This window comes from Aptenodytes patagonicus, chromosome 1 (genome assembly GCF_965638725.1).
Source record: "Aptenodytes patagonicus chromosome 1, bAptPat1.pri.cur, whole genome shotgun sequence".
In the NCBI taxonomy this organism is placed as follows: domain Eukaryota; kingdom Metazoa; phylum Chordata; class Aves; order Sphenisciformes; family Spheniscidae; genus Aptenodytes; species Aptenodytes patagonicus.
In genome coordinates, this window is record NC_134949.1 from 86,007,943 (window position 1) to 86,242,867 (window position 234,925).

The window sequence follows — 234,925 nt, forward strand, 5'->3', positions numbered from 1 at the left end:
GCTAGGGGCAGCATGAGGGAGCCATGCCAGCGCTGAGGCAAGCACTGCAGGGCCTGGGAGGTTTGTGCTGCTGTTCCAGTGCCATCTGGTGGGACAGCCTAACCAGTGCAGCTCTCCCCAAAACCTCTGAGAAGACTTTACTGCATATGCGTGGAGAGGATGTGAAGATGTGGAGGGAAGCAGCTTGAGATCAAGTAAGAGTGGCCCTAAGGTTACAGCATGGGTCTGGGTGACCTTACCTGATAGCCTCCATGCTTGCTTGGTGACTCTGGTTGTTTTCCATTTTTGTGCTTTTCTTTCCACTTCCCCTGCTCCCCCTTCAAAAAAGGGAGATGAGGTGCATTCACCTCACTGGGCAGAGGTGTAGCCAAACTGAGTTCAAGGCTGTTGAGATCTGTGCGATCCTTGGACAGAACTGACAATGAAGCATGAAGGATTGCTTCTGTGGGGAGGTGTTACGTGGCCACAGCTTGTTCATGCAAATTCCATGTGCCCACTCTAAGAAGCTAAACTTCACAGCCCTGCCTCTGAAATAGGCCACTGGGTCTGACCAGGGCTTGGATCTGGCCCATGTTTGGAGTCAGATGTGCAGCTGTAGCAAGCAGCTGCAGTATCTGGATCTGACCCCCAACAATTTCTGGCCTTGAGACTTGTGGCTCAGACCCAAAAGAGGAAGTGGGTGAAGGTGTGATGTTCCCAGTAATGGCATAAAACAAAGCTGTGAGATAACGCACCTGAATGCGTCCTCTCTTGGCTTTGGTTGGATAATTTGTTAATTCTCTTCTAAAGAAACAATCCCGGGCTAATGGTACATGTAAAGAGGTGGGTTGGGGCTTCTTGTCTGTTTGAAGGTTCCCTGGATACTGTTCTTCCTTCTCTTACTCCTTCCCTTATACCTGAGGGATTTTGGGAGCCTGTCATCACAGGTGAGCACACAACTTTCCCTTTCTGAAGCTAACTGAGTTTGAGCTCCCTCAGCTCAGATAGCTTTGAGACATGGTGCTTTCTGCTTGAAACTCGCAGCTCTTCCTAAAACTTGGCAGAGATATGGGTGGGGGAGGAATGCACAAACCCTTTTGGGGAGGAACATCTCTTTCTCATCTCTCCTACTTTTCTTTCCTTCCACCATGTTCTGCATGGTACTGTAACCATAGCATTTTGGGGAGCTGCTGGGCTCTGTCAAAATGCTAGAGTGCCACTCTAGGTGGTTTTGTTTGGGACACAAAGTGTTGCTGCTGAGTCAGGCCTGCCTGAGGTGATGTGCTGCCACCTGCTAGAAATTAGTGTGACTTTGCAGTGCTACCTCCTGTTTCATCCTTCCCACTCTTTGCTCTCGTCTCCCTTTCTCACTCTCTGTTCAGTTCTTCTCTGTTTCCCCTTCACCCCTGGATGCTCAAATGTCCTTTTCTCTGAGCTTTCACAGCTCCATATAACACATTTCTTCCTAGGTCTCCTAGTGTATCTGTATGGCACCCTGGTTCACCTTCTGTCATCAGCAGGGGTGACTGCCTTCCAGAAGAGGTTTCTTCTCCCTGCAGCTCTGGCCAGTGTTGTCAGCCATGCGTGAGAAGGGCGTAGGATGCTTTTCTCTCAGGTCCCAGCAGGCTGCAGTGCTCTCACACTGTCCCCTAGAGCTGGGGGAACTCAGCTCCTGCAGTGAGAACTGCAGCATCCTGCCCCTCCCTTCCCTAGCCAGTTCCTTGCGGCAGGGTACACAGTGGGATCACTTATTGCTAGATCCCCTCTAACCCGCCAAATCCCTCAAGAGCTCTCAAGGAGCTGTTGCTGCCTGAATCCCTTTGATTAGATATCTGCCATCCCTTACTAACCACTCAGTACCAGGCCTTGGGGCCCCATTCCCCATGCTTCAGTGCCTTTTTGTGCTCTTCCCTTGGCTGCGAGGGCTCTGCTCTCCCTTTATTACCTCTACGGCCAATTCTGTCTTAATCCCTAGGAGAGGAGCAAGGTGATGTGGAGAGGGAAGACCAAGAGGGTGGCGTGCATTCATTTCTGATGCTCTCCTCACCCAGGCGCAGGGACAAAAAGCCAGGATTGGGTTTAGGCTGTCTTTATCTGAGTGACCTGGAGGACTGCGCTAGCTAGGGGTGCCATAAGAGCAGGTGATGGCAGGACTGTTCTATCAGCAGGCAGCTAGGGTCCTATTACAGACATGGTAGAGTTCTGTAGGTGCTTTCTGTCCACTGAGGGAACTGACCATTAATTCCTACCCACCTTTCCTGTCTGCTTACCATGAAAAGATCTGCCTTCTTATCCCATGGCTGCCCACTTTCCTTAGAAGTGTTTGCTGAGGAACTTCACAGGTAGCTGGATTATTCTCATGCATATGATTATTGACCCCTCCTAAGAACTACAAGAGGCAGGATTTCCTTACAAGAGTTATATTGACTCTTCCCAAAGTACGTCATACTTACACACTTGTCCATTAATTTTATTCTTTTGTTGTAATTTCTATTAACTTGGCCACTACAGATGTCAAACGTTTAGCTTCCTAAATCTACCTAGACTTCTCCCCTCCTCCCTCTTTGCTATATTCCTAGCCATCCTGTGATTCGGTGATCAAAAGGCAGTTTAAGGCAACAGGCCACCCACTGCTATTAGCAACTGTTTCACCCCGAGTCTCTTGGGAACACCTGGAACTATCTTGTCCAGATCTGCTAACTCCATACCTTTTGCCCAATCACTTTTATTTTGGACAGGTCCCCACAAAACAGGGTTCTTCTGAGAGAATTTCTCCAGTTTCTTCCGCTGTCACAAATAATTTAGCTTTGTTTCAATGTCCTTGTTCTCTCTGACTGCTTCTTCTATACCTTGCCTTTCAGTTGTCCTCAAAGCTTGTGAAAAGGTTTCTGCTTTCAGTATCTATAGGAAAGGATTTAGTAGTAGTTCTGATGGCTTCTGCTAGTTGTTTTTCAGGCTCTTTTTTTACCTTCGCTTTGTTGTGGTTTTACATTTAATTGAGGTCATGATCATTTCAATTTTTCTCATTTGAATGCAAGGTCAGTTTGTTGAAGAATACATACTGATAATCCCTTTGGCTCAATATTTTAGCCACGTCAGCTTCCTTTTGTCAAATCTTCTAAAGAGGTGCTAGGTATTGGCTTTGGGCTGCCAATGTGATGTCCCTGTGTAACCTCCATGCCACCTGTGATGACTGAATTCCCTCAGCTGCCCCGCTCCATTCTGACTGGCTTGTAACAAGTGTCTCATTTCCCTGCAGCTTCCACCTCAGTTGTGCTCGACTTCAAAAGGGGATTTTTTTTGAATGTGTGGGGTCACAACTTTAGGATTCAAGTCCTTCTCTTTGCTTATGAATTCAATTTTAACTCAACTGGTTCAGCTTGATTTTCATCAGAAGTAAGGCACATGCAATGGTGCTGTCTCCTCTGGTGTTACATGGACCTGCTTGCTAAATTGGGTGAAACTGGCTGTGAGATGAAAGGCTTGCAGATACTACCTTACTCAAACTTCATTGACAGGTAGGGGAGAAAGAGCATGCCTCTGCTGCCTTCTGTTTGGGTCAGCTAGCCAAATGGTGCCTGCACAGCTAAAGGCAGCAGCTGGAGCATGAGTAAGGAGGGAAACCAGGACTGTTGTGGTGAGCAAACATATGAGTCCTAGGAAGGAGCTGGGGCTTGCGAGGTACGTGGGCGTTAGGAGCGTGGGAGGTACCTGGCCGTGCTGAGTGGGGTTGAGATGAAAGATGTCTGTGGGGAAACACAGGTATTGTGGGAGGATGAGTGTGTACTGCATGGGGTGGGCAGAACACAGGTGGAGGGGGAAGGGATGAACCGAAGAACAGCAGTGGGAATGCAAGGAAACAAAGTGCGAGTTTTGGGGTTTTTATAAGCAAGGTTTTATTTTTTCTATTTTCAGCCCCACAACTAACTGCTGGACTCGAGTCTCCCTATCTTCCACCCATTTATGTGCCATCAAGTGCATATGAAATTCAAAGCACAAATTTTATCCTCGGGAATATCTTGTTGCACAAGAGTCCAGCATTGTATCGTATGGAAGTATGTTTCAAGGCTGAATTTTGACAGCAAGCAACAACTCTGGCTGAGAAGGAAGAATTGAGCTGTCTCCTGATGTTTGAGTGCAATCTAGTGTGTTCTAATAAAATCAGCAGCTGGATCCTGAATTTGCATTTGAAATGCCTCAGCTGCGTTTGGAGATTGTGTTTCAATGGCAAAAAGTGCATGAAGCTATACTATGACTTCCTTCTCTGTCTGCTGATTGTATTTCCCATTTCTTCACGGTGGAAAGTTTGAAATCCTACTGGGCAGTAAGACTTTTCCCCATGAGACTGTGAGTCTGTTGTGGCTTTGTTGGCTGGGGGCAGGGGGAAGCATGCAGAGGGTTACTCTGACTGAAATCTCAGCATGAAATTTGAGGGCATAACTAGGTTTCAGCAAACACTTAGGGAGTCTTAATTCCAGTGAAAGGGCCGAGCCTGAAGACAAGGAGTGCTGGAAGGATGTTGGAAAGAAAAGCAGGCAGCATGCATCTTTTCAAGGACCAGGCTTCTGTCCTGCAGCTGCTCTTCTTCTTGTATAAAAATCACCCTCTTTGCACACAATACAAAAAGGAGAAGTGAAACCAGCTCAGTGCACACAAGACATAAGGAGGCTCCTTGATAAAGAAATCCAGCTACATATGCCCCATTCTGTTTAGGGGCAGTTCTCCATAATCTGTGTTCAAATGTCCACCACATCCCTCCTTTGCCCTTTACCTTCTGCCACACTGTTCTCCTCTGTTGTCCAATGTGTGTTCTTCCTTGTGCTGTCCCATCTCGCCTCCAGCTCTGCTGTGTGTACCCTCTGTACTAGCTCCCTGGATGTCCTGCTAGCGTGTCATTCTGGTCTGCCTTGAGGAAATTCCAGCTGGCCAAACTAACCAAGCAAAGCTTCCTCCTCCTTCCTTCTGGTTGTTTTGGGGACCTTATTATGGCTTTTCAATATTTAGAGGGGGCTTATAAGAAAGATGGAGAGAGACTTTTTACCAGCACCTGTAGTGACAGGACAAGGGGCAAAGGTTTTAAATTGAAAGAAGCTAGATCTAGATTAGATATAAGGAAGAAACTCTTTATGATGAGGGCGGTGAGATACTGGAGCAGGTTGCCCAGAGAAGTTATGGATGCCCCATCACTGGAAGTGTTCAAGGCCAGATTGGACAGGGCTTTGAGCAACCTGATCTAGTGAAAGATGTCCCTGCCCACAGCAGGGGGGTTGGACTAGATGATCTTCCAACCCAAACCGTGCTGTGATTCCTGAGTCCTATCTGCTGACTGAACCCTTCTCACCCTTTTTCTCCAGGGTATCCTGACTCATTGGCATTTCTTCTCAGAAGTCTTTCTGACTCAGCACGTATCTCAGCAGCCATTTCCCTTAATTGTCTCCTTTCAACATCTGCCCCAGCTTGAAATCAGACTAAACAGTAGTCTGACATTTTCCCCAAGGTAATAACAGAGGCCTTTACCAGAAAGCAGAAAAGGGAGATAAATGACAGTGTTGGAGCAAAAAATATAAACCAGCCCTTTTCAGCCTCAGAAATGGAGCCTGACTCCTTGAAGCAAGCACTGCTCTGAACTTCCACAGGCTGTAAATCAGGTTGTGATAGAGAGGTCTCTGTGTGTGCTCTTCCCAATAACCTCTCAAACCATCAACATCTTTTTTTTTATTCCACTTTACTTGTTCTCCTCCCCAACCCTGGCCTCATCCTTCTCTGTTTCTCCTTGGATATATCAAACTTCTGATTATTTTTATTCCTTTGCCTAAGGCTGCAACTCCCCAGTCTCACTTCTACAGGAACAGTTCCTCGTTTGAGATTTGTTCTAGTGCTAGCTGCCAACTGGGGCTGACTTCTCAGGATGAGACATAGCATGCAATATTTGATGTAGCAAATGCAGTTTAACCATAAGAGACAAGTGAGGGCAAAATGCATTTTGTATTGGGCTGTGCTGCAGGTTGAACTGGGCTAAGACCCATGATAGCTGCAAACCTAAGAGCAATGGCAGAATTACTAACAGACGAAGAAAGGCATGAAGATAAGAGAAGGAGAGAGAGAGTAAAAAAAGTGTGAAAAAAGAAAAAAACAAGAGATCTTAAAAAGGAAGCCTACCAGCTGAGAATCTGATATGCGGAAGGAGGAGTGCAACTTCCTTTTCAGTTGTTAGGTTCTCATTTTTCTTCTCTCTCTCAAAAGTTTCCATAGTGCCGGAGCTGATTTCCTGGGCTAAGAAACTGAAGATCTGTTCAGAGCATTTCTGAGCTCCCAGGAATTCTCGGGTTATCGCCAGTGCTTCCAGTGTTCAGCACAGCCTTCTTGGGCAGACATAGGGTGAACGAGCAGATAGGAAAAGCTCAGTAACTTATTGGTGTCTCCCTCTGGAACCAGGGACCAAAAAGGCCCACCTTTTACATAGCAAAACTAAGGACAGGGATCAGTGGTCACCCTGTGATTAAATGGCATCAGAAATCACCTACGCTGAGGTGAAGTTCAAGAATGCATCACCAGCTGCAGTGGTTGAAGGTAAGGAATGGGTGGGTTATTCAGGGGAAGGGGACCTGGAGGGAGGAGGACTGAAGAACAGGGAATGGAGACTTTTCTTTCTGTGACTCTGGTTCCTACCTGGTCTTGACAAATTGGTGAGAAAAAGCAGTTGTCTACCAGTACATGAGCAGGAGACTGGAGGAGTTTTGAAGAGGGTCAAGGAATGTCTACAAGAGGAGAGGTGGCAATCTTTAGGTGGTTGGAGTTGCAACATGAGCAAACGACTACGGGGGGCACAAACAGTAGGTTTCAAGTCAACATATTTGGGGTCCCTTAGTCCCCTGGTTGCAACACCAACAATGGTGAATGGTAGAGGGTCCAGGATGAATGCTTAGCCCTGGTACAAGGCAGGCGGCAGCTGCCTCTCTGTATGTTATCTAGTCTTGGATGAGTCATTTTTTGACATATACTGAGTACCAACAATAGAGACTATGGTTTATTACAAACAATCTGATCTGTCACAAAGGTGGAGGGGCTCCCAGGGCAGCAAATGGCAGTAAATAAGCCTAAGCCCTGGCTGCTACTGCTCTTGCCTCTGAGAGAGTGAGGCTGCACATTCCTGCTTGTGGAAAGAGCAGGAGTAGAGAACCAACATGCCTCCTTACAGTACAGCAGTCAGTTGCCCTCTGCAGCTTCGTGAGAGGTGGCACTGGCTGCAGAAACTTATAGCCCCATTGTCCTTGGTTGATTGAGAAATGGTCCTTGGAGAAGAGAGTCCCAAATGTTAAAAGGAAGAATGGGCTTGAACAAAACACCATAAAATACACAGAGGAAGAACTATCTAAGATCTGGAGGAAGATCCAATTCTGTGATTGATGTCTACCACTCCTGAAAAATAATTAACACACCAAACGAACAATTTTTTATTGCTATTAAAAGTCACGGTTGTAAAATGGTGCCTTTACTAGGCTTTGTGCAAATTTAAGACATGTTCTGATCAGTATGTGTTCTGTAGTTATTATGCCACAAGTAGGAACACATGGAGATGTTCCATGTATGGCTCCTTGCTTCCACCCTTTGATACACGATCCTACACAACAGCAGGTTGCAGAGGGGTGAAAGTACGTGTGCGTAAATGAATGAATGAATAAATAAATGAATTATTATTGCTGCTTAGGATATTAACTTGCCTATTTACCGCTTTACCTCAGTTTTACAATCCCAAACAGAGCAGGCATCAGCTCCAGGTTATTCCTTGCCTGCTCTGAGGCATGAGTCATGGAAATAAAGAATGTACATACTCCTGACTGACTTTAAAGCTCACTGTTTTTGGTGTACCAAGATGAGCTGGTTCTGGTTACAGCTAGCATTTCTATCATGGTGAGGTGGGGGTGGTGGAAGTTCCCCATTGTGTTCCCAATGACCTATTCCAAAGACACCTGATCCAGCCATGTTTGCTTGAGCTGCCGATGGCAGGCTCATGCTATAGGTTTGGGTGTGTGCTCAGGGTCTGTCTTTGAGTGCACCTGTCCAAGTGATCACACGCTTAGCTTATACTTTGAATTCAGAGCAGTGTCCAGTAGTACCATTGCACACAGTGCTAATGTCTCTCACAGCCTCGTGGTATGCTCATAGGACGAGAGTTTTGATTGAAAATTATTGAAAGATTGAGGGAGTCTTGCTGCTCTGTTGTCCTTCTAAGTGGTTACTCTGGCCATGCAGACTCCATGTTGGTAATGGCCAAGCTCACCTGGGTTTTCCCATTCTGTAGCCTCTTCTAGTTGGGCTCTAAAGATAACAAAATTGGCAGTCATTGGAAGATAGAGAGGAGAAGGCAGCAGCTAATCAAACAACACATAATCTGTGGCAGGAGGTGGCAGAGACTACCGGGGTGGGTTTCACACCACAGTCCAGTTAGGGTTCCTGCATTTCCAACCAGGATTTCCCAGGTAGAAACCTAGGCATCTGTGCTGCACAGCACTTGTTGCATGTGCCTAGGAAATGTTGGATTTATGTGCCGAATAACCATCATATGCTCATCAGGTCTGTTGTGTTGTGATCATGCTGGACATGTTGCAAGCATGCAGACTAACTGTAGGAAGCATTTTGCAGGGAGATTAACCCGTTGAGTATGCACAAAATCTACTGCACTTCAGTTGTGTTGGTGAGGTACATGCATACTGGCAGTGCTCTCTGTGCCACCTGGGTGTGAGTGTGGGATGCACAGATCTGGCTGGGCACAGGTTGAACAGTCAATCTGTGGACATGCAGCACATCAAAAAATCATTTGGACTGGTCACATCTATTGTCTGAAATAGGTGGTTGGACTCCAGATCATGATCCAGGTCCTTGTTTTCACTAGAGACAAAAGCTCTGGCTAGAAACACATGATTTGGCCAGGGAAATCTGGATCTTGTCTGTCTATGAATGTTTTCTCTTCTGATAATGAAAGATGATGCTTTTTGCCCTGCTGTAACAGCCTCCCCCAGGCTTTTGGGAAGTAGTCAGAGGGCTTCCCCAAACAACAGGTTCCTGGAAGTCTTGCTTACTAGGCATGACTGGCAGGCACACGTGGCTGCTGGCAGACTTGGGAGTTTCATGCTGAACAATGAATGAGGTCTCTCTAAAGCTTATCATTAATATCAGTCTCTCTCAAAACTTCTTTACTCCTGTCCTGCAGCGAGTGCTGCTGTCTCTTTATCATCCTGTTTGCCGTGGCTTGTGTACCTGCCACAACCTGTCTCCTAACAAGTGTTTGCTTCTCCTTCCCTGCATTCTTCCCAGCATTCTTCTGACTGCTCCTCAGTACTGGCAGTATCCCTCTAGACAAAAGTCAGGCCCTGGCAAGTCTGAATCTGAGTGGGATACTTTACTCAGGCTGCTGGACACAGCCCTCTGTTCTCCCCAGGCATCCAGCCTAGCACAGCCTAGTTTTACTACAGCAAATCTCTGAACCCTGGCTTGGAAAGCAGAGATGGAAGGGAAAAAAAATTTTTTTTCTCTTCCAGTGATTCTGTGCCATCATCGCTCTGCACATTTTTTGTCTCCTGTCCTCATTCAGCTTGCACCATCCTTCTTCTACACAGAAAGTCCAAAAAGCTAAGAAGGAACTGAAGCAGGCGTAAAAAGTTTTGTGGGGAGAAGGCAACATGAAATCTTCATGTGAATGTCTCAGGTATCAGATAGAGCAATGTTGTATTTGGCAGCTCTCGGCTCAATCTAGAAAGACATGGTTTCACTCCAGATTTTGAGGCCATGTGAAGGCCTCACGCCCAAACACCAGCAATTAGCATTGCTAGCTCACCAACAGGGCTGGGGCTGTGAACAGTGTTGCTGAACCTGACCTTCTTCAGAAACCACAGAGGTCCCCTGCTCTGTCCCAATCTGCCCCTCTCCCAAACTGTGTAACTTCCACATCAGAAATGAAACCGCATTTTTTTTGAGCCTCTCTCGCTTGAGTTGCACATCCTTGGTATGCAGGCTGACTGAAGCATAGTTGACTGTGGTGTTGTGTTTGGTGTGTTCCTTCACTTTTAGTACCTCCTGAGACAAAGAAGCATGAGCATCATCCCCAGAAATACCCGCCTTGGCTCCCGTGGCTGATCTCACTGCTGCTCCTCTTGGTGTGCATTGCCGTCATTATTGCTCTCCTTGGTGAGTATGTGCAGGCTGGTTACAGGAGAGAGGTCGGGGGAAGTGCTGGGAGAAAAGCAGAGAAATCAGAGCCCAGAGAGGAACATCTTCCAATCAGGAGGGAGCTTTTACTCAGGAACTGTTTTGTCATGAGAAAGGATGCAAGCGCCAACATTTGGGCTCGGAAAACCTGAATGTTGAATATAGGTATGTTTAGGAGCAAAATCTTTTCTGATTACTTAAACATTGGGGATTTAAGGGTACGGTTGCAACATGACACAAACTTCTCTCTTGCAGGCCAGCTAAACCAGATGTTTTGCCCAACTGGTATGCGGGAGCTAGGACTACCACAGCGTTATGCCAGCTCGTTCTGTTGTACGCATCCTCTTTCTTAGAATGATGGAAAGAGTTAGGTGGGAAGGGACTTCTGGAGGTCTTTAGTCTAATGCCCTACTTGAAGCATGGCCATCTTCAGAATTTCAGGGTTGCTTGGGCTTTCTGTAAGGTCTCAGGCTTTTCTGCCCTGACTTTGTACATGTCTGCATACATCCCCCAAATCTTCCACTGTTTACTCTGAGGCCTTTTCAGTGTTTCCAGATTGTACATCCCCATCTTGCATGGCCTCTTTGGATCTGTGGAACAATTCTCTACCTGCATAGCACACAAAAAGAACTTAATTACATTCAGCAGAGGGGAAAAAGCCTGGAGATGGGAGCACAAGTGTCTATACAGGCAGCTGGACCTGCACTTGAGCGCTCTAAGGTGCTTTGACACACTCTATGTCCTAATGGAAAAAACAGCTTTTCACAGTTAGTCCTGGCATCTCCAGGATTAACTGCACAGTGCAAACTCTCACACCTTTTTAGTGTTAACTGCATTCTACTAGAATAATTCATTAAAAGTGATTCTTGCACATGCAGTTTGTGGAGGTTGTGATCTTTGTTTCATTCTCATTTTCTGCTAAAGATCATTCATGGCATGTTTGCACAAATTGTCAATAAAGATGATGGATTCTGGAAGAAGGCATATTGTCAGGCTAAATTGCTGCCCTTCCTTTTGCTGTCACTAGTTCCCAAGTCCCAGAAGTTTGTATTGCTTTCTTCCCAAATGTGTAACTTTTCATGATACTCTGTTAAATGCTTAGGGAGGTTTAGGGTAGGCTGTTAAGAGTCTAATACTGTCTGGCCAGGTTCTTTTAGATATTCCACACATGGAAGGTTTAATCTTTAATGGCAAATTTGCTTATCCAAGGTAATTGATGTTACATAGGAATTTGATTTAGCACAGTGATACAGCAATGCATTTAAATAAAAACACAAGTACAAATTGCACTTAGCAGAGGGTAGCAATTGCAATGCACAGTTGAATCACAATACAAATGTGATTCTCATTACCAGCCTCTGCAGTATGCTCAACATCAAGACACTGGGTGTCCCCAAGGACCCAGAAGGAATATGTGGGTTAAAGCCAGCTCAGAGCCATTGCCTTCTTCAGACACGTCTTTGTTAGTCATTCCGTTTTTCACACTATTTTGGGCTGAGCCACGTATGCACTCACCCCATGCTGTTCTGCCTGACTTAGGAAGACGTTGCCCTCTTTTTGACCTTTAGAGGGATGAACAGTCACACAGCTGGTCAATTCACTCACCTGATGATACAACTGGTTGATTCACTCAACTGAACTAGAACAAAGGCCACCGTCTGGTCCCCCTTGTGTTGAGATAAGGTCACCTTTCTTTGCAACAGGTGTGGTCAGCCACGCATGGCCCTTGCCCATCTCCTCTGAGCCTTCTTCCATTGTAGGAACTCACTTCTTTGTAGGAAATCAGTCACAGAGGCCGCTATGATTACTCTGCCCTCCGCACTAGTAACAATACTCCTGAATGAAACGGTTGATAAAAATAGACATCTGTATTACTTCGCACACCCTGATGAGCTTCCAGTCAATATCCCTGAGCGTTTGAGTTAGCGGTAAGTCCTTCGGGTTGTGGGTGTGGCCTGCTGACACTTGTCACCAACACTGTGTTATTCCCCATAAACTGGCTAGTAAGTCCTAGGAGTTTACCTTCCACCCTGGTTTCAGCAGCTCTAGCTGTATGTGATTACCTTCACCTGGGCTGTCTTTGTTGCTGATGAACTGGACCCGTCTGATGTGTTACTCATCCAAACTACTGTTGATGTCTGTCTTAGGAAGAGATAAGCTGTGCCACTGAAGTGCTGCTTTTTATTTGCTGATTGTAAAGAGATTTAGACAGGCAGCTTGGCTGTAGGTATCTACATGGTAAATGCCTGTGGTGGGGTGGAATCAATCCCACCCTGTCTGGCATGGCCTCAGTGTGATGTCCTTCCAGTGGTCCTTCTGCTCTCTGACCTGAAAGATTGTCTCTTTCTGCCCGGGAAGGCAGCCAGTTTGGGCCAGTTTTCTCAGAGCCTTGGACCAGGGATCCACTAACAGCCCGCCTTCTGCTCCACAGCACCCGAGGGGGCCTGATGTCAGCTGCTCGGTGCTGGGACAGACTCTGCTGACAAACCACAGGCTGGCTACAGCCACCAGGCACTGCTCGGGTGGGTCGCAGGCTTCTCTAGCTTTGCTGGCCAGGTCATCCTGGCTAGATCTTGTCAGTCAGTGGGCAGAGGAGTCCTTTCGGGCAGCTGTGGGATGCCGGGGGCAGAAATGCCGGTTCCCTTTGCCGAGAGGATGGCAGTTACCGCTTGTGAAAAGGAAGGAGACAGCCCGAGGAGAGGCGATGCTGAGACAGTGCTTGGTGGGGAAGTGGGGAAACAAGAGTGAAGCCCAGAGATGGTGTGTGAGGAGCCGGGAGGAAGGAGTAATCCTGCCGCCTTTCCTCTGCCTTTCCAGTCGCTCCCTGCTCCCACAGTGGTGACCAGCCCACAGCCCTGCGGCAGAGATTCACGGAGTGGCGGTGCGTCTCGGCAGTGCCGCGAGGCAAAGGTCAGTAGTGCTGGCAGGGGTGCAGGAGGTCTTTGGGATGAATTGGGCAATGAATGGTGGGGTCTGCTCTGACAGCAAGGAGCAGTGGGAGCAGAGTCTGGAGAGGCGGACTCCAGAGGAGAGAGGTGGGGAGAAAAAGGATTTCCTGCTAAGAGCTTAGGGGGAGGAGAGGGCCATGTGAATGATGTCCTGGAGGGCAGGGTGGCTGTGAACACTGACAAAACAAAAGGGGCAGCATACAGCCGCACAGGGAAGGTTAACCGTGGAGCAATAACAGAAGTGCAGCTGTAGTCAGGGAAAGCAGCACTATTCCCTGTTCCCTGGGGCTGAAGGCCTAAAGGAGACTGTGCAAGGAGAAGTCAAACCAGATCACCAAACTAACTTTGTCTTTGTCAGGTCAAGACCTGAGGTCATGTTACAAGGACTACCATGGATTTGTGTGCACAAAGCTCACTGGTCATACTCCAAAGCAATTGGAAGAACTATCTGTACTATCCTTGTTTATTCAAGCCCTTTCTGTCAGGAAAAGTGATCTAAGGAGAACAGGAGCTTTGTCCCTGCAGAACTGGGATCCTTGCAGTCACTATCTCTCTCGTTATTAGCGTTCATCTCTGTGGTGTCTCCCCACGCAGGGCAAGACTGGATGTGCTGCCCGAAGGGCTGGAAACGCTTCCAAAAGAGCTGCTATTACGTGTCAGATGACAAGATGCCCTGGGCTGAGAGTGTGCAGAACTGCACTAGGATGGAATCCCGCCTGGTGGTGATCAACAGCAAAGCAGAGCAGGTACGTGCAGGGCTGAGAGAGGGGCACAGCAGCCAGAGACACAGTGCCAGGCCCTGGAGGGCACTCAGAGGCCCTCCTTGCTCCTGCAGGGGAGGGGGGATGTCCTTTCTGCATCCCTCTGCCACCAGCCCCACCCCACAGGGACTCCTGCCTCCTCCCTCTGCTTAGTCCTGCACCTCATGGACATTGCACTCTCCCTGATTTCCAGGCTTTCCTCACTAACGAGCTACGACAATCTCGAATAGGAACGAATTACTACATCGGTCTGCGTGCACAGGTGGTGGGCCACTGGCGGTGGGTGGACCAGACTCCGTATAATGAGACGGCAGCGTGAGTATCGCCGGATGGAGAGTGCTTAGCGTGGCTCCTGGCAGTGCAAGAGAGTAGGAGAGATGTGAGGGTGTCTGTTGGTGCATGAGAGAGAGGTGAGACAAATCCCTGTGAGAGGACAATGATGGAGCAGGAGAGAGGGCTGGGTAGGACACCAGGTTGACACGTCCCCATCCATGCTGGTTAGTGGTTGTTAGTTAACTACCTGTGACGTGGCCATCAGTGCTGCAGGCACAGAAGCAGCTGCATCTCGCCAGCAGGAAGAACCCTTCGGAGATGACCAGCCTTGCCTGACCTCCATACTGCCCTCACCATGCATATGTGCACGTATATGCACAGGCCAGTGCTGTGATGCTGTGGGAGAGATGGGGCACAGGGAGAGGTCACCAGGGCTGTCCTTGCTGCGCCTCCTTCTGGAGGACAAACTTGCCCTGGAGGCAGCCACATGCCTCTGCTGGGTGTGAAGTGCGTGGGGTGAGTGGTGGTGAGCAGCTCCCCCCACCAGGACTGAGCAGGTCCCTGTTGTGCTGGCTGTAGGAAGAAGGCAGCTTTCCACATAAGACTGGTGCCAGTGGGATAGCAAAGCGGGAGGAAGGGTTCTGCTTCTGTCCGTGAATCAGCATCTGGAATTTTTCTCTCTCCCCGCCAAGCCTTGCGTCCTGCTGTGGCCTCCTCCAGCAGTGCTCTATGGGGTACGCTGGGAGTAACAGTCTGTCTCTATCTCAGGTTCTGGCGGACAGGGGAACCAAGTAATGTGGCTGTTGAGATGTGCGTTGTAATCCATAGTACTACAGAAATACACAACTGGAATGATGCCCGCTGTGAGAGCCATAATCGAATTTGTGAAGCTGCAGCAGTAACTGCGTGATGGAGCGACCCTCATCCTGAGTAAAATTGAGGGATGAGCAGTGAGCTGGGAACAGCTCAGGGTTGTGTTGGGAGGAATGGGGGGCCCTGGATCCTGCATCTTCACTCTGCTGGGTGGGACGATGTGAGTGGAAGTGATATTACCCTGTGTCCAGCATCCTCAGTGCACCTATTAGTTCAGGGAACACATGAATGCTCTCAGTCATCAAAGCTGGTCCTGGGCTCTTGTGTCCTATTCCTTCTGAGTGGGTCTGGCAGCCACTGGCTGAAAAGAGGTTGAGTTCTCCAGGAAGAAGACACAGGAATGGAAGACAGATGTTCAGAGCTGTGATTTCCTCTGTCTCCCTGAGCAGAGGTGTCTGCTTTTTCTTGGGGCACGTAGAGAATGTCCTCTTCTTGCATTGGTTTTGCTGAATAAATATTGATTTCCTATACAAGAGAAAATACAGCATTAGGCCAACGAAAAAGGCTCTGTGCTCTGTGTGTGTGTCTTTCTCCCTCTTCCTCTTTCCCTCTCTAAGCTGCAGGTGGTTTGTATAAGCAGAATCGAAACGTGTTCCTGTGCCAGGATAGAGCCTTAGGCAACTACTGCAGCAGAAGTTGCAGCCACCCAGTGAGAGTAAACCCCCCAGAGACAACCTGGCTACAGTCCCATTGCACACAGCCAAAGCTCTGGAGGGGACTGGGCACAGGAAACCAGCTCTAGGGATATGATGACTATTTGTTTCCATTGCTGAAAGTCTTGCCCGGGAGAGTAACAGGAGCTTGTGCCAGGAGTCTGACCTGCACATGGTTGACCAAGTATGAGGAGAATCCTCTCTCTGTGTCCCAAAAAGAGGGGAGAATTTGTACTAGAGACAAGGTGACCAGGAGATTTGCCTTCCTAAGCCAATCGATGGAAGCAGTTCTGTGAATGGCAGGGGGTCGTGGCTGCAGGCTGCTGCAGCTCCACGTCCCCAGCTCCAGACGGTAGTGAGACTGAGCGTGTATGTACAATATGTACATATACATATAGAAGAAAAAGAATATGTACATATAAGCAGCCACACAGGTCAACACAGACAGAAAGCACTGATGAAAACACAAACGCATGTTGTAATCCACCGGAAGGCAGAAGTACACCAGAGCTGGTACAATCTACCACATGAATGAGAGCCATTATCTTCAAATTTCTGAAGCTGCAGCATCAACTGTCTGGTGGAGAAAACCTCATCCCGAGTAAAACTGAGGGACCAGCAGTGACCTGACAAGAACAGACGATTTTTTTGGAATGGGTGTGAATACTGGAGTCTGTATCTTCACTCTGTGGGGTGGGAATATATGAGTGGAAGTGATATGGTCAGGCAGTTGGTGAGCACCAACCTTCTATTCTCCAGGCTGAACAGTTCTAACTCTCTCAGCCTCTCCTCATACGAAAGATGCTCCAAAAGATGCTCCATTTGCTGTTTCAAGACATAGGAAACTTTCCTCAATTACTGGAGCCTGTCAAAGACACTGGCTTTGCAATGAGATTGGCCTTTTCCTGTAGCTTATTTGGACACATGGTTAGTGGTATGGTCAGCTGCTGGGGTAACAACCTGCAGAGAACAATCCAGCATTGTTCTCATGACTTTGGTGACTCTCAGACAACAAGCCATAGTCCCCTCTCTGTCCTCTTGGTAGCACAACAACCCCATGCAGCGCTACGGGCTTGGGGAAGAGTGGCTGGAAAGCTGCCTGTCGGAAAAGGACCTGGGGGTCCTGGTTGACAGCCGGCTGAACATGAGCCGGCAGTGTGCCCAGGCGGCCAAGAAGGCCAATGGCATCCTGGCCTGTATCAGAAATAGTGTGGCCAGCAGGAGTAGGGAAGTGATCGTGCCCCTGTACTTGGCACTGGCGAGGCCGCACCTTGAATACTGTGTTCAGTTTTGGGCCCCTCACTACAAGAAAGACGTCGAGGTGCTGGAGCGTGTCCAGAGAAGGGCAACGAGGCTGGTGAGGGGTCTGGAGAACAAGTCTTATGAGGAGCGGCTGAGGGAACTGGGGTTGTTTAGCCTGGAGAAGAGGAGGCTGAGGGGAGATCTCATCGCTCTCTACAACTACCTGAAAGGAGGTTGTAGCGAGGTGGGTGTCGGTCTCTTCTCCCAAGTAACTAGCGATAGGATGAGAGGAAATGGCCTCAAGTTGCGCCAGGGGAGGTTTAGATTGGACGTGAGGAAAAATTTCTTTACTGAAAGAGTGGTGAAACATTGGAACAGGCTGCCCAGGGAAGTGGTGGAGTCCCCATCCCTGGAGGTATTTAAAAGACATGTAGATGCGGCACTTAGGGACATGGTTTAGTGGGCATGGTGGTGTTGGGTTGACGGTTGGACTCGATGATCTTAGAGGTCTTTTCCAACCTCAATGATTCTATGATTCTATGATTCTATGATTCACTCTGTGGCCTGCTATCATTACTCAGTGCAAGGCTGGATGTGCTGCACGATGGGCTGGAGATGCTTTCAAAAAAGTTGCTACTACATCTTGGCTGAACAGATGTCCTGGAACGAAAGCAAGGACACCAGCACAGGGTTGGGCTCCCAGATCGTAGTGATCGATACAGAAGCAAATCAGGTAAGCGGGAGTCTTCCTGCGGGAGTGTTCCCATGGGAGTCTTCCAAGCAGATCCTCAAATTGTCCAGTGTCTGCTCTCCTGAAGTCTCTGGTTGTGATCCTGGGTTTTGCCCTGCTCCCTCCTCACAAGATCCTGAACATCTCATAGTCACCACAGCCAAGCCCACCCCCAACCTTTACATCCCAAACCAGTCCTTCCTCATTTGCAAGTGTGAGAGCCAGTAAAGCACATCTCCTCATCAGGTCCTCCATAACCTGTGCCAGGAAGTTATAATCAAGGCACTCCAGAAACCTCCTGGATTGCTTGTACTTTGCTGCTGAAAACAAAGCTCAGAAACTGCTGCTCAAACTGCTAAGCCTGCTGGCTGCCTCTGTTAGCTGCACTCTCATACATACTGCTGGGGCTCAGGACTGTGGAGCTGGTCTTCGGTCCTTGAAAGTGCAAAGCAAACAGGCACGTTGGGAAGAACTTCCTGTGGGATTAAGTCTCTCTTCCTGTATTGTCACAGCTGGTAGCACTTCTGTGTTTTCTGCCTTTCACATTGTCAGTATTCCCTTCTAGACTACTTGCCTTTATTTGACTGTTACAGATAAGTCTTTCTCTTCAAATCATTCTGAATTCAAGAAAACTGGAAAACAGGACTCCCCAGGGGATTCAAGTTGATGGAGAAACTGCCATCATGCCCTGAGAATGAGTTAACTAGATCCAATGAGTTCATTTCTGAACATGAGCACACTTGCTGTTCTTTGTTGGTGCTTGGAACCCTTTCATGTATTCTCCATCCTGCTTCAGGTGGCTGGTTGCTTCTAGAACCAGGCACCTTCAGTGCTCCCAACATGTGGTTCGCTGTGTTTCCACCTCTTAAATAGGAACTGCAACTAATTTCTTTTGTGGTATAATTTTGCAGAAAAGCTGATGAAGTTTTATCTTCCAGCTTCTGGCTTTCAGCTTCTCAGATCCTGAGTATCTCTGAGGGAAGTTGCATTCCATGTCTTCTCCTGCAACCTTGAGTACTGCAAGATACCCTGTAACTGCAATATTTTCCTTAGTTCATGTCCCATTGACCTCGTCTGTATCCATGACATGCTTGTTGACTCTTGTCTATACTGCAAGGGTCTGTGAAAGTAGATTCAAGGTTCTCCAGTGCCTCTTCTAGGAGTGCACTTCTTGTAACCAAGTACCACTGTCTTCAGGGGCAGGAGCCCTAGCAATTCTGCACTGCCAGGTGCCACTCTGTTTCCCAGCACACTGATCTGACACATGTATTTGTGAAGTGAAATAACCAAGGGTCACTTGTGAAGCTCTTCATGACTGGAGCAGGTAGAAAAGAGCTGAGAATCTTTACTTACAGAACTGTGGAAAAATGTACAGGAAGACTGAGGTCATTGATACATGCTCTCCCCAAGCATGCTGCTGGTGTTTATGGAGCAGGAAAGAGAAATAAGTTCCTGCCATTTTGGAAATATAAGATATTTGCAATGGTTCCAGAGCCTTCCACTGAGGAGGTAACCTCTCCCATCACTGGTCCCAGCTGCCTGGCACCAGGACTACTAAGGAGTTTCTGTGCAGGCCAGTGCAGAGTTTGGCTACCATCAGCACTTTGAGACTCTTTATCCCAGAGTGGGACAGAGCTGTTAGTCACCTGAATGTTGTGAGGTCAGTTGATTTGCTGGGAACAGTAGCTTGGTTTGTGATGCTGAAAAGAAAATCGTTTGCTGTCTCTCTGCTTTAGACCCTGTGCATGCACCGAAGTGCTTCACCTGAGGGTGCTTGCACAGACCTTCATCTTGGTCAAATGGCCTGGATAGCAACAACTGATAAAACAGGAATGTGAATGTAAAAAGCTTTGTGAATTGAATACCTGAAACTATCTGAGAGGACATTTGTCCCAAACCCACTATTGTTAAAGAAGAACATGACCTTCAACTGGCTTAATAGTAACCAGGGAATTAGTGAAAGTCTTTTGAGAAAGAGAAGAATCAGTCTGAAAAAAAAGTTTAGAATAAGCAAGAACATTTTTAACAGAGAGAGGAGAGAGAAGTGGGAAGGAAGCGGCAGTCAAAATCTGGTTTGACAGTTGCCCTGCAACTTTGCAACCTCTGTCTGTAACAGAGCATCCTCCCTGTTGGATGCCGTGGGTAGCCTGCATTCCTGGCAGTAAGGGGCACAACATGTACAGACCCACAACTGCAGTGTGCATATGTGATGTTGTGCTTTCTCACTGGCCTGTGGGTTGGCAGACTGTAGGAAGTGGGGTGGATACACATGAACCCTACATCTCCAGCTCGAAGTGTGTGAGAATAGGGGAACCCCTGCTCCCAGAAAAGGGGATGTGTTCTTGCAGTGTGCACTTCCTGTGGCAGGGGTGGGAGGTTGCACAAGTAATCATGTGAATGTGTGTGTATGTGGGGTTAGAGCTTTTGGGAATTAGTTATGCAAAGACATTTAGAAATTTGTAAGTGTCTTAATATTTTGTGTCTGGTATTTTGCTTTATCTGTTGGATTAGTAGATATCTGCTGATACTGATCCTGAATATACAGGTAGTGGTTTGTCAGTTAATTACATGTCATGAATAAATCGGTAAACTGCTTTTTGATTCTGATTAGGTTTAAACCACATGAACTGAGTACATTTTCCTTCTGACAGTTTTGCACCCTCTGCATTCTCCATACTGATCAGCCGAAGTCAGCTTCCCACCCATATGCACAAAAGCAGGTATATTTTAGAGCAATAACAAATACAACATATTCTCATTTTTGGGCATCTGTGGTGCAATTCAGTTCTGTTCTCCAGCATGATGGCTGGGAACTTTTTAAAATGTCACTTGAGAATCTCTCACTGAGCTGTGAATCCAGTAACTAGTGCCTTCTAGTAGCTCATCCCTTCTACGACAATACCAGCAAGGACATGTATGGACCATCTTTCCAATGCAACAGAGCTGTTGGATGGTTCGACCCTGCCTGCAGCCTGTTGTGCACGAAAAAACACACTCAGAGGATATTTTCTACGTACAATTTAGGCTTGTCCTCATTTGTAACCAGTTTTGTGCCCTGCTCTTTTGAGACTTCAACTGATATGCTTGTGCTATTGCATTAGCTATCCCATGCCTTCCTCAGTGCATCCATGCATGCCTCTTCACAGGGAAGAAACTAGGTGATGGAACATGGAAGAGCAAAGGCTGCATACCCACCCCAGTCCATTCAGAGTACAATGAGATCCAGTAGGAATTCTTTATCCTTAGTGGTATCCTTAGGGACACTTTATCCTGCAGGGTTTTGAATCAAGTCGCCTTGAGCAGTGCTAGAACCACCACGTATGACTGTGCCTTTTGTAATTGTGACCAAGTAAAACTTCATGATCTGTAAGGCACAGGGATTCTGGCACTGTCTAGTGATCCCTTCTGACCTTCAGCTCCACAATAACAGGTCATATGCAAGCCCTCCACTCAAAGCTCCATCCTCTTTTTATGAGCAATTAGTTAAAAACAGTGTTGGCAAGTTCTTTGTTGTACTCTGGGTTACTGGGCTCGGGCTTCACATGGGGACTTGCCCAGACCGTGCCACAGATATGCTTTCCTGCCCTTTTTTTTAGGCCCTTTAGCAGGACGTTGTGAGTGGGTTTAGCCCTTTGTTAACAAATACCAACAGCATAGGCATTTTCACACACATACTCACCAGGGAAGAACAAACAACAAAGAGGTAAGGCCGGTAGTATGTCCTGTGAAACTGCTTGAATATGTGCAAAAGGAAGTTGTTTGAGCTGGAATGATGCTACTCTTCATCTGTTTTCATTTGCCTCTGTGAGTTTCTGTGTTGCAATGAGCATCTTGTGAAATGTCCTGGCAGAGAAATCATGAAAATTCCCCCATCTCCATGTGCTGTGGGGAACACCCAGGATACGGCTTTTTCTGCACACCAGATTAGAGACTGCGAAGGCTCCTCACCAGTGTGGGAGATGCCCTAGTGCAGTCTTCTGTGCAGGAGGAAGGCTGTATTCGTGGCCATATTAGTAATCTGGACTCTTGGTGGAGAACAGTGATGCTGTGGTAGAGATAATGAATCACCGAGGGAGAGTCAGTCCTGGAACTGCAGGTAACCACAAAGCCTTCTTTTCTGTCCTCCTGTAGAAGAAGGAGGAGGTGGGGGAAAACACAGATAATGGGCATGGTACAATGGCTGGCCTCATACCAGGAGAAGGGGCTTAGGACAAGAGCAAAGCAACAGACGAGGGAACTGGGGAGTGCCCGGCCTGGGAGAATGACCTTTTTCCCAGAGCCAGGGGGAATGAAAGTCCAGGCAGACTGTGGTCTGCCATCCTCTTCAGTGGTTTTTCTGTAAACGATGGGACTGAAGAGTGCTATCCTATCTGCATCAAGCTAAGCACAAGTCACTGCTCCCATCTCTGGTGTCTCTAAGGAGAACCAAGCAAGGGGTCTCCCAAGAGCTTCAAAGTGCTTGTTCTCCCAGTGGAAACAGTCTCTTCTGTGTGTCTGCCTCTGCAAAGACTGAGCTGGACAGTCACTCCTTTGAGTGACTATATGCTATTGCATAAAAGGGGTTTGGGGGGATAGAGCCAAAATAAAGGTAGCTGAGAGAAGGAAGCTCTAAAGAGAGATGAAGAGGAGGGAGGTATCGAAAGTGCATTCAGTGAAAGACAGGGGTAATGGAGGGCAACAAGGAAGATGTGTTGAGGAGAAAGAAGGTGTGACAGGACAAAGAAAGGAGGAGTGCAGTTTGCGAAGAGTACAGGCAGGGCTTGTGATAAAAAGTGAAATAAAAAAGCAGCTTCAGGGCAGCCCCCGTATTGCCCAACTCTGTGGGTCTGACCCACTGCTAATGATGGGCAGCAGGACCTGGTTACAGCACCTGTGGGGCTCCCCAGTCCTTGGAACAAGGGTACCAGCAGGTTGTTGGGGTACAGAGCCACCTGGGTTATCCTGGCCCCAACTCTGGACTGGGGGATTCCCACTCTTGCCTTGTGTTTTTCAGCTCCAGCAGAAGAGAGAAGCTGCTCCTGGCTGAACCCCTGGGTCTTTCTTGTTTCTGTCCTTGCCATCAAAACTGCCTTTGTAACCATCTGCCTTGGTGGGTTCCAGGATCTCTTAATTCCCCTGGGATGAAGGGAGCAGTTGACTGCCTTTTGTCAGATGGAAAAACAATATCCTAGTCTCCCTGCCAGCAGGCAAATGCCCTTCACCAAAACAGCCTGTTCTGCTGCCCCTCTCCCGCCTCTGCCCTCTTAGTCAGGGAGTAGGGTCCCTTCCACAGTTAAGGTTCGTTCCCTGGCAGGGCCTTCCCACTGCTCCTCTCACTTTCCCACCTGCCTGAATAAAGCCAGTCCTGGATGAAACCAGTCAGTTTCTCCCCTCCCACCAAGAGCTGAGAAGTCTCGTTAGTGTCAGAGGGCATCTGAGTAGGTTCCCCAAAGGCTGGCTGTTGGATGTTGGTTCTCCTGACCTGGTCTCTCTCTCAGAGGTCCCTGTGACAATGTTGCAGCCAAGGAGCCAGTGTGATCTCCTTGGAAATACTGGTACCAGGCTGCCCATATTTTAGCAGGGAGGGGGTGAATCCATCAAAATGCTCCAGCTGCATCCTACCCACACTGCCCAGACTAACCAAAAGGGAAATCCTTTGCTTGTACTGTCCTGGAGTATCATATTGCTCTGTGATGACTCTTTTGTGCTTCTTCTTAACTCCCTTGGGGGGAGGCCTCAACACTCAACAGTTCTACCCCTTCTTGATAAGGGTAAAAATGGTGCTCTAAAGCTGCAATGCCCAGGAAGATTAAGAGGGATTGTATATTTATATTCCACCTTTATTAAGCTTATCCCATGACTTCTTTGACCCTTTCCTGACCCCATCCTCAAAGGATGTCTAAGCTGGTTTTGTCAGCTGGGAAAATGAGTCTCTCAGCCAGCAGAGGTGAGAGGAGCTCATCCGTCTAATGTCTGTTTAAAGGAAGGAGTGACCAGTAGTGGGAGAAACAGCCTGCTGTTTCTCATCTCCTTGTTCAGTACAGATTTCAGAGCTTGTTAACGTAACAGAGTCTCTGGGGGGCTCTAAGCCAGAAGGTGGAGGATAGGACAGGTTGCTCATGAATGAGGAGGAAAGGATGACACTAGCACTTTCCTTCTCTTTCCTCTCCTCCCAGTTGTTTTCCTTCACGGAAGCTATGGCCAGTACAAGACTCTGCTCCAGAACGCTACAGGGTGGTGCTGCGTCCCCAGTGTATCTGCAGGCAAAAGTGAGTGATGCTAAGAGCCTCATAAGCAACACTAAGGACTTCAGCAATATTTACTCTGGTGTCAGTCAGCCTTTGAGGTTGGGAATGTGATTGTCAGCCAGAGCTGGATTGTTTTAAGCAAGGAAGCTGGAGAATTGAGGAAAGAAAATGCTGTATTGCACAATTTTACTTAGGATGCTATGAAAACATGTTCTGGGCCAGGGGAAGAGGGTGTGTTGTTCCAGACCTACCTTTGACCACCCTTCCTACTCTTCCCCTCTCGCTGGCCCTCACACAACCCCTCAACTGCTAGTCCAGTTCATTAATCTAGCTGAAAGTGCTTCATCCTTTTGCAAGGGCTGGCTCAATCCAGCTCCATTCCCTGTGCTGCTGGCTCACTGCCTGTTCACACAAGCATCATGGTCAGTGCGAGGGACAGAGGTAGGAGTGGAAGGAGCATGTTGTTATGCAGTTTAGAGTAGCTGGAGAGCTAGGCTGCAATCACAGATGAAGTGATGGCAATGGCAATTCCTGCAGTGCAAATTCCCAAACTCAGTTCAGAGATCTGTTTTCACTTGTGCACTGCATTCAGAAACAGGTTGCAGTTTGCACAAAGGTTAACCCCTACATGTTGAGTACATCTGAGCTAGCTGTTCAGACTCCCTTTACAGTCCATGATAAAAAGGTGTTTGCAGTATAAAATAGGCATGGTCTACCTATTCTTATGGTGGACATTTATGGAAGGCCAGACAAGCTATGTTCTACACATGCTTAATTTGGTGTTTCCTTAAAAAAAGCCTGCCTAGCTCCACAAGGCACAAGCATGTCCATTGAACAGCAGACAGACTCTCCCAACCAACACACTTAAGAATTCAGAAGAAATTGTCCAGCATTTCTTAGTCATGTGGGAAAACTTCAGCTTTTGTTGGGGAATTGGGAATGGATGGAAAAGTTTTGCAGAGTACCTGATGGCTACAGGCCATGCTCCAGCAGTTCAGTGAAAGATCAGGGTGGGCAGCACAGAGACAGAGAGCTCCAAGCTCCTTGGACTGCTTGGACTTGATTTTGCATATTTTCTCATGTTCTCTAGTGCCATGGTCTCTCTTTCTACAAAGGTACATAATGGTGCACCTTGAGTGGATCTAATATATAAGAGCACAGGTAGGTTAACAAAAGTTTTGCTAGCTGTTCCAGTCACTGGACTCTACTCCCTCCATTTGGTGCCAAGAATGGGTTGTGAGATTCTGTGCCATCAAGACAGCTCTTGAAGGGCACAGGGCTATCTGGGTCCACCTTGTAGTATGAATATGATGTGCTTGCTTGCTGTGGGTGGGCTGGAACATTGGCTTGACCAGGGCATTGTCACCGCATGCAACCCCCTAAAGAGCTCCTGACTGGGAAACCTAAGAAGACAGTCCCTGTGAGGTCTGAGATTCAGAGCAAGCATCTAAGGTAGCATATACAAGGGTGTATTTGTGGACTTTATTGGATGAACTTTTCAGCCTGATGTATTCTATACAGAGATATATTCAGAGTATAATATATAGAGCTCATAGATACAGATATATAGCCCCAAAGCATGTAGCCTCATGATTTGAGATAATATAACCGTGTTTTTTTAATCCGTCATGTGACTTTCTGGCTATAAGGCAGATCTCCAGGAAAACCTGGCTAGTGTAAGGAACTGCCTGTGGTGGCAGCAAGGCTGTCAGAGCAGTTTACTGTACATGTCTGTCAGTCTGCATGAGTTGAGAGCTAAACACTTGGACAACACTTCTCTGATGGAAGTGTTCCCAAAGGATCACAAGACAACTACTTCCCATCTCGCTTCCTCAGGAAGGGTAAGGCAGAAACTCTGTCTCTCACCAAACAGGGGTTGCATGGACATGGCAGAACAGAAAGGGAAAGGCACTTCAGGCAGGGGCCTTGTGACAGGAGCCTTGTGACAGGAGCCTGTCAGGCTGTTGACAGCTTTACTTGTGGAGCTTGGAAGAGAGCATTTACCTCTCTCCAGATTAAAAGTGTGGTTCAAACGCGTCCCCTAACACTGGCACCCTACACTGAGCTCACTAAGATGAAGGACAGCACATCTTGTTCAAAAGGGGGATTTTTTTTCCCCCACAGAGGAAAGCTGGACGTGCTGCCCAAAGGGCTGGAAACACTTCCAAAAGAGCTGTTATTACGTGTCAGATGACAAGATGCCCTGGGCTGAGAGTGTGCAGAACTGCACTGGGATGGGCTCCCACCTGGTGGTGATCAACAGCAAAGCAGAGCAGGTACGTGCAGGGCTGAGAGAGGGGCACAGCAGCCAGAGACACAGTGCCAGGCCCTGGAGGGCACTCAGAGGCCCTCCTTGCTCCTGCAGGGGAGGGGGGATGTCCTTTCTGCATCCCTCTGCCACCAGCCCCACCCCACAGGGACTCCTGCCTCCTCCCTCTGCTTAGTCCTGCACCTCATGGACATTGTACTTTTTCCAGGAGTTCCTCTTCAACTTGGTGAAAGGAGTATTTACTAAAGCCTATGAAACAAAATACTACATAGGCTTAACTGCTTACGAAAATGGGCAATGGCAGTGGGTGGATCAGACTCCATATAAGAAGGCAGCCACGTGAGTATCCTGGGGGGAGTGAGGAAGGTCCTATAATTCACATCCCTCAGTCCAAGTGACCAATACACTGTGTAAGGCAGATATATGTCAGAGAGGGGTCTCTGGCCCGAACTGCACTATAAGTCAGAAAACTTGGCTAGTTTTCTAGTCAAAATCATGACTATTCTTTGCCTTGCCAGAGCTCCTGATCTCTGTTACAGAAATCTTCTCCTTTCTCTTCCACAACTGTCTGAGGTGACTTTCCTCCCACTGTCATGCATACCAGTGCATTCCCAATGGAGGAACTTTATTTTACAGGTTCTGGAAACCCGGGGAACCCAATTTACTCTTTGCAGAAAAATGTGCTGCAATTCATGTCAAGGGAAACACAGACGCCAACACTTTCAGTAACTGGAATAACATCCTTTGCTTCACAAGTTGCTATCGAATTTGTGAACTGGCAATCAAATTTATCTGAGGAAGGAAATTGCACTTTGGATGAAGGACCTGAAGGAGTATCCTTGAGAAAGGGCAACTCATGAAAGGACTGATGAAAAGCTGGTGTGAACCCACACAAATGCTTTATCTTGCAATGTAGGATGAGCAAACCTGCCACAGAATCCCAGCTTTGAAGGATCTCAGTTTCCAGCCTGTGCCCCTGCATCTCTTTCCAAGATGAAGATCAGTCCTGGATGAACTCTCTCAGGCTGGTGTCAAGGACATACTGTGCCCTGTTTCACTCTCCTCCTTCATAGATGGGTGCCCTCGTCCTCCAGTACTTTCTTTGACTCCTTGTCGAGTTGATGTCTCAGTGGTGCAGAAAAGGCCCTCTCTCTGTTTCATGAAAGGATACCGGTCCTACAAATCGCTGGAGCAGAATTTGAAAGAAGAGCATTCAGTGGAGTGTGCTTGGCCCACTCCTGAAGGGAACAATTATTCATGGCTTATCTTTAATGTTTCCTTCTTCCTTCAGCATATTCTGTGTTGATAAGTTAAAATACGTATCAATAAATGTTAATTCTGCTCTTTGCATGAGGCTGTCTTCTGAGTGACAAGTCCCAGCCCCTCGCCAACCCAGCCTCTCTGCATGGCGGATTTAACTTTTCAGTGTGTTTGGCACCTGCAGGTGACAATATTACTGTGAGAGTGCTGGACTGGCCAGGAACAGAAACAACCTAGTGCTCATCTGCAGAACATCTCCGAACATGTGAGAAAGGCTGTGAACCCTATTGGAGAATGACATGTGAGGGAAGCAACAGAGCAGGCTGTGTAGTAGTCAATGCCAACAACTGTTTGCCCAGGATGTAGCAGAAAGGAAATGGATTTTGGAGATCCTGCTGAGACATGTGGCAGGATTAAGCGTGGCAATGAAGGGGAGAGAAAGCAATAAAATATCACATAAAGGATAAAAGCCAGAGTCTCCCCAGGAGGGATTTCTAACGTGAGAAAAGTGTAGAAGACCTCTATCAGAGGCATCACTGCAAATCAGACACACAGAAGTCTTGAGCAAGCGCTCTGCTTCCCCCAAATTCCCCAAACCTCTGTCTGTATATTCCTCCCCTTTCATCAATGATATCCATACTCCCTGAAGAGCTGTAGGTTTCCAGTTTAGGACTAAAAATACACTGTGAAAAATCAGTTCTGGGTGATTTTTTTTTTTAATTCATCAAAAATCTGAGCACAATTTTTTGTCATTTCCACCTGAAGCAATGTATTTGCCAGGTTTCTGTTTTAGCCATTGGACCAAAAGCTTGGCTGTTGCAAGGTCTTTGTCTCCTATTTTCTAGAGCTGCCAGGATCTTTTCACAATGGAGAAAACTTTGTTGTCCTGTGTCCTGGTTTCGGCAGGGATAGAGTTAATTTTCTTCCTAGTAGCTGGTACAATGCTGTGTTTTGGGTTTAGGATGAGAACAACATTGATAACACACCGATGTTTTAGTTGTTGCTAAGCAGTGCTTACACTAGCCAAGGACTTTTCAGCTTCCCATGCTCTACTGACTGAGAAGGCTGCAGGTGCGCAAGAAGCTGGGAGGGGGCACAGCCAAACCGGCCAAAGAAACATTCCATACCATGTGATGTCATGCTCAGTACCTAAACTGGGGAAAGCTGGCCGGGGGGGGCCGCTGCTCGGGGACTGGCTGGGCATCGGTGGGTGGGTGGTGAGCAATTGTACTGTGCATCACTTGCTTTGTGTATTATTATTATTATCATTATTACATTATTATTATTATTGCTATTATTATTTTATTTCAATTATTAAACTGTTTTTATCTCAACCCATGAGTTTTTCTCACTTGTGCTCTTCCAATTCTCTCCCCCATCCCACCGGGGGGGACGGGACGGGACGGGACGGGAAGAGTGAGCGAGCGGCTGTGTGGTACTCAGTTCTGACTGAGGTTAAACCATGACATCCTGTCCAACAAGATAGCAAACAAAAACATTGCAATGGACTTCTTCTTTCAATTTCCCACAACTCAGTTCTGGAAACCACAGCAGCAGGGTTTGAGGAAGAAAATGGGGCAGATAAGACACACAGAGTGACCAAGCTTTTACAGGAGGTTTTAGAGGTAGCCACAGTTCTGGCTGCTGGGAGGTGGTATGGGACAGAGCAGAACTCACACCAGAAGACCAGTTTGGAAGAAAATGTAACTTGCTAGAAACAGTCTCCATGCCCCAAATTTGGAACACAAAGTTTTTCTTGAGATGTCCTGACAAAAGAGGGATCTTGGGAGATGATACTGGGTTTGCCTGCAGAAGTACTGAAGGGAAGTTCCTGATCCCATCTCCCTGCAAACACACACACACACACACACACACACACACACACAGGTATACACAACTACAAACCCATTCTTCTACATTAGTTGTACAATATGGCAAATGAAGGTAGACAGAAGAATTGGTCCCTGTCCCTGCTTTGTGCAGCCACTCTTGAAGGATAAGTGGTAAAACTTTGAGCAAGAGTTTCAGCCATGTCTCTGAGTGAAGCCAATGCCCTTGACTAGTCCACCCCAATAGCAGCAGTCAGGGTTTAGGTAGGGATGGACACAGTAGGTGTTTGCACAGAGGTAGAATAATGCAAAAGTCTTCCTCTTAATGTATTCCTCTTCGATAAGGATTTATCTGAGAGAGGTACCTTTCTCCAGCATGTGAGAAACAGGCATTATGTCTGTCTTGGTTCAGGGGGCAGCAGATGTCATAGCAAGAGGGAGAGATGAAGATATACAGTCAGGTATAGCACTTCAGAAAGCTTCAGAAGGACAATCCCCACATATTGAACTAGGAAGTTGGGTGGAAAGGACAAAAAGTTTATCAGATTAGCATATTTCATGACGGCATCTGTAGTCCCTGTTTTCAGGTGGGCAACCCGGCCACATCCCAGCTGCCTGTCAGAACAAGACCTGGATGCTCACTACTCCTTGGCACATTAACTTTTCCTTTGGAAAGGAACTCGGGTCTGAGGATAGGGAAGAAGCCACAAGTGACATTCACTTCTGAGGATACGTACATTGAAGACATGATCTGACTGCACCAAAAAAACTCTGTCGTGGTTCAAACCTAAGCTAGCTTCTGGTTTTCCTCAAGAAACCCTGTGATGCCTAGTCTTGGAGATGCTGTCATCAGCTGGAAAAACCATCAGACGAGCCATATTGGAAGGACAGCCTGGGAATACACCTCATTCTCCTGCATATTGCTTCTTTCTGCAGAGGAAAGCACAGCCAGTGCTCTCCACTCCCTCAATCCTACTCTACAAGTCTCTTAGAAATTTCCCAGTGGGAATCTTGTTGTGGGGGAGGTGGTGGTGTGCCCTGCTGGTTTTGTCCCACCTGCTCAGATAGCAGTAACAGTGTATTCACCCTCTTAAAAAATTCCCTATTGCCTTGGAAAGCACTGGCACGTGCTGGCTTACCTTCCTTCTCCCTGTTCTGACAGATGATTCTTCTTTATAGGATACACTTGACCGTCTTTAATAAATGATGATCCTTGCCAAGCCAAGTGAAGAAATAAAGTGAAATGTATGTGTTTTTCATGACAGCCCCTGTCTTTTTTCTAAGGACTTTTCTATAAAAACTTCGTCCAAGGGTGTCTGATATTTTTTTATACAAAGCAGGGCTTTCCCCCCCTACTATTTCTCACTTTTTCTCTCTTTTATCTCACCTCAAATTCTTCTATGTTCCCTTACAACATTTATTCCTCTACCTTTTTATGTTTCTTTGCACTCCTGCTGTGTCTTATACCGTTTCCCCCTTTATTCCTTTTTTTTTTCTTTTTAATTTGGTTTCCTTTTACCTTTTCTTGCTAGACCACAGATGAAGAGCGTACAAAGTTGTTTTGGGAAAGAAAAAAGAGAAATGGCATTTAAAGGAGTTCTGACACTGGAAACACATCTGTTCTGGCTTTTAAAAGTTTATAAGAAAAGAGGAAAGAGGAGATTATTGAGTATGTGAAACTTGCTATTCCAAGATACACTGATAATGAGAAGTAACACTCAACCAAAAACTTTATTCTGCAGTGATTTGCTTTGATGATACATGGTGTTTAACCATTTTTTCCTTTTCTCCAATGTACTCCTATAGCTCTGAGAGGCCTGTGTAGGCCCCCACAGAATCAGTTACTAGGTATATCCTTAGCAGAAGTCAGAAGGCAGTTCCTGCCCCAAAATGCTCACAGTCTAAATGCAACAGAAAAAGTAAAGGAGATGAAAAATAACGGACAATTGAACTGAAACTGCTATTTCTGAGCTGTAAGTTAGAGAGTGGCATAAAGGAACCACTCTCCTGTGAAAGGGCTTGTATTAGGTTGGATGAGCTTCCTACTGAACTGGAGTTGCTACACCAGGAATCATGATTTGTACCATGCTGCAGTATGCTACTGAAAGTAACCATCACTCTGATAACTCACCCTCCTGAGCCACTGACACCTTCTGAGCAAGTCACAGACCAGGGAATAGGATCTCCACACAATGGTGGGCAGCAGTGCCCAGCAGGAGGTCTGTCTGGTTTGACCCCCTTTGCGTTAGGTCTGTTTTTGCTGTGCAAAAGAGTTCTTACTGTGCATCCCTGAACAGAGCTTCCCTGCTGTGTCCCTTTCTTGGTAGCTTGAATTGAGTAGTGAGTTGATTTGGAACCTCCTGTTGGCTGTAAAATCCTCCTTGTACAGTAGGCGTGTGAGCTCACTTGTGGCAGGCTGGCCATGTTTGCTGTGCAACTTCTTAATGCCAATTGTTCTCCAGCTAAAGTCAGGATTGGATGAGCTAATATGGGTGTTATCATGACAGTGGCACAGCCACACTGCCTGGGAATTACTGGGGATTTGTGCTGCATGGGATGTTTGCATACATTCCTTATCTTGAAAGGTTCACCACAAAGTAGAAGGACTAGACTAGCAAAAGCTTTAAGTCCCAATGTTTGCATTGCAACCAAAGAAGACAGTGGAGGAGAGAGCCAAGGGTCAGTATACTGCTGGTGCACTTGTAACTTCTTGCAGGGGCATTGTTAGAACTCTGGTTGTGATATTGGTTTAAGAATTTCCCATTTCCACCCTGGCATTTCATTCCCACCTCTGTTCTGTGGTTAGCTGCCCCATCCCTGATGCTGATACAAGCATCTGCTGTGCTGTGTTGTGTCTTGGATAATCAAAAAAACCAAACCCAAAACCTGGGTCTCTTTCTTTTTTTTGTTTTTTTTATGGAGAAGAAAAATAATCCTCATTCTTCTCACAAATCACTTTCATGAAACACTAAAATCAGTACCACCACCACACAATAAACATGGTGTTAGAGGGGGCAACCAGCTGGTGAGAATGGTGGGAAGAAGTTTCCCCTCTTAAGCACTCTCTGCTCGGGCAGGAAATTATCCTGTAGCATTGCTGCTGATCTGCTGAAAGAAACACAGACAGGGCTAAAAAGGCCTGGCCACGGTTTTACAGAATAAAAGAAACTGGGAGAAAGGCACTCATGAGATGCTGAGCCCAACATAAACATGTCAATCAGCAGGTGAAAAGTTAACACTTTCATAGCTGCAAACATGTTTGTTTCCAGTTTCTGCCAGTGTTATCTCAGGATTTGACCTTCCTCTTTATATTGCAAGCTTGAGACATACTTGGTCCAAGACACTATATTCAAGAGACTATCGATTAATCAACACACTACTAAGAAATTAATAAACCAATTAAATGACCAATAAATTAATTAACACGTCTGTTATCAATTTACAGCTCTATGATTTCTCACAGCTACTTGCACTTATGCAGCTACAGTTTATCCCTCATACACACAACTAGTATTGAGTTGCACTTCTACTGCCCTTTTCTCTATCATCCCACATCACTTAGTTTTAGGATGGAATCCTGTCCCACCTTACTCCACCCTCCCACATCTAGTCTTTCAGATACAGACCTGATGGAGAGGCCAGTGGGTTGTCAAAGGGGGAATCCCTCCAATGTTCTGCTGGATTTGGATCCTCGGGGCAGGTTCACTACAAGCTATAGATGTCCATATTCCTGCCATAGGAAGACCTGCCCTCCTGTGTTCTTTGACTGATTTTATACTTTATGCTCCTTTTTTTCCATTTTTTGAGCCAACTTTTTGCCACCTTAGTACCAATCTTCATCTACCCAGTCTCCTCCCAAGTAAAGAGCCTACACCTAATTACACTTTCCCCATTGATCTCAGTTTTGCTACATCTATACCCAAATTTGGTGTTTCTGAAACCATTTCCTAAGCAATCTTGTGTAAGGTATTAGTAATAACCCAGGTACTGTGGGCCTTGCAAGGTTCTTATCATCCAACAGATCCCCAAAACCCCCCTTCAGTTGTCCAGTTCATGCTGGTTACCCATTGTTTACCTCACATGTTGTCTAAGACAAATCCAAAGCTAAGACTTTAGCTTTTGTATGTCTACCTGGTTACAAGTAAATACAAACACTTTCTTATTTTATATGCAGACAGTCCACATACCAGAGCAAGGTTTTTCACATTCTGTTTTTGTGCTCACACAACACCTTAGCTGCTTAATTATAAATCATTTCACTTGACATGCTTTTGGACAACCTCCTGGTTTCCTGCAAAGGTCTTATCTGATTATGAGGTCCAGTACTTCAGCACCACCTCTTGCTCACAGCACGTCACCTGCCACTCTCTCTCAGTGTCACTGTGATTTACGTTCACCTGATGGTAATGGACACCTGCTGGGGAGAATGAGTGGTGGGAAGGCTGTTGTGGTGAGAGTGATGAACTGTGTGATGTGAGACCCTGAAGCCTCACATTGTAAGGGTCTCCTACACAGCAGAAGCATTTCTACCGTTCTGTCACCTCAGGGTTTCATCTCTGCCATATCTTTACACACCCTGGTCCTCCACACTGCTCACGTTGTCCCACATTGACTGGTTCAGAATGAGATGGCTTCTCTCCAGGAAGGGCAACTCAGGTGTGAAGGAGCTGGAGAGGAAAAGAGACAGGAATAAGCTAAGATCTGTCCTAGCATATAAGGAGGAAATGTTTGAAGCTCTTGGTTTTGCAAACCAAGTTGGATTCTGAGCTCAGCTGCCAAAGGCTATTGTGTGGTATCCAGCAAGGACCAGTCAAAGAACCAGTACCAGACACAGCAGCAGTATCAGACTACTGTGAAAGGAGTATGTGAACTAAGCACTCTTTTTCCTCTAGAACTGTATCTCTTGATCACGCAGCCAACTGATACTCAGTCATATATCTCAAAGCAGCCATGAAGGTCTGGTCTGAGTGGACTTTGGCCGGGAATCCTGAGCATGGGGAAGCATAGTGACAAAGCAATGCAGTTGCTTTGGAAGACAGTTGCTGCATATAGTGTTTTCTTACCTACAGTTTCTGTACTGTGAGAGTGCAATATGAAACTGTCCTGCTATTTGGTACTGTTGATGAATAATAGAGCACTATAGGTGGGATTGCACATCTGGAGATCTTTAGTCCAGCTAGCAGCAGGGCTATCTTCAAGGCTACATGAAGTTGTTTAGGTACTTTTTCCTCTTGAGTTTGGACAGTCTCAAGGATGGAGCTCCCACAGTCCTTCTGGCCACGTGTTCCAGTGCCACACCACTCTCAGGAAAGAATTTGTTTCTTGTACCCGATCCAACTTTCCCTTGCAGCAATGCATGAAACTGGTTTTGCTTCTCTTCAGCATACTGACTTGGTGGGATGCAAGGGAATGTATGGGTTAATGAGTTTATGGAGAAGGAATACCCACAGCCTGTGCCTTCTCAACTCCGTTTACATTGAGCCATCAATACATATTTCCAGAGTGTCCAAATCTGTTCACCATTTTACAAAACAGGAAACAAAAAAAACCCCTCTTCCTCTCTCCACCCCAAGCAGATGTAGAAGAAATCCTCTGCAGATGACCAATTACAATTCAAGGGTCCTTTTCATCCACCTCAGAAAATCAGTTATTTCAGACTTCTGTGGTGCCAGTTGCTCAGTGACTCCAAACTGGATAAAGCCATTTCCAGTTGTGGGCAATTATAAGGCTCAAAGAAATGACCTGAGATACAACTAAATTTAATTTTCAACCTAAAATGAAATGGTTGGATCCTTCCAGCTCTTCCAACAAGGACTGGGAGCCTCTGGGGGGGAAGAGGGGTATATTTCTTGGCTGGAAAAGGAAAAGGGTCTACAGGGCAGGAGTGGGGGCACTGTCAGAGCTATGTGAGGGGCCCAGAGCTAGAGCAGCAGGTAGTTCACAAGGCAGAGGTTTCTTGGATCACAAAAAGCAGGAAGGCCCTTTGCAAGGGCCTTTGGACAAAGGGCTGGCCTGCCTTCCTCCTGAGCCGGAGACTGCTGCCTCACAGCCCTGCCTGGAGCATGGCGGCCAGGGCTGCTCCTGCAGGGCTGCAGGACGCCTTTGCTTTTGTGCAGCTTGCTGAGACGGGGCAGGGGAGATGGCAGGGCCTGAGTGGGATGTACTTTGCAGAAACATGTGGGGGGCTGCCAGGAGACAGGAGGAGGTGAAGGGAGCTGGGAGAGGGCGTGTGAGACCAGCAGCTGTGGCTGGGGAGAGATGGGGAAGGGAGGCAGGGGCGGAGGCAGCTGACCAGGATCTGCAGGGTGGGAATGGCCCCCTTCATGGAGAAAACACATCCTCCTCCTGCCAGAGGAGAAAGACAAGGACTTCTGTATGTTCCCTCCACCCCTGCTCAGCTACCAGGGAAAGTACCAACCAGCCCCGGGCCATAAGCCTGTGCTACGGAAGCGTAAAGGGCCGGTCATGGCAGGCTGCTGGTGCAGCTCGGGTGGTCGCTGGGACTGCTGGGCAGTTGTGCTGCATGGGGAACAGCTGCAAGCTTGTGACACAAGACCTGTGATGCAGAAAACTTCTCCCACAGCTCATGGCCCTCAGGAGACAGCTTTTCAAAGCTGCAGCAGCAAAATGCTGCTGCTTCACATCACCAGGTTACCCCAAAGCAGTCTCACTTGCTCAGCAGAAATTTTACTCTCCTGCCCAGAAAGTTGCACCTATCCCACACAGAAATATGCACAGCAATCACAAGGTTTCATGGTCAGGTCCTGCATGACTACACCTGTAGCAGATACATTTGCCTCAGAGGGTTTCTGCCCCCATGTGTGCAGTGCCCATGGATCAGCTGCCCACAGGGTTAAGCTGGCTGAGAGACACTGTGAGGCCTTTTGCATGTGACAAACAAAGACATAATTTGAACTGGCTTAGAGGAAGGCAGGCTGGACAAAGTTCTTGTGTAGAGGCTATGAGACAGGCCTTTGCTTCCCTGTTGACATTTTTCAGGTTCATTATAAGATATTAGAAACTACTGCTGTCCCCAGCTGGAAACAGGTACATCTCCACTGGGGCCAAAGCAGTTAACAGAAGTTTGGCCCTTCATTGCCCAAAAGCTGAATCTTTGCTTTCACAGAAGGTTTGCAGACAAGAGGGGCTGCTCCCTTATTCCTATTTGGACAAACCTGTTGGATTCACAGCATTCACACAGAAGCTGCAAAGTTCAGCAGTATTGGTCTCATTTGCCCTGCATCACTTCTCAAGAAAATCTGTGTCCAAGCAACCTCTTCCAGAACATGTTTGGATACTCATAAGAAGTCTCTACACAGCAGGTTGGCCATCCTACACTGCCACATCTTAAATGTTTGAAATTTGCTTAAAGAATAATGCTTGCTTCTTGATTCAAGGTGGTGAACCAGGCCACCTCAGCCTCTCCTCTTTTGGCATAATAAGAGCCAGATTCAGGGTTTCCCCAGGTCCTCTCTCATCAGATTTCCTCAAGAGAGCCAGGGTGGTCTCTCTTGCTGTAGCCCCACATCCAAGAGACCCAATGAATCCTTCACAGATGTTTTCCTGGAGTGTCACAAATGTGACAGGTTCTCAAGGAAAAGCAGGCAATTCCTGTTTCCATTCTGGTATGTTATTCCTTTCACGAACAGAAGAAATCCTCCCTGTCTGCATGATTAAGTACCTCTAGGTACCAGCCTCTGCAAGAGGGAAATGTCCTTGCATCAGAAGGGAATTATTAAACTTCTCTTTTCCCTACCTACCAGTTGTGTCATTGTCAATTCTCAAGCCATTGGGTAGCTCCAGCCCAAACAGCATAGGAATCAGTATAGACTGTGTTAGCTCTGGCTTCAAAAGCTTGTGTAACAGCTAGTAACTCAGCTCATTGGGGGGAACCTTTTATTTCCTCCGTTAACTCTGCTTTCCCGTCTGCTGAAATGGCTGCAGCTTTACCAAACCAAACACGCTTTTAGTCATATGGTTTAGTTTTAGGTAGTCCTGTGAGGAGCAGGGAGTTGGGACTTGATGATCATTATGGGTCCCTTCCAACTCAAGATATTCTATGATTCTATGATATTGCAAAACTGTAGCTGTAGCTGTAGCTGGAGGGGTGGGAAGAGTCTCAGAATCATACAGAAAGGTTTCTCTTCTTTGCCCTGAGAGGAGTTGATAGTTTCTCCCAACACAGTCTTCGCTGCGACAGCAGAAAGACTTCATTCCAAGTAAGGAGAATGATCTCTTTCACACATGCATCAACATCCAGCTGCACCCATGCCCGACATCATCTTCAGCCCTGCTTATCTCTGGTGTGCTCTGACAAATGGTTTCCATCGTAGTGCATACACACATTGCAATGTGGCATGCCCAGTGGCTTTAGTCTTCTGCCTTCTCCACACCCAGACCAATGCAGAAGTTTACTTCTTTGCTGCCTGTGACAAGTACTTAGAGCCAAACAGAAAAGGAAATCTTGCTAAAATATAAAATTAATTCTTCAGTAGAGGCAGGGCTTGAGCAGACAAGAGTCTCTGTGGGTTGACCATGGGACTGAGGGCGGAGGCAGCCCAAACAGAGAGGGTCCAACTCGGGAGCAAGGTGGGAGGTGCAGGATCCCACCAGAATTGCTGAGCTCTGTAGTTACCTTCTCAGCACCTGTACAGATCAGGTGGGAGCCCATCCCATTGCAGTTCTTGTTCCCATTGCTGGGACATTGTATCAGACAATATGCAGGAGTAGCTGACTTGAAGACCTCTCCAGCCTATTGGACAGCAGATCCTGCCTCACCCTGTGTGTGGAGGACAAGCACAGAGCAAACAATAATGATTTCCATGGGATATCCCATAGTCCCTGGGAACCACACAGGATCATTTCCTCCCTATGTCTAAGGATTTGCCATCTTGTGTTTAGGCCTTTGCCGAGACTGGGATAAAATACGGGTTATGAGAAGATCTTCCTAATATGTTTAGCAGCTCTAGCTACATTAACAAGCTGATTATTGTGGATCTAACCACTCATATGGAAATTTGTGCCTGGAGAAAACTAGTAGTATCTCAGTGTAATCAGACTCACCCCGTCACTATTTCTCCACTCCCTGACTTGAAATGCAGTCTGATGCTTTTCTTTGTCCCTACGTCCTACCTCATAGTTGACTCTCCCTGTTTTTAAGAACAACAATTTTGAGTGGGGACATGTGGGAGTAAGTTAGCCACCTGACTAACATAGGAGGAGTTAAGAAGAGGCAATCTACATAATTTCTGGTGAGCAACTTTTGTCACAGTCCTCCATTCTAAGGTACTGCAGCAAAGCTTTGTGCTCTTTGCAGCTTTGATGTCCATCCAGAAGATATGGAAGAGGACAAGGAGAGGAAAAACAAAAGGGAAGAAAACCTGTCTTTGTTAACTTCTGTAGTTAACGCAATGTCCTCTGGCTATGTTACTTGCAAAAGTGCCATGGGTCACTTCCCTCAGGAGGACCCTTGGCATGATGGCAAGATGACCCGCGGTTCATCTTCCCTTCTTTCTGTGCTGGCTGTTGGGAAGCCATTCTACTGCATGACACTGTTCACCCTGTCAGAGAGGGATGGGAAACTGAGGGTAGTACTGAGGTAGCAGGTTGGGATGAGTGTGCTGTGGGACAGATTAATGCTGTTCTTTCCCCCTGCCTGAAGAGTGGCTGATGTGGAAGCCATATAGTGTGGCTGCACCCCAGAGCCAAAACATTATGAGTGATTTCCAAAACTGCGAGACTGTTTTGCAGTTCTGAAAAGCAAGAAGTGGCAGCTTCCTGTTTCCAGAGTGCTGTGGGTTTTGCTCCTGGAGTGCTGAGGTTTCTGTCCCTCCCTCCACACTACTGAACTCACCAAAGAGTTATTAAAGCAAATGAAAGTGGTGGATGAAAACTGTCCAAGTAACAAACACTATCACACTGTTAATGGGAGCCTAGCTCCCCTGCTCTGAGTAGTTCCAAACAACAGAATTATTGATGACTTGTATCCACATGAGAACAAGCATCTGTGCTTCCTGCACAAACATTCAAGTACCATACAACAAAACAAACATAACTCCATGAGGGAAGCTCTGCCTATGCCAAAACAGTGCCTGTACTGCAGTTGCAATCCCATTCCGTCCAAATGCCTACTCATCTCTGTGAACTAGGCTAGCAGTTCAGGCAGTTCTGGCAGGAAGAAGGTGGAGGGACACAGTATATATTGCTTCAACAAGGCAGCCTGTGCAGTTCTAGCTCTCATGCAACTGATATATAGCAAGGCAACCACAGAGCTGCCATTGCCATTTATCTTTCTAATGGCACAGCCATATGGGCAGGAGAATATCCCATATTTCTGCTAGGCATGTAGGTTGAATGGTGGTAGAACACTGCTGGTTCCATGCAGGTGCAACAGTGTTGGCATGTTGTAGAGCACAGGGGAGCTAGATCTTCAGGCATCCTCGTGGCGTCCCAGGACAGCTGCATTATTAATGCCCATCTACCAAAGTAGTACAGAGCTGAGGTGCTATCCTGCTGCTGTGGTTCCCTTTTGGATCTCCTAGACAGACTCAAGGTAAGTGGGAAGTTTTCTTGAAAGTGGTCTTTGGATCAGAAGGGGTTGGATCCTCTCTCTGTTGGGGCCACCTCTGCCCCAGTGGACAATTCTCTCCTCCAGGGAACTGAGGCCCCCATCTGCCAACCTGATATATCATCTAGGCAGGTTTGCTGTTTGCCAGGGGCTTGCATTTGTGATGTTGTGGAAGGACTGTCAACACTTGTCCAGCCCTCGGACTATTACTCCTTGCTGCTCTTCCATGTGCGCAACAATGATACTGCTGGGGAAGACCTGGAGCGTATCAAGCAGGACTTGGGCGGGGCAAGGGTCAAAGGCATGGGAGCCCAAGTGATGTTCTTCTTGATCCTGCTAGTGAGGGGAAAGGGCCTGAGGAGGAGTGGATGGATTCTGTAGGTCAATAACTAGTTGTGCAGCTGGTGTTAAGTGTTTTTCACCAAGAAGTACTGTTTTGTTATGATCCCGGTAAGAAAGGCACACAGACTCCATAAAGTACCAGTTAAAATGTTATTTATCAGAGATAACACTGTAAAGAAAGATTGGACAGTACAGATAATCTTATGTCCCTTCGGATGCTGGGACCCCTGCATTGTGCAGCACTGAATGGGGCTCCGATCAGGTCACAGGACGCCGAGCAGATCCCATCTTTGCAAGGGTTACCCCATTTTGCTCCTCTGAGTTCTTATAGTACTTTATTACAAGGAAAACAATTCTATTCATCATTTCTTCTGTCCAACAAAAGGGTGTTCACATGGGTACTTCTTGCTGCAGCCTTAGATAAAGGCAACAACACATGGCGTAATTGCTGGTACTGAGTGGGAGCTGCCTGCAGGCTCCTGTTACAATCAACCAGCTAAGTTTATCCTGTGGACAAGAGAGATGGGCAGCACAGCCTGAATGTCACATTGTACACACATCACAGAACAGCACAGCACAGACCTGCACCTACTCAGGTTAACTCTTATGTGGATCACTAACTTCTCAATGGTCTTCTGGTCAGGAGCACTACGGTCGGCAACAGGGTTTTGGTTTCTATGACCATGGGACCCTTTTTTAGGATTGACAGCTGCTTGGAAAAGATGCTTTGAAGAGATGGCATCCACCTGACTAAGTGGGGCAAAAACATCTTTGCCAACAGGCTGGCCAAGCTGGTAAGAAGAGGGTAGTGATCAAGTGGTGCAAAGTCTAGTTGGAGGCCAGTAACTAGTGATGTACCCCAGGGGGTCTAAACTAGATCCAGTCCCGTTTAACAACTTCATTAATGACCTGAATGATGGGGCAGAGTGTACCCTCAGCAAATTTGCTGATTCCATAAAACTGGGAGGAGTGACTCCTCCTCCCTCCTCCAGAAGGTCATGCTGCCATCCAGAGGGACCTTGACAGGCTGGAGAAATGGGCTGACAGGAACCTCATGAAGTTCAGCAAGGGGAAGAGCAAAGCCCTGTTCCTGGGGAGGAACAACCCCATGCACCAGTACATGCTGGGGGCCACCCAGCTGGCAAGCAGCTTTGCAGAAAAGGACCTGGGGTCCTAGTGGACACTAACTTGAACATGAGGCAACAATGTGCCCTTGCTGCAAAGAAGGCTAATGGTATCCCAGGCTGCATTAGGAGGAGCATTGCCAGCAGGTCAGGGGAGCTGATCCTTCCCCTCTGATCAGCAGTGGTGAAGCCACACCTGGAGTACTGTGTCCAGTTCTGGGCTCCCCAGTATAAGAGTGACATGGACATAGTGGAGAGTGTCCAACAAAGGGCCACGAAGGTGATGAAGGGACTGGAGCATCTCTCCTGTGAGGAGAGGCTGAGAGATCTGGGACTGTTCATCCTGGAGAAGAGAAGGCTTGGAGGGATCTTATCAATGTATATAAATACCTGAAGGGAGGGTGCAAGAAAGACGGAGCCAAGCTCTTTTAAGTGGTGCTCAATGACAAGACCAGAGGCAATGGGCACAAACTGAAACACAGAGAGTTCCCTCTGAACATCAGGAAACACCTTTTTACTGTGAGGGTGACCAGGCAGTGGCACAGGTTGCCCAGAGAGTTTGTGGCATCTCCATCCTTGGAGATATATGAAAACCATCTGGACATGATCCTGGGCAACTGGGTCTAGGTGGCCCTGCTTGAGCAGGGGGCTGGACCAGATGACCTCCAGAGACCCCTTCCAACCTCAACCATTCTGTGATTATGTGATTCTGTGAAGAGCTTTAAACCAGGAATTACAGAGGAGGGAGAGGATGACCAGCAATCATGTTAGATTTAGGAAGTGTTTTTTCAAGCAAAGGTTCCGGGGTGATGTGAACAGAAATAATGATCATAATCATAATCAACCAAACAAGGCTGAGGTGGCATCCCCACAAGCACATGCACATAAATACAGAAGTACCCATGAGATATATTAACAGAGAAAGCTTTCATACCCTTTCTGGGAAATGAGCATGCTGCGGTGCCTCTCTGATGTGCCAGTACACCAATGCATGCAGCACAGGGAACAAACAGGAGGAATTAGAAGTCTGTGCGCAGTTACAAGGTTACAGTCTCATTGGGGTCACAGAGACGTGGTGGGATAGCTCACACAACTGAAATGCTGAAATGGGCAGCTAGAAAATGGGCAACAAGAAAATGGCAGAAGCCTCACATTTGCAGGCCCTAGACCTTGTGGGAGAGTTGAACCACAATATTTGCAGGAGGGACAGCACAGCAGGTACAAGCAATCCAGGAGGTTTCTGGGCTGCCTTGATGATAACTTCCTGACACAGGTTATTGAGGAGCTGATGAGGAGAGGTGCTTTGCTGGATCTCACACTTAAAAGCAAGGATAAACTGGTCAGGGATGTGACGGTCAGGCTCAGGATCCTGTGAGGCGGGAGCATGGTGAAAAGCAGGATCACAACCAGAGATTTCAGGAGAACAGACTTTTGCTTGTTCAGGGATCTGCTTGGAAGGATCCTGGACGCTTGGAAGAATCCAAAGAGTTTGGATATCGCCATGGAGAGAATAGGGCTCCAAGGAAGCTGGTTGATATTCAGGGATCATCTCCTCCAAGCTCAAGAGCAGTCCATCCCAATGAGCAAGAAAACATTATCAAGCAAAGGCAGCAGGAGGCCTGCATGAATGAAGAAGAGCTCCTGACAAAACTCAAGCATAAAAAGGGAGCATACAAGAGCTGGAAGCAGGGCAGGTGACCCAGGAGGAATTTAGAGATACAGTCCAGGTGTGCAGGGCTGGGGTTAGGAAAGCCAAAGCCTACCATCTGAAGTTGAATATGACAAGGAATGTGAAGGGCAACAAGAAAATCTTCTACCTGTTTATCAGCAGCAAAAGGAAAACCAGGGGAAATGTGGGCCTGCTGCTGACTGGGGCAGGGGACCTGGTAACAAGGAATACAGAAAAAGCTGAGATACTTAATCCCTTCTTCACTGCAGTCTTCACTGTTAAGACCAGCCTTCAGGAATCACAGGCCCCTCATATAAGAGGGAAAATCTGGAGCAATACAGATTTAGCCTTGGTGGGGGAGGATTGGGTTAGAGAACATATAAACAAACTGGTCTATGGAGCCTTGCGGGATGCACCCACAAGTGCTGAAGGACCAGGCAGATGTCATTGTGAAGCCACCCTCAATTATCTTTGAAATGTCCTGGCCATTGGGAGACATTTCTGAGGCCTGGAAGAAAGCAAATGTTACTCCTGTCTTCTAGAAGGGCAAGAAAGAGTAACTGGAGAACAACAGGCCAGTCAGGCTCACCTCAATCCCTGGAAAGCTGGTGGAGCAACTAACCTTTGAAATCATTTCCAGACACATGAAGGACAAGAAGGTGATTAGGTGTAGTCCACATAGATTTACAAAGAGGAGATCATGTCTGACCAACCTGCTAGCCTTATACAATGAGATGACTTGTTCCATGGATGAGGAGAGCAGTGCCTGTTGTTTATCTTGACTTTAGCAAGGCTTTTGACACTGTTTCCCATAATATCCTCATAGACCAGCTGATGAAGTGCAGGCATGAAGTGGAGAGTGAGGTGGATCGAAAAGTGGCTGAATTGCTGGGCTGAAAGGATTGTAATAAGCGGCATGAAGTGCAGCTGGAGGCCAGTCACTAGTGGTGTCCCACAAGGGGCAGATACTGCATCCAATACTGTTTAACATTTCCATGTCTATAGTTATGAATCACACCAGCCAGGAGGCAGACCCTAACTTTGCAGAGATCAATGCTGAAAGGAGGTCATCAGTCTCTTCTCCCAAGTAGCAAGTGATAGGACAAGAGGAAACAGCCTCAAGCTGCGCCAGGGGAGGTTTAGATTGGATATTAGGAAAAATTTCTTCACTGAAAGGATTGTCAAGCATTGGAACAGGCTGTCCAGGGAAGTGGTTGAGTCACCATCCCTGAGGTATTTCAAAGACGTGGAGATGTGGCACTTAGGGACATGGTTTAGTGGTGGACTTGGCAGTATTAGGGTTGGACTCGATGATCTTAAAGGTCTTTTCCAACCTAAATAATTCTGTGATTTAGGCCACTCTGCCAAGGTGTGGGTGGTGACAGGCACTGTGCATGGCATAATGCCAAAGCAAAGGACAGAGGCAGCTAGTTCTTTGTTTTCTGCTAGTGGAGAGTGCTTTGAAAATGGAAGTTCAAGGAACCAGTTTGGAACTCATCAGAAAGGTCTGCAAAAACTATAGCTGGTGCAGAAAAGACTCCAGTGAGGATGTGGTAGCTCTAATTCAGACCTCAGTCAGACAGACAAAGGTGAATTGAAGCTGTTACAGAAATCATGAGGGTGGCTTAACTCTTCTGGGAGCGCTGTGCACAAAGAGCTCTGAGTTTCCATGGAACAGCCTGCTGCATCTTGGACTTCTAGGACTGACAGTCCCTCACCTTGGCTTCATGTCTAAGTGGGCTGTGGGGAAAACATTCATAAATAAGAACAGAGGTCTCTGTCCATCCAGGATTTCAAGGTCTTCGACACTTGGACAAACACAAGAAACACTGAGTGTCATGTTAAAGTCGTGAAGCTGAAAGATCAAAAACCTCAGATGAAGAAGGAGCAGAAGATGCTGTGGTGGCCCTCGAGACCAATCATTGGTCCCTGAGAGGCTGACAAGGCTAATGAGAGGTGGGGTCAGCACCAACGCTGAGAAAGCAGCAGCACAGCAACCTGTGGCTCACAGCAGAGACCAGAGCAGAGCCAGCCTGGCTGCACTTTCCCCAGGGACAGACTGTGTTTCTCAGGGAAACTACACTGAATTACTCAGTGAGGCAAATAAGTGACCAGATCCCACTAACACCTTCAGGTGGAACTTGTTGGGAGTTGCAAAATCCAGTAGCCTGAGAGGTGAGGCTGCCACAGCTCTGTTTCCCCTGCTCCAGCCAGTAATGAGGTTGAGCATTTATTTCTAGTAAGCAAACACACATATAAAATATACACTCACATGCGGACTCGGCCAGTCACACAGACATAGTAGACAGCATACAAATAGACAGCACAGACAGAAACACTCAGCACTCATGCAAATACAAAGAGCACCAAAGGCCTCAGCCCGTTATCAGCTCTTTGGCTGATCAGGATGAAGGTCCATTGGTGTGTAGCTACACAGTGGGGATCCCTCAGTAACTGGCCTTAGACACTCAGTCTACTCAGTAGCTGTCCCTTGGATCCCATTGTCTTCAGGTGCCTCATGCACAGACACGCACATGCAAGTGGATCTTTCAGTCAACCCCAGGACCTTACCAGGAGTTGGCATAGACCTCCTGGTCCCTCTGGTAGTCAAACCACAGACCCTCAAGTCTCCCCAGTAGCTGGTCCAAACTTATGGCTGCCTTGATTCCAGACTGCCAAGTGGCTTACCCTACTCACTAGCTGATCCATCTTGATATTAGCTAGGGATCACACCCTGACATACATACCCACACAACACATACCTGTTGTGGTCTCTCCAGTTGGTAGCACCCCAGACACACAGGTGCCTATAGTTCTTGGTCCCCACTCCAGTTGTTGGCTCTGAGACTCTCATTCTCTCACTCCCATTGTTTGTACCAAAGATGCATGGACACCTATGAACCACGGTTAGACCACAGCCCCTAGCACATCGACTCTTACCCGCTTCCTTCTTTCCAGTTACTGGCATCACACATACATGGACCCCTATGACCCCTGGTCCCACTTGTCATTGGCACTTAGACCAAGACAGAGTCATGTCACCCAGGAAAACAGTCAGAAATGAAGTTAGATAAGAAGACAGGATGGACTGCAGTGATCAGGCACAGAATGTGGCCAGACAAGTGTACTGACCAGCAACCTGTTTACATGGGACTGCTCCCTCTTCTCAAAATGACCTTGATCCTTCCCTTCCCCCACCTTTGGTTCCTCACCTCAACATGCCATAAAAAGTCTCACACAATCCCAAAATGCTCTTCCTAGCATCCCATAATGTGTCATATACCCCTGTAGGCAGTAAAGCCCCTCAGTCTGCCAGGTGGTGTGGGGAGCCTCTCCCATTGAGTCATCTAGATGGGTTTCACACCCAGTCCATGGGCTGATTATTGTCCTGTGACAGCCTTAGGAGGAACCAGGCGAGCGTACTCTGTTTCTCTGATTAGGTTACTGCAGTTCCTCTACCTGCCATCAGACCTCTGTGCTCCTCTGTGTTTGGGGAGAAGATCCTCTAATCACATAACCAAACCGAATCCTCAGATGTGGTGGATTCAAAGCTCTGTAATTTTAGGCACGGTGCATTTGGAAGCAGGAAGCTACCAGTCAGAAAGGCATTTTCCTTATACTTGCCAGGAGCTAGGATGTTGGTAAGCAAGCCAATAAGTGAGAAAGCTGAAACCTGTTAATGCCTGTGAACTACAGGATCTCAAGTGCACAGTGGCCAGTGTGATAATCATCACCACTCAGGAGCAGATACCGCTGGCGTCTGTTATCCTCAGGTGAATCAAGCAAAGGACAGACTCAGGGACAAACCCTGGGACAAGTGACTACAACACTGCTTTGCAGGAGTGAGCTTGGCCCTCATAAAACTCCTTAAAGAGAGGAGGAAACTCCTTGTCCAACAGTGGGTCTCCGGGGGAGGCATATTAACTCTAGGGCTAGATGTATGACATAGGGGGAAAGAGGTAAATTATGCTGTTCTGCTCACAGCTAGAGCATTGGGCTCAGCCAGAGTCAGAGGGGAATGGGAGGAGTCCGAGGCAAAGTAAGAAAATGGTGGAAAGAAGTCTGTTAAGTAGGACCTGTGAGGAAAGGTGAGGCTTGGGACTGGGAAAAAGCAGTTGGAAGAGGGGAGGAGGGAAGCATCTTAGCCACAAAGAGACTGTGAAGAACACAGTGGTCCTGTTGCCACCAGAGTACACTGGAGGACATTAACTCAAGTGGCAGCAGAGAAAGATTTTGTTCTACGTGAGGTACACCACTGTCCTGTGAAGTTGGAAAGGACCGGAGCACCAGGAAGGGGAAGAGAGGCCATTTCCAGCACTGCACTTCTCCAGTTCCCTGATACCACCACAAGTCTCCGCTGACCACCACTTTCTGGCAGCTGTCTGTGACACTGCTTTGTGTTGGTTTGTGTTATTGACAGTATCCTGTGGAATTAAGTCAAATCCCTGCAAGTGTCAATACTACACCAGTGGAAATACCCCCGTCAACCAGTGGGGGTGGCTAGTTTCAAAAAAAAGACTCCTGAATCTTCCCACCTGTCAGATTATGTGGTTGAACAACATCAGGCAATTATGAACCCCAGGAACCTCATCACTGAAAATGTATCGGGGGTCCAGGTGTCCAAGCCAGCTCCCAGACAGACATAGGGGTCTGGGAGGCAGCTACTGGGAAGACCAGAAGTCTTGACTAGCTACTGGAAAGACCTTTTTTTTATTGTGTCTGGCGTGAGACAGAGTATAGGGAAGACCAGGGGATTTAAGGGCCAGCTATGTGTAGACTGAATGACTAAGCCTTGCTACTGGAGGGGTCCATATTACATATGTGTAAACATATATTTTTTCTACTAGCAGGCTTTCATCCCGCAGGCAGCCAGAGAGGGGAACAGGATCAGACTGCCCATGCTGTTTGTGTTTTCATCAGTGCTTTCTGTCTGTGTTGACCTGTGTGGCTGCTTATATGTACATATTCTTTTTCTTCTATATGTATCTGTATATGTACATATTGTACATACACGCTCAGTCTCACTACCATCTGGAGCTGGGGACGTGGAGCTGCAGCAGCCTTGCCTCTGCTGGGCTACGGGATTCAGCAGTTCCTGCCACTACCCCCTGCCATTCACAGAACTACTCCCATCGATTGGCTTAGGAAGGCAAATCTCCTGGTCACCTTGTCTCCAGTACAAATTCTCCCCTCTCTCTGGGACACAGAGAGAGGATTCACTTTCATAGGTAGGACAGAATCGCACAGGCAGGAGATGCACACCAGTGCCCTTTGCAGAGCTGGCACTGTTTGGTCAGGAAAGCTTAGGCAGATGATGTTTCCTGAGGCAAACAAAAATGGGGCCAGGAAGTGGGAATGGGTGGAGAAAAGGTGGGATCCATGGTGGCATATGGTCTGCAGCAGAACATGAAGGCAATTCAATAGGCAATGCACTTCTGGAAGGGACCTCATGCTACAGGAGCCCTGTCCCTTCCTGCCTCTTCTGCAGCATGGTCTGGCCTGGGCAGGTATGGCCTTACAGGGACCACTGAGGTGTCGGCCTCCCAGTAAGGCTGCTGCATCAGATGAGTCTGGGATCAGCTCTGAGTTGGGAAAAGGACTTCTTCCTAGAGGTGGCACTGAAGGCCCCAGTCATTTTGCCACTGGGAACAGCTCCTCATACTTGGTCAACCATGTGCAGGTCAGACTCCTGGCACAAGCTCCTGTTACTCTCCCGGGCAAGACTTTCAGCAATGGAAACAAATAGTCATCATATCCCTAGAGCTGGTTTCCTGTGCCCAGTCCCCTCCAGAGCTTTGGCTGTGTGCAATGGGACTGTAGCCAGGTTGTCTCTGGGGGGTTTACTCTCACTGGGTGGCTGCAACTTCTGCTGCAGTAGTTGCCTAAGGCTCTATCCTGGCACAGGAACACGTTTTGATTCTGCTTATACAAACCACCTGCAGCTTAGAGAGGGAAAGAGGAAGAGGGAGAAAGACACACACACAGAGCACAGAGCCTTTTTCGTTGGCCTAATGCTGTATTTTCTCTTGTATAGGAAATCAATATTTATTCAGCAAAACCAATGCAAGAAGAGGACATTCTCTACGTGCCCCAAGAAAAAGCAGACACCTCTGCTCAGGGAGACAGAGGAAATCACAGCTCTGAACATCTGTCTTCCATTCCTGTGTCTTCTTCCTGGAGAACTCAACCTCTTTTCAGCCAGTGGCTGCCAGACCCACTCAGAAGGAATAGGACACAAAAGCCCAGGATTCATTCAGGATGAGGGTCGCTCCATCACGCAGTTACTGCTGCAGCTTCACAAATTCGATTATGGCTCTCACAGCGGGCATCATTCCAGTTGTCTATTTCTGTAGTACTCTGGATTACAACGCACATCTCAACAGCCACATTACTTGGTTCCCCTGTCCGCCAGAACCTGAGATAGAGACAGACTGTTACTCCCAGCGTACCCCATAGAGCACTGCTGGAGGAGGCCACAGCAGGACGCAAGGCTTGGCGGGGAGAGAGAAAAATTCCAGATGCTGATTCACGGACAGAAGCAGAACCCTTCCTCCCGCTTTGCTATCCCACTGGCACCAGTCTTATGTGGAAAGCTGCCTTCTTCCTACAGCCAGCACAACAGGGACCTGCTCAGTCCTGGTGGGGGGAGCTGCTCACCACCACTCACCCCACGCACTTCACACCCAGCAGAGGCATGTGGCTGCCTCCAGGGCAAGTTTGTCCTCCAGAAGGAGGCGCAGCAAGGACAGCCCTGGTGACCTCTCCCTGTGCCCCATCTCTCCCACAGCATCACAGCACTGGCCTGTGCATATACGTGCACATATGCATGGTGGGGGCAGTATGGAGGTCAGGCAAGGCTGGTCATCTCCGAAGGGTTCTTCCTGCTGGCGAGATGCAGCTGCTTCTGTGCCTGCAGCACTGATGGCCACGTCACAGGTAGTTAACTAACAACCACTAACCAGCATGGATGGGGACGTGTCAACCTGGTGTCCTACCCAGCCCTCTCTCCTGCTCCATCATTGTCCTCTCACAGGGATTTGTCTCACCTCTCTCTCATGCACCAACAGACACCCTCACATCTCTCCTACTCTCTTGCACTGCCAGGAGCCACGCTAAGCACTCTCCATCCGGCGATACTCACGCTGCCGTCTCATTATACGGAGTCTGGTCCACCCACCGCCAGTGGCCCACCACCTGTGCACGCAGACCGATGTAGTAATTCGTTCCTATTCGAGATTGTCGTAGCTCGTTAGTGAGGAAAGCCTGGAAATCAGGGAGAGTGCAATGTCCATGAGGTGCAGGACTAAGCAGAGGGAGGAGGCAGGAGTCCCTGTGGGGTGGGGCTGGTGGCAGAGGGAAGCCGGTGCTGAAGGGATGCAGAAAGGACATCCCCCCTCCCCTGCAGGAGCAAGGAGGGCCTCTGAGTGCCCTCCAGGGCCTGGCACTGTGTCTCTGGCTGCTGTGCCCCTCTCTCAGCCCTGCACGTACCTGCTCTGCTTTGCTGTTGATCACCACCAGGCGGGATTCCATCCTAGTGCAGTTCTGCACACTCTCAGCCCAGGGCATCTTGTCATCTGACACGTAATAGCAGCTCTTTTGGAAGTGTTTCCAGCCCTTCGGGCAGCACATCCAGTCTTGCCCTGCGTGGAGAGACACCACAGAGATGAACGCTAATAACGAGAGAGATAGTGACTGCAAGGATCCCAGTTCTGCAGGGACAAAGCTCCTGTTCTCCTTAGATCACTTTTCCTGACAGAAAGGGCTTGAATAAACAAGGATAGTACAGATAGTTCTTCCAATTGCTTTGGAGTATGACCAGTGAGCTTTGTGCACACAAATCCATGGTAGTCCTTGTAACATGACCTCAGGTCTTGACCTGACAAAGACAAAGTTAGTTTGGTGATCTGGTTTGACTTCTCCTTGCACAGTCTCCTTTAGGCCTTCAGCCCCAGGGAACAGGGAATAGTGCTGCTTTCCCTGACTACAGCTGCACTTCTGTTATTGCTCCACGGTTAACCTTCCCTGTGCGGCTGTATGCTGCCCCTTTTGTTTTGTCAGTGTTCACAGCCACCCTGCCCTCCAGGACATCATTCACATGGCCCTCTCCTCCCCCTAAGCTCTTAGCAGGAAATCCTTTTTCTCCCCACCTCTCTCCTCTGGAGTCCGCCTCTCCAGACTCTGCTCCCACTGCTCCTTGCTGTCAGAGCAGACCCCACCATTCATTGCCCAATTCATCCCAAAGACCTCCTGCACCCCTGCCAGCACTACTGACCTTTGCCTCGCGGCACTGCCGAGACGCACCGCCACTCCGTGAATCTCTGCCGCAGGGCTGTGGGCTGGTCACCACTGTGGGAGCAGGGAGCGACTGGAAAGGCAGAGGAAAGGCGGCAGGATTACTCCTTCCTCCCGGCTCCTCACACACCATCTCTGGGCTTCACTCTTGTTTCCCCACTTCCCCACCAAGCACTGTCTCAGCATCGCCTCTCCTCGGGCTGTCTCCTTCCTTTTCACAAGCGGTAACTGCCATCCTCTCGGCAAAGGGAACCGGCATTTCTGCCCCCGGCATCCCACAGCTGCCCGAAAGGACTCCTCTGCCCACTGACTGACAAGATCTAGCCAGGATGACCTGGCCAGCAAAGCTAGAGAAGCCTGCGACCCACCCGAGCAGCGCCTGGTGGCTGTAGCCAGCCTGTGGTTTGTCAGCAGAGTCTGTCCCAGCACCGAGCAGCTGACATCAGGCCCCCTCGGGTGCTGTGGAGCAGAAGGCGGGCTGTTAGTGGATCCCTGGTCCAAGGCTCTGAGAAAACTGGCCCAAACTGGCTGCCTTCCCGGGCAGAAAGAGACAATCTTTCAGGTCAGAGAGCAGAAGGACCACTGGAAGGACATCACACTGAGGCCATGCCAGACAGGGTGGGATTGATTCCACCCCACCACAGGCATTTACCATGTAGATACCTACAGCCAAGCTGCCTGTCTAAATCTCTTTACAATCAGCAAATAAAAAGCAGCACTTCAGTGGCACAGCTTATCTCTTCCTAAGACAGACATCAACAGTAGTTTGGATGAGTAACACATCAGACGGGTCCAGTTCATCAGCAACAAAGACAGCCCAGGTGAAGGTAATCACATACAGCTAGAGCTGCTGAAACCAGGGTGGAAGGTAAACTCCTAGGACTTACTAGCCAGTTTATGGGGAATAACACAGTGTTGGTGACAAGTGTCAGCAGGCCACACCCACAACCCGAAGGACTTACCGCTAACTCAAACGCTCAGGGATATTGATTGGAAGCTCATCAGGGTGTGCGAAGTAATACAGATGTCTATTTTTATCAACCGTTTCATTCAGGAGTATTGTTACTAGTGCGGAGGGCAGAGTAATCATAGTGGCCTCTGTGACTGATTTCCTACAAAGAAGTGAGTTCCTACAATGGAAGAAGGCTCAGAGGAGATGGGCAAGGGCCATGCGTGGCTGACCACACCTGTTGCAAAGAAAGGTGACCTTATCTCAACACAAGGGGGACCAGACGGTGGCCTTTGTTCTAGTTCAGTTGAGTGAATCAACCAGTTGTATCATCAGGTGAGTGAATTGACCAGCTGTGTGACTGTTCATCCCTCTAAAGGTCAAAAAGAGGGCAACATCTTCCTAAGTCAGGCAGAACAGCATGGGGTGAGTGCATACGTGGCTCAGCCCAAAATAGTGTGAAAAACGGAATGACTAACAGAGACGTGTCTGAAGAAGGCAATGGCTCTGAGCTGGCTTTAACCCACATATTCCTTCTGGGTCCTTGGGGACACCCAGTGTCTTGATGTTGAGCATACTGCAGAGGCTGGTAATGAGAATCACATTTGTATTGTGATTCAACTGTGCATTGCAATTGCTACCCTCAGCCCAGCACAACTCATCATCTGACAGATAATAGCAGCTTTTTTGAAAGCATCTCCAGCCCTTTGGGCAGCATGTCCAGCCTCGCTCTGTGTGGGGTGAGACCGCAGAAATGAATGCTAATAACAAGAGAGATGGTGACTGCAAGGATCCCTGTCCTCCAGCAAGAATGCTCAACTGTTTTCCCCAGTTCACTGTGCAGGGTAGTGACCTCCCCTACAGTTTGGCTCCTGCCCCAACAAGGACAGAAAAGTTAGATGTTACTGGAGATCATGCTCAGTAACTCCCATGCACTGTTTCAGGGGCTGCTGACCTGCTCTAGTCACGCATCTTGATGCCCGTCATTAAACAAACCCCATATTGTTCTCCTGAAGTAGTCTTAACCCCTCACCCAGAACAAGCCTGTGGTAGTCCTGTCGGCCTCAGCCATGAGGATTGTTTCCTCACCAGCAACCTGAAAAACTCCTTATTATTGAAAACCTTATTGCTATCACCCTGTGATGTTCATACCTATGCTGCCCTGACAGGACCCCACAACTCCACCTCTGTCTTCTCCTTAGTCACTGCATAAAGGCTCCAGTTTTCCTCTCCTCAGGAGTCCCATCCAGCCCTGTCCATCTACTTGCTCTTTAGCCAGACCTTGAAGGGCCCTTTCTCCCAGCCCCAGACCCTCATGTTTGCTCATTCCCGTCTCCCAGGCACTGACCATTGCCTTCAGCCATGCTCAGAGCTGTGACGGAGGGGGACAACTGCAAAGGGAGAGGAAGCATTAGAGACGTGGTTTAGGTTGGAAGGGATCTCTGGAGGTCATCTTATCCAACCCCTTGCTCAACCAGGGCCACCTAGACCCAGTTGCCCAGGATCATGTCCAGACGGCTTTCAAATATTCCCAAGGATGGAGACGGCACAACCTCCCTGGGCAACCTGTACGAGTGCTCGGTCACTCCCACAGTAAAAAGGTGTTTCCTGATGTTAAGGGGGAACTCTCTGTGTTTCAGTTTGTGCCCATTGCCTCTGGTCTTGTCATTGAGCACCACTTAAAAGAGCTTGGCTCCGTCTTTCTTGCACCCTCCCTTCAGGTATTTATATACATTGATAAGATCCCTCCAAGCCTTCTCTTCTCCAGGATGAACAGTCCCAGATCTCTCAGCCTCTCCTCACAGGAGAGATGCTCCAGTCCCTTCATCACCTTCGTGGCCCTTTGTTGGACACTCTCCACTATGTCCATGTCACTCTTATACTGGGGAGCCCAGAACTGGACACAGTACTCCAGGTGTGGCTTCACCACTGCTGATCAGAGGGGAAGGATCAGCTCCCCTGACCTGCTGGCAATGCTCCTCCTAATGCAGCCTGGGATACCATTAGCCTTCTTTGCAGCAAGGGCACATTGTTGCCTCATGTTCAAGTTAGTGTCCACTAGGACCCCAGGCCCTTTTCTGCCAAGCTGCTTTCCAGATGGGTGGAGAGAGGTCACAGACCACAGGTAAGAGCAAGGGCTGTGGGAGCAGGGGCAATCGGCCACCTAACCTCCAAGTTGCCTGCATTGTAACTGCTCCCTTCTGCCTGCCAGTTAAGTCCTGACAGGTTATGGCTGTTCTAGAGTTAGCCATGTGGCCAATGCACAGGATTTTGAGCATGTGGAGATTTAAGCAGCACAGCACAGCAAGGGGGAGTGATGAGGCACTGCTAAATGAAGCCAGAGTGAACGGTACAAACTAGTGCTCTGGGGCCTGCTGGTAGGATGCAGCTTTAAAACATCATTGCCATGTAGGAGCTTAGGATAGGACTCATGTTTGGGATGTCTTGTGCATTCAGCAATGCTGGACAGCATCAGCAAAGTGTAGGTGATGTTTTTATTGAGAGGAACACTCTGCATTGAAAATGGGGTAAAGCAAAACTGCAAAGTTTGTGTGGTCCAGAAATCACAGGTTTGCACTAATGATTAGGGGACCATCTTGATTTAGACTTTTATCTTCAGTCTTTCCCCCACCATGAGGAGGACAGGAAACATATTCTTTCCTAAATGACAGCTTAGCTTTCTGTTTACAAGTGTCAGTCACTGAGAAAAATCCCAAGCAGGAGTCTCGTGGAAAGACCGCAAGCAGCCGGACAACTCACATCCCAAGCATGACTACCTACATGTGAAAAGGCAACAGTGTGTCTTTTAACAATTTATGCAAGTCAGGGCGAAGGTGGCTTGGACCAGTCCTGGGAAGGACAGTCCAGGGAGCTCCAGGGACCATGCTGTTCCCCTGGCCAGTGCTGAGTCAGCTGGAATGAGATGGGGTCAGTAGGCCCTCCAGCTCCTGAGGCCACACAAAGGAGTAGTGGTGCAGCTGTGCAGCAAAGATTCTTCCTCACCTAGAGACTAGGGCCAGGGCCCCCCTGGAAGGCGATAGCCTGCGTATCTTATGAAGGCTCCTTCCCATCTCACAACAGGGATGTTGTGGGGCAGGGATTCTTCCCATCCTAGTAGGAACCAGCTTACACCCTCATGCACAAGGCTGTATTACTGCTTCTTAAGCTCCTCAGCCCAGCAACTGTCACACAGCAACGTCATCAGACTGTGAGGATCCCTGCAGCAGAGAGGCACATTGGCCATGTGCAGTTGCCACTACACTAACCAGGAATGTTTGCATAGCTGTGAACTGTTTAAGCGGGAAGGAGCCAAATCAGCTGTCACATGGTCAAGACCATTTCCAAAAAGGCAATTGAAGCTTCTCTAATCATGTCTTCTTCTCCCACTACTCCCCTCTCCCTCAGTCCCTTCCACCTCCAGGCAAAATAAAAAAATTCAAGAACCCACCGAGACAGATGGATATGAGACTTGCTTTGAGGACAACGGCAGAAATGAGCAGGACCCAAGAGCTAAGCAGTGGACAGCTTCTCTTCTCTGCTGGGGCTGAAAAACAAAAGGCAAGAGCAGGAGTCACACACTGCCCCGAGACAAGGACAGGATTGACCAGGAAACTCAGCAGCCCTCACCAGGCAGCTGGCCTCCTGCAACACAGTTTCCGGAGAGAAAGCTGTGGAGTCCCGCAGACACCTTTGTAATATGTAGGCACTGAAGGGGGCAGCAAGCCATAGCGTCTCTGCTTTGCTGGAGCTCCTCTCCTTCCCCCTGTCCCCTGAGCACTTGTCCAATCCTTCACACCCCGGCTCCCTTCTCTCCCCTCTCTAGCCATTGCTCCCCTCTCTCATGCTCTTCTTTCCTGTGCTAGTCACAGTCCGCATCAGTTGCAGAGGGAGGGTCCCTTGCACTCATGATAACCACCAGCACTGGTTCTAACCAGGTGGGATGTGGGACTTGGACACTGCTCACTTTAGCATTGCTTAGAAGCTCAGAGCTCAGAAGCTTAGAGTGGACACCTGTCCAGTCTCCCACCACCAGTTCCCAGAGCCTCATCCCTCCTTGTTCCCACCCTGCCTAAACATGACAGTAGAGGCAATCCCCACTATCACCTGCAGTCCCTTGACCGGGGCTCCCTCCAGGGGTCATCGCCTCTGATGAACAGTTGCTTTTCTCTCTGCAGAGTCCCAGGAACACAGGGTGTCACCAGTACACAGCTCTTGTATTGCAGAGAGAACTACATCAGTACGGGAAGTTCAGTGACTTCTGATGCAATGTGGTGGCAGAGGCTTAGAGAACAAAAATGAGCACCCTCTAGAGTAGGGACACACATAATCACTTCACCTTCTGTGCCATTTCTCAGGTGATGGTCATTGTAAAGCAAGCACTTCAGTGCTTGCCCTGAACTTCATACAGCAGCATTCTCATAGAAAGAGAAAGAGATTGGACAGAGGAACTCTGCATCAGCCCTATCATGCACTGCTCATGCAAATTCTGCTAGTTTTACCATCTGCAGTCTTAACCTTGTGTCTGTTGGTTTGCTTCCTGGAAAAGGAATGGTTAATAAAGGAACATTCTTCACTTTTGGAGCTCCAGTAATGGTTTGTGCAAACCAGTGATTTCTGGGCCATATGCACTTTTTTCATGAATACAAGAGCCAACAGTGAGTGCTAACTGTGCAGCAGTATCACCTCCACCCACATCTTCCCACCAGGAAGGCCTGAAGAGAAAAATAGAAAGAAATAGAAAGCTATTTCTTTTCTGTGCAGGTTACTTTTGACTGGGGGGGAGGGGATGAAGGGGGAGAGTTTGTCCTCTCTCTTGTGATTTTTTGTTTAATTATCTACATGCACTTTGTTACTATTACTTTCTGGGAGTTCTACCTGATACTTCACTTCCCAAAGCATCTCCAACCCTCACTTCTAAAGCCTCCTTCAAAATTTGCACAATAAATAACAATGTTCTGCCAGCAGTTCCTACCAGGTGAGTCACTTAGTTTTTATAACCCCAGCTCCACACATCTGTTCCTTCTGTTTCAGCATTTCGTGGACAGTAACAGAAGGAGATTCCCAGGTACAGGTGGAACATGGGAAGTTTAGGACTACAATGAACAAACCAGGAGATGTTTTCATCTGTGACATGCTAATCTTGGAGCAAGCATTGAATCCACCTACTGTTCCACCTCTGGCTGACGTATTACAGGACTGGAATTTTCCTGCCACTCATCCACTTGTTCAAAACCATAATCTGCTTTTTCTCAGTAATGTAGTAAAATGTCTTCAGACACCACTGAGCTGAGTTGCTCAGTGTCAAGCTACTGTGCCAACTACTGTGTCTAGCTTTTCTGTCCCTTGATCTTGGAGGGAGCAGTTGTCTTCCATCTTCAGTCCCCTAGCAAGAAAGAGGGGCAGACACTATCCCATTTCTTGCGTAGTTCTGAAACTAGATTCCAGCTTTGCCCATCGGTCTTATTGTGTCTGGATTCAACAATACCTTGGCACTAAGTTTCCTTTCCAAAAGGAAAACTCTTTCAAGGGGAAACCCAACCCAGGATTTCCCTACCTGCATGTGGAGAAAAGGGGTGGTAGTCCTCTACCTGCCTAGCAGGAAAGAACTCCTCCATCCAACCTTGGTATGGAAAGAATTACTGATACTGAGTATGAAGGAACACTGAAGAGACATATGGTTCTCTTTATTGGAGTAATGTAGCCAAGTTTGACGTACTCTGTAGATAAGCTAGACCTTCAGTAGAAGTACCCTATGCATAGATGAGCTAAACATTCAGTAGGCAAAAGAAGACCTTGAAACTTTGTATCTTGGAGTAGAATAGATAAGGAAGCTATGCTGAAATAAGCTAGTTTGTGTAAGCAAAATGCGCAACTGAGCCAAAGAACAAACTGTGCATCTGCGAAGACTGAGTTCAACTAGTGGACATGGTGAGGAAGACTATCGACGACCACCAGAGGACCCTGAAATGGACATAAGAGCGCATGCGTCAAAGACTTTTACATATGTTAATGAGTTCCAGGAAATAACATCAATATGTTAATCATTTCTCAGAAATCTAATGAATATATATATTCTAACTGTACATAACCTGTAGTTGAGCAACTCGGTGCACACACTAGGTGGAGCGATCCCCCATGCGCCTGGCGCTGCAATAAAGAATGTCTGCTTTCTAAAATTCCAAATTGAGTCTTAGAGAATTTTTAATTTGCCGACTTACGGTAACAGTTACCATTGGACATCTGCAGAGAGTGACTGGTGACTCCTCACAGCAAGGTGGAGAGGAGTTCCTATGAGGTGGGGTCTCTGAGAGAAGAGGTGAGAGAGAAGATAAAACTCAGGAAGGAGGAGAACCATCAGAAAGCACTGAAGACATGGAGCCAGTTGAAGTCTAGTGGAAGGCAGAGTCCCACTGGAGAGCAGTGTGTGGACATAGGATATGAGTTGCTGAGAGTGAGGGTCCACTAGCAGTAATGGGGTGGGTATGCACATGTATGTGCTGTATTAGGTTGAATCCAAGAAGACATGAGACCTTTCATGGCACCAGTGCTTGTAGAGCATAAGCAGGGAGGCTGAAATGAGATGCCCTCAGCCTTAAACACCACCACTGCTCTTTCTCACCTTTTGCTGTTGTCACAGCTTTCCTGTTTATCCACTACTTTGCAGAAACTAGGGTTCACTGAGAAAATTATAACCCATGATAAACTGGCTGATTCATTTCAGATTAGGGTCACTGATGGATTCCTCACAAAAATAAGATCTTCTGTAACAGTAGCTGTTTGTAGTTGGTGGACAGTTTCCAACCTAAGCTGGCAAACTCCAACCCAATTGTTCATGTCCTCACCACCACTCAGAGGCACTACAGCAGTGCAGTATACCCAGGGAAGAAGTATGCAGCTCTTAGGAGACCCCAGCAGAGGCAGAACACTGCAGCACGTCTTCTCAGCCTTGGCTACTGCAAGCACACCAAGCACTATGCTCCAGATCCTGCACTGCCTTCCATAAAAGAAGCAGCAACTGACTTCTAGGCCTTGGTTCTTAAGATACCCCATGCCTAGAGGATCTGAAAGATCAGATGAAGCTGTAGGCTCATAGCCATGATCAACAATGCATTCCTAAGATAGGAAACAGCTCTTTCAGGAGCCTGTCCCATATTGTCAGACAGATTCTCTGAGTCATCATGAACCTTCTGCCCAGAGTGGAAGGCACAATTCCTTACCTTCCTTCCCCCTTTTAATGTAAAGCAGCAGTAATGAGTACCTACCCATGCCTGAACACACGAGTGTGTGTTACTATTTTAAAATAAAACACCATACTACTCAGACTCCTTCCCAGGAGAGAAGCTGGGGAAACAGGTACAGAGCAGATGTCTGTTATGTTGATAATGCCAAGTTGGGGAAACCTGAAGATCTTCCCTAGCTTCAGGCCAGCATCTGAGAGCACAGGCGGATCCCTGAGCATATCTTCTGGAAGGGGTTCCATGCAGCTACTGCTGTTGGAGACACCTGAGGTAGGTTTCTTCCTCATTTCTGGAGTTTAGCTCTCCAATGCATTCATACAGAATAATCATAGAACCTCTCCCAGGCTTTAATTTTTCAAGGCTTAAGCAAACTATGTTTCACAAAACCAATCTTAAGGCTGGTTCCTCATTCCGCCTCCCCATTATCTTCTGCATTTATTTCAGTTTCAGTATATCGTAAGATACTCAGTGACCCACTAATATGTCTAGATTTTTTCCTCTCTGCCATTTCCCATTGGTAAGCTCTTAGCTTAGAAAAGAAACTCTTGATGAGGAGCAAAATAGTTCTGCACTTTAAATTTTCATCCTATTTCCCATACTATAGTCTTCAGTGACATCTGATTATTTTCAGATAATATTCATACACTGTACCAACAATGCCCATATATTTGTGGCATCAGCAAGACTTATTAGTATGAGATCATGATGAAAATGCTAAATGAAATTTGTGCCTAGTACAATTCTTCATGCTCTGCTAGTACATTATGAAGGAAACATTTCTAACACTTTGGATATAACCGCTGAATCCCAGATGTGTTAACAGTATGTTATCATATTGTGTACAAACAGATAGCAACAATCAAAAAGCCTTTATTAAAGACACCACAAAACACCAGAGGCAAAAAGAGGTTCTACAGAAACCCTAAATATCAGTGTTAAATGTACCCAATTTGGAAGAATATCCTCTACTGTAGAAAAGGGAGCAAGTTCCATTTTCTGGGATGTTTAAAACTAGCTTTGTGGAAATTTTTCAAATGTTGGGGTTGAGGACATAATCATGCACTGGTAGGTTTTAATTCTTGAGAATCAAATCATAAAGTCTTCAGCTCTTTTTCAGCTTAGAATCCCCAAAACTTCAAAACAGAATAGTTGTAGGACTTTGCCAGAAGAAAAAATCGTAGCATTTGAACATTTGGCTTCAAAGTATAGAATAAAGGTTTTCAAGTTCAGGATGGTTGAAGGATTTGGGGGATCTTTCTGGATAACATTTGCTATTGGATGTACATGTAAATTATTTGTAATATTATTAGTGCAGATCACTTCATCGACTTTGGATTATACATAGGTTTGACATATGTTTATCTGGGCACAGTGAAAAGAAATGATTGATCCTTGTATCCCTTCATTCCCAGCTCTTTTGCTGAAGAATCTGCTCAGCTATGGCCCATGAGATCCGGAGGAGTTGCAGAGAGCCTCTAACTCTGTTGCTGCTGTCCCTTGTAGTGCGTGCCAGTGGCCTTAACAGCAAGATCAAGAATTCTGTAACATTCACTAGAAAAAGAAACCACAACCACAAGACAAGCAACTGCTTGGCTCAGGATCTTGAAACACACCATAAAAATTGGCTTGTGCTATGGTCCGTGTTTTAACATAGGGGAAATTCAGGTGTAGCACTTAAGAAAGGGCCATTGATCTGATTATTTAGATTGGAGATCAAAATAGACCGTTATAAACACACTCCAGTGCTGCTTTCCTGTCAACACATTCAAGCCTGTGAGGTGAGGCACCTGCTGTCTTAGATCCTTAGGCAGAGCAAGTTGCCACAATTTTACATTCACTAGATGTCTGCAGATTTATTCTAGCTGAGGATCAAGGTGGTACCTTCACTGCCTGGATACTGTTTTGCTTCTGACATGAGCTAAAGCAGCAGTTTCTCACTACATAGCTACCAACTCTGAAAGCAGAGCATGAAGGTAACCCCTTTCAAAACATTAAACAAAGATCAAGGCCTTTCCTATGCTGTCCATCAAGGTTTTCTCATTTCTTGTTGCTGTAGCCATAATTTCACCTGAGTTCTTCCATTTATTTTTAACTTTATTATCTCCTAACATGTCTCTATTTTTAAAGTGACTTTTTTCCCCTGTTCCTACTCTTAATTAACAGACTTTGCATATCTGTAACAAGAGTAAGTCTGGAACAGAGAACCTTTTAGAGATAAGGAAACAGAGGAAGAAAAAAATGGGAAGTGGTTGCTTTGTTTCATAGGTATTAAGACAGCAAATGTTTCCCCTTCTGTGGTTAAAAAGACTCCTGTTGGGAAAGAAAGTAGTGGGACCCTAACACACAAAGGCAGACCTGGGAGGGAGCTAAGAATGAACTCTTCTATCACATCTACAATGTAAAGCTGCTTCTCAGATTCATTATAGTACCATAACATTCAGACACAGCTTCCACCCCCTATGCTGGAGTATCAAATGTATCAACCACAAGCAAAAGTTCGTTGTGCATATTATATGCTCTTCTGCTCCATTACCATTCCTCAGCGCTACCCAACGCAAAGAGCAAAAAAGGCCAAATGACTTTTGCCAGAGCTACAGACATTGCAGGTGACTGTACTCCCAGCTACAGGTGTGGAGAGGAGGTGTGAAAATCTAATTCTGTCTGTAGAAGAATTTTCTGTTGACATTGGTGTTTCCTTATTTTCAGATCTGGCGAGGAAGATGCTATTGCCAGGACAGTTTGTATCCTTGTATAGCCAAATAACTGTATGGTTTGTGTTGATGAAAATGACCCCAGCACCCTCCTCAGCTCTCTCTAGAAACTCTGTAATCTAAGTTCTGTCTCTGGAGGAAATATATGGGGGAAAAACCTCATGATAAATAGCAGACACAAATAAAGTAGAAAAATGGGTTATTTTTCCCAAAGTGCTCCCAAAGAAGCAGCAGATTTTCATCTTGAAGGCAGGGGACTAAAATGTTTCATTGCAAAATTTTGTGTCAGGGTCCCGAATGCACCAAAAGGCTTTAATGGCCTGAGCAGCCCCACCTGGGGATTCTACCCACACCTCCTGCTGGTGGCCCCACGGGTTGCATTTCAGCTCAGATGTGGGCCATCAGTCCCTGCCTGAGCTACGTTGTAGGTGTGCCTGTCTCCATCTCTGTCACAGATATGTCTGTGACTGGCCATGGACCCTGTTGATCCAGGCCCTAATCCACGGTCTGACTTCCTCACTTGATTTCAGACGTGCCTTATCACAATGGGCCTGCCTGGGAATCACTGGACTATGTCTGACCCTGGTTACCGTCACTGGACCTGACCCTGACCTGTGGATTGATCTCCTCGCTTGACCTCAGACCTGCCTCATCCCTGAAGACTTTTCTAGCAGTCTGGACTCTCAGCTGACCCTGGCTGTTGTGCCAGGTCTGCCCTGCTTGCTTCACTCAGGTGTTGTGGGATGGCCCCCAGCTGGCGAGGCACCTGTCCTGCTGGCTCTGCTACTGCATGGGTCCTGGCTCCCTGTCCCTCAGGGAGCAGCTGGCCTGCACTGTGCCCTGACAATGTCTATTGTACCAGAAAGCAAAAAGTGAACTGGGATTTTTTTTTTTTTTTGTGAAGACAGATTCTTGCCAGTGTTTTTAGTAAAGCAGCTCTTTACTATTGAAAAATATTCCATAGTTCACTTCAGCTTTGGATAGAACTTGTTGCTGATGGCCACAGTTACTACTTCACTGTAATTGTCATCACTTCGGTTCCAGTTTTGCTGTTTCTCATGCTGTTTGTAAAAATCTTTTTTAGAAAAGACAAACAGACTTAACATACTCCTTAATAGCTCCCATGAGTTTCTCAGTATTGCTGAATACCATAACCAGCTTTAAAAATCACATTTCAGTAGCTTTTCATAGGAATTTACTATCTTTAGTTCTTTTTCCTTCAGTGCCAATTCAATAGGCTCAATGGATCCTTCACTGCTTTCTTACAGCTCCAGAATAGTGCAGGGAGGATACAGAGCCATTCACATCTCTGAAATGGCGCTGCTCTCCACCTATTTCAGCAGACGTGATAGAAGCTGGAAGAGTTTTATATGTTGGGCTCTACCAGCGTGGCCTTTGGTGGACATAGCTGTCTATCACATGGTGAGTATCTGTGCAGAGGGCTAGAATACATTAAGAGAAGGAGCCACATAAATCAATAATCCAGAAGTCTTTGTTTCTGAGTGCACCTTCACTCAGAGAATGGCAGCTATCTAAACAACAAGTGTTTCTCGGGACAGCTTCTCAGTCGGTGCAAACTCATTTGAAAGATCTGATTCACAGCAGCTGTGAATCAAGTCTGCATGTGTTCAGGGTCATGCTGTTTTTTAACACTCCTGTTTCCCTACAGCTCAAGGGAAGGGAGAGCTAGTGACTTAAAGTTCACCTGCATCTGTAGACATCCAAAGATTTTAAACTCTGGCATTTGGAAATCAGTTCTTCCTGTGCGTCAGTAAAAATTACTGCAGAACAGCTGCTTGTGTTAGCACAAAACCTACTGGTTGGCCTGGGTCATACACATGCCATGGTTTGCTTACTGGGCTTACAGAGTGAATACAGCTAAAACAAAGCAGGGAAAGGGATGGACTCTGCTCTCTGACATGCACTGCCAAATGAACTGCTTGCTCATCCTTTATACCTGTGCAAAACTATTCATGACAACTATGTTACCTTTGTGTCCCGAGTCTGAATTTTCAAATACGGCTGTCGCTAATGGTAAGAACGAATGAGAAAAATATAATACTCCCATGTTCCCTGTTGAGCTTAAGGGGTTAGCAGTTACAAAAATTAGCAACTGACATGTAATCTAAACACAATTGTTGCAGAGTCACTGACAGATTACAACTTCATTGTTAAATTCAGAGCCACATGTGGCGAGATGTAATGATTGATTACTCTGATAAAATCCTTCTTAAGTGAGGATATGCTTGGAGGAGAACATGCAGCATGGAAACATAGCATCTATTTATTTTGGTTATATTTCACTAGTGATTATAATTAACTGGTTATTAATAACTGAAGTGCAAGTTGTTTACACTCAAGCCAGCCTCTCACGAATTAGTCCTGCTTGACTGACAGCAGCTACACCACATGAGTTAAGCTGCTAGAGCTGTGGATTATTGACAGAGTGGTGGCCTGGGCAGCTGATGAACTTATCAATTCAAGTGGTAGAAAACATCTTTAGTGTTGCAACCAAGTAGAGCTGAAAGCACCTGCCAATCTTATTGAGAAAAGTGCAATACTTGAACAAACGCTGATTGCAAATAATGGTGAGATTTGGCAAACTTGCCTTTAGGAGCCTCCTTACCACCCATAATAACACATCAGCCTGCTCCAGCCTGTTCAGTTCCACTGGCCTAGCGAGTTGTCTTTAAGCAGCATGTTTCTTAACGTAGTAGGCTGCCTGTGTGTCTGTTACATGCCTTAATTTAAGACTCAAGATCTCATTTGTCCTGCCTAAAACAGCTAGCTTTGTCTCCCTTCTTTCTATTGCAATTAGCATAAACTCATTCCCACAGCACTAAGAGTAACATGACACAGTATTACACATCATTTTGTGGCCAACCTGTCTCCCTCCACTGTGTTTTACCCTGGGATAGCCTCAGACTTAGCAGCAGAACGTGTTACTTTTGTGTGCCAGCTCTTGACAGTCACAGAAGATTCTTACTCTCATGAGCAGTCTCCTTGAATTTGGTGGGATTAATCCGCTGATTTGAGGATCTGCATGATCTTGTGATAATGTTACTGCCTTGTGTATTTCCCTTACAAATATCCATCACAGATAAAGACAAAATGTTCTAGTTATGATACTTGCCATGAGATATCTGGACATCTGCCACCATCCTCTCTGGCCTTGGAAAAGTTGCTGGGATGGCTGCCAGTCTGGCTATTGCATTCATCATCTTGCTCCAGATGGAAAGCAGACTCTCTGGGTTGTCCATATTGCGTACATCAGCAGCTGGTACTGTCAGGATGATGTTCTCTGTGGCCACCTCAGCCCAGGGGGCTGGGTACTGACAGATGGTTGACTGCCAGGCAGAGATGTCAGTTTCCCCTAATTCAGCATTCAGGTTAAAAAAGGTAGGCAATGTAAAAAGAAGTTTTAAGTGTGAAGAGAGAGGAGAATCACCATAGCTAAAACGCTCTGCATAGCCTCAGAAACAGTAAGTTAATCTAGATGTAACTGGGTTTTACTGAATCAGTGGGCAGATCCTGAGGGTCTGGTGAGGGGTCCAGCCATCTTTGGTGATGACAGGTCTACTGTTGCTGCAAGGGGTTGATGATACTCACTTTTCAATATCAAGCCACATTAAAGGTGGCTCAGACATGCTCATACTGGGAACATGGACAGAGATTATTTCCTAAATGAAAGTCCTATCAATATACTTTCTGCACTGAGAAATACAAAGCCTTATGCAAAGGCTTTCCTGGGGCATTACTTATCAGAATAATAGGTTTTTCTCTATACATGACCACAAAAAACCAGGCCAGCAATACAGAAATACTTCTTTACTCACCTGCCTATAGTTAGGTTTTTGGGACCACTTACCAACCCTGGAGAATGGAGCCAGCACAGCCTTTTTAATTGTGACTGATACTTGGCCTAATGTGCTCTCCTTTGGCACTATAATATACATGAGGCCACCCCACAGACTAGAGAATTCCATGGTATTTTTTTCAACTTTGAACTTCTTTACTACCAAGGGAGGCCTCTTCAGCTCCACAGCATAGCTGAGGTCATCAGTGTGACAGCTGATCTGCACCTGGCAGGGAACAACAGTCACCGAAAGGCACTGCAACTCGGAGAGGCTCGGGTAGCTCCACTCCAAACTCGGTGTGTTCTGTAGCTACCATAGGCAACAAGACGCTCTTGTCTCAGCAGGGAATGGCAACAGTATGTTACCATATGGAACATTATTCTTTGCCTTGGCACAGATACCAACCAGATGAAAGTAGCGTGAAAGAATTCAAGGGCAGACTTAAGCCCCATGAAGAAGAAAATGGAAATGCTGGATCAGTTGCCAAAGAAAAGTAGAATTCTCTTTCTACAGCTCTGTTCGAAAGGAGGGATTTCACTGGTTTTGAAGAAATTTCGAAGTTGGTTGGCCCCAGCTTTAGGACCCTTACCTCCCATCACAGCTACCATAGATGTGCTGCTATAAATGGATAGCTGTGGTGGGTTGAGGCTGGCTGGATGCCAGTTACCCACCAAAGCCGCTTTCTCACTCCCCTCCTCACCTGGACAGGGGAGAGAAAATATAATGAAAGGCTCATGGGTCGAGATAAGGACAGGGGCATCACTCAGCCATTACTGTCACGGGCAAAACAGACTCGACTTGGGGAAAATTAATTTAATTAATTATCAATCAAATCAGAGTAGGATAATGAGAAATAAAACCAAATCTTAAAAACACCTTCCCCCCACTCTCCCCTTCTTCCCGGGCTTAACTTCACTCCCGATTTTCTCTACCTCCTGCCCCCGAGCAGCGCAGGGGGACGGGGAATGGGGGTTGCGGGCAATTCATCACACATTGTCTCTGCCGCTCCTTCCTCCTCAGGGGGAGGACTCCTCACACTCTTCCCCTGCTCCAGCGTGTGGTCCCTCCCACGGGAGACAGTCTTCCACGAACTTCTCCAGCATGGGTCCTTCCCACAGGCTGCAGTTCTTCACGAACTGCTCCAGCATGGGTCCTTTCCACAGGGTGCAGTCCTTCAGGAACAGGCTGCTCCAGCATGGGTCCCCCACGGGGTCACAAGTCCTGCCAGCAAACCTGCTCCAGCGTGGGCTCCTCTCTCCATGGGTCCACAGGTCCTGTCAGGAGCCTGCTCCAGCACGGGCTTCCCACAGGGTCACAGCCTCCTTTGGGCATCCGCTTGCTCCAGCGTGGGGTCCTCCACGGGCTGCAGGTGGATATCTGCTCCACCATTAACCTCCATGGGCTGCAGGGGGACAGCCTGCCTCACCATGGTCTTCACCACAGGCTGCCGGGGAATCTCTGCTCCGGTGCCTGGAGCACCTTCTCCCCCTCCTTCTCCACTGACTTTGGTGTCTGCAGAGTTGTTTCTCTCACATATTCTCACTCCTCTCTCTGGCTGCACTTGTTGTTGCACAGTAACTTTTTCACCTTCTTAAAGATGTTATCACAGAGGTGCTACCACCGTCGCCGATTGGCTCGTCCTTGGTCAGTGGCGGGTCCATCTTGGAGTCAGCTGGAACTGGCTCTGTCAGACATGGGGGAAGCGTCTAGCATCTTCTCACAGAAGCCACCCCTGTAGCCCCTCCTGCTACCAAAACCTTGCCTTGCAAACCCAATACAGTAACATAAAGGTGAAAAGCAGAGCATGAGCAGAGCTTACTCTGATATGAAACAAGCAAGGATAAAGGAAACTGGGGAAGGGGATAATGTTCCCATTTATAATAATTCACCTGCTTTCCATGCACTCTCTGAAACACTGTAATGCCCACATGGGCCAGCCATCAGTGACTGAAGACATGGGAATCCCTGGTTCCCAGACTAGTTCTGCCCAATTCTGCCCAAAGCTTGTCCTATTATTGTCCCTTTAAAGAGAAAAAACAACCCACACTGCTATGAGATAATACTGTTTGGACAACTACCTCTGTGGTAGTGTTTATCCCTTTTTACTTACAGTTACGTAGGGGCTGGTTTCAGAGTCAAGATACAAGCCCCACAAAAATATTTTTTTATAGTGTGGCTGTTCATCTGTCCTGATGACAAAGGTAAGAAAACTTGAAAGAAAACAGCTTGGAGGCCTTGAAATGAGGCAGGATGATAGCAGAAGACAGTAAGGTAGGACAAGTAAGATATTTTTATAGCGGGCAGAAATATCTAGTAGTCATAGACATAGACAACATTCAACCTTATTATTTCTCATCCTATTCACTGTCAATACAGGGATTATTCCTTTAATCTTGAAAGCAACAATATAGATATTTGTCTTGTTTGACCTCTGCCTTCTCTAGGGGAATGGAGAAGGGCACAGAGTAGGTATGAGACCAACATGAGATGGCCACAGTATGGAGCAGATGAAAATCAGAGGTGTGTCCATTACAGCTGCATAGGGCAGCCATTTTTCAGGACAGAAGCGAGAGAGTATAACTTGAGAAACGTAGAAAGAGGTTTATGATAGGAGAAACTTGGGGAGAAATTGTTTGTGATTCATGTCTCAGTAAGGCCACGACAAACTTCAAAGAAATGAGAATGGAAGCAATGAAAGTTCTTCTGACTGTAATGAGAAACAAAGGCAAATGTTTACCTCCAGGTTAGCTGCAACAGCAGAAGCGGCAAAACGCAGAGTGGCTATTCTTCTAGGAGGAATATAAAGCCCAGTGCTTCTCCATGCTTCTGGACCTTAGAAAGAACCACAGCCATTATCAAGATAGAAACACATAAGTCATATGATAGTCTTCAAGTTACAGATGAAATTCAACAGCAGCTTCAATTCTAATTCTAATAAATTACTTTTCTGAAGCTTTCACCTTTGTGCTGAATCCTTCCCATTTGACCAACAGCTAATGCTGAAACTTTTTTGAAAAGTTTGAATTCTTAATGATTTATGAGGGAATTGAGAAAATGCAAGGAAATTTTAAACTAAACTATCAAGATAATCCTGCCCCACCCTCACGTCATAAAAATTAGTTCAGTTGGATAAACTTGATATCAAGGTGACCTTTCTGGTAAAATTTTATTAAAAAAATAATGAACAGACATCGGAAGTGATGCTTGTTTCTGAAAAGAATGCAGGACAATCTCCAAAAGTGACTTGTGATTTTATATGTCCAACTAGAAACACTCCATAACAGTGTGGGATTTTTTTCTTTCCAGAGAAGCTCTCCTCAAGCAAGACAAAACACACAGCTCCATGCAATGACATCCTCAGGTGAAATGTCATTGCACCTGAATTTGCACCTGAATTTGACAAAGAGCAGTACTGGTACTTTACATCGACCAAATGTAATGTTAAATCACTTCCTCTGGAAGCATTTATGGGCCATATGCCTGGACAGCTCCCATATTGCATAACGAAAAAATTCATTCATCATCTGACCAAAATTGTACCCAACAGAAGATCAAATGATCAATATGACAGCATCCATCATAAGACCGAGGTATTTCTGACTACATGGTGAGCATGCAATCCCAGAAGAAAGCTGGGACAGGAAGGAAGCAGAGAGATTTAGACTATTATATTTATAGATTACTCTGGTCAGCCTCATTCCATTCCACAGTTTGGGTGCTGCTGAGGAAGGAAATAGAAAAATATCCCCTACTGTCATTTCTTCCACCAATCTGAACAGTTACAGTCGGGGATGTAGTCCTTTCTGGAAGATTTCGGTTGGGAGCACATATTTGTTTTCGTACATCAGGGAAGTTGTCACAGAACTCTGCAGCTATGTTGATTAAAACCATTTCCTCAGAGCTGCCTTTGACTGGGCTGTCAGCACTGACGTCAGGAACCCCCTGGGAAAGCACTAGCTCAGCCATCTCCTCCTGAACAGACCACATAGCTAGGGAGGTCTGAGCCAGAATCCTCAGGAACATTGTTGAGTCCTGTGCTAATTTCTTGAGCCAGGAGGAATATGGTGGCTTTAGAGCTTCTTTTTTCTTGAGGTTTTGCCAAAATTGGGAGAGTGCCTTGCAAAAGTGGTACTGTGAGAAAACCTCATCAGGATGTAAGACTGGCTGACTTGGTGCTAGTATGTTGGCATCTCCCAAGATACCAACTCCAAACTTGTGCAGTAGTTCGCTCCCAGGGAACCCAGCAATGGCATTCTCATCAGCATTCTCTGCAGGACCATGCCTGTCCTCCAACCAGCAGACCACCGCCCCTTGAAACAAACTTATGAATCTTCTCCACCTCCTCATCACTGTAGGCTTTGCAGCAGTACACGCTCAAGTTTTCCTTAAGATCTGTTAGCTTGCAAGGAATCTTCTCCTGGCTTAGAAGAGTGAAAAAGTCCTGCAGATCACCAGCAATACCAACTTGTCCTCCCTTCCCAGCATCAAGCCAACCAATGGCATTGAGGATAAAGGTTTTCATTGCTGATGCTTGGAAAAAGTTTTCATGAGTGAGTACCACAACACGGCCCCTGCCATAGTGTGCAGCTGCAAGGAATGCCTGGTGGGAGTCATTCATAGCAATGCGAAATGCTAATGCACCATAGATGAGTAGATGGGAGGGGACACTGCCATCTTCTATCTTGAATTTGGTCACTCCTTTCAAAAGAACTTCTAAATATTTTTTCGCATCCAATCCATGTCTGGAAAACCAAAAGAAATCCTCGTCATCCAGATTGATTTATAAATGCTGAAAGCTGTACTAATCTTTGCCCTGTTAGTAGTAATACAGTCATGACTTCCTATTAACACTCCTTGTTTCAAGAAGTTCTCAAGACAAATATATTAATCTCTATCAAAAGAGACTTGTAAGTTTACCCAACAGATATCACTGAAGTGGCAGCAATGTTAAAATTACAGGGATCACCAGCTTTCCTTAAGCATGGTATAAATTGAATTCCAGGCAAGAATGGTGCTGTGTGCTTGTGACTCATGTTAGCTTTTTCTGCAATGGGCTAAGATCTTACCACCCACAGAGGGTGGCTCTATCCTTCACAAGAAGAACTTATTGTCCTCAGGGCACAGAATCCATAAGAGATCAAGCAAGCACTTCCTAATCCTTTTCAGTGCAAAGGCAGACATGTACCTCAAAACATTCTCAGCAATGGCTTCAACTAATCCAATTGATTTTGCTTTCAGGAAGTCTAGGGGCTCTGACACTCTTTCTTCTAACAGTTCAGCTTTAAGGTGGTGACCTCCAGTCATAGAGCAAATGGAAACCACATAGTAAAATGTTAAAACTGTGATAGTTGTTTGCAAAGTTGCACAGTCATCTGCTCTCTTGCTTGTCTCTTTACCACAGGCTTTAGTCTAAACTTTAGCCTCCGTTGCCTGCCTGCCTCTCCATCCTGAGATATAAGGGTAATTTTTTCTATTATCCTTGTCTGAACATAGCTCTGAGACAGAGATGAAGCTGTAATATATTCTTCCTTATGTAGCAGTATAAGGTCCAATTATAGAGCTTCAAATTCCCACCTTATTTGTGAGAAATTCCCTGAAGAATTATCATCACTTTCAGGGACTTGTGACAAGAAAGTGCCTTAAGTCTAATAGTCTAAGGTCACCCACCTAGTGGATGTAGTTTTTCTGTATTTTAGTAAGGCTTTTGATACTGTCCCTTGCAGCATCCTTCTGGACAAGTTGTCCAACTGTTAGATGAGCAGGTACATGGCGCGCTGAAGGGCAGGGCTCAAAGGGTTGTAGTGAATGGGGCTACACCTGGCTGGCGACCAGACACCAGCGGTGTCACTCAGGGCTCAGTTCTAGGGCCAGTTCTGTTCAATATTTTTATCAATTATCTGGATGCACCATTAGCAAGTTTGCTGTTGATACTAAACTGGGAGGTGCTGTTGACTCTCTGGAGGGACAAGAGGCCTTGCAGAGGGATCTGGATAGATTGGAGCATTGGGCAATCATCCATGGCATGAAATTTAACAAGAACAAATGCCAGATTCTGCACCTAGGACGGAGTAATGCCAGGCACAAGTATAAACTGGGAGAGGAGTGGCTGGAGAGCAGCCCCGCAGAAAGGGACCTGGGGGTGCTGGTTGACAGGAGGCTCAATACAAGTCAGCAGTGTGCCCTGGCAGCCAAGAGGGCAAACCGCATCCTGGGGTGCATCAAACACAGCATAAACCCCCAGTCAAAGAGGTGATTGTCCCTCTGTATTCAGCATTGGTGCAGCCTCACCTTGAGTACTGTGTGCAGTTCTGGGCCCCACAATTTAAGAAGGATGTGAAGGTCCTTGAATGTGTCCAGAGGAAGGCAACAAAGCTGGTGAAAGGGCTGGAAGGCATGTCCTGTGAGGAGCGGCTAAGGACACTGGGCTTGTCTTGTTTGGAGAGAAGGAGGCTGAGGGGCGACCTCATTGCTCTCTACATCTCCCTGAGGAGGGGAAGTGGAGACGGAGGTGCTGATCTCTTCTCCCTGGTATCCAGTGATAGGACACATGGGAATGGTTCAAAGCTGCACCAGGGAAGGTTCAGACTTGACGTTAGGAAACATTTCTTTACCGAGAGGGTGGTCAAACACTGGAACAGGCTTCCTAGAGAGGTGGTCGATGCCCCATGCCTGCCAGTGTTTAAGAGGGATTTGGACAATGCCCTTAACAACACACTTTAGCTTTTGGTCAGCCCTGAAGTGGTCAGGCAGTTGGACTAGATGATACCTCCCAACTGGAGCTATTCTATTCTATTCTATTCTATTCTATTCTATTCTATTCTATTCTATTCACAGCACTGGGCAGGAAAGGATCACCTATGCTACTGAGTCGAGTTGCCTCCACTACCAGGCATCTACACAATACACCATCTAGTGGGGAATGCACAGCTAGATCATGGACCTTGTGTGGACAATATCCAAGCCTCATGGATCCACACAGTATCTACCCCATGCTTCCCAGGGACTTTGAAGTGCACCCTGAAGTGCAGGGACACCCTATAACAAAGCTAAGAACTCTGTTACAAATGCCTTAAAGTTTACACCACGCCACAGGAGATTAGCAGGAAAGACAAAGGTCATCTTTTGTGTCCCAGGTCCTGCATCAGGAACGATTTAAATACCTCAGGAAGTGGACCCATAGCTGTGCTATTGACATAGTGGGAAAAAAAAGGCTAAATTGCCATAGCACTGCAGATCAGACCCAACCAAAAGTTTCTTCCTAAACAGTCATCTGTTGAACATTTTACCATGGAGCACATGAGCCAAGCTTCATGGTAGTTTCTCAATAAACTGTAGAAGCACCTTCAACTCCTGCACATCCATCTCTATCCATGGTCATTTCTTTTGGGGGACAGGAAGAAGAGATCTTTTTCGTTCCAGCAGGCCAGTAGCAGAAAACCCAAGGCAGAATAAACACTATATACAATCTAAAGACAGTACAAACAAATATTTAAATACTCACTGGGTGATTAGAGGAATCCTCGGCATTTCTTTGGACACTGAGAAAGTGCCAGTCTCTCCCTCACTGCCTGTGAAGTACACGCCAGCCACGCTGATCACCTGGTTCCCAGGGAATTCAAACAGCACCTTCTCCTTGCCATGTCGACTAGCCCAGTGCCAGGCCTGGCCGCCAATGAGCAGCAGCCCCCCTTTACAAAGCCAGCCAGGTCTTTTGCCTGCGTGCTGTCATAGGCATCCCCCCCAGAGAGGGGCTGAGCTCTGCCCCAGCCTGCACTTTGGTGCCTGCCCTGAGCAGCAGCTGGGAGAGAGAACCCAAATGAGGATGGACCTCAACCAGGGTCTCAGGGGAAGGCCTGAGCCACTCCACAGCATTTCTGAGGAACTAGGAAAACTTGGAGTCCTTCAAGATTCCTTCATGGGAAACAACCACCATCCGACCCTTCCCATAACAAGATGCTGCAATTAGCACTTGCCCATTGGTGCTCACCAGCACTGGGAAGGCTTCATCTCCAGTGAGCAATAGCTCACATGGATGATAGTTTGTTGTGAACTCAAATGAACTAACATCTTTCACCAGAGAGGCATAGGCTGCTGTGGAATCCATCTGATATACCTCTTGTTAAAGAGTACTGAAAGAGAAAGAAAGGGAAGCACATTTTAGATTAGAAGCTATGTTTGAATAGTTTAGTGGATACAAGCTATTGAGATATATACCAGCTATGCTGTTCTGCAGTCCCAGGAGGAACCTGTATCCACAAGTGATGCACAAATATATAGCCCAGCAGTAAGGTGAGCCAGGAAAAGATGACAGGAATGAGGAAACTTTGCATAGCTACTAGTCACACAATAACCCCAACAGACATGTTAGGAAATATACATTGAAGACATAATTCCAGTTAAGCCTTTCTATATTATTCTGCCTATGAGTGTTTGAATTGGTATGAAATTGCTTTACAACACTAACATGCCTGGAGTTGTAGAAGAACAATCCAAATAATTTTTTAATTGGATAATATGTAGAATTCAGATTACTAGGTCTAGCCACAAACTATTATGTTTCCACAGCTCAACTTTAAGAGGAAGTCTTGCTTCTCAGGGAGGCAAAGGCCTTCAGTTATCTCTAAGAGTGTAGGGCTTAGTGTTCATCCCACTGGCAGAGGTGGAATCAGTGGCTCTCATGCCATTGTACACCTGCTGTCAGAGTGTGTTACACTCAGTGGAAGTTGTATAGACTTAAAGGAACATACGTTATATACAGAGTAAAGAATTTATTGTTAGTCTCATTAGTGCCTTGACAGGGTAATTACAATACAGCAAAAATATTAATCCAGTTAAAATGATACTAACATATATAATACAAATTATTCAATTATTGCCAAATCCCAATAATGATACAGTTAAAATTGATATACATAGGCTCTCCAGTATCTAACCATTTCCCCAGTGTCGGGTCCTGATGTTCAGTCATGCTAGTCTTTTCTTAGAAGAGATGATTTGCAGCGAACTGTCAATATCATGAGTTCTTTGCTGGGAGAAATTAAATGGAGGAAAGGAGAGGGGAGTTCTTTCTCCTTAATCTTAGGTCCTCTTGGAGTTATTTTTATACTTCTTAAACAACCTGTTTCTTACTGGCCCATGGGTCAGTTACACGATGACTACTTAGTAATGTTAGACCTCTACCATATCTGATAAATATGCAGAATCGGTGTTAAGCTATAGGAGATAGCCCTCCCAACTCCTTCCTGACACAAATTTCTGAAGTTATATCTAAAAGAGACCTGTGGCCACTCAAGACAGTTACTGGTGAGTCTTGAGCTGGTAAATTAGTAGAAGGCCTGTGGCTTGCCTCTAGCAATAGCAACAATGCATTTACTCGGCAACAGAGAAGATCAAACCCCTTCCAGAATATTATGTATGGAGTGCTGAAGAACTAGACAGACCCATGCTTTTGCAAGGCTGTGTGTTTAGGGGCACATCTTCTGGCATAAGCAGTGTGGTCTCATTGCCTCCTCACCCATCTACCTGACCATTAGGATAGATAACTGAGTCCATTCATGACCAGCGTATCTCCTCTGGGGCTACATTGGTATAGCAGGTTCCACGTATCTCCACCTGTCCAGACAAGGGAACTAACCAGCAGGGCAAAGCTGTGTTAACAGAATTTTTTTAATCCGGTCCTGCACCGGGTGCCACCTTCTTACATAAGCTGACCTAGCGATACGCTGGGTGCCTTCCTGTATCAGCAAGGGGACAGGGCACAGACCTAGAGATACGGCCCACGGGGAGAAGGAATAGGGTGCTACTTCACATCTATCCCAGGCTGGAGTGAATGGAAACTCTAGCCATTTACTATTTGCTTCCTATAACCTCAGTGAAGTGACTAGCTGATCTAAACCCATTTCCCTGGGAGCCAAGAACATGTTGTCAAAATAGCCACCACGTATGGTTTTCTGCTGGCAGTTTCAGCTGAATGTCAGTGTCCTGAGTGCACCAAAAGGCCTTAATGGCCAACCTCACCTGGGGCTTCCACCCACTCCCCCTGCCCATGGGCCCGGGGGCTCCATTTCGGCTCAGCCCTGGGCCTTCAGATGTTGTTGGTGTGCCTGTCTCTAGGCCTGTCTCTGGCCCTGCCTCCTGGATGGCTCTCAGAAATTTGTTGTAGGTAGCTTTTCTCCAGGATGGGCCCTGCAGGCATAAGTCATAGCTTGTCTCCTGTCCTGCCTCTGACCCCCTCTCCTTTTGCTCCTGATTGGACTCCCTGGAGGGACCCTGGGCCTGGCTCATCGCTTGCCTTGCCTGGGACCGCCGAAGGACTCTGTTACCAGCACCCTGCTCTGCCTGCGGCGTTCAGACCCTGTGGGGCTGTGCCCAGTCCATGAGGGCACTGCCTGTGCTGCCGTCACCCTCAGCTCCAAGCTCACTTTCTTTTAGGAGCAGCTGTCCCTTGCCGCTCCCTCACACCGGGAAGCCAAAGCCTGACAGGGCCACGGAGCCGCCCTGGCCTCCTCACTCTCCTCCGCACACAACTCTGGGGCACACAACAAAGGGCAGGTGGTAGACTGTAGTTCATTCAAGGGACAGGGCCTAGGCCTTAGTCTCAGAAGATAGTGATTTTCATCCTGATCTAGCTGTGGCTAAATAATTTTATCTTTTCAACCTCTTCCATTTGCTTAACTAGACTGTACCCTGTGGGGAAAGGTACCATTTGTTTCTGCGTGTTTGCACAGTGCCTAGCACAACAAGGCGCTCACCCTCACAGGACCCTGATGGCCTGAAAAGAATAATTATAGTAAATGGCTGTCAACTCCCAGGCTGAACCTCTTTGATTAGGTAAATGCTTTTGCTTTCTTGACTATTCAGTCAGGTGGCTTCAGTGAACACTGAAATACTATTTTTTTTAAGGTCAAGGTAACCTTTTTTTTACTTTCTGTGTACAACTAAGGCCCTGCATGAACTGTCAAACCAAAGATAATATGAATCATGTCAAACCAGATCTGTGAATTCCTCACTGAGATCACCCACTTAAGGTTTTTTCCTTTCCTCTGTTTGCCCTGCTCAAACTACAGATACTGCTGAGCCTTGCTGTTCTCAGAGCAGGAACAGGCAAAAAAAGGCCATTGAGGGCAGAGCAGCTTTACACCCACGTGCATTTTAGTGCATGCTGGATGAGAAAGGCCACACCTCAATAATGTAAACAGACTTGGAATAAGCAGTGTCTTTGGCACTGAAGTTGGACAAGCTATCCAGAATAGAAGGATTAGAGAAAAAGAGCATGGTAGAGACCATAACTATCAGAGGTGGCTCGCTGTGGAGACACTTACCTCCCTCCCCACCCCCAGCGCTGCCTGCCAGAAAAGTACACTCTTGGTCACGTGCAACAAAAAAGCCTGTGAGGGTGCAAGACAGTACCCACACACCATGTGGCCATCTCTGGACTTGGATTTACAGACACAGCCATGTGCTTCAGTTGGGAGGAGCCAGTAGGAGGATGCTTCAGTTGGAATTTGCTCTGACGTGCAAAATCATCTGTTATGGTTTAAGCCACCTGTCACCAGGTCTTTTATACTATATAGATGGCACTGTCCCCTGCTACAGCAGTCAAGCATTTCCTCTCAGACCACAGAGGTTTGGTAGGTGCCTGACTTACCCACTTACCCTTCCACGGCCCAATGACAGCCACGTCCCTCCCCTCTGAAGCTGCTGCTATTTGACACATCCTTGAACCTCTCCTCTATGTGAGCATTCTGGGTCATCTCAAAACACAGCTAAAAATACACATCTCCATTGACAGAGGTCTCTAAGTTTCTTCCTCTCTTGTACAATATTAACATAAATGAAATTGTTCTTCTGTACTTCCACGCTGTATTTCCTCAAAGAAAAGAGCAATTCCTGTATTCCAAGAGTTTTATTTAGGGAATACTGTGTCCCATTCAAACTTCAGTTCACTCACACAGCTTGCCCTCTCCACAGTTCCATCTGACTGTCCAAAATCTCTTCATCTGCAACAGGCTTATTTCCTTTCTTGTGTAGCCTTAGGCTATCAAGTATTAAATCACTCAGTAAGTTTTTTTATCCCACTCTTTCTACTCCCACAGAACTCCCTGGACCCCTAGTACCCCACTACTCTGCAATGGAAATCCAGCTTCTGCTCAGCTCTGACAGTAACCAACTCATATTGCATGTTTTCAAGTGTCACTTTCAGTCATTCATCCTCTCCAGCCATTATTTCCCATTCTCATGTACATTTTCCTATCATTGGCACGGTTACACTATGCAAGACTGAGTGGGAAGAGTCTTCAAGTCCCCAAGACAGGTGCACATAGCACTGAACACCTGAGGAAAGTGGTCAAAAAATCATGTATGTCACTGCCCTACTGCAGAGTTCACTTTCTTTCATGCTAAGGTGATGATTCATCTAACCTACCTTAGAAAGAAATGGAGACCTGCAAAGGGCAAATCCTCTGCACTGCCTTAGGAGATGAGTTGCCCTCTGCAGGTGCCTGCTTCTTTGCATTGGCCCTAAAGGGAGCCTTTGGTGAGCAGCTCAGATTGGGATGGCTAACTTTTGGAGGCCTAAATCAGGGCAGATGAATCCCATTTTAGCTATGCTTGATTTGTGGATCACTTCCTACAGCTGCTGCCAGAGAATCAAAGGCTAAAATAATCAATAGCACAAATTTCTCTAGTTAACTAAATTTTGAGAAATCAAAATGAGCAGAACCTGTTACTAAATCAGCCACTCATTGAATGCCACTGAGTTCTTTATTAATAACATATTTGAAAATAATTTGCTGCTAGCCAGAAAGCTTATAAAGTAGTTAATAAAATTGACACAGTCATCAGCATTTTACTTCATGTTTGCTCTTGAAGAGGTATTGTGCCTCTGTGTGTTTCTCCAAGTGTCTTGGCAAATCTGACACTTCACCTACTGGTGAAATCACCATTACCCTGATATTAAAAGGAAAGTCTTCGTCAGATCTTCGTTGGGCTTCCAGCTCCCTACTAGCAGGCAACTTTCCACTAAAAGCAAGCTGACTGTAAAAATGAAGCCAGTAAGTCTATATGTAATTTGAAAACCTCACCAGTGAACCCATTCATTCTTAGTTTATTAGAGCACGAAAATCCTCTGTTTCTGGTTTTATTTTTGCTAAGGTCGATGCGGCCTCCTAATCTATTTTACTTTTCTTCCACTTCAGCTCCTGCTCAGGTCAGTCTCAGGTGTGTCCTAGGCTTTTCCCAGACTGCATGCTGAATTGCTCTGTGACTGCTGCTTGAACTACATTTTCACAGAAATTATTAAATGTTTCATGTGTTATTTTGCAGTCTGTCTCTGTGATAACATTTTCTTGTCTTATTGCCACAATTTCAGTTTGGCTTTTCTGCTTTGACGGGCTACTCCAGCACGCACTATAACTAGTGGATAAGCACTTGTGGAATTCAGGCCTGCAACATTCCAATCTGTTCTCTGACTTATGCTACATTGCTTTTTTTTTTCCTAATTTTATGGAGGAGAACAGACATCATTCTGAGGGTGACACTAATTTGAGTTAGCCCAATTTTAAATTTCTTTACTATGTGTGCCTGAATATTTCAGGCTGCATTTAGAGCTGGTGTAAATATATTGTAGCTTCTCCATTGGAATCCCTGTGGTTAGACTAATCCATCCTAGCTCAGAATCCAACGCATCACCTTTTTCTTTTGTCTTTTTTTCTCTTAAGTATTTCATGGTCCATTTTGTTGTGCCATTCATGAAAAAGGAATAGATCCTGCCATACTTAGGTAACAGATCTGATAATATTTTGAGCATTTTTTTAATGTACATGAATGCAACTTTTATTCATAAACTCATTAGGGGTGAAACCTGCTTCTGTAGGTAGGGTCAGATATAAATCTTTATACCATGTAAATTTTCTTCTGAATCACCAAACCAGTACTGAAACACTGTCTAAGCTATGACTAGCCTCTGCATTTATTTTATCAGAAGAACAACTCATACTAGTAGTGAATAAGAATGGAAAGAAAACTTGAAAGACAAAGCAAAATATTAGGCCAAGGAATCACAGGGAAATCAGAACCATATCCGAGCCAGAACAAAAATGAAAAGTTGCTGTAACAAATCTTTGGGTCACTTCTATTTGGGCTTTTTTTACTGGGCATAAAGACAGGAAAGTAGGACCACACACACAACCTGCAAGTCCACAACAATTGTTTTATTTATTGCTCATACACAAGGAATGGGTTGGGACTGGTATGCTATTAGGCTAAGCAGTAACATGCTTGCCAGCCCTGTGTAGTCACCAGTGTGGTGTGCTAGCCAAGCAATTATGAATGAGGTGGGAGAAAGATTAACTTCTGTTGCTCCTTGGAAAAGGCTGGTCTTGTGTCTTCATGAACTGCTGTCTTCCTCCTCTCTGCTCCCTCATGCTGTAATGTCAGTGCCTATTTTTTTAACCTTTGATGAGTCCACAAGTTAAACCACTACTGACTACAGTCATAGAATCATAGAATCATAGAATCATTGAGGTTGGAAAAGACCTCTAAGATCATCGAGTCCAACCGTCAACCCAACACCACCAGTCAAGTCATCTCTTTGTTTCCACTCTCCCATCTTGCATGGCATGTATCTTGCTGTCAGGCTACGGTAAGAGTGACAGCTACAACTTATAATTGACTTATTCATATAAAGCTGGACGTTGGGTCACACAGTCATACAACGTAGGAAGAAATCTACAGCATTTCAGTATCAGCTGTGTATTATATAAGCCGTATATAAGCATTATAAGGTCACTTTCATGATAGTAGCTGTGGAAGTTCTGCATACTTAGAGCGATTAAAGATTAGGGATTTTAGGGTAATCAAAACCATAGTGAAAATCTTATGTCACTGAGATTATAACTGAAGAATACAACATTGTGGAGGCTACTATTTGCTTTACAGATCCATATTCTATCAGTATTGTCCTTCAGACTGCTCCAGTGGTAGCTCCACCCTGAAAACTTCCATTTCATCAGAGAAAGGTTCTGCAGGAACTAAATCTACTCAGAATTACATTCCTCCTGAGGTGTAAAACCCAGAACAAAGCTCATTCATTATTTAACCCTTCAGAAGATGGCTTAGATCGTTGCTGAGCTGCACGCAAGTTTCTACTGAATTTCTGTTCAGGTTGACCTCCATTGACAGCAGGAAGGTAAAGAATTCAGCATAAAGCTAAGCGCCCAGTGAGCTATCATGCAGCACACAAGGAGAAAAAGATGGGCCATAGCTGGTCTGAGAATCCAGGTTTAGGTATTTTTCCTTCATGGTCTATAGGATCTCATTGGGTCCTGTTCCCAGATGGGTAAAGAGGACAGTTCCACAGACAGCTCTTTCTTGATAGGCCATCCCCAGGCTGTAAAAAAAGGAGCCAGGTTCTTATTCACCTGTTGAGAAAACTTCTGTGCCCACAAGTTCATCTTAGAAGGGTTGTCTTTTGGGATGGTGGACATTTTCTGGTAGTCAGAGAAGAGGTGGATGAAAGGGTCCCAACCAAACCCTTCCTGCAACTGATGGAGAAGAATACAGTGTAAAAACAATGAACTTCTCATTTCACTGACATTATTCCTATATTACAAGCAGTAGAAAATTCCATAGGTTTCTGCAGTGTCTTTTAGAATGAATGTAAAGTTAGATGAAGGCATCCAGCTTTCAGGCTTCAAAGCATAACTTACAGCACTAGAGTATGGAAAAATACACCTTCCCAATATACGGCCTGCCAAAACAAACAGAGGTGAAAGATGCATTGGGAGCAGCCAGAAATGTCAGCAACCAACTATACAAGCTGCTGATTTGGGCAGAAGAAAGCTTCTTGTGCAGTGAAAAAGCATCAGAGGACACTGACAAAGAACTTGGGAAGAAGGAGCACAGGAGATCAAGGAGTAATCAGAAAACAGGAAGGAGAGATTGTGAGCAGGGCATGCTTTGGCTAGGAATAAGAAAAAAAGGCTTTCAGATAGAAAAACTGCTGTTGCATGAGTAAAGAGTTTAAAGTAAAGAGGGAGGGGAAACCTACATTGTTGCTCAAGATGAGGTTAATATGAAGAGCTGACTTGGAACAACAGCATGACAGGATGCAGAATGTCTACTCAATGTCCATAGTTCCTTACCAAGCCATGACCTACATCTCACTTTCTGATACTAAACAGATTGACGTTAAATTGCATTCCACAAATCCTCCAAGATGCTGGAACAGCTAAGCAGGAGACAGCACTGCTACATTAGGCAGAACAAACAGGCAGGTCATCTACCTCTGATAATCCCCTATTGATATGAAAACTCTTGGTGTGAGACTAGCTAAGGACTAGGCAGTATCTTTTTGTGAGAAGGTTGGAAAGCCATGAGGAGGCTGACTGGAAGGTGGGAGACGAAGGGGTCTGGTTTTGTGCCAGGTCAAAACCAGTAAGCCAACTTATACTGGAGGAGGCTCCACACCGTGTTAGGTTATGTCTGAACTGCAGAATGCAGGAGCACCTCCTGGACCCTGAGTTCAAGTATCCATCCCAGACACCTCCCAACTCCTTGTCACAACATGTCCACAGTGAAAACTGTCTGTTCCCTCCCCCACTGCCAGTTTTCTATGGAAAGAACACACAGGTACTTGTGGGGGTGAACTGTGGCACATCCTGGACAACTGGGGGAACCAGCACCCTGAAGCATGCTGCAAGTGCTTCTTTTTCCTAGTCTAGACAGAACCTTGGAGGTCTCTGACTTTACTCCAAAGCAAGCAGTGAGGAGGTGGATACAGAACAGTACAGACATGAGTTTTGTTGTTCCATTTAAATCTGTAAATCTTTCGTGCCAATTAACTGATTTTCTAATTGTTTTATACTCTTTTTTGCAAGACCTGCGTTACAGGCTTTAGTGACCACTCTGGAGAGGTAAATGGGTATCCAAGCTGAACTCTGAGAGATGGTATGCTCCATCAGGCAATGGCAAGACCAGAGAACACCGTGCTGCCACGCAGTGTAAGAACCTAAACAGGCCTGAAAGGCTGAAGACTTCCTGGATTGAAGGAATGTGAAAAGCATCTAAATGGCAGCTAAATCTGGGGCTCAAAGGAACATGGAGACCGTTCCATAGGAAAAAAACCCAAAACATTATGGCTGTAATAGGGACAGTATATAATCAGAATTGTAATTGTTCTTTCATGTCACATTTATCCCAGCAGTCCTGTCAGTAGCCAGACAGGAGATGGGAGATCCCAGCCTATAAGAGTGTGGATGAGGCAGTGGGGGAGTGGCCAAACTGGTAAGGTAGTGTAGGAAAATTTCCCCTTTTGAAATTGTTCCACTCTGTATAAGTATTTTGATACTCATTGCACCAGAGAAAACAGAGGTTGACTCTTCAGCTTGAAGATTCAGGCACTTCTCTGGGATGTGGAAAAATCAGGATCAATACTCCTCCAATAAATATTTTCTTGTTCATATAAGATGTGAGAGCTCCAGACAAGGGGGCTGAGGGATACTCACCTCACAAAACTCAGTAGCTTAAGCCATCATAATGGACGTTCACCTTACAGTCCCCAGTTAAAATCAGGTTGAGTGCTCTCTCCATTAGACTACTAGTTGCTACAAGGATTAAGGAAAAGGGGGAAGGGAAAAATCTCTCTCACATGCGTCCCAAGAGAATGCACTTTAATCTAGGACAGGGTTAAAGATTTAGAGTCTCGACCACAGTGAGGGATCCAGTTACATATGCAGGAGGATAAGATGAACCCGTCCTCTTGACACTTGATGGACTACCCTGGCTCCACTCAGTGCATCGGCTAATACAAATACCCCACTCTTTGCTATGTTTTGTAAAGAGGAGCCTAGTCATGTAACTCACCAGGATACTGCTAGGAGCCTGGCTCATCTAGACACTTTACAATGCCAAGTTTTTTTCTGCCAACTAGCCCAATGTCCCACAGGAAATCTGCAGCAGATTAAAGAGCTGTGCCCAAGTTTGATCATCCTTTTCCCATGCTGTATAACAAGAAGCAGTTCCTGTTTCTCCCCTAGGGAGAAAGATTAGTGTATTGCACTAAGCTGTCTCCCTGAGTGGCTAAGCCCAAGTCAGGCAAAGGAAGGTTTTCAGGATACATCAGCATTAGACACTCTGTCTGTATACCTCTCAGGTGCTTTCTGGACCCAAGATGAACCCAGACTGTAAGCAAACACTTACAAGGCATGACAGCTACAGTCACCAGGCTGCAGACATCCTTCTGACACAGGCTTCACTGACTGCACTAAGAATACACCCGCTTTTCCCAGTTACCTGCAGGTATGTCTCCAGAGCAGTCCACACCTCCCAGTCCTTTAGTTGAGCGCCTTTCCTCAGATACTCTCTTATCCTTTCCTCCCGGCACTGTGACCTAAGCGCCTGATGGGCCTGATGCCTGGGAATCCCCAGCACTTTCTCATGAACATAGACAGACCAGAGGTTGCAGGTGGCCTCTGTGGTATGAGGGGGAAACTCCCATGCTTGCTGCTGTTGATTGTGTCCCAGCTCATGGACAGGACCCCAAAGACCAGTAGTTTGCATGTGCTTCGTGTCTAACATCTCCTTCACCGAATCTAGGTGGCCCATGATGGGGTAGCCAGCATGCATCCAGCCTGCAGGAAAGACAGGTACCAACACACATCATAAGTGCTCACTCCAATGCCTCTTAGACATAAATGACTTTTTTTTTTCATTTCTCTAGTGCCTTTCCTCCATCTCACAAACCACACTGTATTACCATGAATGACAAATATTTCCCTTCGTGAGACAAGGAAATACTACAAGTTTCACCCTAACAAATAGTCAAATAAGCAGTGTAAAGGAGGTACTGAACTATCAGACAAGCACAGTTTCGCCTGCTTTCCCTTTTTATACATAAGCATACACTCACAGTTGGACTGAGGTTGAGATTTTAGGAGGAGGGAAAAAGCCTGACCATTGCCCAGAATACACCTGAACTCTCACAAACTGAGCACAGTTGATGCCAACCCAACCATGCAATAATGTGATTCAGCACCCTGGCAAAGCTTGAGTCTTCCTATGCAGAGCGTGGATACTGCAGGTCTGCACTCCAGTAGTCAGCAGTGTGATAAGACACATGGAAGTCACAGTCTGTCATTACTTAAGGGCTGCAAAGCTTGTCATGCTTAAGCCTGTTCTTAACCTCACAGGATAGCTATTCCATAAACAACTTCCCAGCATCACGCTAGGCAAGAATCTTGCGCTGCAAGGGATTTTACTTATGTGTCCTTGGTGTCTTCATCCCTAATTTGTCCTTCTTGAAGATTCCCAAAGCTTCATACAAGAGTCCTCCTCAAACTCAAACACCTATTGTAGCAGGGGATAAGCAGCCCTTTACGCTCACTACATAGGGAGCCTACACAGCTGGCTTTGACTGAACACTAAGCTTGTAGACTACCCAAGTTGGAGAACATGAATGGCAACTCCCTTCCTGCAGAAACTATTTAAGATCTTGAGCTCCCTCTTTCTTAATAAGAGGGATGCATGCATTTAGCAGCCACTGGCACCCAAAAAGTTCAGGTCCAGAAATGTGAGTGAAACCATTTAGTCCACCCAAAACAGAAGGGAATTTTATGTCTGCAGGCTATGATCTTTTTAACTGGCATTTGCTCAGGATAGCAAAACTTAACACTCCCAAGATGTGCAACAAATTCTTTCCATGTGGCTTAGCAAAGGGTTAGGACATCAGGGTTCATGCCAAGCCCTTGTCTCATTGTGGGATGATAAATTTAACCAGTCTAGTTTGAAAAACAACTGAACAAAACTTGTATTGCAAAGTTCCACATTTACCATATAATTTGACTCTAGATCAAATGCACTCAGTTCACAACTGGAAAAGCTGGGATGGGAGAGCATCAGCTGCAAAACTACAAACCCATGGGCTTTGACAGTAATACTGGTTGTACTTCTCCATTGCCATCATCTCAGGCACACATCTTTTCAGGCTAAGCTTTGCCTACCCAGGCTAACCTTTGTGGACCCCATCTCCAGCAGGTAGACACACACACGTTTAACAATTGTCACTGAATGCGTGAGAATAGTCCTGTGGCTGAGGCAGGGAAAAAATAGAAATCAGGTTGCTGTCTCCCAGCTGTACTGACTCTGCAGTGCATTCAGGAGGGAGAATGAGTAACTGCATCTGAGTCAAAGCCACTGCAGTCAGCAGCTCTGCCTCTTAACACACCCAGGCAGCAGAACAGCTGAGTGAGACAACACCAGTTTTGAGAGCAAGGAGGCATCTGAAAGGGTCAATACATTTTTTTAAGCCCTGCCCTACCATGTTTCCATCGTGACGGAGTTGCTCACAATTATGCAAGGGTCACAGTCATTTAACACCTTACATATGTTCTCAGTCTGGTTTTAGCAAAATAACTTTGAAGGAACAGACATTGCTGCTAGATGCCACTTGTCTCAGCCCTTGAGAAGGCCATATGGCAATGTACCTACCAAATGAGATCTGGACATCTGTTACAATCCTCTCTGGCCTTGGGAATTTTGTTGGTATGGCTGCCAATTTGCTTATTGCCGCCATGATCTCATTCCACAGGGTCAGCAGTGGCTGTGGGTTCTCCATGTGGCGGATGCTGTCAGATGGCACTGTCAGGATGAGATTCTCAACAGCCAGTTCTGCCCAGGGAGCAGGGTAGTGCCGGATACAGGCCTTCCACTGGCTTTCACAGGTCTCCCCTACGTCGACAACACAGAAAATCAGTTAAGCACAGCTCTGACTTTTGAGCACGCTCCCAGAGGTCAAGCTGGAGAAAGAGACCACAGTTGTGAAATTCTCTTCGAAAACACTTGTGTGAGTGGGGGTGGTGGCTGTTAACCAGTTAATCCTCATCCTGTGCTTCGGAAGTCTCCTCATCTTGGTAATCTCCCATCTTTTATGGATGGGAGACAGACAGAAGAGGACTGGCATATACCAGAGTAGTAGCATAGCAGGAACAGATCCCTATTTTCCATCTGAGAACAAGAAGCATCAGGTTTCTCCAACGTCTCTTGATGATCGCATTTCTTCTTCTCCAGCAGAGATTTGCTGTTTCATATAACAACCCTGGTTTTGTTTAGTTTGACAGAAGAGCAAGACGAAATCGCATACAGGAAGAGAAACTGACAGAAACACGGGACATTCAGCAGAGATTTACTGTAGGGACTGGAGATGGCCATATGGGGGCACAATAAAGGAGGCAGAGCGCAAGGCAAGCTTTGTTGCGGCAGCAGGCAGCCTGTCTCCTTCCAACACAATGGTTTCCATCGGAAATGACAACTCCAGCCTCCAAGAAATGTTGGTTTGGACAAACCCTGCCCTTTTTGTGACAGCTCCCTTCACCTACCTCCTGCCACGTAGCAGGCACAGAGTGACTAAGTGACTTACCCAGAATCCTAGAGGACGACAAAGCAAGAAAACTAAATCTGGGTATTCCTAAACCCAGGCATTTCTAAGACGTTCCTAAGCGTGGGACCATCTTTCCTTTCAGTTACAGGGATAGCAGCATCTGTGAGCAGCACTAAGGAGAAAGGCACCAAGGTAAACAAACCTACCAAGCTTGAAGAAAGGAGCTCTGACTGCCCCTTCTACGGTGATGGGCACCTTCCCCAGGACACTCCTTGCTGGTACTACAATGTAAATGAGGCCACCCCAGAGGCAGGAAAGAGACTGTTTCTGGCAGGCAATATCACAGGTGCGTATTACCACTGGGGCCCGTTTCAGCTCTGTGGCGTGAGAGAGGTCATCCGTGTGACACCCAATCTGCACCTGGCAAACAGAAGGGTAGGAACAGCTGGTCAAAGGGCTCCAAGTGTGACCTGGCAGACCAACTGCAACACCCTGAGCCGTCTGCTGCAGCACTGCCCCTGCAGGGCACGCACGCATAAGCAGCCTTCTGACTCCAGCCTAGTTCAAGCTTTCAGCTTGTGATGACCAGAAGCAGCAAAACAAGTGAAAAAAGCTGGTGAAGTTCACTGCTGTCCCTGTCTCAGTCTTACAGCTATACTCCCATTATTACTGGGTCAACTACATCCTTCACCACCAGTTCTGGGTACTGCAGTGACTTCTTTCACTGCACTGTACTTGCATTGATCATTCCTTCACCCTTCACCAGCATCAAAGTCACATCCTGTAACATATATGCGTTGGAGAGATGTGATCACTGCTGGTTTCTTTTATTGTGCCTCTTGGTCCTCATACAGTAAAACAGACAGCATGTCACTGCAGGATCTGACAGAAACACCCGAGTTAACTTTGCATTTCAGCTGTGGGGAGCTCACTGCAAAAAATATCCAAGCAGGTAAGCATTTATCTGCTTCGTACTTTGCAGAGAACAGGATCCCAAGTAACTAGTTTATACCTGATCTGGATACATCTACATGAGCAATAGTGACAGCACTGTGAAAGTACCTTATGAGAGAGCTTGAGAGACAGAACTAAGTTTGGTGCTTAGAAGGGCCCAAATACTTATCCTGGGCCTGAAAATCACCTTGATCAGCTCTCTTTGCACGATAACAAAACAAATACAGCTGCCTTCAGGCAGCAGCCATACTCAGTTATCCCACCAGTACACAGAAATGAGAGGAATGCAACGGAAGAGAGTGGGAAACAAGGTGAAAAATGATGACAATGCATTGAAAGTGCCACAGGGTGGCAGCACTAGGAAAGGACTGAAAAGGCAGCAAAACCAATACGGAGAAAACCCTTCTCTCTGCTATTTTTGAGTGCTCACCTGACAAATACATAGCTGTAAAGAGAAGCCAGACTAGAGACAGCTTACCTTCAGACCAGCACCGACCACCAGGCAAGGGAATGTTATAACTGCTGTGTGCCCTTCAGGAAGGTAGAGTCCCGTACTCCTCCAGGCTGCCTTACCTAAAAGGTAAGAGAACACAGAACAGTCAAGCACTTCTTCAGCCTGACGTTACGGATTCTGGAGATTTCAAGCTGCAATAGAAGAATCTTCCATCCTTTTCTTTTCCCTTGCTCTACACTCACAGAACTGTCTCACGTTTTACCCAACCTGACAGAAATACAGTTTTAAAGCAATAGGGTAGCAGCATGAACAAGATCATCACACCATTAGCAAGCAAGCCCACTCAAATTTGAACTTCTGGAAATGCCAAGCTTAAATGTGTTTACTAGTATCTTTTAAAAATAAGAAGAAAAAAAGAAACCAAAACCCCAACACCTCCTCCACTCAGATCCTCTTACCCTAAGGCCCTCATAAGAGGTGCATACTGTGGTGGTATTAAACACAGTTGAAGTTGTAATGGTCATAAAACACTTCCTAAATAACAGACTGACAGTGACATTGCATTTTTCCTTACTGACTGGAAGCACAAGCTGGGGCCCACATGAATTACCATTTCTAGTTGACTGAAGTTATGAGAAAGCCTAAAAGGACTATCCTATGCTAGGTATAACTGTAAGATGGGTACCCCCCCACACCACTACAATTCAGCATGTTTCTAGACAGTCTTTCCATGGAAATGCAAGTCTCCTCTGCCTAGATCTCTGTAAACACTTGTGATACGCAGTGCAAAACTGATCCATCTCTACTGTACTGATCAGGCAAAATCCACTCTCTAGTTCTGACATAAAGTTTACTCAAGCATATTTCAACACAAACAGCAAAAGTCTTAAAAAGAGCTGAACTGTCATAAAGCACCCAACTTACAACCTTTCCTGTCCTCCAAGAAAGCAGGACCAGTTTTGCCAAGCAAAACCTAATCCAAGAAAAAATGCAAATTAGAGCATATCACAGTGTTTCACCAATTCATCCAGTTTTGCTGAATTTGCACCAAAGGCAGTTTTGAAATGGTATTCAGGGTTTGCTAGTACTTCTTTTATGTGAAATGACACAAATTCTGAATATTTCTGGTCAAACAAAATACTGTGTTCGATCCAATGCGTTCAGTTCAGCCAACCCTAACAATTTTCCCCTTTTGTCCTGACTCATTAGTGTTAAAACCAGTGAGCAGTTATTCCGCAACGTTTCTCTCCGCATATCCTCTGCACTCAGACATCACCACTCCAGAACAATCTCCTTCATCTCATTAGAACAGTTTGGAAACAACTCCTCTCAATCATATTCCAATACAAAAAAATCAATATTAATCTGTCCAGGGGGTAATACCTTACTAGTGGAATTTAACCTAGAGTTTAAACATATCAGCTGTGAGCAGGAATCTCAGCAAGGTTGTATAGATACAAGGCTTAAGCTTAGGCAAATCATTCAGGGTGTAATTACCAAATACCTTGGCTTCAGTGGTGGTGTCAGCCCAAGAAGTTCCCACCATGCTTCCAGTCTCTTGTTTTCACCCCCAAAACCAGACCTTTACTCCATCAACTGTGCTGACACAACAAGTTGTGAGACTGTGCTATTATCTCAGGCTGAAAATATCCAGATAAAAAATAAACCTTTTGTTCATAACTCCTACCTCTTCGTAGGATGGCCCCATAGACGGCTGTATCAGCACAACTATGGCAACAACAACCTGCAGTGTAGAGCCCAGGGTTTCTCAAGGAAGCTTTCCTGTCAAAGCCATTGTGCTGTACAAGTACCCTGAGGTGCCTCTGTTAGGTGGTTCTTCTCCCCCAAGTGCCTGTGCACCAACAGTGAGGAAGCAGGACTTTCACGGGGTGTTTCAGAGCACTGAAATCAGGGCTGGCCACAAAAAGAGCCTGCCTGCCACTACACAGAGGTCAGCCTCCTCACAAGCCCACAGTGAAATTGCACATCTGTGCCCATGTTCAGACACACACAGACACATGCACACTGAGGATGGGCACCCCACCGATCCTAGCAACAGGATGCCTCAGAAGGAAGGGAGAACACTCCTCACCTGGGTTTGTACCATCAATTTCCACAGTGACGGGGAGGGCACAGACACCAGCAGCAGATTTCTGCACTAGGGCTGCACTGTCCGTCATGGTGAGGGACAGCTCGGTCGCCATACAGAGAAGGACTGCCTCTTTGGAGTTGCTCTTGACAGGGCAGTGCCTGCTGACATGTGGGATCCCACTTCTCTGAAGCACTTTGGTCAGGATGCGGTGGAGCGAGGCATATGCAGGGCAGTCGTGGGCTGGGATGTGCAGAAAGGCAGCACAGTCTTGTGCTAGCCTTTGCAGCCAGTCCTTCAAGGGGGCCTTGAGCTCCTCATGCTTGTCTACATGCCTGTTGAAAAGAGCGAGCGCCGTGCGGAAGTGGTAGTGCTCCCCAGAGCCCACGGCCGGGTGCTTAGCTGCCTGGGCGCTCTGCCCCAGGATGCTCAGCCCAAAGCGGTTGAGGATTTTGTTGCCAGGATATTTTGCCACAGCAGCTTTGCCACAGTTCTGGGAAGCCCAGTACCAGGCCTGGCCTCCAACCAGCAGGCCACCTCCCTCTGCCACGAAAGCGTGAACCCTCTCTGCCTCTCTGTCGCTGTAAGAAGAGCAGCAGTACACGCTGATGTCGCCTGTCAGCTGTGACACCTGCGACTTCACCTCTTCCTGAGAGAGGAGGGTACACAGTTTCTTCAGGCTGGCATCCACACCCACCAGCCCCTTTCTCCCAGCATCCAGCCAGCGGATAGCATTGAGCAGGAATCTGGCCAGCTTTGGGGAGAACAGCTGGCTCTCGTGGGTTGCCACCACAACACGGCCTCGGCCATAGCGTGCCGCAGCTAAGAGGCAGCGGTGTGAGCTGTCCAGGCAGAGTGGGAAGGAAAGTACACCGTGCACCAGCAAGATGGAAGGTATGCCCCCTGTCACCAAATCCAGCTCCGACACACCACACAGGAGAAACTCAGCATCAAGGCCGAGGTTGGCCTGGTGCCTGCAAAACCAAGAGAGGTCCAGGTTAGCCCCTGTCCCAGAATCCTATGCATGAAAGGCCACCTCGTCCATCCCTGCCTCTTCTTCCTCCCTCATCCTAGTATATCATGTTGCCAGTTCTTTCATTTAAAAAAAAATCCATCAATACCTCATTTTTCTCCTTTTAAAGCCTCAGTTTTTGCAGCCAAGCAAATCTATAAGAATCTCAGCACTCATTTAAAAAAAGGAGAGAAAGAAGAGGTCAAAAGGAAGTTTCTAGACCTCTGGCTTTGAAGAACAGTTTAAAAATCTAAATACATTGCAGAAACTCAATAATCAGAAGACTTTTCATATTTTTTAAACTGCAAATGATGTGGGAATTGGCACATCTCCTGTAACAGAAACTTTCTCCATTTACCCCACCCTAGTCATTATCAGCTAGGCAAGCCCGAAAGATTTCTGTGTCTTCTCCCAGCCTCTGCCACTGTTGAGAACTGAAGAAAGGATAGCTAGGCCAGATGGGCTAGATGGACAGGCAGACACACAGCTAGACAAATAATGAGTGACTAGAAGTTGAATCAGGGTCCTAACACATAGTCCTCACATTACCACTAGTTGATCTCCACAATTTAAGGAGATTATACTGTGCAAGGCCCTCTTATCTCTGCTATTTCCATATAACTCCTGTATGTCATTGTGGAGAAAGACATGTTGAATTACTCTCATTTGCTTTGTTTACACTGGTTCTGCCAAACAGTTTTCTCCCAACACCTGGAAAGAATCTGTTGTTATGTGGCCATTGCAGCCAACTCAATAAGAATAAATGATGCTGCCCTTCTGCACGCCCATAGGACAGGAATTAAATCTGCAGCTCTCCTTTGGTTATTACTTTACTGAGGCCCTTTGTCACACAGAGTATGTGCCCAGGCATATGGCACAGCACCTTCCTTAGACTGCAGTCTGATTCTCTGTGGGTTAAGCAAAGGCCAGCAGGAAGGCCCAGGTGCACAGAGCTGTTGTGTTGCATGGAAACTAGGTACCTAAATTTCTCTGTGGCTCTGGATCCAATCAAAACCACCACAAAAGCACCCTAAAGAAGGTGTAATTCACCCTTAGTTACCATTTAAAGTCTTGCTAATTGCTATGTAATTTTTCTCTGCTGAATTCTCCACCCCTCTCCCTCTTCCACGCACTGGTGCATGAGGTGGTGGGAACATGCCCATGCACTGCAGGTAGGAACAAGAATCAATCAGTAAATTTTAATTCAGTAACTTCATTTGTTAGCTGTGTCCTAAGTCCTTTGCTGAATGCAACAGCAGAGCTTTCTACTACCTTTACTGGGAAACAAACTGAGCATCCAGAAAGTATCAAATCCAATTATTTGTTTGAAAATATTAGAAATTTATTTTAGAAAATTTAGAAATTTTAACAGAGTTAAATTTTAGAAATTTATTAGAAATCCACAAGGAAAAGGCTGTGAAGGAAAGACTTGCAGGGAGTTTTATTGTAATTGTTGCAGCTTCCACTGCAGTGAAATGAAGCTGGCACACAGAGGAACCGCAGCAGCGCTCATGCTCCTTTGGCAAACCCGCTGTGCTTTGTGTAATTCAGCAGAAAGTGGTGGGAAGCACAGCCTGGCACACCCGCTGGCAAGGGTAGGTGGAGGAAGATGGCAGAGCAATGCCCAGGACTCCACTGCCTGGTCAGCTGTGCAATACAAGTCACAACAGCCCTGAGTTTTATACCTGCTGCTCCAGGGCCAAAGGGGCCAGGCTGGAGTCCCAAACAAACTGGGTGTACGGAGATTTCCTGCCCACAGCCTGTGTCAGAAGCTGAGAAGGGAGGTGGCACCCAGCCCGCCCCCTCAGCTCTTTGCCAGCCCCAGGGCTTCACTTGCAGAAGGTGAATTTCTGCAAGTAACAGGCTAAACAGGTTTACCAGCTGCCAGCCAGAGCCTGGCCCAGAGGGCTGGCCTGGTGCTCCACCTCCAACCTGGTTCTGAACTGTGGGAAAGTTGCCCTGAACGTACACACGTATGGGGAGAGGGAGAGGAGCTCCTCCTCCGGTCCCCGTGTTGCTGTGTGTTGTACTCAGGCACACTTGGTCAGGCAGACTGGTCTAAAAGACGGCTCCCCTCATTTCCTTCCCCTTGAATGAATTCCCCAGGCCTGGCCCAGCTGCCCTGGAAGCAGTCAAAGACACCGTTCTTTCCGATTGCAAACAGTGGGAAGGTCTCCCTTAAACTGGAAGACAACAGTTGCATCCCATCCTGGCTGTTAAAGAACCAGCATTTGCCATCAACCTCATCTCTCACCTCAAGAATCTTCTATAAACACCTCACCTGTACAACCTGATCAGTTGTTTAAATAGACAGCAATTCAGATACTCACGGGACAATTAATGGGATCTTGGGAATTTTCTTGGCAACTTTGAAGATGCCTTTCTCCACAGCGTTTCCTGTGAAGTACACACCAGCCACGCTGATCACCTGGTTCCCAGGGAATTCAAACAGCACCTTCTCCTTGCCATGTCGACTAGCCCAGTGCCAGGCCTGGCCGCCAATGAGCAGCCCTCCACCCCCCTTTACAAAGCCAACCAGGTCTTTTGCCTGCGTGCTGTCATAGGCATCCATACAGTACACCCCCAGAGAGGGGCTGAGCTCTGCCCCAGCCTGCACTTTGGTGCCTGCCCTGAGCAGCAGCTGGGAGAGGGAATCCAAATGAGGATGGACCCCAACCAGGGTCTCAGGGGAAGGCCTGAGCCACTCCACAGCATTTCTGAGGAACTGGGAAAACTTGGAGTCCTTCAAGATTCCTTCATGGGAAACAACCACCATCCGGCCCTTCCCATACTGTGAAACGGCGATCAGAACCTGCTTCTTAGAGCTCACAAGCACAGGATAGGCATCCTCTCCAACAAGTAGCAGCTCACAAGGAACAAAACCGCCACTGAAGTCCCATGGCCCAACACCGTCCACTAACAGCTCATAGGTGGCAGAGGGTTTCATCTTCAGGTCACTCCTATCTGGTGGAGAGAAGACCAACATTCATTACAGTATGGCTCAGCAATAAAGAACAGCTGTAACAACCCTGTGGGGTCATTTCTTTGTTGTCTAGTAGGAACTCCAAACAAGCAGGAATCATTTAATGAAAGCAGCCTTGTGGACACAACTTTTTCAGGGATTTGGGATTTCTTTTGTTTGCTTGTTTGGCTTTGTTATCACACTATTTACCATTTAAACAGAAGTGACAAGTATATCAAGATGATGGAGGAAAAGAAAGTGACTGTTTCAACAAATTCTGCTATGCATCATGGAGGACAACAGGGAAATAAAGGTATTCACTTTCCCATTAACAATTTATTTGGAGAGGGAGAGTGCCAGAGACTCCAGGAAGTCTACTAGGAACTTGCCTGGTAGAGGTGGTTTACATGGAAATAGCCAGAAAATTAAAAGACCTTATCAACACAACACACGACATAATTCAAACATACAGTTCACATTTTAGTTCCTACACAGTTGATGCAAGATGGTATTCCAAAGTTGTACTTTTCTACCTCCGCTTAGGCACTATAAGCCCTTGCTTAGTATTAGGAGTTGCTGTGAGGGGGAGGAGAGTCAGCAGAAATGATGGAGACAACCAGCTCCCCTGGAATAACTGTCAGTTTAAGTCACACAGTACCTAGGAGAGCAGGTCTGGGCACAGGGGATTCATGCCCTAGTTCCCTGATCCAAACTGCCACGTGATCTCAAGGAAATCATTTCCCTTTTCTGTAGCTTTGTTTCACCTGTTTTCCCATCTACGAAGTAAGGAGAGTGATACTGACCTTGATTGCAAAGCCCTTTGAAGTCTATGAGTGACACATGCTCTATTGAGGGTCCCTCAGTTTGAAAGTTTGGCTTAGCTCTTCAGCAAAATTATCTTCTGCTGAGCTGGGGCTGCTGTGACTGTGCAAACAGGAAGGTTTTGAGGTAGAGAGTATGACCCAGTCCCACCCAGTTCCTGTCATTCAAGATTCACAAGGCTGACTTGGAGCACAACGCCTATGGCAAGCTGCTCTGGGGCGGGCCTGGCCCTTTCCCTGGCAGCATCCCGAGCCAACACTGGAGCAGCGTTCTCTGGGCTTCACATGCATTTCATATTTGGCTACCCTGAAAGCAAATCCTTGGCATGCAAACACAGGAAAATGGAGAAATCCTGGAGAAGCAGTATCCTTGATTTGGATTTGTAACAAGCCCCAGGGTGCTCAGGAACAGCAACCCTATCAAGAATGACAGCATCATTCCCATTGCTTATCCTCTGGACATGCCTGGAAGCTCCTGATTTTCACCCAAACTCTCGTGAGACTCCACTGTTGTTTTACATATGATTTATGAGTCAAAGCTGCCGATTAACATAGGATAAAAACTACATTGCCCAGTAATTTAGTGCTTGTTTGCTGGCTTAGTCTGAATTTCAGCTTTGTTTCCCTGGGTTTGAATAAGCTCTACATTTAAAGGCAAATACGAGGTCTAAGTGGTTTAGGTTGTTTTACCAGGAATCATGCAACAAAGTAGTAACACAGCTTGGGAAAATACTGAAGTTCTTTTCTGGTGGCTTCTGTGGATTTGATACTAATGTACCTGTTCTGACACACTGACCATGATGTAGGGGAGAAGAAAATCAGGTGGACAGTTTCAGGAACTCATATTCTACCTGAGGACTACCCTACAGGACTAGGTTTGAAGTAAATTCAGTAAAAACCAACCCTTACTTCTTAGCCCCCACCCTTCTTATCACAGGATTTGAAAGCTAACGTCTTAGACTCATAAAAAGATGGGTGCTCCCTGGCGCTTATCCAGAACAAGGTGTGGCTTTCTTGGGAAGGATTTTAACTCTCTCTTAACTGAATGCAATTATCACCATGTAACAGAATTCCCAATTTCTATGTAATCACAATTTCTCCATTTCCATTGTATTAACCATTTCAGTGTGGAGAGAAGGAAGACCCAGAGCAGACACAACTACAGGTTAACTCCTCTTTCTAGAGGACACAGCAGGGACAGAGAACACAGCAGGGACAGGGACAGAGAACCCTCATGTCTAACAAGAATTGCAGGAAGCTGCAGAATACTGAGCTGTATGTCTGTCGTGTCAATTAGGAGGAAATAACTACTAGATCTGGGCACACACAGAGGGAAGGGGAAGATCTTGGCTCCTAGCTGCCTCCCTTATTAACATGGAAGTGCAAATTCTCCATGACAGTGTCTCAAATGAGTCAAAGACTCTCTTTCCCTTGTCTCCCCTCCTGCCCCTTCCACCTCTCACCTCCAGACAGTTCCCACTCCCCGCAGAGCTGAGAGTATTGAGAGTAGGTATTGGAGCATACATTTATAAATCCTGCCAGGTGACCAGTTCTCTCCTAGCCTTTCTTCTCTCTGGAAAAGGGACAAAAACGCGATTGGAAGGTATTGGGGCTTCATTAAATGCATACTTAAGATTCCATCATCTGCTGTCCAGAAGCCATCACACCCAGGCAAAAAGGATGTGGTACAAAGGAAGGAATACCCCTTGGCCCACTCAGGAAGAGTATCTCTGGGAGACAGATGACCTGGGGGGGGTCTAAGGGTGAATAAGGGAACAGACTTTGTGTGCCAAGTGCTCAGTCACTTTAGGGTGAGTCTTTAAGGTCCCTATAAAGCCTGTGAGGATCTCCATGAGTAAAAAGTATGGGATTGTGCAATATCTGAGAGGAACAGGACAAAAGGCACAGGACAGCCACTGGGGTGGATCACTTGTTAAAAACACAGGCAGCCTAAGTGAGTGAGAGACACAATTCCTAGGGATTTGGCTGCTCTTCCTAAACAGGGGGGGCTCTTGGGCTTCCAGTCTTTCCCATCTTTCAGATTTACAGTCTAGCTGTCTGCACAGTAACCAAGCACCAAGTATGCTGCAAAGTCTGTAGGCAGTAAAGAATCGGTGGGCTCTTGCTTCTTAACATGTTTATCAACAAATTGAGCAAGGAGAGGAATGCTGACATTCGGCATTTGCTGAAGAGACAAAAGTACTTACATTCATTATGTCTGTTCATCATCAGCAAGGTTTTAAACTGAAGGAAGAAATTTTTTATGATGAAGGTGGTGAGACACTGGAATGGGTTGCCCAGAGAAGCTGTGGATGCCCCATCAGCGGAAGTGTTCAAAGTCAGGTTGGACGGGGCTTTGAGTAACCTGACCTAGTGAAAGATGTCCCAGCAGGGCAGGAGGGTTGGACTAGATGATCATTGAAAGTCCCTTCCAACCCAAACCATTCTATGATTCTGTGATTCTATGACTCATGTGCTGTGTAGCACAAATGCAAATTTAACATACATAAAAACTGCAAGTGTACTTAGAATCATAGAATCATAGAATCATTAAGGTTGGAAAAGACCTCTAAGATCATCGAGTCCAACCGTCAACCCAACACCACCATGCCCACTAAACCATGTCCCTAAGTGCCGCATCTACACGTCTTTTAAATACCTCCAGGGATGGGGACTCAACCACTTCCCTGGACAGCCTGTTCCAATGTTTCACCACTCTTTCAGTAAAGAAATTTTTCCTCACGTCCAATCTAAACCTCCCCTGGTGCAGCTTGAGGCCATTTCCTCTTGTCTTATCGCTTGCTACTTGGGAGAAGAGACCGACACCCACCTCGCTACAACCTCCTCTCAGGTAGTTGTAGAGAGTGATAGGTCTCCCCTCAGCCTCCTCTTCTCCAGACTAAACAACCCCAGTTCCCTCAGCCGCTCCTCATCGGACTTGTGCTCTAGATCCTTCACCAGCTTCGTTGCCCTTTGGACACACTCCAGCACCTCGACGTCCTTCTTGTAGTGAGGGGCCCAAAACTGAACACAGTATTCGAGGTGCGGCCTCACCAGTGCCGAGTACAGGGGCACGATCACTTCCCTACTCCTGCTGGCCACACTATTTCTGATACAGGCCAAGATGCCATTGGCCTTCTTCAAAGTTCTATGGCATATTCTTCTAAAGAAAGGCAGTGTCTACGTTGCAAGAGTAAGTGGGCTCTAGAGCTGGCTTAAGCATACAAGTGAGAGCCTGGGCTGATGTTAGGGCAGTAATATGCTCAGGCTCTGCCCTGCCTGAGGTTCCGGAACTCGGTCTTAGCCAGTGTGTGCTCACATATATACAGCATCCAGGGTAACTGTGAGGCAGGACCACTTGAGAATGGGCTCAAATTTGTGTTAACCTGAAGATGGAGACTCTCAGGACTGAACATCTCAGGTATGTTCAGCATGCTTCTCCACCCTTTTCAACACCTGTGAAAGCATAAGCACGATGAAGCCACCAGTGGGGTAGGCTAAAGCAGTAAGCTGTGAAAGGTAAAGACCAAGCAATGTGCAAGAAGGGTGGTGAGATGAAGCAATAAATTCAAGTGCAATGGATTGCACGCCAAAAAAAATATAACACTTAAATGTGGACAACAACCTTTCTTAAGGAACTGCTCAAAACTATGGTAAAAGAAAGCACCTAGTGGAGATCATAGAATCATGGAGTATCTTGAGTTGGAAGGGATCCATAAGGATTATCAAGTCCAACTCCCTGTTCCTCGCAGGACTACCTAAAACTGAACCATATGACTAAGAGCGTCGTCCAGACACTCCTTGAACTCTGACAGGCTTGGTGCTGTGACTGCTTCCCTGGGGAGCCTGTTCCAGTGACTGACCAACCTCTCAGTGAAGAACCTTTTCCTAATGTCCAGACTGAACTTCCCCTGACACAGCTGGAGAAGTGGGATGGAGAAGCAGGAGGCAGCCAAGCAAGAAAGCTTGCATGGGAAAAACAAAGTTAGAAAAAAACACATCAAAAAAAACCTTTCTAATGTTACCTAACAAAAGTCAAAGAAACAAAGCTAAATACGTCAAAGGCAAAGAGAGCCAAAGCAGTAGCTTAGGTTGTAAAATAATGACAAGTCTAAAATTAGGTCAAGAAAGCAATTACTAAAGGAAGTTACTGTGTTTATTTTTTTTTTACAATTACAGTATTAAGAGTTATTAGAAAATATTATTGAAAACCAATAAAAACTAAAAAAATATTTTTTAGTAGAAGTACAGCAGAATCAATCAGGCAATTGCCATCTGTAATTACTGTTATTGGTGTTATTTTCATATGGCACTTTACAGCAGTAGATTACAAAACACTACAATTTTCAAGCCTAGTAAAATGCTGCTGTGTTTTAAGGGAAAAAAACCATGAATTGCCCATTCTTTCTGGTGGTGTTAACGCGCAGGCATTAGGGTACGCTCACTGGCTAACAGGACGCAAAGAAATAGAAAACCTGAATGTCTAAACATACATCTGTCCAGCAATCTTAATTGCTTTTAAAGGTAAGGCAAGTAAGGAACAAAATGAAAGCAGCTGATGACATCTGTCTGGGTATTTTAAAATAATTTTGCATTTGGAAAGGTAATTAACATCTTAATTAAAATGAATTTTACTAACTTCCTATGAACTGAAAGCAGGCTGATGGGCTACGATCAGTAAAGACAAGGATACACTGAATCAGAAGAGATATCTATACAAAAAAGTGCTGCTTAGTCTTTTTAAAAATCTACATCTGTGATCTAAAAAGGACAGCACATATCACATAAATTAAATTACCAAATAATAGAAAGTAATGTGCAGAAGCACAGGAGAAGAAATCATAACCTTAGCAGAAAACTATTTAAAAAAAAAGAGAGCTTGCCTAAATGCAAGTCCTGTGGCCTGTAGTTTTAGAAAAGTGTTGACATCTGTTGGTGAACATGGAGGAGAACAGCTCAGAAATCTCTGGACACTACAGGTTTCCAATCCCACGCTGGAGGGGTTGAGTCTCATTTGCATGCCTGCTATATATGCTCAGATCATTTCCCTTTAAAAGTTGCTAGGTTTTAAAGAAGGGGACGAGTGTAACACCACTGTTTTCATTTGAAAAGGAACAGAGAAGTCGTCTAATGCTCTTTGCATGTGGGCCATGCCAATCTACTATAGTCTGCAGTGATGTGGTAAAGGAGAAGGAAAAACAACAACTTTATCTCTTCTAAACTAAAAGGACAGCACAGGACTTGTTTTGCTATACGCTGCTGGGGAGCAAGGGAAAGCAGGCATACTGGGACAGCTCACTGAAGCTGCGAATGAAGAACGGGCAGGGTGTAGCTCAGGTGGTGGGCAGTGGCTGACATCCTTAGTGGCCTATCACAGACATGTCACACAAACTAACGGTGTAGGGTTAGACCGATGAAGGTTTGTGCCCTACTGTAGACTTCAAGGGTAGCACCGCTTATTGCAACAAAAAAATGTGCAATTCACATAAACTGAACATTGCTTCCTCCTTATCACGCACCAGTATATTTTATAATGCGACAAGCAGAAGTATTAAGCTATCCCTGATCTCTTAAATCATATTCTTTTCCAGCTCAGTATAAATGTGACACACCAACAGAGGAGCATCTGGGGTTTCTTTTGGATTCGGAGACTAACCAAGCAATCACTCAGAAGAAATGTATGTCAAGTAAAAAAAAGTAACAAGTTTACTTAGTTCTTTGTTACTGCAGCTACAGAGATATTTACAATCAGTCAATGTTTTAAGGCCTTATTTCAAATAACATGGGTGCATGAATTACCGCTCTCACCTATGTTCTGTGAGCTATCCCTCTGGTATTAGTTTCCCCAGGAATGTCCTCACCACACTTGAGCCGCGCTGTGTTGAATCACGTCTTCCCTGGCAGTTGGCATCAGGGGCGTCCCTGCCAATGGCTGGGCTGTCGGTCCACCAGCCAGCTGGCAGTAAAGTCCGAGTTGACACAGAGTGTGTGGCTTCTGCCTTTATTCCTTTCTTACACCCTGTGCTTGGCCCTTTCAAGCCAATCAAACATGAACCCACTGTTCATGATGAGCTTGAGTTCAGTTCGTGTTCCAATCACAAATGAATATTCAGGGTCGTTCCCTTTTTTGGTTACTCTGTTTGCTGTTATCTCGTACTGTCATCTTTGAGCTTGTACAGACCTGCATTCCTCACTTCTTCTTATCCCCATTTGTGTGAGTCTGCGGTGCCAGCTTGATCCACACAACTGGGGATGTGAACGTCCAGGCCACAGCCTGTCATGGCGGGGCTTTAGTCAGCCTACACAGTGCAGTGACTCAAGCCGTGACACCCGGGAAGTTGACCCTTTGACAGCACCCCAAAGGTCCTTCCTTCTTGATGGGCTAGGCCACCCCGAGTCCTGCCCTTGCCTGTGCCGGACCTGTCAATAAAGCTACAGCTAAGCTGTGTTGCCCTACACCACCTTTTATGTTTTATGTCCAAACCTTGTTATCTCTTACAAGTCTTTATATAAACCTATTCTTTATATATAAACCTATTCTTTATATATATTCTTTATATAAACCTATTCCTAAATCTAGCACGTTGCAGACCAACTTTAGATAGGCTTCATGTCCTGGGAGGCTGTTCCAGACTCTTGCTGCAATTAGTTGTTTTTCAGGACATTTTACTGCCCAGGCTATTCTCTGCTATTTTAGGCAACCATCTCACTTGTCTTTCGCTCTGCCTGAAAGCTATTGCCAAAATTTTCATTTTCACCCCTCCTAGGCATACCCATCAAGTTCTGAAATCTTTCCTTTGTATTCTCCCCACCTTGCTTAGTCACTGTCTCTAGTTTCAAAACTGTCTCTACCGTATATCTTCTGAAAACAGGCCTGGCATGACATTAAGGCTCCTTTCCAATGCCATGGTACCATAAACATGCCTTAAAGGAGGCTTAAAACGAGGCTTAAAAGACAGAGGAGACTCTTCCAACCTGCCTTCCACCCATACATACCCTAGCGAAAGCATTACGGCATTGACATCACCTAAAACACTCACTGCCTTTTTTCTACTATTTCTGCTCCCTTTTCCATAAAGCCCCCCACATACAGCCGGCTTTCAACTTTTGTCTGTTGCACCCTAAGGGAGGCCCTTAAACAATATCTAAGCAGTCTTTGAAAGGTTACTAAGGAACATAGCCTGCAGTACTGGGTTTAAATTACTGATGTAAGAGTTTGCACTGCTATGCTGAAAACGGGAATGGCTTTAAATATGATTTTTAACACCTGTAAGAGACCTCCACTAAAAGATCTCCTTTCCTTTTTACTATTGATCACTTTGCTAAACTTGGTTCTAGCATGTTTGACAGTTTAAACTTGGTTCTAGCATGTTTGACAGTTTAAACTTGGTTCTAGCATGCTTGGCAGTTGTAGCTAATTGGGCACCATTTCTACATACTGCAATTTTTAAATGCTGGATTATGAAGTATACAATATACAGCTGAAAAAGTACTAGTCCCAAACAGAAACTCCGTAAGGCAGGTGACCAGTAAAAACTTATTTTAAAGTTTTAACCAACTATATGTTGGTTTAAAATTATTATTTAACGAACTATATTGGTTTATTATTTATTATTATTATTTATTATTATTTAACCAACTATATGTTGATTTAAAATTATTACAAATTTTAAATTAATAAATAAACCAAATTATGTTGGTTTATTATTAGAAAATCTAGGTGAAAAGAGAGGTCAGACCCAATGAATCGGGAGTGCAGAAAACTTGTGTGTTAGTGCTGACTGGAGAATGTAAATTCAACACCATACAGACTCATTAGTTAGGGGACAGATGAAGAAGTATCTCCCATGTTTTTGCTGTGCCTCCTCTAAGATGACCTGCTGGACCAGAACCAGCTTAGATGCTTCTCTCTGTTCCTCAGTGTATCAGGGTCTAGGGTCTATGCACAGAAGCAGCTTTGCACCTCCTACAGATTTAATCTGCAACCAAGTAACTCATCCATGTTAAATTGCAAATTGACAGCAGCTAGAAGCTTCTAGACCAAATGCACCCAGAAACCACAGCTGTTTCTTTCCTTCTCCGCCTTCTCCCTACTTACTCAGTTTGAAAGTGCACTGAAGTGTATGTTTGCTTGGGGTTGAAAAGCATGCTTTTTTTCAGAGGAAACCTGTAGATTTCACAGTTTACACCCACCTGCTGAAGTAACTACAGGTTCTTTATTTAGGCTCTTTTGCTACTACTTTCCTTTGGCATCGGCAGAGCCATCCTAAGGCTGCTGGAGTCATTGTGCGCTGTGCACAGATGCAGTTTTATACTGGCACAGAACAACTCCAGGTTGCATGCAGTCAGGGCAGATGCAACATGCACACTCGCAGAACAATCTCAGACACTGCTGCCAAACCTTCTGCAGCCTTTCCATGGATCCCTTCTGAACTTAGAGGTCTGCACTGCACGGGCCCATGCCCCAAGATAGCAATGCGGTTTGGAAAAGAACTCTGGAAACACGGAACACCAGCCTGTGAGCCTCTGTCCTTCTACCTTCAGTGGCCGGTTTTGTTACCTAAGGATCAAACATCAGGCTGAAGATGCAAAAGCAGAAGGCGCACAAGCAGGCGCCTGCCTTTCCCTCAGCCGCTCAGGGGGCGTGCGCCATCTGGCCGCGGTTGCGTAGCCCCAGCTCTTTTTCGTAGCCGACGGCGCGGAGGAGCGACTGCGGCAGGCAGGCAGGGCCCCTGTGCGGCAGCCCGCCCGCCCAGGGCCCGTCGGGAAAGCGAGAGGAGAGAGGGGAAAGGAAAGTTCACGAAGTGCCGGGAAGGCGCCGCGGGAAGATGCCGCCCGAGGCGGGGAGCGCGCAAAGCTGCGCGGGGCGGGCCGGTGTTAATGGCTTGCGGGGAAGGTTGAACGCGTTTCACGTTTGCTGTAGTTTTTGTGCCCGAAATGATTGACAAGGTCCTGGTCTGATTTTACATCATTGGAAGTTGCAGATGATTTGGCCAAAGTAGCGTACAGCCCATGAGGTTTGTACAGACGCCGAGCAAGCCCAGAACCTAGCCTACTAGTTCCTTTACACTTGCACTAATGCTCTTCATATTCGGAGGGGGGCGTATCTTTTTATCGATGCATCCCCAAATACTCCAGCAGCAGGTCAAGGCACAAAACGGTGCTACTTACACCAATGGATTCGGACGGGCAAGCCACAGAACTTACACTCTGTGCCCTAAGCATGTCTTCACCTTTCCTGGTCCAGGGTAACAAACCGTTTTCAAGCACATGGTTTCTAACGGGTTCCCCAGCCCGGCAAGCCAAGGGATGCCCGAGCTCCCCGGGCTGCACGCTCGCTGCCGGCACGTTGCTTCCGTGCTTGTTTCTACCACCTTTCCTGTAATCGTCCACAAGCGCGTGGTGGGCGAAAAGAAAACAAACCCACGCACCTGCAAAGGGCTGCTAATACCGAGGTGGCGGGAGGGTCAGTTTAACTCCAAGTGCAGCTTAGAATAAAACTTCCGCAGGGCAGGGCGGCTCCTCCTCGCCGCCGGACCGGGCCCCCCTTGCACCACCGGCGAGAGGCGGGCGCACCTGCCCCGCGCGCCCAGCGCTGTAAAAGCGCGCCCTCCCTCCTCTCGTGAATAAATTCTTCTTCTTCCTCCTCCTCCTCTTCATCCCCCGCCGCGTAACGCCGCCAGGCGGCTGCCTTCCCCCCGCCCCGCTGGCCTCTCCGCCCCCAGGGGCGACGCGCACTTTCACCCCGGCCCCTGGCACGGCCGGGCGCTTTGCGGCAGCCCGGCTGCCTCTCTAGAAACTTCTCGGTCCCTCCCTCTCCCCTCCCCTTCCTCCTCCCAGCCGACCGAGGGCCGGCGCTGCGGCGAAGGCAGGAGGGAAGGAGGCGCGCGGCGCCCGCCCTCGCCCGCGCTGCTCGGAGCCGGAGGCGCAGCGAGGCGCTAGCCCTAGCCCGGCGGGAGGCCGGTGCCGACCCCGACCCCGCGAGGCGGCCCTTCCCTGCGCAGCGGTGGCAGCGGCAGGCGGGATGACGGCGGAGGAGATGAAAGCGGACGGGGCTCCCTTGGAGGGGGCGGACATCACCCCCAAGCGGGATGAGGGCGTTCTCAAGGTATCGGGCGGCCGCTCCCCATCCCCATCCCCCCCCCCGCGCTGACTGGGAGGCCGGTGGGGAGGGGTCCGCGCGCCAGCGGGGGGGGGGGCGGTACCTCCTCGCCTGCGAGCGGGCGCTTCCCCGGTGCCCTGTCCCTGCCGGGGCCCGTTTCGTCCCCTGAGGGGAAGGGGACGAGGCCGTTACCAGGCTGCCTGCCGCCCGGCAGGCTCGCGCTGCCCCGGCGATTAAACGTTAGCGGCGGCGCGCGGGGAGGGCGGGAGGCCGCCTCGGCCGCGCACGCGCTGCCCGCCCCCGGGGGCTCCCACGCGGCGGCGGCGCGGGGCGGCCGGCAGCTCCCCGCTCCCGCCTCCCCCGGCCGGGGCGAGCTGGAGCCCGGGCCGCTCGCTGGGAAACCCCGGGGTCACGGGGCGCTGCGGAGGGGAGGGGCGCTTCTCGCTGCGTTGGGGCTTTTCCCCGAGGCTGGGGTGGGCGAGGGGGGGCTGGGCTCTCCGCCCGGCTCGCAGGGCGCGGCTTTGCCCGCACGGCTTATTTTGGGGGGGTCCGGGCCCGCCCCCGCCCCCCAGCACGTGTTCGGGGGCTGGGAACTAAAGATGGTGCCTCGGCAGGCCACGTGCATTTCGTATACGTTCATAGCTGGTGCAAAGCAGTGCTGCGCTGCCTGCTTTGGCCTGTCTTGAAGGCTCTGAAAATGGGGCTCTCCGTCTTGGTACGAGCAGCCTCCCAAACCTGAGGTGGTGCATTGTACGCGTGGGCCTGATGTAGACGCACCCCGGTGGCAGGAGCCGGAAAGGCTGCCCGTTGGTTCGGCTCCAGTGGGAAAACTAGCTATTAACAAACTGCAGGTGAGGTCGCTGGTGGAGCTGGCTGCAGGGCTGGCTGCGGTCGCGGTTTTTGCCGTGTATTGAGAATGCCGGTAGCCTGGCTTCTTCCCTTTGTACTGGGAAGTCAGTTGATAAGGGTAGCAGAATTTATACCGTGAGGGGGAGTTGCACTAACTTCCTCTGACAATCTCTAGAAACTTCTTCAGTCTCTCTTAAAAACTTATCACTAAAACTTAAAAACAATCGCTAGAGGTATTTCTTAATCGCAGTGAAATTTCAGAGTTACGGTGTTTGGAGAAGAAAAGCAGCACCACAGCAAGGACAAAATTCTGGTTTTAACCTTTAGAGCCTTCTGGCTTTAAATTCTGGGTTTGTCATAGAGGCACTGTCTCCAGTTCAGGAAGAGTATCAGGGACCAGATTGAAGATGTGTGGTTAGCTTCTATACACCGCTTTCCCATGTTTCCTGCTAACATGCTTTGGTGAGAATTTGTATTTTTTGCATGAAGCACAGTATCAGGTTAGAGTCCTCACCTGCATGGCTGCCCAGGAAGCTGCCTGCGGGTCTCCCGCATCTCAGATCCCTGAGCATGGTAAAAGGCAGTGAATGTCTGCCTGCTCCATGCAGTACCCCCCTTTTGATGATGGAGAAGCAGCAGGTGATATTTTTAATTTTTTTTTTTTTAAAGGAGGGGAGGAGAACATACTGGCAAAAGAACTGAGGTTGTGAAAACCTCAAAAAAGGTGAGATTGTGAATTGGTAAGGCAAAAGACTGTAGAGGTCATGAAGTCCAGCTTTCATAGATTTTATTTTTCTAGTAATTGCCAGAGTGCAGAATACACCCATTGAAATCAAGGGTCTAACTCTGAACTAATCTACGCCAATTTTGTACTGGTGTCATTGCACTGATTCCAGGAGAGGTTTTTTTTATTTGTTCATTAGCTTTGTATCAGAATAGTATCCAGAGGTTTTTACCTGATATTGCTGAATGTGCTGGCACTATTTCTAGTCTAAGTATTCAAGTTTAGATATAGAAATATTTGCAGTCACAGTATGAACAGAAAAATCTGGTTTCTCCATCTGAAAGGGAAATGTAAACCCTATGGAAAGTAGGGTTGCCATATTGAGTATATGAAAAAAGTGAAACTTGAGTCTCTCGAAAGTGAAATCAATGCAAAAGAATTATATTGTATAAATACTGAAAATGAGATATTCATTACTTTCTTGTTGGATAACTTGGTATGACACTACAAGAATATGGCATTTGGAAAAGCTTAGTAAATTTCCATTAAATGCAGTTATTATTTCAAAGTGACTTCAGGTTGGCTGCTTTAAAATTACTAGTATGGATCCACTTTTTGATACATATATATATCTAAGCGTGATGTAGTTTATGTTGGTTACCAGGTTCACGTTATTTTCATATATCTCTGTTCCCTTACCTCTGTGAGAGTGGTTGCTTGAATTTTTGCCTTCCTTGGTGGAGAAATCAGTAGATTAGTTCTGTAATGCTAATAACTGCTGTAGCACTGAGGTGGTGCAGGGTAAGGGGATGGTGTGCTGTGTAAGGTCAGGCATCTCTTTTCACACTGAGTATTCTCTCCCTAGGAAACAGAGCAGGTAGTATTTTCTTCTGTTTTTTTTCTTTCTCTTATGCATCCAGTGAGGTGCTTTCAGCTTGTTAAGAGTCTGACGGAAGCTGTCTGCGTTGCCTTGGCTGGGTGCTGGCATTTCAGTCGTATGGTCAGTAACAGGGATGGTGGGAGGCAAAGTAGGAGATGGGCAGTGGTTGGTTGCAAGAAGTTGAAATTTGGGAAGGAGGCTCCCAAGGGTCTGCTTCCTTCAGTGAAAAACGTGATTGGTACAGAAGCATGACCTTTTTATAGCTTTTCTTTAAAGGATGGACACCAATCCATACTTCTGTATAACTGCCCTTGAACAAATGTTTATCTTGTATGAACAGTATGTTTTCCAGGTCTCTATAGATGGCAAGCAAATAGGGTCCCCCATTGGTTCCCTTTTGCCTAGTTAAAGTAATGCAGAGCTTTGGCTCGGAGCTAGGTGGTATTAGTCAGTATTGGAGAAAACACAAATTTGAACTTCAGGAATCCTGTTACGGGCAAGGCTTCATATCCTTGTCCCATGAGATATGTCGGTATTATTCCCTATTTCTATATACATTTCAGATGAACACCAGAGAGATTGGCTGATCATGCTTTTTGTATAGTGTAAATTTAGTTGATACTGGTCTTGCTAGCTAGGCTGGGGAACCTCTTGAGAAGCAAATCAAATCCTTGCAGCTGTATGTGAAATTGGGGTGCTGGCAATCTGTGTCAGAGTTGTGGGGAGACAAAATTAATACAATATAATAATTCCTAAGTGTTGCTGTGTTGGGTGCTAGAACTAACCTGTGTTGGGGTGAGATTCTGTTAACCTTTGTTAAACTGTCTGGTTTAACTCGAGTAACCTCAGATTACATGTTAGAATAGACTTTGCATGGAAAGAACCAGCTCGTTTCCTTGTTTAAATGCTTTGCCTAGAACACCGAACTCAGGGGTAATGATAGAGTGGTGGTGAGGAAAGTACTTGAATAAAGAAAAGAAAACCAAACCCTGCCTAATGCTTTACCTGGTTAAGTTTCGAGAACACTTAAAATATTGTTGAGGAAAGGTAAGTGACATTGCTAACTATAGATGCAGAGAGCTGTAAGATGGTGCCAACTGTTGCCAATTAAGTTCTTGTATCACAGCAAAGCCATCTTGAGGTTCCTGCATTTGCAACACTGCTAATCTGTAGACAGAATAGTCAATGCATTTCCAGATAACTGAAGTAAACCTGCAAATTTTTATCTACTGAAGATGATAACACATGCGTGTAAGTAAATGGAATTAATGTCCAATAGGCAGACTTAGTTTTCATCATCTTAATGTTGCTTACTGTTTTTCTCAGGTTGTCAAGAGAGAAGGCAGTGGGACAGAGTCTCCGATGATAGGTGATAAAGTGACCGTCCATTACACAGGATGGCTTCTTGATGGCACAAAATTTGACTCCAGTCTGGACAGGAGAGACAAATTCTCATTTGACTTGGGGAAAGGTAGTATCTTGTGTTTGGTATTGATCAGTTTTGGCAATAAATGAGATGGGATTTCCTTGCATGTGTGGCTCCTTTGCATGTTAAAGTTGCTGTTTAAACTTGTTTTCAGAGCTTAAGGTTTATTCTTTTAGAATGGTCCAATAGGAACGGCTTTGAGATTTTTCTGAATGAGAAAACCATGTAGCCCCTTGATGAGGCCTGCTGAAGAATTCATGGGCCTCGGACAAAGCACTCCAGGGGAGCAAATTTGCCGTGAAACGTAGTGATAAAGGGTAGTTAAATAGCCAGAACGTGCATTTTGTTGATTTTGATTTTTTTTTTTTTTCTTTGGCAGAAGACTCAAATTCAGGAGTGCTTAATTGTGACCAGATACTGGGACAGGGTGCATGGGGGCAGCTGTCAGCTGTAGCATGATGAAACATACTCCCTTTTTCCCTAAGTTCCAGATTAACCCAAATATGAATCTTGAAGCAGTGCATCTCTTCATTATCAAAAGCCTTCATTTTTTGAATGCAAAAATCCAAACATCCTTGTTCCAGCAAATCTTACTACTCGATCTGAGGTTTTTCCCTGGCAGTTCCTTACCCGCTGCTTTTTTATTTGGGAGATAAATTCTGCAGTGTACTGAAATTTGAGATGAAGTGTACCTATTAATACAAGACTAATAGAAAGGCTGCTTGATTGAGTTGAAAGGAGCAGCAAGTAGGAGAGCTTGAGTAAGAGATAGGATTTTGTTACTTGAGGTTCCAGCTTCTGTTCACTTTTGGCTTTAGAAGGAATACTGCTTCTCCTGCTTTCCTCCCCCTTTCTGTTACAAGTGCATGTAACTTTTAGTTACCACTCATGCTGCTCTTTGCCAACTGATAAAGTACAGAGAGAAAATGCTGTTGTTTTGGATTGTTTTCAAAATACGAGCAGGCAATCTCTCACCCTAAGACCTTCCTCTTTGAAGAGTTTATTGTTATTTCCTCGCACTTGAAATCGTGCCAAGCACTTCAGCCCGTTCAGATGACTTGTATTCTCTATAGGCGAGGAAGTAAGGGGAGGAAAAGAATCGCTACACCTAGGATGAAGAAATTTAGCCAAGTTTGGGTCGCCAGCTAACTTTATAATTTGATTAGGGTTAAAACTGATGTACATAAATCGGAGTGAGCACAAGTCTTTCAGTATTTCTGCTCTATCTTAGCTTTTGTATACTAAAAGTGATGATGTTCAGTTTCACAGCTGATCATGTCTTTCATGTATGCCTAGCAATCACGTGATTGAAATTTGATTTGCATAGGTGAGGTGATCAAAGCATGGGACATTGCTGTGGCAACTATGAAGGTTGGTGAAATCTGTCGGATTACATGTAAACCAGAATATGCCTATGGCTCGGCTGGGAGCCCCCCAAAGATACCTCCGAACGCTACACTGATTTTTGAGGTAAGTGAGAGACAGTCACTAAAACTGTACACTTGAAAAACAAACAAAAATCATATTTCACTGTAGAAAATGTGTGATGTAATATCCTGTCAAAACAGGAATGTTAGGTTTTCTAAAGAGAAAAATACAGTCAATTTGGGTAGAGTGGGCAAAGCATAGAGTTCTAGTCTGGCTGCTACTGATCTGCAATGGCTCAGGTTCCCTTACTTTGGAGGTTTTAAAATACTTGAATGTTTTCCAGTGTTCGTAGTTTTAATGTTACAGTTATGGAATGATTCACTGTAGGAGAGTGCAGATTGGGGGGTGTGGGGCAGGGGAGGGAGGACTGTCTCAGTGGTGGACTCTGAAGTAGTTGAAAAAATGAAATCTTTGAGTCTTATGAAGTGGAAAGAGGATTAAAGTAATGATACTTATGTTAAACATTATGAAGTTTTCAAGAACAGAAAGCGCAGTTAATGTTCTCAGCAATATATTTTTCATACTTTTTTATGCAGCAGCATTAACACAGTCTTTTTATGAGCTGTTTGGGGGAGAAAAGAGATAATTACCCCATATAAACTGCTAGAATATAAAGTGTATTTGAACAGCCCTGCAACTATGAACTCTGTTTTCTGTAGAGCTGAGCATTTTAATAAGCCTTAAAGCACCATAAGAACAGTTTGGATTCAGGTTGCTTGTTGATTGCCAAAGTCTGTCTGTGGATCCAGGCTACATTGGTCAATCTTACCATCATAGAAAGTCATTTGTACACACTTGGTCCCTGTGACGGATCCAGCAGTCCTGAGTTTGGTGTCTGGGTAACGCTAGTTTTACAATTCACATGGACAGTTGGTCTCCTCAGAGGTGAACTGCATGTCTTGGTGAGCATGGAGCCAATTAGCATGGGTATTTCTTAACCTCACCAGCAGATGACAGGAATTTGTTTCCTAGTGATCTTTAAGGCATCTTCCCCCACCTCCCTTCCCAAAAGGGGGTGGAAATAGCAGCTGCCTCTTGTGTGTTATTTCAGTAGTGAGAGTGGTTGCTTAGAATGCCGAGACTCATGTTTGATTTTTTCCATAGAGGATGATATTAAAGCTGTTCCTGGAGTGTGCTCTGACAAACAGTCTAAACAGTGTTTTGGGAGGATACCTTTTTCTTACTGTTGAAACAGTTCCATTTTCCAAGAAACACTTCAAAATTAATTGCACCTGAAAGAAGGCAGATAGACTCCTTTTAAGTGTGATTTTAAAAATTATTTCGTTCTAAAATACTTAATCTATGGAATGGACTCCTACGTTGGGGGCATAAGGAAAGTTTTTAAGCTCTGATTGCCCTAAGATTGAACGTTTTATCTAATATCCTAGAAAGGTAAAAACAGTTCATGGAGTAGGGACTGAAAACCTATTTAGATTTTAATGGAAACAATGAGCATCTCTTAAGAAGGGTAAATTAAACATAGTGGGATGTTGTATTTGTATTACATTTGGATAGTGTATTTGCATTCCTTTTTTCCATGAACTTGTGAGTAATAGCATTAAAGATGTATTTTGTGCAGAAGGATTAAAAAAATACTGCCAGCAGGTAGTATCCCAGGCCACTAAGGGATGAGAACTTACTCATTTTGAGTACATCAAAATTAATGCCATTGTTTCTGCAGTTGACTGTTGAAAAATAATATCTTGTAAAGCTGTTCTTAAACAACATTTTTTTATATATAAATCTGAAGATATGGCTTATCTATATTGGATCAAACTGCACATGCTGGAATGCTGTGTGCTTTGCACAAATGCAAGTGATACTAAGTGTAATATAGGGCAGGATTGAAGGGGGTGATAAAACAGTAGCACATTTACTGTGTTCTGACCTAATGATTCAAATGCAAACTCTACTGTGGGTTGTTTTTTGTTACCCCACCCCCCACCCCTCCACCACCTTCTGTTCACTTCATTTTGGTTGAGGGAAAGGAAAAACAGAACTTCAGTGTAGCAATTATTGAAGATGTTCAGCTTCTCTGCTTTTTACTGTCCATGCGCAGTGTCTCAAAGCTCAAGACCTTCTACCTTGGCAGCATAATAAAGCATTCTGAAGGGCTTAGCACTAGTACACAGGATGCTACATCGTTGTCCTGCGACAAGAGATAACACCTAAACCTTTTGATAAATAAAAGCACTAACTGCAAGATGGAGTTTGTTTCATCAGAGTACTACTGAGTCTATCTGATACAGTCATCCAGATGCTTCACTTCCCACTAGGTTTTTCTTAATGATGCCAGTCTGACCTATCCATCTTCTAGGTACTGTTTAGGTAAAAGTAGTGTTTCATTCATGACCCTTTATACGCCCTAATGCCTGCCTGAGCAGTAATGTTAGAGGAGAAAAGGGAGAAAGAAAGAAAAGCACTGAAGCTGCCTATGATGGTTTTGTGCTTCCCTAACAAAATGGCGTGCAGATGACTGGCTACAATAAATAAGCAGTGCCGGCTGCGTCCTGAATTGGGCAATAGGGTGGAACTTAGGTCCAGAAAGTTTTTCCTAAGTTTTATTAGGTAGGAGTGATTTCTGACTAGTATGACTCTCAGGCACTTAAAATCTCTTTAAGTTTCCACTTTCTTTAGTCTTGCTCCTATGTTTCCTTTTTATTATTTAAAACAACATCAGCATGGTTCCTTTGCAAGTGCCATCACCATACCAAAATTTTGTATGAGTTGCCTTAAAAAGGACCCTCTGAAAGTTACGTTAAAAGATTTTGTAGCTGTGTCATCACCACATCGGCATTTGGTTATGACCTGAAATAACGGATGTCTTAGGGCTTGGTTTTTTGGTTTTTTTTTCTTCCTCATGATTGCTTTTGCTGAGCAATATAAATAGATAGATTCTTCCATAGAATACCATTGTTCAGGAAAAAAAGGGGGGGGGGGGGCAGGGGAGGCTGTATGGTCATCAGTGAGATGTTGTGGAGTGACTTAGCTTGTTTCAGACAGACTGAAGAGAAAGACCAGAATATTACGTGTTATTAGGTATCCATCAAAATACAAAGTGGAAGTACTCCTTGTGCTGGTGAATATTCAGTTCCTTTTGCATTCCAGCTATCTTAAGTCTAGTGTCAAGAACCTCCACAGCATTAGCCCTGAAGTCTTTTTTTTTTTTTTTTTTTTTTTTTTTAAATGAGGTACTTAGTCTAAACAATGCTGATTGTAGTGGCTTGCTGTTTTTACTATTGTTTTACTTGAACATAGGATAGCAAAAGATTTTTTTTTTTTTCCCCCCCATAATTTCATAGCAACAACAAATTTCTTTTGTGACTAGACTATTTTTCCATCTGGTCATGGTACTCCCACTTCAAACTATGATTTACACTAGAGACTTGGGAGGGCATGTGAAGATTCAGGCTGGATAGTTATCTCCTACATTAACACCAGCTCTTTGAAAATTCTAAACAATTTGTTGCAGCAACAAGTTTACATTAAAGGTGGGCCAGATCATGGCTTTGTTGTTTTCTCATTCTTCTGGAAATAGGTTTTTTTTCTGAAATGATCCTACAATACACAATGATAAGGCAAGACTAGAGGGGAAAATGTAACAAGTAAAAAGAGAACACTAACTCTGTTCAGGCATGTAAGGGAGAATGACGCAGAAGTTTTGAAACTCTTGTCCTGTGGCACAAGACTAGGAGGATGAAGAAACAGGTGGGGAATAGCTGAAGTCTGAAAAGATATTCTTGAATTTGTTTTAATGTTGCAGGACAAGCATTTGGAATCAGTTTGGGCTCCATTCCAGGCACTTTAAAGTTGATCTGAATTTGACCATAGATGGAATTAAGGGTATAATCAGGACTTAAGGATAAGGATTGCATCTCTATATTTAATTTTCCTGCTCCTTTTGTCCTTGCATTACTTGCAAACCTGCTAGGCCCTTGGATGCAGCAACACTACTGGTGATTCTACGCGACTGTAGAGTAAGAGGGTGTGACAGCTGCTGATCAGTGTGGTAGTACTGCAAAGTGGCAGCTAAGAGCCAGTTCTTCCTGGCTTAATGTGTTCAAAAGGTATTTTCCCTCATATTAAAAAACAAACAAAACCTCAAGCCCAAAAACTACTATCCATACTTCTGCTTGCAGACGTTAGCAAAAATACTATTAAAGAAGCCAACAGAATCTTTTTTTGCAGTAGTCACTAAGCATTGTGGCTCATGTAAGCTTTATTCAGAAGCCAGATTCATAGTCCTTTCAATTAGAGGATCTTATTTGTAGTATTAGGAGACCAAGATTGCTGGAGAAAAAAGCCAAAAGGCCTGAATACAATCTGAAACTCTTCAGTAGGTTTCCATCCAGTATCTACTGAATACAGCATCTTCATAGCCTTGGCTATCTAGTATCTTACAGGACATTAACAAAGATAGTGGCTTCCTGAACAGCTATAGTTTCAAAGATCTCTGGAGAACAAATCCTGTGAGTTACTGAATTGATGTGATGAGAATAAATGCAAGGCTTTTCTTCCCTCCACAGATAGAACTTTTTGAGTTCAAGGGGGAGGACCTCACTGATGATGAAGATGGTGGCATCATCCGAAGAATCCGTAAAAAAGGGGAAGGCTACTCCAAGCCCAATGAGGGTGCACTTGTAGAGAGTAAGTATGTTACACAAATAGTAAATGGGTTTACCGTGTGGAAGGGCAGAACCTTTTTCCCAATCTACAACTCCTTGCCCTGAGAGAGAGGAATACATGGCTTCTCTTTCCTTTACTAAGTAACTTAACAACCTGGAGTAAGCTTTCATTCTCTTATTTCTAGCGAGGTTTACATTTTCCAGGAGCAACTGTGTTCTCCAGAGATATTGAATCTGATAAAGTGCTTATCTGATCACAAAAGGTAGATGAGTCTAATAAAGTATTTCCATTTGCTGAGGAACAAGAGGGGAAGTAGTTCTGGCACTTGCTGAAGTGGAAAAAAAATACACAGATGAACAAAAAAAAAAGGGTTTATTAAGTTTAGCAGCAGAAGTTCTATTTGCTGCCAGTAGCCACCATGCATAGGTAGCTGTTAAAAGAGAAAAGACTGTTTAGGAGGAGGCTCTGGCACTCCCTATATTAACTGTGCTACTTACCCCTTACCATACAGGAATATCTTCTGATTTTTCTCTGGGTTGTTCTGTTTTTTGTTACCAGTCCAGTTTGAAGGCCGATATGGAGATCGTGTTTTTGACAGGCGGGAATTGCGGTTTGAGATTGGAGAAGGTGACAACTATGATCTTCCTCATGGTCTGGAGAAAGCAATTCAAAAAATGGAGAAATCGGAGGAATCTGTGTTCTATCTCAAACCCAAGTATGCTGTTTCTTATCTTTTGATACTTGAACGGCTTATACTAAGCATCTGGCAAGAACAAAGTGTTTTGTTATAATGCCTTTCAGCTTTTTTCAGTGCTGTAATAAAAACTTGATCAGCCCCAAAAGTTTGATGTATGAGAAGTATGAAGCTAAGATCACTTTGCCACTAGGTTGTGCAGTAGTAGCACTGCAAAAGAAATTTACTTAAGTCTCTATAGTGTTGATCTTGGTGAATATTAAAAAAAAAAGTTGTTGCTCTCTAACTTATATTTTGTGGTCCCTCTTAACGAAACAGTACTTTCTGTGCAGCAGTGCATATAAAGATACCTAAAGAACAGCCTCAGAATAGGAAAAGAGCTGATGAGCCTTCAGAGCAGCCCGATGTGACCAGATAGCTAGTCCTTAAGTGATGTGGTTAGTAAAGAGAATCAGAAATCCTTTGTCAGTAGAAAACGTTCACTGGTATTCTGAAAGCCTTTTGAAAAAAGACCTTCAAGATTCCTGTGAGATACAAGGCAGAGTTATATCCAAACCTTGGACTATTATGAGAACTCTGAGACATAAGAACAGCTAACTGAGACATATGACTGCCCAGTATTGTACCCTTAAACAGTCTTGGATATAAGCAGAATTTTCTCTTTACAGCGAGAACGCACCTGAAAGAAGTGGAGTTTGCACTGATTGTTTCCATCAAACTTTAATTCATTTCAGTTTTTATTTTAAGTTTTTTAAGCTGGAACTGAACCTGATGGGAGAAGAAAAGCAAAGCAATCTGATCTTGAGGGTTTTCCTGCTAATATGCAGCTTCTTACTGGAGTTGCAGTGTGGAACCTTTCTATAGGCATTTACTGTTAATCAGCTGATTGGCAGTGTGTGAAGTGTACAGCTGTTCACTTAATCTCTGTATTTGTTGTCTTTGCTGAGAAGACAGCAAATAGTACTAAATACAGTGTGTGTATATATATACACTATATATGTGTATATACTGTATATACACATACTATATATGTATATATATATACTGTAGAGAATAGTACTAAAATACAGGTACTCTGAAGGAAACATCCAGTCTCAGAGCGTTAATACAAAGCAAGATGTGTATAACTTGAAAGTTTTGGATTTTTTTTTTTCTTTCCTTGGAGAGATAACTTGTTTTTCCTTCACATAAGCTAAAAAAAAAAAAGAAATAGGAACTGGTAACCTAGAGATTAATGAAATTAACCCCAGGCTTCTCCAGCTTTTCTTCTACCTTGTGCTTGCTAATTTTAGATTAGTACCCAGAATTCTTCAGGCCTTTATGTCTTGTAATAATGCTGTATAGGCATCCCAGATTTGCATGGGGGTTTTGCCTCCAGCTTCCTATGTAGCGAATATGGCTGGCTGGATAGTTTTGGAACTCTTATTTTTTGTTTGTTTCTTTTCCTTGCTGCCCCCCTTCCCCCCCCCATCTTACAGCTATGGTTTTGGAAGTGCTGGGAAGGAGAAATTTCAGATCCCTCCTGATGCAGAGCTACAGTATGAAGTGAAACTCAAAAGCTTTGAAAAGGTAGGAATGAGAGGTGAAGTCCCAAAGAGATTGGGAGGTGGGGGAAGAAGTGTGAGTGCAGCTTAAACAAGGATGATGGAATCCTTAAATGTTCATCTGAAACAGGGAAGCCACTGTTGTCAGAGATGACAACGCACTGGGAGCTCTTGGCTGAAATTGTTCTTGTTTTTACTGTATCCCTGTCTGTTGCCGTCAGTGTCTCTCCTGCTCTAGCCCAGTTTCCAGTGGCAGTGCAAAACTGCTTTGCCAAACCTACCCCCACCATACTGTTAGTGGGAAGCAGCATAGCCACTTGTTTCCTCCAAAATTGTATCATTGACTTGAACTGTTCCTGTTTGGGTAGGCTAAGGAGTCTTGGGAAATGAACACAGATGAGAAGCTGGAACAAAGCTGCATTGTGAAGGAGAGAGGCACTCAGTACTTCAAGGTAAATTACAGTCCCCAAGTAATGATAGCATTTCTTTGTCCATGTCATGAGCTGATAATGATGATGACAGCTTCTGTCATTTCAGAGTGGTGTTCATGGTACTCTGTGACATTTTACAGGGAGGACTGGAGGGGGAAAGGTGTCTTTAAAAAAAAAAAAAAAAGCCTCAGAGTTGGAATATCCAAAGAGATATCCAATATCTCTCTGTCAGAGCTGTTTGCTGTACCTACAGATAACTTTGGGGCATAAATTGAATAGCAGCAAGGTTACAGTATTTCAGTTCTTACTGTGGGATAATGCTGTGAATGAACAACATTCGAATAGAGACGTGTGGAGAAGCTGTTTCAAACAATTTGACCAGCTGAAGGCAGACTTCTTCATTATCTTCATGACACAGCAACAGTTGTGCTGTTTTGAAAAACGCCCCATCTTCCTTGTTCTGTATCAAAAGTTGAATATAAGGTGGGAGTTGAGAGTGAAGCATCAGTGCTGGCCTATACCCCCAGCTTTAGTGGGGGAACCAGTAGGTATTCCTAAAGATTTTCTGATCCTATGCAGGAGTGGCTTTCAGAAGTAGTATATTTTTGATGATAGAAATTTACTTTCTGATTACTCTGAATTATTTTTTTCAGATCTATTGCTCAAGGTAAGCAGAAGGGGCAAGAGGGAGATAAAAGTTACTGTGATGAGCTGTGTGATAATTGAACTGCCTTGCTTACAGGAGGGGAAATACAAACAGGCAGCATTACAGTATAAGAAGATTGTGTCGTGGCTGGAGCATGAATCAGGACTCTCCAATGAGGAGGAAACGAAAGCCAAAAGCTTGAGGCTTGCTGCCCACCTTAATCTAGCTATGTGCCATCTCAAGCTGAAGGAATACTCCCAGGCTTTGGAGAACTGCAACAAGGTAGTAAGGGTTTATTTATTCTTAAGCTGCACAAGCAATCTGACGGTTTATCTCTTGCTTTAACAATTTGAGGGATACCAGGCCATGTGGTGTTTGGCCTTTCTTATCAGCTGGCAGAACAGTTTATTTTCATAATTATTATCCTTTGAATATCTTTTACTAACTTGCTGCTACATTGAGAATATTCAAGTATTTAGAAATTAGAAACACTGAGATGTGGTGAAGGTAGTCATGTTGGTAAAGGTCCTTCAAAGAGCTGGAATAGAGGCAGGACTAAATTTTAGACTTGCTGGTTTTCTGTCAAATAGCCTACTATATTCAGTCCTCTTTGTATTTACTTCTACTGTATTCAACTCGCCTTATTAGTAAGCCCTGACAAGGCTCATAATCTACATCAGAAGGTACGGTTTGTAGCAGTCTCTGGTGTTCTGACTGCATATTATTTTAAAAACAGAAAAATTATTCTTGAATGTTGTTTTGGTTTGGTTTTTTTTAATGCAGGCACTCGAATTGGATAGCAACAATGAAAAAGGCCTCTTCCGGCGTGGAGAAGCGCACTTGGCTGTCAATGACTTTGAATTGGCCCGGGGAGATTTCCAGAAAGTGATACAACTTTATCCAAGTAACAAAGCTGCCAAAGTGCAACTGGTAACTTGTCAGCAAAAAATACGGGAGCAGCATGAGAAGGAGAAAAAGATGTATGCCAACATGTTCCAAAGGCTTGCCGACAAAGACTTAAAGGTAAGTAACAGTACTCCAGAAGACTGCAAGAGGTGGTGTCATGTGTTAGACAAGGAATAGTGTTTTAGGTATTCAGCTTACTTCTTAGTACAGATAAATACAGTGGGAGAACACTTGAGTAGGTTCCTCTGGGGGGGCGGAACTGGAAATGGCCAACAGTCAAAATGATTAGGCCATCTTGTTTGAACAAGACAACTAGCAGTACCAAGCATTGCACAGAATGCTTTTACTTATTTCAACTGATTTTGCAACAGACCAGTGTTAATCAGAAAGCAATTGAAGTGATGAGATGCAAACATGATAATGTTCAAGAACTGAAAAAAGCGCCTATTCTCCTTGAACTGATCTTCTAAAGAACAGTCTGTTCTGGTGCCTGGGTGGCCCATCTACTGAGACCTTATGTCTGTCGTACAGACATAAGGTTTGTGGTGGTTTCAATCCCCATTGCTTCTCATGGGGACATTAAGATGTGGTTGATGCTCTCCATCTCAAATGTCACAGATAGATTATGAAGTGTCAGCATTCAGACTGTCAGAAGATTCATTATTCTACTGTATGGATGGTTTTCCTACTAAGCTTTCACTAGAATTTTAGTAAATACAAGTTCAGTTAACAATGGCAATATTTGAATACAGGTTATAACAAGGTTGTATCAGCTAGCAAGAAACATGCAAAGTTACTGGTGAGAATCACATATCCTAAGAAAATGTTCTGTTTGTTTTCCTTAAATCTGATGGTCCAGAAGGACTAGGTAAACCTGTAACTTCCAAGACAAATCTGGGATTTATATCAGACTCAAATTTTCTTGGTAACATTGGGGAGTGCAGAAGCTTGCATCTTGTGAGATTATTTTCACGGATCTTTGTGTCCACCTTCCCAGCATATGCATGGAGAATCTGAAAAATTGTCAGATATTGGTATGTCAATTTCCTGTGGTTAACTGTGTCAGTGAGTCTGTCCAGATGAGTGTATCCTGATAGTTCAGCCATCTCAGACTGTCAACTGATGATTTTGTACATGAAACGCTTCACAAACCTGTCTTTCTCCCCCTTCCCCAATCTTTCAAAATGAGTTATACCTGAAATCAGTTTATCTCCCAGAGACAATGGGAGATGTATTCCATTCTTCATCTCTTACTCTGCTAAAGTACCCTATGCTTACTATATGACTAATCACGCCTAACTGGATGGTTGGGTGGGCAAGCTGTTCTGTTTGTGGCTTTTTGGTTGTGGGTTTTCTTGGGTTTTGGTGGGTTTTTTTTTCCTCTTCAAAGAGTAGCAGTAGTTCTGTAGATTTGGTTGTGCTTCTCATGGAGGAGTGTAAACAAACACATAAATGCAGACATTACCCACTGATTCTGCAAGGAAAGTGTCATTGTCCGTGTAGTTATGTATCTGGCTAAAGCAGCCTGATTCAACAGTCCTTGCTTATTCTTGCCTGGAAGAAAGTATTCTGTCCTTTTAGACATTGTCACTTATAGCCACATAGCACCTTATTTTTGATTTAATGAAAAATCTCAGGAAGATAAAGATAGAGCAACTAAACTAGAATTATTTCACTGTTGAGCATCTTCACTTTTGAAATTGCAGGGTTTAATTGCCAGCTGTCAGGCTCTGCTGTGCAGGTTCCTTTCAGCTAGCACAGCTGCTGGGAATCTGGCTTCTTCCACTAGGTGTGGGACACAGCAAGATCTGCTGTTCAGAGAGGAAGAGTGGATTGTTGAAACAAGCTATACCCACTAAAAGTACGAAAGGGCTGCCTTCATGCTTTTCAAAATGTATACCTCAGCCCCTAAGACAGACAGACGGTAGAGTTGTATTCTTGGCAAAAGGCAGACTCACAGTCTTTGCACTGCAGACTGTTTGGGATACTGCAAAGACATGGCACTTAGTTCCAATTTTCCCATCTACTTTGGGTAGGATCAGCTTAAAGTCATAGAATCATTTAGGTTGGAAAAGACCCCTAAGATCATCGACTCCAACCGTTAACCTAGCACTGCCAAGTCCACCACTAAACAATGTCCCTTAAGCGCCACGTCTCCATGTCTTTTAAATACCTCAGGGATGGTGACTCAACCACTTCCCTGGACAGCCTGTTCCAATGTTTCACCACTCTTTCAGTAAAGAAATTTTTCCTCACGTCCAATCTAAACCTCCCCTGGTGCAGCTTGAGGCCATTTCCTCTCGTCCTATCGCTTGCTACTTGGGAGAAGAGACCAACACCCACCTTGCTACAACCTCATTTCAGGTAGTTGTAGAGAGCGATGAGGTCTCCCCTCAGCCTCCTCTTCTCCAGACTAAACAACCCCAGTTCTCTCAGCCGCTCCTCATCGGACTTGTGCTCTAGATACTTCACCAGCTTCGTTGCCCTTTGGACACACTCCAGCACCTCGACGTCCTTCTTGTAGTGAGGGGCCCAAAACTGAACACAGTATTTGAGGTGCGGCCTCACCAGTGCCGAGTACAGGGGCACGATCACTTCCCTACTCCTGCTGACCACGCTATTTCTGATACGGGCCAGGATGCTGTTGGCCTGGTTCATTCTTCTCAACAGTTAGATGATCTTGGGAATGTGCATGTATTCATGTTGTTTTTTTCTTGGAGCCATCTGGCCTACTTCAAATGGATGTGGTTTCATATGAAAAGGGATTGATGGAACATAGAACTGTAAGCAAAAGACACTTTACTCCCCAGGTCAGTCTTGGGGATTTTTCTTGCAAGAAAACATGTTTTCCTGTTAATTCATCTATCATTTACTCTAGCTCCAGCAGTTTCTCTATTAGTGGTGGTGGGAGAAGGTCAAGAGTTCTGGAGAAGAGGGTTTGTTTACCAAATGTCTTCCGATTGGTAAGAAGGCAGCTTGGAATATAGTTCTGAAATTCTTGACATCTGTGTATCTTACATGGAGTTTGACAGCTGCTCTTGCATCAGTAGTTCTTGTCATGAATTTGAATAGTTCACATATGTAAAGTGTGAATTTTTAAAGGTCAGGATGTTTATCACTTTGTCTTAAGCCCAGGATTGCTAGCTAACAGATTTTCTGTGGAGAGGAGACTTCGCTCTCTTGTGCTTCACAGAACGCTTCTAAGGATGAAAGGTTGACCTGTGATGCCTGGATGTTCTTTGGCTGTGGTTTCTTGTTGCAGCTAAGTTGATGTAACATTTTAGTTTAAGGACTCTGCTCCTTTTTCCCCTCCTATTCCCTTCCCCCAACAGTGCATGCCTATGTCCTTGCTTGTTCTTGTCTGGTTCTCATCTAACTAACCTCGTAAAACAGATGGTTCAGGGAGCTAGGTTGACAGGTGGAATAGCAATTTCATTGCACTGTCTTTTGAGATGAGCAGGACAAGACATTTCTACCTCCCTTTACTGTGTTTGAAAATTATTGCAAGGTCAGGATGTGCTGTCCTTCTATGTCTTATTGTAAAAACTGACCTCTGACCCTTACCTCATGGCGCTCTGCCTTCCACACCTTTTTATGTGGACTGGAAGATAGAGCAAGGAGAGGGCTTTTAGAGCAGCCACCTTGTCAGATTAGACCTTCTTCCAGCTAAGCGCTTACAGAGGACATCCAAGTGACTGTTGTCGAGTTGAAGTTACTCTTCATGAAACTAGTTGTCCAAGAAAGATACTGCTTTGTATCTTGAGACCAAGTGTGCCTCATACAACTTGGGGGTGGGGGCAGGGTATGGGAATTGCTGAAATTGAATCATGTTGAAATTGAAGCAGGACGAAAGCAGTTCTGTGCAGAAGCTTCCTAAACAAATTTCAGTTTGTGGGAGAACACTTTCTTAGTGTTACGTGGCAAGTGTGTGCACACCACGTTATGACTCAACCATCTAACACCAGTATTATTTCTCAGCCTCCTCTAAACTGCTCCTGGTTTCTTAGATGCAGAAGAAATGCAAAGAAATTTTTGGTTTCTCTTGGCTGAAGGTCCCAATATCTTAATTCAGTCTTGCAGGGAGATCAGGTATCCTAGTGATAAGAATCAAATAATGTTTGTGGTATTGTTTGCAAATGCTAGCAATTTTGCATAACAAAGGAATATATTTTCTTTGTCTCTCTATTTAGTCAGCTGCTACTCTTCAAACCAGCCACACTGAAGATGAAGAAATGAAAGATGAACAGAATGGAGTTGAAGATAAATCAGAAGTTGACACAGAAGCATAAAAACAAACCCTATTCCATTAGTTTTGTAAATGAAAGAATTTCCAGTGAATTAGACCTTTATTTTTCTACCTGGTTGGACAGTGGCTTCAGGGCAGCAGAGGCTGAAGCCACCATGCCACAGTCAGTTACAGCTTTATATGTCTGTTGAAGAAGCTGAGTGGCAGCATAAATCTGGTTTAATCCTAGGGACTTTATTTATTCATTCAGCCTCTGTTACTGTTTGGGTTCTGTCTGGATTTACTCTGCTTGGTTTATTTGCATTTTGCCATTGGTGTTTGTCTCTTTCTGGTTCCAGCTCACTTTAATCCCAGGTTCTGCTCCCTAAATTTATTTCCTTGATTTCTTTCAAGTAATCAGGCTTTTCCAGGAGTCCTCACATGAGACTTGAGAACAAATTGGCGCTCCCAGTTCTTCTGCCTTGGTATTGCCCCCTTTCCCCCTGTTCAGTAGGGAGTCCCTTCCATTACGTGTTGTAACCTTTCTTGTATGCCTCCTCTTTGCAAATTGCTGAAGGTGAAGACTGTGAAGTCACAGCTTAAGTAATAAAGCTCCAATTAAACTCAAGAAAACAGAACTTTTCGTGGGTTTTTATTGGAATTTGCACAGAATGGAGAGAATTTACTGTCCTTTGGTCATTCAGCATTTTCTCATCCACATAGCTGTACAGTAGCCACAGTATCTGATTATTTCTCTATGTTGTTCATTCACTGCCATAGAAAATTCCCACAATAATCGATACAGTATTTACCCATGTATTTGCAAAAGGAAAAAAAATGCGTTGCTGAAAATTGTACAAAAAGCAAGTCTGTAACCTATGCATAGAGCTTATTTTCTGTTCATACTGCTACCTTCCTCTTCACCCCCTACATTGTAAAACTGGACCAGAAAAAAGCCATTTATTTATACCTGAAAGTGACTGGCTTTGAAGAGAAAATAAGTGATAATGGTTTAACACATTACAAATACTTGTAATTCCTAGTGAACTACAAACTTCTGAGTGATTCTAATGTTTGCTTATCCCCATCTCACAAGAAAGCTATTGCTTGATATTCTGCTTCTTTCTGCAGTATGTTGTGTGTGGTGTTTGGGAGTGGGTATGCTTTTGGGTTTTGTGTGGGCTTTTTGTTGGGGTGTTTGTTTTGTCTGTCTGCAGGCATGGAACATAGTACTCAAACTCACCTTCTCTGTTTATCCTGTTATGTAGTGTTAAACTCAGCATCTCCACTGTCCTGTTCTGAGACCCTTTAGCAGCAGGGATACTTCTTTGCCTGCTCTGCAGGAGGAAGGTGGATAATCTGTTCCTTTCAGATACAAAAATGGATTTTTTTGCAGTGAGAAAGATGTCTTGTCTTGGCATGGGGTGGGCTGGAATTATGTGTATATTGCAGAGGGTATTCCTGTTTTAACATGAATGACGTCTGAAATCTTAGTGTGAATTCCTGGTCTCCTTTGCTGAGACAGAAGTACTGTATAAGCAATTATTCATGGGGTTCTTACGGGCTGGGAGGTTGCCAGCATCTGGCCCTGCAGGAGCACCAGCTCGGGCCTGGCAGCTGTGTAACTGAACTGTCACCGAAGTGGTAAGGCGTGCTTGACATGCTGTCCAGGCCCAAGACAAGTTCACTACCGGCTGCTGGGCTGGAGCTAGCTTGGGGAGCTGTGAACTGTGCTGCTCTCTGCGTGGTGTAACAGTGCCCTAAGCTTCAGTGGGGTGAGGGAGGGATAGGAGACGCAGGATAAAGTGCTTGGTGGTAGGTCATCATGTTTAAGGAAATGCTGATTTGATTCGCTTAGCAAAATCTTAGCGTTGCCAGGTAATGCAGGTGCTTTTCGTGAGTTCTGACTCTCAATAGTATCAGCCCTGTGTATGTGAAAACTGTTTCACCTTGTACCAAGCCATGACTAACCTCTAAGGGGAGTGTTACAGACAGCTTACAACAAGGTGTGAAGAATGTCAGCTGAAGTTACAAGAGGGGATTTCCAGACACAGAACAACAGTAAGGGGAGCAGGAATGTCAAGCAAGAGTTCTTTTTCTCCAGCAAGGAAATACCTTGATTTGTTGGGAATTATTACTGGAAATACAAGCCCCTGTGGCTGAAACTCTTGTTGCTGTGAAAGTAAGTGTAGTGATAAATTTCTAATTCTTGAACAATAGTTTTCAAAAATCTCCCACAGGGATGACAGTTCTTCAACATGTTTTTGAAAGCAAGAAGTGAGATTATTTCTGTAGAGCATCTAAAAAATTCCTGGAGTTGATGGTGGATATGTTAAGTGTGAGCAACCTTGAAAATACCATTTTGCCCTCATTGTTACTACATAACAAACTGAAATGTTTAAGAATGTAAATCTAAGGACACTAAATGAGCCCTGTTCAGGCAGCTGAAAGGAGGTTCTGTGCTGCCTTTAAAAATGGGTCTAGTTGCCAGCAGAAGATGGCATGCTAGTGTTCATGAGTGAGGTCATGCATGTAAACTTCAAATATAAACTATTTGTTATGTCCTTATAGAAAAATGCTTAAAATAAACGATTACAATAGTGACTTTGTAAACCACACACACCCGTCTCTCTCAATTTATGAATCCTTCATCCTGTGTGGGTGTGGTATTCTTGTAATAGTGCAGTACCTCTGAAGTAACAGAAGTGTCTGGTTCGCTATCGTCTGTGAAAGTGGAAGCAACCGCTCTTTGCCTAACCCACCACAGAAGCGGGAGGGAAGCGCTCAGTGCCGTTGGATGGTGCCCTCGGATCTGACCAGGAATTAAACAGCTCGTTTGCAGAACGCGGTAGGGGAGCGGTTTTGCTCCTAGGAGGAGCTGGATCGTGTAAAAAGGCAGCCAGGCTCCCGGCCGTGGGCGCGGGGCTGTGGCGGAGCCTGCGGCCTGGCAGGCCGTCCCTCTGCCCGCCGCTCCCGCTTGGTAAGCGGCGGCTGGGGGGCCGGGGCTGCGGCGCCGCCCGAGAGCGGGTAACGGGGCAGGAGGTCGGGCGCTCGCTCCGCCGGAGGGACGCGCAGCGCGCCGCGGCGGGCGGCAGAGCGGCCGCGGGCCCGGCTGCCCAGAGCGCAAAGGCAAAAGGCGCGTTTCCAGACCCGCGGCGTGAGGCTGGGCTGGCCCTTCCCCTCGCCCCGGCCTTCGCGACTGCCCGACGGCCCCGCGGAGTCGGGCTCCGGGGCGCTTCCGCGCTGGACGCCCGCGCCCCTGCCGCTGGAAACCGGGGGCGGGGCGGGGCGCTCCGCGCCCGAGGAACGGTCACGCTGAGGAGGCTTGAGGGGAGCGCGGCGCCGCCGCCAGGCCTGCCGGGAGCCCCGCGGCCGCTCACGTGATCCCCTCCCTCGCGCTCCGAGCCTCCGCGCCCCGGCCGCATTTGTACCTGCAGGGCCGCCGTCGCCCCCCGTCGCCCCAGCCTGGCGGCCGGCCCGGCGGCCGGCGGCGGGAGCTCCGCCTCTGCGGGTGGCGGCGGCGGGATGCGGTCCGTCAGCTACGTGCAGTGCGTGGCGCTCGACTTCGGCGGCAGCCTCTTCCCGCACGCCGTCTGCCTGGGGGATGCCGACAACGACGCGGTCCGGAGGCGGGGGGGCGCGGCTGCTGTGGGCCCGGGCGGGCGGCGCGGGGTCGGCGGGGCGGGGGGGGCTCCGCCTTCGCGTGGTGGCGGCGACCCCGGGGCAGGCCCAGCCCCGCCGCGGGGCTCGGGCGGGCCCGTGGCAGCAGGCCGCGGGAGGTGGTGCTTCCGCAGGCGGAGTCCCGGGCTCGGTTTGGGTGGCGAGCTGGAGCGAACCCAGCAGGGGGCCGCCGCGATGCTCGGGGGGCTGCCGTGGACGGCGCACGCGGGGCGAGGGAGCCGGGCTCGGTCGGTCTGGGGAGCGCCCAGGCGGGCACCACAGGGCTGCCCACCGCCCGGCCGCCCTCCGAGATGAGCAGCGGCGGAGCAAGGGGCAGCAGTCGCAGGTCGTAGCGAAGGAGGCTGAAACGGGGCAGGAAACACCGAGAGGATGGTGTGGCACCAGAGCAGGAGCCTGGAGGAGGTGGTGGGGCTCCCGCCCTTGGGGGGACTTGGAGCTTGACAGGCGCTCGAGCAATGTCAGAAGCCGAGGTTGGACCAGATGGCCCCCAGAGGACCCTTGCAAACTGAATCTTTCAGTGATTCTGGGCTGCGGTGGTCAGTGCTTCCATCACCGTTAGACGTGCTCGGCGCCCTTGGCATGGGCCCTGGATGATGTATAGCTAGTAGGGAGGTTAACTTTTGGTCCCAAAGAGAGACATTCTCCTGTCGCGGTGGTGGGGATGTAGAGGTGTGGGGAAATGCATTGCTGGGGTACAGTGGATCACAAACAGGGTAGAGCCAAGTTTGAATGTCTCGTGACCTGTATGATGGATGGATGTGCATCGGGAATGTTGCTGTTGGCCCCACAAATGGTTGTTTCTGGTGGGTCTGATTTGTCTGTAACGAGGAAGAGGTTAGCTTAACCAGGTATATGTAAACTGTCCCTTCTTCTCTTCAACAGTCAAATTTTATTACAGACCTATCCTGAAAAGTGTCATGGCTAGCAATGCAGTGGATGATAAAACAAATTTTCCCATAAGAAGTTGTGTTGCGTGGGGTAATGTGTGCAGGGATTTATGAAATGCACACAATTTCAATACACAGAGGCATGATGCAGAAGATGGGATAGTAGGAATGGGCTTGTCAGCCGGGGTGGTTGCTGGTTTTTAGGAGTCTTCTTTAAAGAAATAATCACCATTCTGAAAGACCTTTATCCCTTCATCAGTGAGATTGACCATCCAGTGTAAATCTATTGTAAGTGTTCTTGCAGCCTCTTCCTGGATGATTACATTTTCCTCGTTGCCATCATCTTCCTCAGATGGTTCAAGAAAGATCAAGTCAATCCGGATTGAAGGATGGAAGATGGGGTCATGATGATTAGCAGAGCAGGGTGTTAAAACACAGTGACGCAACTTGAAACAATGGCTAGAGAAGCAGTGGATAATGGGATGTTGCTCTAAGGAGCCACTCCAGCTCTTTTATCTGCAAGAGTAAAATTAGTGCTTTGATTTTTTTCCCAGACCACCTCTATTGATTCGAGGCTGTCTCTTTAACTCTTGTTTTGCTTTGCTGCTTCTTCCCACAGAGGGATTTTTAGATAGGAATTCTGTAATTATTGCTGTGTGGGAATACTGTTAGTGTAATTGTGAATTTCTTCTTATTAACACAATTCTCTTGTACAGCTGAATGAGCTAGTGGTGGGAGACACCAACGGGAAACTCTATGTTTACAAGAATGATGACAGCAAACCCTGGGCTGTGCGATCTTGCCAAGGAATGGTCAGTTCTTGACAAAATTTTTAAATGGTTGGGCCTTTTGGTGTCTGTGCAGCCAGCTGTCCTTGACCACTGCCTAGGAATAGGTAGGCCAGAGGGGAATGGCAGCTAGAACTGGTTCTGATGCCTTTCATGTCATGCAAGGCCCTGCTTTTGCCCCCAGCTAGCCCCATGGGCGAGAAGTGATGAGCAAAGTACTGAACAAACACAGGAACTGGGCTTCTGTCCTACTTTGACCCTGCTCCTGTGCACTGTGGATTTTGCCCCAGGGCTCTGGGCAGTTGTGTGGCAGATGTGTTTCTGTCCCTGACTCTGCTCTCTTTGTCCTTGAAAAGGCTGTTTAGAGTTCAAGAGATGGTTTATGAGAGAGGAGGGGGTAGGGCAGAGGCTTATCCCAAAGTGCTGTTTTGGGTTGCCTTCTCTCATGTATGGCCTTCTTTTCTCTTGCAGCTCACATGTGTTGGTGTGGGAGATGTGTGCAATAAAGGAAAGGTAAGAGTGGCCAAACTCTTCCCAGCTGTGTCTGTAGGACATGTGGGAGGTGCTTAGGAGATTAGGGTCATGTCATATCCTGAGTGTGGAGGAAGACAGGTTGCAGGTGCTTTCTCTCCAGGATCTGCCCTTGCTCATAGAGTTTTAGCGCTACTGTTTTAAAACTGTCCTTCTGTTTACGTATAATCTGTATCTGTCTGTGAGCCATATGCAGGTTTTAGTGAGCAAAGAAATCCATCCTATCTTCAGAAAGCACTATTGATTTGCATGTCCCCCTGTGTGAGCGCCGCAAGGCTTTGGTGGTTTGATGGTTGCTCCTTTTCCTCAGTGGCTTGTGCCCTGCTCTGTGCTGGTCCCTGCTGTGGGCTATGGCCCTTCTGTCACTTGGCTGTGTGCATTTAAGGTCATCTAAACAAGACCGAGCCACAGAATAGTCTAGACTCCCAAGTAAATTCCACTGGGTCTAATAGGACTTTTTGCTGGATTGCTATTTCTGGGGGTTAAACCAGGACCACTGAGTCCAAAAGTCCCAGTTTAGGCACCCTGCCTAAAATACTGTAGCTATGTGTGCTCCAGTGGGGAGCAGAGCTGAAGTGAGCATTGAGAAAGCCACACATTGTTTGGGGATTGCGTGCACACATCAGCTTGATATCCTAGTTTGACAAGGATGAACAAGAAGTTTCGACCCTGCAGTACCTGAGTAGTTTTGATGCTGGCCAAAAACCTTCTCCTGTTCCCTCTGTAGCAGTCATTGATGTTGATGGATCTACCCTCATATCCTCCCTCGCCCTGCTGTGGGACAGCTTCCGCAGTTTCTAAAAGAGGAAAAATCAAAAGGTTTTTCTCTTCCCTCTTAGAATCTCGTGGTGGCGGTGAGTGCAGAAGGCTGGTTTCATCTTTTTGACCTGACTTCTCCAACTTCAAAACACTCAGATGCTTCAGGCCACCATGAGTTGGCAGCAGCAGAAGAGCAGAAGCCAGTGTTCAAGCAGCACATTCCTGCCAACACCAAGGTCATGCTGATCAGTGACATTGGTGAGCCGGGAAGCTGGTGTGGGAGTGCAGGGTGAGGGAGTTTGTGGGTATGAGGTGGTGGGGGGGAGAGAGAGAGAGAACGTGTGTGGGACTCACAGAAGGAAATTACTATCTTGCTGAAACAGGTGCTCTAACAAACCACAGCCAAGTCACGGAGGAGAGAAGCAAGAACTCCAGGAATTTTCCTGAAGTGCAAGTTCTCATTACAGGATTGGGATCCTCAGGGATCCTACCTGATGGAAATGAGCACAGTGGTTTCTGAATGTTGGGGGTCTTGGGGCTATGAAAGCCTGAGAGCCCATCTGTCTTCTTGTATTCCCTGCAGATGGAGATGGGAAGTGTGAGTTGGTGGTGGGTTACACTGACAGGGTGGTACGTGCCTTCCGCTGGGAGGACTTGTCGGAGAATTCAGACCATGTCTCTGGGCAGCTACTCCTGTTGAAGAAATGGCTGCTAGAAGGTCAGGTAAGGAAACAGGATGTTCAGAGCAGAACTTGTCATACAGTCTTCAAGAGGTGGCTCTCCCAAGGGAAGAAGCAAAAAATCTCGGTCCTATGAACAAAGCAATTGTCATGTTGATGGCTTGAAAGGAGATTTGCCCAGTGGTTTTCCTATACACACGGAGCAGCTGGTGGGTTGGTCTGGGAAACAGTCAGTTGCTCTCACCCAACTAGAGAGCATTAATGGAAAATACTAGCGTGTTCTTAAGTGGCTTTTGGTAGGGAAACATAACCTTTTACTGTAACTTGGACATTTTGCTTCTAGCTGAATTTGTTCAGCTCCTGCTCAGCTCTATCAGAAGATCTGCCATATTCAAGTTTAGGTACAAGGAGCACAGTGAACCCTTCTGAGGTGTTTAAAGTTCTCATTTCGACTCTATCCATGTTTTTCCTCTGCCAGTATAGGTGGACAGCCTCTCTGTGAACCCAGGCCCTGATGGCTCACCGGAGATGATGGTGTCTCAGCCAGGCTGTGGTTATGCAATTCTGCTGTGCACCTGGGACTCCGAGCAGCAGGCCACGACAGAGGGAAGAGACAACTCTGCCCCGAGCAGGTGAAGAGCATTACTGCATGGGATAGATGAGGAGAGTCCGCTGTAGATGCCCGTCACAAGGGGGCACCTTTGACCACACCACCTTTCTGAGGGGGGTGTGTGTGGGGGGGTGCTGTCTTTTGTCGTTGCTTCAGTGACCTGCTGTGCTGCTGGGAGTTCATGACTTAAGCACACCCACATCCAAGCTTCCATGAACACTCTTCATGCCTCTATCACAAAGATGAATAGTACTGCTTTCCTTGTATCCCACTCTCTTCTCCTTGGGATGGGCAAGGAGACCGGCAAAACCAGCTCACTGAGGGGTCAGTACTGGGGAGTAAGGCAGGGAAATGAGCCACCTAGATCTCCAGAGAAAGAGTAGTAGGCAATCTGGTGACCTGTCTAATGGTGGGAAGGGTAGCAACTGAAAGGCTGGGCCAAGCTCAGTTAGTCTGAAGCCCAGGATGACACTTTGGGTTCATTCACTTGTTTCTTCCAGGTGAGGTGATTGGAGGTTTTCCTAATGAGAACCCTGGCAGCCAGTGCTGTAAATCACAACCAGAACAATCGAGATGAGCAGTGAGGTTATTGTCCTTGCTGTGGGGAATTCAGGTGCTTCTGTGGTGTTCTGTGAGACTTTAAAGCAGACCCAGAAAACTGCAGCAGGAGGGCAGCTGGGCAAGTCTCCTTGATGTCTTAGAGACTTCAGTGGAATGGTACCCTCATAGCCAGAAGCCAGGCCCAGGCATGATCTCTGACCAACCTGTTCAACCCCAGGCAGACACTTCCTGAGTGAAAAGCAGCCAGGCTTACGTGACAGTAATCATAAAAATTGTCTTTTTTTTTTCCTTGATTGGAATAAATTTTACTGACTTTTTTCTTTTTTTTTCTTTTTTTTCTTTGAGCTCTTTCCAGTTTTCTGATGCATCAAATCATTCTGGTTTTGTTTTTTAAACATTAGCAAGTTCCTTTCATACCTGGGGTGGCATGCTTTCTTTTCCTTGGTCTTTACTGTTACAGGGCTAACCTGTGCACAAACTCTGTCAATCTTTGGATTTGTAGAGCTTTGGAGTACACTGTTCTTGAGATTGTTCTGGCACAGTCCCAGGCATGGTTCCCTAACCTTCCACTGATGTCTGTCTCTCTTTTCCCTAGTGAGGCCCCTATTCGAGATGTTATTCTACACCAAACATCTGGACGGATTCACAACAAGAATGTTTCCACTCATCTAATTGGTAGCATTGGTCGAGGTGAGAGATTAGGAGCTTGGGGTCTCTGGCCCAACAGTTGCCCCTGATAGTTTTTCAGTATGTCAGTCCAGCATGAAGTCAGATTTCCTGTGGTTGAAAAATAACAGTGGGAGGCAGCTGCAAGAACTGAGGGAACTCAGCTTCCGTTAGTCAGCTCCCAAAGAAAGACAGATGGATATCTGCATTTGAACTTTTTATAGCCTTTGTCCTTCCCTAGGTAGCTCTTACTTTTCACCTAGCACAACAGTTTTTCTGCAGCCTCTACTGGCCTGCATTTAGTCATCCTGAATGGCTGCCATGCCTTGCTCCTGCACATGTCCTTGGTCTTTGCTTTTGCATGGCTGCAGCTTATGCCCTCTTAATATTCCCTAGATGCATCTCTTCTGTTCCACAGCCTCATCTTTATTCCTGCTTTTGTGCTTTTGAGCATTTGATTCCCGATACCTGGCAGCTATAGCCTGCTCTTCCGTCACCTACGCAGTCCCAACCCCTCCAGAGCTGCTTCCATATTTCATTTATATCACTGTCCTCTGTCTCCTTCCAATGTATTCTGTTCAGCTGTTGTATCTAAACTCTCCACAGCTGCTGGTTCCTCTCAGCCCTGACACACTGCTGTTGTGTCCAGACTTTTCTTACACACTGCCACTGCTTCTCTTGTGTAACTGCTTTGTGCTCTGACCTGTGCCTGGTGCACCTGCTGAACCCTGTTTTGGTACCTATGGAGAATAAGCAGCTTTCACTCCCCTTTGGAGCGTGTGGGCATAATACAAGAAGGCAGAAAATTCCCAATGCAGATCACTCTCTTGTCTGCAGCTGGCTGGAATCCAGCTTCATTTGCTCTGTCCAAGTATTACCCCCTGCAGTGCTGTCTGAGAATGATTTAGGCTGTCCAGTGTAATTAGAGCTGGGGGAGAAGAGCAATCCACTGAAACCACTCCTCTTCCCCTTCCCCAGAGTACCCTTCCTCCCCAGTTCCTAAGCTTGCCATGTTTTCAGCATCTCGGATGCTGCTATGAGCAACATGGTCAACAAGAGCATGAAATCAATTATTTCACTGCATACAAAGCCTTGCATCTAATGAGAGGTGTCTGTGAAAAATGAAGGCACACAGAATAAGGGATAAAGAGAAGGTTGTGAAAAGCCCACTGATGCTGGACCATCAGTAATGAAACAGCTGAAGAGTGCCATGCTGACCGGTCTGTAAGGGGAACACAGCAGATCTTTTGGATCAGAGCCTGTCTGGAAGAATGTCAGCTAGCGGCAACAGAGCACTAAACCAGCTGATTGTTTGCTTTAAGCTGATCTGTGGAAATAGGGTAGTCTGTGTCCTGGGAGTGTGCAGGATGTTGTAGCTTGGAGCTGTCTATGGACCGTGGAGGTAGGCTTGCAGTATTACGTCATTCTGGAGAAACTACCTGTTTGCTTTCAGCTCTGCTGGCTTGTCCCAGACTGCCAGGTTTCCTGGGTTCCTGCAGACCTCAGGGAGCCAGTGTGTCTCCTACATTGTCACTGAAAGGATTAAATGCAGCTGTAGTTGAATGCAGCTCCAGTCCTCTCCCTCCAAGTGTGATATCGCTTTCAAAACCTGACCTTGCATGTCTTTTCTGACTGGTAGTTAGGTGGAGAGTGTACTGAAGAGCTGAAGCAGCCCAGTGGTCAGGGGAGTCTCTTCTTCAGATTTTACTAGTCACATTCGTCAGTGCTGTCCTGCACACAACTGTGATGTACAGCCTTTGGGGAGGATACTGCTTGTGGGAAGTTCACAGCTGTATAAACATAGCCTAGGAAAGCCAGGGCTGAGTGTGTAGATGAGCATGAAGGCACATGTCTAATCTGCTCATAAAGCAAGGGCTCTCTAGTATCTTACCAGTGTTTGCTGGGAGAGGATCACAGCTTCTGTGCAGTTTTGCTGTAGCGAAAACAATAGAGTTGGTAGCATGATCTCCACAGACTCATTCAGGAGTTGCCATGGAGGTGCTTTTGTGCTAATGTGACTGATGCTTTGTCCTTCTGGCGGGACCTCTCTTTTTTTCCCCTGCACCTTCCCAGAACAGCCGAAGGCCATGTTCCTGTCCTTGAAAGAAACAGCGAGGGTACAGTTGTAATACTCTTGTTTGGCTGCAGCTGTTCTTCACTTTGTCCTTTGTGATGGTCCTGCCCATGCTTGTGCATTTCTGTAGCCTGGAAAGGATGTGATGCAGTCCACTAAAATTGGAACTGCCATCAGCCTGCAAGTGCATATGCGGTACAGACAGACTCCTAGGATCAGCCAGCAGAACCAGACATGCCTATGATAAAAATGATCAGTGCAAACCAAAGGTCTTGGGTTTTGAGATGCCAGTGCCCTACAAATAAAAGCCAGCATGAAGTACGATTGGTTGCAAGAATCTGTAGATACCTGCTAAGCAAAGGGTCAAGGCTAGGCAAAAAAGGAGGCAGGATGGATCAGCTTGTTCTGGAATTTTTTTTCAGGAGAGGGAGAGAACAATGCTCATAAACCGGCATCAACTCCTGTAATTCTCTTCTGCACTTACAGGCTGCTCCAGTGAGAATAGTGGCTCAGGTCTCTTTGCCCTCTGTACTCTGGATGGTAAGTCCTACCACTGTCCTGGAAGAAAGGCCGGTGGGGTGGCCAAGGCCTGTCACTAATTGAAAGCAGGGAACCAGGGACTCAGTGCTTTTGGTTTTGAAAGAAGGGGGAGCCGGGCTTCAGAAACGCTTCCTGGGTCAGGCAAGAGAATTTGACTCAAAGACTCCTTCTGCTGACATACTTTATATGAAGGCATGAAAGCTAAGACAGGAGCCAAGGTAAGAGTTGTCACTGTGAGCAAGTTCCCCCTAAAGCAGGTGAGTGATAACATGCCTGTATCTGAGGATATGATGAAACGTATTAAAGCTGAGCCTGTCTTTCTGTTCCTTACTGAATTGGTCTGATATTGCACAGGCTTGCTCTCTCCAGGAAACCTGTTGTGTTTTCTATCTGTTACTAATATCTGCCTTTATCTCTCCCCTGGTACCGTCTATTCATCTGTGAATTTCAAAGGATTTTGCAAACTTTAATTGCTTGTATGGTCTCATGGCCTACGGGGGTAGAAGTATTAAAGCCATGCTGCAGCAAGCAGCTGGGAAAATGAAGAGGCTAGGTCATTGGCCCAAAGGCACACTGAAAGCTTGAGATGGAGAGAGAGACTAGAACTGTCATCTGCTGACTCCTAAGTTGCCTGCTTACTCAATGGTCAAATAACTGAGATGCTAATTCAGCAGTGCCATTCATGTAGACGGGAGCCTCTAAACCACAGCAGAGATGTGTCCTTGTACTTGAAGGGACTTGGGTTGTTTCCAAAAGCAGTAAAGGAAATGGATGCTGGAACTTGAGTATTGGTAGAGAGGAGCTGGCCTCATGCAGACCTGGAGCCGTGTTTTTCTGCTTGTGCCCCTGACTGAGAAATGATAGGACAGGCTGCAATAGGACTGAATCTAATGAGCTGAACACAGGGTTTCTGTCCGAAAAACAACAGTGTGGAGACAAGATGCTGTGCTTTTCTCTTCCCAGATAGGCAGCCTGTCCTGTTTGGGCCAGACGTCCACCTGCCCAATGATGTCCTGCTAGGGAACTTCTGATTATTCTTTGGGCCTGAACTCTGAAGCTTCTGCATCTGGCAAGGCTTCCTGCCTCACTGTGGCTCACTCGTGAGCCTTACCGAGGCTGGAGGGCACTGTGAGGATAGATTCATGTTTATGTTCCACTCTTTCACGGGCCTCCCCTCCCCCCCAGTACTATCACAGTATCTCTGGATGACAGAAAAACAGTATGTGAGGTAAGTGTCCAGTATGGTTTTAGCAGCCAAGAGGCCGTGCCCGTGCTATTAGCCAGCCAGCTCTCAGCTGATACTTGTCAACATGGTGTCCTGAGATCACATGATCTGTGGGACATGGTGAGAAGCTTCTAGTTTACTAACTGTCTCATGTGAGATCTGTTATGTACTGTACTTTGGGAGCCTGTTTTGGGTAGTTTTCTTATTGTCTTAGAACACAATCCAATTAGCAGGGCTGCTGCCATTTTTCCTCTCTGTTTCCAGTTGCTGATGTACTGATGAGAAGATAAAGGACTGCTGTCCTTCCTGAAACTGAGACTGTGTTACCTATTATCAACCACAGCCTGTACCATGGGCCCAACCCTCTGCCTGCAGACCCTAAGTGTTGAAGGAGTGTGCAGGGCCCAGTGTTAGCAAACATCTTGCTCCCTTTTAACATTTTCAAGACAATATTTTTTTTTTTTTTTTTCCCCCCCTTCAGGGACATTGAAACTCATGGAGGGAGCAGACAAGCTGCTCTGGTCTGTGCAGGTTGATCACCAGCTGTTTGCTCTGGAAAAGCTGGATGTTACTGTGAGTGTCTGTGAATAGGGCCGGGAGGGATGAAGACAAAAACTCAACATGGCTTTGTGTATATGAATTTAGGAAGGGCAGAGGGAGTATGACTCAGCTGAAAAAGACTGGGATTATCTCAGGATGACACACAGAGTGCTCTGACTGTGCTGGTGCATTCTGCGCTCATGTCAGTCTGTCCACCTGGAAAAGGTTGAGCTGTGTCTGCCTGTTTGACCCTAGTGAACCCAGGATCCTGCTATGAACTTTTCGTCCCCCAGCTGCTCTTTTACCTTATTGCAAAGTTGAATGGTTTTGCACACTGCTAATACCCCAATTGTCTACAAGCTCTTATGATACATAAGGATTACAATAGAGAAGAGAGAGATGGTCTCCAAGTGCAAAATGTCTAGACAAGACGTCCAAAAGTGACACCTTGTTCAGACATTAGTGTTCTGTCTCTGAACAAGCAGGAAAGACTTTTGACTGCCTCTGGGAATAATTGATGTCCATGCTAATATGCAATCTTATGGTTCCTGCAGGGCAATGGACATGAGGAGGTGATTGCCTGTGCATGGGATGGTCAGACGTACATCATCGACCAGAATCGGACTGTTGCCAGATTTCAAGCAGATGAGAATGTCAGTGCGTTCTGTGCAGGTGGGGAGCCTGACTGCAAAGCCAGCCCTCACAGCATTTCTCCCTCAAAGCTACTACTCCTCTCTGGGAGACCTGGAATCCTTTGTCTGTCTGCAGTGGGGAATAATTTCCCTGTGTGTATACTGCAGAAGGCCCAGATAGCCTTTCCTCTGGTGGCATCTGGGAAAAGTAGGGGTGAGAGGAGGTGATGCTGAGGTTTGTCTGTGATGGTTTTGGGTTTTTTTCCTGTCCTTTTTGGGAGTGTTACAGTGGTCTCTTGTCTTCCCCACTGCTTTTTTAATTTGCAGACTTCTAAGCTGTTTTCAAGTGGAGATAAGGAGCCCCGCAGAACCAGCCTGAGCCTTGGCTTTGCTCAGTCCCCTCTCTAACCTGCAAGAAGCAGCTTGCAAATTCCAAAGCTCTATGCGTTAATAACAGTTTAGAGACACTTTCTTGGATTGTCTCAAAGGCACTTCATATACCAAAGTCCATGTCTGCGCCCCTCACCCCAGGTGCTCGCTGCTTTCTGCTAACAGCTTTGATACCTCATCATGAGAAGTCACCTATTTGTTTTCTCTGTCCTTTTGGAAGTAGTTGGATCTCCACACTTTTGCTTTCTGCAGGCCTCTATGCATGCAAAGGAGGAAGCAACAGCCCCTGCCTGGTTTATGTCAGCTTCAATCAGAAGATCTACATCTACTGGGATGTGCAGCTGGAGAGAATGGAGTCCACCAACCTGTTGAAAATCCTGGATTGTGACCCAGAGTTTGGAAGTCTCCTGCAGCAGCTGGGTGTGGGTGAGTGCAGAAAGGGTGAAGGACGTACAGGAATAAAGAGAGGAAGGGCTGCTGGCAGGTGATGTGCTGGGAACTAGAGTTCCAAGTACTTCTTGAGGAGGAGGGGCTTTCGTACTCCCTGTTGAGAATCCCGAACAATTGTCTTTCTCTCTTTTCTGTAGAAAGAGGCGATGTTTCTGCTGTCAAAGATCTGATTCACAAAACACTGTATTTTCCTGAGAAACAGCAGCAGAGCAGCCCCTCGCAGTGTCAAGACCCTGCTGGAACAGACTCCTCTGCCCACTACGCTGCCATCCAGGATCCCTTATAACAAGTCACGTGGAGACTGACATCTTTAATATCAGCACAAACTCTTCTCTGACTGGAATCGGGCATCTAATGAAGATGAGACTGTTCTTTTCCCATCTCTGTCAAAGCTTCCAGACAGCAAAGGGCGTACAGGCTGGGTTCTGTGGAGGGATGTGCTTGGCTGTAGGCTTGAGTGAAGGTGGTGGGATGATTTGCTTTTAGCTGAGGAAGCTACCAGAACAGCAAGAGCCCAGGATCCTGCTCATTGGCCTTCCATTGCCAGTTTCCATGTTCTCCGCTAGCTAAAGCGCTTTATGGGTGGCTGTGAAGGAGCACTGAGGTCATAGATGGAGAGAATAGCTGAGCTCAGTCTCTGTTTTGGCCTTTTCTTACAACTGCTCGAGTGATTACTTCTGAGTTCTTAGCAGGACCACAGTGCAGGAACTGCAGATGGAGGAACTGAATTAGGGAGCAGGCAACGTCCTCTCCCATTTAGGTGTGTTTTTAAAGTAGACCCAGGCATTGTTTGCCTTTGCTCTGCTGCTGCTCTTCTACCAAGCAGTTTCTCACAAACCACCTCCTGTTCTGAGGAGCTGGAGACATGCATGAGAAGAACCACAACTTGCACTAATAAGGTGTCGAGAGGTAACAGCTCCAGCGAACCCCAGCTGTACTCAAGAGGCATTGCTTGTCCCCGACTTCTTGGGCACGGTGATCCCGGAGATGGCTGTGACTTAGCAAAGCAGCTGTGAACTGGGCAGTAGGAGGAATCTGTCTGAACCATGGATCTGTGGTGCTGTGAGCGCTTGGCCATTCCATAATAAGCAGTGGAAATGCCACACTTCCCTCTTGTTGTGGAGAATACCATGCTATTTTGAGTCCTGCACAACTGAAAGATGTGGACCGGAGGTGATGTTCCACTTGCTGGTATGCAGAGTCTGGAAGAGGCCATTGCTCACACAGGCTGCTCACATGCAAAGGCCCAGGCAGGAACCTTTCCATGTGCTGCTGGTGTTCTGCTTTTCCCCATCTCAGCTTGCCCCTTGCCTAACTCAGCTTATTAGGATAGGAGCAGCAGGCTCACCTGCTGTTTTGCATCTTTTATCTTCTCTCACTTGTGTGATGTTTTATTGGACATGCATAATGGATGGAGCTGTCCCTTCACCCTTATGGCAGCCTGAGTCAGAGCAAATATAATCCAGTGATCTCTCTTTATCAAATGGTAACATTTAAAGATCCTGCAGGCTGTTGAAAACCTGCTGTTCTATACTCTGCAAAACATCCAAGGGCAGTCCTAACTGGGAGAAAAAACTTCGTATAGAGGAAAGGAGTGTCTTGCCCTTGGGTCAAAAGGACTGTTGTTGAAGTAGCCCTATGTGGTAGAAGGGCAGGATCTTTACATAATAAGCCCTAGCTTTTCTTTGGAATTTCCATCGGTAGATTTATGTAATCTCTATAGAGGACAACTTCTGTCCTCTGTGTTTGATAGCTGTGAAAGTTGAAGCATGGAGCAGTGAAATGGCATGACCTGCTCTGCGCCAGCTAGCTTGCTTCTCGGACCACTCTGTCTTCTGACTCTGTAACTATAGTGGAAGCTTCTTTCCATTTTAATGACCTCACTGAGGAGCATTTTTAAATGTTCCCCTGTCATACTAAGTGCTTATGTACTACTGGATCCTTCAGGCAGGAGCTCTAAAGTCATAATAGTGCTTTAGTAACAGTGGTGTTCAGAGCAGCAGGGCTTGAGTTTGTCAGCTATGGAGAGCTGATAGTGTAGGGACCACCTACTGATGGGCTAAAGCAAGGAGTTGTCTTGAAGTTTGTCAGCTCTGGACTGTAACCTCAAGAAATTGTCAGCTCTCGTGATGCTGAGATGTACAGCCACCCATCCCAGTGGGCAATCACCACTGCTTCTGGCAAATTAGTCAGTGTGACCCCTTGGGCTCTCATCAGTCTCATAGTCCTTTCCTAATGAGGATGAGTCTTGTTGGGGCTATTAACTAGATCACAGTATTTTGCTTCTTGCTACTTCCAGGTTTCTGTTTCCCAAAACCTAAAGCTGCTCTTTCCGATCACCAGAACAAGTAAGGATTCTCCCTTCCCTCCCTTCAGGTGAAGTAGTAGCAGTTGCTACTCTTATCTCCTCCCCTTGGGGCCCAGCTGAGGTGGGGAGAAGCAGATGTCCCTACAGATGGGGTGAATAGTTTGGTTTCACTGTATTCTGAGATAATTCCCACCTAGCCCTGTTGCTACCTGATTTTAATCTTGCACTTCAAAATTAGTGGAACTGACGTGAAGAGGGACCACAGCGAAACGGAACTCTGCAGGGCAGTTTCCAGAAGCATACAACAGAAATGACATTGTAGCAATGTCCCTGCACAGGCCTGTGTCGTGGCATATGCTGTTCTTCCATCCTGAACACAGACTACTGTTCTTCCTCTACTTAAGGTTGTGTATTTTCTTGTCCTGCTCCCCCCCGCACCCCCAGTAATTCTGTGGCTTCTGTCTCCCCCACTGTCGATAGCAACGGGATGGTTACAAGCAACAGAAAATAATAATGCCTGAGTTTTCAGTCATGGCTTGCACAACCTGGCATGTGTACTGCTTCACAGATGATGGGCTCTTCTGCTCTGTCTGTGCTTTCACAAAAACCGATGGGGTCCTACCACAACTTGTGCCTACCATGGCCCTACTCAATGTTGTTTGGCTTTTGTGGGGCAGGTGTTCTCCACAGAAGTACTCTCTCTCTTGATCCACTGCTGGAACCCCAGAGGTTCCTGCAGCAATTGCCTGGAGTATTTTATTTGCCTGAGAGTTGGGCCGGGCTGAGCTAATCTGGTAGCTGGGTCTCACAGGCTATTGCAGTGCTACTAGATTGTAATTCCTTTTTGAGGCCTACCAGGATTGTCTACGCTCATAACAGAGAACAACTCAATGCTGTCTGTCCATGCCAAATATAAACCTTTATTAGCAACACAAGCGCAAGGGGGATACAAATGGTTGTATGACTGAAACTGTTTTATGCAAAACAAACTTTGCCGTACAGGTCAAATGATTTCTAAGGAAGGTCAAATTGATCCACTATTGGATTGTTAATTGTTGAGAAGAAACAGGAAAGGGTTAATGGGGGTTCTTTTCCTAAGAACCATCTTTAAAAGAAAATGGGGCAGAAACAATGCAAATGTTGGACAGGGCAATCTGTGCAACCTAGCCCTCTTCTGTTGTTGGCCTGAGGATAACATTGCTGTGTGCTGTGCAAGCCCAGGCATGCTGCATTCTGGAACGCAGAGGTGAGAAGAAACGGACACTACAGATCATCTGTTTCCCAAAACTCTTCAGCTCTTAAAACCATTTGAGAGGAAAATTACTAATGTTTGAGGGTTTCCACTGACAGTTTTATATTGCTTAGAGCATATAGTAACTTGCAGATGCATTTTGCTCTTGTGCCCCTTGTGCACAAAGGAGAATGAAAACTGTCTACAGAAAAATTAATTGGAACTTCTGTACTGTTCCTTGGCCAAAAGATGACTTTCCTTCTTTTCTCATGCCCTGAACTCCAAAGTGGCAGTTAACCGACTGGCTGCAGTCAATAGTTCCCGAAGTCAATGCTTCAGGCTACTGCCACTGGCAACAATTTTCTGTGGAGTATACATTATTCAGAGAAGGAGCCACGTAGGCTCTTTCTCTGGACTGATAGAGTTATGTTATACTTTCATTGTAATGCATTGCTTGTTTGTCCTTGCCAGCCAACACAAGCCACAGAGTTGGAATTAGTTGTTCCTCCTCACGCAGCAGAACATGTTGTTTGCTGCATCCTACTCTGTGGCATATTGGCATACCCACTGGTGCCAGGAAGCTTTTTGACAGGGCAGGATTTGCAAGACACGTTTGTATGTCCTAGTGCCAGCACACAGCAAATGAGGAGTCCAACAGCATTCTCAGACACTGGGGGCATTCGCAGATAAATGATTCATGGCTTTGGTTGTGACACTCAATTTACTAGCAAGAAAATAAAGGGAAGGGGTTGTTTTATTTTCCTGAGACGTAATAAACCCACTGGTCGTCCCTGCTCTCGTTTTTATGATCTCTTTGCTGAACGCAGTTACTTCTATAACTCTTCAGGAATATTCTGGCATTTGCTAGTGGAGTCTCTTGAAAAGAGGACTGACTGCAAACATGTAGGTGGCTCAGTGGTCTTCAGTTCCATAACTCGCCCACTAGTAGTGAAAGAAGGAGCAGGCCTCTGGGAATATGGATGGCTGGAGCTCCTGTTCCGTTCAAAACCAAGTGACTCCCAAGCTCCTGGAAATGGTCCTGATTACGGCTTCGGCAGAGTGCATGTTCTCGGGATAGGTTTGCCTCTTGCGCATAGGCCTTGGAAGTGGCCTCAGAAGTCCATCTCCCCATCCCCGGGCAGGTTCAGCCATACGTATCTCACACCTGCCGTGTAACACTTCTCTGTTCTAAAGACTTGCTGTGACAGACACTTCCCTGCTGACTGTTTTGCAACTGCTGTGTCCACTGCTGGAAAGTAGCCCTAGTAGGAGCTGACCACCAAGGCAGTTCAGACAGATTATCCCTAAAATAATAACACTCCATTGTCTGTATTGAAGGGATGGGCCTCGTTATGAGGAAGCCAGTGTTGGACACGTACAGGATGTGCCTATGCCCTGCTCTGAGGTGGCAGTTTGTACTAAATTTCTATACATAGTTTCCATATGAAAGCATTGGCATTCTTTGATCTCCAGTAGAAAAGACCTTTAGATAGCTCCTTCCTTCCCCGTGTCCCACAAAAGCAATAGAGATGACTGAAATGGGGGTAGGGAAGTGTATCTGTATAATAGGCTTTTCCAAAAGAAACTACAATTGAGCCAGACTTCAGCCTTGCCAACCCACTTAAAAATTACTTATTGGGCTCCCTAACATAGGAAGACTTTTAAAAATTACTATGTTTGTAGATGGGGTTAAGGTTGCTTCTTTGAGATGTTAAGTCGTGTTTTATAATCACATCTTTTAAAGCTAAGATTTCTGTCTTTCACAATGGAAGCTGGGATTCCCATGTAATGACACAAAAATGCTGGTTTTTGGAGAAAACACCAGTTTGGGCAAGAATTCAGAATACATGCGTTAAGGTCAGTAACAACATGTCATTTAATGCCGAGGAACTCTGGGAGATGGCAACCCACCAGCAGTTCTGTTTGACAACGAGGAAACCGGGTACTGACACTGTAGGATTAGACTGTGATGTAGGGAATGAGTTGACGTGAGGTGTCAGCCATGGTGTTATGACCTGCAGTACTCATTTAATCATGTAAATGTTTTTTTCTGTAAGCTCTGCCTGCAACAAAGCTTGATGGGGAGGTTCCAGGATAACTGTTGGCAACAGCTTCCTCAGTGTCTGGGTGGAAGAGACCTTTACTGTGTGGACCTGCATGTTCAACTGACATGGACCAGGAGGAAGGTGAAAAGCATGTCTTCTGCTCTGGCACTGATTTCACAGCTGAAAAGAAGAGCTCTCACATGCTAATTTAGCGCTTGCTTGGAAACATCCTCTCTATGACTGACAAGTGGCACAGTCTACATTTATACATGCAGTTGTTAAGAACAAAGAGGAAAGGCTGGCAGGATGGTGGCATAACACGAGAGAGTATTAGCAACCAGGGTACAGGAAAGTGTTAAAAGGATTATCTAAGAAGGCAAGAATTCCTTTTGGAAGAAGCAAATTTGTCACCTGCCAGTGTGGAAGAATGAATTATTTGCTTGGGGGAAGGTAAGGAGCATGCAAAGAAGGATTCGTTATGCAGAGAGGGACGGACAGGGCTTGTGATTGTCACCTACTGTAGCATGTTAATTCGCAGAGGAACCTGAACTATTGGTGATTTGAGAAATGAGGCATGTGAATCACAGAAAGGCTTCAGAAGGACTGGAGGATGTTCTGGAGGTGAGCAAAAGCAGAGTTATCCCAAGACTGACATGTAAGAACAGCACTTAGTGGATTCCAACAGCAGCTAGTGTGCAAGTATCTGCAGGGCTGTAAATGACAGGCACTAGTCAAAATAGAATTGTCAACTCAAAGTTGTGCCAATTTTCTGTAGGATCCCATCCAGCACCCTTTAAATCATTGGAAAGATTCCTGTTGGCTTCAGTCTGAGTTTGGGAAGACTCCTACTCACCTACACCCTCACCCTAGCAGAGTCCAGCTCCAAAATGGGACACCCGCCAGGCATGGCTTTCACACAGAAGTGGCCAGGACTGAAAGCTGTTGGTGGCCCTCCCCTTCCCTTGGCAGCCCCTTCACAGCCCCACCAACACTGGGGCTCTGAGCTTGCTCTACCACGTAACCCTCACCTACCCCCTCATCCTCACCAGAGCCCAGCTCCAAAATGCATACCCACCACCTAGGGCTACCACACAGAAGTGGCCAGGACTGAAAGCTGTTGGTGGCCCTCCCCTTCCCTTGGCAGCCCCTTCACAGCCCCACCAACACTGGGGCTCTGAGCTTGCTCTACCACGTAACCCTCACCTACCCCCTCATCCTCACCAGAGCACAGCTCCAAAATGCATACCCACCACCTAGGGCTACCACACAGAAGTGGCCAGGACTGAAAGCTGTTAGTGGCCCTCACCTTCCCTTGGCAGCCACTTGTGGGCACCAGCAGAGCCTGGCAAAAGCTGTCAGACACTCTGGAAGGCAGTGGAGACCTGCCTGGGCATCAGCAAAGCCCGGCAAAAGCCCTGGGGTGCTCTGGAGGGAAGCAGGGCCCCTTGCAGACCAAAGCAAAACCCGGCAAAAGCCCTAGGGCACCCTGGAGGGAAGCAGGGCCCTTTGTGGGCACTGGCAAAAGCCGTCAGATCTCTGGAATGTTAGTGTTAGGGTACGAGATAGGGTTAGGGGTATGGGATAGGATAAGGGTTACGGTTAGGGCCGTTAGGGTAAGGAGTTAGAGATAGGGTTAGAGGTTAGGGTTAGAATTAGGGGGTTAGGGATAGGGTCAAGGGTTAGGGATTAGAGTTAGCGTTAGTTTTAGGATTAGGGTTAGGTTTTGGGGTTAGGGTGTTAGAGTTAGGGGCTTACATTCAGCAGCTTGGGTTTAGGACTAGGGTTTAGGTTTAGGGGCTAGGGGTTAGGATTAGGGGCTAGGGGTTAGGATTAGGAGTTAGGGTTAGAGTCAGGGGTTATGGCTTAGGGTTAAGGTTAGGGTTAGGGCTAGGGTTAGTGTTAGGGATAGGGTTAAGGTTAGGGTTACTGTTCAGGGGTTAGAGTTAGGGGTTAGTGATAGGGTTAGGGTTGGGGATATGGTTAGGGTTTAGTATTAGGAGTTAGAGTTAAGGTTAGGTTTAGGATTAGGGTTAGGTTTTAGAATTAGGTTTAGGGGGTTAGAATAAGTGGGTTAGAGTTAGGTGGTTAGATTTAGGGAGTTACTGTTAGGGTTGGGGTTTAGGGTTAGGGGCCAGGGGTTAGGATTAATGGTTATGGTCAGGGTTAGGGGTTAGGATTAGCATTAATGTTTAGTGTTAGGGTTAGGTTTTGTGGTTAGTTTTTATGTTACGGGTTAGGGTTAGGTTTAGTTTAGGTTTGGGGTTAGGAGTTAGGTTTAGGGGTTCTGTTAGGGGTGAGGGATATGGTTAGAGGGGTTAGGTTTAAGGGTTTGAGATCGGGATATGGATAGGGGGTTTGGGTTAGGATTAGGGTTTTTCGGTTAGGGGGTTAGGGTTAGGCTTAACGGTTATGCTTAGGGTTAGGGATTAGAGTTAGGATTAGGGTTTAGGGTTAGCATTTAAGGCTAGGGGTTAGGGTTAGAGTTTATGGGTTAGGCCTAGGGGTAGGGTTAGATGTTTTAGGTTTGGGGTTAGGGGTAGTGATAGGGTTAGCATTAGGGTTAGGGGTAGGGATAGCGTTAGGGTTTAGGGTTAGGAGTTAGAGTTATCATTAGGGTTAGGATTTGAGAATAGGGTTATGGTTACGAGGTTAGAGTTTGGGGGTAAGGGGGTTAGGTTTTAGGGGGTTAGGTTTATGGTTAACTTTCAGGGTTAGGGGCTAGGGGTTAGGGTCAGGGTTAGGCTTCATGTTAAGGTTTAGTGGTTAGGGTTAGGTTTAGGTATAGAGTTTGGGTTAGGAGTTAGAGTTTAGGGTTAGGGTTGGGTATTAGGGTTAGGTTTTGGGTTTAGGGTTTATAGTTAGCGTTATGTTTAGGATTAGGTTTACAGTTTGGGGTTAGGGATAGGTGGTTAGAGTTGGGTTAGATTTAGGGGGTTATGTTTAGGGTTAGGGTTTAGGGTTAGGGGCTAGGGTTTAGGATTAGGGGTTAGGGTCAGGGTTAGGGTTAGCATTAAGGGTTAGGGTTAGGTTTAGGGGTTAGGGGTTTTAGGGTTTAAATTTAGGGTTAGGATTTAGGGTTAGGGTTACTTTTCAGGGTTAGATTTAGGGTCAAGTTTAGGGTTAGGGTTTAGTGTTTGTGTTAGGGCTAGAGTTAGCTTTAATGTTTAGGGTTAGGGTTTAGGGTTCGCATATTTTTTTTAAAATAGATCATAAAAGTTAATGAATAATAAGAGATGTAATGGACATAGTATCTGTCAGCTTTAGCAGATTTTTTGCCATTGTTCCACATGCCATTTTTAGAGGGCAACGGCGGTTGGAAGCTAGATGAGTTGCTGCACATAGGAACAGGTGTTTCATCTCTCACAAACAAGATTTTTTGAGTAGAGTTGACCCAGGTACCACAGAGATTCCAGCTGACACACAGGATGGTTTAATACAAGTCTGAAATGTCATTAAAGACCCCTGGGTTTGAGAACCCAGTCAGACATGTAAGTGATACAAATCCAGGAGGAATTACTGGTACTTTGGAAGACAGGCTCATCAAGTAGACATGGGTCCTGACATAAATGAGAGAACTGTTGGTGGCATTCAGGACATTCATGGAAAGCAGTTCATGCAGCCAGAAATAATCAGATGCACAAATAGAACGGCAAAGAAGCTGCAAGATATGATGACTAACAATAAAAGTCACTAGCTTGATGCAGCTTGTAGAAGGAGCAGATGCCAGTCACACCAACTAACACTAGTAAGTGCATGACAAATCATATCAGCCAGGCTGTAACTCTGCTGTCCTTAGCATGTGTTAAACTACAGAATACTGCATCTGATTTAGGAAAGAACTAACAGAAAAAAGCAAAAATGCATACACAAGTTCTTCGAGAAGCACAACAGAAACAATGCGCAGTTTGATAAAAAAGGAAGACAGCCAGCGGTATTTAATCCAGGAAGATAGGCAAAATGGGGATGTCATGACATTCTAAGGGTGGACAAAGGGATATTGTGCAGAGTTTGGGTGGTGAATCGGTAGTCATGAGACATAGAACAAGCCCTGATCTGGTGCATCTTTCCTAGAGCTAATAAAGAATAGGCTATGTATTTATCATACAGCTATGCTCTGTTAAAAAATTAAAAAAATTTTTAAAAAATAAAATTAAAAAACCCCAACAATTAAGTGACTTAATAATCACCCTGGTCATCCCAGATGAGTTCACAGTTCTCTGACCTGAGCTGATACTGCAAGGAAGTCTAGTTCTTGTTTCATGCAGGAGTAGCAAAGTTGATGGGCTGTGAGATGCTGGGACTTGAGGCTGATGATGTGTCTGTGTCCAATCACTAGATTTCAAGCTGAAAGAAAGGAGCTGACAGAACAGAAGACTCTGGGCGCTGTAATTCATCGCAGCATTTAAACTGAGTGGCAGGATCTCTGATGATGCAGCAGAGGTGATAGGAATGTAGCTCTAGCAGCTGGAGTGCAGAGAGGAGAGGCCTGGTCAGAAGAACAGGGTGTGCAAGTCTGATTACTACGTATCACACCAAGAGATGATAAGCATTGCCATTCATATAATACAGCTTAGTGGCCAAGGATGCAGTGGCAAAGCACAAGCCCCTGTGAGTGTCCACTGTACTCTAGGCATCTACACTCAGCATTTCTGCAAATGTTTCTTAGAATTAAGAACTCTAAAAGTGTTCTTGCTGCAAGGTTTTTCCAAGAAAATACTTCTGTTCTGCTCTGAGCCAGCAAAAAGTAACAAAATCCAGCTTCTTAGAGTACAGGTGAGGGGACTGGCCACAGAGCCCTTCTCACAAAGAAAGGGGAGTGGAGTCCACTCACATTAAGGCAAAGAGAAGGGGAACATTCATGGCAATCTTTGGAGGCTTTTGGAGAAAGCGCCATCCTCCTGTCCACAGAACAACTGGAGATTGTTCACAGATACTCTCTTGTCTCAGGAGCAGAGGGTATTGTAAAAATAAATCATTAAAAGGGTAGAGTGAATTTAGTACAGAAGCAGAAATTGGAGTGACTAGGGACAGATAGAAAAACAAGAACAAAATGCCCACTCGGCACATGGGGATGAGGAAGAGGGTCCACTGAAAGGAGTGGTATTTCTTAAGATGAGGCACTCCCAGCAACAACAGCTTCCAGCACCCATTTGCCTTATTATCAATTCCCAGTGAATGCCTCAGCCTAGAACTCAGCAAGGTTAGGGGCATGTGAGCCTCACCCTCATCTCTCTCTCATGGCAGCAAGTCTCCTCAGCCCCAGACATGGGGAATGCAGCCAGTCACTGACCAGGCTCTTCAGAGGCATGTAGAAAAGGCAGCTCTTGACTCAGTGCTTTAAATCTCAGGACTCCTTCCTCCAAGTCGATGCAACACTAAAGAAGGGGAGAGCCAGTTACTTTCTGGACATTTCAGATAGCAAATCTCATGATGTCTATGACTGGGGAAAACCTGTATAACCATCAAACAACCCCACTTTGGGTTTGTAGAGACCTTAGAGTTCCCCTCCCTGTTCCCCATGCTGCCTCCTTGCTCCTGTTCCCTTCAATGGATTCCTTTCCAGACCCTTCACAGGGCCATTCCCCTCCCTTCTTCCTATGACTCCCTCTGAGGTGATGTCCTCACATCACTCAGCCATTCAGCACAATGCTTTTCCTGCTTTATGAGTCTGATGTGGCTACAAATACTTGACAGGCAGGAGCAAGCTTGCTGCAGCCATATTCTGAGCCGCCCAGGAGCCAGGCTCAGCAGAGCTGACAAAAGGAGAGGACTCTTTCCACCTGTGTCCAGCTAATGTTGGACACTGAATGTGATCATACAGCTTCATTTGGCTCAAAGCAAGGGCAGAGCTTGTTCACATCTGCCTTCAAAAGGCAACACAGATATAACTCGTGACACAGTGTGCCTTGCCTTTTCTAGTCTCCTCTTCAGTTTCCTCTTCCTGTTTACAACTCATATGGTCAGGAATACAAAGAATGGGAGATGTGATAGTATCCTATCAAGTGATTCCTTCCTTAAAACCTTTAAGAAGGACTAGAAAGGAATCAATGACTCAGAGCATACTGCAGCCAGCTAAGCAGCTGTGCAACAAGCATTGCAAGTGGCACCCTGGAAGACCTGGCCATAAATATTTCTGATGCTTCCAGCAACCAAATCTTGGAGAACTTGTTGAGACGAGCCCTGCAATAAGCAAGAAGCTGTTCCTTACCTTGAGAGACAACAGAGTCTGGAGACCAATGCAAAACTCCAGCATTTCATCATCTGAGAAGAGAGAAGAGACTGATCAGGCTCAAGACTATATATATGGCCCCTCTAAAGAAAGTGTGTCTCTCCTATAAGAGGGTGTGGAATATGAGAGTATCTGGTTCATAAAGTTATGTGGTTATGGTCAATTTAGTATAAAGTAAATAACAAATAACAAGGAAAGTGATGAACTAAACACACAAACATTAACAAGCAGGTGGTAACAGTGACAATAACAAAGACCAGCACTCTTCTGCCACTGACTGATGAGCCATTAAAGGAGCTACTTAGGCACAGCCCTGAAGAGGGCCAAAATGAACTTTGTAGCTGGTAAGAGGAGGAAACCATGATTATCATGAGTATTATGAGATATTTGAGGGGGTTTGTGGGATTGTTTGAAACTTACTATGAGATATCAGAAGGGGCTTGTGGGATCATGTAAAACTTACTACGGGCTGTGTAGGGAAAGGGCCAAAGGCAGGAGAAGGCAAGCAGCAGGGTGGATCAGGGAAGAACAAGCATGGAAAAATGGAGAGGATGGGGGATAAGGGGGCCAGTCACATGCAAGCGGGCTGTTGGTCAGTTCACTTGTCTTAGCAAACCCTGCACCTGATGGCCACAATCTAGCCGACCTTCTTATTAAATAATTTTATTAAGTAATTTTTTTTCTGTGTAACCTCTCTATCCTACATGTGACTGCTGCAGGTCTTAAGTGTCAGCAAGTGTAGAAGATGCCACAGGTTAAAGGGCAAATAGCTCTAGATGTCAGCAACTGGAGGGACTGGCATACAAGAGAGGTGCCAGTAACTGAAGGGACCACAGGCCATAGGGCTCATAGGTCTGTGTCAGCAACTGGAGAAGGGGATGTAGCTCACAGGTGCCAGCAACTAGAGAGACCAGTGTGCAAGACAACTCTGGGTGCCCGTAGCTAGGGAAGGGAGCACAGGCCATAGGGCTTATACACCTGAGTGCCAGCAACTGGAGGGACCACAATGTGTGCTGCAAGGTCTAAGTTCCAGTAATTGGAGAAGGACTATAGGTCACAGAGCTTGTAGGTCTAGGTGCCAGCAACTGGAGAGATCAGCATGCAAGGGAGATCTGGGTACTAGCTCTGACCAGGGTCACAGGGGCCTTAGGTTTACAAGCCAGCAGCTGAAGAGGACAGGGCATATGGGTGAGGTCTAAATGCCACTAACTAGAAAGACTTGGGTGTGTCTATATTTCCCCAGTGAATTTAATCCTATATGCTTGTGGTTTTGTATACATAATTAGCTAGCAAACTTCAATCTGGTCTAGCCAGTGAGTAGGAGGAAACCTGCATCTGGGAAGACTCAAGGTCTGGGTCCGTGGCTAGGTAAGGGGCCCAGGGTCCAGAAATGGATATAAGACAGACCTAGAAGCTGTGCTGATATTTGAAGATTCTGTGAATATGAGTGTGCTTATGAATCTAGAGCCTGAGGATGTATGAGCTTCTGCTAGTGAACTTCATTCCTGGTCAGCCAGAGAGGAGGACCAGGACTGGGCTACCAGTGCTGGTAAAGGCACTGCTCTGTGTGTGGTAACCTGTGTGGCTGGCCTTGTCTGTGTCCTCTCCGTATGTGCCTCTCTGGAATATACGTTCAGCCTTGCTACTGTCTGAACCTGCCACTAAGAACATGCATTGGACTGGGCAAGAGTGACCTCCTGGGTCTTAGAGTCATCCATTTGGACTTCAGTGGCAGGGAAGGAGGAATTCCCAGTTCCTGGAGTCTGCAGGATTCAGCAGCTACCGGTAACATCATTAATACTTCCCATGTCTCCTGGATGTCTGCTTGCCCTGTAACCAGTGGCTGTATTTTATAATTTATATGTAACCACATAAGCAAGAGCACTGCGTGCACAGGGAGATGTAAGGCATAGATGTAGCAATTCTGCTCCTTCCAGGCAGCCATTTCTACATCCCAGCAAAATGGATAGCTGCTACTGGGCTAAATTCACCTGTGCTGGTACTAATACAGTCTCCCCATGAAGGGCAAGAACAAGTAGAGGGGAAACCAGGGAGGAAGAATGAGCTGGAGTGTGGAAGAGGAGGAAGCTCTTTCTAGATGACTAGGAAAGTGGGAAAAATGGACATGAAAAGAGGGAGCAAGGGAGGCCTTGGAAGATGAATAGTAATCATCAAAGATGAGGAGACAGATAAAGGCAAGAGGGTAAAGCTGGAAGACTAATAGGGAGAAAGAACAGGGAAAAAAAAGACGACCAAGTTATTTTCAGCATATGCACAGCTTGATGTAAATGCAGAACATGGAGAGAGAGGAGGAGAAAACAGCCTTTCTGCTGTTTTCTGGGTGTGCTCCAGTGCCTGCTGACTTGACCTTGTCTCCTATGGCTCCTTCCTTCAAAGGGTCCTGCCTGAGGACACCGAGGGAGACTCAGCACTCTGGGGCTACCAGGTTCTTCCAGGGTGCTCCCTGCAGCAGAGGCAGATGAGTACACAGAGAAACACGCTGGAGAATAAGCTGTACCCTCTGTCAGTTTCTCTGATGACTTCCATCCAGCCAAAGACACAAGTGCTCATTCAATAGGAGAACATAGGGCACCAGAGGACTAATCAAGCAACCTGGATAATTTTAAGAAAGGTCCATTTTAGAAGGAAATGAGAATTTTCCACATCCAAAGATGTGGAAAGACCAAAAAGTACCTCATTTCTCCCCACTTTCAATGTCTTCTGTCTTCTCTGTACTCTTCCTGTGCCCTTTGCCTTTGGTTACATTGAGGGTATTCACAGTGCATAATGATCTTGGCCAGCAGTGGAGGGGACCACGTCACCAACCTCCCACCGCATTACTTTTTTTCCCAGAGATCCTTTTAAATGCCCTTGGCAGGGCAAGAGGGACACAGGAAAACTGGGGGGAAGGAGGGGCTGGCACTCTCACCTACAACCAGTGCTGAACACAGCACTGTCTCCTGGCCAAATTGCAACTCCATATGTTCTACTCGGCCAACAACGCTGGGGATGGGAAGAGAGAGGTCTCCACAGTCCATGGCAGACACTTCTTCCAGCCTGTGGGACACAAGATGTGTTATTGCCTCAAGTGGGGGAAGGGGAGAAAAAACAGAACTTCTCACTGATGGCAGTACTTCTTGGTCTCATTGGGAACAGGCCCACAAGAGGAAGGAACTCTTTCATACAGCATGTCTGGAGGCAGATTCCACAAGCAAAACCATAAGGCGCTGTCCTCACCGCTGAGGCTAACCATCAGCTGGGCAGCTTTGCCCTGCAGTACACACAGACAGAATGACATAGCTCTGCCTCCTAGTCTGGGGTCTGCACACAACTTTGCCAGTGCTTCTGATGCCTTGCCCTGTAGCCCACCCTCTGCATCTTCTCCTAAACAGCCATGTGCACATACAAAGCTGCTAGTAATTATCACTGGGGCTGGGAGTCAAGAGTGCCTATGTTCTTGTCATAGGTTTTCTTTTAGCCACCCCTCCTTTTCTACTGTGCAAAGACTTACCCCAGCTGGTTTAAACAGCTCTTGGAGATGAGATTTGGTAGACACCCAGTGTTAACAGTCGCTTTCAATACCTGACCTTGGCACTAGAAAAAACAATAACAGATAATTACTGTGGGCTCAAAATCGGCATACCCACTCCTCCAACAGTGTGACAATCCCTTAGACCTTCCTTAGCAACGCAGCCAAAGATGTGGTGTTTTAGGCAGTAGTCAGAAGGCAGGAGACTCATCCAAGACAATGGTGGTCTCCCCAGTGCTCTGCAAACCTCTGCCAAAGGCTTCTTTTTGAATTTGTCTTCTTTAAGTTGTGTTTGATTGCCCAGACACTTCTCTGTTATTAGCGACTTTAACTTAGCAGTATTCCACTCAAAAGATGCATAACTAGTGAATTTTTTCAGAAAACCCACATGGACTTTATTAGCAGAGCAATAATTGATATGACAAAAGCTTCTAAAGTAATATAAGCATGTGCTACAGCCTTTGTAGGTTTCCTCTCTCCATTTCTTCTGGTGTCACAGGGAACAATGTTCCAGGGCTAGACGCCTGTTCTCAGTTGAACAGCTTCCAGAGGGAGAAGTCTGTGGGTGAAGCAGGAGCACCCAGGACAAGCTTCCCTGAGAAGAGCTTGAATTTAAGGCAGTTCCCAAGATAACTGACACATCCAAGTGACTCTTAAATCCAAGAAACAACCTAATCAAGAGGTGTCTATTTTGTGTGGGGCTTACATTAAGTTTCTAGACAGCTCTTTAAGGAAATATGATATGAACACTACAACTACAATATTCACAGCTGGTGTCATCAAGCAAAGGGAGAGACTGGATGCTCTGCACCCAAGTCACCTCTGCATGATCATACTGGAACAATCCCCAGTGCCTTGCCCACTTCATTTCTTCACCCCTTTGCACTTGAAAGGGAACAGGAGATGTGGTTGCCATCTGTTTTCTGTCCCCTCTGCACAGAGGTGCTGAAGTAACAGCAGGTCTCATATATGGTAGAGGTCTGAAAAAATAGGGTTGTCAAGGACATCAGTAAGACTTATGTTCAGGAAAAAAAGGAGGAGCAGGACTTAGTAAAAGAACTGGAAAAGATGGAGTAACTGCCATCTACAAAATATGGCTTGCACCTACATACATACATGGTGCCTAACCATACCCATTCTTGACAGCCTAGTTCTTCAAGGCTCTGTCTTGCACCAACACCCAAAGAAAACCCAACTACAAAGTTTCCCTCTTGGGAGGCTCATTTTTCTCCTGCTATCATTTGTATTTTTCCTATGATTCCTTCTCTTTCACCCACTATGGCACTCAGTGCCATGAGCTGCTCAGAAGCAGCAACAGACCTCCCACCGCTCCTCTATCCTTATGCTCATTCCTGATGAGCTTAAATGCTTTGAACACCTTAAGCAGATCAGCATGACCATCAGGGACTCAGTGCAGCACCAGTAGGGTCAAGAAAAATGTCTCAATTTCCTGATTTCTTAACTAAATCTGTTTATGATTATTACATGGGTTAATCATCACAGAGAAGCTACATCCAGTATTTCCAAGATTTCATTTTCAAACATGCGCTATTTGTGAGTTATTATAAAGAGAAAGGAGAAAACAACTCCTGTGAGAAATACTGGAATGCTGCAAACAGACACAACACCAATAGTAGCTTGAGTGCTAATTGCACTCAAGGCAACCTCAGAGAGTGCATGCTGGAAACTTCAAGTCTGTTTTGTCTTGGAGCTCTTCCTCTGGTCTAAACTGCATCTGCAGTACATCAGTCTAGAGAATTTCATCATTCTGAACATTTAGATACACCATATTACCAGAATGGCCATTTAGTTGAGCAATTCTCAAGAACTGCAAGACCACTGGAGCTAGAGATCTCAACCTATTTTGTTTTACAGAGTTCATCAAGAATCATGTAAGACTCATATATGTATATATGATGTATATTTAAATAACATCAGTAGTTTTAGAAGGATGAGCATTCACCATGTGCGGCCTCATCCAGGAACAAGGAGAGCAGTGCTCAAGCAGTATCTATACAGAAAATATGCACAGGTGCATATTTTCAACAGCTCCTGATTTGGTTATTATACTTTTTCTTCTTTAATGTAAAAAAGCATGTCTTATTCATAAAGAATTATGTCCAGTTAATTAACAGTCCCGTGTGACTGCAAACAGTTGTGACTTCTTACAACACCCAAGTGAGGCATATAATGCTAAATACTTTAGGAAAGCCAAAGCCAAGACAGACCTCACAAACTTCTGGCTGCCAGCACTGTGCCTTCCCCATTATATCATGTGCTTCTCACAGTCTCAGCCGCACTGGCAACTACATTCAATCCAAGGCTGCTCTTTGGCACATGTTGTGGAAATTGCCACAGAACTACAAAGTCACAGGTTGGGAGAACACAAAACTTAACCGACCTGATACCAGCTGGAAGATTCATGAGAGTCGCACAGAGAAACCAGCCCCCAGAAGCTCTCTCTTGCAGTTCTTTGCACATTCATACAGGAATATTCCCCCAGCTCCTTCACAAATGAGCAGTCCCATTTTACTTCGGAGCAGCTTGAACTACCGTCCCATGGTAATACTGATCACACATGACAGAGCTGGTAGGAGATCCACCTGAGCTGCTGCCTGTTCCCGGAATGCACACCAGTTCTCTTGCCCTTCGTTCATGTATGCCTCCTGCCTCTTGGCACAAATCTGCTCTAAGCAAGTGGGGGAGCATGCTAACGCCTCACAGAAGGGGAAGAGCTGCAAAGCACTCTATTTAGAAGCTCCTGACTTTGTCAATACTTCTGCTTGTTCAAGAAAAACCATTGCCGCCATGGCTCCAGGCTGCCTGGCATGTCAAGTTTAAACATTCAGGACTAGAAGTAGTGCCTGCCCATAGAGGTCCCCAAGGCCAACTGAAGAGATCCCACCTTACCTCATGACAACAGCTGTTTGTGACAAAAGCTGGTATTACTAAGTCCAGGCTTCTAGAGAGAAAACAGCCTGGAAATTGACTGAACCCAGATGACAGTCCTTTATCCCTACCCATGGCAGGGGGGGTTGGAACTAGATGATCTTTAAGATCCGTTCCAACCCAAACCATTCTATGATTCTATGACAAAATGCCTCTCCTTCTGCTTTTAAAGCTCTGTAATGTCTGTGCTGTCTGGTCTTCACTGACACATCAGCCCTGCCTGGAAGGATTTTGGCCAGACTAAGCAAGACCACAAGGCAAGAGGCAAAATAAAGCATAAAGTGCAGATACATGCTAAGCATCTCCCTCTTCATCCTCTGTACTGTGCTTCATAGAAGAGGCTTCCCTGTGCCTCCTCGCTACCTAAGCAGGTATATTAGCCATGAGTGTCAGGTCAGGTATGCTACCACATCTGCCTAGACTGCAACCTGCCAACTGTCCAGCTGAATCAGCTCTTCCTCATTCACAGGCATTCTATCAGCTCTTCAGAAACAGAAGACCTGGAGTATGGATAGCAATTGCTAAGGAATCACTTTGGGAGCAGGCAGACCTGAGATGCATGAACTGTTAGCACTGTTGTGATAGTAAACCTAAACTGTATCGCTAGGCAGATTCTTGAGTTTTGTTTCAGAGCAAGATGGGAAAGTTGCTAGTTAGAAACCTGCTAGGATATAACAGGACAGTGATTATTCTGTAGAAAACATTTAATCTCATTCAGTGGTAAACAGCCCTGCACACTTATCAGCTCCAGCAGCCTCACAAAAGCTATCCAACTTCCAATTATACTACTATTTGCCCAGAGAACTCACCAGGAGCCTGAGGAGAGTCCTTGGTCCAGCATACCACAAATATAATGCAGATTAGGTAAGGAGTACACTGCAAGACTTCTTGGACTAAGAGGACTTTTCATCACATTACCCGCTCTCATCTCTGCCTCAGAATTTTCAGTCTGTTACTACCAGTCACCATTAGTCTTCACCTAAAGGCAAATTATGGGGATTTCCATGAAAGAGAAAGAGGGGAGGGGAATCAGCAGGGATTACCATTTATAAAGAGCTTTGTTTTCTGAAATAATGTCAGTTCCAAAGTCAAGAAGTTGCTTTAACCAACGAAGGTTGATTAATCCCAGGTTGCTTTGACACAGAGGAAAAGCAGACTTGGACAGCAGTGGAATCTTTCAGCATCTATTTCCAAGTGAAGAAGAGACAAGCCTCACCACAAAAAACAACAGCTTGATTTTACGATGCAGATGCCAGTTATGGCAAGCTTTCCAAAGTGCTTTGCAAAAACTGCCACAAAAAGGGGCAATTCTGCTGAAGTACCATGTGAGCAACCCACCTAAGTAAATAGGAGGGTGAGTGACTCTGCAGTACAACTATTGTAGACTGGGTCTGTCTGTGATCTCTGAAACTTAAAAAGGCCTAAGGCACAGGGCAACTATAACCAGTTAGAGTGAAAACACTTATTGCCTGAATCTCCCTGTATCACTGAAGTCTACATATATTCAGCTTTATTTCCTAGTCAAGTTCAGTTACTAGTCAGGTGATGCATTTGTTACCACTTCGAAATTTTCAGCATACTTGCCTGAGTGTAAATGGAAACTTTATGCTGGTAGATGATCTTTTCTCGGGAGCTGCTGTCAGAGAGAAGAGACTTCACTGGGGTCGTGTTCCATTTCTAATAAAAACTACACCATAGTCAAGCAGCTCTCCAAAAGGTACCATCTCACCTCTCTGGTTAAAATGAACTGGCAGCCTGAGTGCTATTTCCTGCCATAGATCTGTTACTTACAGGCGAGGCTTTTTGAAGTTCACAAGTGTGAACATGAAAAGCAGCAAGCCTAAAAAGAAGGGAAGGAGAGCTTCCCTTCCTTCAATGTAAGAAGATTAAGTGTGACAAACAGTGACTGGCTCTTAAGAAGGACAGAAAAAGAGAGAAATGCCTGTGCAGAAGGTATCAAGTTCAGGAAGAGTTAAGTGCAGCACTAGACCTATTTTCTTGACTGTGATGTTCATTAATCTTCCTCCATGAAGGAAAATGTAATGTGTGTGACAGCTGGGATACAGTCCATTAGAAACACAACAGGGGAACGAGTAGTGGACTCTGACGCTGAGTTAGCTACTGCCCCTGGGATATACCTATGCATGCCTGTCCTTGTTCGATGTACATGCCTGGCAAAAAAACACCCTTTATCATTGAGTTTCCTCTTACAGAACAATACAGAGCGGTGATTAAAGAAAAAGAAACACCTTCATTTGCTCAAAAAAAGACTCCAGCTGTTTGGAGAAATTACACTGAGAGTCATTCATCCTACTAGTCTGTTTTCCCAAGTGTGGTTATGTTAACATAGCTGCATCGAAGTCTAAAACCCAGAGCAAGCAATGCCTAACTGCAACAGTGAAGGATGGAAAACAAACCAGACAGTGGCTTTGCATGATCCTGAGACACCCGATCTGAACATTTCAGAACCTTGCTACGAGGCTGTGTTCATGTGTGTTGTGGTTTAACCCCAGCCAGCACCACACAGCCGCTCGCTCACTCCCCCCCCGTGGGATGGGGGAGAGAATCGGAAGGGTAAAAGTGAGAAAACTCATGGGTTGAGATAAAGACAGTTTAATAGGTAAAGCAAAAGCCGCGCACACAAGCAAAGCAAAACAAGGAATTCATTCACTGCTTCCCATCGGCAGGCAGGTGTTCAGCCATCTCCAGGGAAGCAGAGCTCCATCATGTGTAACAGTGACTTGGGAAGACAAACGCCATCACTCCAAACGTCCCCTCCTTCCTTCCTCTTCCCCCAGCTTTTAGTTGCTGAGCGTGACTCTATAAGGTGTGGAATATCCCTTTGGTCAGTTGGGGTCAGCTGTCCCAGCTGTGTCCCCTCCCAACTTCTTGTGCACCCTCAGCCTACTCGCTGGTGGGGTGGGGTGAGAAGCAGAAGAGGCCTTGACTCTGTGTAAGCGCTGCTCAGCAATAACTAATACATCCCTGTATTATCAACAGTGTTTCCAGCACAAATCCAAAACATAGCCCCATATGAGCTACTATGAAGAAAATTAACTCTGTCCCAGCCAAAACCAGAACAATGTGATAATTAATGGTGACAACTGAATTTTCAAAGGTATATGTGTTTTTCCTGGAAGTGTAGACTTTACACTCTAACATGTGAGATGTTCTTTAGGACAGGTAACTGAAATAAACACAGTTTTAAAATGGATTTTTTATACCAGGTCTATATCTTGGTGAGTGTCATATCTGCATATTACTGAACAGCTCTAACCATGCAGCCCTCTTTCATGGGGCATAGCTTTTGGATGTGCTTTCTTACCTACAGGGGCCAGGGAGGAGTGTGTTCTGCTGTATCAGAGGATATAAGAAGAAAAGGGAGCTAAAGATACTGCTTCTATCAAGAAATGCAACAGTGCTAATTCAGAGCACAGTTAGCCACTTTCTTAGGATGTCCTTTGACACCTGAGGGAATCAGACCAGACTGGATCTAGTAAGTGTAAATCAACTAGGGGCACCTGTCTTAAAGTGATAAGGAGACATTCCTTGCTTCTGTGTGCAGTTACGAAATACCTCATATCATGGGAAAGCTGGCCTCCAAAGGAAGGAGATGTGATTAAGGTAATTTATCTTCAAATATGGACAACTAGAATGCATGTGACAGAAAGGCCTTCCTCTGTCTGTTGGAAGAACTGAATCCAAACTCTAGGAGAGGCCGTGTGGGAAATCTGCTCTCTCTGGCTGCAGCTGGCTTTGCAATTAATAACTTAGCATGGCCCTTGGGAGTGGGGCAGCTGGAACTCATTGAGCATTTGCCATCACTGTGAAAGCAGCAGCAGCATGTTGTTGCCTTACCTGGCACTGTATTAGCAGGGGTGAAGTCTCTTTTCTCCTGTCCTCTCCCTTTTCCATCTTTTCATCCTGGTCTTTTGCCAGCGGAGATTGAACCCATGCAGACTGAACCCTGGTCTCGCCCCGCAGCTTGTTCAGATTGCCTTCCAAGAGGCGCCGCTGGACCACGCTATGTGGCTGCTGTCTCCATCACAAAGAAAGAGAAATCCCAGCTAAGTATGGAGCTAAGGACAAGGACATTTGCTAGACCAGGGAAGCAGATTGCAAATGCTTGACCCAACTGATCATCCTGATGAAAGACAGGCTTATCCCAAAAAACTTTCTTTAAATCCCAAGACTTTTTTTGTAGCCACTAAGGTGATGTTAAAGTGTTGGGTTGTCTGTGACAGGCAGGTCTCTGGGATGCAATTGTTGGAGGAGAAGAACACATCTGATGCATGATCTTGCCACACATACCTGTTCCTTCAGCTAAACATGCACTCGGCAGTCTCATACCTGTTCAGGTACTGCAATACACTACCTGGTGGGTGTGTGCTGACATCCAGCCAGGCAAATTCCCAACTTCTAATGTGGGAGGTGATGGGGGACGCAGCATGTGTGTGATGTACATGTGGGTAAGAAGGCAGGACTCCAGAAATTTTAGGTGTACAAGCAATTATTTGTAGTGAAGTGGGAAGCTTCCCCTGCACAGGAAATTAAAACTAGCTTCTAATGTTCTTTGGAGTCTGTCTCTGCTCCCCTCCATGAGAAGTGATACTATTTTGACTCCCTTCCTAGTTGGGGGAGCATCTATGATGCCCTATGTTGTTCACAGCTAGAAAGGAGTGCCATCAGCCAGATCGACGGCTGAAGGAACTTTATTCCTATCATCTCATGTATCTCATTCATATCTCATGTATCTCGTATTCCTATCTCCTTTCTTCTGGGTGGAAGAAGGGGAGGTGCACCAAAAGGGAAGAAAAATCGTGAAAACCTTCTTATCCCAACATTGCATACACATACAGGAAAGTGTTGCTTTGGAAAGAAAGCTCCCTTTGTCATCAGCTTGATGCTCTAGTTTTTGCCCAATGTTGATCTAGTGCCTCCAGTCCCTGCACAGCTACTGAATCAACAATGGGCAGCATGAATGAAGTAGGCCTGTTGGAGGTAGCTTTGTCCTTTCTCCATGTACTTGGCCCCATGGCCCTTCTCCAGGAGAGCGGCTGCTCAGAGCTGACAATAACGTTCTCAGTAACAACTACCTATGTGAAGAAAGGCAATGAATCTAAAGGGGCTAATGTGCTACAGCATAAACTGTTGCTTTTATCTTTCTCAAAAAAATCAACTTTCAGATGGTGCAGCAGTTTTATGTAGGATCTTATCAATGTGCAGGCCAAACATTTGAATTAGACCAGACCTGCCAATGAGTTGGCTGTATTAACCCTACAGGGTGTGTGTGCTTCAGACTAGCTCTATGTTTGGTCAGAGGGCTGAGGCCGGGGCAGTGTGTAAATTGCAACTCGAAGCATACTGACTTGTCAGTTTTGCCCAATGGTTGGAGTGGGAGAGCTGTTACTGGCTCTTTGGTTGCACTCAGCATTGCTCTTTGCAAGGTGCTGAGTCCCTCATGCCTCTCTTTCCCCATCACTCCAGGGACAAGAGTCAGATCATTCACATGCTGCATGAGAGACACTGCAGTAGTTGAAAAAGTGAGGTAAAAATATCCCTCTGTTCCCCATCTTTTCCCAGCCTACTGTGCAGGCCCATGGTACAGCTGGCTGTTGTACTTCACTCCCTAAATACTCTGAGCACAGTGCCAGTTTGGCTGCCAGCTAACATCTGGGCCATGGGAAAAGGGCAGGGAACCGACAGGGGGTCTCCAAATTCCCATCCTCCCTCCTGTCTCCTCTCACAATCTGGCATGCAAAGGACCTTTCCCTCTCCCCGCAACCTTTCCCACAGAAAGAGCAGGCTCTTTGCAGCTGCCACCTCTGTCTCCTTCTTGTCACTCAGGCTGGGAAGAGGCCAAGCACTGGTGGGGAGTAGCTGAGCTTTGGGACTGTGGAGGAATCTGATTCAAGAGGAGACTCCTGGGGCCCTCCCTGTCTTCTGTCTCACCAGTGAGACAGAGAAGTGGAGACCATTGTCTCTCTTGCGCTGGTAAGAAACAATGAGATGAAGGGGATGGTGAGGGAGGACCTGAAGGGAGTTGTGGCCAGCAGCTGGAAGGGAGGCCCTCTCAGGACTCTTAGAAGGGTCAGAGCGGGTTCCCAGTGCAACCTATCAGGTTCAGGCTCTCCAATGTGAAATCTCAAGGCCTTGCTATGATTAGTGAAGTGGTATGAGCTGGGGATCTTGATTTTTGGGAGGGGAGAAGCCAGATCTTCAGACCTTCTTGGTACTTTCAGAATATTTTAGCTCATGCAGCTACTTTTTTTTTTTGCCATTTAAAAAAAAAACTTGTCATGCTTGTGGTTGTTATAAAGCTGGAAATGTGAGGTCTCCACTGAAATGTATAATTACTCATTGTTGGAGATGTGATGGGCACATCAAATCCCAGACACTGCTGGATGCATTGCCTAAGCTGAATGCACACTCAGAATACACAGGAAAGAGTGGCAAAAACTAACAACCTGACTTTGGCTGTGTAAGAAAATGTAGGGTTTTTTAAATGACATGGGACCTTGCTCTAATTTTAGGTCACGTGGGGCTGCCACAGCTGGAGTCTCTGGCACTGTCAGTAGAGACATGTTTTGGGGAATTAATTAAACTCTCCTCCCAGTGTAAGTGCTACAGGACTCTGGGGTGTTTTGCACTCTCTCCAAGATCAACCTCTCTAGCACTTCCTGCTGCTGCTTTGTTTTCAGCCCTGCATTCCTGTCCTCCAGGAGGGAGATAGATCAATTTAGGAAACAGAGATGGAGTTTTGCATGGGGCTGGAGGAGCGCCTGAAAGCATATTTTGGACTCTGATTTGCAGCCCCCAAAACATCACAGCGATATCACAGTGGCCCATCAAGTTGCAGGGACTGCTGAATTGCTTTTGGAAATCTAAGGCCTGGTTCTTTTCTTGCTCCAAGGTAAACCAGAAACGGAGGTACCGCAGCTACCGCATTGACCCCAGGTATGGCACTATGTGTGCGAACTTTGCACAGGTGTCACACTTTATTTTGTGTCTTCTAACACCAGTGCAAAATTTCCATGGCAGAAAAGATGTTATGCTTTATTCACTGCTCCCTAGCTCCATGGTAAAAATGTTTCGGCCATTCTGTTATGGACCAAACATGAACTATGCAGTGGTTTTGAGTGACTGAATGCCATCTGCATATGAGGAAGTCTCCTGCCTAACATGGTTAATTTGACCAGGACAGCTGCTCGTGGTAAGCGATTCGGACAAGGCCTGTCTCACTCGAGCAAGCATTTGGGGCTTCAGAGTGCCAGCCTCTGGAGGCCACGGCTGCCACCCGTACTGTGTAGGACTCTCACAGAGGCCTCTGACTGGCACCACAGTTGTCATTTTGGGGCATGGTGTTGACAGGAGTCAATTCCAAAGCAAAGCAGGTAGACATGTTTCTCTCTGCCTTCGTGGCTGGGCTCAGCAAACACGCACTAAAAGACTCACAAGTGGCTCCTCCTCATTCCCTGCCAAAAGCTGTACAAGGGAGAGCCCAGGGGTATGTCTGGCTATCCCCTCCTGAGGAGATGTTTCAGCTGCAACGCTGCAGGGCATGAAGGGCCAGTGCTAGTCTGCCCATGCTGCCAGCCTGAACGGGGCCCTTCAGGCTCCGGTGTGGCCAGACCTCCTTCCCCACGGGGAGCAGAGGCCCTGTTCCTTGCTAACGCAACATTTACGCGACTCCCCTCTTGTACTTCAGACAGCAACTGTGTTCAGTGCCAGAGGGATGCTCAAGACTAGTCCCTGCTGAAAGCCGTGTGTGGCTGTGAAGGTCTGGCAGAGCATGACGCGACAGCTCAGGGTGACTTTGAGGAGCCACCCTTGACCCTGCTGAGCCAGGGGCTCTCAGCAGCAGCCGAGGCAGCTGCGGGGAGGGTGGTGGGAGCAGGAGGGTGTGCCGGCATGGGTACATGGCACTGACCCCTCGTCTACGTGTGGCAGAGCCGCTGCACCCGAAGGTCTCAGCAAGGGGATAGCTTCCATTCAGGCCCAGTGCCTGGGACCCTGCCTGTCCCGCACATGTGGGACCCTGTCTGTCCTGCACACATGTGCCCCTGTGTGCAGCGGCGCGTCACTGCTGGCAGCCATGGGGCCTGCCACAGGAGCCAGGAAACAACCAGAGGAGATACACACACGAGCATCCATGGTGTTGCTGTGTTGGTCTGAGGATACAGAGGGAAGCATGGGCTGCAGGGAGGGGCAAGATCTTTTATGACCCCCACTGGCACAGCTGGACTAAATGGTTGTGTCCACATCATGGGCCAGACCCAGGCCCTCTTTTGGGAAAATGGTTTAGACCTCTGCATCCTTCAGGAGTTAAACTCCACAGCAGAGAGAAGTTAGACAGCAAAACTGCCAGAGCAAGGGGGAGATGCGTCCAGTTAAGCCAGCAAGAGATCCCGTGGGAAACTGCTCCCTGCCTTGGGGAAGTCCCCCCAGACCACAGACTGCCCAGGCTCCTGGAACAGATCCCCTCCCTGATGCCTCCTGCTCCACATCTCCACAAGGAGACACCCACAGGCCTCACTCCTGTGCCTCCTCCCCAAAGGTGTTATCGATGGGTCCTGGCCACTGCAGCTGCCCGTGTGCCTGGCTAGCAGTCCTGCCCTGTGCTTGCTCCTCCGGAAATCCAAAGAGTGGGGGGAAAGAGAATAATGCAAAAAGGTGACAAGGTCAAACATAGGCTTCTTGGAGTTTCATGAACTGTGCTTCCCTCCCTGCTGAGTCCAGAAAGGAGTGTGCTTTTGAGCTGGATCATGCAGGTATACATGGGGGCTTTCAGAGATGTCCCACATGGAAACATACATGTCAGATGAACAAATGTATGTACCGGGTGAGTGGAAAGTTGGATCCCAGGAAGTCCTTCCAGTCCATGTCTGCCTGCCTCTGTGAGGAGTTTGATCCCTATGGGGATGCATGGGAAGATGGATACAAAAAAAATGAGCAATTCATTCTTTCCCCTCACCCTGACCTGCTCCTAGATGATGCTGACGGGAAGTTTCATCTCTGCTGAACCCATGACCCTTTCATAAAGCCTGGCAGCAGTTCCCAACTATGATGAGCCTGTTAGGAGGACCCCCTCCCAAATGGGGTCCCACTGGACTCACCAGATCCTTGGAGGTGCCAAGCCTTGTCAAGCCGTCCAGGGGCAGCAGGTCAGCAGAGTCCTTGTGCACAAACTGGGTGGCCTGTTTAAGGCGCCTCTTCTGTTGCAGAATAGCTTTGTTCCTCAGCTCCATCTCACATTCCTGTCGCTCCAGGTCAGGAGTACCCTCACTCTGCTTTTCCTCCCGGTCTCCTTGCCCCAGTGGCAGGGGGCAGTTCTTCCTTGTGCTCATGGTGAAGATTCAGACAGAACAGGTCCTTCTTGGTATGCTGGGGGGTTCCCTGCACTCGTCTCCTGGTGTTTGCCCTCTTGAGGCTGACTCAGTCTCTGAGCTCCTTTCCCTTTCCTTTCCCCACAGCTCTCCTTCTCTCTCTTTTCTGCCTTTCTTCCTGCTCTCTTAGTTATCACCCATCTCTGAAGTGTCTCTGTGCCTTTTTCTCCCTCTGTCCTCTCCACTCTGCCGGTGTCCCTCTGCTCCCCACCTCTTCCTCTCCCCCTCTTCTCCTGCCCTGACTGCAGCTCTGCCTCTTCCAGTCGGTGGGTCCCTGTCTTAACAGAAAAAGCCCCACGTCAGAAACCGATTTCCATAAATTACAGCAGAGCCGGCAAGATGCTCCGGCTGGAAAAATCCAGCAGCAGAAGGATGGCCCCGCTGTTGGGGGCTGGACTTACCTCCCTCGGGCTGTGCACACGCACGCGCGCGCGCGTGTGTGTGAGTGCGTGCGTGTAGACTGCCTGTCCCCCCCGATATGCTGAAGAGACAGTAAATCTCTCAGTGGCAGGCTGTGCAGTTCAGTGTCTCTGCTGGGGGCGCTTTGACGCATCTCAGTGAATCTGTAAATATTGGCAACAACATGGTTCAGTCTAGGAGATGATGCAGTGCCTTGGTAAATGAGAGAGAGCATCCGCCAAAAGGCTCCTGGCAGGCATGCCCAGTCTCATTTCTGCAGTGTTACGCATTTGGAATAGGCTGCACTGAAGGATTTTACAGTGTAGCTTGAACGAAATGCTGAAGGAGTGGTTTCTGCTTCCGGCCAGGGCAAACGTATTGGGCCTGACTCTGCCCTCATTTTTCACCCCTCTCCATCTAGAGCCGAAGTTGCAGAAGCCTAAAATCACTGGCTTGTCGATACCAGTGGACTTGACTCCCTGTTTACAGTAAGAGTATGCTGACATTGCTGCAGTGTGGGATGTCTGGACCAGGGCAGACATCCCTCCTCTCAGGGGAGAGAGGACATGGCACAGCTCACTTTTTCAACTTTCTGCCTTGTCCTGCTTGAAACTATAAGTTTCAACTTGAACTGAAGCTGCTTTATTTTGAGCCCTTTTCACTGGTGAATGCACTGCCCCAGTAAGCACCAGTTCTGATGTCACGTACAGAGGAGGAAACTGAGTTTTACTCAGCTGTGAAGCTGAGGACAGCATTACCTTTCTGTGAATGTCATCTGGGGGTGAAATAGCTTTCATGTACAACATAGAAGGAATAGCAGCAACAGACGATGAAAGTTACAGCAAAAGGAGGCTTTCTGTTGCTCCCTTTCTTTTTTTCCAGCTTAGTAATGTGACATTCCAACATTACTGATACCAATAATTTCTATGTTCTGGATTGTATATAAAAATATAACCCTGAGTTTGCAATGTTAGGAAGTAAATCCAATGGTCCATGTACAAAGATGAGTCCAGTCAGCCACTGTGAGACCTCAGTGTGGTCACAGAAACTACAAAAAAGTTGGCCTCAGTGCAAAGCAAACCATGTTGTTTACCTTTTACTCCCTGCTAATCATCACAGTGTTAGCATTTCTCTTGGGATCTTTGGTCCTCAAATGTTAGAATGGAGGTTGGTCATTTTTAGAGTTATTCTAAAATTTGAAGAGATTAACCTTTTTGTTCCCAGAATGATAACTGCTTTACACAAGGTATCACGGTTCCCACAGCACCAACTTGCAGAACCAGATTTGCCAGGAATGGGAGTAGAAATATATTCTAATTGCTTTACACTATAAGGCCAAACTCCAACATCATAATGCAGGCAGAGTCCCATCAAGAACTCAGCAGATCTGTCTTCAACTGTCCTTGTCTCTCTGCAAGCTGAATTAAGAGAATTTAAATAATGGATATTCCCAGGGAAGCTGTGTTCCCACGGTCTTGTTTTCTTGCCTCTAGGTTGTCATAATTCCTGATTTACACACACTTTTGACCTCTTGTGGCCTCACTGAGCATCCTCTGAGTGTTGTTATCAAGTCCTTTAACCATCCCCATAAACCAGTACTGAATCACGTACCTCTACGCTCGCACAGGGCCCTGTTTCCCCTCCTGCAGACTGTGAATTCCTCAGCAGGCCAGCCTTGACAAGGCAGCTCTGCTTCTGCTGGCAGCAGTGGCAGTGCCAATTTTCTTAAAGCCTCAGAACAGACCTTAAAACTACAAAGTAGAACAGAACATCTTGGGACCAGATCCCCTACAGTCCCTGCCTTGTAACCTACGGGCAGAGTTACACAATTTCTGACAAGATTGTCTCCCACCTTGGATGTGTGTATGGGCATGAAGAGGAGAGAGCATTCATAGTTCCCAGTCCCAGTTCCTCCTTGCAGCTAGCCACCCTTTATTTGTTCTTGCATGGCACTTTGGCAAAGCCCAATCAAAATTGGTTTGCCTTGCAGCTGTGCTGGAGCCATTGTTTGAGTAGTCCTGCTTTAGGACCTGACCAGCTAATCCCAGCCCCTAATTCACAAAATATTTCTCTCCTAGTTCTTCAAAAGGGAGAATTCTTCAAATCTTATCTAAAGCTTTCTCCCCTCCTTCATCCCTTCTGCTCCAAAGAGCAGGTCACTTAACTCTTTACATCCTGTGATGTGTTAGTTCCCAGATCTGGCAAAAAACCCTAGCATTTTGATGGAGGTGGAGTCAGCTAATACATTATCTTCTCCCTTCAGAGGCCTGCTGGGTTCTAGGTCACTGTTTTTTTCTATTCAGCTATTAGTTTTTCCATCCTGTTCTTCTTAAACAGAGCCCATTTACTAAGTAGGTTAGGTGCTTTCAGTTTTTTTGCAGAATGGACACTCTTAAAGGTGTTCTAATGGAGAGCCAGACTACATGCAGCAAATTTAAGCTTATTCCCAATAGCTATGCCTTTCCCAGTCATCTTTTGTAGGCCCTGGAAAATAGTGTATGACTCATCAACAGCCTGTGTTAGAAAAATGAAACTGATTTAGATAAAAACATTCATACACAATCCCATACACACTAAGAAATTATTTTCCTTCTTTGATCCAGTCACATACAATAATCATAACCCGTTATACCTCGCTATTCTCCACCCTTCATACAGAAATCCTTACAGGATGTGTAACAGTGCTCTTCAGTCAATGGAACAACCGCTCCACCTCCACAGAAGATAAAAGCCCTTCTCCCTGCTCCTGCTAGCAGCTTGGCCTTCTAGCAGTTACGGGTCAGTGAGAGCTCTGGGGCAAAAGATTCCAGCTTCTAACCACAAAGCCACAGCGCTGTATCTGTGTTCGTGGCTATTGGTCCCTGGTGTTGACCCCCTCCATGTCTGAGAAATGCTGAAGAATTCAGAACTAGCGCCCATATTTCTGAGGAAAGGCACTGAAAAGCAGCATTTCCCAGTAGCCAGTTTGCCCAGCCAAGAAACAGGAGAGGTTCAATATTCCAGCCAGCTATTCCTTTGTTGAAGAAATTCATGAACAGTACCTGAAGTAGTGAAGGGGAGGAATGGACTCCTTTGCTGAAAGAAGTAACTCCCAGATTAAAGAACACGAGACAAAGTAAAGATTTTACCTCCCTCTGCTAGGAGCATTAGGGAATATCCCAGCTCTTTGAGGAGCTGCTCTGTTGAAGGCTTTCACTGGTTTGACTTTAAATTAATGAGCTGAGGTTCTTTCACTACAGATTTTTCTTGTATCTCACTTCTGGGAAGCTTTACCTAACCTACTCATTCCTCTTTAAAATATTCTCCTACTACTTTTGCAACTTCTAATACTTGTCCCCTTCTTAGAGAATTCTCTTCAGCTTTGGATTTTTCTCTCTTTCAACAATTTGGAAACTATTGTTTTGTCCTCTTGTAGAGCCAACACAGTGCAGGTGGGAGGGTGGATTGTAAATAAAGAGCTTTACATTTCTTTTGTGTCAAGCTGGGCTGTTACAGAGCTCAACAATAGCCCCCACATGATGTAACCAGCCCAGAGGTTGTTTCTACATTACACCAGTTTCCAAGGCACTGTCTCAGTTTGGTAGAGTAAGCTTCAAGTGGCTGTGAAAGTGCCCCTCAGTGTAGCAACTATGTCAAGGCCAGGAGATTCCTTGTGGTGGCCCGGTGCAGAATCACTATGAGATGACTTTCTGCTCATCCTCTTGCATTCTCACAGCCTGTGCTCGGTCTGTGGATGCACAGATGGTGCAGAGGAGGGATGAGAGGACAAACCTCACTCAGGCAAACTATGCATGCTTCTCTCTCCCTTTCCATCTCTGAAAAAAATTATTTGAAAAGAAAAGCTTCCTCTGCTTTGAATTCCTTCCAGTTTGTCTATTTGGATAATAAAATATATTCGTATTCTTCAAGTAATAAGTAACAGGTTACAGTATTTATATCTGTGAATATGTCTGGCAAGTTTCCTTGAGATAAATGTCATCTCAGATTTACATAACGTTTTAGCTCAGCTGCTGGACAGCAAAGTGTGTCCTGCCAGTAAAGTCGGTCAGAAAGTAGAATAGTTTGCTTAATTAGGTAATTTAGGGTCAAGTCTCTGTAGTCATCTGCCATAGGGGCTAGATTTATGAAAACACTGTGGCAAACTTGGAACAATGTTGTCCAATATGAATTCCCCCTGCTGTATAAATATTGCTTGTAATGATTTGTGTCCTGCCCGTATTGATTTCACTGCTTGAGCTAAGCTGCATACAAAGGGGCCTTTTCTGTTTGGTTAGAATAGTTAGCATTGCCACAGAACAGTTGCTGATCATGCAGCAGGCAATACAAAATTCCCTCTTACATTACATGGCTGCATTAATTACACTAGATGCCTTTGGCTTTGTTTTCATGAGGGGAAAGAATATCCACTTTTATTACAGAGTGCTAATGCACATAGCAATGACAACTATCTTACTCATGCTAGAGCTTCTCTGTGCTCATGAAGATGTTTAAAGTAGAGAATAATTTCTGGTAGGAATATGCTTACCAATAAAAGTATGCAAGAGTCTGAGATGAAGGATAGTTGCGTATTTAAGGCCAGTAGCACAGTACTTGGAAACGTCCAGTCTCAAAGATGTCTCCTGTGTGTGTCTCTGGGTAATTGCTTTCATTTCACTGTCCCTCCACTTCCTATCCACAGGGAGAACAGTATTTCCATTATCCACTTATCTTGAAACTAAGAATGCACTTGTCCCTAACAAACACAGACAATTTTTTTTAAGTCTCTATGTCTTGCCATAATAATAATGAAAATTTTACACCATTAAGGCTCCTTTCAGAGGATGTCCTCAAAGATGAATACTCAGACAGTAAAACCCAGTACTGTTAGAATTGCCTCGAAAAGCTTAATTTGGTATGCATATGTGCGGGCTTATTACTAAAAGCACTTATGAAGTCTTGGCAAGGTGCTTTGAGTGGCTGCCTATGGGCTTCTGTCAAAACTTTTTATTTTTTCGTATAAAACAACAACAACAGAAGCAAAGAAATAAGACAACCACCTATGCACTTTTTGCCTGTGCCTAGCTAGCTGTAGAATCAGAGCAGATCTTGCTCAAAATGAAGCCCAGATGTAGTCCTCAGAAGGTAAAGAATCTCCCCATCGGCTGTCCTTGCCTCCAGTCTCCTTTCCTTTGGTTTTACTTTTAGAGTCCTCCAACAGACACTGTGGAAAACTTTCCTATCAGCACTTGCTAGGTGTACTGCAGTGTTTTCTGTCATGTTTGTTTGTAAATGGCTTGCTTTGTATCTTAAAGCAACCCAGATCAGTCAAATTCTTCATCAGTCAGCAGTATAACTTGCTGAAATTAACTATAATCACTTTAACCAGGTATGCTTGTCACTATACACAGTCTAAGCCATGTATATTTGTGCCTGTAACATGTTTCTGGTTGATGCAATGTGATGCTCTGTGAACACCCTGACTGGAGCAGTTCTACTGTAACAGGGCTACTCAGATGCTCACACTCTGTTCTGGGGGGAGTCAGCCACCTATGCTCTCTTGTTCAGGCAGACTTTTGTTTAGAAATACAGCAATTCAAGCTTCAGTGCTCGCTGGCTAAATCTTTAAAGACATGCTCCTGGTGTGCATGGTTCTTCAGGAACAACACCTCAGTCCTGCTTAGTGAATCAGTACCTTTTCCACACTGTGTTTTCTCCTTGTTGGTAGATGCAAGGCACTGGGCTCATCCCTTGTAAAACAGTCAAACACAAGCCCTGAAAACAGTGTTTCACATCTCTTGTGCTTTTCTGCGGTACCTGATCATTTTGCCCCAGCCTTAAACCTGAGGACTGTTGAATCTGCGACTGTGATGGTCCTTATCCAACCTTTTCCTGTTCCTTATTCTCTCAAATGGTCTCAAGTTGCACCGGGGGAGGTTTAGATTGGATATTAGGAAAAATTTCTTTACCGAAAGGGTTATCAAGCATTGGAACAGGCTGTCCAGGGAAGTGGTTGAGTCACCATCCCTGGAGGTATTTAAAAGACATGGAGACGTGGCGCTTAGGGACATGGGTTAGTGGTGGACTTGGCAGTGCTAGGTTAACGGTTGGACTCGATGATCTTAAAGATCTTTTCCAACCTAAATGATTCTATGATTCTATGTCTTCTGAACCCTGTCTCCATTTGGCTTTTTGAGTCACCTTCTTCTCATCAAGGTCTTCCTTCCTATCATCCACTCCCTGAAGCCCAGTAGAAGTCCCTAGGACACAAGAGAGCTCATGTTCCCATGCTCAGCTGCTGGCAGTCGTGCAGAGCAAGTTCAGAAAGAAATCTCCATACACTCCAGCAAGTCTGTGCTGGAGCACACTCTGTACTGAACAAATCTCTTCTCAGGTTTTAGTTGCCAACTATGCCTCTGCTAAGGATGTGAAATAGATTTCTTAAAGAATGTTTATAACAGCCAAAAATTGGGAAATTTTCATTCAGCTCGTAAAAAGGGATACATCAAAGCCAAGAAGGACACCCTGACAAACTCCCTCCACAGCAGGGAGGCCCTAGGTCTTTTCAACAAAAGGTTTGCTATAAAATGTTTTTTTTTAACCTGAGCAAAACATTATTGCGCTGTCGTTTATAGAAGCAATCAGGCTGTTTGAACTAAATTCCCTGTGTTTCCTGCCCCTTCCCTCCCCAGTAAAACAAGAATAACTCTACCTGAGACTGATATGCAGTATGGATATTTTCTGCTCAAACAATTCAGGATTTTATGATGGAATCACCAGCACAGTAGTACTGCTAGTACAGAAGCAGCTTTGTGTACACAATGCACATACAGTGACAGGAAGACAGAGCTATGTGTTATGACCCCAAGGATTTGATGGAAGATAATGATGGTTTAACAATGTAATTTTAATTTAAATTATAAATACTGGGTTCCTTTGGCTTCTTAGCCTTTGGGCTGCATTCATACATCATATCACCCAGCTGTTCTTTGTGTTCTTGATGGCTAGTCCTTGGAATGATTTGAATGGCAACCGAGATGATTATCTCATGATCTCCTGACTCCAGCAATCAAGAGTTTAATAAAAACAGCAAACAAATCAAAACTGAGATTCAGCTATGGGAAACGGCAAAACAACTCTTATTGTTGTACTATGCCAGTCCCATGGGTATGCATAGCAGAGTGCAGACTGTCAAGCACTAATTAGCTACAGGGTGGAGTTCCTGAGGTCAGACCATTCTGTGGCATTGATATAATTATTTGCAAATACTTGGAAAAGCATATTGATGCTGAAAGCACCTTCAGTGATCCCATAAGTTGCAAGCAATGCACTTCATGGTTTCAGTTCTGCTGCATTCCTGACCTTTCTCCCCCTCTTATCATTGGATGCTAAATACATCAAACACTGTTAATTGTCTAAAATTTTAAGGCTACATTGTGATTTGAATTCATAAAGGAATGACAAGGGTCCCAAGTGGTCTTTGAAGCGGAAAAAGAGAGTGATGAAGACGTGTAGAAAATGAGAGGAGTGGCTGAGACAGAGTGGGTGAAGGTTTACAAAGAGCAAGCGTATGTGCACCAAAATTATCTTGCAGGTGGGGTAAGGGTTTGGACCCTGGGGATCATCCTGGTCTGCATGTAAAGACTTGGGGTTTTGGAGGGAAATGTAGAGACAACTGCTCTCCTGGGAGACTATTTCCAACAGAAACTCTGCAAACATGAAAGCCCTATTCAGAGGCCTGGCAGGACTATTGACAGCCTGACACATGGAGCACCATGGTTTTTCCCAGCATCCGAGTCCTAACCTGTAACATGCCCCCTGTCAAGAGAGGGAGAAGACAGACACTGCATATGGAGCAAAGATTAAATAGGGTGTGGTCATGGGGAACCCCAGAGAGAGAACTGAGTGTCTCTAAATGGAGAGACAGCAGTAGCACAGATTACGTATGGGCACTTCCAGCCTACAAGAAGTAGCCCTAAGAGGATGACGGAGTTCTTGACCACAAATATTCTTGTTAAAGTTTCATGTACTGTTGACTTGACAATGCCCGAAGCAATTCCTCCTCTAGTTACCTCTCTGTGTGTAACAACAGCTAAGCAGGCAAAACTTTAACTGCCCCAAACAAAAGCTTCTCTAAAGTGAAGCTTAAAGTGGAAAATGCATGTTGGTAATTCAGGACAGATTATACTGCAAGAGTCATATAACTACCCCTAAGTCAAGCGTTTCAGGGCTTAACAATATACATGTGTTATCTAGAATAGAAATTGCAGTTGGAATTTCATACCATTCCATGATCCAAAATAAATTTGTGCATAGACAAACATGTAATCTCAGAATTCAGAATTAAAAAAATGTAAGTAATCTAAACATGTTACTCCATGAGAAAAGCATAGCGTTGAGATGGGATGTTCTGGCCTGTTGTGTAATGATATTATGCAAAACTTTGCCTTTATTAAAATTTACACAAAAATACATGAAATGTGAAAGAATACAGTATACCAAGAAAAGATACCATATTGGTAGTGAAAAAAAAAGGTATTCTATGGAAAATGTCAGCAATATTGAGAGATTCCTCTGATGTCCAGTGAAGATGAGGGGTTTTTTTGTCCTATTGGAAAATCGGTCTATCCGTTTTCCAAACAGTCCTGGTTCTAATGAGTCAGTCTCTTGTTTGTAACCATAGATAAGTACAAGAAAACTTACCTCCTACAAGTTACATTACTAAATAAACAAAGGCCTTATTGGCAGCAACCTCCCAGCCATCCGTGAGAAGGTAATAGAGACTAACAGCAGGGAACATAAGCCATTCATGTCTGACTGTAGTTTAAAAATCATTTATGCCAACTGTTTTGCTTGACTTTCTTAAATAATGCCATTAAATGTTTCTTTTTTAAATAGGGTACATCAAAAAAAAGGAAGCAAACGTGGAGGATAAATAATTCTGATGATACATCTTCTACGCAAACAGTTTACCAGTGTGCTCTATATAATGACTTCCCACAGATTTTGAGGTGTGGAATAGAATCTGCTTTGCATAATCTTTTGCCTGTATTGGTAAACTGTGTATCAGGGTATTTATCATCTTTATTTTTCCAAGAAAAGTTGTAACTGAAACTCAAGGACAAATGTGTCATTTGAACTGCATTGGCAATTCAGATTCATGGCCTTTACGTTCTAAAACTCTGCTTGTATCAAAGCAAGAAACCAGTCTGAGATGACTAGTGAAGCAGGACACTTTCTTCTTAATCTCAGGCAGCTAATACTTTGTTATACCCTGAATATCTTTTTGTCCAGTTGTAGCTCACCTCTGCTGGAAAAAAGGGAGGGGGGAGGGAGGCTATTTCTGTTCAGGATCAAGCTCACATTTTTCAAGCTTGTCATTTCGCTGTCTGAATCCATAATGCATTTTAAAGAGGAAGTCAGGTATTTTACTAAAAAAGAAATTTCCACCTTTGTTTAGAGCTAGACTGCTCTCTGGTAGAAATGAAGGCCTCACAAAAAGATTGCTGGCTTGTAAAACAGGGTCTCTTTCTTCCGTATGGGGAAGGGCTCGAGTTCTTCCTCCACCAGCCAAGTTGCAAAAGCAAAAGGGTGGCAATCATCTTTACTCACCTTGTGTCAGGGGGCATCCAGTCCTTTTCAGCTGACAAAATGGAGTAGGAGGAACCCCACTCAACCGGTGAAGAGGAATTACCTTCCCCTTTGCACCTGTCGCACTTCTTGCCAGGCATAGAGCAGAATTTTCAGAGGAGCGGAGCATCCGCAGCACTTGCTGGCTCCCTGTAGATTTGTGCATCCCAGATCCTTTGAAAATTATATCTTAAATTAATGTTTTCTTTCACTGGCTAGAAGGTGCTAAACAGCCTGCTCTGTTATCAGAACTCAAGGACAGTCTTGGGATGCTCCTGCACATTACTCAGAGAAGACCTGCAGAGTGCCACACAAAGGGTGTGAAGAACTGTGCCTGCTTGCTCTTGAGCTACAACAGGCTCATGAGAAGACAAGAAGAATAGCTCTGCTCTTACTGAAGGAGGATGGACAGAGGCATCCACCATCTTACAAGATCACACCTCTACACTATAATCCAAATACTGAGCCTGCAGAGGGGCCCATGATACCTGCCTTCTGGCCTCTTTTCTCCCTCTGTATACATCTCTGTTCTGAGCCTACTTCATTGCTCTACTCTTGAACATACAACTCTTCAATTCTTTGCCCGGTTACAACTCCCTATGCTACACAGACCTCCTGTTTCCTGTGAATTGCCAACCTGCTGCTGCCCTGACACCCTATCCCAAATGCCTGAAGTAAGATCTTTATTCACAAAGCCTTAACCATGTTCCCCATTCTTCCTTACAAAATACTTCTTTTTCCCTCCTGCTATTACTGTCATGTGGCAGCCAAGCCTTTTACCTGGTTCCAACCATAGATCTCTTTTGAGAGACACTCTTTTTGACAACACTGTCAAACTGCTTCATTGCTGTCACTTGCTGAGCAAGTGTGACTTGATATCTCCCATCTTATTCCCAAGCCAGACTAAAGCTTCAAGTGAGCACCCCAGATCAGCAGTAAGGATAGAGGTATGTGGTGGAGCTACTGCAGGGAGGACATCGGAATTCTTTTGGTTGGGGCTGGTTGTAAGCACTGCACCTCCGCCTGCTCACAAGCAGGAAAAGGGGGGTAGGTGGTCCTGTACAATTTCCAGAGAACCTCTGATTTCAAAATGTACAGTTACTCACTAAAAAGGGTTGCAGAGGGAGACACTGCCAAAAAGCATGGCTTTTTCCTATGGAAATGCTGCTGCTGTTGTAGTGTTGCCCAAGAGCTGTGCTGTTTTAAAGCCGAGGCATAACAGGAGCATGTCTTTTCTGGGGGGATGTTATCAATAATCTTTCTTCTTGGGCGATGCTGCTGTGTTACCTGTTCTGTCTGTGCCAAAGGCTGGGGGGAGGCGCTTTCTATCCCATGACGCAATTACCTATATGCTTCCACCTGTCTAAGTCCCCTGTATACAGTGCCCCAAACTCCCTAAACTTCAATGTATGCTCTACTCCTATACAGGCTGCTGTTGCTGTGCCTTATTGCAGTGCCCTATTGTCTTCTGGTCTGTGGCTGGTGTGGTCTTCTGGTATTTTTTCACCAAGCTCCCGACAGAAGGCAACTGTTCTTCCTCAAAGTAAGTCTCAGTGCTGTCTTCTGATAATGGGGGATGAGGACTGCGGCAAGACCAGGCCCAGCAGTGCAGGTTCAACTGCGTTGAGCTGAACACAGGGTGATTTCAGGCTGGTTCTTGCTGTTTGGAGGCTGTATCTGTCCAAAGATGATACAGAACAGAGGCTGACAGCGATACCAGTGCTCAGCTCTGACCACTGAATGTATGCTTTTGCATAACAGAGAGGATGATGGGCTTGTGCTCAAGAAGTTCTCTACTACACATCCAACCTGACTGCAGAAGAATTTCTGTCCTGCTCAATCAACTCTCTGCTCTGCCCATGTACCTCAAGTTCAGTTATAGGCTCCCCATGGTCCAAAATAATGCCTTCTGTTTTGTTTCTCACACAATGTTTTACTTCTGCCTGGCAGCTCCATCATCTTGTTGTTCTAGCCTTTGGTTCATGACAAACATTTTCAAAACATAATACTCCTACCCTGTAGCCCCACTTCCACTGTTCCCACCATGACTTCGCATATGCCTCTAGCACTTGCCCGAAAGTACAAAGTGCTTGAGTTCCAGCTGTCTTACTTGTCTGTCACTTCACTCCTGAGCAATGGCACCCTTGAACAGTCCAGTTGCTCAAATATAGGATACCTAAGCAATGACCTCCAGCAACAAACTCTGCCAATTTAATCTGACATCCTCCAAACAGCTGCTTTGCTGAGCGATTAGAAGTGCAGCTCCCCACTTCTCTGCCTCATGCCATGCTTATCTGCCTTCCAACACTTGATCATGTTTAATTTTGCAGATCTTCTGTGAGCTAGGCCTGGGATATTAAGAGCAAGTGTCCTTTTCCCTTTGTGACAAGAGAGATGTGAAACTTCTTACTGCTAAAGATGCAAATATCCATTACTTCCACACTTGAACAACTTGTTTTCATAGTAGTTTACGTGCCGCAACAACTCATACCCACAAATAGTGACATGTAAATACCAGCAGGGAAAGAACAGAAGGAGAAGCCAAGACTTACAGTTTTCAACAAGCTGGCTGCAGTCACTCAGACACTGGTGTGATGGCTTTATAGCTTTTTGTACAACTTTACGGTGGTGAATGTAACAGGATGAGATTAAGGAAAGGATCCAGGCAGAATATCAGGCAAACACTTACAGATGGAGAGAAATAAAGTAGTCTTCCTGAGAGTTGTGATGAAATCCTCACCAACTGGGGCTTTGAATTAGGTTGGGCAAAACAGTGGGAAATCTGCTGTGGGAGCAGTAGGTAGGACTGCTTAACTGGATTTTTTTCTGTTGTTCCCCCCACCTTTTTTGATATAACTGCCCTTTAGCGGGGCTCCCACTGGAATACTTAGCAGGAGGGGAAACTAGTCTTTGGCACTACTATGTTCAAAATCTAATGTGAGGTGGCCATCAAAGCACCTCAGCTGACAGGGACAGCAAGGGATCACCCACCTGGAATTGACACCATCACATCATCCCAAGGACAAGAGCATTTCATAATTTGCTGGAGACATGATCCTTAGTTAGCTGGCTCTTGGATGTCAGTTGTGTGCACGCATCCTCTCAGGAGTGAGAAGTGAGGTGAAAGGGAGTTAAGATGTCTTGAGAAACCCAGGTAGAGTGTTGACAGTTGTGTGACATGTACTAGCAGAAAGTGTGCCACAAACCACAAAGTGGGCCTCTTCTGCAGCCTCACGACCGCGATCTTGCCTTCTGTCTGCATCTCTTCTTCCCCCTGGGCCTAGATGGAGGTTTATGGCTTTCCTGTCAGCTCTCCTCCCGGAAGACAGATGTGCTGTGTAGCTTTGATCAGTTTTCACAGCAGTCTGTTATGATTTCCTGATCAGAGAATGATGATTTCTATCCAGGCTGGAGAACATGAATTCCTTACTAGAGGACATGTGCAGAGAAGAAGGAATCAAGACCTCCTGCCCTCACAGGTGGTATTGGCAAATCAATCCTAAACAAAATACTCTTAAGAGGCTACTAGCACCCAACAGTTCTTAGTCCTTTCTTATTTCCTGTTTAGAGGCAAGGAAACCCCAAGACTCAATCAGAAGTGATGGAGCTTCAACCTCTAATCACTGACAAAAATCTTCTGGTCTGAAATTCACATGGCAGCCTAGTAAAACATTTTTCACTGTTGGCCTCAAGCTGAGCAGTCATTTGCGCTAGGCAGACAGAAACACAGATCATGGAGTCCAATATTCCTCCCCAGAAAAACTGAAATAATAATAATCAACACAAAGTGCTTGGAACACCTTCAGAGGGCAAATAACCTCTAACAAGCACACGAGAGAACTGCAATTCTGAACACCACACACATCTAAATCTGGTTTGTGTTTATAGGGGAAGGTAGAAATACAGATTTTTGAGTGAGGCTTGTTTTGCATTTACAAAATACAGAAACTAGTCTGCTGGTGGTGTTCTGACGTCTTAGACTAAGTATGTTTCTGACTTGTAAAGTCAGGATTTACCCACAAACAGCAGGAAAAAGTATATTATAGGAAGCAAGGGGTTGAGCAACCAAATCTAATGTGGTATGGCCAACATGGCCTGAGGAACAGTGAAAACGTCCTAATGATCACTTAGTGATCACAGAAGATACACACATTCGACAAGCAAAAAATCAGTTGTTCGTGCTATGGCCCAGCCTGAGCACGCTGCTAGGAGTGAAAGCAGTAAAAACAATACTCAGCTGTGTTCCCACAGAAGCTTTATTGAGTATGTAGATACATGAGCCATCATTTGTCTGTAAGCAGAAGGATCAGGTCTTCTCCATGGCAATTTCCTCTTTTGACGTAAGTTCTACAGAATTGGGATGAGTTGTCCTATTGCACCAAGAGAAACATACCTTGTGTTTCCAGAGGTCACTTTTCAGTGGAAATATCAGCATTTGCTTTATAGGTTCTTTTTTTACATTTTCAACTGATGATTGTAATGAGGGCAGCTTTAACCATTCAACAGAAGTCCATCTTACTGCAACAGTGACTCTACCTAGTCCTCTAAGTACATAATAATAGGACTCTGGAACCAGAAGAGCTGTACAGCTTGATCCAAGCTCTTCTCCATTCAGCCTGGGAAAAGGAAGCCAAACCAAGATTTTATGCTGCAATCCAGATAACCTGTTTCAGTTTGACTTGAGTCACATATAGGTGATTTTTCAGATCTTTGCTCCAGCAACCTTTAGAACAGCCTAGACCAATGTTTCTGAAGTCAAAGAAAAAAAAAAAAAAAAGTATTTTTGGCTCTCATCTAGGGTAGAAGAATACAGGAGATGTGGAACATATGGACAACACTCTAAGTCAACCCCCTTACCAGCCCAAATATTCCCATAACCCTACAAGAATAAAATTATTATTATAATTAAGGGCTAATTTAAGGAATGTACAGTATTTACAGCCATTAAAACTATACAGAAGATACTAAATAAGAGGAGAACAAAGTAAAGGAAAGTAAGGACAGAGCTAGGAGAAGGTTCCCAGGCTCTTTCTTATTGTACATAACTGAGGAGTGCATCAATTTCCTCCGATACCTTGAATAGCAAATGCCATTCAGGGCCTACCTAGATGTTCTCTCAATAACCTCTCTCCAGGGACTCCCATCTCTAGTACAAGGTTAGAGAGGTTCTATCTTGTTCCAAATAAATAGTCTATTGCAGCTTATAAAGGGAGCTCATAGCAGCCAATGGGCCTGTCTCCCAGCTTAGCAGGAGTCAATAATGCCCTCTGTTCCCATGGATGTGGGAATTAGTCAAAAGCAGTCTGTCTTAGACTATGTGAACAGATCTCAGAAAAGTCGAGTGCTTTCTGTAATACCAGAACAAGCCAAATTCAGCCCTCAGGCCAGTTTACTTCAGTTCAGGTATGAGCTGAGACCAACTAATGTCCGTTCCTAAGTTTTCATCCTCAAGACCAGGAAAGCTGATATCTAGAAGGATTTTGCTCAGACTGTCATTCATGGTGTCCAGGATCAGGCCCTCCATGAGTGACCGGTTTTCAGTAAAGCCAGAGGCTGGCAGTTCAACAGATGATTGCTTAGTAGACTCATGAATAAAAGCTGGAGAGCTTGTGAGGGGGGCATGCACCATGTCACTGGATTCTGTATTGAGCAGTTCCCGAGGGGACTCAAAGAGGGGATTTTTAAGGGGTGTGCTGTTAAAACCCAGCAAGTCCTGGTTCTCCTGGAGGGGTGTGAATGGCAGCTGAAGGGTTCTCACTGGACTGAAGTCCAGCTCGTGACTTCCCTTGGCTAAGGATGCAGACTTCCAGGGGTCAAGGCCCCCTAGCGGGGGGGTAGTAGTTGCTGAGACTTTGCTGGGAGTGGAGGAAACTGGCAATTTGCTGAACATCTCCTTGACTGGTGTTTTAAAGGGCCCCTCTTCCCCCTGCGAGCAGCTGAGCTGTGATACATTCTCAAGAGGCTGGTTTTCCTGCAGGAAGGGGGGGTCTGCCCCTAACCGGAAAGGGTCAAAGCCATTGCTTTCTGGCAAAACAAGGACAGGCTCTTCTGAGCAAGGCAGCGCTAGGCGTTGTTTCCTTCTGGATCTGCCCATTTCCTGCCTTTCCCGCCTCTTTATAACTAACGTGTCAGAAACACCCTTAGATGGTGACTTCAGTATGGTGAATTGTTTCTTCTCCTTTGTGGATGAGACTGGAAGGAACAACCCTGGCTCTTCCTTTACCGTTAGGGTTGAGGCAAATGGGGACAGCCAGTCATCCAGTTGAGAGCCTTCTTCCTCCTTTATACAGACGCTCTCAGGGAAAGAAGCTGATTCGTCAGCAGGCTGGGAGCTACTCTCCTTTAGGGAATGAGTTGGGGAAAATAAACCTTCATCACATTGACTCTCCTCCTTGACAGCAGCCATGGGTAAAGAGGATGACTCTTCTGTAGAGAATGACATCTACAAAGAAACACAAGTGATATGCAGTCAGTAAGCAAGGATCTAACCCACCCAACATCCAAATGATAGTGGAAGGAAGAAAAGAAAGACTGGCACTTAAGGACAGCAGAACAGGTAAGAGGAGGATCTTCAGAAAGCAGTAACTATAACAACAGATAGAGATTGATCTCTGTGTGAAGTTGATACAGAGACACCTGCAGATCACATGGGAAGGATTTTAGCTAAGTGACTGAAAGTCATGCCCTTCAGAGCACTTCTGCTATGAGGAACTTCTAGGAGTACAGGCAGAAGAGCTGAATATTTCTGGAAAAGTGTAGCCTCTTTGATTCGTCCTTACACTATCTACATGTGAAATAACAAAATGAATGAGGACAGCTTTCCCAGAAACCAAGGAAAAAGAAAAAAAAAATTAAGGTTATCAAAAGAAAAAGCGCACAGGGAAAAGATAAATCATAGCAGGAGAGAACATAAAGCAGCAGGTACACAAAGGAAAACAGGATTATGGTTAGACAGAATGGAAGAAGTTAAAGCTTTACAATGTCTAAGCATCCAAGAGCAGTCAGTGAGATGCCAAGAGAAAGACCTGTTTAATAGCTGTTTTGCTTGAGCCCAGAATAACTGGGAACTCCACAGAATTAGCAAACAGCAGGTACTTAGCAAACAGCAGGTACTGAAAACCTCTGGGAAGAGACTACATGCAAATAAATGCTCTTTCAGAGGAAGTTCCCTATGTTAGATGTCTATTCAAAGCTATCAAAAGTCTGAATGTTTTAGGGGCAGGACAAAGCCATTTCTCCCATTCTTATTTCTTCACGTCCAAGCAGTAGAGAAAAATTGTCTTGACCAATCCATAGAGCCCCCTCCTCTAGTGAATTATAGTAATATCCTTATAGCAAGTCAACTAGCAGGTAACAGTCACCCTAGAGACAGAAAAGGACAGCAAGGATTGTCACCGGCTAGTTCCTTAATATGAGCTTAGAGTTTCAGAGCACGTAGTAAAGATGCACAAAGGAACCATATGAAGAACAGGGTCCATAGAAGACAAGAGCTATAGAAAAGAAAAAAGAAAAAAACCCCCACAAACAAAACCCACAAACCACCCCACCCCACCACCCCACCCCCGGCAAAAAGAACCAAACAAAAAAACCCTCAGAAAACAAGAAACAAGAAACCAACCTTTGGAGCAATGCGCACACGCTTATTGCTCCGGAAAGTCTCTGAGCTGTTGAGGGATGCTCCCTGTGCCATGGAGAGAGGAACCTTCATAGAAGGCTGCAAGACAAGAGGCTGACTCAAAGGAAACTGGATCGGAACCAGGTAGGAGTTGATGCGAGGAAGCAAAGGCTTCATCTTTCGGCCTGGAAGGGAAAAGAATGGATTCGCTAGCCTCTTGCCCTTCCTCTACTACCTCTTGAAACCCAGGCACCTAACAGGAAGTCCTTCTAAATACCCCAAAATAAACATCCGATCAGAGGTAGGCTCACCTGCCTTCTCTGCTAATTTTGAGGATACAAATCCCAAGCCAGCAGGCCTGATGAACAAGGAAATAGTCCTTCATACAGATCCTAGCCCTCAAGTTGGGGCAAGCTCTGCTCTCACTCCATTTGAGTACCCAATCCCCTCCATCTCCCCATCACCTCCTCTCTCAGACACAGCAATACTCCCATCAGCTCCAAACATGACAGTAGGAAGCCTAAAAACTGGCAAACCTGGATAACAATTTCCACTTTTATTCCTAAGGGAATCTGGGAGACTGCCCCAGATTTATGGAGCTGATTCTCTTTGGCCTAGGAGGATGTAGACACTCACGTGCATTCTGGGGTTCAGTTTTGCTGCTGCTGTTGCTTCCCATGTTCTTCTGGGGATCAGGAAGATGTCGCTTTTGCTGCTGCAGTCATTGTCAAATAAGAAAGAGAAGGAGAAAAGAAAGAGCATTAAAGAGAAGAATCCATCTTTATTCTGCTGCCTCATTCAGAACTGCGAATCCAGAAGCCTGTGCTGCGCTAATACAGAGAGAGCAGCTGTTAGCACCCAGCACTCATGCTGGCTCTATCTCTGTGCCACTTGCTGTTTTGCAGCCATGCCATCTCAAAGCCAGCTGCTAACCAAAAGCTGTGTAGAAAAAGAGATAGCATGACAGAGCTGCTCCGGCTGCAGACCCTACTGCAGAAGTGACCTGGTTTTGGTGTTCTCAGTGCCTGAGGAAAGGTGAATAGGGTAGCTTTATTGTATATTGGATCTCTATACAAACCATAGACCAGATAGATGTTCAAGTGGAATACCAGAGGCAACAGAGGAATCAGAAGTCTAAGCAGATGGAAAGAAGGCCAGGGCTGTAGCAGTGACAAAAAAGTGTTTGACTGGCTGCTTGCAAATCTGTTGTTGTTAAAACTGCTGAATGCAAGAGAGATATAGCAAACAGGTTCATCCTTCGGAGAGTCACAATGCAGCTGGGTTCCAAAATGAAAAAGGAGCACAGAGATCCTATTCTCTCTGGATCTGAGCCCCAGAACAGATTGGGACTGCTGCCATGGAGATGAGGATTTTACCAGAAATCTCTGTCTGGGCTTGTTCTCTGAAGCCTGTTGGTGCCCATTGCAGCCTACTTCAGCAGCAGACTTCTAGTTGCTCAAAGCTGTACAGCTCTATCAGCTGTAAAGAGATCATATCATCTGAAGGCAATTAACCTTTGGCTTTTCTTTCAAATACACCTTTTCTTTCAAATACAGAGCTTGTCTGTTTGTCAAGAGAAGTGACTGAATCCAGCTTCTACAAAAAGGCTGATGTCAAAAGGGTGTGCATGGAGCTGTACGACTAGGTGCAGCAGTGACCCAGTCCCCCTCCCCGAGCCTCTTGTTCTTTCTTTCAGTGACTGGCAAGAGGAGAATGCAAGCCCAAGCCCCGAGCCAGAGGGTAAGTCTTACTGATTCAGAGTGCTCAGGCGATGTTGGTGACCCCAAGTCCAGCGGCTGGTGGCAGCAAGGCATTGAGAGGGAGAAAAATAAGATGAAGTTATCAACCAAAGGGGGAACAAATGGGACATTTTAACCTTGTATAATCTGAGCAAACAAGAGTCAATCTGCCCACCCACTGCAGAAAACACAGAAGAGTCTAAACACACCTATACCAGACTCACAAGCTCTGTTTTTTCCCACAAAATGGTACTTCCTAAAATACCTAGCTGGGATAGGGCAATTCCATCCTATGACTGTCTAATCAAACAGCACAGGAACTTCTGGTCGACTTCAGTGGAAAGATTCTCACTAGGAATTTGAATCAGGCCCGTGGAAAGAGGTTGAACAAGCTCACTATTACATTTGGCACACCACCTGAAGAATAAATGCATCCCACAGAAGCCCCAGTTCATATGCACAGCCACAGCACCTTTTCTTTCAAATACAGAGCTTGCCTGTTTGTCAAGAGAAGTGACTGAATCCAGCTTCTACAAAAAGGCTGATGTCAAACCAGCTTAACTTTCCTGTTAAAATAAGGTGCATCTGGCTAGTGTGGCATTTAGGAACTGGATAGCCTGTCCCATTTTCTCTGCATGAGGCACTCACCTTAAATACCTGGTCCAATGTCAGGCAACGGTTTGCATCAGGGTGAATAGTCCAGAACGAGATTTTACCATTAGCAGATGTCTCACGGACAAACATATCATGAAGGGACAGGTTGTGCCGGATGGAGTTCTGGAGAGAAAGGAGTGAGACCGAGGTTGAAAAGCAGTAGTTTATTATCAGCACAGCAGGGCCTACCTGAGACATGACTGCCCTGGCAGAGGGATTACATTCTAAAGTGTAGACAACATGGACCTTCATATTCACTGCATACCCAGCCAACCCTGTCATCAGTCTCTTACTCTATTTACTCTTGAGATTCCTGCTCTTACTCCAGCGATCAAACATCCCATCATCTTGCCTAAGTGGAATGAGAAAGGGGATACAAGAAGTGGAACAGGGAACATCTGGAACGAGAGGGTATTTGGGGTGGGGTATTTAAATTAATTTCCATCTTGCTTTGCAGACTGGGGAACAACTTTTCATTTTCATCCAGAAGGCTTATGCTAATATAAGCATAATTATGCCAATGCCTGTGGCACACGGCAACTTGAGGGCCTGCTTGTTACCTTCCAACCTGGCTTAGCCACGTGTTTAAAATATGGGAAATGATCCTCAATCCAGGTATAGATGTCCTTCAGAGTCATACGCTTCTTCTCAGTGCTGTTGATGGCAAACTGGATCATGGCCATGTAGGAGTAAGGAGGTCGTTCTGATACTGAATCCTGCCATGAGGAGGAGGTGGCGATGGTAGGAATAGCAGCAGCAGCAGAATCTTCTTCAGTCTGAGAGACAGAGGGAAAGATACATGAGCGCTCACAAAGTTGACAAGAAGGGCCATGGAACATCCCTGGATCCTCCAGGTTCTGCTATTCAAATCAGTAAAGGCCAAACTCAGGTTACTTAGAGATGGTGATGCCTAGTTCCCGCAAGTCTTCTGATCCACATGGATTACTTCTCTATCAAAAGTTTTAGCACATATGCTCTGTTGTCTTCTCCTACTTACCTTGATTTTTTCCCGCAGAGGCATCTGGTTCTCTTTCTCCATGTCTTGCTTCACAGAACAGGGACTTAGCCCATCAGATCTCATCTTCCCCAGCCACTGGATGTTAGTGAGACTATTGTCCAACACAGAGCTCATTGTCTCGCCACTGCCTGTTGGGATAACAAGCCCATAGCTCTGCTTACTCACAAGTAACCTTCTTTCCCCTTTGTCTCAAGTGCCAAAAGGAAGGCACTAGTCACACTTCTAAAAGAGGTATCCCTGTCTCAAGATAGGGACAGGATGGTATTGCAATGCTAATGTTTCTTGTGGAAGGAAGACAACATTGGATTCCTGATTTCATGTGAATCTGCCTAATTTCTGAAAAAAGCTGCAGCCTTAAAAACAAACATTCAAACCAATTGCTCTCAACCAAAACAGGACAACGTTGATCCAGTACTTCAAGAATTCAAGTATTTTTAGCTAAAGGATGAATCTAGTAAGCAGAGGCCAAGGAAGGTGGTGACAAACTCCAACTGTACGACCTAGCACAAAACCCAAGTTAGAAGCTCAGATGTCTCCAGGTTTTTGAACTGCAGCAATGAAAACTAAAATAGTTTTGTTATTTCTGGTGAGGTTGGTTGTAGCAATGCAGCTGTTGCAGCTGTCTATGGGTTCCTGTCAGACAGTACTATACTGTGGGATAAGATTTACTACAGCCCAAAAACTACATAGCTATTTTAAGTTGCAAATACAAATTTGATCTGAGCAGTGTTTCAAAGTAAAATCCATCCCACTTCTAACATTTATTCAGCAGCTTCATGAGACAGCCAAGGAGGAAACAGACCTGCCACTTAGTTATTAAAAGGCTGGGAATCATCTCTTTTTCAAAGCTCTAGGCCCGTATGTTTTGTCACTGACTAGGGTACGCTATGTTAGTCTTTAATTCATAACCCTTTTGCTAAATGAAACTTAGTCTTTTGTTCTTCTAGACTTGATTTCCTCAAGCCAGCCCTTCTTTTTTCCCCAGCACTAAAATTTTGCTTTGCTATACACCTTTATATGCCATCTCTTCTACCAAAAATATATCCACTAAGATCCTTCAGATTTCACTACATATGCATAGCTATGTAGATTATTAGAATCAAATCCACAGCTATTTTGTAATTAACAAAATAGTTTTCATTACTGCATACTGAGATCCAAGCACTACACTCATTGGCCCACTTCACATCTCTTTGTCTATCTGTCAGGACAAAAAAAAAAAAAGGGTAAAGATTACATACTGTTGTTCTCCTGTTCCTGTCCAACCACAGAGTCAATTCCTGAATGCCAGAGCATTGTCCCTCCTGCAAGACCAGGTGCCTGTGTAACATTCTTGTCTCTTTCTTGACCGTCTGCAGCCTTGGTTGCTGCACTGGGTTTCTTCTCTGGCGGGAGATGCTGAGATGGTGTTGGACCTGCTGAACGGGACGTGCCCCCACTGCTAATGAGAATGAACTTGTTGGGCCCATTGTTGCCACATTCTTTTCCTTTTGCTGTCAGTGCCTCTATGATGCTCTGAATATCAGCATTTGTAGGGATGGCCACCACTTGTGTGTTGGGCATGGTAGGATGGTCAATTATCTTTATTCCTGCTGGGAATTTCTGCAGGCCACAGTCCATTTTGTCTCTGGGTTGGCTGTTGTGTTGGTCCTCCTGGCTGTGCTCCTGCTTAGGAGTCTTTTCATCCTGACCATTGTTCTCATCTCTTGCTGAAGTACTGGATGCATCCTTCTGTGAGAGGGTCAGTTTCCGTCTTTTGAGAATTAAGGGCCTGCGAGGGCTGGTCCTCATTATTAATCTATACAGTCACTCTCCATTGAAAGGGAGAAGAACAAATCCTGCAAAACAAAAGATACAACATAAGAGTTCAGAGGGCAGGAACAGCTAGGAAAGGTGCAGCAAATCACCACAGGCCTCCCACAGAGCACACATTCTCAGCAATTGCTACAAAGCTAGAAACAAGGAAGGAAAATAAAAAATGAAAGCATTTAATAAGGTTGACGAGGCTATTGGAAAATAGTACCATACCTCCTTTATCCACACCTTGTGTAAGCAGAACAAGAGAGATATTTGCAGGGTAGATAATTTGCATCACAAGTTGGGAGCCACAGAGTACTTAATAATGAGGGAAGTATGTACATATGCTTTACAGAAAGGGAGACTAAGACTTAGCTGTAAAGTGACTTGACCAGCATCAGCCAGCAAGCTGGAGGGGAGAGAAGCTAGAACATAGAAATAGCAGTCCTGATTCTTGTATCTCATTGCTGTAACCAGCAGATCACGCAACCTGAGAGAAAAGGGAATTTAACAGATGGTTTAAGATCTGGGAAGCAGAGATTTTCCTGAACACTACAAAGGCACGCAATAAATGCAGCAGAAGTTAGGTGCTTTCAAATAAATGCAAAGTAAATGCGTTAGTCATTCCTTCTGCAGATTTGTCAAGAACCAGATAAATTTATCATTGGGCAGCATACAATTTAAATGTCAAACTTTTGGACAACAGACAATTTAGATTATAAAGCAGAAAGCAAAGGAGATAAAATTCAGAGATACTGCTTTCAGGGTAAGACACAGTGCGTCCCTTCTGAGAACACTGCTTATAAATATCAGGCCATTCAAGAATTAGGTGGAGGCTGTCTCTTACAGCAGACTATACCAGAAAAAGAGTACAGAAATTGTACGTATTGTTGATCATTAGGAATGGCAGGCAGAATAGAAACAAGTAACAAAAAAAAAAAAGGCCTTTTGCATTGATAGATTTGACTGGGCCAGCTAGTAAACAAGAAAATTCTCAGTAGGAATCACCCGCATAGACACAAACTGGAAAGAGTCCGGCAGATAAAAAACTGAGTTGATGCCCTACGTGCAGGGAGCAGACAGCCCTGCGATCAGGTGCTGCCCAGCAGCTGGACTCCCCCAACAGAAGCGTTCAGCATCACACACAGGTCGTAGCACCCAGACGGCCCTTTGCGATCTGCTCCACTCCCTTAAAGAGAGATCCCCGTAAGACAACGACAAAAGGTTGCCAGCCTCCAGAAGGTTGCATTCCCTACAGGAGCGAGCCGCTTCCTAAGGAGGCCTCGAGCCGCTACCATCAGCATAGGCCCAGGAGCAGCCCTGTGTACGCACGGCCCCGGCGGCGGCAAGGGGGGGAGCGCTAAAGGGCTCCTAGCTCCTTCTTCACCCACTCCAACCCCAGCCCTGCCGCACTCGCCGGTAAGTACGCCTCCTCCCCCAGGGCCCCTCCGCCCCAGCCCGGGCCTAGACGTTTCCCTCTCCCAGCCGCCCTACGCTCCCAGCGCGGCTCTGACGAGGTTGCCGGCCCCTGCCTCCGGCCCCCGCGGGGAGACGCCGGGGAGCGGGAGGCTGCGGCGGGGGCGAGTGCCGGTGCCGGGCGCAGGTCGCGACTCACCACCTCCCCGGCCAGGCAGGGGGTACGGAGGGAGGCGGCAACTCCGGCGCTTCCGGGCTCCGCCGCCGCTCGCGGCAGAGATCGTTTCCCGGTTTGAATTTGGCGCCCGGCGACTCGTTGGCATCACGTGCCGCCCTGGACCAATGAGATGTAGCAGGGGGCGGGGCGGATCGGGCCAATCGGCTGCGGCGGCGGGGGATACGGATGTGCTGGTAGCCCGCGAGAGGCTGCGGCCGCTTGGGCGCGGGTGGCTCTGCGCCGCTCCCGCTCCCGCCTCGCCTCGCCTCGCCTCGCCTCGCCTCGCCTCGCCTCACCTCACCTCGCCTCACCTCACCTCACCTCACCTCGGGCTGGGAGCCCTGCCGTGTGCACCAGCCGCTGGGCGGGCAGCCGTGGCGCCGGCAGCCGTGGCGCCGGTCGCCGGCCTCGGGCGATCCCTCGCGAAGAGCCACGGAGTTTCACCGTTTAACGGGCGTTACGGCTGTGTCTGGCCGGGGGGGCTCGCAGGACTCCCCGAGGAGGCTGCGCGTTTGGTAAGCAGTCAGGCTGCCGCAGTCTTGTGCGCTTGGTAAAGAGGATGCGTTTCTCGGAAAATGTCCTCTTTAAAATTCCTCGTCTGTGCTAATCTGCTTGTGAATGGAAAATTAAATTCAATGTCATTTCAATTAAAACTTATTCACTGGGTTAAAAAAAAAAAATCATGCAAGATATCTACAGGAGGGAAACATCAAGTATGTTCTGTATTTAAAAACTTACAAGTTCCTGACATTAAAAAGTATAGGTAGTTAGCAACTAGAAATGGAAAGATTTCTGGTTATCTTGGCCCTACAATATATCTCAGCATTACAAACCAGTTTTATGGATTAAATTGAAAAAAGAAAACAAATTTTTCTGACTTTAAGTTCCTAAACCATTCTTTGTCTGTGACCAGACTAGATATTGAGCTAATGTGAAGAAATTATTTCTTCAAATTTTTTTGATAGCTGATAACATAGCTGGTTCAGTAGGTCAACTACTTCCATTTCAATTTTTTTTTTCTTCTCTCCCACTGATTTGAATTTCCTTAAAATTTCAGTGACCAAGCCTATTCTAAATATAGTTGGTTCTGTATTTCAGTATTTTAGTCAGGCCTTATCGTAGATGGATGTCTTTCAAATTTCTTTTATTTTATTTTTGTGAAGAAAAATGCCTATGTGAGTTTGCCTGTCTTGTGTATTTAAAAATATGTATTTTTCATAAGAAACTAAATTTTTCCAGTAATGTTGAGTCTTGCCCAAAGGCCAGTTCAGAACTCCTTTTGCAGCTGGGATGCTTGTTTTGTTTGCATCTCTTTCTCCCCCGATGTATTTGGCTATCAGCTTTTGTGAAGCTTTGCAGCATTTGTCTATTCTGCTCTGCGTTCCTAAATCTACCTGAAATTCAACAGAAGGTTCAAAAACTACTGGTAGGAAAAAGTCTGCATAGAGATGTGTACACTGTACTGTTGCATAAATGTTTTACTTTTGCTAAAAAACTAGATCCGGGGTTTCTAAACAAGTTTGTCTTCAAGTCCATTTATTTGCCTTCTACAGATTTGAGAGCACTTTAGCATCTCCTTTGGGGTGCTTTCCTCTTTCTCCAGTTGGCTCTAGCAAGCATCATGAGGTTTCTCAGTCGTTTGACCGTATCTTTTGATGCCTCCGAAGAAGAAATGTACCCACAAGGCCAGGAAGGCAGAGCTGGTATTCCTTGAGAGGCCGCGAGAGGGACCCGTCCATTCCTATGAAGCTCCGCTACCTTCGGCCGAGAATCCGAGACGTGTTCCTACAAAACCTGTAGACCAGGCCACCTCTGCTGCCTGGGTTGGTATAGATTATCCTTCCCCCTGCGTCCCACAGCAATGGTTTTCAAGTTTCTCCCGTATGTCTCAACAGAAAGCTCTCTGTCCTGGATACTGAAAATTAGTAGCACAGACCTGAATTCACTGTCGCTGCCTCAAGCATAAATGTGTGCTTTGGAGCTGCTTCACGTTCTAACTACAACCACTAAGGGCTTGGTTATTTGAAGGCATAAAACTGTGTGCAGCGTGTACTGATTATTTGTCTTCTGAAAAACTAATTCTCATCAGGAAAACACTGTTTTCTATGGCAACTGAAAACCCTGCACATAATAAACATTAGGAGGAATTGTTTTATTGGCTTGCTGCTTGAAATAACTGCTGAACTCTAAATGTTACATATTAAAGTACTAGGTGTTTTGCTTAAATCTGACACTGCTAAGTTTAGAGAACATAGGCTTTCACTTCAGGATTATTTGTTCTAACCTGCCCTCTTTTCCATTCTGTGTTTTGCATAGTTTCTCTCCGTATCATTCTTCCGATGGGCTCCTTTTCTGGTCTGAAAAAATATTCCGGGGACTGTTTGCAGTGTCCCAGGATACTCCTTATATCATGTAATGTAAGATTTTTTTTTTTTAAGTAAACAGGTGCTGCAAAGACAGACTGTTCCTATACAACAATAGTCATCACCTAGGGGAGCTCTGTTTCAGCATTATTGCTGCTTGACTCTCTGCTCTTCACAAAGCAGGCTCAGGAAGCGTGGTTTCAAACCTGCATGAAACATTCCTTTGTTCTTGGTGACCTGGAGTTATTTTTGTGATGCCTTAACCTTGAAGTAGAACATATTCAATTTTTTCCTCTTTAATTTTTTTTTATATCCTTGAGGCAGTTAGCACTATGGCTTCTGAAACATTAAGTAAAATAACTGCTGTGAATAAGCATTCTTTTTGCTTGGAAGAGGTGGCAATATCCACACTGGTACTTTGCTCTTTGATTCCAAACATACAGTGATTATAAAATTTGTTTGAAGCTATCGGCACTGAAACTGTTAGATATTTTTTCCATTTGAAAATCCTGGTAGGTTTGTAACTTCTTGAAGCATTCTCTGCAGAGTTTCTGTCAACTCGTTCAGTGGCAACTAATTTTCTGCTCTTCTCTCCTTGATGTTATCTAAGTTTTTCATACCCTCTTGACTGCTAGGCTCCTGCACTGGTAAAGCCTACCCTACATGTTCTCTGAACTTTGTGAGGATGTGCCAGGATACAATTATCAGGGAATCATTTCTCTCTTTTCCTGCACAAAGGCTTTACATTCAAACAGTTCAGTTGTACAGCAGACAATCGCTACCCTTAATTAAATTGCACTTAGTTTTTTGAGGGACTGTGTAGTAACTTAGGAATGCTGAAAGGGATCTGTAGTTATTGTAGCTAGAATCCAGTTTGGTGTGCTCTAGGGAAAAGCAAATTGCAAGAAACGGAACCTGACTTTTTTTGTTGATACCCAGGAAGACAAAGAATACCATAATAGAAGGATTTCCACGTTTTGAGTAAGAGTCCAGAATCTTTCAAAGAAATATAGATTGTTGAGCTTTGATCATCTTCTGTAGAAAGCTGATTTTAGAAGTGGCTTTTGGGTGATCTGTTACTCCAGAATACAGAGATTAACTATGTTTTGAAGTAAAAGATGTTTGGGGGGAATATTCTGAAAGCCTTGTTAACATAATCTAAGGTGATGGAGCTAAGTGGGCATCCTTTAAATCATTTTGTATTGCTTTCAGTTCAACCTGTTCAGGGAGACTGAGGATGGAGTTCACTGAATCTATTCAGAGTTATGCTAAGACACAGAAACAGGGGTTACAGGAGTAGACGCCAGTTAGACTTTTCTTTAAAACCCGTATCTTGAGTGCTTTTTAAGTTGCCAGAGAACGGCTCACTTGCACCCCAATCACTTTTCAGAGAAGAGTGGCGGAGCATCATGTTGAAGTTAGAGGGATCTCCTTAGCAGCTCGGTTAGTGACTGATTTGCTTTGCTGCAGACCAGATTACCCACTTAATGAACACACTGAAAAAAGGTGGGATGGGTGGGGGAGTAGAATCAGGTTGGCATTCCTTCGTCTGGAGAAAATTGTTGGGTTTTTTCTTATTACTATGTCTTTCCCTTCAGGTGTGCCCACAATTTGAAACAACTAAGTCAGTGGTGTTGAAAGCATGCCAGAAGAAGCATCGTGGTCCTCACAAACCCCAGAATCAGGATGCCAACCACAGTTTGCTTCATGCAGGAGGAGCTTGTCGAAAAGCCATAGCCTGCAAATTTCCTCCTTTAACTTTTGAGAATCCGGAAGGATATGCAGTCCACCCCTCAGACCGTCCAAATCGCTCTAGGAAGAGCACACAGTGCTCTCCCAGCCCACCCAAGAAAGGGACAGCAGCAAAAGCCAACATCCAGGTGAACAGTCCGGCAAACTGTAGGGAAATACCTTTGTTACCTGCTCCCCAGCCTGTGGAGCCAGAATTCTTTAGTCCACCGGATGTAGAGACTCCACAGGTGCCTTCCGTAAGGAACTGGAGATGCAGCAGCACTCTGCCGCAAACAAGCAGCCACGCCTGGCATCCAGAAAAAGAGCTGGCATTCGACATTGATCCCTGTGGGAGAGAGGAGTCAGCAGCAGTACTGGTTACAGATACCCCCGAGGACGAGTATGGAGTAAAGGTCACTTGGAGACAGCGGCCTCATCTAATGAAATACCTGCGGGAGAGAGGGAAGCTGAGTGCCGCCGACATACTGGTGAAAGTGAACCCCGAGCTCTCAAGGAGACAGGCCAACGTCTGACTTGGCGGGAGCGGTAATCTTGTAATGTGCAAAGACACCTCCAAATGGACAATGTTACTTTCAAGGAACAGCCAGCTGCGCTACGGCTGGCTCATCCTCCTGAGAAACGCCGCAACGGCGCGGGGGCTCTTTTCTGGGGGATGGGGGTATGTCGGGCCGGGCTTCCTTGGGGAACGGGGTGGCTCTGAAAAGAGCTTTCTAATCTACGTGGCTTCTTCTGGGGCTGTTGCTCCAGCCCCTGAGACAGCGGAGGGTTGGGCGCGGCGGGGCCCGGCCCCAGCCGCCCCCGGGGGGGCCCGGCGGTCCGCGCGGGAAGGGGGTGGGGCTGGGCTCCGGCCCGGCACGCGCAGCCCTCGTCCTGCGCATGTGCGGGGCTCGTCCCTCCCCGCTGAGGGGCGCCGTGGCCAATGGGCGGGCCGCGCCTTCGGCCAATGGCGTCGCGCTTCAGTACCGAGTTCCGTTGCCACGGGCAGCGGCGAGGCCGGGGCCGGGTGCGGCGGCCGGGGCCCCATAGCAACGGCGGGGCTGGGGATGGAGAGCGCGAGGGGCCGAGGTGGCTCCGCCGGCGGCAGGTGAGGGGGCCCGGCCCGGGGCGGTGGGACCGCGCGAGTGCCCCGGTCCGGGCCCCGCGGTGCTGCGGGACCGTGTGCGGCCCGGCCCCGCACCTCGGTGAAGGCGGCCCGGTGCGGCGTTTCCCGGTCCGGTTCCACCTTCTGGCGGGCGGGCGCGGTTTCGGGGAGGCGGCGTCTCCGGGAGCAAAACGACCTGGGCCGGGGCTGCCCGGCGCTGCGCGCAGCTCTGCCTCGCCTCGCCTCGCCTCGCCTCAGAAGCAGCGCCGCCGGCCGCGGAGCGCCCGGTGCCGGGTTGAGCGGCCGCAGCGGGGCCTGGGCGGGCAGAGCCGCCCGCGTCTGTGTGCCGTCACCGCAGCTGCTAACGACCGCGCGCGCGTGGGGCGGCACGCGCAGGGCGAGTACCCGCGTGGTAACGTCGCGCTGCTTGGCTGGGTGTTGTGGCGATGCTGTCCTGATAACACCCGCTTCCAGCAGGCGCGCAACAGCTGTATAAAAGCCGGCTGTGTTTTATGTGCGTAACTCTTCAACGTTATATATTATGCATCATCTAAATACTTGCAGATTAAACTGGTTTTGTGGGGTCTCGGTCCACTCTGCTTGCTTCTAGGTGCTGCTGTGAAGCGTTTTTGCAGTGTTACTCTGCTCTTCTGGTGCTAATGAAGCTCTTGGGGTATACGGTAACATACTCTGTATGCCGTTGCAAGGGAAAGAGAGGAGTAACTGAAAGGAACTTAACTGATGTAATAGGAAAAACAGCTGTGAACTTCGGAGAAGAGATTTTGGAAAGAGATTATGCCTGTGGCACTTGAATAGCTCAAAACCAAAATTAGTTGAAATTAAATGTGAGGATAAAGGCAGGCAGTGAAAATGGGCTTTGACAGAATTAGTAAAAACACAGGAAAAAATATCTTTTGTGCCTCTGATGTTTGGATGAGGGAAGGAAAAGCAAGTAAAGAGAGGAACCTAAACTTCTAGTAGTTGCATTATAATGAACACAGTGTAGAAGAGAAACAGTATTTATTTATGACATACACTTGGTAATTTTAGTTGGGGGTGAAAAGAGGCTATAGAGTTGGAAGGGATCCCATAATCGCTTGGGTCCACCAAATATTCTGTGAAACATTAGAAGATGACTTATTTGTGCAGACTTTAAGGGCTCAGGTTTGTATACCAATTCTGGAAACAATTTTTGAAAAACTGGTGACCTGAGTTTTGACTGGCACATGAATTTCCTTGCATAGATATCAAATGTTTAAGTTTGACAGAGTTGAAGCTGCAGGAAATGATGCTGCTTTTCGGATAACAATTGTACTAGTAGAATTTCTTTCTGCTAAGAAACTTGTTTTGCATACTTTTATGGGTGCATACTTTTATGGGTGCCTCACAGAAATAGCCCAACAATAATGGCAGTTCATGTGATAGCTGCTTCCCTCCCACCCCCAGTTTATTAAACAAACAATCCATTTCCTTAACTTTCTTAGTCTCCATAGTTAAAGAAAACTAGAATACATGAACCTAAATAAAAGTATGTAGTTTTTAAATAGATCCTTAAAGCCTATTATTTTTAGGGGTCTGACTCTGAACTTAGAATGTTCAGCAGCACTATAGTAAATTGCAGGAAGACAAAAGACTGTATTCTTAAGAAGGATCTTCTTTTCCTGAGAAGACAACAGTAAAATTATCCATAAATCACTAATTTAGTCATTAGAACTCTTGTTTGGTAAAATAATTGTTAGTTGTCCAAACAGTGGTTTGTACAGAAAAAGTGTGATACATAATAACTGGCAGTTTGTAGCAATGAAGATACTGCCTACCGTCTTACAGAAGAAAGGCTCTGAAGTTTAAAAAAGCTGTACCTGAGAACCAGTTGGCAGCTTTTTTTTTTTTTTTTTTTGCTCCCCCCCCCCCCCCCGAGGTGGAATACCTTTACTGCTGAGCAATATGTACAACACACATTAAGATATAAATAGTGTTTTATTTCTGGTGGACAGAGGTGAAGGAAACAAGTAAAAAATAAATGCGTATAGTTTTGTAAACGTGCTGTGGGATACTTGATGATGGATAGACAGCTGAGATCTTGGCTTTAGGCCATCTCTGAAACAGGCTGTCCCTTGAAACTATGGTGTTGCGTTAACCTATCGCTTGTCCACCAACACTGTCTTCCATTTGAGGTGGCTGCAACTGAAATTGTTCAAGTTCATTTTACAGTTTGATTGACTTTCAGGTAGTGTGGCACAACTGTCTTAATGCTTTAGAAAATGATAAGGTTGGTAGTGCTCTTTGGTGGTTTTGATAAGTGCTATACTTTCTCTCTTCATTTGGGAAAGTCCATTTTGAGACTTAACATGAAATTAATAGTGTTGAATACAGTAGAAACATTCAGATAAAGGTCATTCTACATCATTGTAAGCTTTTAAAATATTGCAAAGGGAATTTGGTTCTTACAGTAGTATGTATTTCAAAATCTTGGAGACTGATGAACTTCACCTTTTTGCACAATAATGATACAGTACACAGGAATACTTAAAGCATTGCTTATGCTGCCTTCCAAATGTGCTTCAGCTTCTGACTTGCAAATGTCATGTATAAAGAACATAATTTTCAAGGTGTAAAAATCTTGACTGAGTCTACAGAGACTACAAAACTGGGTGTCAACTACAGCGATCCCTCCCATAATTTGGATGCTTCTTGGGTGACCGGGCATGCATGAGTTAGTGGTGTTCAGTTTGTGAACTCAGTGTCTTCATGGGGATACTTCCTCAGTGTCTTCAAAAGTTAACGAAGAAAAAGGGCCTATTGTCAATAAGCTCAATTTTCAAAAGATTACAAGCCCATGGACTGAAAAAGGTTCAAAAGTCATTTCATGTACTGTTGCCCAGATAAAAGCCCTTTCCATGTTTGAAAAACCTTAGTGTAGTTGAAGTTGTCAGGAATCTTGGCGGCTGCTGGGGTTGACTGTTTTGTATAGATGCACCTTAATTATAACTTTGGGGAAAAAAGGCAGAATACTTTGCTAATGATTTTAGCTATACTTGTAATCCAGAGAAGACAGAGAAGTTTAAATTTCCTTTTAAAAGCCTATCAGCATCTCTGTTAGTCCTTGGGTATTTTTATTTGGCCACCGGTGGCCCTCCTGAAATTAACAAGCACTGTTTTGTAAATTCCAGGATTTATTACTCTGCAAATCTTGTCCTTAGATAAAAGAGAATTGGCTTAATATCTTGTTTGCTTCATCCCTTTCAAGTCTGAACATTATAACCAAGGAATCTGTCCAAAATGAGATAAATCTGTAAATATTTTATAAGTGTGGTTGAGATGTACTCCTAGGAGTACGGTTTCGAAATAAAAGAAAACCTTTTGCGACTGCAATTTGATGTCGGTGCTGTCAGTGTGAGTGAAGAAGGAATCGCCTCATTTCCTATGATGTAGACAGCAGTGGCAAGAGAGAAAAAGTAGCAACGCTGTTATACCTGTCACTCAAATTTCCAAATACAACTTGAAATGCACTTGCTAACTGCAATTGTTAGAACAATGAAAGAGTTGAATTGTCTCTTCAGTTTCTAATAAGTTCTTCTCCCATCTCTTACAATTTAGAATTTAGGTTACTGATGACCCATCTTTATAGAGACAACCATTATTTTTCTCTTCTCCTGCTTTTTTTTTTTTTTCTTTTTTAACCACTGTTGGTGTGGCATCTGTAGGAGGGACAAGTGCCCTGATTTCAACATAATTATGACTTTGTATGTGTGAAAACTTTCTGCAACCAGACTTGCACTGGGATAGCTCCGGACTCTTGTTGTATCACTGAGGCACAGTTGGGTGATCTTCAAAATAAACCTGTTGATCGTGTTGTATTTGGGTCATGGGGTGCATTCTCTTCCAAGTGGATATGCTGATATGCCTAGAGCTGTTGCCTTAGACTACTGCAAGAACATTTACCCTTACTCCTAGCGTTGTTTAAAACATATACTCTGTGGGATGTTAGAACTCTAACTGCCTGTGTTACTGTTGTAGAAGTCTGGTCACTTCTGCACTCCTTTCCCATTTAGCATTCTTATGTGAAATCTGAAGCAAAAAAAGAACAAGAATCTAAATCTAGCAGTGGTATCTTGCTGAGTCACTTAGTTTGGGATGGAAATTAAATTTTGCTGTTCCTATCTCTTTAATGGCTTCCCCTTTCAATCTTTTAAAAATAAAAAATTGGACTGGGACTAAAAGTCCACAGTCAGTTCTAGAGTGTCAGTTCAGAAAACTTCATTTATGTTCCTTCCCCCATTTTTAGTTTGAAAGACTAAAACAAGTGCAATTTGTGGCATGAAGTGTGATACACTTATTTTCAGGGAACTTTGAGTTTTGTTATCTAGTCTGGGTTAAGCATACTGTGTGCTATTTAACTGCTGACTTTGTTGCTAGGAGAGAATAGCAACTGCTTTACATTTCACTGGTTTCATGTTGTAATGGTGTACGACATCAACAGAAGTGACAGGCAAGGTTTAATAATTCACGAATAGAAGATCATAGGAGTCAGGATTGTAAGCCCCTGTGGATCTTGCTTTACTCTTTCCTTCGGTAGAGCAATTTCTAGAAATTAAAGGACTGGGTATTTGGAGTGTGTAGTTGAGAGGACATTAAGTAGAAAGCTGGTGTTCTGCTTATGGAATAAATGTCTCTTTTCCTTAGCAGAAACGTAAGTTTCATTAAATTCACCTGAATAAACATGATTTTGGAAGCATAGCATTCTGCAGTTGTATAGGTGGTTAAGAGCTGAAAAGCCCTTACTCAAGCTGTGTCGTGAATTTGTATCTTCCCTGCTAATGTCAGGATCACTGAGAGTCACCAGCTGTGAACTCTCAAAGGCATGTGCCTGGCAGGAGATTCCTCGTCTCCCTTCTGTTACAAATATTGTAATAAAAACCCAGTTTAAAACCCCCTGTTTGGCTACACACTTAAAGATAAGTTTTTGTGCATGTTCTTATGGTTGTCTTCCTCCCTGCCACCCTCCAAGCATCCGTGATGGCTTTAGTGGTTAATGGCCTGTGTGGATTTCTGGCTTCTCTTGGCCTGCCTTCCAGGAAAAGAATACTCCTTTCAGTTTAGGTATGCTGTAACAAATTACTTGAGACTTTTCTGGTTAAGGAAAACAATCTACTTTCTGTTCTCCCAGTATAGTATAGTAGAGAACGACACAGGCTTTTGTTTGCACTCTTCTTTATAGTCCAGATAGATAGAAGATCTACTAGCTTCTGTCCAGAGAGTGCTGCTTTATTTTCATTGCTCTGTTCCAAGTAGCAGGAGCTTTGGTACTTGGTGAGCCAGTTTTTGAATGGCATATGAAACACTTCAGCAATACAGTAGTCAAAATAATTCTGAGCTCAGAATTTAACCTTTTCATGATGCTTGTGTTCCTGTTGCATTTTCTTGTAACAACCTGTATTCTTTACTGTCATCTAGTTTGTTCTCTCAGACTCAGGCTCTAAACTATCTCCATTTATCTTGTGATCTCCAGAACCCAAACAGACAGAATCACGGAGGTTGGAAGGGGCTTCCTGAGATCACCTGGTCCAACCCCACTGCTCAAGCAGGGTCAGCTGGAGCAGGTTGCACAGGACGATGTCCAGTCCAGGTTTTGAATATCTCCAAAGATGGAGACTCCACAACCTCCCTGGGCGACCTGTTCCAGTGTTTGACCACTCTCCCAGTACAAGTTTTTTCTTGCGTTTGGATAGAATTTCATGTGGTTTAGTTTGTGCCCATTGCCTCTTGCCCTGTCAGTAGGTACTACTGGCTTCATCTCCTTTACACCCTCCCATCAGGTATTTATTTATACACATGGATAAGATCCTCCCTGAGCCTTCTCTTCTCCAGGCTGAACCGTCCCAGTTCTCTCAGCCTCACCTCATGTGAAAGATACTCCAGTCACTTCATCATTTTTGTGGACCTTTGATGGACTTGCTCCAGTACGTCCATATCTTTCTTGCACCGAGGAGCCCAGAACTGGACACAGCGCTTCATGTGTGGCTTCATCAGTGCTGAGCAGAGAGGTAGGGTCACCTCCCTCGACCTCCTGGCAATGCTTTTCCTAATGCTGTTGGCTGCCTTTGCCTTGAGGATGCATTGCTGGCTTGTGGTCAACTTGTTGTCCACCAAGACAGTATAAATCCATTTCTGAAAAAGGAATCTCATCAGACAGCATATGCTTTGTACTTTGCTTCACCATAATTCAACTTTTCTCCTATAGACCCTTTGTTTCTCAATGTTCTGTTACTTTACTAGCAGGTTCCTGTTTAGTTCACCTGACAATCTCCTGCCACATTAGTTCTTCCTATTTCAGGGTGTGTTTGTGTAGGTATGTAGTAGTGCAGAGCATATCCCATTGCATTGTGAGATGATAATTTTATACTAGGGTTTTGTGCTTCCACGGATACCATTTTGAAACTGAAGATAGGGGTGATTCTTCTGAGTGGTCGTTTCACCTTGCCTACACCGTTTCATTTCACCTTACAAAATCACTGGAACGAGTACTTTAAAGAAAAGAGAAGTCTATGTCTCCTGCACTGATAAATACTCTTTTCTGCATTAACTTAGCTGCAGTCAGTCAGTACTAGACTGCATCATTATTTACCTAGTTACATTTGGCATGTGAACAGTCACCCCAAAACAGATGCATTTTCAAAGGAACTCCTTTAGGCCAAATGTAGTGTGTTCTTGCTGAGCTGTTTTAACCTGAACAGCCTGTTACTTTCAGGTACACTTCACTTACTATTAGGGCATTGTGCATTTAATGGCATTACTGCATTATGCAAGTATGGAGAACATGGTGATGCAAGGATAGGTTTGGATTAAATTCACTGCTTTCTTGGTTTTAGCCAACAAAAATAATTATTAACCTCTTCATGTTTTATAACAAAAGATTTTTCTGTAGTACATGTGTATCTCAGATTGTTTTTTCTTGAGTTCCTTTCTTCAGCACGGTGTTCCTATTGCTTGGAGTTGTTGTGGCAGCCATTTTGCCACAATAAAGGCAAAACATATATATTCTTCGTGTGTGTGTGTGTATATATATTCATTCTTCAGAGTGCCAGCCTTTTCATTTTTTTGGGGGGGTGTTTTGGTTTGGGTGTTTTTGGCACGCTTCTAGTCCGTGTGACTTTAAAGAGAAGTACCTGATAGTTCCACAGTGAAGTTCCATTTTTAAACTCGGAGGTAGGTAGAAGGAGAAGTTGTAAAGGACTAATTTGCCTTTGTGTTACTTTAGGAGGATCTTTAGTAAGTTGTAAATCGTTCAAATAGTTGCTGCAAGTTATTGGCAGGAACATGCAGTGCCTCAAGGATTCAAGTGGAGTAGGACATACAGATCTAGATGTTTGTCTTTCTGCTCCCCCATCCCACACTGGTCTGGCAGTTGACTTTATTGTTCTTATCAGTTCATTTCATACTTCTTTTCAAATATTCTGAGAAGTCTTATTCAACCTGTATCACATGGGACATAATTTGTGTATTAAAGCATATCCAACACAGAGGCTAAAACTTGCCCTTGTTGAAATATCGACTGCTTGAAAATAAGTTAGAACTGAAACCTTGATGCAGCCTGAGCTGTGTCACTTAGAAATGGGTGTGGCATTTCATGGCTGATTCGCAGCAGATCCAGTTTACCTTGGAAGACTTGCTGGTAGTTAATTTAATTATGAAGGAAAGAATATCCTGTGTTTGCCATTCACAATAATATATTCATTCATTCAGAATTGCTTCCAAAATTGAATGCTCACTGTTGCCATGTCATTGTTCCCATAATATGTTCAGTAAGTGAAAGACTTGCCAAACAAATTTTGTGAAACCTTTCTCAAAACAGTATGCTATTGGCATTAGAAATCTGTGCATGTTTCTTTGAGGGGGAAATCAAAGGTAAAACTGATTTCACTGGAGAAAGGATTCTTTTTGTAAAAAAGCCAGATGGAGGCTAAAACTTGCCCTTGTTGAAATATCAACTGCTTGAAAATAACTTAGAATGGAAATGTTGATGCATACTGAGCTGTGTCACTTAGAAATGGGTGTGCCATTTCATGGCTGATTCGCAGCAGATCCAGTTTACCTTGGAAGACTTGCTGGTAGTTAATTTAATTATGAAGGAAAGAATATCCTGTGTTTGCAAAAAAAACCCCACTCTTCTGCCTTGGGGAAGGCAGAAAAATTTGATAATCCTCACTCCTACGGATGCTACGTTACACATTTTCCCAGAAATGAACAATTACAATTGTGTCAGTTGCAAGGAAAGCAGATGGGACTCCTCCCTTTCGTGGATTGGAAGGTGCATTACAGATAAATTTTGTTCCTCAACCAGTTTCCAGAGACAGTATTGCAATTTTTGTTTGGAATATATCATTTAAAAGACAAGAATCCTTCTTCAAATGATCTCTTTTCTACAGCTTCCATTTTCCTTCATAGCTGTAGTTCAGATGAGGAAAACAATTCCCAGGGAAGTTCTTTGGAGAGTTAAGAGTGAAAACCCTGTCATACCAGCTGACTTTGCATTTGATACTGAAGTTGCTTTTACTTGCACTTCTACAGCTAAAAATAAAATCTAGTGGACAAAGGTATGTGCCACAAGCCACATTCTTCTCATTCCCTGATTCTTAAGTTCTGGGAGTATTGCTCAGAGACATAACCGCTGCTACCACATTAACTGTCCTGTAAAGGAAAAAGGAGTTCCGTGAGCTTTGTTAGACTCCTGATGGAAGCAGTCTTCTGTAGAGTGAGAAATGGAACAGAAGATATTGGGAAGTTTGGGACATTTGTGGAGGAAAATGGTGTTAGTTTATTGTGCCTTGGAGTTCCTTTAAAGGAAATAGAGCAATGGAAACAGTTAAAAATTTAAGGATCTTGATTGTTAATGTATAGGTTCATATTCCCATCAATATTGAACGATTGTGTTTGTTAAAAGAAGGATTTATGTGTCAGACTGATATAAAATATCAAGCTTGTTTGTAACAAGGCGCAGTAAACTCAAAAGCTAGTCCACTTTAAAATGAGCCAAAAGTTTCTGCTGGATACTTTTCCTGAATCTGTCTGCCAAACTACGGCGTATCCAAATTTTTAGTATCTCCCCTAGAGCTGTGCACAAGCAAGTGATACGTCCTGAATTTCTCTCACCAAGAATTCAGTGCATATACAGTGCTAATATATGCTCTAAAGAAGCTTAGAACAGTTAAAAAGCAAAACAAGTGATCTTTCCTTCTCTTGTATCAGATTTTCTTTTAAGGTTGGGGTGGGGTCTGTTTCTGTCAGCTAGTCTGACCTTCTGCTTAAAAGAGGCCAGAGAACCTTACTCATTATTTCTCAAACCTGTAACTACTTGAATTGCAGAATAGCTTTAGCTATCTGGGAAGCTTTTAAATCTGCAAGGCCTTGCTACATTGCTTGTTCAGGAGGAAAAACTGAGTAGAGTATTTCTTTAGTGGATATATGAGGAATGTACCTGTTTTGTTGAATGCAGGAAAAACTACCATGCGGTTTTTTCCTTTCCTTAACCTATTTCAAATCTGTCTTTCCAGTGAATTCTGGATCACATAGAACATTTTCTCTCTACAGGCTGCTCTTCCTGTGGCTTTTCTTGCTTCCTCTGCTTGTTGCCTCTCACTCACAGCTGCAACCAGTCAATTCCTTGCAAAACTAGTCAACCTTTTATTTGCCTCTTTACAGTGTCAACAGTCAGTATATAAAGGGGACTTAATTGGTAACTTGAAAGAAGAACGCTTAGCTCTCCCATCTGGGATAACCACACCTGAAATTGGAGGTAGACCATAGCCTTACTCCATGACAGCAGTTTTTAGCATAATATTCAACGTTGATTAAAACCTGTTGTTTTCTGTTGAAAATCCACAGCTCCATGACATATCCCAATGGTTAATTAGTCACAGTGTTAAATAAAAATTTTATTTGCAGTCTGAATTTGTCTAGCTTCAGTTATGTATGACTGGATTTTGTTGTCTTCTCCTGTCTCATCAATTGTCATTTGTGGCCTCAAATCCATGGAATACAGTGGAGTGTGTCAATTAGTTTTTCTCTTGGATAAACTGTAGGATGCATTCAAATCTTGCTAAGAGGTACATTTTCCAGTCCTTGGCCAATTTGTTCAGCTTTCTGCTGAACTCTCTTCAGCTCTTCAGAATCATTTCTCTTGTGTGGACCTCGGGCAGAATGGGAAGACCATTTTCAGACTGGTGGATTGCTTTCTTGCCCTATTTTCTATGTTTTCCTGCCTTAATATCAGGGTATTTCATTCTTCTCAGAGTTGCATTATACTGTGAGTTTGTATTTGGCTGATTCAATGGTAATTATTGCCAACTGCTTAGAATGTAACTATTTTGGGTTTTTTAAGTATAATACATTCAGTAACACAGAGAAGTTGCAATGAAAACAAGAGTGTTAACACTGTCTAGCCATATGTATGCTTTACAACATAGTTTGTAATTCCAAAATTGCAGTGTGTTATTGAAAAATAATACGTCCATTCTGAAAGAACTGTCAATAGACGTAGTGTGCCTTTTTTACAGAAATGAAAATAAACTGCATAAAAATGAAGCCTTAATTGCATATATGAACATCTGTTAAATAACTTGTGAGTTATCTCTTCATTGTGGTTAGTTTGATCTTCTGAAAGTGGTTAGGAAAGACCAAATAAACACATCTATAATAAATTTGACATTCATATTCCTATTGCAACACTTTAACTTCTGCTTATGATAGGAAAACAGGGCTAATGCTGATTTCAGCAGGAATTTGAGGTGGTATCAGTGAAAAATAAAACATTTTGCTTCATGTTGGACTATGCTTTATGTTGGACTATGCTGAATCTGGAAATGGATCTGTGAGGAGGAATGGATCTGTGAACCCCTTTATGTCTCACTGTCTTCTCCCACATTCAGACATGCTGTTTTATCTTCTCAATTGAGTGTTTTTGTTAAATAGTTGCTTTCCCACTCTCATTTTTATTCTGTATCCTGGATAATCATTAGTCTTCACTTCTGTGTTACATTCTGGGTCGTTTTTCCTTTCTCTGTGGCATGTGTCCATTACCCATCATGCAGCTTTAGTAGGAGAGCTAGTGGATTCTGGTAAATGTCGCAGAGGAGTTGGTGTGCCGGGTCTCGTGTAGCCTGCTCTTCTGCAGCAGTTTGGAAGAGGAAGATCGTGACAGGTTACTTGAGTATTTTCAGTTCTTATTTATCAAAGGTAAATGGGCAGCTGGTTTGGTGGTTGGTGTTGGGGTTTTTTTTTTTCTTGTTTTGAACTGTGTTGTTGTTGCTATGGAAATGCTGCTTATTTTTCCTGTTCCTACTGGGTATTTAATTCCTCTTATTGCATGTAAACCCTGCAAATAGAAAAGCATAGCGAAGAGCATAGTGGTTTTGCGTGGGCATGTCCAAAGAGCACTTAGATGTACTGGCCTGTGTAGTCAGTCCATCTGAAGGAGGATTTGTGTTTGAAGCCTGCAGCTGTATTAGCACACTACTTGCATTCCTTAGTGGTGAGCTGTGGGAGTGACTCTGGCACAGCCTTTTCCTGTAAGGTCTGTAACAGCACCAGCCTCGCTGTGGTGCGTAGAAAAAAGTTTGAAGTGTGTATGTGTGGGAAGCTCTTTTTTGTCTGGTTATTATGTTACACTTTCATGATGACCAAGTGCTGGAAGGAAGGTTGCAGGGGGAGTAAATAAAAATAGTGTAATTTTTTTTTATTCTTACTATTTTTTAGCTACTACTTACAGTGCCACAGTGCTCTTGGCTTTAATTGTTTCTTTTTATTTTGCTCCTTGTATGAATCCTCGCACTTCATAATGGGAAGGACTGATGGCTGCTTTCATTTTGTGGCCTGCTACGAGGTGATTTTGGTCTGCATTTAACAGTTAACCGTAAAAGAGAACACTCTTGTTATCTTTCGCTTATCAAGCTCTGTGACCTGTTAGAATCTTCATGTAGTTCAACCATGTTTGAGTCTCAGTTAAGCGGTTGGAAGTGAGGCATTGTGTAGTCTGCGTTATGGTGCCGTTCCAACAGTCTTCAGACCTGTCTTTGATGTCACATAACTTTATTCCAGTGTGGGTAGAAAATAACTTAAAAATACAAAGTAAATAATTTTCATTGAGGATTTCCGCAAGGTGCATATGCGAGTCCTAATATTTCATCATTTTGCCATCTTCCAGGTAAAAAGGAAAACCTGGAAACTTATTTACAAAAGTGGTAGTGTTTTTATTTCTTTTTATTTTCTGAAGAGACTCAAATTGTTGGGGATGCATTTTCTATTAGGAAAAGCAACAAAACCACAGACAGTAGCTTGTATCTACACAGGACATCTTTGTAGTTCTTCTTAATTATATAAGAATGTGTCCGTAAATCTAATATTGATCAGAGCTACATAGATTGCTTTATAACAAACTCTTGACTGCAGTTAACAAATGTCATCTATTTTTTAAGTCAGTAGGTGTATGAAAAGAAAAGGAACATTCCCCTCCTCCCTTTTTTTTTTTGGTCATGAATATTTTAACTGGAGCTTTCAAGCATTTTTCGGACTTTGCCAAAGATGGCCTTTTCTAACACCTATGGTTTAAATAAAACATTTAAATGTTACATTTTAACTTTATTTTGAAGTTTCATGTGGCAACTAATCTGTATCTTGCTGCACTCAGTAGATACGTCTCTGCATGTTTCTTTCTTAAATTGTGGATGTTTTCAGGTGGAGACAAGTGTATTACTGTAATTATTGCTGTGGGGACACACAATAGCTCTCCATCCCTCTTCAAGAAAGACATAATTTTTCCAGGCCCTCCATTCCCTTTGAATCCAAGGTGCTACATATTACTGGTCCATGTGAAGAGTAACGTTAGTTTTTAGAAGCAAGGTGTTTTCAAGGTCCTAGACCTGTTATGTGATGATACTTGAAATACGTTAGAAAAAAATTATAGAAATAAGGAAAACTGCAAAGTAAAAAACAATGACAATGGTAACTTGCTTTAAAATACCATTAGTTGGGCAGTAAGCATCAATTTTAGAGTATATAAACTGTTATATATGATGTGCGTATACAAAACTTTTTTTTTTCCCCTGCACATTTCATCCTTCCAGAACAGGGCCTGCATTGGCTAGGGTAGTCTGTCTGTAAGGACCTCTCATCTGTCATCTGCTTGCCTGGAAGTCAAGTCAAATGTGGATTTACTAGGGGTTAAGGGGACTCTGAGCCCTTTCTCCTCTTGTTAGCTCTATGTGCTGTGATCCAATTTCCATGGCATGTGTTTTGCAGAAACCCCACCCCACCTCTCTTCTTGTCTCTCTCCATCTCTCTGGTTTTCTTTGTTAGGGTTATATTCGGCACTGTCTGCCAGCTTGTGACTTCACATCATTGGACATTACTGCATACCTAGACCAGACAGAGAATTTCCTGTTTAAATTGAAATTTTGGCTAGCCCTGCTTTTCTGCGTGCCATCAATAAAATATATAATGTTTATCTGTTTCCCGTATTAAGTATCTTCTTCCTGATGCTTTCTCGCTTTCAGAGAAGTCTTTGTCAAAACTGCTTAGGAGGAAAGCACACAACTGGGGTAGGCAGAATATGTGCTTACTTGTCAATTAACCTTTCCCCTTTGTAGGGTTAACTGCTCTAAATTGCACTTTATGTAATAATTCATTATCGTACAAAAGGAAATGGAAAGTCTATATGGAACACAACTTAGAACGAAAAACTAGAGTTCTTATGAAAGTTATCTATAAAACACTTGAAAAAATAATTATTTCACTATTTATCTCTAGGAATTAATATCAGGTGTTGCAAATACAGATTCTCACAGGTATTAACAGTAGTTCTGGGAAGTCTGGCAGGAGGAGAAAATGGTATAGGTTTGACTCCAAGACAAAACCTAAAATTCTGAGTTAATTTGGAATTGGTATTTTATGAAGGAGCAGGAACTTTACTGAATTGGTTTGAACTGTGTTAAGCCTTCAGATATAAATCGTCTCATAGCCCACCGCAATAGTGGCTCATAATCAGTCCATCAGTAATGAAGCCTTTTTTGCTTACAAAATGTTTTCAGAACAGTTTACTAAGGTGATTAAACTACAGTTTGGTCCCATTTATGACAGAATTTGAAGTATGTTTTATTTTTTAATGCCTTGTAACTTGCTTTTCCCGTGGGATAGAAGTTATGTCTTATAGTTGTTTTAAAGTCTTGATGGTGAAGTTGTAGTCTGTGAATATCCTGTGCTCTTATAATGCAAACTATTTACTAGCAATAATTAATTTGTTTCTTTCCCTTTCTCAGCATCTTTGAGGATGAAAGCATGAAACTACGACAGCTGAAACTAGAGAATCAGGTAAATGATAGTGCTGAAGCTGGTAAAATTAAGTATAGGAAAACAAACGTTAGCCATCTAGAGACTTGAGAAATGGGGAAAATGCTTGGTCTAAAGAATAGAAACAAGAACTCACTGCTAATATTTTTCTTTAAAGATTTTCATGGCTTTCGTTAGTTTAAGTAAACCTTGCTATGACTTGTAGGCTTGATTTCTTTGATACATTTATTTTTCATATGTCCTCTCATTTCATTGGGATTGAGTCACCACAATGCAGGAATGAATCAAAAGAAAGGAAGACTGCAGGGAATTATCCATTTTAAGCATCAAAGGAAAAGGAAAAGTTTCCTCGAGCTATAGGAAGATCTCCTTAACACTGCTGTTGAGAAAACTTTCCAGCATCTTTCGAATTCTTTTGTTTCCTACAAAGAAAACATTTACAGCCAAGCATTTGTCAAATATTAGGTTATAGGTCTCAGTTTTTAGTGTTGTTCTGGATGCTTACATGACCATATTCTTCAAAGCAATAAAGTATCCGTCCTTAATATTCTTCCTCTGTGAAATTTTAAATGCTTATAAATAGATTAGAAGACGTGAGATTATTATGATTCTCTAGCTGGCTGTTTCACATGGACCACAAATCACTCATGCGTTAAATTCATCTGTGTTCTAATTAAAGTATGTTTTTTAGAAAAGCGCTCTCTCAGCTGAGGATCTTTAAATCCAGACATAACAGTCTTCAGGGAACTGTTGCAGTGGATAATAACCCTCTTTACCAGAACTTGTTCATTATTTCTAGTTTGAGTTTGCTTAGCTTTGACTTCAGACAGTGGATTTATTACCAACTTTATCTGTGTCTATATAGATGCTTATCTAAAACACTTCAGAGTCAAGGAGTAAAATTTATCTTTGGTCATATTTGTGGAAGCTAGGATAATCCTTTTACCTCTAAACTATCCAGTGACACTTGTTTAAAAAAACAAAACAACAACAACAAAAAAGAAAGCATTAGTTCAAGTAATCAGTAAAAGAGCATTTAGTGCCAAATACCACTCAGTAAGAAGTTCTAAAACTAAGGATGGTCTGACTGCTTGGTGATGAACCTCAGTGTCTTTTTTAGACTGTTGTCTTGGGTCATAAGCTGGTAGTAATCACTGGTTCCTAGTGCTAGGCGCTGTGGTCAACATATGCCTAGTTTCAGACCTTGCCATGGGGATGCATTGCTGTTCCACCAAAACAAAGCTGCTGGGCTGGGTGGAATTCCCTCAGAGCAGCTGACATTTGAATCATGAAGAGGTGAGTTTAAAGAATTTGTACCCTTTTGCAATTTTGTTTCAGGCTTTCTTGAATTTGGTTGAGATTGCAATCATCTGCAAAACCAACAGCTAGAAAATTTCACTAAAATATATTTTAACACCACCCCACCTCCTTGCAAATGAGATTTGTTGAGAAATGCTAACAGTCTCTAATTTAGGATTGTATATTTAGGTTTGAATATTAACTTCTAATGTCTACTTTTAACTTTTACATGAATAGTACCATGCCTTCTGAAGAAATAGAGGTCAATAGGAGATCACTATCGGACATGATGGACTCATTGCTGGTTGTACCTGATGCCCTGCTTGATTAATTTGTCCTAAACATTTATAGGAATTGGGATAAAAATTGCAAAATGTTTTAATCCAGCAGGATCATGTTTAGAACCTTTGGCCATACAGAGAATCTGGAATAAACATTTGCCATGGCAAAGACATATGCCTGTCATCCATCTTCATGATGGGTTTGGAAACCCTGTAACTGAAGTAAAATATTATTTATAATAATGCATGATATCAAGTTCCATCTGTGGGCCAGCCCTGCCTGCCAAGATGCTTTTTTCTAGACTGCTGCCTTTTCCTTGAGGAGAGAGTGTGTGGCTGCTCAGGCAGTGCTGACTTCTGCAGCAGTAAAAGGTGTTTCAGTGTCTTTTGAGGCACCTGCAGCTCAAAGTGCAATGCTGCCATCTCCCTGTGGGTGGAGAGCGTGAAGCTGAAGGCATATTGTTGAATGCACCTGGTATGGTACTTACTCTTGACCCGAAGCTTCATTAATGCCATCAGCACTAGCCTTGTCACTGCTGCCTCAGCATGAACTAAGGAGGAGCTGGAACAGTGGAGAGGATGTTTCGGAGCTAGGATCCATCCTGCATGGCCTACTAAGGTAGGACCGTGCCAAATAATAGGTAGTATAGTATTGCACCTTCAAGGGTGGAGTGGTTAGAACCTTCCTGTATACTGTCTTCCTGTTCATCACACTTGTTGAAAGAATACTGAACTAGTTGTCTTATTAGTCTGCTATGATATATTCATCTGACGCGTCTGACGACTTAGCTTGTTGGAAACTCATTGGAACTGGAGTTGGTGGTTTGTGATCCTTTAATCATTCTGTATTCTGATGTTATGCTTTTCTGTGGTGCAAAGAAAATGTTTCTGAAAGTATTTAATACATGGAGTTCACAAAATCCTGAACAAATCATGATAATCTATATCTGTTATTTAATAGGTTGTGTGTTCTGGTGTCCTGTTCATGAACTATCTAATTTTTTTGTTGTAATATTATATGAATTTTTGCTGTAACACAGAGCTGGAGGAAAAGGCTAGTTAGTAGACAAAATGAAACAAAATACAGTTTCCTTTTTTCTACTCCAGCTTAGTGGAATAAGTCTGAGAATACACAGTACTGAAGGTAAGGCTGCCCTGCCACCTTATGTAGAGAAAATGAACTGCTTCTGTCTGTCCTGTCAGTGGGCTTGTAGATTTTTTCCATCTCAATAAGCAAAGTAGTAGAGAGAAGCCTTTTTAAAACAAATTAAATTACTATCAAGTTTTGTCACTTGAAAGTTCTTGCAAGAAGAAGGTTGGTCACATCTACCAGCAGTAAAGTATATGTTTCAATATAAACCAATATGATCCCGTTGGATTGGTGAGTCCTAGAACCTCTTTGATGAAACAGAATGTACTATAATAAGAAAAAATAAATTTTTAGACTGGTGAGCAGTGAAATGTTTAAAAAAGCTCATCTAATAGAATAATCAGTTAGGTAGCTCTGAAAGTTCTTATATCCTATATTGATCCTAAATTCAATTTCCCATTCTAGCAGTAGCTGTGTACTTTCTTACTGCCTTTAGGATGTGTCTGTTTTATTTTTTTCTTGTCTGTCTGTCTATTTGTCAGATAGAGAAGCCTTGGCAACAATTTTTCTCAAATCCTTATTCTGAGTATAATGTTTTGATTCTCGTTTTCCTTCTCTCCTTTTATTTAAACTATTAGAGATTTATAAACTATCATGAATTTTTTTACTTTTCCTCAGCTTTAATTTAAAAAACAAACAAACAACACAAACCAATGTAAATTCTTCTGGAGGGTCTGACTACCTTTCTAGAAAACAAATTTTATCTGTAATTAGCATTTTCTGAGAATTTGACTAGTACTGCTTATTTTTCTTTTCTTCTTCTAGACAAATGTGATAATCTCTTCGGAATTCTATGTAATTTTTGCCCTGCAGGACAATCCTTGCAAATAATTCTGTAGTAACAAACACTACCTGTATTGCAGTCCGGTCTCCAAAGTGTAATTATGAGTTTAAATAAAAAAGGTCGTTTTGGTTTGGTTTTTTGTTGTTGTTTTTTGGTTTGGATTTTTGGAGGGGGTGTTGTTTTTTGTTTTGGGTTTTTTTTTTTTTTTTAGATAAGTGCTTGAAAAGCAGAAAGAATAAAGGACCAAGGGCTGAGTTGGGTTGGAATTCCTCAGGGAGAGGTTGCCTGAGAAACTAACCTCACTTGAGATAAAAAGCCTAATAGGAGAGGAAAGAACCAACAAGAGAGATAAAAAGCATAACAGGAGAGGAAAGGGTTCCAAAGATGTCTATGTCTCAAGTGGATTGAATTGTTGGTACTGTTTATCTGATGGATCCTTGGAGACTGAAAAGAATTTGATGGAGAAAGGGTTTCTATCATCAAGAACAACTTTCAGGGTACCTAAGAAGCAGGCATGGATAAACTGCATCTACGGCAAGGGGCTTGCACATTGTTTGCATAGCGGTGCATTACAGAATATTAGAATATGATTTTTTTCTTCTTCTTCATGCATTGCCTTAACTTTTAAGGATTAAGCATGGCTGTCTTTAAAATGGTGCAATGTCCCCATTTGCCTTGATTTCAATCTAGAAGTTTCTATTCTCACTTAGTAGGAAATCATAAACATCAAATGTATAAGTATCTTGGAAAAGTAATGTTTTATTTTTTAACATTTGGATTTACCCTTCTTTCCTTTCAATCCTGAATTACACAGAAAAATTTTGCAAGGTAGATCAATTTTCCTTTTACTGGATCAGTCCTATTTTAATGATTGAAATTCCCATCAACCCCCCCACTCCCCCCAGTCTTATCTCTCAACATTGGTTTCTGGGAACTATTTGTTTTGAGTTCTCCCTATAGGATGATAGCTTTTGAGACAAAAACCTTTTCCTTTGCAAGTCCTGACTTGCTTTTGCTGCATTGTGACAGCATTTATAACTGCAGTGGCAGAGTAAGCCCTGACTAAGGATTTTTAGAAATGTTATGGTAATACAGTAAAAGACTTAATTGTCATATAATGCATAGGGCAGGGGTTCTCATCTTTACTCCGGCATTTTCAGATAGTCTTGGAGATAGTTCTCTTAATACAAAGTTAGCTTAATTGTACAAAACAGGGAGGAAAAATTATACATTCCCTGTATGCACAGGAAGTTGTTGTCCTAAATGATGGAATGTTTAGTCCAATCATAACTGCAGTGGAAAGAGCGGAGAGTCCTTGTGAGCCGTTTTGTCTACTCTATCAGCTTAAGTAAGTAGGATGCATGGAGTAATAAAATTGCATGAACATGTTGTATATTATAACATTTACCTTGTGAAATGTTTCGTATTGGATTATAAATGACTGCTGAATTTGTCTATTAAGGAGTGCTGCAGTTTAGACTGGGTGAAAGGAGTTAAAATTATCTGCTGATGGTCTCAGGATAGATCAGAAAATAAGCAGGTGTCCACATCACCCGTCAACCACTGATGGAGAATCAAAGACAATGTCTCTCTCCAAAGACACAGTGATATCTGTGTCTAGGATTTTTGTAAGAGATTACAAGAGTCTTTCAGGTTTATTGGAGATTCTGATCAGTGACATGCCATTGTCAATGGCTGAGGCATGGTTTCTGCCACTCTGGATGTGGTTATTCATCCTTATTTCGTGCTTTTTCTTTATTTCACAGAGAGCTCTTCTAGAGAAGAAGCAGAGGAAGAAACGTCTTGATCCCTTGATGGTACAACCAAATCCTGAGGCAAAGCTGCGTAGGTCAAAGCCCAAAGGGTGTGAGGAGCAGACTCCTTTAGTAGAAACTCCTACCCCTTTCCACAGTGATGTTACATTACATGGTAAGTAATCAACCTGATTGCAACAGTGTTCCCCAAAATGCCAGTGCATGCATTTTATGTCACAGATGAGCACCTACATTGCTGTGACAGTGGTCAAGTGATAAACAAGATTGATTACATACCTTTCTATGTACAAAAGTAGAATTGTAGTACAGTATGGTTGAGCAATACTGAACTGTAAAAACAAACAGAAACCTTACCTGGAATTTCGTGACAGCTGAGAATCTTCATGTGCCTTTGAGTAATCTCTCCCTTGTGTTAGCTAAGAACAACTGTAGAAATGGGTTAGGAACTTCTATAAAGGTAGGGGGATACAAATCCAAAGTAAGAGAGTCTTCTGAAGCTGTAGGATAAGGAAAAGGAAAGAATCCAGTAGTGACTGCCTGTACTTTTCTTCATGATATCATGGTATACTCCATCTCAAGATTGCGTATGACTGAATGATAAAGTAGACAAGAGCAAAACAAAAGTCTTATGAATACTGAGTTAGGTTCTTGCTGGTTTTCACCTCATCTGTTGTTTTTTGTGGGCTTCAGGGAGACAACTGAAACGTGACAAACAGGCTCTAGTGGTCCAGAAAGTCACAAGTACACAAAGTGACATCAGAGCCAAAGGCAATAACTCAGTGGTCTCAAAACATTACAGTAAAATAGTGACCATTCTGTTAGGAGTGAAAAGAATTACAGTAGTGAGAGCCTTAAGACTTCCATGTCACAGGGAGGGAAAAAGAGCAGCAATGAAACCCCTACATTCCAGTGGAAGTGTCAGGAAGTAGTTTAGGAGAGCCAGGATCCCATCAGCCTATCAAGAAAGTAACAGGAAACATCCTAAGGCTTTGAGATGCATGCTGTTGCAGGATGTTATAATACCACCATTATATTAATAGGGAATTAATGTGTAGAGTAGAATTTTTAAAAACCCAAACAAGCCAGTGTTAACCTGGTTTGAAGATCACATTTGGAACTATGTTATCCCCTGTCTCTTGAATGCTTTTCTTGTTCTCCAGATGTCTTTCAGGATCATAGAATGGGGAGGAGAGTGGTGATGTGGATGGTAGCATTTATGTGTTTAAAATCAGGTGGGAGAAAGCTTCTGTTAAAAGACACTTCTAAGTTGAAGAGAGTGAGAGAAAAAATTGATATAACTTCTAAGTTAGGAAACTTCAGTAGTACTGAAAATACAAGAAAGAAAATTAAAACTAACTGCTTCCTCACTAGCTTCCATAGTTCTGAAGCTTCCTCAGTACAAACAAATCCTGTTAAGAAGCAATAACAGCAGTAAACACGTCAGAAAACTGGTGACTAGATAAAGCAGTAAAGTTTTAAGAAGGAAAACAGTGGGAAAGCAAGAAATCCAAAGCTGGAACTACACTTACATATTGTGTGCTACACAAACGTGTATTAAGTATTATGCCAGACCCTGACATCAAGACGTCTCCACCAATTACGAAGTGCAGTGCACAGCTGTGTTGCATGTTTAAACATGGAAATTTCATTTCCACCAAAAAGATAGAGGGCATCCATTTACAGTTTTTTCTGCCTGTGGCTGTAGATATTTTTATCAAATTGATTTGTGATGTTCACTGTAGAGCACTCACTTATTGGCACAGGAGCAAACAAGGAACCTGAAAGAAAAGAAAATAGAGTAGTTGCCCATAAATAAATTGAAGGATATCAATGTGCATGACAAATACAACTCTTATTAATTGCTTAAGCCCTTGTAAAAAAGTACATACAATCACTGTGTTTATAAATGGAGAAACTGTTGCCTGATGTGTTTAAAGTAATAAGTGGTCTGTACCAGTCAGGCCTGACTCCTCCCAGGTCTGACAAAAGTTGAACAAGTATACGTCAGTACTTTAAAGGGGTGTTTGAGCAATGGAAGATGAAAAGAAAAACCATTGTTTTTCTTGTTGGGATGTTGGGATGTCTTGGACGCATGTTGGGATGCGTCTTCAGCCGTAAAAAATAGACTTTAGCATTCTGTTTCATTTTGGCCTGCAGGCATTGATGGACCAGCTGCTTTCCTGAAATCAGAAGTGCAAGATTTGGGGACCAAACTCCAAACTCTCTCTGCTGGATCTTCCAAAACAGAAGACAATGCAGATCAGGAAAATGATGGAGAGGCTCTAACAGACACAGCAGGCAAGCCAGATCTGCAAGAAATCTTACAGAAACGAGGTAAGAGTTGATAAGGGGCAAAGGTCTTTTTCGGGGCTCTTCTACTTCTTATAATTTTTTTTTCAGTAGCATTAAAAAAACTAAAAAACATGAGGAATCATGAAACAAGTGTCTGTAGGATATTACTTTGAAATGCAGAGCTGGTAGATTCTACAGCATGTAGAAATGCAGACCTGCAGTTCCTTCTTCTGGTATTAATTGGAACACACCAGTTATGTTTTAAAGGTTTATCAATGTGCTGTATAATTTCTGGCCTTTCCAAGGAAGTTGGTGACAAAATGCTATACTTCACATTTTGCTAAAGTTCGGGGTACTTTTATTCCAGATATATTATATCTGTATATGACGCTTGAATATTTTCACAAAAGCAGAACCCTCTATAGCCAGTAAATGCTGTAATTTAACTGGTTAGGAGACTAACAGGAAAGGTGTTCTTCCTGAGTCAGAGACTGTCACAATCAACAGTTTGAGAGTTTTATATCCAATAGTTATATCCCATTGAGTAGTTTCCCAGTGGAGCGTCCATCTCTGTCTGCCAAGTATCTTATGTTGCTGCCAGTACCACAGGAAACCTTTTTTGTTGCATGCAGCAAAATAATGGCTAGTGTTTAATACGGTACACAGCTTGTTTTTATTTTGCAGAGTCTGTCTCCCAGAATGTTTCCAGTACACTTTATGTATTAAGGTACTACCGTATGTAGAAATACTTCTATTCAGTTGTCAGATGCAACAGCTGTTTACCTATGGATAGCATTACACAAGAGTTAGGAAAGGAAGCAGGAGAGAATATCCAGAAACTTCAGGGGAAATTAGTGGAGGTAGAATATAAACAGTGAATTTTGAAATTGGCCGGAGTACTAGGGTTAACGCCTTTCCTCTTTCCAAATGTGCTTTGGGAAGTTTACTGACAGGTTGTTAAGACTACATTTTTCTGTTTCATCTGAGACAAAGAACTTCCAGCAGTGCCCCTTCTATGCAGTGCCATGTTGGAGCACTGTTATAATATTGGCTCTCAGAAAATGATTCAGCTTAGCAGGCTGAGTGTGTTCATTTTCTATAGTGCTTTATGTGCTTTTCCATTCTACAGCCAAATTAAAGAATGGAATCACAGAACAAAATGATGCAGTTCCAAGTGGAAGGAAATGCCAAACAGTGATGTATACGGAAGCTCTTTATAAATGTCTTTATCCAGAGTTATTTTAGTTATATACTCACAGTCATCTCTACACAACTGTGCTTAGGTTAAGATTAAGTAAGTCAGTCCTGGAACTACTCAGTCTGTGCTTCCGTTTTAAAAATCAAATCATTAGTAGTATTCATGAGACCTGAGTTATTGCTACTGATGTAAGAATAGGAGGGGCTCTTACTGAAAAATTATCATACGCCATTTCAGTGACTAAGAGGAAATGGTAAAGGTTGTAAACTGTACAGAGTCCAACTTACAGGATAGGTGTCAGCATATTGATCTGGATTTCCTTTTTTTGTCCTTAAGACATGGAGGGCTTTTTTTGCGTGAAAATAGGCAAAATTAATTCAATGACAGCATATACTAAGCAATATGTTACATCATGTAATATCATGTAAAATATGTATTAATAAAAGCCTGACAGCTGCTTAGTCATCTGCATAGTGACAGCTGCAAAATGTCACTAGGGGTTTGAATTACAAGGCTCAGGAAGCAATATAGCACATGAAGAAAATCAGCAGTTGAAAAAACAGAAATTAATTAAAAGAGTGAGAGCAAAATAGCTATGCAAGAGTCATATACGAATTAGTGATGCCATGAACTCATGACACCTTCTTTCAGAGGTTACCTGCTTGATCCTCTATTCTGACAGGAATTTCAGGCAGTTTGAATTTTGATGAGGAGGACACAGAAGAGGAAGAAGCTAGTAAGAGACCAGCATCTCATTTACCATACCCTGAATCTGAGAGGCCTAGTTCTGCAACCAGTGAGAAATCTTTTGCAGTAAGTGTCTTGAAATCCATTTCTGATAAGGGCTGGACACATGCTTGATTTTAGTACTAACCCCTTGAGCACTGGGTTAAAATATAGTAGTTGCAACTACAGTAGCTAGCATATTAATCCCTGAAGGCAGAGGAAGGTCATGATTGTCAGGTTATCTGACTGAAGGGCCGTTGAGTTAAACACAAAGACCTAGTAATGATCAAAGGAACAATGGTGGGCGGAGACACCCAAGTAGTCTAATCAGTGAAGATGGGAACACAATGAATCAGCTACTCCTATGACCCTCAAAGGAGACAGATTAGGCCATTGTCTCTGGTGTAAAATCCACCAAGATGACTCAGAGAAACTCTCAAATGCCATGCAAACTTAAGAGGGATCACTGCCTGAAGGTTTATAGCGTTTATTGTGGGATGGAAGGGGGAACAGAATTTTGGGATAGAACAGAGAATTCTGGGATTGGACAAAACTTTTTACAGGGTGTTTAGAGGAAGGGACTCAGGGGAAAAGAAAAGGGTCAAGGTGGATCAGGGAGTAATAAGCATGGGAAAATAGGGACTAAAGGGGGTAAGAGACACCAGATCCATGTAAACAGCTGCAAGACAGTATGCTTGTCTGGCCAAGCTTTGTGCCTGATTACTGCAGTGTGTCCTACCATCTTCTAAAACTCCATTTCTAACTACTCCTGTGTGAATGTGTTCTCCTGTGCGTGTGTGTGTGTTTGTGTGTGACATGACATACATACATACGGTGACAAACTATATGCTGGACTAGCCAGTGAGTTGGAAGAGACCACCATCAGGAAGACCCAGGATCTGAGCTAGTGACAAAAGGGCATAGGTTTTGGGCATGGATGCTGGACAGCCTTAAAAGTCCATGCTACTATTCAAAAGACCAGTGTGAGTGTATTTGTGAGGGGACTGTGTGTATGTTGTGCTACACTGGTGGGTGAGTAGTACAAGAGGTCAGGGTGTTAGCTACTTGGGAGACTGGGCTATGGGTGCCAACTGCTGGAGATACAGGGTGGGGGGTGCTGGAGGGGGGGAGGGGTAAGAGCCACTAGTGAATTTCAAGTGTGTGTCTGTGTGTATTCACTCAGACTTCCTACTGGCTGTACCCGGGAATGGGGATAAACCAGCAACCTCATCTCTAAGGCCCAGTAAGGGAGGAATCTCCTGGGTTCTACAATCCACAGGATTCAGCTACCTCTAAGAAAAAATTAGTTTAATGACCTATACCAGATTTCCATTAGAATTCCAATTCCTTTGGTGACCATAAATTGCATCCTGACTGTACACATTGTTCTAAGGTTCTTCCAGCATTTAGTTGAGATGGTTCCACCGTCAGCTTACTCTGTTTCTGCTACTGTTCTGAACCAACATAATCTCAGGTTGGGATTTTTGTGACTGAAATGAGCACTGTCTTACTGCAGCATCCACCAGTCCAGCTTATCATGCTGCCTTATTTCCCACAGAGTGTTTGAAGTTCTAAAAGCAGAGAGGCTCTTTGCTTAGAATATTTACAGTGTCTCATCCTATTTTCCCCTTCCTAGCAATTCACTCATCTCTGGTTAATGGGTACTTTTTCTCCCCTCCCCTTGGAGGGCTAGTCTTTCCTCAGAGTAAAAGTCTTCAGCCACTTTCTTCAGAGAAACACAGGTGGTCTCTCGTTTAACTTCCCTTTCCCAAATACCTTCTTGAGACATGAGATCTTCTGTTTCAACAGACGTTTCTTTTCTTGGGGAATACCAGAGCCTCTGATATATTAATTTGCTAATATGATGGTTCTTCCCACAGGAAACAGGTGCTTCCTGTAGTCCATCACCTCAGGCAGATGCACAGCTGGGAGAAGTAGAGAACTTGGAGGATTTTGCATTACGCCCTGCACCCCGTGGTATTACAGTCAAGTGTCGAATCACTAGAGATAAGAAGGGAATGGACCGGGGCCTCTTCCCTTCTTATTACATGCATCTGGAAAGGGATGACAACAGAAAGGTATTGGAAGCAGCTCACAGTATCTTGGTTATTGTACTCCTACCACAGAATATTTTTGGTGTAAGGGAGAGCTTCTGATAAGAAACCAGAAGCTGAGGAGAGCCAGCATGCAGATGAGGACAGCTTATATTTGGCCAAGGCACTAAGGAGGGAATTGGCAGGTTTAAAAGCCATAATGCAATGAAAGATAAAATTAAAAAAGTATAAAAATGTCAAGGATAAAGAAGAGCAGGGAGACTGAACTGCTCCAGAAGAAAAGGAGGAAAGACTAGAAAGGACAGTTGCATTAAATCTAGACTGACGAATGAGCTGATTGGAGGGATAGGATTTCAGGGTGTACACTTGTGGAAGAGATCAAAATTGTGGAGACAGTAATAACAGCACAGAACACACAGGGGAATGGATGTGGGAAATACAGAGATAACAGTTTGGGTAGCAATGCCTCTGCATTCTTACAAAGCTCCAGTCTTGATCAAAGTTTTGTATTTCCAGACATTCCTTCTTGCAGGGAGAAAACGAAAAAAGAGCAAAACATCCAATTACCTCATATCAGTTGACCCAACTGATTTATCCCGGGAAGGGGAAAGTTTCATTGGAAAACTCAGGTGAGAACCACAGATGAAAACTAGACAGGAGAGATTGGATTTTCATTTTAGTTGAGTTGGGGTTATGAATAGCAATCTGGTATCAATTCAGAGAGAATGAACTTGTATCGACCTGCTTAATGTAATCTGTATTCACCTGGGTTGGCAACCTTTCTTCAGCGTTACCATTCATCGTGGCAATTCAGAGAAGGAATTCTGGCTTGATGCTTTTCCAGGATAGGTTACAGGCTCAGTTCACCATGGGCACTTCGCGGAAGCGCCTTACTGAGCTGGCAAGATTCAGATGGCAAGAGATGTGTGTTTTCACTGTGCTGTACAAATACCTTCGGAAGATGACAAAACTTTCCACTGATACCTCTCTCTTTTTCTGTCTTTCCATAACCTGACATTAGGTCAAACCTCATGGGAACTAAATTTACAGTCTATGACCATGGAGTTAGCCCAGTCAAGGCACAAGGTCTAGTGGAAAAGGCTCATACCAGACAGGAGCTTGCAGCTATTTGTTATGTAAGTAGTGCCTCTCCCCTTTTGCCCCCTTCTTTTTTTGTCGCCTGGTTGCCGAGGAAACGGCTTACAAAATCATGCTGCCTGGCAGCCTCCCCCACTTAACTTTGGAACCAACTGACCAATTTCAACCAGATACAACAAAGGGTAGAGGCCTCAAAGATAAGTTCTTACAAGTTTAATGAAAATCAATGCCAGGGGAAGGAGAGAGACCCAAACTAACATCCTGATGACCTTCTCACCTGGCCTATCATTCAGCGTGTGGCCAGTCAATATACCCTTTACATGGAGCCAGCCACAACATGAACTTCCTCTTGCCCAGCTGGTGTCTGGTGGACACCAAGAAGGAACTGGGAGTACCCTGTGAAGTAGAGTTATTTTTTGCAGAACCAGAGGCATTTTGGTGGATAGGAAGGAGGTGGTATTATTTCAGTAGCAGCTTGTTGTTGATAAGGATATGGTTCCAGGGGAAATCATGATTTGCTAGCTGTCCTAGAGATGTTTTCTTCTGGTCTTGTGGATCACCTTGGTCTAGGCTTCAGAGTGAGGAGGCTCTAGTGGACACTAGAATTATGTGGGTTCTCACATCACATTGTTTCATATTCCAGTCCTAAAGTTTGAGTAAAATTTGAGGTTCTTTACAAAATGATAGCCAGTCAAGTGGAAGAATTTTTACTTTTATCACAGGTACAGCAGCAGAAATTTAAAGGCTCATTAGCCTACTGGAGCATGATCTTGATTTTTTTGCTGTTGATCTTAGTGTGGCACTTGGGAAAAAAAATGGTGTGATAATTCTAGTACTAGCCTGTTTACAGAAATATCACTGGATATTTTCTTTGTATACAGTATTCTTCAGTTCCCTACCTAATTGTACACAGTAAGGTGTTAAAATGAGTACAGCAGATGATATCAAGTCAGCTTTCCAGATTTCTGAACTTTTATCTACAAGAAGTTCATAAAGTTTATATATGAATAAAATCCGTACCCTCATTCTCATATGTGCCGTTAGATTTTTCTGAAGTGAAATAATAGAGGTTGCAACTCCAAAGACGTTTGTTCTGTGTCTGCAAAATGCACTAGCATGTTAGGAGAAGCTGTATCACTTCTATCAGTCAATTCAGTACTTCTAAAAGATTCTGGCTTTTTAATTGGTCTTTGGGAATTTTAAAGGTTATCACTGACATTGTTACAGAACACTTTAAATGGACCCTTGGATTTTGGTTGACATTATTAAATGGATGGTTTGAGAATGCCAAGACTTTTTTCCTTTGCTTTTTATACTCAATCCACTTGGAGCAGTCTCCTGCAGTAGTCTGGAAAAATCTGCTTCAGTTTGAAGCTTGGACAGATGCTGAATGCTTTGCCTTCTGGGTCTGTTCTTATTTATAAAAGAGCATGATTTGAGAGAAAATTGTAGGTATGCTCTTAAACACAAATAACAGCACCTAAAGAAGAATGTCATTCATTCTTCAGGAACATTTTAGCCTAAATGGTGATAGATAGATAACATAGACTGAGGTCGAAGATATTTGCCTTTTATCATACTTAAGGCTTGTTTACTAGCAAGATTTTAGCACGTTTTTGCATCAGATGCAAAAACTTATGCCTGAAAATTGGACTTGTCTGATTTTGTTGTAAATGTTTCATTAGGGTAACAGATGTGCTCTAAATTAGGTAATACTATGTATGTCTTCTAACACAGTTCTCAAAATGGGAGAGAAAGCTATTCTCAGTGATTAAACACAGTTGCAGTTAGATAACTGCTACTACAGTTGTAGCTAGCAAATCTCTAAAAACCAATATAAATGTGGATTCATTTTCAGTTTTGCTGTCCTTCTTTCAGATGGAGTATCTCATTTACTGAAAATAATGTTTTTCCTTGTCTTTCAGGAAACCAATGTGTTAGGATTCAAGGGTCCCAGAAAAATGTCTGTGATCATTCCAGGAATGAATATGAATCATAAGCGAATTCCAATCCGTCCACGAAATGTGAGTTATGGAGTTTGGTCGTGTTTCAGATTGGAGGAAGAGGTTAAAACTTTCTCGTAGAGGTCTGGGCGTTACTGACAATCACGGTTTTTAGAGCAAGGTGGTTAATACCCAGGGCTTTAGCAAGTCTCATGGAGAGTAAATACAATGTAGCCTAAAGGTGTTGATTAATTTGTTCTTGCCTTTTACTTAATTTGTAGCCTTCTAAACAGTGTTTGTATCCTTACTTGTCTTTTGGTCAGCCTAAATATTATTTACTTGGCTGTTGCAATGGCTAGTGTATGTTGTTGCTGTTACACCTACAACCCCTCCTCATGGGTGGGACCCTGTTATGCTGAGAATTGGATGAACACAGAACAAACTTGCTTCTCCCAGGAGCTTACATTCTTAGCCAGTACATGAATTACAACAGATAGATAATAAATAGATAAGGTGGTATTCTGGTGTAGTAGCAAGAGAGTAAATAAATTTTTGATCAGAATGCTGTCAGTCTCTCTGTAGGAACCACAGAAGAGGAGGATTCTTTAAGGAGAAAGTGGGATGAGGGGAAGAATGGAGTTTTGTGGTAACTATTTAGGGAGGATTTCTCATACATATAGGGGACGTTATAGCTAAAAGCTTACAGAACTGGTGTACGATGAAAATTGTTCCATACTGTGGGTTTTATGTTTGGTGTGATAGAAGACCAAAAGACAGAAAGGACAGGTGCCAACTGAAAGACATGGTCAGTGTTTTAAGCTAGAAAATGGTATTTGCAGCCATGTTGTGAGTAGATATGAGTAGGAGAAGAACGTATTTGTTGAGGTCAGAGAAAAAAATCTTCAAGAGTGGAAATTCAGAGTCATGAGAGTCTGGAAAAGAGGTTTAATTTTGTGAATGGCCAGGAAAATTGTATCTGGAGGTGATCATTTATTCATCACCTTTCACTTGGTATTGCCATCTGCCTCATCAGTACAGTAATGATTCCATGGCCCTGCCTTTACTTTTCTCCCTTATTTTCCCAACTGTTTTGCTAGCAGGCAAGTGTACTGACAGTGGACAAGGCTGAAACACAAAGCTGTTCTGAAAAGTTGGCAAAGCTTTCAGTGTAGGGGTTTGACTCTGTCTTTGTCTTCCTTCTCTGTAGTGCGATGCCTCCAATTAAGCAATACTGCCCCCCACTTTAAAGGAGGAAAAATTGCATCTAAATGCACTTCGTTGGTGCCAATTCTCAAAGTTCTGTTTGCATCTTTAAAAAAGTAAATAAAGATAAAGACATAAAGTAACTAGTTTAAACTGAACAGTAAGTTTTATTTAGATTATCCTCAAAAATCCACTATCATATCTGTATGCAATACTAAAACAGTTACTATAGCTATATCAGTCAGACCTCCACAAGAGGTTGTTTTCTGATAATTTTTTCCCATTAAATAACTCAGTTTGGATTCTTTTTCTTGGGAGTTTTAGCATATATTATTTCAGTTTGGATTTTATATATTGCAAAACTTTTAAAATTAAATCATACGTCATGTGTTTCGCTCACTATTTGCAGCTCCTTGTAGTTCATTCTGTTTGTTAAATTTAATGTGCTGGTTTACCTCCTTTTTGTATCTTTTTGGTTTTATTTCTCTCTCTTTCGTATTGTGCATCACTTATTAGACCCAATAGGGTGACATTTAACCTACTTAAGGCATATTTACAGCCTTTGGACTTTCTACTGAAGCACCCCAGGGCCTGGCACTGTGCAGTTAATTGTAGATTATTTTCTTTTGTTTCAAAGTTTAGAATGTTAGAAATGGAAGTTGGATCCAACAGGATCAGAAAAAGCTTATGAGACTCAGAAAGGATTCCTGCCAGCAGGATGGCAGTCATCTGTGGCCTGTGAATTGTACAGCCCTTTCCTGTACACACACTTCTTTCTCTCTCGCTCTTTTTTCTTGTTTGGGTGGAAATATGGTGATAGCTTATTGAGTGGAAGGGAATGCTTGGACTGGGAATCCATGAAAGTATCTTCCTGGTACTTGCAGGAAATTTTCAGCAGGACCGAGTTTAAGTGCTGTCATTGTGTTTCATTAAACAGGGAATGACCTTCAAGTGACAGAGTGCACGCACTTGAGAGAGGCAGTACTCCAAAGCAGAGCCATTCCAAATCTGATAAATATATTTCTTTCTTCTGAACAGGAACATGAGAGTCTGCTGTCAAAATGGCAAAATAAAAATTTAGAGAACCTCATTGAGTTGCACAACAAGGCTCCAGTCTGGAACGATGATACTCAGTCCTATGTTTTGAACTTCCATGGGAGAGTCACTCAGGCCTCAGTGAAGAACTTCCAGATTGTCCATGACAATGACCGTAAGAGTCTGGTGGAGAGCGTGTGGGGCTTATTCGAACAGGGAGAACCCAATTTATTTCATGAGGAATAGGACACTCTTCCTGGAGAAGGGAGACTGGGTGGAGGAATTCAGCTCAGGATTACTGGGGACTTCTCAGCTGTCTGAAAAATTACATAAGGCCTCCCTCTTTCTGGGGTGGGTGCAGAAACTGCTGTCCATAGCTGCAGCAAAAGAGGGGGCAAATGCAACCTTCCTGAAGGGAAAGGATTAATACAGCACCTTCAGCTCAGCAAAAGAGTGGTTTGAGCTTTGGTTCTGAGAAGAAAGGTAATCTTTAGAATAACACAGTCACTCTAGAGAACAGATTTCAAGGCCACTCTGGTGAGAAAGGGTGGATACACCAACCACGTATATTTGGGACTGCCAGACATGTGTGGGTTTTTTGTTTGTGGTTGGTTTTGGGTTTTTTTTCCTTTGCTTCACTGTGAAATTGTTCGTCTCTGAATCTTTCTTTTCTCCCCAGCTGACTACATTGTGATGCAGTTTGGTCGTGTAGCAGAAGATGTGTTCACTCTGGACTATAATTATCCTCTCTGTGCTCTTCAGGCCTTTGCTATTGGACTCTCCAGCTTTGATAGTAAATTGGCCTGTGAATGAGAGACAGCAGACCTGAAACATGGAACTCACTCCCATCCCTGCATCTTGTAAGAGTTCCCGGTGGAGTAATGAAAAGCACATTGGGGATGGAAGGGAACTGGAGGACAGACTTTCTGCAGGCTTATTAGAAAGCAAATACCAGGCCACAGAGCATTATGGTAGTTGACAGTAGACCGACCATCTTACGAGACTGTCCCAAGACTGAGCAGTCTCTGTATGCATTGTGGAAGAACAAGAAATATGGGTGATGTTTTTGTCATCGGTGTTGATGCTGCTTTCAGAATCCTTGTAACAGGTGCTGCATGAGAGCGGGCTAAGGAATTTAGCCCACTAATTGGAACCCCTTGCAGCTAGGATTAGAAAAATAATAGTTTAGTGTTCGTATAACTTGGAACTTCCACAGTGCCCCTGGAGATGATGCTCCTGGTCTGATCAGGAACTCTTGAGTTCCAGATCAGATAAATTCAGAAGAAAGGAGGACAGTTATTGGCACGTGTTCTCTTTTGCCCTGTGTAGCATTTTGCTGTCTGTTACCACAGTCAAATATGGAAGGATTCAGGTTATGGCTCTGTGCAACCGTAAGTAATGTTCAAGAAATACAGAGCTGGAATGAGACATTGGTTCTAATAAAACACTTTTCTCTTACTCTGGAGGATGATTGTCTGTTAAGGCTGATAGTCCAGTTCCCTTTCATTATTCTAATTGTTCCATATCCCTTGACAGTCTTTTTACCAAATAAAGAACAATCAAATCTCAAACGCTTCCTTTTTAGTTGGTGATATTCTATCCATTGCTGTTCCTGTTATTCTTAACCATGTGAAAAATGAGACTAAATAGATGATAGAATCTGACTGAATTTGGCAGAAGGTAGTATTGTAACAATATACAGTACTATTCCTGAAAAGCAGTGTTCTGATTGATTGAATCTAGACTGTAAGCTGGTCAGAAATATTTTTTAATTTGTCCATTGTTCATAAAATTTGCTACATTTTTAGGAATAAGTTAGTGACTGGTTTCATTTTTTTAACATGAGATTATCTCAAGTCATGACATATTAAAGTAGATTTTATATAAATAATTTTAACCTGACTATAAGGAGGAGTTACCTCAAAAGGAGATTACAGGTGTTTTCAAAGGCATCAGTAAGTTTAAAAAAAAATTAATAAATGTATCATGGAGCTTTGCAATTTGTCCTTCCAGTGTTCCATTTTTAATGCTGGATGTACAATATGGAGACTGTAGGTCACAGCATGGAACACTTCTTGATTCATATGGCCTTGATTCATCAGAATGAATTGCTGCACACTGTGACACGTAAGCCTCGTAGTGTGCGCATCTGCTGTGTACTAAAGCAGAGAACAGTTACTATCTTGCCTGTTTCATGGCCGTTACTCATATCCATGACGATCCTGGAAAACTCTGTCCCTCTATTGAGACAAGAATAGGTGTTCTCCAGCTTTGGATATTATCATTGTCAGCAGACTAACTCTGTTTCAAGCTCCAAAGAGCCAGATTTATTGCTTTTGGTCTCTGGAGTCCTTGCAGTGGTAGATATCACTTGCTCTTTCAAAGTAATGAAACTTTGTGAAGACGTTTTCTGATATTGCCAGGGAAAAAAAAGATGGTAATCGTGTAAACTCTGTATTTAACTGTAAATTATGAATTGATGCTGAGAACTCCAGCTCGCGTATCTCTCAGATGCCCATTCTGCATTAGCTGGTGAGCCATTGTCTTGAGATGATCTCATCAGCAGAGATGAGAGAGCAAAGAGAACTTGAATCATGGATCTCTCTTGTGTCTTCATGTACTTCCTTCTCATCAGGCTGGGGACAAGACCTGGCAGTGTGTTCCAGTTGTGCTCTTCTGAGTTCTTGGCTGATGGCTCTGCATTCCCTCTACCCATCCAGAAAAACTAAGTCAGTTTTTTACCTGTCTGGTTATTTTTCTGACTAGGACTGTGTGAAAGAAACTGCCTTATGTTAGATTGGGGTGACAGGAAGGTAGAATGCTAATTTCCAATTCAAGATGATTTTCTCTGTGCTCAGAAGGCCACAGTAGCACCCCTTTACTCACCCTTTCAGTTAGCCTTGTCAGCAGTGGCTCTTCAAGCTATTGTTGACATCAAATGATCCTATCAGGGTCAGGGCCTCTCGGTCTCAGTCAAATTATGCAGACAGATGAACTGATTCAGTGCTCTTTTATCAGATACTGTTTTACATGAATTGTATTTATAACTTTTATATCTAAATGAAAATAAACTAATTTATATATCGAAAAAATCCTTAATTCTAAATGAGTTTTTTGTAGGATTTTGCTGTCACTTGTGGGTGTTCTTTGTTCCTCCTGTACTAGATACTACCTCAGTTTCTTCCCGTCTTCTTGTATCTCATCTCTCTTCTTACTCCCCCTTTTCCTTTGTAATTCTCAGTTCTCTTCCTTTGTGGTGTTTTTTTCATACGCTTAGAAGTCTGGGAATAAATGTAAGGTTAGTCTCTCTAATACTTCCCCCCCCGCCCCCCCAGCAGGTCTTCCTGTATAGTTCTTGGTTTCCATTTGATTCTCTCTTTGAGCTAGTTGCACTTCTCTGCCCCGTGGTTTTAGTGTCTCTCCCAGCGTCCAGTTAGGGCTTTTGAGATGGTTCTTTATGCATTTTCCTACCCTCCATCTGAGGGTTGTTCTACTGTTGAAGTACAATACCCTGTATTTCTGAATCAAGAACTGAAATAATACTATAAGGCTAGGAGGAACACCAAGTTGAAGTGGTTGTTTTTTTCCTATTTCCACTGGGAGATGTATGAACCTCAGTAAGAGGAGGTAAGGTCGTTCTGATAATCGGAAACTGACACAGCTGTCAATGTGTAGGCCCTATTCTTCATGCATCTCTTTTTTTCCACTATTTCCATCTGAGCCAAATTAGGTTTAGTTGGGAGAGAAAACTGAGCAGGAAATACTACTGGGCATTTGTTCTTAGTACAGTAATATTAGTTGCATACATGCAAATGTAACATTCTTGAAATCCCAAAGAGATCTTAAAACAAAGCAGGAAGCATATTAAACTGTTAAACATGAATCCTAAAGGCAGGCCTAGCAGACTAAAACAGCTCCTAGGCTGCTATAAGCTCCTTGGCTTGCAAACATAAAAGACAGTGAATAATTTCTTGCCCTTTTAGGGGTTAGTCCCACTCTCATTGAAGTTTTGCTGCTGAATTCCGTAACAGTAGGACAGGGGGGTTTGTTACTGTTGGCATAATAATTCTATTATACTTTACTTAGTGTGCTCCTCTACTTGCTGGTATTAACAGCTCTGTAAATCTCTCAGTTGACATTGAATTAGGTTTCCTGTTCCTGGTACAGAAGACAAGCAAAGCCTTCCCCATGATTTACAGGTCAAGAGCTGAGAGTTTGTGCAAAGTCTTGTGAAACTGAACTATAGACAGATTCCTTCTTTGACAGACAGGAATCTCATCATCTCTGCCACAGTGTCAAACTGTTGTATATAACTGCAGTTTGGAACTACTACAGTTGAAACCCAGAACTAAGACAGACGCTTAAGGTATCCTCGGGCCAAGAGATTTGGCCCAGCATATAGTTACGAAGACGAGCAGAAAAGCAACAGCGGTGTAAGGGCTTCCTTACTAACAGGGAAAACAGCCTGCTACAACTGTGAAGTGGTAAGAATTGAAGGCCCTGCCATGAAAGAAGGCAGAGACCCTGTACCCACTGTTACTCTTGTGTCTCTTGAACTGTAGTCTATAGAGTTTTTGTCTTCTCATTCCATCCCTTAACATGTTCTATATGGAATTATTCTTTCCCTGCTGGAAGCTGGAGGTCACTTCTTTGGTCCCAAAATGGGAGAAAAATCCAGAAGCAAACTAACTTCACCAAAACGCATTAAGGTAAAGACTATTACAACTGTAACCTGCTCTGGTAATTTAACACTCAATTTAGAGAATACATAAATGGGTGAATGTATTCTAAAGGATGGAATTTGTGATCATTTACTTTGATTAAATTAACATTTTCAAACAAGGCAAACCATTGCACTGTCTGCAACAAAACAGCTTAAAATTATGAAGAAAACAAAGGATTGATTTTTTTTTTTTTTAATGCTTAATTGAATTGAGCCCTTTATTTATTAAAGGGAAAGTAACATTATTTTACTGTGAAAAATGACTCTATTTTAAAAGCTGCGTATCAAAATCATTCAGGTAGAGTACAGATAGGGTTGGGGAATTAAGTCTGGTTAGCTTGCCCAGCTCCCTCTGCTTTCTGCTCTAAGGAGAATAGTTTGCTTCTACATTACCACCAGTAAAGAAAATAAAAAAACCACCACCAAAACCCCTCTATTCTCTTGAGTGGGTTTCCATCTGCAATTGACTGGAGTCCTGCAAACAATTTGTGTGGTGATTCACAGGAAGGAATAGGTTTCGATTCCTTCTCTTTGAGCTATGTTGATTCTGCAGGGAAGTGGGAGCAAAACAATACGTTAGTCACATAATCGTAAGACCTGGCCTAGAATTCACAGTGAACAGATGTGATGAGAAGTGAGCTACCTTTAATATATTTGTTTTTCATTAAATTACATGTTTTAAAATATGGCTTAGTAGAAACAGTGGCTAAATGAGATCATTACAGGGCTTTATATAACAAAAAAACCCACAAAATAATTTCATTGAATTTTGTAACTTCATCTTATTTATATTGTATGTACTCTCAATTCCTACAGTTGTATTAGAAAACTTTTTTCTTAACTATTTGTAAAATAAAATTATTGCTGCCTTGCCTTACAAAGAAAAGTAATTGTAAGTGTATTAAAAAGGATTACCAATCTTGGTTGTCTTTCAGCACTGCCAAACTAAACAGAAAAAAGTAAAAAAAAAAAAAAAAAAGCGGAGTTGGCCTTCCAAATCCCAAGACTAAGTTTATGAAGTTGATGGGTTGTGCCATCTGGTTTCTGAGGCCTTAGGACACATTTAGGTCCCGTTTTCAGTCTTTTCTCCGCAACCTGAGTTACGAACTTTTTTAGCTTTGGGTTCTTACCAAAAGCTGAGATTTTTCTTAATCCATTTCTTCAATACATTGAAGTTTTAAACAAAGCCAACTGTGCCGTAACTCTACCACGGGTAGTTATGTGCACACCAGGCATCTGTGACAAAGTCATCTGCTGGAGACATGAAAAAGTTTGTTTTGCTGACGTAGCTGCACTGCCCGGAGCTGCTCATAGGATGTAGTTACACTTACTAAACTTGCTGGTTTACTACTGCTTTTGTTTTGGGGATGTGGCTTTCCAACCCCAGTGCGGCTCACAGTCTTGTATCAGCATTTTCTAGTGCAGCATGTTGGCATTGCTTATGAAGGGACCGGAAAAGAGCAGCTTCGTCGTGAGGTTGAGAAAAGCCACAGAGGAGTTAGGTGAGCAGTTTACTTTCCGGGATGCTCTCGGGACAATAAAACTGTTATAACCACTTCTGCGGTGTTGGGGTTGGTTTGTTTTGCGGTGGCTCGGCTACGCTGGGTGGAAATCACATCACATCACATCCCTAAGGGGCTTCCAAGAAGTGGTGTCCGCGGGCCGCGCTTGGCTCGAAGGGGCTACCCAGGGGAGCCGTGCCCCTGCGCCGGGCGGGGGCTGGCGGGGCGGCTTCCCCGGGAGCGGAGCCCCCTCCCCCGGCGCTCGGCCCCGGCGGCTGGAGCAGGCGGCTGCTGGGCCGCCGCCGAATCCCCGCAGCGCCGGAGTCCCGCCGCTGGGAAAGCACCAGGCAAGTGGCGGCGTTTCCAGGGCTCTGAGGCCGGCCCGTCCCGGCCGCGGACTCCAGCTTCTCCCCCTCCCGGGCGCCGCGCCCGCCCTCGCCGCCGCGCCGATTCCTAGAGGCGGCGGCGTCCCGGCCGCTCCCCCCTCCCGGCCGCCCGGAGTTTCCTTCCTCCGCTCCCCCCCGAGCTGGGCGGCCTTCCCCCGCCCCCGTGGGCCCCCTCTTCCGGCCATTGCCCGCGTTCCCTCCGCCCCGGTCACACACGGACCCCGGCTGGGGAGCGCCCGGCCCCGCTGGGTTTTGTTCCCAACTCCGCCTCGGCCCTTCTCTCGCCTCCCCCCCGCCAGTCCCCTCCCCAGCCCCGTCCCGGCTCCTGCGTTAGCCGGCAGTCCCCTCCCTCGGCCGCGTTCATTTCATACCAACTCTCATTCCTCGCATTCCTCACTTCCTCCTTTCAAACTCCAGGGGAAATAAAAACCCTCCCTTTTCCTCCCAAACTCCTGCCCGGCCGCGGCCGCCGCTGCCGCCCCCTCCCCGCCGCCGCCCGGGCCCGCCGGCCGCACCGCGCTCCTCAGGTGAGTGTGCGCTTTGTGCCTCCGCTCCCACCGGCCCTGGCTGCCCGTCCGTCCCCCCCCGGCTCCGCTCCGCTCCGCTCCCCTCCCCGGCCGGCAGGAGCGCCCGGCCCGGCCGG

General features: G+C 45.1%; 10 protein-coding genes and 1 pseudogene across 21 annotated transcripts; 6 read left to right on the forward strand and 5 right to left on the reverse strand.

Moving 5' to 3' along the window:
- Positions 1-5,818: 5,818 nt before the first annotated feature.
- LOC143163975 (C-type lectin domain family 4 member A-like) lies at positions 5,819-15,537 on the forward strand. The gene is made up of 6 exons (XM_076345931.1): positions 5,819-6,549; positions 10,048-10,164; positions 13,003-13,095; positions 13,728-13,879; positions 14,088-14,209; positions 14,936-15,537. Exons 1-6 carry the CDS (start codon positions 6,483-6,485, stop codon positions 15,075-15,077), a joined length of 693 nt encoding a protein of 230 aa, XP_076202046.1. The 5' UTR covers positions 5,819-6,482; the 3' UTR covers positions 15,078-15,537.
- Positions 15,538-21,724: 6,187 nt separating this feature from the next.
- LOC143155829 (C-type lectin domain family 4 member E-like) lies at positions 21,725-26,957 on the forward strand. The gene is made up of 6 exons (XM_076328805.1): positions 21,725-21,761; positions 22,659-22,754; positions 23,821-23,913; positions 26,017-26,168; positions 26,370-26,500; positions 26,798-26,957. The coding sequence occupies exons 1-6, from the start codon at positions 21,725-21,727 to the stop codon at positions 26,955-26,957; spliced, it is 669 nt and encodes a 222-aa protein (XP_076184920.1).
- A 21,997-nt stretch (positions 26,958-48,954) lies between these two features.
- LOC143155830 (C-type lectin domain family 4 member E-like) lies at positions 48,955-51,283 on the reverse strand. The gene is made up of 4 exons (XM_076328806.1): positions 51,225-51,283; positions 50,441-50,592; positions 50,094-50,215; positions 48,955-49,367 (listed from the first exon to the last, which is right to left on the reverse strand). Exons 2-4 carry the CDS (start codon positions 50,579-50,581, stop codon positions 49,226-49,228), a joined length of 405 nt encoding a protein of 134 aa, XP_076184921.1. The 5' UTR covers positions 50,582-50,592; positions 51,225-51,283; the 3' UTR covers positions 48,955-49,225.
- An 11,824-nt stretch (positions 51,284-63,107) lies between these two features.
- On the reverse strand, positions 63,108-74,103 carry LOC143158362 (TRPM8 channel-associated factor homolog; annotated as a pseudogene).
- Positions 74,104-80,188: 6,085 nt separating this feature from the next.
- On the reverse strand, positions 80,189-105,980 carry TCAF2 (TRPM8 channel associated factor 2). 5 transcript variants are annotated; one of them, XM_076345984.1, is made up of 8 exons: positions 105,870-105,980; positions 94,212-94,845; positions 90,873-91,843; positions 88,805-88,899; positions 87,579-87,792; positions 86,484-86,723; positions 84,291-84,628; positions 80,189-81,387 (listed from the first exon to the last, which is right to left on the reverse strand). In XM_076345984.1, exons 2-8 carry the CDS (start codon positions 94,826-94,828, stop codon positions 81,313-81,315), a joined length of 2,550 nt encoding a protein of 849 aa, XP_076202099.1. In that variant the 5' UTR covers positions 94,829-94,845; positions 105,870-105,980; the 3' UTR covers positions 80,189-81,312. The 5 variants fall into 5 exon arrangements, with proteins under 5 accessions (XP_076202099.1, XP_076202069.1, XP_076202089.1 ...); XM_076345954.1 differs by having other exon boundaries at positions 80,189-81,541; XM_076345974.1 differs by lacking the exon at positions 105,870-105,980 and adding an exon at positions 101,473-101,581 and having other exon boundaries at positions 80,189-81,541.
- Positions 105,542-126,763, forward strand: FKBP4 (FKBP prolyl isomerase 4). Its single transcript, XM_076345997.1, has 10 exons — positions 105,542-105,772; positions 109,546-109,690; positions 110,973-111,115; positions 115,600-115,720; positions 116,258-116,414; positions 117,872-117,962; positions 118,306-118,389; positions 119,111-119,296; positions 119,798-120,037; positions 124,111-126,763. The coding sequence occupies exons 1-10, from the start codon at positions 105,689-105,691 to the stop codon at positions 124,207-124,209; spliced, it is 1,350 nt and encodes a 449-aa protein (XP_076202112.1). The 5' UTR covers positions 105,542-105,688; the 3' UTR covers positions 124,210-126,763.
- An 846-nt stretch (positions 126,764-127,609) lies between these two features.
- ITFG2 (integrin alpha FG-GAP repeat containing 2) lies at positions 127,610-143,493 on the forward strand. The gene is made up of 12 exons (XM_076346011.1): positions 127,610-127,766; positions 129,430-129,525; positions 129,973-130,014; positions 130,872-131,049; positions 131,375-131,514; positions 131,955-132,103; positions 133,238-133,332; positions 135,869-135,922; positions 137,629-137,720; positions 138,242-138,359; positions 138,962-139,135; positions 139,297-143,493. The coding sequence occupies exons 1-12, from the start codon at positions 127,671-127,673 to the stop codon at positions 139,443-139,445; spliced, it is 1,383 nt and encodes a 460-aa protein (XP_076202126.1). The 5' UTR covers positions 127,610-127,670; the 3' UTR covers positions 139,446-143,493.
- Positions 143,494-148,900: 5,407 nt separating this feature from the next.
- On the reverse strand, positions 148,901-167,317 carry NRIP2 (nuclear receptor interacting protein 2). Of its 4 annotated transcripts, none has more exons than XR_012996014.1 (7): positions 166,567-167,216; positions 161,309-161,485; positions 154,484-154,566; positions 153,902-154,029; positions 150,952-151,004; positions 149,966-150,118; positions 148,901-149,207 (listed from the first exon to the last, which is right to left on the reverse strand). XR_012996014.1 is itself a non-coding variant. In XM_076346034.1 (7 exons), exons 2-7 carry the CDS (start codon positions 166,795-166,797, stop codon positions 150,026-150,028), a joined length of 765 nt encoding a protein of 254 aa, XP_076202149.1. In that variant the 5' UTR covers positions 166,798-167,114; positions 167,238-167,317; the 3' UTR covers positions 148,901-150,025. The 4 variants fall into 4 exon arrangements, 2 of the variants coding, with proteins under 2 accessions (XP_076202149.1, XP_076202140.1); XR_012996013.1 differs by having other exon boundaries at positions 148,901-149,229; XM_076346034.1 differs by adding an exon at positions 167,238-167,317 and having other exon boundaries at positions 148,901-150,118; positions 166,567-167,114.
- A 13,771-nt stretch (positions 167,318-181,088) lies between these two features.
- FOXM1 (forkhead box M1) lies at positions 181,089-195,603 on the reverse strand. Of its 4 annotated transcripts, none has more exons than XM_076346053.1 (9): positions 195,572-195,603; positions 189,109-189,705; positions 187,847-187,995; positions 187,410-187,625; positions 186,844-186,972; positions 186,208-186,252; positions 185,093-185,171; positions 184,460-184,641; positions 181,089-183,283 (listed from the first exon to the last, which is right to left on the reverse strand). In XM_076346053.1, the coding sequence occupies exons 2-9, from the start codon at positions 189,656-189,658 to the stop codon at positions 182,231-182,233; spliced, it is 2,403 nt and encodes an 800-aa protein (XP_076202168.1). In that variant the 5' UTR covers positions 189,659-189,705; positions 195,572-195,603; the 3' UTR covers positions 181,089-182,230. The 4 variants fall into 4 exon arrangements, with proteins under 4 accessions (XP_076202168.1, XP_076202178.1, XP_076202188.1 ...); XM_076346063.1 differs by lacking the exon at positions 195,572-195,603 and adding an exon at positions 191,280-191,318; XM_076346073.1 differs by lacking the exon at positions 195,572-195,603 and adding an exon at positions 190,731-190,748.
- RHNO1 (RAD9-HUS1-RAD1 interacting nuclear orphan 1) lies at positions 192,953-195,924 on the forward strand. The gene is made up of 2 exons (XM_076346118.1): positions 192,953-193,120; positions 195,259-195,924. The coding sequence occupies exons 1-2, from the start codon at positions 192,953-192,955 to the stop codon at positions 195,922-195,924; spliced, it is 834 nt and encodes a 277-aa protein (XP_076202233.1).
- Positions 195,925-196,405: 481 nt separating this feature from the next.
- On the forward strand, positions 196,406-229,129 carry TULP3 (TUB like protein 3). Of its 2 annotated transcripts, none has more exons than XM_076346095.1 (11): positions 196,406-196,496; positions 210,803-210,854; positions 216,114-216,276; positions 218,280-218,456; positions 220,295-220,425; positions 222,219-222,416; positions 222,909-223,021; positions 223,414-223,528; positions 225,416-225,514; positions 227,675-227,846; positions 228,351-229,129. In XM_076346095.1, the coding sequence occupies exons 1-11, from the start codon at positions 196,456-196,458 to the stop codon at positions 228,482-228,484; spliced, it is 1,395 nt and encodes a 464-aa protein (XP_076202210.1). In that variant the 5' UTR covers positions 196,406-196,455; the 3' UTR covers positions 228,485-229,129. The 2 variants fall into 2 exon arrangements, with proteins under 2 accessions (XP_076202210.1, XP_076202220.1); XM_076346105.1 differs by lacking the exon at positions 196,406-196,496 and adding an exon at positions 196,946-197,007.
- The last annotated feature ends 5,796 nt before the right edge of the window (positions 229,130-234,925 follow it).

Excerpts from the sequence above, each read along its gene's own strand:
- NRIP2 (XM_076346034.1), bottom strand. The coding sequence starts at position 166,797 with ATGAGCACAAGGAAGAACTGCCCCCTGCCACTGGGGCAAGGAGACCGG. Across the intron at positions 161,486-166,566 it reads TTGGCACCTCCAAGGATCTG|CAGCCACATAGCGTGGTCCA; the intron begins GTGAGTCCAGTG and ends TGATGGAGACAG. Across the intron at positions 154,030-154,483 it reads AGCTGTTTAAACCAGCTGGG|GCTGGAAGAAGTGTCTGCCA; the intron begins GTAAGTCTTTGC and ends TGTGTCCCACAG.
- FKBP4 (XM_076345997.1), top strand. The coding sequence starts at position 105,689 with ATGACGGCGGAGGAGATGAAAGCGGACGGGGCTCCCTTGGAGGGGGCG. Across the intron at positions 117,963-118,305 it reads AACTCAAAAGCTTTGAAAAG|GCTAAGGAGTCTTGGGAAAT; the intron begins GTAGGAATGAGA and ends CTGTTTGGGTAG. Across the intron at positions 120,038-124,110 it reads TTGCCGACAAAGACTTAAAG|TCAGCTGCTACTCTTCAAAC; the intron begins GTAAGTAACAGT and ends CTCTCTATTTAG.
- TCAF2 (XM_076345945.1), bottom strand. The coding sequence starts at position 94,867 with ATGTTGGTCTTCTCTCCACCAGATAGGAGTGACCTGAAGATGAAACCC. Across the intron at positions 87,793-88,804 it reads TGGTCGGTGCTGGTCTGAAG|GTGCAGATTGGGTGTCACAC; the intron begins GTAAGCTGTCTC and ends TCTGTTTGCCAG. Across the intron at positions 81,542-84,290 it reads CTCTGGAGACATACCTGCAG|TTGCAGGAAGGGTTTGGTTG; the intron begins GTAACTGGGAAA and ends CTTCTCCATCAG.
- RHNO1 (XM_076346118.1), top strand. The coding sequence starts at position 192,953 with ATGCCTCCGAAGAAGAAATGTACCCACAAGGCCAGGAAGGCAGAGCTG. Across the intron at positions 193,121-195,258 it reads AGGCCACCTCTGCTGCCTGG|GTGTGCCCACAATTTGAAAC; the intron begins GTTGGTATAGAT and ends CTTTCCCTTCAG.
- LOC143155830 (XM_076328806.1), bottom strand. The coding sequence starts at position 50,581 with ATGTGCTGCCCGAAGGGCTGGAAACACTTCCAAAAGAGCTGCTATTAC. Across the intron at positions 50,216-50,440 it reads TCAACAGCAAAGCAGAGCAG|GCTTTCCTCACTAACGAGCT; the intron begins GTACGTGCAGGG and ends CCTGATTTCCAG. Across the intron at positions 49,368-50,093 it reads CCGTATAATGAGACGGCAGC|GTTCTGGCGGACAGGGGAAC; the intron begins GTGAGTATCGCC and ends TCTCTATCTCAG.
- ITFG2 (XM_076346011.1), top strand. The coding sequence starts at position 127,671 with ATGCGGTCCGTCAGCTACGTGCAGTGCGTGGCGCTCGACTTCGGCGGC. Across the intron at positions 127,767-129,429 it reads GGGATGCCGACAACGACGCG|CTGAATGAGCTAGTGGTGGG; the intron begins GTCCGGAGGCGG and ends TCTCTTGTACAG. Across the intron at positions 132,104-133,237 it reads GACAACTCTGCCCCGAGCAG|TGAGGCCCCTATTCGAGATG; the intron begins GTGAAGAGCATT and ends TCTTTTCCCTAG.
- FOXM1 (XM_076346053.1), bottom strand. The coding sequence starts at position 189,658 with ATGAGGACCAGCCCTCGCAGGCCCTTAATTCTCAAAAGACGGAAACTG. Across the intron at positions 187,626-187,846 it reads CTCTGCGGGAAAAAATCAAG|ACTGAAGAAGATTCTGCTGC; the intron begins GTAAGTAGGAGA and ends TCTGTCTCTCAG. Across the intron at positions 186,253-186,843 it reads CATTGGACCAGGTATTTAAG|CCGCTGGACTTGGGGTCACC; the intron begins GTGAGTGCCTCA and ends TGCTGCCACCAG.
- TULP3 (XM_076346095.1), top strand. The coding sequence starts at position 196,456 with ATGGAGAGCGCGAGGGGCCGAGGTGGCTCCGCCGGCGGCAG. Across the intron at positions 220,426-222,218 it reads CCAGTGAGAAATCTTTTGCA|GAAACAGGTGCTTCCTGTAG; the intron begins GTAAGTGTCTTG and ends TTCTTCCCACAG. Across the intron at positions 223,022-223,413 it reads AGTTTCATTGGAAAACTCAG|GTCAAACCTCATGGGAACTA; the intron begins GTGAGAACCACA and ends ACCTGACATTAG.
- LOC143163975 (XM_076345931.1), top strand. The coding sequence starts at position 6,483 with ATGGCATCAGAAATCACCTACGCTGAGGTGAAGTTCAAGAATGCATCA. Across the intron at positions 6,550-10,047 it reads ACCAGCTGCAGTGGTTGAAG|TACCTCCTGAGACAAAGAAG; the intron begins GTAAGGAATGGG and ends CTTCACTTTTAG. Across the intron at positions 13,880-14,087 it reads TCAACAGCAAAGCAGAGCAG|GCTTTCCTCACTAACGAGCT; the intron begins GTACGTGCAGGG and ends CCTGATTTCCAG.
- LOC143155829 (XM_076328805.1), top strand. The coding sequence starts at position 21,725 with ATGAATCACCGAGGGAGAGTCAGTCCTGGAACTGCAG. Across the intron at positions 22,755-23,820 it reads CTTTGTAACCATCTGCCTTG|TTGTTTTCCTTCACGGAAGC; the intron begins GTGGGTTCCAGG and ends CTCTCCTCCCAG. Across the intron at positions 26,501-26,797 it reads CCATATAAGAAGGCAGCCAC|GTTCTGGAAACCCGGGGAAC; the intron begins GTGAGTATCCTG and ends TTTATTTTACAG.